Consider the following 288358-nt stretch of genomic DNA (forward strand, 5'->3'; position numbering starts at 1 on the left):
GTCGCACAACGTTACACGATGACATCATGCACGGTGTGCGCACGAAGTGTGCACGATATGTGGGCGCCACTCGGCGGTGAGATGGTAACGGACACAACTAAGTTTCGTGCTCACTGTAAATTTCCATCAGCAGAAAATATGATTTACTGTAGACTCATTTTAATAACAGACATACATGTAAATACGAATTAGAACTTCACACTGAAAACACATTTCCGGCATTAATAGTAATTTCCTGTAAGATAATAGCATTGACAATGACATATTGGAGGTGCTATTAAAATCTTGCACGTTTTCATAACTACGTGCTCGCCTTTATTTCATCCTCCGACAGATATGATCCAAAAATATAATCACTTTCTGAAACAATTTTGTTTTCTTCAACTAATCAATCACATCACTCGAATTTGATCCAGTTGGCCACACCTTCACCGTCGGACGACACGATTTGAATTTCCCAACCCCGAAACGAAGTAGTACCACAGGCGTCTGCATCTGGTTAGTAATAAGACGAGTAGGCGCTATAGGGATATCAGGGCCAGAGGAAACTCGGGTTAGGACTAATATTTTGTTTATGAATACTAATTACCAGTTTCACATTGTTAAACACGGAGCTGTGTGAAAAATAGTGAGAACGATGATTAATGACGTCACCATGTCCAGTTCAGCCCCTCCCACTGGTGGTCAGTCTTTGGTGGTATGGCTATGCATCATAAATCATAATTTTGTCAGCGTGTACTCTATATTATCACTCTCACCAACGTTCACGAGAAAACAACCCTATCAAATGAAGAGTAGGATTCAAGAACCTTTATCAAAATGATAAGGATAAGGATGAGTGTCTACAGATGAGAAATTTTGTCGGAGTGCTTTAATGAAGTTGAACCCTTTGGACATAGAACATTGATTAAGGTCATTTTTTTTTTTTGCAGATTTGTTGAGATTATGTGGAAATATTTTATAAAGTTGACTTCAAATACGGATCAAGGTCATTTCTTTTTGCAAAATGTAAGGCTTCATTCCAGGAAGTCACTTGTCCAATTCCAATTCAAATATTTTGTAAAGAAACATGAATCCTATGACATTGAATGTGGTTCAAAGGTCATTTTTTTTTCTTCAAATTTTGTGGTGCGTCAGTCAAGAATCTAAGTGTAGACAGAATATTCAGTTGAGAAGAGGTTAAAACAAGAGGCCCATGGGCCTAAACAGTCACCTGAGTTCTGATATATGTTTATTTCAGCCAACTTGACACATTTTGACCCTGCTCATCTGTATTTAGCCCTTGGAGGTCAGTCAAGGCCACCACCAAATTAAACTGCCTAACCTAGGCAACAGACTTCCGGTCCGAGGACTGGTCAACACGAGTAAACGACTCCACCAAGAATTATGTTTTTCTAGAGTTCCTCTGGAGTCCAACTGGTCATGCCGGTGATGTGGTGTAAGTTACGAACTCATTGACAAATGTGGATAAGTTTTGAGCTTTCAATGTTTCGAGAAATATATGACATTTTGTGTGTACATATACGTATGCGTATGCGTCGCTATAAATAGCAACACGCGATTGTCGGTGCTTGTTTACATTTGCCACATGTATGCTATATAGACTCCTACATACATGTATGCCATCAACTATAGCGCATTTGAAACCGGTATTAAAAGATCTCGTTGTGACTTATCATCTTCGTCATTGTCATCGTCATCGTCCCCCTCCTTATCCAGAGACAATAAAAAGAATAGACTGTGTTTGTATTTGTCTGACCATACTCAAAATACTTCTACTCCAATGTCGCAGACCAGCTACAGTCGCGCTTCGTACTCGTCAGCTGTAATGCAGCCGGGCATATTATCTAGCCCACCGGTACTTACTGGTCTTGGCGATCCCCAGCCTCCGCCACATCATCACGCTCATCAGCAATCGCCCCATCTCCCCGCATACGGCACCCCCCATGGTCAGCCAGGTAGTATAACCGACGCGGATATACAACGCATTGCTATAGCGGTAAGGGATAGTCTTATGGTTGATATTGGTGCCATTGTCCACGAAGCGGTAGCCCCTCTCGTGGAACGTGTCTCTGCTCTTGAGTCTGGAAACCATGATCTCCGTCGTCAATTGGACGACTTGGAACAGTACAGTAGGAGATCATTGGTACGTTTTTCAGGATTCCCCGAGGTTCCAGGAGAGGACACTACCGACACGGTTCTTCAGGCAGTGGGGGAGTGTGGCGTCAATTTACGACGTGAGGACGTTGAAAGGTCCCATCGTGTTGGGAAACCAAAACAAGGTCAAGGCCGACAGATTATCATGTGATTAAATTCTACTGAAGCGAAGTTTCAACTCCTCAAGTCTGGTAAAGACTTTAGGAGCAAGCCAGAGTTTGCCTCTATTTCAGTCAACGAGGACCTAACGAAACGCCGAGATACTCTGAGCTTCTACGCTCGCCAACTGGTCAAAATGAAAGGTATCCTCCAGACATGGACTACAAATGGAAAAATTATGTTGAAGGACCTGAAGTCACATGTAACCCAAATACGCGACGAGTGTGACTTGGTTCCATTCGAACATGTTACAGAACATTGACAGTTCGATGTCAACATACATGTACATACTGTAAACACTTTACAGCAGTATCTGTTGACCTCAAGGCTACGTTGATTATTGTACGAGAACTTGTATTAGTAACTTTACATTGTTTTACAACAAGTATCAGTCGTATATTATTTGTGAAAATGCATTTGACCTTTTTTGCACAAAAGTACATAATGTATTTAGTTAGCAAACTTTGTATTCACTTTTGATAGCACGGATGAATTTCATCAGTTATCGATTTCAATCTTCCTAATCTATGTATTGTCAGCTTCAGATACCAGTCGTTTATTTACTTCACCGTGTTACGAACTCTATAGTCGCTATCAACTCACGGTCTTTTTTCCTTCGTGCTTGCTAGCGCTTTCGCTTTTTCGATACGGCACGACGAATTACCCAAATCTACCCAAATCTACCCAAATCCACCCAAATCTACCCAAATCTACCATTATATTCCACACAAATCAATATATATTACATCAATAGCGTATCAAAAAGATTTTTTTGGCATTTTTTAATAATTATTACGTACGGTCTTTGTCGATTGGTTTAAGATTCAAAATTAAGTAGGGGTTACCTCCCTTTTAAGAACTTTACTAAATACTATTGAACTTATAGAACTTGACCTCCTTACTTGGATGGAGATCTATTGAAGCATACATAGATATAAAAAAAACTTGTTTCTAGGTAGGTTGTGTAGAATGAAAAGTAATTTAACCAGCAACATTTCTATTTTCAGATGTTTTTTGTATGAAACAAATGAATGTGTTCAAAATGTTTATATACCAGATATCGTTAGAATACTTAAAAAGTATGAATTATTTGTGTTCTTAAAACTGTTACTAGATGATGGTACATTTCCTTACCAAGAATATTGGAAAAAAATTGTTTATGTGTGCAATCGTATCTATTTCTGATATTGAATTTATTTCATATTTGCATTCATTGTCAGAATATATATTAGTTCACATTTTACTGGGAGGCCCTATGACTTATCCATTGGAAACAGATATACTAGAACAGTTCAATACAATATATCATATAAAGTATATGCTTGACCTGTACGATGATCATCATATTCAAATCTAGTTCTTCAAAATAATCTATAATTTTTCTCATTTTCAAACTTAAACTAATCATCATACCATGAATGTTTACCAAGTATATATATATATGTGTGTGTACATTGATCCTTATCATATTGCCGTGCATTTTCTGTAACATATATGTGTTTTGAACATTGTTTTGTTATGTCATGCTCTTCATATTGGAGGAAATAAAGGCAATAATAATATAAATTACTAAATACTATTGAACCTATAGAACTTTACTTAATACTATTGAACCTCTAGAACTTTACTTAATACTGTTGAACCTATAGATACTTAATACTATTGAACCTATAGAACTTTACTAAATACTATTGAACCGATAGAACTTTACTTAATACTATTGAACCTATACAATGTATTTATATGGATGTAATTGCGATAATATAGATTCATTTTCGGAAATAAATTTATATTTTTTTCTAAAAGAAATTAAATGGAATTTTCAATAATTGGTTAAAGGTGTTGTTGTACAAATATATATCAATAGATTTTGCGTAAATTCGAGGCGTGCTTGGCACTTTTTTTAAAAATGTTGTTGGCCCTAATAAGGGCCGTTTGTGTTGGTCCTGAAAAGGACCGTTTGGGATGGCCCTGAAATGGGCCGTTTGGTACATGTATCTTCAGCAGCTGGCCAGTAATCTTCTTATTCTAGATGCGTACTTCTTTATTCCCGTATTGGTGTTTGGAGTATCTGTGGTGGCGAGATGGACTTTATCTGTGTGGTAATCTTGTGGGTATTTTATGTCTTTGAATGTGACGAAGTTGTTACCATATTTCTTCTGTAGAAGTTGGTTGATTCTTTTTCGCTGCCGGTCAAATGACATCTTTGTGAGGCCTGGACATTTCTTGGCGCTGGGCTCCCTCGTCAGTATTTCTGCAATGTATACATTTCGTATGCCAGACGCGATGAACTGGTCAATTAATTGAGCTATGTTGTTGAAGATCTCTTTGGGGGATGAATCTGCCGCTATTTCATTTCCTCCGATGTGGATGAATGCCGTGTCGACATTGCATTCTAATGCTCTCTGGAGTAATGCGCTGTCCATTCTATCGCTTCGTAGACCTCCTTTCCCGAAGAAGTGTGTACCTCCTGGTGTCTCTATGTCGTTGGTGCAGTATCGTAGTGTATTCGATACACTGATAATTAGTATCCGAGCATTTTTGCGTGTGATGTCTTCGACGAGGTGCGAGCAAAGTGAAAATTAAACGCGAAGCCACAACTCCTCTATATTCGCTGGATATAGGTTAATAGTTCTAGGGCCATTTGCTTATTGAAACTTGCGAACGTTGGCTATATTTATTTCATGCATAACAACTCCATATGCTGTCGATTTCAAATTCGAGTCGTTTATTGCATATGTATTATGTACCCGTTATTTTCGTGTTGGACTATATAAATGATCGTTTTCATTTTTTTTTTATGATTTTTCTATGTTTTTTTTTCTCTCTTTCAATTTTTTAGGCTCCTCTTTTGTTATTTTACTGAAATCTTGTCGCTATTGATAGCAAAATTTGTCAAGTTCATGTTCCCATTATTTTATAATGTATTGGAATATTATGTTGCCCTGAATTACAAAGATTACGGGCTTCATAAATTACATAGACTTATCTTTTGTCAAAATATCGTTTGGGTATCATTTGTACGTATATATATTGAAGCGAATTTAGGGGTGGGGGTTAAATATTAGCAGAGACTTGTATATCACACAAGTCTCTGATATTAGACTCATCCGACCAGTGCTCGAACACAAAACATAGTTTTTTGTTGTTTTATTTCCAATACCTATTGAAAAGTTAAAGTTTAATTGTGATTATACAGGACAGACTTACCGTTAGTAATTTCAAGCCTATCACCGTGACTTTTGCACGTTGGTTTATTTTTGGCAGCAGGTCACATGACACCTGTGCAATGGCGGGTATTTACGTAAGTACAGACCAGTGCTCGAACACCCCTATAAAACTTTTGTTTTCATTTTTTTTGTGGTAAAGTCGGTTATATTGTAATGTACATACATTCTTTCTTAAAAAAATGTTGTTCAGATAATCAAACATCCCGTGGGATAAAAATAGATCGGAACACAGCGGAAGCTGACATTTTGGACCAGTGCGCATATCTTCCGATTCAGATCATAGTAGCATTGACGAGTAAAGATGTCCCATACCTATTATATTTTGCTAGAAATGTCAAAACTTATTCCTCTTGTCTACATATGGTACACAACCATTGGTACTCGTCGACAATCAAGCTAAGGTCAACCTTTGTTGGGACAAGTGACGGTAGACAATCGTAGTGGTACCTGCTCTCGCACCCAACTCAGATTCTGTCTTCGTCCGTCCAGAGATGTATACTGTATATGTCTCTGGTCCGTCATTTTGATATTTTTTTCAAAACTGTGTCAGATCTACATTTGAATCATTACTTTTCTTTTAAATCATGTATTTTGCTATAATTCTTTCAAAATACAGATTTTTCCATGAATGCTAACCTTTCCGGAAACGATGTTTGTTTGATGATACTTGATTGTACACTATATGATGACCATTGTCGTCTGCTCAAATTTGGATTATCGTCCTTGATAGAGAGCTATCGCTACCGGAGGTAAGAAAGTGCTGTTACACCCCATAATACTCATGTGGAAAAAACGGACGGAAAGTACGATTTAGGAAATGAGAAGCAAAAATAAACAGAGTGTTCGAGCACTGGTCCCGTTCGAGCACTGGTCAGTATAGTCTAGTGTAAAGATCGTGACGGTCATGCTAATTATAACAGCTGATATTGTTTACTATTTGTCATAGCTGTTGGATGATTCGTGTAGTAAGAACGTGTTCATTGTACAAACATTATGTAATAGAGATGTATTATGTATAGTGGTGTCAGAGTGTTAAAAGTATCATATGAAAGCTGATAGTTTCAGAAGAATGGCTGGTCAGGGCATCACACTGTGCATTATTCATTTACGGCCGCCATGTTTTGCAGCCTTACGTCATAGGCATTCAGCGTCTCAAGACATTGTATTTTTAAAATAACTTATCATTATTTAAACCTTACCTTGTAAAAACAGTGATGTTCCAAATTGTTTGAATACATCATACATCCAGCACGTAATAATTCCAGGTTTAAATGCATGCTATTCGCTGAATTCCTGTATTTGATATTTGAGTCATTCCCTCTCGTAACTTTTAAGAGTGAACTGGGCTAGGTTGTCGCTTCGGATGCGAATGGAAAAGTAGTTATGTTTGAGATGTGAGTTTATTGTAGTAAGAAAGTGGAGAATGCAAATAAGAAACTTGTATAGTTAACAGATTGTATTTATTGAAAGTTAGTAGAATAGTTTACAATTTACTCCGGAACTATCTGATTGTAGTTCCGCGGAAGATTGTTCCAAGTTGGTGTAAAAAGGCTAATTTCGGCATCCATGTTTGCATCTCTGACCATATTTGGAAGAATTTGCAGCTGGTTGCAAACATGGCCGCCAGAAAGGTATAAAAGGCCGCGAGCAATTCAGAATTTTATCCTTGTCCTATTGACAAACCAGTAGATCACTACGCCTCAAGCTTAACATCTATCCAGTGAACCTATTTATCATCGCATAAGGTAAAGGGAAACAACTCTTACAATAGGGTTATAATGTTTAGGGATAATACGTAGATATTTGATATCTCTACGTATTAGTAGCAAATGGCATTCTACATTTGCTAGTTTGAGAATATAATATTACAGCCTAAATCCTAATTTATATATTAGGATATCTAGGTATTTCATAGCATTAGTTTATAAACGAGTATTGCTATAGTAGAATCACGTGCTACTAATCATGATTAATAAGTAGATCTTCGGCTTCTCTACGTATTGTAGCAAGTGATATTCTGCATTTGCTAATTTACAACTACTTGAATAGTTGTAGTTGAATCGTTAACAGTGATACTTGACAGTACCGTACATCGTTAGTAGCTTAACTGTATTATACAAAGTCGAATTGATTCTAAGTTTGTATTAAGGTATCAGAATGACTCGTGGAGTTCGAATGTAGGTATGGAGAGAGAGATTGGTATCCCTAGCTAAACTTCCATAATTGTATAGTTGATTAAGTCATTATTAAGTTATCATCTGTAAATTATCATCAATTGTTATCCTGTTGGAATTGTTAATTGTTGAATGATATTTGATAACTCATAAATAAATAATTGAGTTGAATTTTATATTGGACTTGAATTATACTTATAGTAGAGGCGTAGTATTTTTATATACAAAAAGAATCCCTGGAGGTGATCTGAGATCACATGGAATTGACATAACCTGTGCCTGAAGTCAGAAGACAGACCCTAAACATCACGCTACTCACAGGGTCTGACGTGACACGACGTAGTGACACAGTTTCGTTACAATATGTATTATACCCTTGTACGCGAACTTGGTTTTTCATCTATAACGACATTTTTATAGTTTGTCCACCGTAGGATCCCATTGAATTTTGTATTGGAAATCTGTATACAATTTGCTGTCCATTTCAATGACAATAATTTATATACAGTATATATAGATATAAATATGTTTGTACTTTATACTTTTTTCTTGTATGGGAACCATGTACTGCTGCTAAATCATACATAGACAATTTTTCTTGTATAATTATGCATGCATAAACTGTCGACTGCAAGTATCCTTTATTTTTATTCTATAGCAGTTGCATAAACTTCCAAAACAAGCTCCTTTACTATCCTTTGTAAATGTTTCATATCCGTCAACCTTTTTGTTTTGTTTATAATACGAACTTGGTATTCTCTTTTGATAGCACCCTATAGATGTCAACTTCATTGTTCTTTTCGGATAATGTATGGTATTTTAGTATTCGCTATCTTTTACACTGACAACTATGCAAACCTCAGTTCACAAACCTTTCTCGCCTGATGATATGTAAGTTGTCGATACAGTTCGACTCTTCAATATCGCTATATTCCCCATCCATTTGACCATTGGATTTCCCCGAACTCGACCACTTTTTCCTTTTTTTCCCTCCCCCCCCCCCCCCCCCCCCTGTTCTTTTCTTTTTCGCCCATTCTTTCTGTCCTATATGCATCCACTTCATTTTTTGTATTTTATTTTTCTTACGATGTTAGAGTTTTGTGTTGAATTAGTGTATTTTGTAGCATTTCTTCTTAATGCAAATATGAGTTGTACAAACACACGTTTCATGGATACTTTTATAATTTTATACTTTTTGCAAACCTGTTTCAAAGTAATCTGGAATAGACACACTCTCGTTCAGCAAGCCTGTGTATATCATCCTAGTATTACTTAAATGCCTGTAAATACCATATCACATAGAATGAGAGTGGGTCTGTTCCATGATATTGCTAACAGAGGTAGAAATGTGCATGTACTATCTAGCTATGACGAGGCCTTGATAATTATGCTGTACTTTTATTACGGTGTGAATATTCTCCCTATTCTTGCATATCTTATATTTCTAGACAAGGGCCCAAAGGTAAAAAAACAACAACCCTAACATACATAGTCACCAGCAAGCCGGATCTTATTATCTATATATTTTCATTGTTTTATTGTCATTAATAGCTACTCTCTGGCTCCTTTTCCAGTGCGGCGATGTTGAATTAAACCCCGGGCCAACTGTAGATATAGACACTTCAACTTCTTCTTCAAAAGCATCGGAAAGTTTTTCGAATCAAAGTAATTTGTCTTTTGCCCATTTGAATGTTCAAAGTCTGAAACAGAAAATAGATATATTACATACAGAGTTAAGGGAATGTAGTATCCTGTCCTTCACGGAGACCTGGCTCAGTGATTCAGATGATAATGCGTCTTTAGACCTTCCTGGCTTTCATAACCCTTTCTGTTTCTTCCGGGATAATCGAATAGGGGGTGGAATTTCTGTGTATGTTTCAGACAAATTAATTGTAAATAGACGAAATGATCTTGAAGTGGGGGACGTAGAAAGTGTGTGGGTTGAAATAGCTTCAAAACAGTCAAGATATTTATTTGGTACTTTTTATAGACCCCCGAATTCAAATGTTCAACTCTGGAATAGAATTGAACTATCGATTGATCAAGCATTTAACACAAATATCCGCGATATAAGAATAATGGGTGACTTCAATGTAAGTGTTTTACAAAATCACTCCCATCAAGGTCACCTATCTAATATAACTATAACTACGTACAACCTTACCCAACCAGTAGACGAATGTACACATTATACAGAAAATAGCTCGTCGTTGTTGGACCTTATTCTTGTAAGTAACAATTCAATATTGAATCGGACATACGTTGGAGAATCCTTCATGGATCAACCAATGAGATATCATTGTCCGGTATATGGCATTTTTAATATTCAAAAAGTTCTATCAAAGTCAATTACACGTAAAATATTGATGTATAAGTATGCCAATTTTGAGCAGTTTAGAACATTGTTAGAAGAGACCGACTGGTCATGTCTTGACACTAATGATATAGATCATTCATGCAATTTGTTAACTGATAAAATTAACGAAATAAGAAGTATCTGTATTCCAAATAAATCTGTTACAGTTAAAAGTAGAGATCTTCCGTGGATGTGTTATGATATTAGAAAGAAAATTACTAAACGTAAAAAAACTGCATAATAAGGCAAAACTAAGTAATAGAGAAATAGATTGGTTAGAATTTAAACGTGTACGTAATAAATGTGTTAACATGATAAGACAAGCGAAAGATAGGTATTTCAATAAACTTACTTCCAAATTAACGGAAAATAATAGAAATAAGTCATGGTGGAAAGTTGTTCATAATTCCATTAAACCAGACCCTAAACCTCAGCAAATTCCTCCTGTAGTGTTTGATGGGAGATATTATGACGATGACACTGACCAAGCTAACGTGTTCAATACTTACTTTTCTAGTCAATCGTCAGTGGACGATTCTGCTTCACTTCTTCCAGAAGATAATTCCAGCATAACACCAAACAACCTTAATGAAATAACTTTAACAATCAATGACGTAAAAGATGTATTGGTTAACCTTGATGTTTCTAAGGCCGTGGGACCCGACTTGATTAGTCCTAGAATTCTTAAAGAGACGGCGTCAGCCTTATGTGTTCCTCTTGCCTTCTTGTTTAACAAATCACTTTCTTTGTCAAAAATACCATCGCAATGGAAGGAAGCGAATGTAATTCCAATTCACAAGAAAGAAAATCGTGCTGATGTTAAAAATTATCGTCCAATATCTTTATTGAGTGTTATTGGGAAGGTCTTTGAACGCTGTGTTTTTAAATATATACATAACTTCTTCTGTGACAACAATCTGATAACTAGTCGTCAATCAGGGTTTACCCCTGGAGATTCAACTATAAACCAACTTGTTAGTATAGCTGATGATGTTGGTAAAGCCTTAGATGTAGGCAAAGAAATTCGAGTTGTCTTCTGCGACGTAAGTAAAGCTTTCGATCGAGTCTGGCATCGAGGTCTCCTTTTCAAACTTTCCAAATTTGGTATTTCTGGGAGCTTAATTAAATGGTTTGAAAATTATCTTAATGGAAGGAAACAGCGGGTGATTTTAAATAATTGTGTATCGGATTGGGCCTCCATCAAGGCTGGGGTACCTCAGGGCTCGATCCTTGGTCCTCTTCTATTTCTTGTGTATATAAATGACATTGTTTATGATATCAATTCTATAATTAAGTTATTTGCCGATGATACGTCGCTGTACATAGTAGTTGAAAATCCCATCACGGCACATGCCACTCTAGAGTCAGATATCAACAAAATTCATATATGGTCCCGTCAGTGGCTTGTAGACTTCAATCCCCAAAAAACTGAAACTATGCTAATAAGTCGAAAAAGAAATCCCATTAACCATTCCTCTATATATATGAACGATACTCCTATAAATAATGTATCTTCTCATAAACACCTGGGTGTGTTCTTCTCAGGAGATGGTCGTTGGATAGATCAAGTAAATTACTTAATTGTCAAAACTTCATCTAAAATCAATATAATGAGATCGTTGAAATTTCAGTTAGACAGAAAAACTTTGCAAACTATTTATTTCTCTTTTATAAGACCACTACTTGAATATGCCGATATTGTATGGGGAAATATTCCTAAAGAATTGGAAAAAAAACTTGAAAACTTTAATATTGAAGCTGCACGTATAGTAACTGGCGCAACAAAGCTAACCAGTACTGATAAATTGTTCAATGAGGTAGGATGGACTAGTTTATTTGATCGTAGACAAAATCGAAAAAATTCTTCAATTTCATAAAATGTTCTATCAATATACTCCTCAATATTTATATGGTCTTATACCTAACACAGTTTCGGAGGGACATAACTATGATACAAGAAACTCGGACCAAACATTTGTCACTCCAATATTGTGCAAAACTGCTTTTTATAAACAATCGTTTTTACCCTCTACAATAGATCAATGGAATAAACTTCCACCTCACGTTCGATCAAACCCATCTGTTTCTGCTCTAAAATCTTACCTCGATCAACAGTTAAGCAGGAACATACCTATCCACTACACATTTGGAACCCGAAAGGGTCAAATTTATCATGCTCGTCTACGAATGGAATGTAGTTCCCTAAACAGTTATTTATATAATAAAAACATTGTTCAATCTCCGCTTTGTCTGTGCGGCCAAGTTGAAAACGCTACCCATTTCCTTTTAGAATGTGCCAGGTACGACGACATAAGAAGGCAGTATTTATATTCCTTATCTTTTAATATAACAACAGATATCTTACTATGTGGGAACCAAACACTTTCACCACAAGAAAATAAGGTCATCGTCTTAGCTGTTCAAGATTATATACTTAAAACAAACAGGTTTTCATAAAATTTTATTTATTCCAAAAGCATGTTTTTGTACTTAAAGTCAAGTTGTCTGTCTCAACAATCTGAACTCTACACCAAGTATTCACCATTTTCCTTTTCTTCTCCTTGCTTAAACTTTTGTTATTCATTGTTAATATATGGTCTTATATGCCAATAATATGTTGTCCATCCTCAATATATTTGCTGTTTATGATAAGGTGATAGATTTACATAAGTGTCTGAGACACTTGTTTCTATTTCCTATTCTGTACATCCAATTTTGTAACTATACATGTTTTGAAATGTCTGAATAAAGAAAGTTTAAACTAAACTGCCTAACCTTTTGAAGTCTTTTGAAGAGATCGGTAGTAGGATTATGTAGGTATACATAGGTGGAGATTTTGTACGGAAAAAATAAGTTTGAAAAAATAGGTAAGAATTTCAATGGCGATAGGATGCTTCACTTGTTTTAATATATAGGTATTTCTGGCTATTTTTCAATATAAGACTAGACATGCCCCCATGGGTGACCCGAACACAAATTGTACACTGTTGAAGATGTTTTTGATATAAAGTTCACACCATCCTAAATTTCAACTAAATCCGTTCATATTTACTCAAGCTATTGTGTACACAAGTCCAATCGATGGTAATGAAGCTGAAAAGTGTCATAATTTTGTACATTTGTAAGTTATGATCAAATCAACCGCATTACTGAGCAACTCATCCAAGATTTTATTGATATATGACCGAGTACCTAATTTCATCAAAATCTTTTCATCTTTACACAAGTTATCATGTTCCCATGATCAAATAGATGTTACAATTGAATTGTTTCCACTTTTAATCAAAACCAGTTCATAATTTCTCAAGTTATCTACGAACTCACAAGAAAAAAGTTGATGTACTTGTAAGGATGCGCAAATAGCGATGGCAATAGGATACCTTTAGCTCAGGAAAGGGTAAAAATGCTGATTTGTTAAGAGCTAAATCCAAGGAAATATAAAACAATACAATGTGGCTATTGGTAATTCAGGAAAAGTCTAATAAAAGATGATTTTAAAAGTGGTCAAGATCATTCATATGAACCATGAACTACACATCCAAGCTTCATGAACTAATATGAGTATAAGCCTTTTGATTAAATAAACATATTAAACCTGGCACTGTAGTGGTCAGTCAGCCCGATTACAAGTGATCAGAAATGTGTACTAAAGGAGACAACTCCTGTCACTGACATCATCCAGAAATTTCCATAGACGTCCAAGACTTTTCGAGACTTTCCAGGACTTTCATTAAAGCTGTAATGCTTTTTAGTGAATATAATGTACCTTGACTTGTCAACTTGTCATATTACATAAAACAAAACAAAAAAGATATAAAAAGATAAAGACAAACCATGATTTTATTTTAACATCAAAGACATAAATTTAAGGACATCAAAAAGCAATGAAGTAAAATTGAAGGATTTTAAAGACATTAAACTGAATTAAATTTAAAGATTTTAATTGTATATGTGGAAACATGATCTGTCAATAGACATCATCTTCCTACACTCAAACAATAAAACATCAAATTCATGATTACAATAGATTAGACAACTGTGGACTGACAATATCAAACAGGTTACCGCTCCAATAAAGTTCACCTTCGATGTCATCAATTTAGCCACGAACAAAGTTCTAACTTAGGTTTGTTCAGAAACTACTTTTTGGAATTGTGTAACTAAATAATTCAACACGTTAACACTGCATGAACATCATGTGTGTCAGAATGCAAAATATAACTTTATATGTCACCAGTCTGAGTGAGACTGGAGTGAGTGAATCACAAGTCTGAGTGAATCTGGAGTTAAGTCACTGTTCTGATTGAGTGAGACTGCATGTAGTCGAATGAGTCACTTATCTGATTGACTGAGATTAGAGTTAATTGAATGAGTCACTGTTCTGATTGACTAAGATTCGAGTTAATTGAATGATCGATCAGTCACTGATCTGATTGACAGAGATTAGAGTTGATTGAATGAGTCAGTGTTCTGATTGACTGAGATTAGAGTTGATTGAATGAGTCACTGATCTGATCAACCGAGATTAGAGTTGATGGAATAAGTCACTGATCTGATTGACAGAGATAAGAGTTGATTGAATGAGTCACTGTTTTGATTGACTGGGACTGCAATGTTGTTGAATGAGTCACTGTTCAGAGTGAGACTGCAGGGAGTTGAATAAGTCATTGTTCAGAGTGAGACTTAAGTTGAATGTCAGAGATAACTTCTTGCACTAGCTGGCGTACCTCTGCACTTTTGTCCTTGGCAAGTTGCTGTAAGGCTGACATCGGTAACTGAAAAATTGACAAACTTTCCAATCAATTGATGATAATCATCACAAGAAATCCCAAAGAAATCTCAGAGGGATCATGGCACCATTGAATGATCTTTATTTGGGTCAATGTAAGATTTAACTTTTTCTATTTTCTCATCTTTCCTCTAAATCATTTGAAAGCAAGTGGAACCTATTCTGCAAAATTATAAAACTGATATGGTGTTCTATCTGTGATTTCATTTCTCTTATATCATTCTAAAAATCAAATGGACAATAGAGACTGCAAATTAAATTTAAACCTACATATCAAGTTTGAGAACAATCTGTACTTCTAATCTCCAGAAATGACAAACATCAACTGAAGGCTGCCTGCAAGCCATTTCTTTTCCATGATCATACTCAAAATTGAACAGGCACAACTATATGGATAAAGGAGAACCGTCAAGAAATTTGAGAAATACCCTTCCAGTTCTTCTCAAGAAATAGCAATAACAAGCATCATTTATGGACAAATATTTACATTTGCCTGGCAATGCCACTAAATAAACTAACCAAAACAAAGTGTTGTCTATGAGAGTGTAACTGACACCCAAAGCATGCCATGATTCCAGTGCGTAAGAATACATGTACAATGTAAACAAAGATGGCTGTCAATGTGAATCGAACTCTGAACTCCTGAGTGACCAAACACAAGACATTTGAAACAACTAAACTAAATGGTATAATATCGACAAAAACACATCAAATAAAGAAAATATGATAATAAATAAAACATTGTGAAAACCAATATCATTATTTTTGTCGTTTTTGTATGCACTAGCTATTGTGTGTGGCAATCTGCACGTGAGAAGAAAGGCTGTTCCAGTTTTGAAACGGTATAATTTCGCGATTGACGATAAGGCGGGAAATTTAAATTATAAGTCGAAACCAACATATTTTTCAAATAAAAACAATTCATCAAACGTAAATATAAGCATAGCGCGCATTATGACATGTTTGTCTGCAAAGCTCTGTCATTTATATCGAACAGAGATGCCATATCAAGACAGTTTAATGCTTAAATAAACAGATCACAGAGTTACAGTGCGATTTGAATGGCCTATCATCTGATGAAGGATGGACTAAAGCTCGGATATAATGAAACCTTCACTTTATGCTCAGGTAGGAGAGATACCTTGGTCAAAGGGAGATAATTTAGACAGTCCATATCTATATCAATCTAATTAAAATTAGACTTGTAAATTCCACTCCTCTACGTATTGTAGATAATTAATAATACGATAATTAGCTGTTAAAACTTGTATACCAATATACTGTTATAGGATTTAAAATGTCTACATACTGGCTAATGTTCTCAGACTATATATGAAATCTCCTACCACTTCGTTAAGCTCAAGGATAGCGCCGACACGTGCTCCATCACACAGGATAGACTGGATCAGACGTAAGGCATTAGTCTTGTTATCACTCTCCTTCTCATCTGTAACATAAACACCAGTCACATAGTTCTTGGGCATTATTACAATGCTAATGACTTAAAATATCAGTGAAGATTAGTCTATTTAGAAACTGGTAGGCACAGCAAACATGAAAAATCTGATATATATGTCAATGTTTGTGAATTATTGAGAAAAAAACATTTTCTTTACCATTGTCACTTATAAAACAGTTACAGCACAACTAAACATGTATATCAAACATGAAAAATAGTGAAATATGTCCCTATTGTACAGCAATTAAACTATATACCATGGTGAATCATTCTTTGATATGGTTATTTACTAAAGGACGAAACAAATAATTATAATACAATGTACATGCATGTATACTGTGGAAATTTAACATTATGTGCCTTTAACTTAAAGCCTCTAGATTTTTGCTTCTAGATATAAAACAATATCAAGTTAAACCTCATAATCTGTGATTTTGTCATGATTTATATGTTACTAAAACATAGAGAGGTTTAAAGACATAATTCCATAAAAGGATTGTATTAATTTCATGTATTTTGAGAAGAGTTATCTCCCTTCAACTACTGGAACAATATTTATGAAAAGTAAGTATGAAAAAAGCTTAGGACAGTCTCACAAGCTAAAGTAACTTATATAATGAATGGAAAATGTACTTCGCAAACTGTTTCAAGTACAACTGAAAAAGAAGAAAAGAAGTAACTTCAATACACCCCCTAATTGGAGATGCTTACTTACTCTGTAAGATCTTTGATACTGAGACAGTAACCCGACCACACCCCCTTTGGAGTTGCATGGTTACCTACTCTGTAAGATCCAGGACAGTAACCCGAGCATACCCCTTTGGTGTTGTATGGTAACCTACTCTTTAAGATCAAGGACAGTTACTTGACCACACCCCCTTTAGAGCTGGTTACCTAATCTGTAAGATCCAGGACAGTTACCCGACCACACCCCCTTTGGAGCTGGTTACCTACTCTGTAAGATCCAGGACAGTAGTTCCAGTACGCCCCCTTTGGAGTTGGTTACCTACTCTGTAAGATCCAGGACAGTAGTTCCAGTACACCCCCTTTGGAGTTGGTTACCTACTCTGTAAGATCCAGGACAGTAACCCGACCACACCCCCTTGGAGTTGGTTACCTACTCTGTAAGATCCAGGACAGTAGTTCCAGTACGCCCCCTTTAGAGTTGATATACTTGATTCCCTTCTGGTTGATGCTAATGTTGTACAATGCCATGAGGATCAAGCTGGAGACAGAAACATTAATAATGATGATGGAGGATATGATATTCAGTTTTCTTCTTTTCTGGTCACTATATATATTTAATTGATCTAGATAAACAACTGGTTTCCCAGATACAAACTTCATTCCTCTGGATAAATGAGAAATACTTTAAATTATTCTATATCAGACACATCTGTCTTTATAAAAGAAAAATGCCTCTGTAATATGTCCCAACGTACTTAAAAATTACACTGTCAAATCACAGTTGCTGCCACAACAGAAGTTTTTTTTTTTTTTTTTTTTAATAACAGGCTGTTTCACCCAAAATTATAAACATTCTTAACACACTTGATAGACAAAATCATTTTCAAAAATACTCAATAATACAATACAATAATTATAATAACAATGAACACTAAGTTCTTTTGGATAGTAAATTATCCTCGAACAACAACCTCCATTTGAGGAATGTAACCACACCAGTAGGCAATAAAAATTTACCTTAATTTTTTTTTTTAAATTGTTGAGGCATTTAAAGATTATTATCTGACAAGAGAATTTTAAGATTGGAATAACATGTTGTTTTAGAGGTATCTAAAATATCAACTGTACTAATAATGGAAAAATCAGCAACAGTTTCCAAAACAGATAGGGTCCAGATTATAGACAGCTACGGTTTTAACTTTGATTTTTTTTTTCTTTTTTTTTTTTTTTAAACATGTCCACCACATAAATATCACTCTAAGTGTTAAATAAATCAGTAAAAACTGCACTATCCAATACTTCGTATGCAGATTTAAAAGTTTTTGACAGGTGAATATTCAAATTCCTGGGTCTAGATAAAAACTTCTAGAAAGTAAGATTTCTGCCTAAGGAGTCAAATTTTCAAATGTTTATTGCACCAACAATGTAAATACATCCATGAGAAGTAAAGATCAGCATTGAAGATGAGGCAATAACATCTTACCCTGCAGCATTAATGTAGCTGAATTATTATTAAATTACTTTTTTAAGCGAGCACTTTTGCCATTGGGAGCCTCGGATAAGACACTGAGGAAAGCGTCAATCACCTGTCGGCCATTCTGGTTTGTGATGAGGAAGTCTCGACCATAAGCAGATGCAGCTATATCTGAAAATGAAATGTCACATGAGGTTGTTATTCTGTAGTAAACCAGGCATCGCAAACGATACAATTTTTACAAATCCCCTCGCGTGTTAACACATGAACTCTGACGCAAAATGGGGGGTGGGGTTATTGCAGGACATTGAAATAACATCAATTGTCATTTGCACTGAACTGCAATAGACGTAGATGGGCATATTATCAGGCATGGGCTCATTGCCAGATAAATATGGTATATATTGTTATCCATTCAACAGTATCTGGTTACGCATCACACTAGCAACTTCATTTCCTGATAGTCATTATAATTATGTGTGTATCTAAATGCATATATAAGCATTTTCCTTTGTTCAGAAGGTTTAATTGGCATAGTACATGATTATTTTCTTGGACCAATATATGAAGTTTGGTCAGGATCCATTCAAAAATGAAGTCGCAACAACACTGACAAAGATTTTCTATAAATAGTAACGGTGACCTTGACCTTAACCTTGGCGCCCTGAAACACGAACTTGTTTGAGGTATTGCCATGCTTGACCCATATATGAAGTTTGGTCAGGATTCGTTCAAAAATGAAGACGCATTACAGCGCTGACAAAGATTTTCTATAAATAGTAACGGTGACCTTGGCCTTGACCTTGGTGCCCTAAAACACGAACTCGTTCGAGGTATTCCCATGCTGGACCCATATATGAAGTTTGGTCAGGATCCGTTCAGAAATGAAGTCGCAAGAGTGCTGACAAAGATTTTCTATAAATAGTAACAGTGACCTTGACCTTGATCTTGGCACCCTGAAACACGAACTCGTTCGAGGTATTCCCATGCTGGACCCATATATGAAGTTTGGTCAGGATCCGTTCAGAAATGAAGTTGCAAGAGTGCTGACAGAGATTTTCTATAAATAGTAACGGTGACCTTGACCTTGACCTTGGCACCCTGAAACACGAACTCGTTCGAGGTATTCCCATGCTGGACCCATATATGAAGTTTGGTCAGAATTCGTTCAAAAATGAAGTCGCAAGAGCGCTGACAAAAAGTGAACATACGTATGTACGTACTTACGTACGAACGGAACGCTATATCCCCTCCCCTGACTTTCGTTGCGAGGGGATAATAACCATTACCATTATTAGATCACTGTAACACCAATCGCTGGTTTCAATGATCAGCATGTACTGTAGGAACTTTATATTATAATTTTAGTTAGTATTAAAGATACTAGGTTCTTATCTTTAAAACTCTAATAAAACACTGACCATTGTTTTCATAATATTGTAATTTTATACATGAAGTAAAACTGTATCACCAATTAACAATTACACACTTTTGAAAATATGAAACTATTTCATACACGCATATATTTTTTTTCTTACTTTAAGTGTGAAATGAAAAGTTTTGTTATCATTTTGACACAATACTTGATTCAACACTATCAGTTATCTATACATGTTAAATTCCAGTAGTAACATTTTACCTACTAAAGATTATTATTTTGAGTGTTAGTGACAAACCTCAATAAACATCAAACTTATTTTGAGTGTTGGTGACATCATTCTACCTCAATAAACATCAAACTTATTTAGAGTGTTGGTAACATCATTCTACATCAATAAACATCAAACTTCTTTAGAGTGTTGGTGACATCATTCTACCTCAATGAATATCAAACTTATTTTGAGTGAACATCGAACTTATTTAGAGTGTTGGTGACATCATTCTACATCAATAAACATCAAACTTATTTAGAGTGTTGGTGACATCATTCTACCTCAATAAACATCAAACTTATTTAGAGTGTTGGTGACATCATTCTACATCAATAAACATCAAACTTATTTAGAGTGTTGGTGACATCATTCTACCTCAATAAACATCAAACTTATTTTGAGTGTTGGTGACATCATTCTACCTCAAATAAACATCAAACTTATTTTGAGTGTTGGTGACATCATTCTACCTCAATAAACATCAAACTTATTTAGAGTGTTGGTGACATCATTCTACCTCAATAGACATCAAACTTATTTTGAGTGTTGGTGACATCATTCTACCTCAATAGACATCAAACTCATTTTGAGTGTTGGTGACATCATTCTACCTCAATAAACATCAAACTCATTTTGAGTGTTGGTGACATTCTACCTCAATAGACATCAAACTTATTTTGAGTGTTGGTGACATTCTACCTCAATAAACATCAAACTCATTTTGAGTGTTGGTGACATCATTCTACCTCAATAAACATCAAACTTATTTTGAGTGTTGGTGACATCATTCTACCTCAATAAACATCAAACTTATTTGGAGTGTTGGTGACATCATTCTACCTCAATAAACATCAAACTTATTTTGAGTGTTAGTGACAAACCTCAATAAACATCAAACTTATTTAGAGTGTTGGTGACATCATTCTACCTCAATAAACATCAAACTTATTTTGAGTGTTGGTGACATACCTCAATAAACATCAAACTTATTTTGAGTGTTGGTGACATACCTCAATAAACATCAAACTTATTTAGAGTGTTGGTGACATACCTCAATAAACATCAAACTTATTTTGAGTGTTGGTGACAAACCTCAATAAACATCAAACTTATTTTAAGTGTTGGTGACATACCTCAATAAACATCAAACTCATTTTGAGTGTTGGTGACATCATTCTACCTCAATAAACATCAAACTTATTTAGAGTGTTGGTGACATCATTCTACCTCAATAAACATCAAACTTATTTAGAGTGTTGGTGACATCATTCTACCTCAATAGACATCAAACTTATTTTGAGTGTTGGTGACAAACCTCAATAGACATCAAACTTATTTTGAGTGTTGGTGACATGCCTCAATAAACATCAAACTTATTTTGAGTGTTGGTGACATCATTCTACCTCAATAGACATCAAACTTATTTTGAGTGTTGGTGACATCATTCTACCTCAATAGACATCAAACTTATTTAGAGTGTTGGTGACAACATTCTACCTCAATAAACATCAAACTTATTTTGAGTGTTGGTGACATCATTCTACCTCAATGAATATCAAACTTATTTTGAGTGAACATCGAACTTATTTAGAGTGTTGGTGACATCATTCTACATCAATAAACATCAAACTTATTTAGAGTGTTGGTGACATCATTCTACCTCAATAAACATCAAACTTATTTAGAGTGTTGGTGACATCATTCTACATCAATAAACATCAAACTTATTTAGAGTGTTGGTGACATCATTCTACCTCAATAAACATCAAACTTATTTTGAGTGTTGGTGACATCATTCTACCTCAAATAAACATCAAACTTATTTTGAGTGTTGGTGACATCATTCTACCTCAATAAACATCAAACTTATTTAGAGTGTTGGTGACATCATTCTACCTCAATAGACATCAAACTTATTTTGAGTGTTGGTGACATCATTCTACCTCAATAGACATCAAACTCATTTTGAGTGTTGGTGACATCATTCTACCTCAATAAACATCAAACTTATTTTGAGTGTTGGTGACATCATTCTACCTCAATAAACATCAAACTTATTTAGAGTGTCGGTGACATCATTCTACCTCAATAAACATCAAACTTATTTTGAGTGTTAGTGACAAACCTCAATAAACATCAAACTTATTTAGAGTGTTGGTGACATCATTCTACCTCAATAAACATCAAACTTATTTTGAGTGTTGGTGACATACCTCAATAAACATCCAACTTATTTTGAGTGTTGGTGACATCATTCTACCTCAATAAACATCAAACTTATTTTGAGTGTTGGTGACATCATTCTACCTCAATACACATCAAACTTATTTTGAGTGTTAGTGACAAACCTCAATAAACATCAAACTTATTTAGAGTGTTGGTGACATCATTCTACCTCAATAAACATCAAACTTATTTTGAGTGTTGGTGACATACCTCAATAAACATCAAACTTATTTTGAGTGTTGGTGACAAACCTCAATAAACATCAAACTTATTTTGAGTGTTGGTGACATCATTCTACCTCAATAAACATCAAACTCATTTTGAGTGTTGGTGACATCATTCTACCTCAATAAACATCAAACTTATTTAGAGTGTTGGTGACATCATTCTACCTCAATAAACATCAAACTTATTTAGAGTGTTGGTGACATCATTCTACCTCAATAGACATCAAACTTATTTTGAGTGTTGGTGACAAACCTCAATAGACATCAAACTTATTTTGAGTGTTGGTGACAAACCTCAATAGACATCAAACTTATTTTGAGTGTTGGTGACATGCCTCAATAAACATCAAACTTATTTTGAGTGTTGGTGACATCATTCTACCTCAATAGACATCAAACTTATTTTGAGTGTTGGTGACATCATTCTACCTCAATAGACATCAAACTTATTTAGAGTGTTGGTGACAACATTCTACCTCAATAAACATCAAACTTATTTTGAGTGTTGGTGACATCATTCTACCTCAATAGACATCAAACTTATTTTGAGTGTTGGTGACATCATTCTACCTCAATAAACATCAAACTTATTTGGAGTGTTGGTGACATCATTCTACCTCAATAGACATCAAACTTATTTTGAGTGTTGGTGACATCATTCTACCTCAATAAACATCAAACTTATTTTGAGTGTTGGTGACATCATTCTACCTCAATACACATCAAACTTATTTTGAGTGTTGGTGACATCATTCTACATCAATAAACATCAAACTTATTTTTAGTGTTGGTGACATCATTCTACCTCAATAAACATCAAACTTATTTGAGTGTTGGTGACATCATTCTACCTCAATAAACATCAAACTTATTTAGAGTGTTGGTGACATCATCATTCTACCTCAATAAACATCAAACTTATTTTGAGTGTTGGTGACATCATTCTACCTCAATAGACATCAAACTTATTTTGAGTGTTGGTGGCATCATTCTACTTCAATAAACATCAAACTTATTTTGAGTGTTGGTGACATATCATTCTACCTCAATAGACATCAAACTTATTTTGAGTGTTGGTGACATCTTTCTACCTCAATAGACATCAAACTTATTTTGAGTGTTGGTGACATCATTCTACCTCAATAAACATCAAACTTATTTTGAGTGTTGGTGACATCATTCTACCTCAATAAACATCAAACTTATTTAGAGTGTTGGTGACATCATTCTACCTCAATAAACATCAAACTTATTTTGAGTGTTAGTGACAAACCTCAATAAACATCAAACTTATTTAGAGTGTTGGTGACATCATTCTACCTCAATAAACATCAAACTTATTTTGAGTGTTGGTGACATCATTCTACCTCAATAAACATCAAACTTATTTAGAGTGTTGGTGACATCATTCTACCTCAATAAACATCAAACTTATTTTGAGTGTTGGTGACATACCTCAATAAACATCAAACTTATTTAGAGTGTTGGTGACATCATTCTACCTCAATAAACATCAAACTTATATTGAGTGTTGGTGACAAACCTCAATAAACATCAAACTTATTTTAAGTGTTGGTGACATACCTCAATAAACATCAAACTCATTTTGAGTGTTGGTGACATCATTCTACCTCAATAAACATCAAACTTATTTAGAGTGTTGGTGACATCATTCTACCTCAATAAACATCAAACTTATTTAGAGTGTTGGTGACATCATTCTACCTCAATAGACATCAAACTTATTTTGAGTGTTGGTGACAAACCTCAATAGACATCAAACTTATTTTGAGTGTTGGTGACATGCCTCAATAAACATCAAACTTATTTTGAGTGTTGGTGACATCATTCTACCTCAATAGACATCAAACTTATTTTGAGTGTTGGTGACATCATTCTACCTCAATAGACATCAAACTTATTTAGAGTGTTGGTGACAACATTCTACCTCAATAAACATCAAACTTATTTTGAGTGTTGGTGACATCATTCTACCTCAATGAATATCAAACTTATTTTGAGTGAACATCGAACTTATTTAGAGTGTTGGTGACATCATTCTACATCAATAAACATCAAACTTATTTAGAGTGTTGGTGACATCATTCTACCTCAATAAACATCAAACTTATTTAGAGTGTTGGTGACATCATTCTACATCAATAAACATCAAACTTATTTAGAGTGTTGGTGACATCATTCTACCTCAATAAACATCAAACTTATTTTGAGTGTTGGTGACATCATTCTACCTCAAATAAACATCAAACTTATTTTGAGTGTTGGTGACATCATTCTACCTCAATAAACATCAAACTTATTTTGAGTGTTGGTGACATCATTCTACCTCAATAGACATCAAACTTATTTTGAGTGTTGGTGACATCATTCTACCTCAATAGACATCAAACTCATTTTGAGTGTTGGTGACATCATTCTACCTCAATAAACATCAAACTTATTTGAGTGTTGGTGACATCATTCTACCTCAATAAACATCAAACTTATTTAGAGTGTCGGTGACATCATTCTACCTCAATAAACATCAAACTTATTTTGAGTGTTAGTAACAAACCTCAATAAACATCAAACTTATTTAGAGTGTTGGTGACATCATTCTACCTCAATAAACATCAAACTTATTTTGAGTGTTGGTGACATACCTCAATAAACATCCAACTTATTTTGAGTGTTGGTGACATCATTCTACCTCAATAAACATCAAACTTATTTTGAGTGTTGGTGACATCATTCTACCTCAATACACATCAAACTTATTTTGAGTGTTAGTGACAAACCTCAATAAACATCAAACTTATTTAGAGTGTTGGTGACATCATTCTACCTCAATAAACATCAAACTTATTTTGAGTGTTGGTGACATACCTCAATAAACATCAAACTTATTTTGAGTGTTAGTGACAAACCTCAATAAACATCAAACTTATTTAGAGTGTTGGTGACATCATTCTACCTCAATAAACATCAAACTTATTTTGAGTGTTGGTGACATACCTCAATAAACATCCAACTTATTTTGAGTGTTGGTGACATCATTCTACCTCAATAAACATCAAACTTATTTTGAGTGTTGGTGACATCATTCTACCTCAATACACATCAAACTTATTTTGAGTGTTAGTGACAAACCTCAATAAACATCAAACTTATTTAGAGTGTTGGTGACATCATTCTACCTCAATAAACATCAAACTTATTTTGAGTGTTGGTGACATACCTCAATAAACATCAAACTTATTTTGAGTGTTGGTGACAAACCTCAATAAACATCAAACTTATTTTGAGTGTTGGTGACATCATTCTACCTCAATAAACATCAAACTCATTTTGAGTGTTGGTGACATCATTCTACCTCAATAAACATCAAACTTATTTAGAGTGTTGGTGACATCATTCTACCTCAATAAACATCAAACTTATTTAGAGTGTTGGTGACATCATTCTACCTCAATAGACATCAAACTTATTTTGAGTGTTGGTGACAAACCTCAATAGACATCAAACTTATTTTGAGTGTTGGTGACAAACCTCAATAGACATCAAACTTATTTTGAGTGTTGGTGACATGCCTCAATAAACATCAAACTTATTTTGAGTGTTGGTGACATCATTCTACCTCAATAGACATCAAACTTATTTTGAGTGTTGGTGACATCATTCTACCTCAATAGACATCAAACTTATTTAGAGTGTTGGTGACAACATTCTACCTCAATAAACATCAAACTTATTTTGAGTGTTGGTGACATCATTCTACCTCAATAGACATCAAACTTATTTTGAGTGTTGGTGACATCATTCTACCTCAATAAACATCAAACTTATTTGGAGTGTTGGTGACATCATTCTACCTCAATAGACATCAAACTTATTTTGAGTGTTGGTGACATCATTCTACCTCAATAAACATCAAACTTATTTTGAGTGTTGGTGACATCATTCTACCTCAATACACATCAAACTTATTTTGAGTGTTGGTGACATCATTCTACATCAATAAACATCAAACTTATTTTTAGTGTTGGTGACATCATTCTACCTCAATAAACATCAAACTTATTTTGAGTGTTGGTGACATCATTCTACCTCAATAAACATCAAACTTATTTAGAGTGTTGGTGACATCATCATTCTACCTCAATAAACATCAAACTTATTTTGAGTGTTGGTGACATCATTCTACCTCAATAGACATCAAACTTATTTTGAGTGTTGGTGGCATCATTCTACTTCAATAAACATCAAACTTATTTTGAGTGTTGGTGACATATCATTCTACCTCAATAGACATCAAACTTATTTTGAGTGTTGGTGACATCTTTCTACCTCAATAGACATCAAACTTATTTTGAGTGTTGGTGACATCATTCTACCTCAATAAACATCAAACTTATTTTGAGTGTTGGTGACATCATTCTACCTCAATAAACATCAAACTTATTTAGAGTGTTGGTGACATCATTCTACCTCAATAAACATCAAACTTATTTTGAGTGTTAGTGACAAACCTCAATAAACATCAAACTTATTTAGAGTGTTGGTGACATCATTCTACCTCAATAAACATCAAACTTATTTTGAGTGTTGGTGACATCATTCTACCTCAATAAACATCAAACTTATTTAGAGTGTTGGTGACATCATTCTACCTCAATAAACATCAAACTTATTTTGAGTGTTGGTGACATACCTCAATAAACATCAAACTTATTTAGAGTGTTGGTGACATCATTCTACCTCAATAAACATCAAACTTATATTGAGTGTTGGTGACAAACCTCAATAAACATCAAACTTATTTTAAGTGTTGGTGACATACCTCAATAACATCAAACTCATTTTGAGTGTTGGTGACATCATTCTACCTCAATAAACATCAAACTTATTTAGAGTGTTGGTGACATCATTCTACCTCAATAAACATCAAACTTATTTAGAGTGTTGGTGACATCATTCTACCTCAATAGACATCAAACTTATTTTGAGTGTTGGTGACATCATTCTACCTCAATAGACATCAAACTTATTTTGAGTGTTGGTGACATGCCTCAATAAACATCAAACTTATTTTGAGTGTTGGTGACATCATTCTACCTCAATAGACATCAAACTTATTTTGAGTGTTGGTGACATCATTCTACCTCAATAGACATCAAACTTATTTAGAGTGTTGGTGACAACATTCTACCTCAATAAACATCAAACTTATTTTGAGTGTTGGTGACATCATTCTACCTCAATGAATATCAAACTTATTTTGAGTGAACATCGAACTTATTTAGAGTGTTGGTGACATCATTCTACATCAATAAACATCAAACTTATTTAGAGTGTTGGTGACATCATTCTACCTCAATAAACATCAAACTTATTTAGAGTGTTGGTGACATCATTCTACATCAATAAACATCAAACTTATTAGAGTGTTGGTGACATCATTCTACCTCAATAAACATCAAACTTATTTTGAGTGTTGGTGACATCATTCTACCTCAAATAAACATCAAACTTATTTTGAGTGTGGTGACATCATTCTACCTCAATAAACATCAAACTTATTTAGAGTGTTGGTGACATCATTCTACCTCAATAGACATCAAACTTATTTTGAGTGTTGGTGACATCATTCTACCTCAATAGACATCAAACTCATTTTGAGTGTTGGTGACATCATTCTACCTCAATAAACATCAAACTTATTTTGAGTGTTGGTGACATCATTCTACCTCAATAAACATCAAACTTATTTAGAGTGTCGGTGACATCATTCTACCTCAATAAACATCAAACTTATTTTGAGTGTTAGTAACAAACCTCAATAAACATCAAACTTATTTAGAGTGTTGGTGACATCATTCTACCTCAATAAACATCAAACTTATTTTGAGTGTTGGTGACATACCTCAATAAACATCCAACTTATTTTGAGTGTTGGTGACATCATTCTACCTCAATAAACATCAAACTTATTTTGAGTGTTGGTGACATCATTCTACCTCAATACACATCAAACTTATTTTGAGTGTTAGTGACAAACCTCAATAAACATCAAACTTATTTAGAGTGTTGGTGACATCATTCTACCTCAATAAACATCAAACTTATTTTGAGTGTTGGTGACATACCTCAATAAACATCAAACTTATTTTGAGTGTTGGTGACAAACCTCAATAGACATCAAACTTATTTTGAGTGTTGGTGACATACCTCAATAAACATCAAACTTATTTTGAGTGTTGGTGACATACCTCAATAAACATCAAACTCATTTTGAGTGTTGGTGACATCATTCTACCTCAATAAACATCAAACTTATTTAGAGTGTTGGTGACATCATTCTACCTCAATAAACATCAAACTTATTTAGAGTGTTGGTGACATCATTCTACCTCAATAGACATCAAACTTATTTTGAGTGTTGGTGACAAACCTCAATAGACATCAAACTTATTTTGAGTGTTGGTGACATGCCTCAATAAACATCAAACTTATTTTGAGTGTTGGTGACATCATTCTACCTCAATAGACATCAAACTTATTTTGAGTGTTGGTGACATCATTCTACTTCAATAAACATCAAACTTATTTTGAGTGTTGGTGACATATCATTCTACCTCAATAGACATCAAACTTATTTTGAGTGTTGGTGACATCTTTCTACCTCAATAGACATCAAACTTATTTTGAGTGTTGGTGACATCATTCTACCTCAATAAACATCAAACTTATTTAGAGTGTTGGTGACATCATTCTACCTCAATAAACATCAAACTTATTTTGAGTGTTGGTGACATTCTACCTCAATAGACATCAAACTTATTTTGAGTGTTGGTGACATTCTACCTCAATAAACATCAAACTTATTTTGAGTGTTGGTGACATCATTCTACCTCAATAAACATCAAACTTATTTTGAGTGTTGGTGACATTCTACCTCAATAAACATCAAATTTATTTTGAGTGTTGGTGACATCATTCTACCTCAATAAACATCAAACTTATTTTGAGTGTTGGTGACATTCTACCTCAATAAACATCAAACTTATTTTGAGTGTTGGTGACATCATTCTACCTCAATAGACATCAAACTTATTTAGAGTGTTGGTGACATCATCATTCTACCTCAATAAACATCAAACTTATTTTGAGTGTTGGTGACATCATTCTACCTCAATAGACATCAAACTTATTTTGAGTGTTGGTGACATCATTCTACTTCAATAAACATCAAACTTATTTTGAGTGTTGGTGACATATCATTCTACCTCAATAGACATCAAACTTATTTTGAGTGTTGGTGACATCTTTCTACCTCAATAGACATCAAACTTATTTTGAGTGTTGGTGACATCATTCTACCTCAATAAACATCAAACTTATTTTGAGTGTTGGTGACATCATTCTACCTCAATAGACATCAAACTTATTTTGAGTGTTGGTGACATCATTCTACCTCAATAAACATCAAACTTATTTTGAGTGTTGGTGACATTCTACCTCAATAAACATCAAATTTATTTTGAGTGTTGGTGACATCATTCTACCTCAATAAACATCAAACTTATTTTGAGTGTTGGTGACATCATTCTACCTCAATAGACATCAAACTTATTTTGAGTGTTGGTGACATCATTCTATCTCTCAAAAAACATGAATAGACCAAATTTTAATCTGGGTGTTCGACTAGCTGCTATTTTACAAACTTGTAATGATTCCACAGAGAGCCAAAATGAACTGTGTTTCTTCTTGGTCCTCCTTTGGCCAATCGGCCTTGTAGGCTGACACATAGCTCTGTAGGGTACTGGTAACCAGACACAGAAACTCATCCACTTTGGTCTGTTTCAAGTAAAAAAGGTATTTTTAATGCAATATATTTACATTTGCTCCGCATTTCCCCATTGACACAATGCTAAGAGGCAGTTGCCACCATACGCCTACAACACCCAGTGCCTCATGCTATAACACCCAGTGGGTCATGTGACATTAAAAAAGGCGGGATTTTTTTGTGTTGGTTTAGTTTTTTTCAAAGTTGACAAAAATAGCAAGACAATGTAAATATAAGTATTGAATACTGTTCATTGCTTAAATAATGTATAAATGATACGAAAATTCGTGCATAACAATATGTTACAGAAACTTATGATAAGACCCCACCCCATTCCACATATTTAAAATGAAATAGATTAATAGGACTTAACCATATCGCTTGCTATCTTAGCCTTTCTCAGAGAATCTTCAAACAGACAATTTAGATATTTGTGTATTTTTTGGAAAGAAATGGATAGACCAAATTAAAAACAAATGTTTGTGAAGCAGATTAATTTTTGTAGGTGCTTGCTCCTGCTTTAAATAAGTGCAAATTTAGTCCACAACATGTAAAAAATAGATTAATTTTCAAATTTGACAGCATAACATTCATGTTTGGTCCAAAAAGAACTTGCATGCAAACTTTCAGCATCATGTCACTGCAGGAAAAACTCCATAAAACTTCTACACCCCTAAACCAAAGTACAAACAATGATTCCGTCAATTTTTACAGAAATATTATTATAACATGAGTGCTATGGGGTGGAACAATATACACCAGTCTAATGTGATATACAATGATGTAGTGTTATATACTATCTTGTATTGAAAGATTTGTATCACATTTCGCTTGGTTATACATATTAGGTGATTGATGATACTATAACCCTCACCTTTCACTACAAAGTCAATTAAACGTTTCATTTTCTAACAGTTTGAGGAAGTGATCAGATCTAGAGGTTGGTCTCAATCTCATTAAACACAGCTTGATAACATGATTATGAAGTCAACCGCGAGAATTTTGAGAAATTGATTGGAAAATGTAAATAATTTATATATGGACATAAATCAAATTCTATGTTTAAATAAAGGGCAATAACTTTTGCAAAAATAGTCTAATCAAAATGCCATTCAGGGAAACACTACATATCATAGATATAATGCATAGTCCAAATAGGTGTCAAAGAGAGGTCGTAAAATGTAGATCTCTGGAGAAATAAAAGTTTAAGCCGCACAGACAACATACAATGTAACTTAATACTCCCATCAAATTTTATGGGCACATAAAAATGTGTTCATTTTATTTTTACAGACAGTTTTTAATGATGGTGCAATGACCTTACTCGCCAAAGTTGCTTTAAACAGACATCTTCCTCAACTTTAATCCATACTAAGATGAAATTGTTAATTAAGGAATGATTATATCAAGAATGAATCATTACATTACATAGATCGAGATCTAATTTCAAAATCTATAATAACAAACTCGAACCTCGCCTGAAGAATTTGTCTAAATGCCTTGTGTGGTGAGGTAGTTAAATTCACTATAAAGTATAGACTTTCATCAGTTACTAGTTGTAAGAAAGTATCACTGAACAATATCCAACCCCCCCCCCCCCCCCATTCAGTTCAACATTATTCTTTTCACCTAAAAAGAGATCGCAATTAAACAAGTGGTCCTAATAAGGAAGCAATGTGTGAAGTTTGATCGGTACATGTATGTACAACTGTCAGTCTATCATATAAACCCTGCTCTACCTACCCCGACCAGGATAGACTGGATACTCTCCTCACACCGCGACACCCTCCACAGTAGGGTACAGCAGGATGCTCCCAGACTGGAGCAATAGTCAGACTGTTGGGCTAGCTGTTCACTCAGGTCCCGAACTTCACATCGCATCTGTATATTGTCCTATAATATATATTGTTTCAGTAAGTTAAACCAAAAATGTCAGTTGTTTTTTACAGTAAGTCTAGCTAGCTCACACCACACCTGTACATTGTCCTGTATACAGTAAACCTCACACCACACCTGTACATTGTCCTGAATACAGTAAACCTCACACCACAACTGTACATTGTCCTGTATACAGTAAACCTCACACCACACCTGTACATTGTCCTGTACACAGTAAACCTCACACCACACCTGTACATTGTCCTGTATACAGTAAACCTCACACCACACCTGTACATTGTCCTGTATACAGTAAACCTCACACCACACCTGTACATTGGCCTGTATACAGTAAACCTCACACCACACCTGTACATTGTCCTGTACACAGTAAACATCACACCACACCTGTACATTGTCCTGTATACAGTAAACCTCACACCACACCTGTACATTGTCCTGTATACAGTAAACCTCACACCACACCTGTACATTGTCCTGTATACAGTAAACCTCACACCACACCTGTACATTGTCTTGTATACAGTAAACCTCACACCACACCTGTACATTGTCCTGTACACAGTAAACCTCACACCACACCTGTACATTGTCCTGTATACAGTAAACCTCACACCACAACTGTACATTGTCCTGTATACAGTAAACCTCACACCACAACTGTACATTGTCCTGTATACAGTAAACCTTACACCACACCTGTACATTGTCCTGTATACAGTAAACATCACCACAACTGTACATTGTCAGGTATACAGTAAACCTCACACCACACCTTTACATTGTCTTGTACACAGTAGACCTCACACCACACCTGTACATTGTCTTGTACACAGTCAACCTCACACCACACCTGTACATTGTCCTGTATACAGTAAACCTCACACCACACCTGTACATTGTCCAGTACACAGTAAATCTCACACCACACCTGTACATTGTCCTGTATAGAGTAAACCTCACACCACACCTGTACATTGTCAGGTATACAGTAAACCTCACACTGCACCTTTACATTGTCAGGTATACAGTAAACCTCACACTGCACCTTTACATTGTCTTGTACACAGTAAACCTCACACCACACCTGTACATTGTCCTGTATACAGTAAACCTCACACCACACCTGTACATTGTCCTGTATACAGTAAACATCACACCACACCTGTACATTGTCCTGTATACAGTAGACCTCACACCACAACTGTACATTGTCCAGTATACAGTAAACCTCACACCACACCTGTACATTGGCCTGTATACAGTAAACCTCACACCACACCTGTACATTGTCCTGTATACAGTCAACCTCACACCACACCTGTACATTGTCCTGTATACAGTAAACCTCACACCATTACTGTACATTGTCCTGTATACAGTAAACCTCACACCACACCTGTACATTGTCCTGTATACAGTAAACCTCACACCACACCTGTACATTGTCCTGTACACAGTAAACCTCACACCATGACTGTATATTGTCCTTCATACAAATACTGGTTCCTCTCATGACCAGTTGTAATTTAGAGTTGTCCTTTAGGACATATTGGACCAGATGATTACTTTACCTCATTTCACTTAAGTGTGATCGTTAGGGAAACCTTATCCTATATTTATCATCTTATACTGTTCATTTCTATGGAGAAAACACAGTTAAAATTTGTTTAATGTATACATGTCCTCCTGTGTGTTTTTGTTTGTTTTGTTCATGTCTGTTTCCATTACCCGCCCACCCCTACATTGAAATTTTAATCAGTTCTATTAAGTACCTAGGTGATCAAAGGATATATGTTTGATAAATTGCTGCTGTAAATTTCATCTGTTAAAAAGGAAAAACTGAAATAGGTACAGAAAGTAAACTAGTTTTATAATTACACTGTACATTGTATACAGACTTTGAATCATCATATTCCAAGACTATTCCAGCATTTTCTGTCTTTAAATTCCAGGACTAAATTTTCCAGCATTTTCTGTCTTTAAATTCCAGGACTTTTCCACAAATTTAGGTGGAACAGTTTTGGTAAAATTTAGATAGACAGTTATGTAACATTGTACAAAGTTTGATAATTATATTGGCTTATTTACATTTTATGAACAATATTGTAGTATTTATTGTAAACAAATTGTCTGTAAAAATGACAAAAGTCTTGGCGCATGATCACAACATTTAATTCTGCAGATTTGTTTTTCCATATATATTAGGTAAATATATAATTATCTTCTATATTTTAATTCAACACCATGCAGAAAAGACATAAATTGAAGGACTTTTCAAGGCATTAAGGCAAAATTCCAATACTTCCAAGGCATGGCACTGAATTCCCCGATTTTTCCAGGCTTAGGGGTAAAATTCAGGGACTTTTCATATATCTATATGAACCATGCCATATAACTACATTTTGTATATATACTGCACTAAATGAAAAAAAAAATCCTTTCAAGCATGTTCAGGCCTAACCTGCTTTTCCTTCTGGCAGTCTGTGATAGCCACCTCACACCGTGCTTTCCAGTGTTCTGTTTCTGTCAAAGCCTCCTCATATTTATGTTGAAGGTGGGAAAGTTCTGGGGAAAACAAAGATTTGAGAAGAACTACACAGGTTAGGTCAATGTAGCAGCAATGAAAAAAACATAATTGTTTGAGCTTTATGGGGTTAGAAAATGTCCTGTTTTGTCATTCTAAATTCAATAAAAAAAAATTTTTTTCAATTTTGGCATTAATTAATTGTTTTTATTACATTTTTCATTTTTTTTAATTATAATTGATAATTAGTTTATCACTACAGAAAACCCTTAACCTTTCAAAACTTTTGGTCTTAATACTGCACTTTTAGATTATGTTTAATGACAACACACTTCTGAAATAATACTTCAAATTTTCCAATTTTAATTGAGCTTTAATTGAATTACCAATTGTGCAAAGCTTAAAATTTTAGAATATTTGTGTGTGTGCTCTTTTTAAATACTTGGCACACCAGTAACCACTAGCAATAATAGCTCTGCAATAACTGTTGAAATGAAATGCCAAGTCAAGACTACATGTACAACAATATAATTATTTTTCCATCATTTGTATGCAGATTGCAGCTTTCTGATTGGTTGAGTTTTTTTATTTCATACCTTTATGGGGAAAAAAAAAAAAAAAAAAAAACATAAATAGCACGAAAAGGGGTTTAAACATTTTTTCTAATCACTAGCCCTGGGCAAGTAGACACCAAAAATCCACTAGCCCAAACTACAAAACTACTACTAGCCCATCAATATGGGGAAAATCGGATAATTACCCCTGGTAAAAATTCAGTAAACAACATATTCAGAAAGGCTCTTTCAGAAAATATGTGAAAAGCTAATGATACTTATTGCGATAACATCAGGTCTTGCATGATCAATTTGCACAAATGACTCCATATTATTCAGATTTATATCTAGAGTTAAGGTTTTGAAATGTACATGCTTTGGACACCCCATGAATAAAATTGAATTGAAATGTTTCTCTAGATCTGCTTAAGCAAGACAGTTTACTGCAGTAGGTATTTTCGTGATGTAGCCACTATTTACTACATTACACAACTGGACACATTAAAGACATTGGCTGTTCACAGGGTAATTATAAACTTAGCAAAATTAAGCAAACTTGGCATCGTCTTTTTTCTAAAGTGCTAGATTTAAAAAAAAAAAGATCTAAAGTGCTAGAAAGGGCTGCGGTGGCCGAGTGGTTAAGGTGTCCTGACACATTATCACTAGCCCTCCACCTCTGGGTCACGAAATTGAGACCCACGTGGGGCAGTTGCCAGGTACTAACCGTAGGCCGGTGGTTTTGCTCCAGGTACTCCAGTTTTCCTCCACATCCAAAACCTGGCATATCTTTAAATGACCCTGGCTGTTAATAGGACATTAAACAAAATAAACCAAACCTAAAGTGCTACTAGATAGTGGTAATATAAAACGTTGGCATTCAGCAACATGTAATGCAATTTCCTCACCTGTTTCCAAATGGTTGATCTTGCTGATTGCAGAGGTCACTCGTTTATTGACAACTTGGGGAAAGGTCTGTCTGAGTTGTGCGATCTCAGTGGCGAGTTGTGCCAAGTCATCTCTCTGCACTGCAACCCTGTCCTGTATCAGGGTAGAAATGTAACCATTAGTACAGGGGAAGGTCTGTGGAATAAGTCATAACAACTGGACCCCTATCTTGAGGTGTTATCCCAATATAATTTTAACCAGATCATCCCAGTCAAAGATCTTTTAAATGGAACATTGAATATCAGACTGGAATCAAAGATCTCCATGGTTTTAATTAGATTGGTATAAGTCAAGTCCCTACTTTTAACAATTCATTATAATTTTGTATAATTTCATTTTTTTAAAGTTTTTTATCATGAATGCAATAATCGAGAGACAAGAACATGCTTTCCACACATAACACATGACAACTTTGAAAGGCAGTGGTGTTCAATAACTTTTGAAAAGGATATCTTATCAAACGTCCTTGGCTAAATGAAGTTGCACATGACATTGTCAACAAATACAGATTCACAAAAATTGGATTTTCATAACAACAACATACTTGGGTACACTTACACATATTCATTATAATTTCAATTATACATGTATACTTACAAAGGTTAATATATCTAAAAAGTTGTTGAATCAAGATCTCCCCAATTTGTTTTTTCTTCTATTTAAATAGTAAATTACATATACATGTGCATGTTGTACATACATAGTCAAAATTGTCAAGGTCACTCAATGGACCTGAGAAATGTGGCCTTTATAGACAGGTGGCCTACAGTATACATAGATTGAATGATCAATCATGCACAATATCTTTGTTACATTGAATTTGGCAACTGAAAAGGGTGGCATTTAGAGTTTTTTGTTATGTACACTAATATATATTTTTGCTTTTACTGCAAAACCTATATTGTCTTAAATGTGAATGTCAACTGTGTCTTGACTTCCTCCCTTTTCCTTCTATAAACTAGTCTATACACATTAATCTGTGAAGTGAGTATTACTATCTCTTGTTGTGAAGTGATTATTACTATCCCCATGTTGTGAAGCTCTGGTTACACATATATCTTATCAATTCAACAAAATAACACTAACATGTTCGAGTGGTGTACATTGGCTCACTGAAGTGGCCACAATTTTTATTCACATTCTTAAAAATTTGGATAAAAACTCTTTTACTAACTGTCAATTCTTGATCAGCTGCTTACGTTAGGTGCAAATTTAAGCCTACAACGTTGTATGGTTATGGTTGTCCCTGACGTTTTAATGCTTTTTAATGAAACTGGTCCAGTGTGATACTGTGTTCAAAATGAAATATTAATTTCAAATCTTAGACAAAAAGTCAATAGGCCTAAATCCAGCAATAATCCTACCTCACCTCTGTTTTGCTCATCTTCTTCGTTTGGATTTCCCGCTAGACCAAACTGTCGTAAAGTAGTTCTGGTATGACTTTACGACATACGTTTTGCACACGGCAACAGTCCAAAGTAGGCTTCATACACGTCCCTGTGTTATTACGAGTTGTCGAGTTTTAAAAGTTCTGAACCAAATTGAATACAACTTTGGAACGAATGTCTTCATCATACCCACGATTGATTGCCCTAAGCTACGCTACACTGATAAATCGAATTGTTAGGCAATCAACCTTGGATATTCCGTGTGTTTGAACATCTTCGTGATTCTAAGTCCGAACCTTCTGGTTGTTATGAGCTTTGCGGATTTCTTGAAATGTGAATTTATGTTAGGCCTATCAGTGAAAGCCTGTCTAGTTAATGCTAAATTAAAATGTTTCATCAACGAAACAGGCCTACATTGTATATGCGCATAACCTCTTTATGATCTTTAAGATAAAATTACAATATACATGTAGATCTATATATTTAAGCAATAAAAATGGTTTTAATGTTGTTATAGTCGATATGGCAGCAAGATGTATGGTGGGCAAATGGCATGGGAACCCGTTAGGGTTTCCATGCTACATTGTTAGGGTTTCCATGCTACATTTGCCCACCATACATCTTGCTGCCATATCGACTATATCAACATTAAAACCACTGTTCAATACTTATATTTACATTGTCTTACCATTTTCGTTAACTTTGAAAAAAACTAAACCAACACAAAAAATCCCGCCTTTTTAAATGTCACATGACCCATTGGGTGTTATAGCCCGAGGCACTGGGTGTTACAGGCGTATGGTGGCAACTGCCTCTTAGCATTGTGTCAATGGGGAAATGCGGAGCAAATGTAAGTATAGGTATAAAACTCCTCTATCTACTCCATTATAAACAACACCGACACAAATACTACATTTTGCCGACTAGCCTGCCGCGTAGAGTACGGTAGCCAGAGTTTATTTTAATTTTGCATTTTGAGCAAATTACAAATGTAACATGACCTCGCACGTATATATATACCCGTCCCTCGCTTCCACTCCTATCCTCATATGTGACGTTTATTGTTGAAATTGAAGATCGAGTCCTGGGCTAAAAACCAGAGGTAAAAAACATATTTTTCTCAATAGTATGTTTCAGAATAAATCGTTCTTTTTGAAATATGTATATAAAAAACTCTGGAAAACCTTGGACTGATCCGGGATGGACAAAAATATTGAAACAAATGTTTTACCCCTAATTACCAAGATGTACAGCACATATAAACAAGAAATCTCTTTAAAAAAGATAAACGGCATAGTTTTAATGCTTGTGGTTATAATGTAAAACTACTGGTGAAATAAATTAATGAACTACATTTTAATTAATAAATACGCAGTTTCAGCACGGATAACACAATTATATCAGTTTGAATCATTTTTGGTGATAATAGGACTGCAAATGTGTCATTTGAATAGATGCATCCACTTATTCAGCTTGCATTCAATTTAAAAGGGACATCACGATAAACGTTGCAATTTTCACTGAATGTACGCGTTTTGTTCCTTTCCAGTTATGTTTCTGTGCTGTCCCAATGTTCACAGTTAATCCCTATGTCCAGCTTGACCACTCGATTTAGTTGGGAATCCCCCTCTTAATTTAGCGCGGAAATTATTTCTAAATTATTACGTGACTGTTTTGAAATCGTGGCAACACAAACAGACGATAGTTTACAAGGCGATATCTATATTCCGTCTGGGTTAGATGGATAACGATATTATACAGTGGTTTAAATGTTAAATAACACGTTCTGTATATATTACGGCACACATATTTATGTGTAAATAAGTGTAAACACTGTTCATATAGTATAGTGACAGTAGCGATGTACTGGTACAGACTGTGTAAATATTACCGAGCTTGTGGAACTATTACAGAGTTTGTGTTAATATTACAGAGTTTGTGTAAATACTAGCCTACCGAGATTGTCATGACCTACTATCAAACAATCAAGCAGAATACGAGTGGCGTCCGTATTACTGCTGTTTTCATGTTTGAACTGTTACAATCTATTGTACTGCTTCCCAAGTTTAATTCTAGGATTTTGTTTGACCCATTTCCCTATTATTCTCTTCATTGCGGAAGCTGTTATCGTTTCCAACCGCAGTCGATTCACAATGGAAGCCATTTTTGTTTCCATGTGTTTTAGTTTGTTGTGCGCATGCGTTTATCGTATATATGTCACAAAATTTGCATATTCAGAGTGATAACCTTTTAATAATTGATAATTGATGTTTTTATGTACATACATCATCACATTCGAATGGTTATTGTTCAGAAGGTTATTATTTTTTTAAAGATATACCTAATAATATGATAGAAAATACAAAATAAATACTGGTTTACCGTGAAGTCCCTTTAACTTTGTTTCGTTTTAAACTGTATATCTGCATTTTGCATTGACCGCTACATTGACCAATCACGTACTTCATCTTGACAGAAACGCCACCTGTCGCGTCATATCCGGGGCCAAAACAAAATTAGACGGCTATGCCGAAAAATGCAAAATAAATATTGGTTTACCGTGAGGTCCCTTTAACTTTGTTTCGTTTTTAACTGTATATCTGCATTTTGCATTGACCGCTACATTGACCAATCACATAATTCATCTTGACCAGAACGCCACCTGTCGCGTCATATCCGGGGCCAAAACAAAGTTAGACGGCTATGCCGAAAAATATTCGGAAATTATACTATTACACAATACAATTTATATATATATATATAACGAATACAAGTGCATTGCAAAACTTGTCAAGTTTTGGTGTTAACCGTACTGTGGGCAGCTAGATAATGATATTTCACCTTACTACCATACTCTATTTCACCTGTATCACGTGATCTATTACACGTACGGAGCGAGTAGCACGAGCCGTTTATACAACATTTTCCCGGCTTATACTAGCGAAACGCGAGAAAATTTAAATATATCGTATTACAATGCATGAGGTGACTGTATCCACGTCGTCAAATGCATTCTGACAAATGGCTAACACGATAGATTCTACAATAAGTAAACGAGGTTCAATTTATAACAGGGGCTTAACATGTATTAACAGAAATATCCAACATATTAGTCAAAAATAGGATAACTCGTTGAGACAGTAGACCGCTTGACACTGTCTATGCTTGTATGTACCAATTCCGAGCTTTAGAATTTCCTGCTATTGCGGATGAGATCCACTGTGTTGTATGCCACCATAATACCACAATGCTTATTATGACTACAGTAGCTAATTGAATATAATTTATATCATTTAAAGCGTTTAGAATGTCTAATTAAGCATTGAACTAAAATACAGCCAAACCTCGTTATATCAAAGTCAGCGGGTTATTAAAAAAACTTCGAGATACCAGAGTGCTCATGTACATGACATGACATATCAAATGAATGCGTATACGACTGACAAGTAATTGTATAAGGATCAACATTTATACCCAAATCTTGTGTTTAGGGTAGTTGATTGTATAAGGATCAACATTTATACCCAAATCTTGTGTTTAGGGTAGTTGATTGTATAAGGATCAACATTTATACCCAAATCTTGTGTCTAGGGTAGTTAATTGTATAAGGATCAACATTTATACCCAAATCTTGTGTTTAGGGTAGTTGATTGTATAAGGATCAACATTTATACCCAAATCTTGTGTCTAGGGTAGTTAATTGTATAAGGATCAACATTTATACCCAAATCTTGTGTTTAGGGTAGTTGATTGTATATGGATCAACATTTATACCCAAATCTTGTGTCTAGTGTAGTTAATTGTATAAGGATCAACATTTATACCCAAATCTTGTATTTAAGGTAGTTGATTGTATAAGGATCAACATTTATACCCAAATCTTGTATTTAGAGTAGTTGATTGTATAAGGATCAACATTTATACCCAAATCTTGTATTTAGGGTAGTTGATGTATAAGGATCAACATTTATACCCAAATCTTGTGTTTAGGGTAGTTGATTGTATAAGGATCAACATTTATACCCAAATCTTGTGTTTAGGGTAGTTGATTGTATAAGGATCAACATTTATACCCAAATCTTGTGTTTAGGGTAGTTGATTGTATAAGGATCAACATTTATACCCAAATCTTGTGTTTAGGGTAGTTGATTGTATAAGGATCAACATTTATACCCAAATCTTGTGTTTAGGGTAGTTGATTGTATAAGGATCAATATTTATACCCAAATCTTGTGTTTAGGGTAGTTGATTGTATAAGGATCAACATTTATACCCAAATCTTGTGTTTAGGGTAGTTGATTGTATAAGGATCAACATTTATACCCAAATCTTGTGTTTAGGGTAGTTGATTGTATAAGGATCAACATTTATACCCAATCTTGTATGTAGGGTAGTTGATTTTCGATAAGGAGGGGGTGGGGGGGGGGGGGGGGGGGGGGGGGGGGGTAAAACTGAGGTTATTATTTAGAATAAATGTTACATCATCGGGTTTGAACATCAATATTATTTTAAGTTTTATTGTATCGGGTATAAATGATCTTTCAAATAAAGTTAATCTTATTCTTTTATACAACTTTGAGTAATTTGATGTAGTTGTATTAACTAAAACTCACATAACACTGACTATAATCGGCGAGACCTAGCAATAGGCGGAGTCATGTAGGCGGTAAAACAACTAACACCGTCAGAACACTGACTATAATCGGCGAGACCTAGCAATAGGCGGAGTCATGTAGTATACAAGTGTACTTAAAATGAACAAATAACATTTTTCATAGAGTGTTAACGTTTTAAAAACTCCGGTTCTTTTGACTTGGAATATTTCTCTTGGCTGTTTTCCGTATTTCGCCCCTTCTCAATAGACGATAATCATCGGCCTTTTGTGCCATGACGAGATATCACGATATTTAAAATCTCTTCGCAGCGAAAACACGATGAGCTTCATCTCGACTCGCGGCACGCAAAGACCACAATTTTCGTTATCTCGCCCCACTTAGCGAAAGGACCTAAATCATCGTCTTTTAGTTCTGAGGGGCGAAATAACGAAGGTTATCGTCTGTTCACGTGGAATGATATACAACAGAGCAAAATATTTCGGGGCGCTAAACCGCAACTTTATTCATTTGATATTTCGCGATAGTTTATTTTGGGTCAAAAATAACAAAAAATACACATTAGCCATTCCAACCACAGTCTGTCAAAGCACATACATCTCGTACAGTCAAGGGAGATCGTAATTACACATACATCTCGTACAGTCAAGGGAGGTCATAATTACACATACATCTCGTATAGTCAAGGGAGATCGTAATTACACATACATCTCGTACAGTCAAGGGAGATCGTAATTACACATACATCACGTTCAGTCAAGGGAGATCGTAATTACATATACATCTCGTACAGTCAAGGGAGGTCGTAATTACACATACATCTCGTACAGACAAGGGAGGTCGTAATTACACATACATCTCGTACAGTCAAGGAAGGTCGTAATTACATATACATCTCGTACAGCCAAGGGAGGTAATAATTACACATAGATCTCGTACAGTCAAGGGAGGTCGTAATTACACATACATCTCGTACAGTCAAGGGAGATCGTAATTACATATACATCTCGTACAGTCAAGGGAGGTCATAATTACACAAACATATCGTACAGTCAAGGGAGGTCGTAATTACACATACATCTCGTACAGTCAAGGGAGGTAATAATTACACATACATCTCGTACAGTCAAGGGAGGTAATAATTACACATGCATCTCGTACAGTCAAGGGAGGTCGTAATTACACATACATCTCGTACAGTCAAGGGAGATCATAAGTACACATACATCTCGTATAGTCAAGGGAGGTCGTAATTACACATACATCTCGTACAGTCAAGGGAGGTCATAATTACACATACATCTCGTACAATCAAGGGAGATCGTAATTACATCTCGTACAGTCAAGGGAGGTCGTAATTACACATACATCTCGTACAGTCAAGGGAGATCATAAGTACACATACATCTCGTATAGTCAAGGGAGGTCGTAATTACACATACATCTCGTACAGTCAAGGAAGGTCGTAATTACACATACATCTCGTACAGTCAAGGGAGATCGTAATTACACATACATCTCGTACAGTCAAGGGAGGTCGTAATTACACATACATCTCGTACAGTCAAGGGAGATCGTAATTACACAAGTATCTCGTACAGTCAAGGGAGGTCGTAATTTCATGTACATCTCGTACAGTCAAGGGAGGTAATAATTACATGTACATCTCGTACAGTCAAGGGAGGTAATAATTACATGTACATCTCGTACAGTCAAGGGAGGTAATAATTACATGTACATCTCGTACAGTCAAGGGAGGTAATAATTGCATGTACATCTCGTACAGTCAAGGGAGGTAATAATTACATATACATCTCGTACAGTCAAGGGAGGTAATAATTACACATAATCTCATACAGTCAAGGGAGGTCGTAATTACACATACATCTCGTACAGTCAAGGGAGATCATAAGTACACATACATCTCGTACAGTCAAGGGAGGTCGTAATTACACATACATCTCGTACAGTCAAGGGAGATCGTAATTACACATACATCTCGTACAGTCAAGGGAGATCGTAATTACATGTACATCTCGTACAGTCAAGGGAGGTAATAATTACATGTACATCTCGTACAGTCAAGGGAGGTAATAATTACATGTACATCTCGTACAGTCAAGGGAGGTAATAATTACATGTACATCTCGTACAGTCAAGGGAGGTAATAATTACATATACATCTCGTACAGTCAAGGGAGGTAATAATTACACATACATCTCGTACAGTCAAGGGAGGTCGTAATTACACATACATCTCGTACAGTCAAGGGAGGTAATAATTACATGTACATCTCGTACAGTCAAGGGAGGTAATAATTACATGTACATCTCGTACAGTCAAGGGAGGTAATTATTACATATACATCTCGTATAGTCAAGGGAGGTAATAATTACACATACATCTCGTACAGTCAAGGGAGGTAATAATTACACACACATCTCGTACAGTCAAGGAAGGTAATAATTACACACATATCTCGTACAGTCAAGGGAGGTAATAATTACATGTACATTTCGTACAGTCAAGGGAGGTAATAATTACACATACATCTCGTACAGTCAAGGGAGGTCGTAATTACACATACATCTCGTACAGTCAAGGGAGATCGTAATTACATGTACATCTCGTACAGTCAAGGGAGGTAATAATTACACATAGATCTCGTACAGTCAAGGGAGGTAATAATTACACATACATCTCGTACAATCAAGGGAGATCGTAATTACATCTCGTACAGTCAAGGGAGATCGTAATTACACATACATCTCGTACAGTCAAGGGAGATCGTAATTACACATACATCTCGTACAGTCAAGGGAGGTCGTAATTACACATACATCTCGTACAGTCAAGGGAGGTAATAATTACATGTACATCTCGTACAGTCAAGGGAGGTCATAATTACACATACATCTCGTACAGTCAAGGGAGGTCATAATTACATATACATCTCGTACAGTCAAGGGAGGTAATAATTACATATACATCTCGTACAGTCAAGGGAGGTAATAATTACATGTACATCTCGTACAGTCAAGGGAGGTAATAATTACACATACATTTCGTACAGTCAAGGGAGGTAATAATTACATATACATCTCGTACAGTCAAGGGAGGTAATAATTACATATACATCTCGTACAGTCAAGGGAGGTCATAATTACACATACATCTCGTACAGTCAAGGGAGATCGTAATTACATGTACATCTCGTACAGTCAAGGGAGGTAATAATTACACATAGATCTCGTACAGTCAAGGGAGGTAATAATTACACATACATCTCGTACAATCAAGGGAGATCGTAATTACATCTCGTACAGTCAAGGGAGATCGTAATTACACATACATCTCGTACAGTCAAGGGAGATCGTAATTACACATACATCTCGTACAGTCAAGGGAGGTCGTAATTACACATACATCTCGTACAGTCAAGGGAGGTAATAATTACATGTACATCTCGTACAGTCAAGGGAGGTCATAATTACACATACATCTCGTACAGTCAAGGGAGGTCATAATTACATATACATCTCGTACAGTCAAGGGAGGTAATAATTACATATACATCTCGTACAGTCAAGGGAGGTAATAATTACATGTACATCTCGTACAGTCAAGGGAGGTAATAATTACACATACATTTCGTACAGTCAAGGGAGGTAATAATTACATATACATCTCGTACAGTCAAGGGAGGTAATAATTACATATACATCTCGTACAGTCAAGGGAGGTAATAATTACATATACATCTCGTACAGTCAAGGGAGGTCATAATTACACATACATCTCGTACAGTCAAGGAAGGTAATAATTACACATACATCTCGTACAGTCAAGGGAGGTAATCATTACACATACATCTCGTTCAGTCAAGGGAGGTCATAATTACACATACATCTCGTACAGTCAAGGGAGATCGTAATTACATATACATCTCGTACAGTCAAGGAAGGTCGTAATTACACATACATCTCGTACAGTCAAGGGAGATCGTAATTACATATACATCTCGTACAGTCAAGGGAGGTAATAATTACACATACATCTCGTACAGTCAAGGGAGATCGTAATTACACATACATCTCGTACAGTCAAGGGAGGTAATAATTACACATACATTTCGTACAGTCAAGGGAGGTAATAATTACATGTACATCTCGTACAGGGAAGGTCGTAATTACATAGGACATTAAGTAAAACAAAACAAAACCAAAATCCATCCGGCCCAACAACAGTGTAATTTTCATATTTATAAAATATGAAATAAAAAACAACCTATTTATATTAGACGTTATACAATTAAGACAGGTTTTGAAAGAAAACAGACGAAAAATGCAAACAAACACTGAAAAAAACCCACAAAAACAATAACTTGTAGAAAGCGTTCATCCTACGCAGACTTGTGTATGCCCTATTAAAATAACATTTGAATCAAGAGATTGTGAAATATGTATATTGCTCATGTAAACAAAGATCTATACTAACTGAGGATTTCGTCCATAAGGCTAGCATTGTTTGTAATATCATCAAATATATGTTCATTGGGTAAAGGCCTGTGTTTCAGAGTCCAACTTTCCCACCAAAATGGGTGTCGAAATACAAGCTGATGTGTTCGTTTTAATCGTTCTTCATATTCACAATATTTATAAGCAGAATCGGGAACTCGATCTATTTTATGCGGTTGGAACTGGATGTTCCGTATATTATTAATCAAATTTGTACCTAGAAGAAAGTCAAGCACAGCGAATTCACAGCCTTCACAGTTCATCGTAAGTAGATCCACATCGAACAGGCCCAGTCCGATTCCGAGGAAGAAGGTTTGGGCGCTCACAAGACTAATATCAATACCTCCCTTGCTTTGTATCAAAACTTGAAGTACCATCCATACTCATTTCTACTGACGTCCTAACAGTATTAACTCCGATACCGAAGTGATAGACGATAACATTCGGAACATGCTCAAATCTCTTCACAAGTTTTCTGTAGAATTCATACACTGGTTCCACTACTATGTAGCGCCTCGGTTGGTATCGTAGTAACAGGTTCTCGACATCGTCCCCGAGGTACCCACCAAGTTCTATAACGGTACTCCTGTTATCAAGATAGGAATGAGACGTCCAGCGAACAGGTTTAAACATTTTAGTTTTCACATATCCATGTTTCCTTTGTATTTCTGACGACCTGTTACACGCTTTAATCCTTTCTAGCTCCCTGTCGGAAAAAGTCCCCTTGTCGTAATCTCTCATTGGCGAAATATTGTATATCAATGACGTCAGTTCGTCATCCGCGCATGCACTTGACAGATGATTCCGGAGGAGTCGTAAGGTCATGACCTTACCGGACATGATGACCTCGAACATCTTTGTTGTGTACACACCCCACACAACTATTAGAAGCAATGTCAGTAGTATCCATTTTATCGTCGTCGTGGAGGAAACCTTCGGTTTACGCTTTCCCATTATTCTGGAAAAAAGAAAAGTATTTTGATGACGATATTATGATTAATGACGTCAGTATATACTATAATTGATGACATCAAGAGACACTTTATTGATGACGTCAGTAAATACCATTATTGATGATGTCAGTTGATATGATGGTACTGTCAGAGGCCATGATATCTCAATCAAAGCGCTAGCCACGTGACCTTAGGATAAAGATCCGAGGTACGTGGTTCGACGCTCCCTATCCGCATGACTGTCGGTTTGTGCTTCCTCCACTGTCGAGTGTAACATAACAATAGATTAGAACTGTCTTCGTCATCATTGTCCGTCCATACAGCATGCTTCCTACATGTCGAGTGTAAAATAACAATAGATTAGAACTGTCCTCGTCATCATTGTCCGCCCATACAGCATGCTTCCTACATGTCGAGTGTAAAATAACAATAGATTAGAACTGTCCTCGTCATCATTGTCCGTCCATACAGCATGCTTCCTACATGTCGAGTGTAAAATAACAATAGATTAGAACTGTCTTCGTCATCATTGTCCGTCCATACAGCATGCTTCCTCCACTGTCGAGTGTAAAATAACAATAGATTAGAACTGTCTTCGTCATCATTGTCCGTCCATACAGCATGCTTCCTCCACTGTCGAGTGTAACATAACAATAGATTAGAACTGTCTTCGTTATCTTTGTCCGTCTCACGGTTGATTGAACTACGTAACAATATACTTATTCGGAAACTCACAGTTGATTGAACTACGCAACTATATACTTATTCGGAAACTCACGGTTGATTGAACTACGCAACAATATACTTATTCGGAAACTCACGGTTGATTGAACTACGCAGCTACATTTTGTACCAATACTTATTCGGAAACTCACGGCTGATTGAACTACGCAACAATATACTTATTCGTTAATTCACGGTTGATTGAACTACGCAACTACATGTATATACTTATTCGGAAACTCACGGTTGATTGAACTACGCAACTATATACCCAGTATTCGGAAACTCACGGTTGATTGCACTACGCAACAATATACTTATTTGGAAACTCACGATTGATTGATTGAACTTTTGTAAAGAGATTGAATAAAGAAAGTTGAAAGTTGAACTACGCAACAATAAACCTATTCGGAAACTCACGGTTGATTGCAATGATAACTACACTTTACAAATATGGCCTAGAAGAATTCTTGAACAGTTTTTTTTAAGTATGGATGCTTCCCTAGTAATCTTGCTTGGAAATACACAGTGAGAAATACTATTCAAAATACTGCGGAACGAGACTGGAAAGAGCGTATAATGCGGCGGACAGATCTGAATCGCTTCCGAAATATACATGTACATGTACGAAACTTCGGCTGTTGAGCTTAGCGTTACCCATCATGGTCCTAGAATTTGGATTTCTAATTAAACTCGGAGCACTACCCATTACCAGTTGTGTGTGCGACTCTTGTAAAGAACACGTTAGTGACATTGTGAAGCACATACTAATAGACTGTCGAGTTTATTTTGATGTAAGAGACGCTCTACAAACATTAATAGTAAATCTACTTCCGGTTGTACAGACTCCATCTATACAAAGGTCGGCTATATCAGAATTGTAATAATGCTGCCTTGGACACGTGGCTCATTGTTCACTATTAAAATGGTTACCGGATTGAGCACATTTCCGTGTTCCCCATATCCCACTCGAGGTGCACAAACATTCTGACCAAGATCCGACCGTCCTAAGTACTCTAGAAATGATGACAAAACCGCCTTTTGACCCTGTCCCCATTCCGTAAGAATGAAATAATGCTACTGCGGACACTTGGTTCATTGTCCACCATTAACCAGAATGATTACATTTTCGTTTCCCAAAGAAGGCGGTCACCAGTTAGCAATCACATGATACAATGTATTGACTCAGCTCCTAACACTAAATGGCGACTATATCCAATATTACTGGATTTATGACTCGTGAGTGATCTTGCACATGCATGAAAATAGTCTATTTGAACTTTAATAACTACAATATTTCCCTACAAATAGTTTTTATCAAAATTGGCTGACATCAAGTACACTGTCATATTGTACATCATTGCAGATATTATTCAACTTATAACAACGATTTCATGAGCAATACATTACACATATGAATTTGTATCTCATAGTTGAGGTACATCATCCAATAAATACTTACGACGGACGATACAATTGAAAACAGTATAATTACTCGACACCAGGCTGTTGAAAGTCTACCGTCATTACTGATTGTAACAATTCCGCTCTGTGAGCGTTTGAGTACCAAATCACCCTCCTCGTACTTGGCTGTAGACAGTAGGCAGTAGACAGTAGACAGTAGGCAGTAGACAGTAGACAGTAGGCCGTATACAGTAGATAGTAGACATAGGCAGTAGACAGTGGGCAGTGGGCAGTAGACAGTGGACAGTAGGCAGTAGACAGAAGACAGTTGGATGTAGGCAGTAGACAGTTGGCAGTAGACTGTAGACAGTAGACAGTAGGCAGTGGGCAGTGGGCAGTAGACAGTGGACAGTAGGCAGTAGACAGAAGACAGTAGGCCGTAGACAGTAGACAGTAGACAGTTGGGTGTAGACAGTAGACAGTGGGCAGTAGACAGTAGGCAGTAGACAGTAGACAGTAGGCAGTAGACAGTAGACAGTGGGCAGTAGGCAGTAGACAGAAGACAGTAGGCCGTAGACAGTAGACAGTTGGGTGTAGACAGTAGACAGTTGGCTGTAGACAGTAGACAGTTGGCTGTAGGCCGTAGACAGTAGGCCGTAGACAGTAGACAGTGGACAGTAGGCAGTAGACAGAAGACAGTAGGCCGTAGACAGTTGGGTGTAGACAGTAGACAGTTGGCTGTAGACAGTAGGCAGTGGGCAGTAGAAAGTAGGCTGTAGACAGTAGACGGTAGACAGTAGATAGTAGACAGTAGGCAGTAGACAGTAGACAGTGGGCAGTAGACAGTAGGCAGTAGACAGTAGACAGTGGGCAGTGGGCAGTAGACAGTGGGCAGTAGACAGTAGGCTTTAGACGGTAGACAGTAGATAGTAGACAGTAGGCAGTAGACAGTAGACAGTTGGCTGTAGACAGTAAACAGTAGGCCGTAGACAGTAGACAGTAGGCAGTGGGCAGTAGACAGTAGGCAGTAGACAGTAGACAGTTGGCTGTAGACAGTAGACAGTAGACTGTAGACAGTAGGCAGTTGGGTGTAGACAGTAGACAGTTGGGTGTAGACAGTAGACAGTAGACTGTAGACAGTAGACAGTAGGCAGTAGACAGTAGACAGTTGGCTGTAGACAGTAGACAGTAGACTGTAGACAGTAGACAGTTGGGTGTAGACAGTAGACAGTAAGCCGTAGACAGTAGACAGTTGGCCGTAGACAGTAGACAGTTGGCCGTAGACAGTAGACAGTAGGCAGTAGATAGTAGACAGTAGCCAGTATACAGTAGACAGTAGACAGTAGACAGTAGGCAGTGGGCAGTGGCAGTAGACAGTAGACAGTAGGCAGTGGGCAGTAGACAGTAGGCAGTAGACAGTAGACAGTAGACAGTAGGCAGTAGACAGTAGACAGTTGGCAGTAGACAGTAGACAGTAGGCAGTAGACAGTAGACAGTAGGCAGTAGACAGTAGACAGTTGGCTGTAGACAGTAGACAGTAGGCTGTAGACAGTAGACAGTAGGCAGTAGACAGTAGACAGTTGGCTGTAGACAGTAGACAGTAGGCCGTAGACAGTAGACTGTAGACAGTAGACAGTTGGCTGTAGACAGTAGACAGTAGGCCGTAGACAGTAGACAGTAGACAGTTGACAGTAGACAGTAGACAGTAGACAGTAGGCAGTGGGCAGTAGACAGTAGGCAGTGGGCAGTAGACAGTAGGCAGTGGACAGTAGACAGTAGACAGTTAGACCAGTTGGGTGTAGGACAGTGCAGTAGGGGACATAGACGTAGACCAGTAGACTGTAGACAGTAGGCAGAGTAGACAGTAGAAGTTGGCTTGTAGGACAGTAGACAGTAGACTGTAGACAGTAGACAGTAGGCAGTAGACAGTAGACAGTTGGCTGTAGACAGTAGACAGTAGACAGTAGACTGTAGACAGTAGACAGTTGGGTGTAGACAGTAGACAGTAGGCCGTAGACAGTAGACAGTTGGCCGTAGACAGTAGACAGTTGGCCGTAGACAGTAGACAGTAGGCAGTAGATAGTAGACAGTAGCCAGTATACAGTAGACAGTAGACAGTAGACAGTAGGCAGTGGGCAGTAGACAGTAGGCAGTGGGCAGCAGACGGTAGGCAGTGGACAGTAGACAGTAGACAGTAGACAGTTGGGTGTAGACAGTTGGCAGTAGACAGTAGACAGTAGGCCGTAGACAGTAGACAGTTGGGTGTAGACAGTAGGCAGTAGACAGTAGACAGTAGGCCGTAGACAGTAGACAGTTGGGTGTAGACAGTAGGCAGTGGACAGTAGACAGTAGACAGTATACAGTAGGCCGTAGACAGTAGACAGTTGGGTGTAGACAGTAGGCAGTAGACAGTAGACAGTAGGCAGTGGGCAGCAGACAGTAGGCAGTGGACAGTAGACAGTAGACAGTAGACAGTTGGGTGTAGACAGTTGGCAGTAGACAGTAGACAGTAGACAGTAGACAGTAGGCAGTGGACAGTAGACAGTTGGGTGTAGACAGTAGACAGTTGGCAGTAGACTGTAGACAGTAGACAGTAGGCCGTAGACAGTAGACAGTTGGGTGTAGACAGTAGGCAGTGGGCAGTGGGCAGTAGACAGTAGACAGTGGGCAGTAGACAGTAGACAGTGGGCAGCAGACAGTAGGCTGTAGACGGTAGACAGTAGGCCGTAGACAGTAGACAGTTGGGTGTAGACAGTAGACAGTAGGCAGTGGGCAGTAGACAGTAGACAGTGGGCAGCAGACAGTAGGCTGTAGACGGTAGACGGTAGATAGTAGACAGTAGGCAGTAGACAGTAGACAGTGGGCAGTAGACAGTGGGCAGTAGACAGTAGACGGTAGACAGTAGATAGTAAACAGTAGGCAGTAGGCAAAAGGCAGTATGTTTAAATATTAAACAATAGGCCGTAGACAGTAGGCAGTAATTAGTAGACATTGTATGCTGTTGGCAATAGACAGCAGACAGTAATGAGTAGACATTGTACAGCAGACAGTAGACAGCAGTATTCAGTATTCAGTATACAGTAGACGGTAGGCAGTAGTCAATAAACAGTAAGCAGTACAGAGTAGTAGGTAGTATGTAGTAGATAGTATGTTTGAACAGTCGGCAGTATACGTAGGCAGTATGTTTGAACAGTAGGCAGTATACGTAGGCAGTATGTTTGAACAGTAGGCAGTATACGTAGGCAGTATGTTTGAACAGTAGGCAGTATGTTTGAACAGTAGACAGTAGGCATTATGCTTGAACAGTAGGCAGTAGGCAGTATGTTTGAACAGTGGGCAGTAGGCAGTATGTTTGAACAGTGGGCAGTAGGCAGTATGTTTGAACAGTGGGCAGTAGGCAGTATGTTTGAACAGTGGGCAGTAAGTTTGAATAGTAGGTAGTAAGTAGTAGGCAGCAGTTGATGTAGTTACAATCCTAGAGAATATAAACGATATATACTCTATAATTAAAGCGTATGAAAATACATTGCATATACACGATATGTATATCAAACTACAAAATGTACATGTATTATTTACAAATCTACGGTTATGAGGTATATATGTTTACAGACATAATATATAACTGGTACGTAAATCGAGCCATAATACACGTGTTTATTATAGATATGGACGTACGGAACCAAAACACCCACCTTTTTATCCAATACTTGGATTAACAGGCAAGAGCTAACAAACATGAAGATTGAGGAAACTCTAACATACTGTGTTGTACAGACTATAACACTAGGAATTCCATTTGGACTACTATAAAGAATATACGTATACACACCTGTCGTTCCGAGCGCATGTCCCCGGTACACAATAAATAATTGCAGAGTATATTTTGTAGCTAGTATTGTGACGCATGCATGACTGGGTCTCCCATAACTCTGATGACGAGATAGTGAGATATCGTAGTATACACCGGTATAGGCTGACGTTACCTTGTCTGTGGTCGATAAGTTGTAACGTATTATTTCATATACTTTTATAAGGCCTTCTTCGTGTATTTTAAGTTGCAAAAATGGCATGTGCACGGCTGTTGAAAAATGATGCTCAAAGATATAACTCGGAAAAGCAAACGAAATACTCAAAATAGTCATGGTACACTATTAACGACCCATAAACACCGATAGGTCTTGAAGGCAAATAAATGACAAAAACAAGTTTTCAAATGAAATGGGTTTAGTGGGGACGACTTGAATTTAAACGAAATTACGAAGGACGGACTTCAGCATAAATATGGTCTGAAATGACATATCCCGAGCCCACAGATTTCAGTCCGAGGTAACACATGTTTGGATCTCCATCAATCATCGTGTAATTCTCTGATGGATGGCGTTTAATTGATACATTGTCGCTAAAGTAGTCCCACATCGAACTACATACGATACTATCGATTTTAAATTTTTTTTTTCAACTCGTTTATCCTCGACCGATTGAAACATTATCTGTCGAGGGTGGAGGTGAGGGGCGACCGATTGAAACATTATCTGTCGAGGATGGAGGTGGGGGACGACCCATTAAACATTATCTGTCGAGGGTGGATGTGAGGGGCGACCGATTAAACATTATCTGTCGAGGGTGGATGTGAGGGGCGACCCATTAAACATTATCTGTCGAGAGTGGAGGTGGGGGACGACCCATTAAACATTATCTGTCGAGGTGGAGGTGGGGGACGACCCATTAAACATTATCTGTCGAGGGTGGATGTGAGGGGCGACCGATCGAAACATTATCTGTCGAGGGTGGAGGTGAGGGGCGACCGATCGAAACATTATCTGTCGAGGGTGGAGGTGAGGGGCGACCGATTAAACATTATCTGTCGAGGGTGGAGGTGAGGGACGACCCATTAAACATTATCTGTCGAGGGTGGAGGTGAGGGGCGACCGATCGAAACATTATCTGTCGAGGGTGGAGGTGAGGGGCGACCGATTAAACATTATCTGTCGAGGGTGGAGGTGAGGGGTGACCGATCGAAACATTATCCTAATGTACAGTATCTCCGTAAACTATTTAGAGGTCATTTTAACGATGACTCATTTACAAGGGCAGATTGATATGTTGTGAGCCTCATATTGAAGGATTTTAATTTTGCCGGTCATATTGTATTCTTTTCCAAAAGAATCCTCTTCAGTATCTATACACTTTTGCCAGCGGTGGTTAAGAGCCTCAGTGCCACTTTTATAGAATTCCTTTTCTTGGCTGTTCAGAAAGTTATCTACTGCATTCATGTATGACGTCATCATCGGACTGAAAGTGTTGTTTTCAGTTTTGGAAATAGATGAAAGTCTGATGGAACGAGATCAGGTGAATAAGGTGGTGCTCAATCAATTTAAAGCCACAATCTTGAATGGCAGCCATGACAATGACAGACTTGTGAACAGGAGCATTGTCCTGATTGAATAACACACCTTTATTGAGCTTTCCGCGGCGCTTAAGTTTAATATTTTCCCGTAACTGCCTCAGAAGTGAAGCATAGAATGTGCCATAATTTATTTGTCCCTTTTGGAGATAATCTATCAGCAGAATACCATATACATCCCAGAAAACCGAGGCCATAACCTTCCCAACTGATGGAACAGTCTTTCCCTTCTTTGGTGGGGGGAGAGCCAGGGATGCTTCCATTGTTTCTGATTGTTGTTTGGCCTGTGGAGTAAAGTGGTGGATCCATGTTTCATCCATAGTGACAAATCTCTGAAGAAAGTTGGCAGGATCTTTCCTCAAAAGATTAGCACGCGATAATGTGCGCCTGGTGTGCTTCTGATCATTTGTCAGAAATGACCCATCGGGCCGAAAGCTTTCTCATTGCAAGAGTCTCAGTCAGAATGGCATTTACTCGTTCGTGTGAAATGCCAACTCAACTGGCCATATATCTTTCTGTGACTCATCTGTCAGTCATAAAAGTATCATGAACTTTATTGACCATTTCTGGGCTTGCAACATTGACAGGCCTTTCAGGACGGGGTCATCATCAAGGTTCTGTCGGCCGCGCTTAATTTCCGCCACCCACCTTTCAATTGTAGCATATGAAGGGACATCTTTCTCTTGTGTTGCTACCATATCATTATGGATATCCTTTAGTGTTAAACCTTTTTTTATGCAAATATTGGGTCACTGCTCTTTCATCGATTTTATCAATTTTGCAAAAGACGCTTGTCTTGTTTTCTTTAGAGTGCTACATTGTACCTCGTCGGTATAAACTAACCAAAAGAGACCAGTCTTTGAATACACGGCCCTATATAGTCAGAGAATAGTGGGACTTAAAAGGAGCATCCTTTAATACCTCCTACAATACGAGGCTCACCACATATCCATCATCCACCGTATAATGAATATTAACAACAGGCTAGTCTAGCAGAAACGTCCCCGACCAAGGGTCCTGAATTCAGACAGTGACAGCGATCAGTTGACATTTTTTGGCGGTAAGCAGATAGCTAGTCCGCAATTAAAGATTTAAAGTAATTAAAGTGTCTAATGTCATTAAAGTTTAAAAGACGTCTTACTTCCGTTGGGTTGTCATATAGTTGTTCTTTTTGTATGACTTTTTGTATATACACATGCTTCCAGTTCTTTTTGTATGACTAAGTCTATAGGATATACACATGCTTCCGGTTCTTTTTGTATGACTATGTCTATAGGATATACACATGCTTCCAGTTCTTTTTGTATGACTATGTCTATAGGATATACACATGCTTCCGGTTCTTTTTGTATGACTATGTCTATAGGATATACACATGCTTCCGGTAGGATCGAATGGCAAGGACAAATATCCAAGGCACTTTTGGTCAAACAGGGAATTTGGCAAGGTGCACATCTATCGCCATGTCTATACAACAATGGCTTCCTGGACTGCCTGTATAGCAGCATAATCGGAGCAAGGATATGGGACACCCTAACTTCACAAAGAAAGTGGCCTCCTCTGATCAGTTCCTTAAGTAGTAAGCACAACTAGGGGCCAATAAGATCCCACAAATTAACCTTAATTTGACAGATCGACACAGAAACAGTGATATCACACAGACCAAGATTGATGATCATAGCGAATTCAACACTCCTACGTCTGATGATCGGGCAATTAACATGATATTATATGATTAATCTGTGTATCTGTAAAGCTACCATTGTATATACGGTAATACAAAAGGTAATCATTTCTACAAATTTGCTAATATTTGCCAAAACTTCAACATTGCATATAGTAACAAGATATCCCAGAGGGAGCTTGGCGCCCACCATTAAATGATCCATATCAGTCAAATGAAAGACTGATCTTCTTTTTCCTTCTTTCACTCTTCCTTCAAAACCTTTAATAACTTTCTAGAACTCTAAATAGCAGGAGCAACCTGCAATTGTCTAATCCAAGATGGCCACACTCTTTGTCTGCCATATAGCTCTTTCAATCAGACTTGCATACACAACTTGAGACCAATTAAGGCGAACCTCTACATTCATTTGAGAAAGACCCACAATGGCCATGTAGTATGAAAGAAATTGTTAATGAAGTTTAAATTGTCAAAATCCAAAATGGCTGCCTGTTGGCCATGTTGTTGCCAGGTTGGTCCTTTACATGGATATTCATAAATAAGGCACAAGGGGAACCTATATATGAAATTTGAGAACTAGGGGTAACAAACTTCAATTGTCAAAATCCAAGATGGTCGCCTGTCAGCCATGTTGTTTTTCCAATTGGTCCCAAAATGTAATATGCACAACTAGGGACAAAGGGAAACCTACATATGAAATTGGAGAAAAATCCCTTCATTACCTTTTGAGATCTAGTGGGAAAGATCCCTTCAGTACTTTCTGAGAAATAGCGATAACACGAATTGTCATCTGATGATAGTGGGCTCAAAAGTCTGCATTTTGGTAAGACAAGGGTAAGTGCAGTAATATTTTGGAATACTTTTTTTGTCAAAGTTGTTTAACAGTTAAGTGTTTTACATTTTTAAGTGTTTTTACATTTTAACAGAAAACAATATTCATCATCATACATGTATGATAGATATTGTTGGACATATATACCTTGTTGTAGGTTTCGGATGGCTGCTTCACTCGAGGAGCAGTAGCGCGTGTCCATCAGGTGTTCCGATCTGTCTATACAAGCACACATTTAAAACCTAATGGTTCAGTGATATTTCCATCCTCACTTACATGACTTATGATTAGCTTCACAAACTATATTTACTGCATACTTCCAACGTCTCACAATTGAAATGTGGGGGTTATAAATATCTTACAACAGATCTCCACTGAAGAGGTGTGATGAACCATTGATTTATCAATGTCTATACATGTACAGAACACATTTACACGAACTTAATAATTACATCAATGATATATGTCACACTGTGTGATGAAGTTATTTTAGTCTTGTTTATTTACATATCTTAATAATATGTACCTCTTAAAAAACCAAAATAGCACCTGTGTGTATATGACTAGCAGGCATGTCTGGGTACTAGATAGTTAAGCAAATATTACTGAAGATTTTCATCATAGAAAAACTGAACATTAAAATCAATGATATTCTTAAAGTTACAGAATTTAAACTGCTTTTGTACTCACCAGTGTCCTAGCATGATATTTATTTCCAGCAAGGGCCCTGCTGTGTGTCTGATAGTTTACTTCCCAATAAGCACCAAATTTTCATGACTAGTAGCGATTTAAATAGAGGTTACACAAGGAGTGGTTGTTGTATATGGTATGTCTTTCACTCGAGTAAGTTATTTCTCAAAAAATTCTGAGAAGCACGAGCTTTAGGGAGTTTTTTTTGTAACTTTGGAAAAATAAATGTTTTTCGTAACTATCGAAAAATAACCAAATTCGCAAAAATAATAAGTGGAAAAATCACAATTTATTACAAATTATAACAAAAAAAAAGAAAAGAAAAATTACTGGTACTCTTTTCAAAGCAAAAAATTGATAAAAATCTATAGTTTTAAAAATATGACAAAAACAACTGCAAACTACTTCTTTTGCGTTATCATTTCTGGAACCTTTTGAAGCGACCTTCAAGTGTCAGCCAATCAAAATACATTGAACCATGTGATTAAAAAATGGTCCTGGTCAAAGGTCATAGTGTCAACCAATCAAAACACATTTATAGTTTAAACAGTTGTAATATTATTTCATGCCTTTAGAGTTGAATAACACCTACCAATTTGTTATATTAGAACCTACTCCTCTAGGCCAGAGTCAACATCTATCCAAAATTTGTTACCCTACCCAGAATAATGATCCATCCAATCCTTTACCTCTAGTAGCAATTTAAATATAAAGTTGACTGATGCCATGCCATTTCATAAGCCCATTTATCCCTCAGTCCAGATGAGCTAAAAATTACAATATTCAACTACAGTATTAATAAATCAAATTTATTGAATTTCAAAACATTTCCAGTGTCCAGAAACCTATGTATGGCAGTGTACGGTACCTGTGCTTACTGTGCAGGGATATTATAACGTGGATCCTTATACCTTAGTGTAAACATTGACAACCTAAGACAGAGTACCTGTTCAATATTTTAATGCCATAAAATAAAGTCATATGCTACATAAGAAAGTGAATATTTATGCATTTACCATATGACATACAAAGTATAGTGTATAGAGGTGACATGGTATAATTACAAGGTATTCACTACCCTGTATTGCAGCATTACACAATTATACAATGTACATAATATTAATATACATGTATTAGTAACTGTATATTGCATGACCCGGATACAGAAAGTACAGGATAGCAATACAATGAGAAAATGATTACAGCGCCATACAACCTCAACAGAGTGGAGAACTTGCTTCTACAATGTAATATTGTTTTGCACCATACAGTGTAAACACTATACAATATAATACCACACATGTACAAACAATAACGTTGTATGACATTGAAACAATGTATAACATTGTATGATCCTGATACCTTCCATTACATGTATACTGGGTTTTTTATGATAACTTGTTTAGCACTGAGTGGCAGTCATTAAGCTTATAAATTATTTTTGTATGTCAAGAAGTTGTACCTTGTACAATATTATATTGGTCATGTATTGTACACTATTACAGGAGACTAGTACAATACTCTAAAACCATCAATTTCCCGGACACTGCTAATCCACACATATTGTTATTTCCACAGATCAGAAATCAATGAAATTTTAAAACATTGAGATGAATATACATGTCAACATTTAATATTGGGCTGGAGGGTAAATTGTCCAACATATTAATACAAACACTGGTAATGACAAACAGACTTGCAGTATAAATTTGAAGTTAATATGATTCTGATATAGAGATAGTCTCTGTTTTCACTTTTTAGATAAAAAAGAAAAACTTCACCTATTACACTGTATTTACTTTTGTTTTCAATTCAATAAATTATATAGCGATCAAATTGTTTTCTCTTTGGAATTTCAGAACTCAAATGATTTTACAGTATTGAATGAGCCAAACTTTGTATAATATATCATATGACCCATAATTCATATAATATCACACGAGTCATACCTTGTATAATATTGTAAGAACCATACTCTGTATAACATTGTATGAGTTATACTTTGTATAATATTGCATGAATAATACTTTGTGTAATATTGTATGAGGCATACTTTATATAATACCATACGAGTCATACTTTATATAATATCGTATGCCGAGTCATACTTTGTATAATATTGTATGAGTCATACTTTGTATAACATTGTATGAGCCATACTTTGTATAACATTGTATGAGCCATACTTTGTATAATATTGTATGAGCCATACTTTGTATAACATTGTATGAGTCATACTTTGTATAACATTGTATGAGTCATACTTTGTATAATATCATGAGTCATACTTTATATAATATCATATGAGCCATACTTTGTATAACATTGTATGAGTCATACTTTGTGTAATATTGTATGAGTCATACTTTGTATAATTTTGTATGAGTCATACTTTGTATAATATTGTATAAGCCATACTTTGTATAATATCATGAGTCATACTTTGTATAATATTGTATGAGTCATGCTTTCTATAATGCCATACATTATCAATATTGTATGAACCATACTTTGTACTGTATGATATGCCACAGACACAGAGACAACAGAGAAGACAAAGCATGATTGTTGCATTTCATTGAATATATATCACCGCTGAGGTAAATTACGAAAACAACAAAGGTGGACCATTTGTAATACACACAACATCTGTTTCATACGTCATTATCAAAAGAGGTTTACAAACGTACATCCCGATTATGGCCTCTGTAAAATGTTTTACAATTAGTTCTCCAATCAAGTAACACTCACTCCAATAACATATGTTACACAATCAATAATGACTAGATAAAAATCATGTATAACAGCTGTTTTCAATATATATAAAATCATGATTTATCGTCGTTGGACAATGACAAGTATCTTTATGATAAATTGCTGAATTACAACAAAGAAATTCCCACAATACTGAAGGCATTGTATCCACAATCTTCTGGTCATGTTTTAAGCTACATACTTCAATTTATATCAAACATTTTCACATTTTTCTTTCTTTTTTTCTTCATCAACCAAATTATGTTCATTAATGAGTCAACCTGACACCAATTCTTTGTCATACAAGAAATTCATCTATTTTATGGATTAATTATTTTAGAGAATTGTGTCAGTTGATATCAATGGATTTCAATGATTCAGATCTGTTAGAGCACTATTTCAACTTTATAGTAGTGATTTTTTACAGCATGTTTCTACTCCATCGAGTAAGTATATAATTTACATTTGTGGGTCAACTCCAACACTCTCATACATTCACATAGTCACAGTAATACCTAAAGCTGTTTTTGAAAAACTTCTTTTTAAATTCAAGGAACATAACATGCTTGTAGGTGTTCACATCTGGTATACTAGGTACAACTTTCACCTAATTATACCTCACATGTCTGCATAATAACTCAAAATAACTTACTTGCCCTATTGAAAACTGAGAGCCTACAAATACATGCACTTAAAGGAATTTGACAATTAAGACAACATCATATCACAGAATGAACGAAAAAATAAAACAAAACAAAGATCTCTTTGGGTACAATAATCCACGTTTCTACAGAGAAAGGACAACAACAGGCTTCCTCGTGGTCAATGTTATACAGGATATATAAGATAATGGATTACATCATAAATAGACATAAGGGGCTTCTAAAACAACACAAATAAATACTAGGGTCATTCTACCTTTGTAAGGCCACTTTACACCTACATCAACCACAAGCCTAGATCATTTCACGATGACTAGGATACAACTGTAATGAAAGGGAAAATGGAGTTTTGATAAGGAATCATTTTCAGTATGAGAAATGCATCTTTCCAATAATACTAAAAGCAATACTCATAATCCTTGGGAACAATCTCTCAGCTGTTACATAGGCTATAGAGTCTCGTCCATGTCACTAGAGATTGGAGAATTCTACTCATGAACAAGGCTTTAATTCACGATCAATTGACTAGAACAGGGATGTTCTACTGAGTAAGGGGATGGTATCACTGGCCTAGAACAGGGATGTTCTACTGAGAAAGGGGATGGTATCACTGGCCTAGAACAGGGATGTTCTATTGAGAAAGGGGATGGTACAACAGGCCTAGAACAGGGATGTTCTACTGAGTAAGGGGATGGTACCACAGGCCTGGAACAGGGATGTTCTACTGAGAAAGGGGATGGTACCACAGGCCTGGAACAGGGATGTTCTACTGAGAAAGGGGATGGTACCACAGGCCTGGAACAGGGATGTTCTACTGAGAAAGGGGATGGTATCACAGGCCTAGAACAGGGATGTTCTACTGAGAAAGGGGATGGTATCACAGGCCTAGAACAGGGATGTTCTACTGAGTAAGGGGATGGTATCACAGGCCTAGAACAGGGATGTTCTACTGAGAAAGGGGATGGTATCACAGGCCTAGAACAGGGGTGTTCTACTGAGTAAGGGGATGGTACCACAGGCCTAGAACAGGGATGTTCTACTGAGTAAGGGGATGGTACCACAGGTCTAGAACACGGATGTTCTACTGAGAAAGGGGATGGTACCACAGGCCTAGAACAGGGATGTTCTACTGAGAAAGGGGATGGTACCACTGGCCTAGAACAGGGATGTTCTACTGAGAAAGGGGATGGTACCACTGGCCTAGAACAGGGATGTTCTACTGAGTAAGGGGATGGTATTACAAGCCTAGAACAGGGACGTTCTTCTGAGTAAGGGGATGGTACCACAGGCCTAGAACAGGGACGTTCTACTGAGAAAGGGGATGGTATCACAGGCCTAGAACAGGGATATTCTACTGAGAAAGGGGATGGTACCACAGGCCTAGAACAGGGACGTTCTACTTAGAAAGGGGATGGTATCACAGGCCTAGAACAGGGATGTTCTACTGAGTAAGGGGATGGTATCACAGACCAGGAACAGGGATGTTCTACTGAGAAAGGGGATGGTGCCACAGGCCTGGAACAGGGATGTTCTACTGAGAAAGGGGATGGTATCACAGGCCTAGAACAGGGATATTCTACTGAGAAAGGGGATGGTACCACAGGCCTAGAACAGGGACGTTCTACTTAGAAAGGGGATGGTGCCACAGGCCTAGAACAGGGACGTTCTACTTAGTAAGGGGATGGTACCACAGGCCTAGAACAGGGATGTTCTACTGAGAAAGGGGATGGTACCACAGGCCTAGAACAGGGATGTTCTACTTAGAAAGATGATAGTGAAGTGGTACCATCTGTAACCAGCAGGTCACATCATTAGAGGTTCAGTGATTTGACTGGGACTGTTACATGTCTGGGTTCTGTATCAGAGTACTTTATGCTGTACATTATGAGAAGGTAATTATTTATACTACATAATTATGGTGATACACTTTAATTTTTCCTAATTATGTCACCCCATTGTAATGATGTAATGGCTTTGTTAAAGACTAGTTACTGAAGGAATGCTTTATAAAACCAACAGCCAAAAAAGCTATGCAGTCTATAACACTGTATACAAATGTAACAACAAGTTTTAATCTGTCTGTCATGTAAGTTAAACACCCACTTCTGATGTAAGTCTTCTGAGGGGACTTCATAATGCATTCAAATATCTGATTTTAGAGTTTTAGTAATGATATGGGAGGCAACTCTCACACTTGATCCTCAGAAAAATACTACCGGGTATTACGAATATACTGAACCTATGAATTAAATAAATTCAACTGAGAAAAAAAATTGAGATCTGATTCTGCAAAACTGAAACATATACAACACAATGAAATAAAAACATAATTAATGAGTAATATATGGTCTAATGAGTAAATATATCAGTCATGAAGATAACTTGGAATGCTCGTTTGACAATAAGCCCATGCCTGGTAAAATCTATCTATAGCAGCTCAAAACACTTACATCTAGATGAAAGTTTTCATAACCTGTGAGCTTATTACAGGATATACATATACGTATATAGAAATGTAAAATTGTTCCTTAAAGCGTCATAAGAGCAACAAAAAAAATTGTTTTTTTTTTCATTGAACAAACAGAATACCAGAGGGAAGTCAAACCTGTATGCCTAAAAACTTTTGTAAGTTTCCAATAAAACAATTTGAATTATTACTAAAACTTTTCTTTAAAAAAATTGTTCAATTTTGAATAATGAAATGAATTTACAAATTTTCATTTTTTTTTAAATCAAACACCACACAATCCTGTTTTCTGGTTTTCTATTGGCTTATCTTTTATAGAAGTCTTTTTTTTCTTTTTCAAAAGATATCTATTATATACTGGTAACCAAATATCAACTTCTGAACATTTTTATTACTGTTCAATTTTGTAACATTATTTATTTTATGATAATTGTGGAACAGGTTATATGAACTTATATCCTTCACTCTTGTTGGCCTGGATGGAAGTGTGAACCAGAATGCCCTGTCCAGTTAAGTGAGGTATAGGCACCAGCTACTACAAGGAGAACCAACCTCAAAATGACCCTGGCTGTACACGAGGTCATAGACCCAGCAAAAAAACCTTTTAGGTGAGTTTCCCAATTGTGTGTGAAATGAAATGAATTCAAGATTATAGTTTATGTTTGTGAATATTCAGAAAAGAAAAACAATTCTTTCCTTCAACATCAGGATCTTGAAATTGTGGTTATTTCTTAAGGTCATGCCATGATATCATATGAATTTTGACATCAAAATGCGCAATAAGATGAGGTATATTTTTGTTAGACAGCCTTAATCAAAGTGTTATATTAAGACTAACTATCACACATCCGAAACTGCTCGGATCTTTCTGTTATGATGTTTAAGTTAGTTTACTACATAACATATTTTAACTTTGGCAGAAATTTTAAGTGGTTAATTGATTAATATTTTTAGTGAACAAATAATCCTGTCATGACAAAAACAGCTGTTCCTCCATCAATGGTAAAAACCGTACAGTTTGTGTAAAATTAGCACTAAGATAAACTATTCTGATGTAATCGGTGAATAACAAGAACCACAATGCTGTAACACATCAAATTGTTTAACGAGAGATATGACATACAATAAATAACATGAAATGTCAGCGTGTACTTTTTTTCATGGTTGAGTGTTTTCAAATTATTTTTAGGGTACAAACTTTGGTAGATAGTCTATGCAACAATAATACGTACAACACTATTTGTTGTACATAATTTTTTGCATTTATATTCGGGGTTACAGAGCAACAATGAAAACAACGAAAGTTTATACACAACAAATGGTCCATGTTATATGGTACCTTTCTCGTCTTGTTATGGACAGGTGAGGTGACCTATTTACTTGCCACATAAAGATGCTGTTTTTGAATAGTTATGGTATAAATGTTAGTGAGTAAAGACTTCAGATCTATGTAGGTTTTTACGTAGATACTCGTCCATATAGTTTTTTTTATATATAATTAGGATAAAGCTAGCATTCACAGGTGGGCACCATTTGTATACCAGAACAAGGTTTCTAACATGTTCTCGAATACCATTTCAGTTACCGGGATAGAAGTTCAATATTGTCATCAAACACTGTCCTAATAACTGAGAAAACAATTCCTCCAATCTTCCTAACATCATTGTATTTATTTGTGATGACAATACACGAGTCTAAAATGACAGATTAATGAAGACATTTCCTACAGTTGTGACAAGTCTTCCGCACTGCAGATGCATGTATGTATTGCAATGACAACGCACGCTGTAGACATGTACTGTAGTGACAACACACGCTGTAGACCTGTACTGTAGTAACAACACACGCTGTAGACCTGTACTGTAGTGACAACACAAGCTGTAAACATGTACTGTAGTGACAACACACGCTGTAGACATGTACTGTAGTGACAATGCACGCTGTAGACCTGTACTGTAGTGACAACGCACGCTGTAGACCTGTACTGTAGTGACAACGCACGCTGTAGACATGTACTGTAGTGACAACGCACGCTGTAGACCTGTACTGTAGTGACAACGCACGCTGTAGACCTGTACTGTAGTGACAACGCACGCTGTAGACCTGTACTGTAGTGACAACGCACGCTGTAGACATGTACTGTAGTGACAACGCACGCTGTAGACATGTACTGTAGTGACAACGCACGCTGTAGACCTGTACTGTAGTGACAACGCACGCTGTAGACCTGTACTGTAGTGACAACACACGCTGTAGACATGTACTGTAGTGACAACACATGCTGTAGACATGTAATGTAGTAACAACACACGCTGCAGATGAAGGGTACAATATGAATATATGACACAATGATTATCAACAAGGATATTGGACATAGTTACACAGGCTTGTATCCAAAATTACAGTAGCATAAATCTGCTCAATGTAGCACACATTTCGATTAGACTTACAGAGCTCTCTCTCTCTCTTCAAACACCCTGTCCCAAAGAATACACATAGTGAAGAGTTCATATATATATAAAGTCATTGCACAGTGTATGTTATGCACTGTAGAGCCCTAATCAACTACAAATGGCCCCTTACCCTTAAAACCTTCCATTTCCAAAACTTTCTTCCCTTTCTCAGCTTTGCTTTCAGCGTCCGCTTCTGGTTTCAAATGGCTTCAGTTTATAATCAGTTCAGTCAGTTTTTATTTCTCAGTTTCAATCAATAAGAATTTCTAATATTAATCATCTGAGCATACCAGACAGCCGTTTCCAAAAACGTAGATGTTGAAAAATTGAAAGATGGGAGCCCACTTAAACAGCTAACAATCACATGTGACTATACCGATTGTTTGTCAGCAGTGGGAGGAAGCCAGGATAATATAAATTTACACCTGTACACCATTTACAGTACCAGGTAAGAGCCAAATGAATTTGATCAGGACGATTACAGCACAATTTTATCACAAAACGAAGTATCCACGCAATCCCCGCAGGCAACAATCACAATTCAGCTGTAGTTGGACACATTGTCGTGGATACGAAAAACACACCTACAAAACTTGTCACTATAAATAATGTGGTGTTTCCTGACCAGTCAATAGCCTGAATATGGAGGTGGGCATCGTCCGCATGTGGATCTGAAACACGAATACCATACAGTTACTGTAGGAACATATATCAATACAGTTTTATGTATAATTACACTATGGTTACTGTAGGAACATATATCAATACAGTTTTATGTATAATTACACTATGGTTACTGTGGTAACATATATCAATACAGTTTTATGTATAATTACACTATGGTTACTGTAGGAACATATCATATCAATACAGTTTTATGTATAATTACACTATGGTTACTGTAGTAACATATATCAATACAGTTTTATGTATAACAATTACACTATGGTTACTGTAGGAACATATATCAATACAGTTTTATGTTTTACAATTACACTATGGTTACTGTAGGAACATATCATATCAATACAGTTTTATGTATAATTACACTATGGTTACTGTAGGAACATATCATATCAATACAGTTTTATGTATAATTACACTATGGTTACTGTAGTAACATATATCAATACAGTTTTATGTATAACAATTACACTATGGTTACTGTAGGAACATATATCAATACAGTTTTATGTTTTACAATTACACTATGGTTACTGTAGGAACATATCATATCAATACAGTTTTATGTATAATTACACTATGGTTACTGTAGGAACATATATCAATACAGTTTTATGTATAATTACACTATGGTTACTGTGGTAACATATATCAATACAGTTTTATGTATAATTACACTATGGTTACTGTAGGAACATATCATATCAATACAGTTTTATGTATAACAATTACACTATGGTTACTGTAGTAACATATATCAATACAGTTTTATGTATAATTACACTATGGTTACTGTAGGAACATATCATATCAATACAGTTTTATGTATAATTACACTATGGTTACTGTAGGAACACATCATATCAATACAGTTTTATGTATAACTATTACACTATGGTTACTGTAGGAACATATATCAATACAGTTTTATGTATAATTACACTATGGTTACTGTAGGAACATATATCAATACAGTTTTATGTATTACAATTACACTATCGTTACTGTAGGAACATATCATATCAATACAGTTTTATGTATAACTATTACACTATGGTTACTGTAGGAACATATATCAATACAGTTTTATGTATAATTACACTATGGTTACTGTAGGAACACATCATATCAATACAGTTTTATGTATAACTATTACACTATGGTTACTGTAGGAACGTATCATATCAATACAGTTTTATGTATAATTACACTATGGTTACTGTAGGAACATATCATATCAATACAGTTTTATGTATAACAATTACACTATGGTTACTGTAGGAACACATCATATCAATACAGTTTTATGTATAATTACACTATGGTTACTGTAGGAACACATATCAATACAGTTTTATGTATAACAATTACACTATGGTTACTGTAGGAACATATATCAATACAGTTTTATGTTTTACAATTACACTATGGTTACTGTAGGAACATATCATATCAATACAGTTTTATGTATAATTACACTGGTTACTGTAGGAACACATATCAATACAGTTTTATGTATAATTACACTATGGTACTGTAGGAACACATATCAATACAGTTTTATGTATAATTACACTATGGTTACTGTAGGAACACATATCAATACAGTTTTATGTATAATTACACTATGGTTACTGTAGGAACATATCATATCAATACAGTTTTATGTATAATTACACTATGGTTACTGTAGGAACATATATCAATACAGTTTTATGTATAATTACACTATGGTTACTGTAGGAACATATCATATCAATACAGTTTTATGTATAATTACACTATGGTTACTGTAGGAACACATCATATCAATACAGTTTTATGTATAACTATTACACTATGGTTACTGTAGGAACATATATCAATACAGTTTTATGTATAATTACACTATGGTTACTGTAGGAACATATATCAATACAGTTTTATGTATTACAATTACACTATGGTTACTGTAGGAACATATCATATCAATACAGTTTTATGTATAACTATTACACTATGGTTACTGTAGGAACATATATCAATACAGTTTTATGTATAATCACACTATGGTTACTGTAGGAACACATCATATCAATACAGTTTTATGTATAACTATTACACTATGGTTACTGTAGGAACGTATCATATCAATACAGTTTTATGTATAATTACACTATGGTTACTGTAGGAACATATCATATCAATACAGTTTTATGTATAACAATTACACTATGGTTACTGTAGGAACACATCATATCAATACAGTTTTATGTATAATTACACTATGGTTACTGTAGGAACACATATCAATACAGTTTTATGTATAACAATTACACTATGGTTACTGTAGGAACATATATCAATACAGTTTTATGTTTTACAATTACACTATGGTTACTGTAGGAACATATCATATCAATACAGTTTTATGTATAATTACACTATGGTTACTGTAGGAACACATATCAATACAGTTTTATGTATAATTACACTATGGTTACTGTAGGAACACATATCAATACAGTTTTATGTATAATTACACTATGGTTACTGTAGGAACACATATCAATACAGTTTTATGTATAATTACACTATGGTTACTGTAGGAACATATATCAATACAGTTTTATGTATAATTACACTATGGTTACTGTAGGAACACATATCAATACAGTTTTATGTATAATTACACTATGGTTACTGTAGGAACATATATCAATAAAGTTTTATGTATAATAATTACACTATGGTTACTGTAGGAACATATATCAATACAGTTTTATGTATAATTACACTATGGTTACTGTAGGAACATATCATATCAATACAGTTTTATGTATAATTACACTATGGTTACTGTAGGAACATATATCAATACAGTTTTATGTATAATTACACTATGGTTACTGTAGGAACACATATCAATACAGTTTTATGTATAATTACACTATGGTTACTGTAGGAACATATATCAATACAGTTTTATGTATAATTACACTATGGTTACTGTAGGAACACATCATATCAATACAGTTTTATGTTTTACAATTACACTATGGTTACTGTAGGAACATATATCAATACAGTTTTATGTATAATTACACTATGGTTACTGTAGGAACACATATCAATACAGTTTTATGTATAATTACACTATGGTTACTGTAGAAACATATATCAATACAGTTTTATGTATAATAATTCACTATGGTTACTGTAGCAACATATCATATCAATACAGTTTTATGTATAACTATTACACTATGGTTACTGTAGGAACATATATCAATACAGTTTTATGTATAACAATTACACTATGGTTACTGTAGGAACACATATCAATATAGTTTTATGTATAATTACACTATGGTTACTGTAGGAACATATTATATCAATACAGTTTTATGTATAACAATTACACTATGGTTACTGTAGGAACACATCATATCAATACAGTTTTATGTATAATTACACTATGGTTACTGTAGGAACATATCATATCAATACAGTTTTATGTATAATTACACTATGGTTACTGTAGGAACATATATCAATACAGTTTTATGTATAATTACACTATGGTTACTGTAGGAACATATCATATCAATACAGTTTTATGTATAATTACACTATGGTTACTGTAGGAACACATCATATCAATACAGTTTTATGTATAACTATTACACTATGGTTACTGTAGGAACACATATCAATACAGTTTTATGTATAACAATTACACTATGGTTACTGTAGGAACATATATCAATACAGTTTTATGTTTTACAATTACACTATGGTTACTGTAGGAACATATCATATCAATACAGTTTTATGTATAATTACACTATGGTTACTGTAGGAACACATATCAATACAGTTTTATGTATAATTACACTATGGTTACTGTAGGAACACATATCAATACAGTTTTATGTATAATTACACTATGGTTACTGTAGGAACACATATCAATACAGTTTTATGTATAATTACACTATGGTTACTGTAGGAACATATATCAATACAGTTTTATGTATAATTACACTATGGTTACTGTAGGAACACATATCAATACAGTTTTATGTATAATTACACTATGGTTACTGTAGGAACATATATCAATACAGTTTTATGTATAATAATTACACTATGGTTACTGTAGGAACATATATCAATACAGTTTTATGTATAATTACACTATGGTTACTGTAGGAACATATCATATCAATACAGTTTATGTATAATTACACTATGGTTACTGTAGGAACATATATCAATACAGTTTTATGTATAATTACACTATGGTTACTGTAGGAACATATATCAATACAGTTTTATGTATAATTACACTATGGTTACTGTAGGAACATATATCAATACAGTTTTATGTATAATTACACTATGGTTACTGTAGGAACATATCATATCAATACAGTTTTATGTTTACAATTACACTATGGTTACTGTAGGAACATATATCAATACAGTTTTATGTATAATTACACTATGGTTACTGTAGGAACACATATCAATACAGTTTTATGTATAATTACACTATGGTTACTGTAGAAACATATATCAATACAGTTTTATGTATAACTATTACACTATGGTTACTGTAAGAACATATCATATCAATACAGTTTTATGTATAATTACACTATGGTTACTGTAGGAACATATCATATCAATACAGTTTTATGTATAACTATTACACTATGGTTACTGTAGGAACATATATCAATACAGTTTTATGTATAATTACACTATGGTTACTGTAGGAACATATATCAATACAGTTTTATGTATAATAATTACACTATGGTTACTGTAGGAACACATATCAATACAGTTTTATGTATAATAATTACACTATGGTTACTGTAGGAACATATATCAATACAGTTTTATGTATAATAATTACACTATGGTTACTGTAGGAACATATATCAATACAGTTTTATGTATAATTACACTATGGTTACTGTAGGAACATATCATATCAATACAGTTTTATGTATAATTACACTATGGTTACTGTAGGAACATATATCAATACAGTTTTATGTATAATTACACTATGGTTACTGTAGGAACACATATCAATACAGTTTTATGTATAATTACACTATGGTTACTGTAGGAACATATATCAATACAGTTTTATGTATAATTACACTATGGTTACTGTAGGAACACATCATATCAATACAGTTTTATGTTTTACAATTACACTATGGTTACTGTAGGAACATATATCAATACAGTTTTATGTATAATTACACTATGGTTACTGTAGGAACACATATCAATACAGTTTTATGTATAATTACACTATGGTTACTGTAGAAACATATATCAATACAGTTTTATGTATAACTATTACACTATGGTTACTGTAAGAACATATCATATCAATACAGTTTTATGTATAATTACACTATGGTTACTGTAGGGACATATATCAATACAGTTTTATGTATAATTACACTATGGTTACTGTAGGAACATATATCAATACAGTTTTATGTATAATAATTACACTATGGTTACTGTAGGAACACATATCAATACAGTTTTATGTATAATAATTACACTATGGTTACTGTAGGAACATATATCAATACAGTTTTATGTATAATTACACTATGGTTACTGTAGGAACATATCGTATCAATACAGTTTTATGTATAACTATTACACTATGTTTACTGTAGGAACATATATCAATACAGTTTTATGTATAATTACACTATGGTTACTGTAGGAACATATCATATCAATACAGTTTTATGTATAACTATTACACTATGGTTACTGTAGGAACATATATCAATACAGTTTTATGTATAATTACACTATGGTTACTGTAGGAACATATATCAATACAGTTTTATGTATAATTACACTATGGTTACTGTAGGAACACATATCAATACAGTTTGATGTTTTACAATAACACACTACTTTCTAGAATTTAAATATTTTAGCTGCTTTTTGCTATATTTATTGCATCTATTGACAAAATTAAATTCAAGTTGTCTCCCTTTTCTCAATAAATCAACTGACTTGATATTGTTTTATAAACATGATAAAAACATTTACATTCAATATATATACCCTGTATACACGACCAAAGAAATAGATGTCTAGTATTTACTCTTCACCATCAGTTATTTATACATAATACATGTGATACCAGTATGCTATCCCCAACTGAATGTTGATCAACTCCTCCTTTCAATTTTAACAGAGTTTGTGATAATACTACTCACATACCTTTACACTAGCTGTTCTTAACACCTCTGACTTTGATATCATTATAGGAAACATGGTCAGTTTTATCAATATCAAGCTCCATTTTTTTGTACGATAAAACATCAAATTATTTAGTTACCTCTCCTACAGAGTTAGCCAAAAGGGAGACAATTTTTTCGTGTGGTACTGCTACAACACTTTGATTGTTGATTTCTATGATTCTGTGTCCAACTCTCACACCACCTCGTTCAGCTATTCCGCCTCGAAGTAAGCTACAAATCTGTAAAAACAGTAAAACAACATGACTTTAATACGACCACTGCTGTGGAGTACATAACAATAGCAAAACCATGGGAGGGGGGATAGTTTTTCCTCTAATGTTTCAATTGGGGACCCTAGGAAAATCATCCAGTTCTCGGAGCAAGTTCAACATCATAAAGTAACAAAGTTCAATATACAACAGTGGTTAACTCAACAAAACACAAGATAGTTGCAGCTCTTCAAAACACTAACTAGCAGTGGTAACTCTACAAAACACTGGTTACCAGTAGTATCTGTACAAAACACTGGTTAGCAGTGGTAACTCTACAAAACACTGGCTAGCCGTGGTAACTCTACAAAACACTGGTTAGCAGTGGTAACTCTACAAAACACTAGTTAGCAGTGTTAACTCTACAAAACACTAGCTAGCAGTGGTAACTCTACAAAAAACTAGCTAGCAGTGGTAACTACAAAACACTGGCTATCAGTGGTAACTACAAAACACTGGATATCAGTGGTAACTACAAAACACTGGATATCAGTGGTAACTACAAAACACTAGCTAGCAGTGGTAACTCTACAAAACACTGGCTAGCAGTGGTAACTTTACAAAACAATGGCTATCAGTGGTAACTCTACAAAACACTAGCTATCAGTGGTAACTCTACAAAACACTGGTTATCAGTGGTAACTCTACAAAACACTGGCTATCAGTGGTAACTCTACAAAACACTGGCTATCAGTGGTATCTCTACAAAACACTAGCTAGCAGTGGTAACTTTACAAAACACGAGTTATCAGTGGTAACTCTACAAAACACTGGCTATCAGTGGTATCTCTACAAAACACTAGCTAGCAGTGGTAACTCTACAAAAAACTAGCTAGCAGTGGTAACTACAAAACACTGGCTAGCAGTGGTAACTACAAAACACTAGCTAGCAGTGGTAACTACAAAACACTAGCTAGCAGTGGTAACTATAAAACACTGGCTAGCAGTGGTAACTACAAAACATTAGCTAGCAGTGGTAACTACAAAACACTAGCTAGCAGTGGTAACTACAAAACACTAGCTAGCAGTGGTAACTTTACAAAACACTGGCTAGAAGTCTTAACTTTACAAAACACTAGAGCAGTCTTTATTCTACAAAACGCTGGCTATCAGTGGTAACTCTACAAAACACTGGCTATCAGTGGTATCTCTACAAAACACTAGCTATCGGTGGTAACTCTACAAAACACTAGCTAGCAGTGGTAACTCTACAAAACACTAGTTATCAGTGGTAACTCTACAAAACATTAGCTAGCAGTGGTAACTCTACAAAACACTGGCTATCAGTGGTAACTCTACAAAACACTAGCTATCAGTGGTATCTCTACAAAACACTGGCTAGCAATGTTAACTATACAAAACACTAGTTATCAGTGATATCTCTACAAAACACTAGTTATCAGTGGTAACTCTACAAAACACTGGCTATCAGTGGTAACTACAAAACACTGGCTATCAGTGGTAACTCTACAAAACACTAGCTATCAGTGGTAACTCTACAAAACACTGGCTATCAGTGGTATCTCTACAAAACACTGGCTATCAGTGGTATCTCTACAAAACACTAGCTATCAGTGGTATCTCTACAAAACACTGGCTATCAGTGGTATCTCTACAAAACACTGGCTATCAGTGGTAACTCTACAAAACACTGGCTATCAGTGGTAACTCTACAAAACACTGGCTATCAGTGGTAACTCTACAAAACACTGGCTATCAGTGGTATCTCTACAAAACACTAGCTATCAGTGGTAACTCTACAAAACACTGGCTTTCAGTGGTAACTCTACAAAACACTGGCTATCAGTGGTAACTCTACAAAACACTGGCTAGCAGTGGTAACTCTACAAAACACTGGCTATCAGTGGTAACTCTACAAAACACTGGCTATCAGTGGTATCTCTACAAAACACTGGCTATCAGTGGTATCTCTACAAAACACTGGCTATCAGGGTTAACTCTACAAAACACTAGCTAGAAGTCTTATCTTTACAAAACACTAGAGCAGTCTTTATTCTATAAAACACTGGCTATCAGTGGTATCTCTACAAAACACTAGCTATCAGTGGTAACTCTACAAAACACTGGCTTTCAGTGGTAACTCTACAAAACACTAGAGCAGTCTTTATTCTATAAAACACTACCATTGTAGCCATTGTTTCTACACCTCCAGACAGATGCCACTCCCGGTATATTTTCTATGCCTTCATACATGCAAGTCTTTACATACTCTGGACAAATCATTACTGTAAGTCAACCTTGTACGGCTGCCTGAAGCCATATTGGTACGAAATTGACGGTAAAAAAAGGAGGGCATACATTGTTGTGTACATGACATTTGACATTCACATACCAACTATGGTAGGAAATATGAGTTTTATAATTACGTTACTTCCTCATTTAAGAGAACCATTGAAGTCATCCTTATCAAATGAAGCTGCTTTTAACAGGCCATTTTTGTCTAGATATATTGCTTCGTTCAACAGATATTCACGAATGCTGTTTACAAGCATGTTGTTCAGATGTGGATGCAATATATAGCTGTCAAGGTTTTGAAATATTCAAATATACATTGGTCATCTAGATGGTAAGAACATGAATCAAGAAGCTTTTTTTTGTTTATGGTACAAATATTTCATGTGTGTATACAATAACGGCTGATCAATAATTGTATACACACATCCTTTTAAATATCTATGCACATCTGAAAGAACACCTTCAGTATGTACAGTATCAGTAATTCAGTTACCTAAAAACAATACATATTTTCTCTCCTGTCTGCCCTGTCTAATTTTTTTGATTTTCTGTTGATGTTGCCTGGATACCCTTCATTTATACCCTTGAACTCTGGTCATTCAAATCAAATTACATTGATATTGGCGATGAAATGTTCACACAGGGGCAATGTATGATGGATGAAACCCTGTAGCAATAGCTAACATGAGCCTTTGGATAATTTGAGCTGAAGATCTAATCATGAACAATAGGCTCACAATACCCTTCAGCACATGACACAGAATGGCTGATTCTAGTGTACTCGCTGTAGGAGTGGAAAATGTTACCATAACATTTATGTATAATTCCTCATATTCCAATCACCATGGTAGATATCAATCAAATAGGCCATAATTCATCAGAAGCTGCTTTTTATCTTAAAAATGTGCCATGTCATTTGTTTGAACAGAAGTTGAGAGTGTAATCCATGTAAGCAAGCTACAAGCTATTACTATTACCAGTAATCCTGAACTGAAGAGGCTGGAACATATAAGATTTCGCTTTAAGATTTAAACCTATTTTGCAACATTGAAGAAGACATGTATCCTCTTACATAGATCAAGGCCTCTCCAAAGTAATCAAATGATTCATTTAAACAAGTATTATAGCCCTAGCTGCCAGTATCTTACATTAGGGCTGCCAGTATCTTACATGAAAGATCTTTGATTAATGAAACTTTAGAAGACACTGTTAGGAGTTTTCAATCAAATAACCTTAATATAGTACCCCAGGGTCAAAATCATTCATTTGATCAATCCAAACATCCATTCTCCACACCTTCAGGTTTTTTAAGGAGGAAGAGCGACAAAATGAGAAAAATAAATGTTGACGAAGAAATGAGGACAAGAATTACATGTAATTATATATCTTGCCTGTCCCACGTTTTCAGTATAAAATCCAGACTTCCAGCATCACTAATTTTCAGAGTCACTGGACCATAAATTTTGTAAATGAAGGCTGTGTTGAGATGTCCACTATGTGATCTAACTATATACTAAGGTAGGTTATATTAGACACATACTTTTTGAGCGACAAATCTAAAATACAAAACTTTAAAGTGAAATGTTGACGATGATACTGTTGATGGGAAAGAAACACTTGCATAGTCTTGCCTCTGTGACTTTGCTTCGCAGACGAGACAATGAAGTGCGAAAAAAGTGTGACAAAGTGAAAGATGAATTCTGGAAAGGAGAAACAAATACAAAGTAGAAAGACTTGGAAGGAGGGAGTGTCTAAAGGAATAAAGATAAAGATAACAAAGAAGAATGAAAAGCAAAACACAGCAATTAAATCAAGGAAGGAAGGAAAAACCAATGAGTTATTGGAAACAAGGCCGTGTCTTACACCAAGATGAGATAATTTCCTGTAAGGTTTTTAACACTCAGGAAGGTCATTTCTACTGTCACAGGAGTCGTGAAATAGCACTAACTGAATTAGAAGTGTAACATGGATATAAATCTCTCAGTTCTTTTTCATCTAACATTCTAATTTGCTACTTAAGGGACTGAAATATTGGAAAGGTTTCAATCAGAGGTGTACAATGTACAATTATTCCTAACCACTTTACATTCTTCCTGTAGAAAATCATTTCTGTGCCATGAACAAAAGTATAACATGTCCCACCAACAGAAATAAAATACAATTACTTATCCAAATGATTGAAACAATTATATAAAAGAAACTCTTTTTTGAATCTCATGGCAAAATACTCATTTCAAATCAGTAATATATATATGTACTTCATGCCAAAGTTTGCTAGCACTCTAGGTGCTTCATTCCTGGAAGGATTTGGATCAAACTGCACACAATGATAATGGACAAGAATATCTCTGTTTCAGCGTTTTTGGGTCAAGGTTAAGGTCACTGTTACTATTTTTAGCAGGGACCGGTAGGGGACATGTATTGCTTTAGTAATACCCAGCATGCTTAATAAATCACAGTCATTGTGGCCGGCTGAAATCTAAGTAATATTCCTTCTGAATGTCCACTTCTGGCCTCTAGCATCACTGACAAGTCGAGGGATGACACAGTTACATAATGCAGTCATAGTTCTGAGCAATCTCAAACACTAAAGTCATCTAAGGTTACAGGACTTTACGTCCATGATTTTCAGACAGTAAAAAGGCAACAGATTCAAATTGAAGTTGACACTTCTCTTAAAAACAAATACACACACAAATATATTAAGGAATGAATGAATACCAGAACGTGATAAGCTCCTTCTATTACTGTGATACTCTGTTGGAGACAAGCCAACAGTTACTGGATATGAACAAATCATCTTGTTGGCCTTGAGGAAAAAACACAAAAGTGATTATTCACACGAAAAGTTGAGAGAAAAAAAGTCAAGGCCATCATTTGAACAGTGAATGTGGTTACTGGAAAATAACTTTGTTCTCATAGTATGAAGATTGAGGCATCACACTGTCAAGAACAGAGACAGAAATTACATTAAAAGGCAATTTTAGCAATCAAAGGTTGAAATTACTGAATAAATAATGGAAGGGAAGAGGTAACTATAAGGTGTTAGGATAGATACTCTGAGCAAAAGTATCAGACATCTAGTAACTAGAGGAATGATACCATTACTTCTCATACCTCCAAACGGCCATCACAGTTCTACACAACACTGAGGTACCTACCACTCCATTCTGTACACTGAATCCCAGCTGATATTTAACGTCTGGTCGCTTTATTAATACCTCTACCACTGGTGGACAGGGCACCACGGTCAGCTTGACCACCGTCTGGTTTTTGGCACTCTGCAAATATCAAATGATATATAGAAATATTTACTGCCTGAAATGAAATATTTACAGCCTGCATGGAAAATGATGCCAGTTTCAGGTCCCAAGGTTTACTATTTGAACAAACATGTATTTGTAAACAAAAGCATAAATGAATGCATTACATTGGCTTGTAAACTGTGCTGGATGAGTTAAGATTACACCGACTTTTAAACTGTACTGGATGAGTTAAGATTACACCAACTTTTAAACTGTACTGGATGAATTAAAATTACACTGACTTTTCAACTGTACTGGATGAGTTAAGTTACCTTGATGTAGTTCTGACAGGCGGAGAGGGGCAGTCCCACCAGACTGATCCCATTGATGGATATAATCTGGTCCCCTATGTTGAGCTGCCCACACCGTGCTGCAGGTCCCGTGGGAGCCATGTTGGCGAGTACCACTGTGGGGACCATGGAACCCCACCCAGACTCTACGATCACGATCCCTAATACTTCACTCTTTAGTTTTGGCACGATGACCTGTAAACATATAGATACAGTTATAAATATCACTCGTAACAATGGATATCACTGGTAACCATGGATATTACTGGTAACCATGGAAGAGTTGTAAATATCACTGGTAACCATGGATAGAGTTGTTAATATCACTGGTAACCATGGAAAGAGTTGTAAATATCACTGGTAACCAAGGATAGAGCTGTAAATATCACTGGTAACCATGGAAAGAGTTGTTAATATCACTGCAGGTAACCATGGAAAGAGTTGTTAATATCACTGGTAACCAAGGACAGAGTTGTATATATCACTGGTAACCAAGGATAGAGTTGTAAATATCACTGGTAACCATGGATAGAGTTGTTAATATTACTGGTAACCATGGATAGAGTTGTAAATATCACTGGTAAAGATGGATAGAGTTGTAAATATCACTGGTAACCAAGGATAGAGTTGTAAATATCACTGGTAACCAAGGATAGAGCTGTAAATATCACTGGTAACCATGGAAGAGTTGTATATATCACTGGTAACCACGAGAAGGTTAACAACACAATAAAGGGGCAAACAAATATTATATATCATTTATGTAAGGATTTTCCAAACTTAACCAATGATACGTGTACACTACATAGCCGAAATCGACATTGATCGATTATATTTCGAAGACAATTCGTTCATGTTTTAAACCTTTGTGTACACATGCTGCCCTGGTCATTTGTCTGATGAAGATGACAGTGTACGAACCGTAATAGTCATCGAAAACGTCACATTTAAACATTCATTGGTTGTGGTTTAAAAATCCTCACATAAACCATACTTTCCAACCTGAAGACAATTTTTTTTAAATATTATTTATGGTTACTTCTTACTACAGTCGAACCTGGTTATATTGAAATCCTCAGGGAATGGAAAAATTCTTAAAGTTAAACAGTTTTCAATATAAACGGGATCCAGCCTGTTGCTGACATATTTCAGTACCACGCTACGTCAAACAACACACCATTGTCCAATATAGTTAATCGACATATTATTTAGTCAATATTTAGAATTGGTTCCAAAATGATAATATTTTCACAATTTATTAGAAATAATGTTAAATTTGATGGAAGAAGTCTTCGACTGTTGCTTGTTTTTGTTTATTTTAAGTTCGCGGACACACGGAAAAACAGTTTCCGGTACATACAGGCTACTTTTCAAGAAAAAAACAGATGCATTTCCACGAATCGTTTGAAGGTCGTCGTCAATATCACTGTTCTGGTTACATGTTATCATTGTCTGTCAAATCCCTAAGAATGGCCTCGTCATTTGTAATTGTCTGGCGTGTAGTTAAATGAAAGTCAATTTCAATGTATATATGTAACAGAAGCCAAAATAAGTCCCTCAAGGTATTCTCGTAAATAAATACTGATTCATGCTCATAACTGACGCATTTAATTATCAAGAGTCACAATTTATTTGTATTGTGTAAATCAGAATTTCATTTTTACCTGTTTATATTGATTGAACGCATGTACCGTAATGGCCGGTAATTGTATATAATCGAAGCCATTTATGGCGAAACAATGGTTTAGCATTGCCGGGGGCAAAAATTTCCTTTCCAATAAGGCGATATTTCAAATAAGGCGATATTTCAAAATAACCAATGAAACAATACAAAGCCAAAGAAGGCATTTGGAGGGGGATTTTATTTCACTTCTAATTAAATGATATTTCAATATATCCGATTTCAAACCCTGACAGAATATGTTTGAAGAATGCTATGTTGTTGAACATGAATTCTATAGAAATTAAACCTGAAATGATGTTTGTCCCATCATACATAAATGATATTAACAACACTGACTGTAGCTCTCCACAGACACAATACAGGATTGTTGATAAGACATATTGATAAATCACTTCAGATATGTGAAGAGACAGGACACCACCTCCAAGCGGAGGTGTAGCTGAAGCCATCTATGTTTGGACAATACCGACAATCACCATGGTCAATTCCTGTCTCTAGAGAAAACTGCCCATATATCAATATGTTCATGTAAACTCGCAAGAAAAATACTTCTTCCTGTAGAGATGTTGTCCAAGCAATAAATAACAAGTTTAATGGATAATTAATCCGAGAGTCACTATAAATACAAATTTCTGAGAATATGAGTTTAAAGGTTACAAGGTACCCTGAATACCTTTTTTACAATGAAAGGTCATACGCTAACTGAGTTTTGGAGAATTCAATCACACACATCATCAGCATCTGACAACATCAACAAGCAGAAGTTTTATCTTATATAAATCTAAACAAACGTGTCTGTTCTAGGGACCGACACCTCCGAAACAGACATGTTTCCAAATATAAGGACACAATAACTCACCAAACTACAAGGTCTTTATTTAGGAAGCCTACGTGAAACTGATCGAGCATCATGTAAGGAAGAGTTGGCCAATGGAGGACAATCATCTAGTCATCATCATTAACCCTCAATATTTTTTTGTTTCCTGATACTTTTATGTACAAAACACTTCCCCTCCTGGCCCTGGCTAAAAATAGTAACAGTGGCTTTGCATGACCTTGACCCAAAAACCCTGAAACTCAAACTTGATTTGTAGCTACTCATACTGAAGTTACATTCAACCTTAAAGCAGGGATGAGAAAAGTGTGGGACAACTGAGTACAGACAGATGGACAGGGGTGGGGGTGGGGGGGGTGGGGGTGGGGGTGGGGGGGGGGGGGGGGGGGGGGGGGGGGGGGGGGTGGAACCTCCGGTAGGGGGGAAACCTATAGTGTCCCAGTTACACCGGTAGGGAGGAAACCTATAGTCCAAGTTACACCGGTAGGGAGGAAACCTATAGTCCCAGTTACACCGGTAGGGAGGAAACCTTATAGTCCAAGTTACACTGGTAGGGGGAAAACCTATAGTCCCAGTTACACCGGTAGGGAGGAAACTTATAGTCCAAGTTACACCGGTAGGGGGGAAACCTATAGTCCCAGTTACACCGGTAGGGGGGAAACTTATAGTCCCAGTTACACCGGTAGGGGGGAAACCTATAGTCCCAGTTACACCGGTAGGGGGGAAACCTATAGTCCCAGTTACACCGGTAGGGAGGAAACTTATAGTCCAAGTTACACTGGTAGGGGGAAAACCTATAGTCCCAGTTACACCGGTAGGGAGGAAACCTATATAGTCCCAGTTAAACCGGTAGGGGGGGGAAACCTATAGTCCCAGTTACACTGGTAGGGGGGGAAATCTATAGTCCCAGTTACACCGGTAGGGGAGAAACCGATAGTCCCAGTTACACTGGTAGGGGGGAAACCTATAGTCCTAGTTACACTGGTAGGGGAGAAACCTATAGTCCCAGTTACACCGGTAGGGGGGAAACCTATAGTCCCAGTTACACCGGTAGGGGGGAAACCTATAGTCCCAGTTACACCGGTAGGGGGAAACCTATAGTCCCAGTTACACCGGTAGGGGAGAAACCTATAGTCCCAGTTACACCGGTATGGGGAAAACCTATAGTCCCAGTTACACCGGTATGGGGAAATCCTATAGTCCCAGTTACACCGGTAGGGGGGAAACCTATAGTCCCAGTTACACTGGTAGGGGGGAAACCTATAGTCCCAGTTACACCGGTAGGGACGAAACCTATATAGTCCCAGTCCCAGTTACACCGGTAGGGGACTAACAAGTGTATTGAGACAATTTATATTTCAAAATGAAGAAGTGAAGTCAGACGAGTTAAAGTGACCTTGACTTTCACCCACAGCGGTTGATGCAAGAGGTGACATTGTGAACAAATGTATGAAGTTTAAAGACAATCTGATTGAGAGGAAAGTTAGAAGAGTAAGGTCATCATATTGGGTTACATTCTTCATAGAGGTGTATAGTGACTTCATCTGATTTGATTTCACAAAGATGTTATTGAATTAGATAATTGGAAACTGGGCAATAGGCTAATGCCTATATAAGCCCTCTCTCTTAGGTGTAATGATTCACTGATGTGGCCGCGGTGGCCGAGTGGTTAAGGTGTACTGACACTTTAACACTAGCCCTCCACCACTGGGCTGCGAGTTCGAAACCTACGTGGGGCAGTTGCCAGGTACTGACCATAGGCCGGTGGTTTTTCTCTGGGTACTCCGGCTTTCCTTCACCTCCAAAACCTGGCACGTCCTTAAATGACCCTGGCTGTTAAGAGGACGTTAAACAAAACCAAATTCACTGATGTACCAATTTCGATCATCATAGTGGGTAGTATTGACCTATCTTCAATGGTCAGAGATTCTAATGTGATAACTTTTAATTGGAATGAATTATCATGTACTGATTATTCTTTTACTTATCCAAAAACAATTAATCATGGCTGGTGTGACCATGTTCCAATGCTTGTCTAACAGGAAGCCTGGTTTGTTAAACAGGAGGCCTAGAGGGCCTGCATCTTTCGCCTGGATATTTTCGACCAGGTGAGTTAAAAGATGTAATTAGTAATACTTATGTGGTGAATATTAACTTGGCAAGAGCAAACTGTCCCTAGAGTTGTGTCCATTGAGTTGGTCATATTTTGAGACCAAACTCCAGATATATTGTTTGATATCTTGTTGTGTCTCTTTATACAAGAACCTAACAGAAATGCTTCACACACAAAACTTTGATATGGTGTGGGAAAAATAATTGAGCTTAATTCCTTTGGTCTATGTGCTCTCAACACTAGTCATGTTTATTTTTCACAAATGAAAAGAAGGCTTACTTCAACAATTTTAGAGGTTTATATTAATAATAAATGTATCAGATAATTTTAACAGTAAGATAATTTTAACAAACACACCTATAACATGATTATAAATTGCCTGACATGAATATATTTAGGAGTATGGCCCAGTTCTCAGCTAAATATTTTGAAATATATAACTATACCTTTGTTATAGTTCATTTCCCCGCACTTTCCAAATCGAAATGATCTTTTTTGTGATTTCAGAATTAATTTTACAAAATTAATATTTCAGGTAAGATGTAAATAAAAATTCTGTATCTCCAGACCCACATGTTATAGTAATTTATTATAGAGGTCTTAATTTTGGCAATTTTGGGCTGTATTTTATTCAGTAGTGGATGATTTATCATTGAAGATAACCCACTGTCTTTATCACTTTGTATTTACCATTCAACTCTCTTGATACGGTATCAGGACAGATAATTATATTTACGTTTTCAGTCTGACCTCTCTTTGTAAATGATATATAAATAAACAAAATAATGCATGAAAATAATAAAAAATAATAAACATGCAAGTTTTTTTTATCATTTTTCATCATCAATAGAATCATGTAATCTATTATCTTTGTTTTATTGAACAAAATGATGATAAGTTACAAAGTATATATTTTTTCAAATTGTCAACTGGGACAAGTTTTGCACATGGATAAATTCACTTTACACTGTCGAACTGCCATTTGTATATGACTGCTTTAATTTCAGAATTGAAATTGTAGCATGATTTAGCAAAGAAGCATGGCGTGAACTTATTCATCTACTGCACAGAGATATGTTGACAGTTGGTAGTTGCTACAATAGCTCGATTTCCAGACATGCCAGTACGATTGATCAGAGATATAAAGGCCTAAACGTTGCTAACAGGGACGGAACACAGAACCATGTCACATGTCGCGTGAGTTGTTTAGGGAAAGGGCTTAATATAAGTTTGATAACTTGTGCCCAATTCCCATGTATATATTAAGATACAATAAAATATGTTTAAATCAAAAGTTGTTTGTTTACCTTGTCAGAGCAATAGGTAGTGAGTATTCCTGTAATACAGTCTTATTATACGACCGAAGAGAAGATTTATTTTTTACATTTGGATATTAACCAATAATGTGTAACATCTTGAAATTTGTATCATTCAAACATTGAATGGCTCTGTTGCACATTTACAAAGTATGTTCATGCACATCGAATGATGTCACGATTTGGTGTCAATTATGCTCTCATAGTCAGTAAATCTATCAAGTTTATATTGTGACTTTGTCAAATGTAAATATATATCCTTTTTATTTGCATTTTTTAAAAATTCCCCTTTTTTATCCATTAAACATTCATTCAGTATAGTTTGGAGCAGGTTACCTTTCTTAACGTGAATCTGTATGTCAGGGATGTGAGTTTGGTGTTATAAGCCCGTCCGTGGGAAGGCAGTGAGATACGTACTTCAATCATTGTATTGATCTCCCTAAAACATGTCTTCTACCTACTCATTCTAGTAACTCTCATGGAGAATTTAAGGACCATGCAAAGGCCATGAAATATAAGGGAAAATTATGGAAATCACTAAATTCAAGGACAATTTTAATAACTTCAAGTGAACTAAAAATGAAAGATCACATATACAATATTATCTTATTTGCATCAGCTAATTTTTCCATGGTCAAAAGGACAAACTATGGTACATTAATTGTAATTAATTACTCTGTAACAACCAAAAGTACGGTTTATACATGTTTACATTTGATCCAATAATGATGGCTATGTTTGATTAGACAACACTTTTAGTTTTACCTTTTTTGATAGGCCTTATTTTAAATTGCAGGCTCTATATTTCTGACCTGTACTCCCCATGGGGCAGCTACGATGTTTCTGGATTGACTGTCTAACTTAATATGTCTATCAAGTGACATTCTGACTGTTTCAATTCACATTCAATACTATACTGTCTATAAAAACAATACTGCCCTTTCCCTTGTCTTGGTCTAATGGTACACGAGGGACTACTTTCTCCTCTGAAGGTTGGGAGGAGTGAGAGGCTTGACATTTAGACCTATTTCTGGTTGTCAAGTTCCATACAATATAACTTTAACATAATCAAAATTTAATCCACTTTACTGAAAAAATGAGCTGGGAATATTCTTTTACGAAATCCTTCGTTAACAAATCTATAGAGATATGGAAGAACACGGATGTGAATATTTTTTTAGTAGAATATAGCATGTTTTTGCCCCTATTTTGTTCACCATCCAAATACAGATTTATTTACACATAGCACATTGCCTATGGCTGCTGAAGCAACGTGTTTACATGCCAAATATCTCCATCTGCTTTTTGAAAAGAGAGAAATCAAATCAGTCAAGCTCACCTCTGCTTGTAGCATAACTGATTCTCTAACAAGATGAGTCAGCTGGCTTTTTTTCCCCTGTACATACGACACGGACTCTATCAATTTACTGACTAGGGCTGGCAAGGTTCTCTGTCAACATTACTGATTTGCCAAAATGAAATTGAAATTGTGTAATTTGATAAAGTTGCGTGGAGAAGTGAATGTTGACACACAGTGGAGGGAAATGTCAGCCGTATATGAATCTAATATATCACAGACACCCTTGTCTCAGACATGTAGTACGTATCAGTAGAGTAGGTATCCGTGCATGATAAAACTACCGACAAATTTGACAAAATTATAATATTGGATTCTAAAGAGCATCTTCATTTTCGATAAAGTTTAATTTTGGTAGACAATAAAACAGGACAAATTGGACCAAGCAACTACTTTGTAAAGTTACCAATAGCTCTACAAATACCAGAATAATTGGAGTAGGCTGAGGGTTGGGGCTACAGATTTGCCAGAGTTGTCGTGTATTATTGTGTCTAGAGGTGAAAAATATATCCAAGAAAACAATAAACTGTTCAATTTGTGTATAAAGCTGACTGAAACCTCCTGTTAAGAGTATTGGATTGTCTGTTTATGTGTCTCTTACTAGGATTTGTTACGGTTCTGCTGACAGAAATCACCTTAGAATGTGTAGACAAAGGTTTCATATGAATGTATCTATTGTGTATTCAAGTTGGTTTATTGAGCTTCCTTAATTGTTCACAGTTCAGTAATTGTTTTAATTAGTTTTCTGGTGCCAATAAATTACAGGAAAATCTTTACAGGACCTAGAAATGTTCACAAAACTAACTTTTTTCAAACAACCACACACAATGACTCGCATAAAGTTAAAAAGCACAATCCGGTGGATGGGAATATCTCATGTTGGCTTCAACCCTAGAACTCTTTCCAAATAATTGTGGGAAATTATATATATATAATTATTAGCTTAAAAACAAAATTCTACCAGGCCATGGTTTTATCAACCGCTCTTACTTAAGGATATCCAACACCTGATAGCATTTCTGAATTCAAGGAATATTCCTTAACAATTTTTTCCCTTGAAATGAAATCATGCTTAATTCCCTTGGAAATCTCGAGTAAGAGAGTTTCCTTCAGTTAAGAAAGTCTATGAATCCAGTGTATTTTGATATTAACAAACCTCTTTATGTTTTTCCTTGTTTGAGAACAGGTTGAGCTCCTCCCCATAGATTTCCTGCTGGTTGAGAACATCTTGGTAGTCGATCTCTTTCATTAGTCCCGTGTCTTCAATGCCATTAGCCTTCAGGAATTCCATATACGCCACCTGGAAGGCCTGGCCTATGGACTGGGCAATCAACTGGGCCTGAAATGTACAACAAAGTATGGACTGGGCTATTAACTGGGCCTGAAATGTACAACAAAGTATGGACTGGGCTATTAACTGGGCCTGAAATGTACAACAAAGTAAGAATATAATAAGGTAAATCACAAATCAAGGTAACAGCAATGCTAGCATGGACTCCCTCAGAATCAACACAACCTCCTCCTTTTACCTAAAATATTAGTTAATTATGTTAACATACCATGGAGTGGGACAACACACATCAAACGCTACATAGTGTTGTATATTATTGTGCATTAAGTTGAGATTTGCATCAACCTATGAGTATAGGTGGTATGCTTTAATCCTCACCTTTACTTTCACTACAAAGTCAATGTTCAAAAGTTTGAAAGAATAAAAGTCATCAGGAGTTACTAAAGTAGTCTCCAACTCATTAAACAAAACTGGTTATCATGATTATGAAGTCATTTGAAAAATGTGGGGAGATCTCACTGCAAAAAATCTTTGAATCAAAATGTCTTTCAGGGAAACTCAAATATATATCATGGTTATAAAGCCAACCGAGTCAAAAACCTGGTAGAAAAATGTTGGAGGTCTCTGGACAAAAAATAAAATACTAAATAACAAAGGGCAAGAACTTTTGCAAAAGATAGTTGAATCAAAATGCTGTTCAGGGAACCTTAACTATGATGGTTATAAAGCCTACCAATTATGTTTCAAAGAAATTGGTTGAAAAATGTAGATATCCAGACAAAAAAAATCTAATGCCAAAATAAACAAAAGGCAATAGCTCTAATCAAAATGCTGCTCAGGAAAGACAACTGCATATCATGATTATAATGCATATCAAGTTTCAAAGAAATCGGTCAATAAATGTAGGAGGAAATCTCCAGACAAACAAAAGTTTACGCCGGCCGATGCTAAACCATATGTCAAATTTTACAGGTGTATGAAAAGCGACAACATTAGAAACTAGAACTGTCGCCAGGATGGCTGACTAATACCCCCACAATCTGCACAAGTCAATGGTGAAATGGAACTGTTAATTAGAGGCTAACTAAGATAACCCAGTCATATAGTGACCAGTTGCCATAACAACCATAATTTTGAGAAATAGAAAGTGGCATGCACATCTACACATGGTCCTCTATATTTGTGTGAAGTTTCATTGAAATCCACCCTTCGAATTAGGAGGAGTTGTCCGGCCAAACTTAAAGTTATGGTTCTTATCAGAAAACCTGTTTATAGTGACCAGTTTCCATAGCAACCATAATTTTGAAAAAAAGAAAGTGGCATGCACATCTACACATGGTCCTCTATATTTGTGTGAAGTTTCATTGAAATTGGCCATTTAGTTTAGGAGGAGTTGTCCGGACAAACTTAAAGTTATGGTTCTTATCAGAAAACATTTTTATAGTGACCAGTTGCCATAGCAACCATACTCTTGAGAAAAATAAAGTGGCATGCACATCTACACATGGTCCTCTATATTTGTGTGAAGTTTCATTGAAATTGGCCATTTAGTTTAGGAGGAGTTGTCCGGACAAACTTAAAGTTATGGTTCTTATCGGAAAACATTTTTATAGTGACCAGTTGCCATAGCAACCATACTCTTGAGAAAAATAAAGTGGCATGCACATCTACACATGATCATTAATATTTGTGTGAAGTTTCATAAGAATTGGCCCATCGGTTTAGGAGGAGTTGTCTGGACAATATGCGTCTACAGACAGACAGACGGACGGACGGACAACCTGATTCCAGTATACCCCCCCTAACTTTGTTGCGGGGGTATAATAAAAAAGAAAGTCACTGAAAATAACTGAATGCATAGCAGAACAAAGAATTTTGCACAAAAGGGCATAACTTCTCTAAAAGGGGCCAAAATCCAATTTGAAATTCCATTATAGCCACAAGGAGTGACTGGTGTACATGTAATAATTTAGCCCAGTGGAGCCTTCAGGCCAAATATGAACATTACGGTTCTAATATTTCTAGCTCTACAAAATTTGCATCAAATAAGAAGTCAAATGTCAAAGATCCCAGCTGCCAGTGGATAAATACGCAATTGATAATGACCCTAACAATGTTTATTGTAAATTTCAAGTTCTAAAGAATTTGGGAAGCATCATCCCAATGAATATACTCAAGCATAACATTTACTATCAACTCTCAGCTGTACTGTATAGGTTTGAATTTTAGAAGATCTGGCTATAAAAAGTCTAGTGGGATCTGTTATCACTGCATTTCAATCTGCACAACTTTTCCAGGACTACATTGCTGTTAAATTTCCTTCCAAATTGTTTTTGACAGTCAGAGATTTTAAGCCACAGAAAATTTACTGTGGATGACACACAGAGAAAATACATAAAGTTTTAAGAAGAAAAATATTTCATTTCAGCTCTTGTGAGTGACATATAATTAAATAGCACACTTGATTGAAACAAGGCACATTTGCTGTGTGAAACATCACAGTCATGGGTGAAATAATGAAGATGTTGTTTTACCTGAATTGACCTCAGTGACCTTGCCCCAATTGATTGGCAGTGTGGAAAAATACTTAAAGGCTGCCTAGGGTTTGTGCATGTAAGGAAAGTTTAGCCAAAAAGAAGCTGCTATTTGTTCTGATGTTTATACTGATAGATGATGTTTTTCTTTTAAACCAACATTAAGCACAACTCAGACCTGTGACCTTAAAAGTAGGTCAAAGTCATTCATTTGAATATCATGACTCTGCATGGGCCTCTTGGTTATTGAGAAGAAGTCGTTTTAACAATTTAATATCATTTGACCCCTGTAACCTTGAAAGTAGGTCAAGGTCATTCATTTGAATAAACTTTGTTACCCTTCATCCCAGAATGATACTGCCCCTAAATTGCCTTGGTCATCTTGGTTATTGCAAAGAAATCCTTTAAAAGATTATTGTACATTTGACCCCTGTGACCTTGAAAATAGATCAAGGTTATTCATTTGAACACAATTTGTAGCCCTTAATCCCAGCATGCTTTTGCCTTAATATCATGGCCCTGGGCCTCTTGGTTATTGAGAAGAAGCTGATGTAAATTGTTCTCAAGTGACCTAAAAAATCAAGTTAACCTTTTTAGTTTGAAAGTTTGTATTATTTAATTTTCAACATTGATATCATTTAGCTAGGTATTACAGAGCATTAAGAACCACTTTCATAAATATCCACATACTTAAGGAAATTCCTTAACTTACAATTTTCTGTAGAAAAAGCATAACAAATTTTGAGGAAAGTGTAAATTTTTTATATCAATAATGCTTTCCTGTGGAAAATTTAAAGCAACAGATTTTTTAAGTTAAGGAAAGAGAAACCAGAGCCAGACTCAACAGAGGATTGAATACTTAGGTAACATTGAAATATTTCCTATAATTATGGCTTTGGTCAGGACACACTCTTAACTGGTCTCCAACTTGCCACCATGATTAGGTGGACTTAGTCACCACTTCCAACTTACAGCACATATTTGCGTGGCTATCAGATCTCGGCCAAATTAATACGGACACCCTCCCTGATGAATTGTACTGTAGTCTGTGCTTATTGAATCTGAGGACAAATGGACATCCCAGTGAGACTGCCTTGTGGCAAATCCTTTATTCCACTTCCTTTTGTACTCAGTAGGACGTCAATACGACACCTTACCAATCCATACAGGTATCTCCCTAGTGTTAATTAATATATCTATTAAATGTAAGGATTTATATCACAATGTCCTGGAGTATTTCTGGATGGAAATCCAAAATAAAAACAGATATTAAAGTTCTGCAATAAAGTTTGTACCAGATTTCAACATAATCTCCGCTCATAATGATTTCATTGCTTGCATGGATCAATTATTGATATACGAACAAAGACAACCACAAACTTTTATTTCTGATCAATTATTGATATACGAACAAAGACAACCAGAAACTTTTATTTCTATGTTGGTGTGTTCTACGTAACCAACAATAATACACTTTTCAATAATCCTATTTACATTTAGATATCTCCCTTCTGAATGCTGGATTAGTTTTTATGTTATAAAACTTGGACTTGATAATTAAATCCCATCTTGGTTTCTAGATAAGGGTATCATATGCAATGCATCAGTTGTATTAACGAACCAGAATCCCACTGAATAATCGACTTATAATCTCCTTAAATACAGCCATTTCCACTATCAACAGATGCAGGACTGTCAGATTCTATAGGTCCCAACTTGAAAATATTGAACATAATTTCTGTAAAATTGAAGCTCTACAGATTCCACATAGTGGTGAACTAAGTCTGTGATGTGTTTGAAGCTCTACAGATTTCACACAGTGGTGAACTAAGTCTGTTTAAGTGTTTGAAGCTCTACAGATTTCACAAAGTGGTGAACTAAGTCTGTTTAATGTTTGAAGCTCGATCTACAGATTTCACATAGTGGTGAACGAAGACTATTTTAAGTGTTTGAAGTTTTACAGATTTCACATAGTGGTGAACTAAGTCTGTTTTAAGTGTTTGAAGCTCTACAGATTTCACACAGTGGTGAACTAAGTCAGTTAAGTGTTTGAAGCTCTACAGATTTCACATAGTGGTGAACTAAGTCTGTTTAATGTTTGAAGCTCTACAGATTTCACACAGTGGTGAACTAAGTCAGTTAAGTGTTTGAAGTTTTACAGATTTCACACAGTGGTGAACTAAGTCTGTTTTAAGTGTTTGAAGCTCTACAGATTTCACACAGTGGTGAACTAAGTCTGTTTAGTGTTTGAAGCTCTACAGATTTCACATAGTGGTGAACGAAGACTATTTTAAGTGTTTGAAGCTCGATCTACAGATTTCACATAGTAGTGAACTAAGTCTGTTTAGTGTTTGAAGCTCTACAGATTTCACATAGTAGTGAACGAAGTCTATTTTAAGTGTTTGAAGCTCTACAGATTTCACACAGTGGTGAACTAAGTCTGTTTTAAGTGTTTCAAGCTCTACAGATTTCACAAAGTGGTGAACTAAGTCAGTTAAGTGTTTGAAGCTCTACAGATTTCACATAGTAGTGAACGAAGTCTATTTTAAGTGTTTGAAGCTCTACAGATTTCACACAGTAGTGAACTAAGTCTGTTTAGTGTTTGAAGTTTTACAGATTTCACACAGTAGTGAACTAAGTCTGTTTAATGTTTGAAGCTCGATCTACAGATTTCACATAGTAGTGAACTAAGTCTATTTTAAGTGTTTGAAGCTCTACAGATTTCACACAGTAGTGAACTAAGTCTGTTTAGTGTTTGAAGTTTTACAGATTTCACACAGTAGTGAACTAAGTCTGTTTAATGTTTGAAGCTCGATCTACAGATTTCACATAGTAGTGAACTAAGTCAGTTAAGTGTTTGAAGCTCTACAGATTTCACATAGTAGTGAACTAAGTCTGTTTAGTGTTTGAAGCTCTACAGATTTCACACAGTGGTGAACTAAGTCAGTTAAGTGTTTGAAGTTTTACAGATTTCACATAGTGGTGAACTAAGTCTGTTTAGTGTTTGAAGCTCTACAGATTTCACACAGTGGTGAACTAAGTCAGTTAAGTGTTTGAAGCTCTACAGATTTCACATAGTAGTGAATTAAGTTTGTTTAGTGTTTGAAGTTTTACAGATTTCACACAGTAGTGAACTAAGTCTGTTTAGTGTTTGAAGCTCTACAGATTTCACATAGTGGTGAACTAAGTCTGTTTAGTGTTTGAAGTTTTACAGATTTCACATAGTGGTGAACGAAGACTATTTTAAGTGTTTGAAGCTCTACAGATTTCACATAGTAGTGAATTAAGTTTGTGAAGAGTTTGAATCTCTTCAGATTTCACATAGTGGTGAACTAAGTCTGTTTATGTAGTGTTTGATCAAGCTTGCAGAATTCACACCATCTCTGAATGTCCTGTTTGAAGCTATGCCTGACTGCCCAAACCTGCAGACCCTGTGGAGATAAATGGCTTAGAGCCGTAGAAAAAATCTAAGAGTTTCACCATAAAATTTCTATAACAAGATTAGCCTTTATAATTAACAAGATTATTCCCTCATTACGATCAATATCAACTGAGTTTAGGAAATGTTACAGTAGAATGATTCAGCAATTTTATCATCCACTGATTACCACAAACTTTTCAAAATAATGCTATTGATTTGCTAATCATCAAAAGCAACTGAATACTTCTGGTTTTGAAACACCATTTCCTGTCACAGCCATGGTGAAAGGCGATGCTGTAGACGAAGAATGGTCGTGGTCTCCAGGCTTTGTAGAGACCGGAGATGCTGACATACTTGTGTGATGTGTCTCATTTACATAAAGCTAGAGCATTCCTGTTCTGTAAAATGCAGTATAAAGTTGTCTTTTATGAAGATATTAGAAAACCTGATATTTTGTGAGGAGGTTTAACAGAAAATTTAGCTTAATATTAAATTGCAAAGATGGAATTATGTTGATTAGTTGAGTAACAGTTTTTAAATACATTTGTTAATTTCAATCAATTTAATTTATTTACAGAATATGGAATTATCATGTATTTTTGAACTGTTTTCAAATTAGCAATTTAGTGTTTTCAGTTAATGAGTGGCAAAGGTACGTAGCATGCTTGCCTATCACCTAGGTGGCTGAGTTCTGTCTCTCTGTTCGGACGAGGAAAGGTATGGTCACCTGCCTGACCAAGACAAACAAGCATACTATAGACATTGCTAAAGCAACACATGTCCCCAAACCGGCCACAATAAAAATGATAAGTGACCTTGACCTTGACCTAAAAGCCCTGTAACTCTATCCTGTCAGGGATGTTATAGTCCTTTACCATTACATGAGGTTTGATCAAATTCCTTCAAGGAATGAAGCTGCTTAAGAGCGATGATAAACTCAGGTGTTATGTATGTAAGTACAAGACAGATGGAGAGGAAAACATCACTTAGAGACAAATGAAATGATGGGCATATCACAGCCATTTTGTTTTTCTAATCCATCCCAAAATTGTACAAATTGAATTTGAAATTGAGTCTACCCTCAGATGTTGGGCAAATACTGGGTCACCCGACAGCAGACTTCATCCTATGAAAATTAAACCGTCTTCAGCAGGAATCAATAACTAATCAGCTGCCGTCAAAAAATTCAAAGTAAAAAAAGGTGTTCTTTGTTTTATTTTGCTGAGATGACCATGGAAACACTGGGCGACCAGTCGATGGGTTTATTCATGAATGCCTGGCATTACTTTATTGTGCATTTCACCTGTATTTTGTCCAATATATCAGGATATATCTTCAGGAGGAGGAGGAGGAGGAGGGGGAGGAGGAGGAGGAGGGGGAGCTGTACCATAAAAATACATATCTTTCCAAAGACCTACATAAATCTAATCAGTCAATTGGATTTGTTTGTTCTTCACAATGTACATTCACAACTCAAAATCAAATACATGAAACAACCTTAAGGTCAGGATGATATAACACCAATGTCATCCATATTTGGGGAAATTATATAATCTGATTGTTGCTACTGATACAGAATATGACATTGGTCGGGTCGCTGGATAACACAAGGACAATACTTAGTGAAATAAGAAAGCAACCCCTGATTTACAGAGGAATTACGGCATGCCATCAACCTGATGTTAAAATCTCACTGGTTCACAGAATCAGATCCATGGACTTATACAGAACATTGGTATATAAGAGATTGATGTTGTTTCCTTTCTCAAGAAAACCTATGATTTTTGAGCTTTGTTTAAATTTGATCAGTAGAAAAAATTTAAGGATTGAGTAAATTGTAAAACCTGTTTGAATAACACATTTTTGTCTTGCAAATCCTTCAAATTTGATGTTCAGATCTTGTCTTGCAAATCCTTCAAATTTGATGTTCAGGTTTTGTCTTCCAAATCCTTCAAATTTGATGTTCAGATTTAATCAATGGAGTCCATTTAGATGGAGGGAATATGCTGAATATTTTCATAGAAATTATTTGCAATAAAACAGAAACCGGTTTGATTTAGGGCATATCAATTATATAACCAGCAAGATTGAACATGCTGATTTAAAATCAAGCTAAATTGCATTCAAAACTTTGATTAATGGAAAAAGATTTGGGGCAGTAAACGACTGCTGAAAAATTTCAGATAAAATTTTGCATTGACTTAAAGTAACTATTCTGGCAGAATGGCACATTTTATATTTGCCGAGTGAAAATGATATCAATCATTAAACATGAAAAAAAAGTCCCAACACACTGATCTCTGTAATATTTCCAGTAATGACATTAAATCTTGATATTTTAAGGCAGGCCAGATACATCTGTAGGAGAATGTGACATGTCTAATCACCATGCAGAGTAACTTCCCTCTCATATTGTCTCGTAAAATCTCTCATACATATATATAATATCATTTTCAAAATATTGACACTTTGCGTAAAACAGTAAACCATTATTGGTGAGGAAAACCCCCCAGTAAAATCCTGAAATACGTGCAGTGTCCCTAAAATACTTTTAGTAACCACAATGTACATCACCAACAGATTAATAATTGCTTCTCACAAGAATGTATAAAATAGCACTGTGGTATAAAAATGTATCTAATTAACAGTATCAAATGAAAAATAAAAACTGTCTGTTTGTTCCAACAATGATCACTCATAAAGTTACAATGATCACTCACAAAGTTACAATGATCACTCAGAAAGTTACAATGATCACTCACAAAGTTACAATGATCACTCAGAAAGTTACAATGATCAATCACAAAGTTACAATGATCACTCAGAAAGTTACAATGATCACTCACAAAGTTACAATGATCACTCACAAAGTTACAATGATCACTCACAAAGTTACAAAGTTACAATGATCACTCACAAAGTTACAATGATCACTCAGAAAGTTACAGACTATAAATAAAAGAGGTGGATCACCATAGAATGTCTGTGAGATGCAATGATCCATAGAATTTCTGTGGGATGCAATGATCCATAGAATTTCTGTTGGATGCAATGAACCATAGAATTTCTGTTGGATGCAATGAACCATAGAATTTCTGTTGGAATGCAATGAACCATAGAATTTCTGTTGGATGCAATGAACCATAAAATTTCTGTTGGAATGCAATGATCCATAGAATTTCTGTGGGATGCAATTAATTATGTACATATCCATTCTAAATTAAGAAATAAACTCATCTGACAAGCTCAATTTTTTGGAGGGTGACAATAGCATCAGGTATGTAACATTTTGTGTAATATCAAAATAACTTACAACAGCCGATCCTTGTTTTCTATTAATCACTGTTGGAGATAATAGCATCTTTGATAATGGATTTCTAAAGGAGGCAAATTACTCTGATATAGTATATAGGAAAAAGAAATAATTCCTACATAGTCGCAATTACTTCCTGTGTTCATACGAGAAAATATACAGTATCATATATATATATTTGAAAATCAATGGTATGATGACTCAAACTGACACATTGGTGACAGAAATTGGCAGTGATGTAATATTGTGTAGAACACTGAAAACATCTTTGTCACCACAGCAAGTTCAGGTCACAATGGGTGTGTTTGGGTGCGATCGTTAAGTTGACCCTACAGTAGTGCAAGAACACTTCTTTGTAAATCTCGCCCAAACGAAGTCAAATTTCTTGTAATTTGGGTGCAATTTTCACCCCATGAAAATGTTCCAGTGTCAAAAACATCTTGCACAAGGACAACTAATGAATTTTTATACCAGTATAGAAGTTATGTCACAATGTGCATATTGAATGACTCACTAGTAACAACAATTTTATATTAATATGACATGATAACTTGATCAATGCCAAACAACTGACAAGTAAAAAATCACCATTCAAGCTGAACTTATAACCTTTAAGCTGTCTTTAATGGACATTAATATGGGTTGTCAGGTGGTGGTTGGGTTTGGTTCTCTGATTGGAAGTAAACCAGGCATTAATTGATTCATATGACTGTACACATGAGGTTTCTCCAGGTAGTCTAGTTTCCTCCTACAATAAAATTTACCACTGTGTCCTTCCATCCAGTCCAACATGAACCATTAGTAAAAGTTGATGTATTTTAATGTGCCATAGTTGGTGAAACAATCCCAATACTAACGTGAAATGCAGATGATGAATTTGTGTAGGAGTTCTACACACTGAATGTTTGAATTAATTCAGTATTATCACTAACTTTTAAGTATCAGAAGTTCAATCAAAGTGATTACCCATGCTCCAATTTAGTCGGAGGAATCCATATCCTTTAACAAGTCAGTGCAGGAATACGGTGTGAACAAATATTTTCTTTGATATACAAAATGTAGATCAAGGTTGGGTTTTTTCGGCACAATGACACAGCCTCACCTAGGTCGACCACTGACACACCGTCTCACCTAGGTCGACCACAGTACACCGTCTCACCTAGATCGACCACAGTACACTGTCTCACCTAGGTCGACCACTGACACACCGTCTCACCTAGGTCGACCACTGACACACCGTCTCACCTAGGTCGACCACTGACACACCGTCTCACCTAGGTCGACCACTGACACACCGTCTCACCTAGGTCGACCACTGACACACCGTCTCACCTAGGTCGACCACTGATACATTGTCTCACCTAGGTCGACCACTGACACACCGTCTCACCTAGGTCGACCACTGACACACCGTCTCACCTAGGTCGACCACTAACACACCGTCTCACCTAGGTCGACCACTGACACACCGTCTCACCTAGGTCGACCACAGTACACTGTCTCACCTAGGTCGACCACGACCACTGACACACCGTCTCACCTAGGTCGACCACTGACATACCGTCTCACCTAGGTCGACCACCGACACACCGTCTCACCTAGGTCGACCACTGACACACCGTCTCACCTAGGTCGACCACCGACACGCCGTCTCACCTAGGTCGACCACCGACACGCCGTCTCACCTAGGTTGACCACTGACACGCCGTCTCACCTAGGTCGACCACTGACACGCCGTCTCACCTAGGTCGACCACTGACACGCCGTCTCACCTAGGTCGACCACTGACACGCCGTCTCACCTAGGTCGACCACTGACACGCCGTCTCACCTAGGTCGACCACTGACACGCCGTCTCACCTAGGTCGACCACTGACACGCCGTCTCACCTAGGTCGACCACTGACACACCGTCTCACCTAGGTCGACCACTGACACACCGTCTCACCTAGGTCGACCACAGTACACTGTCTCACCTAGGTCGACCACGACCACTGACACACCGTCTCACCTAGGTCGACCACCGACACGCCGTCTCACCTAGGTCGACCACCGACACGCCGTCTCACCTAGGTCGACCACTGACACGCCGTCTCACCTAGGTCGACCACTGACACGCCGTCTCACCTAGGTCGACCACTGACACGCCGTCTCACCTAGGTCGACCACTGACACGCCGTCTCACCTAGGTCGACCACTGACACGCCGTCTCACCTAGGTCGACCACTGACACGCCGTCTCACCTAGGTCGACCACTGACACGCCGTCTCACCTAGGTCGACCACTGACACGCCGTCTCACCTAGGTCGACCACTGACACGCCGTCTCACCTAGGTCGACCACTGACACGCCGTCTCACCTAGGTCGACCACTGACACACCGTCTCACCTAGGTCGACCACTGACACACCGTCTCACCTAGATCAAACCCCTACCCCAAGTATTAACTATTTATTTCCAGTGACTATATATATACAGTGTAAGAGATAAAGCCTAGACAGTCTTTCATGTTAACAATTCAAAGGTTTGGTTATGGTTTGTATTGTTGAACATCATATTAACAGCTAAGGTCATTTAAGGATGGTCTCCCTTGTGGGATGCATGGTATAGTGAGTGAATGTGATTTGGGAGGCTGCGGTAATTGTTCAGGTTGATGCCATCTTTATAGTGCTAACTACTTCACTAAAGCATACTGATGAAGAAACTCAGTGCCAAATGAGATATAAGAAGAGAAAAGCAGAGTAAAAGGAAGAGAAAAGATGAAATCCAAAATTAAGTCGTCTTTTGGCCCATCGTACAATTGCTGGGGGCAGCAGGTACAATCATTATGCCCTACCTGCAGGGTAAGGTCAAAGGTTAAAATGTAGGTGAGAGTGATCTACTTATAAGATTGCCTAAGTAAGAAAATGTGTAAATTCTGACCTACTTTATGTCAAAATGTGGGTGACAGCAACATAGTTTTGGTACATGACACTGCCTCAAGTATGAAGTTCCAGAGACAGTGGTACTTATAGAGCCCCGACAAGATAAGTGACACAACTTCCATTTATAGAGCCTCGACAAGATAAGTGACACAACTTCCGGATCCCCGTTCCGGTGGGAGACTAAATGAATAAATTTTGATAAGTGAAGGGTTTTCCGTTATTTTTTATGAATATGAATTATGTGATATTGAATATGTTCCAATTACTGATAAAAGCACTAATGCAAGATCTTCTATGTTATAAAAAGTGTCTTACAACATATGGTAAAATATAAAACAACAAAACAAGCCCAGTTAGTTACCCTGCTTATCCTGTCATGTTAATGTGTCTAAGATTGTATTCTTTACACTTATTTTTTGAGTCAATAAGATTTGTGAATGTACAAGATGTATAGGATCTCATCACGACCTGTTAACTCCTCCAGAGACTGTCGGTATTTATACCACTGGAACAATTGAACAGTAACAAGTCGTAGACTCAATAATATATACATATACCCTGATGATCCTTCCTGCAAACAAACCTCACAGAATGGATGAGATCCATAAACTAGCTATAATGTGTATCAATACAGCGAAGTTGTTATAATCTCAAACTAGCAATCATTTTACTGTCGAACTTCAATATGGAAACTCCAGTCAGGGCCTCAGATCAATAGTTATATGGTATTAAAACATCCACTGGCATATCCTCGTCAATTATAAACAGTAAGCTGAACAAGAGGGGATTATCACAACGACCATTTATCCCAGGGTATGTAGAGATATTTAACTCTCTGCATATTGACAGGAATGATGCAAGACATATAGATATATGTCTAGGAATGTAGGTATATGTGTGAGTACATGTGTTAATGTTGTATTATTATTTGTACATATATATTATTGATAACAAAATGCATAAAAAGATTATAAATTTTTCATTTAGTTATTTTTATTGTGTAACAGAAGAGGGGAAAAGCATGATTCAAACCCAGGACCTCTGAACTCTATAACCAATTCAGCTACCTGTATTGCAAAGTATTGCCATATTCCTCCCTCCTTCAACAAAGTATTGCAACATCCCTCCCTCATTCAACAAAGTATTGCCACATTCCTCCCTCCTTCAACAAAGTATTGCTACATTCCTCCCTCCTTCAACAAAGTATTGCTACATTCCTCCCCCCTTCAACAAAGTATTGCTACGTTCCTCTCCCTTCATCAACATATTGCTACATTCCTCCCTCCTTCAACAAAGTATTGCTACATTCCTCCCTCCTTCAATGAAGTATTGCCACATTCCTCCCTCCTTCAACAAAGTATTGCTACATTCCTCCCTCGTTCAATGAAGTATTGCTTCATTCCTCCCTAGCTGAGAGCTCCTTCAACAAAGTATTGCTACATTCCTCCCTCCTTCAACAAAGTATTGCTACATTCCTCCCTAGCTCCTTCAACAAAGTATTGCTACATTCCTCCCTCCTTCAACAAAGTATTGCTACATTCCTCCCTAGCTACTTCAACAAAGTATTGCTACATTCCTCCCTAGCTCCTTCAACAAAGTATTGCTACATTCCTCCCTAGCTCCGTCAACAAAGTATTGCTACATTCCTCCCTCCTTCAACAGCATGTTGCTACATTCCTTCCTAGCTCCTTCAACAAAGTATTGCTACATTCCTCCCTAGCTCCGTCAACAAAGTATTGCCACATTCCTCCCTTCTTCAACAACGTATTGCTACATTCCTCCCTCCTTCAACAACGAAGCATAGTTATATGCTTTGTAGTCTCTTATTTCCAATTCCTCTGATGGGTTTGGTGTGGCTCCGGATGTGACACTTGTGGAATCACTAAGCGCGTACACCCAGCATATGAGATTGAACCAGAAATCACCCAGGATAAGACGAAGGAAGAGGCAAGAAAACCAGGAAACAAAAGACCGTTCGAAAGTCTCACGAAGTCTCAACTAGAACGAGCCAAGTTCAGAATAAGACCAGGAAAACAGTTAATAGGAGGAGGCCCGCCGGAGAAGTCACGCCCAGTCTTGGACCAGGCAATGGACCTTTTAAAGGCGGACCTCGCGCTTAGTGATTCCACAAGTGTCACATACGGAGCCACACCAAACCCATCAGAGGAATTGGAAATAAGAGACTACAAAGCATATAACTATGTGTCGGAATCCACGTCGACACTATGGATGAACACTGAACAGTTTTAATTACTCTAAACAATAACCGTGAAGGAAATTACGATAAAATATAGTGCTTATAGATTTTGAATGGACTGGCTAATATATAGATGTATTTAAACTTAGGTAAATTGAGATGTACTTTGTATAGTGTTATATGAATTATCACCCGCACAATGCGAATAGAGTCATAAGATCATTACGTCATAATCACATACTATATTTAGAATTTTATGGGAGCCGCATTTTAAGTACAATAGGGTTCCAAAAATGTTGTAAAAATTGTCCTGATGAAGCCGACATAAGGCGAAACCGGTCGACGATATAATAAAAGTTTGGAAAGTTACCACTTCTACTGCTGTTGTGATCGATACACTTATCGTATTTCTCCTATTGCTCGATCGCCCTGCATACCATTGGGTATCCAGCGGAGAAGTGGAGGACCCTCTACCCACCCGACCAAACGCACAGTGTTGGCTCTATTACCTGCATCCTATTATTAAAACAATGTTTTATGAGGAAATATTGTAGATTCTATGCAATGAACTTTCCAGTATCCTCCTAACATCCCTTTAAGAACCCAATAAGCACCCTCGGTTGATAGTGATCAACATGCAGTTACAAAGTTGTTTTCATCTCTTACTTCTATGCTAGCTCTTAGTTATCTCTCATTCAACACCCATAGTTATCTCCCTTCCTGAGAAGCCCAGCACTCAAAGTTTTCTCCCTTTCTGAAAAGCCAAGCACCCCGGAATATCACCCTTCATAACAAGTGCCTCACAGCATCTAGTTATTCCCCATCATTAAACTTATCCCTGGATCTATTTATTTGACCCATCCTTGAGAGAACAAATTATTTTATTTAGTCCTGCCTATTTTTTTTCAAATCATTTAAAGAATCTTAAAATAACTTAAATGGCTTTTTTGAGAACCTCATAGGTAATGTTTATCTGATATTAAAAAAGTGGCTGCTGGGATTTACATCTGTATCCGTTTTTTCTGTTATGTAAGGATGGGCTGCTTATATCAGTCTTGCTGTAATTCACTAAAAACAATTATTTCACCAACCAGATACTCCACTACAGGACTAAATAAATTCAGCTTCATAATCCTTTAAGCTGTGCAGCACAGCCAAAAACTTGAAAAAAAACAAGATTTAGAAGCAAATTACATTTAAACCTGCAGCGAGGTTAGCTATCAAACTTTTCATTAGAGGTCCTTAAAATGCTCGCTCGTTTTTCACCTCCGAGACATTTAGCATCTGTGTCGTGTACAATCACCATGACAACAAAACTCTCAAACGGAAACCCTGTCCTAATTAGCCTATGCTAAGATCACCAGTTTCCGTATGCATGCAGGTCTGAAATAAAATTTCTGGAAAGACCAAAAACAGTGAATATAACCATAAACTTTAATATATTATCTAAGTTTTAATGACAATTTTATTTCAAATTGAACTATCCTTTCATATTCTGCTTCAAATATCCTGCCATGGTGTCGATCATGTGTGAGTATACATAACCTATGAATTGAGTGATTAACAGTCTGCCATCCTCCTTAGTGATAATATAAATATGCACAGATTTCCGGGCAATAAATCATAACATTACTGACTGCAATAATCAATTGAGAATTATGGAGATATTGACAGAATTGTCCGCCATGTTTAGACAATACGACCTAATGAGGTGGTGATAACACGGTCGTAAACTTCCACCTAATTAATATAACATAGCTGGTTGTGTTTAATGTCAAAGTTCAATATGCCGTCAACAAATCCAGCAGTAATCTAAACCAATGCTAAAAGGAGAAATTTAGAGAGATTGAAGATTAAGTCTTTTTCTATGATAAATCTGTTATTTATAGGATGCCAGTATTTTACAGTAATCTTTGATTCAAGAAACTTTTGCTTTAGTGAAAAAATGGTCACCAATGAGGAAAGGTAGATATTTAACGCCTGGGGAAATGTATGCTAATTACACGGAGTCCTTTTGACCATGAAAATTTTCCCCATGCATATTATTTTGATATCAATTTGTGTAATCTTAAACTATAAACGAATGTGGATCGATTGCAAAAATGACCCCAACGCGTATAGCTTACATATCAAAATCGTAATTATCGTAATCGAAATTAGCCCCCCCCCCCCCCCCCCCCCCCCCCCCCCCGTGAAAATAACCACATTTACATTATCATGCTGCAGTCGGCTTTGTATTCTACATCTACTGAGGAGACTGACAAGTACTTTGCCAATGTAATAGAATCCACAGTCCCTTGACAATATTGACCAAGCAATGAGGAGCAAAACATTCTACACATTTTGTAAGCTCATCTCCTATCCCCTCCGAAAAGCCATGAATTATATATAGGAATGCACGGATCTCCCACGGATAATTAAGTGTAGCAGAAGTTTTAATATCTATATTAAATCTGGGAGGGATTAATACCAGGATATCATACAAATGTCCCATCAGTGTTGAGAGCCAGCTGTAAAATGTCACACTGTCAATATAAACGTGATGAAATTATATATTCACTGCATCCTGCCCAGAATCTAATTCTGTGATGGTGTGACGGTGTGTAATTTTAGATGATAGCTGGTCCTTGTACCTATACAGGACAAAAAATGTGATATTTCATGGTAAGAAGTTTGTTTGTTTGTTTGTTTTTGTTTAACGTCCTATTAACAGCCAGGGTCATTTAAGGACGTGCCAGGTTTTTGGGGTTGGAGGAAAGCCGGAGTACCCGGAGAAAAACCACCGGCCTACGGTCAGTACCTGGCAACTGCCCCACGTAGGTTTCGAACTCGCAACCCAGAGGTGGAGGGCTAGTGATAAAGTGTCGGGACACCTTAACCACTCGGCCACCGCGGCCCCTCCTGGTAAGAAGTAGAGAAATACAAAGAAGATATTGGTCCAGTAAGGCCTGCTCAACTGACAGGCTTTTGGGCCTTTCTTATGCTTAAATTATGGCCTTAGTTTGTCGACAAAATTGTTCTGATCTTGTACAGTTTACCTGCTTGTGATACTCCAAGTTTGAACCTTATCTAAGAGTAACAGAGGTCTAATGGGTCTGTAAACCTTATCTAATCGTAACAGAGGTCTAATGGGTCTGTAAACCTTATCTAAGTGTAACAGAGGTCTAATGGGTCTGTAAACCTTATCTAAGAGTAACAGAGGTCTAATGGGTCTGTAAACCTTATCTAAGAGTAACAGAGGTCTAATGGGTCTGTAAACCTTATCTAAGAGTAACAGAGGTCTAATGGGTCTGTAAACCTTATCTAAGTGTAACAGAGGTCTAATGGGTCTGTAAACCTTACCTAAGAGTAACAGAGGTCTAATGGGTCTGTAAACCTTATCTAAGAGTGAGGTCTAATGGGTCTGTAAACCTTATCTAAGAGTAACAGAGGTCTAATGGGTCTGTAAACCTTATCTAAGTGTAACAGAGGTCTAATGGGTCTGTAAACCTTATCTAAGAGTAACAGAGGTCTAATGGGTCTGTAAACCTTATCTAAGTGTAACAGAGATCTAATGGGTCTGTAAACCTTATCTAAGTGTAACAGAGGTCTAATAGTCTGTAAACCTTATCTAAGTGTAACAGAGGTCTAATGGGTCTGTAAACCTTATCTAAGTGTAACAGAGGTCTAATGGGTCTGTAAACCTTATCTAAGGGTGACAGAGGTCTAATGGGTCTGTAAACCTTATCTAAGTGTAACAGAGGTCTAATGGGTCTGTAAACCTGATCTAAGAGTAACAGAGGTCTAATGGGACTGTAAACCTTATCTAAGTGTAACAGAGGTCTAATGGGTCTGTAAACCTTATCTAAGTGTAACAGAGGTCTAATGGGTCTGTAAACCTTATCTAAGTGTAACAGAGGTCTAATGGGTCTGTAAACCTTATCTAAGAGTAACAGAGGTCTAATGGGTCTGTAAACCTTATCTAAGAGTAACAGAGGTCTAATGGGACTGTAAACCTTATCTAAGGGTGACAGAGGTCTAATGGGTCTGTAAACCTTATCTAAGTGTAACAGAGGTCTAATGGGTCTGTAAACCTGATCTAAGAGTAACAGAGGTCTAATGGGACTGTAAACCTTATCTAAGTGTAACAGAGGTCTAATGGGTCTGTAAACCTTATCTAAGAGTAACAGAGGTCTAATGGGTCTGTAAACCTTATCTAAGAGTAACAGAGGTCTAATAGTCTGTAAACCTTATCTAAGAGTAACAGAGGTCTAATGGGTCTGTAAACCTTATCTAAGTGTAACAGAGGTCTAATGGGTCTGTAAACCTTATCTAAGTGTAACAGAGGTCTAATGGGTCTGTAAACCTTATCTAAGTGTAACAGAGGTCTAATGGGTCTGTAAACCTTATCTAAGTGTAACAGAGGTCTAATGGGTCTGTAAACCTTATCTAAGAGTAACAGAGGTCTAATGGGTCTGTAAACCTTATCTAAGTGTAACAGAGGTCTAATGGGTCTGTAAACCTTATCTAAGTGTAACAAGGTCTAATGGGTCTGTAAACCTTATCTAAGAGTAACAGAGGTCTAATGGGTCTGTAAACCTTATCTAAGAGTAACAGAGGTCTAATAGTCTGTAAACCTTATCTAAGAGTAACAGAGGTCTAATGGGTCTGTAAACCTTATCTAAGGGTAACAGAGGTCTAATGGGTCTGTAAACCTTATCTAAGGGTAACAGAGGTCTAGTCTGTAAACCTTATCTAAGTGTAACAGAGGTCTAATGGGTCTGTAAACCTTATCTAAGGGTAACAGAGGTCTACTGGGTCTGTAAACCTTATCTAAGAGTAACAGAGGTCTAATGGGTCTGTAAACCTTATCTAAGTGTAACAGAGGTCTAATGGGTCTGTAAACCTTATCTAAGTGTAACAGAGGTCTAGTCTGTAAACCTTATCTAAGTGTAACAGATGTCTAATGGGTCTGTAAACCTTATCTAAGTGTAACAGAGGTCTAGTCTGTAAAACTTATCTAAGAGTAACAGAGGTCTAATGGGTCTGTAAACCTTATCTAAGTGTAACAGAGTTCTAATGGGTCTGTAAACCTTATCTAAGTGTAACAGAGGTCTAATGGGTCTGTAAACCTAATCTAAGTGTATCAGAGGTCTAATTGGTCTGTAAACCTTATCTAAGTGTAACAGAGGTCTAATGAGTCTGTAAACCTTATCTAAGTGTAACAGAGGTCTAATGGGTCTGTAAACCTTATCTAAGTGTAACAGAGGTCTAGTCTGTAAACCTTATCTAAGAGTAACAGAGGTCTAGTCTGTAAAACTTATCTAAGAGTAACAGAGGTCTAATGGGTCTGTATCACTCACCTGCTACAACTTGAAAATTGATATACCGGTATGTCATCAATCATGTTTAACACATGTAACCTTGAAAGAAGGTGAAGGTCATTCATTTGAACAAACCTGTTAGTCCTTCATCTCTACATGCTACATGCCCAATATCATGGCCATATACCTTTTTGTTTATTGAAAAATTGTTTAAAGGGAAAAAATGACACTGAAGCACAGACGAAGAACGGATTGGCCACCGCACCACAGCATAAGCTCACTTCACTTGCCCTTTGGGCAGGTGAGCTAAAATTGTTTTCACAGTTTGAAATATTAGAATCCAACTGTAAAAGAACCCTATCTGAAATTAATTAGACCAAAGCAGGACACCTGATGGATATGTTACCTTTAAGTGAAGCCAAACTCTTGAAAAGACAAGTGAATTAGAGTTCTGTTAATAGAACTTCTAACACTTCTGTTTAGTAATATGAAAGAAGACTTTCCCATTTGAGATTAAACTGGTGAGAATAATTGCACACGTGCTACTTCAACACACTGCGTAAATGTTATAATAACCACACCAGCATGTTGATATTTAGACCCATCTAATTTGAAATACTGCGTTCGAACTGAAGCTTTACACTATGGAATATTAAATACATTTTGAATTTAAGAGTACAAATGTAATTACTTCAATTTTGTTTTGTGAAATTCTATTAAAACCAAAATTTTAAAAGCTCAACACTACTTTTTTTTCTTTCATAGCCAACATGATGTATCTGAGTGAGGTTGGGGAGTGAGATGCAAATCAGTTTGAAATACATAACAACAGAGAAATAAAATTCCTATTTTCTTAAAGTGTTTCTCGGAGTGGGCAGATAAGTCATTTCATTTTGTTATGGAACTGTTTATCCATCTAAGATGACAGAATTAATCTGTGTCGTAGTCACTGAAGATTTTAGAATAATCATCAAGAGAATCAAGCTTCAGCATCTGTGTCCCTAAACCTTCACAATTTCTGAATATTGTACTTAAACCAATATCACAGAATAATAGCATCAACTCTGATTCTGCTAATTAAAGAAGGAAGTAATTTTCCGGTCGAGAACATCCATATCCCTTTGAGTTTTCCTCCCTTTGACTGAGGTGTCCCCGTGGGGGCTTAAACTACATCGGAGAAAGGCGGTTTATTGATCCTCGGACTTACAGTATCATTTAGTTGTTCAAATTATATGGTACATTAATGTAGATGTTCCTCAAAGAAAGCATATTGCAAATGAGTTATTTATAATTAAGTGTCAGAAGGACTGTCTAAATTAACCCATGTCTGTAACAAAATTCATTGTTATGGTAGTTTCAATGTCATACAGGAAACATTAATTTTGTTAATTACATTTTCTTCTCCTATATTGGCCAACATTTAGCAAATTCCGATGCTGCACTTCTTAATGGCATAAGCTCTATATATAATCATCTGGACTTGGCTTCCAACATTTTTTCAATGATCTTTTTAATATTTTTTTTTCTGTGCTGCTTGATTATGTGGCAGAAAACTTTAACAGCTATCAGCTGGGTGATGTTGCTGAAGACTGAAGAGTAAGACAACTTCCATTATGTCACACAGTTTTAACTTACCAGTCACTACACAGTAATCCCAGTATGCACTTGTACATAATTTCTGTTAGGATTTCAACTTTCTGTAAAATTGACATTGTATACATGTAACACCTTATTACCTTAGCCAAGATTCTTCTTTGCATTTCATTTTATTAACATTAAACTAAAGATTTCTTTTCTTCACAAAAACATAATGTCTCCCTTAATTCATTAATTACTAGATATGGATTGACCTTTGTACAAATAATTGAAATTTGACATTTAGGTCAAGGAGGTAATGATCCAATGACAGAACACTGTATTTCATCAGTAGGGCGATAAAGGTATACAACAACTTTCATTTAAGATATCTTAAATTGTTTAAATTATCGCCAGATAAGCAAATAATAGAAGAATTTGAACTTTGACCTTGAGAAGAAGATCAAAGTGACCTTACAGTAGTGCACTGCACATCAGCTTTAGGTAATGCAAGTATACTGCAATTTTCATCCAAGATATCTTCAACAGTTAAGGCCCAGATGAAATTCGCACATATTTGACCTTTGACTTTAAGGTCAATTTTGGATTGTTTGTTTTTGTTTAACGTCCTATTAACAGCCAGGGTCATTTAAGGACGTGCCAGGTTTTGGAGGTGGAGGAAAGCCGGAGTACCCGGAGAAAAACCACCGGCCTACGGTCAGTACCTGGCATTGACTGCCCCACGTAGGTTTCGAACTCGCAACCCAGTGGGGGAGGGCTAGTGATAAAGTATCGGGACACCTTAACCACTCGGCCACCGCGGCCCCACTTTAAGGTCAAGGTTGCAATGATCTAATGACAGATCACTTTGTTAGTAGGTGATTAAGGTATATATATGCAATAACCTTCAAAAGGATATTGCTGAAAATTTATGGCCTTGACAAACATTACTGGTAAAACTAATTAAATTTGCACTTATTTGACCTCTGACCTTGAGGTTAAGTTCACTGTGACCAAACAGCAGCACATTGGCATTAGATGATGCTAGTCTGGAGAAGACACCATTTGATGGGGAGACATTTAACAGTAATTCCTATAACAGAACCATTACATTCTTGAATAGATCATAATGCTGATTATAATGGTAGCTTGTACTTGAAATAAATGAATTTCTTATCTTCGATTTTCCAACTTTGAATTTGAAAAGATTGCATGAATTGAATTAGATTTAAATCAGTTTTTTAATGGATCACGGAAATAAAGTAATTCAAATTGAATTTGTTTTCTTTGCTGAAAATATAAAGTTCTAGATTTGTGAAACAGATGCACTCATCAAAGAGCTACAGTATTGAAACAGATATTTTCTGCATCCTTGAAACATATGACACAACAAATTTAGGTCTTGCAGTCTGATGTATGATATTCTTTCCTGATGTGAAAAATTGATCAGTGGCTAGTCTGGTACTTATGACGAGACCGTAGGTATAATGATAGGATCCTGTAAGATTCCAGGCTATAGTCAACACATGTACAGCCTATTATATTAGGTTTTGACAGGGTATATATACCGAATGTGTAGAGAATTTATGTATTTTAAGAGTAAAATTGTGGTATCAACAGCAAATAACACAATAAATGTGTCCACTTTTTGTATAAAGGCTCATTTATTTCACATTTCCAACTGGAATAGCTTTAAATGATGCCTCTCTTAAAAACCTGTTAAAAAATTCTGAAGTACAAATGTACTTAACAAAATATTGAGCCTTCATATACTTCATTTAAAAGAATAAAAGTATAAGGATATTTTTTTTACCCATATAAACCTTCATTAACCAAGCATTGAAAGTCAATAAAAACAATATTAAAACCATCTTTTATAGTTGATACAAAATACAAATTTGTTTGAAATAATTCTGAATATGACATATTTTAATAGTAATGACTTACCTCATTTTGAGTCTCACAAATCACATCCAGTGGTTCATATTTAGCACTGAATTTATAGTCTGAAATTTTAAAATTTCCTCCGATGGCAAACATTTTGTTTGGGAATGTTGTCTCGTACATATCTCCAAATATTCCTTAGTTTAGGAGACAGTGGTTACAGATGTACACTGTCAACTTCAGACGATTCAAAACAATGTTGGTCCTGTCACTCGACAGCTGCTTTCTCTTAATGCCAGAACAGCGCACTCTCTCAGACAAAACACTTCATGAAAAATAAAAATAAACCAAAATGTTTGGTTTTTCCAATATCTGTGCCATCAAATCCTGGTATAACGAATGTCAATGACATGATTCTTCAAACTCATTAGTAGAATTCACGGGGAGTTCCAGCTGGGAGGACTTCCAAATGCATGGTCAATATCCATGGTCGGTATGAGTGCTAAAACTCTAATTGACAGTTTTACCACTACTTGATAACATGGCAGAGACAAAATAATAAACTTCCTCAGTTCTTCCTTATTTCTTATCCACTTTATATTGCATATTTATCAATAAAGCTTAAATAATTCAGCAACTAAATTCAAATATGCCAAAACATTCCTTTTTGAAGACCAATATTAGGTGTAAAAGAGCCTTTATCGATGGCCAAATTGGTACACACCAATCAATAACCAACCAATCGTCCAGACACCTATTTAGGGTACTCAAAGAAACATTAATGTCACAAATCGTTTGCCATAAAATCTAATGAATTACACACCACAAATCATTAGAAGATGTCAAGTAAATTGATGAAAGCAGAACTATAAAATAGTTTCTTGTGATCATCTGTAGATTTGTTTATCAATGTCATACTCACACAGTCATTGTGTGTGTGTCAGTATTTCAGCTGTGTGTGTCTGTATTTCAGCTGTGTGTGTCAGTATTTCAGCTGTGTGTGTCTGTATTTCAGTTTTATAATATCATAGCCACAATAAAATTTACATCCCAAATGAAAAAGATTTAAAGCCGTATTTCACTCATGGTATTCCAGGTATGATTAGGATAACACCAAAGATCAAAAGAGCTCCGTAATACAGTTGTGTTAATTAAGTTTCTGTTAATATCTTTTTGATGCGTTGATAGTGCCCATCATTCACAGTCTGAAATGTCTGTAATATTACCATGTAATATTGAGAGTACTTCTGAACAGAAATGCCAACACCAGGGATTTTTTCCACTATATGTTCTATAAGAGCTACCACAATAAGGCCCCGAGTCAGCTCAAGCATTCCTATGCAGATCAAGAGACATCAGACATGGACGTCGTTCTCTCTCCAACCACACGCTGTACAGCTCAGTGCTCTATCATTTAACCAGCTTCGATATCAATATATGCAGATATTGGGGGAGAAAAATCCTACCTGGCACAGACAAACAGTGTGTATATGGTATCAAAGCATGTGGCGCTGGACACACAACTCACCAAGGTAAATCTATAAATGCAGAACTTGCTTTGGCCTGACTGAACGGAGCAGACGCCAAGTATTCATGTATGGAAGTATGGAACAAGAAATTCTACTTTGTATGGCCAGTCAATAAAGACTTCACAACTAAATATATTTGTCAGGGTTATGCTAAGACTACAAATGTCAAAGATACATGGTCAGTTATGTAAAGGTCAAATATGAAAATCCAAATATGTATGTATAACAGTCAATTCTTTACAAAAGTTAAAACTGTTTACAATGCCCATAAAAAGAAGACATATCATTCAAATTTGTCTATAGCAACACATATCAAACTGACTTTTCACACAGCATAGTGGGTACAGTAAGTTGAAATTCAGAATTTTTTTTAAAGTAGGTCAATGGTCACAGTCAAGGTCAGCAGGTCTGCAAATGTAGAATCAATAGAAAGGTCTTGTGACAAAAGACCACACATGTCAAATATGAAAGCCCTATCTCCCAACGTTGATATACTATGGCTAAGGTTCAATTAAAAAAAAAAAAGGGTCATATATGGTCAAGGTTGGCAGGTCGATAAAATGTAGTAGTAATGGAAAGGTCTTGTGACAAGGAACACACATGTTAAACATGGCAGCTCTAGCTATCTCATATGGTTAAAATACTGTGGCCACAATGTTTAGGCTTTTCTTTTAAAAGTAGGTCAATGGGCAAGGTCAAGGTCAGCAGGTCTTCCAATGAAGTAGCAATGAAAAGGTCAGGTGACAAGGCACACACATCAAATACCTAAGCGGTATCCTCAATATATAAAGTACTGACACAACACTGTTTAATAAAACCTTTAATCTAGCTGTCTACAGACACCTATGATACATGTATATTACAACAGCTCCCCCAGACTTTGTCCCTCAGAGCTAAAAATAAACTAATTTTCCAAAAATGTCTAAAGGTAATTCATTAATTTTAGTCAATGTATGAGGTTATTCTTTCTATTTAAGTTGAAATTAAAGATGACTAGTGAACCTTTCAATAAGCATCCACCACTTGAACAATATCCGAATTCCAAACTGTCTGCTTATGAGAAACAAACACATAAATAATATCCAAGCTATATGTTTTAGTCAAACAGACCTGTTATTGTATTTTCTTATTTACTTGAAGGATGTTTTTCTATCACATCAAAAGAGAAACAAGATAGGCATTGCATGATCATTAGTATGTATATATATATTGTTCTCTCCATCAACCATCCGACCAACAACCAGTCGTAAAGCATGGCTCTTCTCTCAGAGAAGGCCCATCAGATATTGGGTTTAGTCATCAAGCCACTTAAAATGTCCTGGTCATTGAATTATACTAGTATTTACACCTACATCATTAATGGCCTACATTGCAGTAACTAAAAGGAAGCTATTTCTGAGCTATACCAATTCCCTTGGTGGTTTACTGACGATCTATGGATTAATTATGTATAATTACACTGTAGGTCAGTTCTAGAATTTGTTTATACTTTCATTCTTATAGCTCTCTCCTCTCCCAATCTCACCACACCACTACACCATCAGAACGTAGTGGCACACAACATCCCTAGACAATAATCAAGATACCTCCTAGTCATAACTCTTTGACCAAAGTTCTTGGGCCAGCTATTGTCTGCATAACCATGCCAATGAAGAAGTGCTCCTTTCCTTTCTTAATACTTTTTTTTTATTTTGATACATGATAGCATAAACAGCATAACTGATCATATATTTGTAATAAACAGCATTGACTGATTGTATATTTGTAATAAACAGCATTACTGGTCGTATATTTGTAATAAACAGCATTACTGATCGTATATTTGTAATAAACAGCATTACTGATCGTATATTTGTAATAAACAGCATTACTGATCGTATATTTGTAATAAACAGCATTACTGATCGTATATTTGTAATAAACAGCATTACTGATCAGTATATTTGTAATAAACAGCATTACTGATCGTATATTTGTAATAAACAGCATTACTGATCATATATTTGTAATAAACAGCATTACTGATCGTATATTTGTAATAAACAGCATTACTGATCATATATTTGTAATAAACAGCACAACTGATTGTTTATTTGTAATGATCAGTCTTTATGCAGATATGTAGTATTTTATTAACATTTTTTTTAGTTTTCAGAGGTTTGATTTTTCAAAATTTCCCACACTAAAGAATTTGGTGAGCTGTCATCAGCTCAGTACACATTAGGCTATATCAATGATCCATTTGATATACAGATTTGGTTTCTGTATAAATCAGGCCTCCACCCTGCTATAAAGCCATCATATAATGGTGTATAACACTTGGTGCAATCAACTCCATTGTCAGCTTGGAGTTGCCATCTAAAATTTCCAAGCTGAACAGCATAGCTTTACAATTCTGTTATGTTTACAGTACAAAACCTTGGTGTTGAATATTTCTAGAGACAGTTAAAGTAATGCCTACAATTTACATGCCATATCTCCCAGCTAACATGAAACAAAATATCTGAATATTGAATTTGTCTCATTGTGTGGGCCCCATTTCCCATACATTTCCAACTACTGTTTATTCATTGCCATTTTTTGTTTATAAATGAAGTCACTTTTTTCATGAGATTTCACAAGAAATGGCTAAATTTACTGATGATGTAGTCCAATTCACCTCAGTTGAATCATTTGTGGGAGTCATTTTTGTCTCTAGAATGTCAAGAAATATCAAGATCTAATAAGCAAGTTGAATGGAAATTTAGATATTGTGCGATGTTAAACTTAACAAGTGAGTAAGTGCAAAGTTCACTAGTAGCAGCTGCCATTGCAAAATGCTTACATTTAAGTTTAATGATCTTTTCAGGATATAAAATCTTAATACCAAATTTATGAATTTTATACCTGAACAAATGCATGTGGAGTTGAAACCAATCCCCCTCAATATAATCCCAACAAAATGAATTTTGATGCCAACAGTTTATTAAATCCAAAAGATGTTAAAATGAAATTTAAAATATGATCAATTTCAAAACAAAAGATCTTTGCACCCAGCTCTGAAAGTTCTTGATTGGATGTTGAAGTCCTAAGATTGATATTAATTCTATTCTTTTCTCATTTCCTCATATATACTTCCTGACATACATTTTTACTATTACATAATGTAAAAAAATAATAAAAAATAATCGTACTTTAGTTCGCCAGTCCCATCAGTGAACATGTACAACTAGCGACATATTAGAAGTGTATCCATTGATTAATTTCTCAGAAACGGTGACTACGAACTTTGTCAATTTAAAACAGCCATCTGTTGACATTTTGTGTTCCGTTTGGTATCAAAATTTAACATGCACAACATTAACTAGGGAACAAGGGGAACCTACATATAGAATTGAAAGATCCTTAAAGAACTTCTCACGAAATATTAGTAATAAACAGTCTTAATTCAAAAATGCTGCTTGTTGGCCATGTTGTTTTCTGATTATGCAGTTTCAAAATCTAACAATGGATGATAGAAAGCCTACATATGAAATTTCAGAAAGAGCCATGAAGAAATTTCTGAAGAATAGTGGTAAGAATTGTTTATGGATGGGTAGAAGGGACATAATGGATGATAAAATATTCTCAACACTCGATTAGCATGGTAAAATTGACTCCTATCAACATTAGGGATACTTAATAGGAGGGGTGTAGACTTTTGAAGCCTTTCAAAAACTTACCAAATACACTTCACAGTTTAGAAAGTGGGATGCCAAGAAAGATGCAGATACAGGGAGAAAGGTGTACGTAAGTTCTCAGTTATGTAAACAGATATCAGAGAGATAAAATGATTCTTTGGTTATATCATTTGGAAAGAAAACTCAATAAGGATTTAATTGCTATCAGATGTTCCAAACCTTATTCAGAGCTAGACTTAACACAAGTAATATATTAAACATTAGAAAGAATTGACCTGATATGGAATGTTGCAATATGTATTATAATCAATGACTGTATGTATGAACACATGTAGTTGCAATATGTATTATAATCAATGACTGTATGTATGAACACATGTAGTCATACATTTTACAACAAAGTCTAGCTGATACGTGGTAGTGGGGAAACGGTATTCAATGACGATGTTTAGACGACTACACTCCCAGACTACACTCCCGTGACAGAAATGACCATATTGAATTACGAGTCAGTGATCAGATTTATTGAAGCAGATGATGGATCCTACCACAGATATCTTTAACCGTCTTGACTTTGTAAATTTCTGGGTCAACAGAATTCCTCAGAAAGGGTCCCCAATGGAAAAGCATTTTATGGCCATTTTTACAGCTAATTTGAATGCTGCCCATGAGAGCAACTTTCTGTGCATACTAAGAAAAAATTCAACCTGATCAGTGAACCAACTAGTCTCATATAACTCCTCATGTAACCTTGTAATATATTGCTGAGCTACATGTAGCAGTGTTGGTGAAAAGCAATATAGAAAGCCATAATATAAAACAAACAATAGGTTGTATATATACATTGTTAACATCTTTGTGTAATGTAAAAAGAGGCCCAATAAGCCTGTATTTGTACCTGCTACTAAAGTAACTTCATATAAACATCAATTATCAAATTCATGAAAACGAAACCTTATAATTATGAATAAAAACTTTTTGGGAGTTTTTATCATTGCAACTGTAAAGCTGATATAGATCATTCATGACATAGAAGCTAATTAAGCTGAAAATCTAATTATTCCAATAGGGAGGTGACAAACACATGGTCAAGTATATACATCATGGCTCTATAGGTCTCTTGGCTACTTGAAGTTGTTAAAAGATTTTACCAAATTTGATCGCATATTAAAAATTCCCTTAACCTTCAAATAAACTTTATTTTTACAGGAAGTAAACAAAAATCGACCGTAGGCCGGCGCACAAACTGCTTCTGTTTACAAGGCGTTCAAGCTACTCAATCTCAATAAAGCTGCTGCTTTAAGAAACCATAGGGGCCCATGGTGGCCAGGTGGTTAAAATGTCCTGACACTTTATCACTAGCTCTCCACCTCTGGGTTGTGAGTTTGAAACCCACGTGGGGCAGCTGCCTGGTACTGACTGTAGGTCGGTGGTTTTTCTCTGGGTACTCCGGCTTTCCTCCACCTCCAAACTCAGGCACGTCCTTAAATGACCCTGGCTGTTAATAGGACGTTAAACAAAATAAACCAAACCAAACCAAATTAAGAAACCAAAACAATTTTACAGACTTTCCTGCTAAGTTGTGTTTTGAGTCATGGTAACGTGATGATAACCCCTGACCTTCTCTGGTTTACACCCTCAGGCCTCACCACTGACAATTACCTATTTGCTGTTGGTTAGCCTGCAATATTGCCCGATATTATGCAATAAATCAACTTGGCCCATTTTAGCTATAATAATAAGGTGAAATCTTGATTAGATCTTAAGGCAATTTACCGATCGCCATGAAGAAAATTGTTAAAAGATGGAAATCTAATAGTTTTATTTTCCTGATCAAAGCCACTACGCGAACTGTGGTGATAGATGAATAAGTAATGAGTTACTTTAGGGTGATCAAAATCGGGGTATAGCGAAGGGTTATATCGGCAAATAATGGTGATGGAGAGATGCTTTTTTTAAAAAAAATCTTTGCGGACTAAAATTTTAGCTCATATCCGAATAAAGGCAGATTAGTGCCATTGTTTATTGGCACACATCAAACATAATGTACTTGTCATAGAAAACAATGCACAGAAACTGCAATTAGCACATCCTAAATAAGCTGAATATTTTCAGCGCTAAAATATGTATATTATATATTAGCTTTATAGGAAATATAAATTCTACGCCCCCAGTTCTGCCAATCCTACCCATCCCAATTGCAGATCAATGATGCCACACTTTTTTTCTTTTCTGTAACCCATCCTTTATAGTCATTTGAGACTAGTGTGAGCTAACTATAGGGTGAGAAATTTGAAATGAGCTTCATCGATCTTGTAGGAACTGAAAACATACGATCAAAATATTTCACAAATATCATAGAATACAGGCTTTTTCATGTCATTCTTTTATTACTTTGTGCTTTCAATACAATCTAGTTTTTGGTTTATTTTTGTTTAACATCCTATGAACAGCCAGTGTCATTGAAGGACATTCTATGCAGTACCCAGAAACTGCCCCATGTGGGATTCGAACTCGCAACCCAAAGGTGGAGGGCTATTGTAATAAAGTGTTTCTCTTATCACAATATATCATAATCTATTGTCATTTCATTATTATAATATCACTCAATACACCAGATAACATTTCCACTGAAAATCTTAGTCTCAACTATTCAGAGTGATAGAACTATTTTTTTGAATGCCAAAACTTTTAATTTGTTTTAATGCAGAAACTTCATTTTTGATACAAATGTTATCTAAAAGTTAATTACTATCAAGCACCAAACATTCTTCTGTTGTGAGGTGTAAACATTTGTCTTAAATGAAACTGTAGAAAACTAGAGAACCAGGTGATAAGGTATATCTTCTATGACTGGGACATTAGTTATCTTAATGTGTTAATGAAAACAGATACATGAATTAACAAGAGGCCCAACGGGCCTTAATGGTCATCTGACTACCTTGAGTACATCATACTACTATAGCAAGTAATAAAAGGGGCATTAGTTATCCTGATGTGTTAATGAAAACATACACATTAATTAAAAATAAGCTGAAATTTGCCCAATGACAATTCTTTAGTAAACAAGACATGACCTTGAATCTTTAAATAATTATTTACTGACCAGTATACAGGACAATAATGAAAATGATGAAGAACTCATAAAACAAAGGACAATACAGATTTGTCACCCTGCTTGAAACTAATGATTATAAACCGTTACTAATCACTCAGACTACTACCCATTTGTAACACACTGCTCTTTCTGATAGCCTGTTCCACTGTGGGATGTATCTGGTATTGACAATATGTTTACTTTGCGTAGCCAGACAGCCCAGTCTGTAGGACCCATCAGCATCTGTGATGAAGGAGACCTTATGGATTGCTTTGTGTCAACTTGAAGACAATAATTGATTTAAGATTAACATTTTGCTCTTTCTGTGGAAAAGCTGCAATGATATGAAGACCTCAATATAAATTAAGGATTTGACATGTAACATTGAAGCTATAGATACACACTGACAAAATTTCATAAATCATCCAGCCGCTGACAGCAACTACAAAACTATCCACGCAAAATTGTGTAACTGTTGCTTATTCACCAGTTCCATGATATATTTGGAGAACTGAATCAATCTTAAATTGCAGCTTTATAATGAAATCAGGAATGCATTGTCATATCAGGATGTAAAATAGAATGTTCCTCTGTACTGTAGCAATACAAGATATTAAATTTGTTTTAAAAACATGTTTATTATCACAGGATCATTAGAGCCATTTTATCTAATAAATCAATCCTTAAAGAATTACCATCATGCAATGCTGTTTCTATCTTTCAAATGTCACCCAGAGGATATTGTTTGAGATATCTTTCAAAGCACATCTTCCTAAATTACAATAAAATCAGCGGTAACTATTGAACCTTGGCAATGCTTAATTACATAAATCTTAATCAGACTTGCTGAAGCATTCAAATCAAAATCATTTCCTACCTAGTGACAGAGGACAAAAGATAAACTCTCTATGTGACCCAGAACAAAGATATCACAAAATCTGCCACAACTGATCAGGTCGATAGCCGAAAATCCTGGAGTTGGAACATCCTATGGAAAACAATAAGCTTGTTTATTGAATTTAACAAGTTTTGCATCTGCTTCACTACTGTTATATCCAGACTTGTGAATCCTATTTGACTTCTTCAAATAGGAATAAGTTCTGCAGTATTTCTAAAACATTATCATTGATTAGTATCAGCATTCTCAAGCAAAAAGGCATAATTTAACATTACACAAAATAAACTAAAGATGTCCGACTTTATTCATGACTTTATTGGTTGAGTTAGAATATAGCTGTGCATTTGGCCCATTTTCTGCCACTCTTGAAATGAGTTAAACTCCTTTGGGGTTACTATAAATAGCTTTCTGAGAGGGATTTCACAGAACACATTTCTATGTTTCTTCTCCAGCACAGAATTAACTTGATGTCAGGACAAATAGAATCACATCCATACAGCAAGAACAGAGTCAAAAGTTCACATGTTATAGACCACCAGGGAATGGTATCCATGTTTCCTTCTGAGATCAAAACATAGAAAACATTTATCAATTACGCTCCTTTTGGAAATGCTTCCTAAATTTACAATTAGTAATGTAAACTTGTTCTGGTGATTTGATATTTCCACACTGTGTTTCTAGTTCACAGTGTTACTGTCTTTGTTTGAAACACAAAATGATCCTAACCACAGTGTGTAAGGCATTCCTTGTCAGACTTAATTGATCAGTATGTAAAAAAAAATACTGTTTCAAACAGTCAGAAAAAGAGAAACAATGAGAATGAATGGTTTTTTTCATGACAGATTTATTTAAAGAATCTAAGATGTTGAACTATATATTCAGATTCTGATTGCAGTCATATTGTTCGTCAGTAATGTAATGGGCCGAGATTCTGGGGAAGAACCCCTGTAGTGAAACTTTCCCACCAATTCCATTAGGACAGTGTGATTATGTGAGCAGATGTCTTGGCATGTCACATCGTACAGAGAACGGACAGCCACCACCACTCAAACAATCCATACACAACGCAACATTGATCTACATTCACACCAGTGACAAGACACCCTCTTCATCATTCAAATTGAAATATTGGCAGCTCCCCCTGGTGTGAAGGGTGATAATGTCTCGGGTCCCAATTAACTGACTGTCACAGTGGGACTTGTGTCTGTTCCTATCTACAAAGTACCACGTACCATACATTTCCCTGCCAATTCATTGGCAAAACACAACCCATCCTTGGTAACGTATGTACAGATTGATCCAAAACTACCATAGTAAATCCTTACCAATTCTAACAATTCCAGTCCATATTCTAAACTTGTCAAAATGTATTCGTTATTTCAAAAATATATAAAAACATCTTCCAAAATCAAATGAAAAAAAGAAAAGAAAATGACAATGGATATTATAGGTATGCAGCACTCTATTTAAAGAGCATCTGCTCATGAAGAACTTGGATAGTGTTGCAAACATATTTGACCCTTGTGACCTTGAAAATCGGTCAATGCCATTTAAGAAAATTGGTAGCCCTTTGTATGTAGATTATCAGCCCAATACCATATATGACCCTGCACCTCTTGGTTATTGAGCTTAAAGGAGAAGTTGATGCCAGAGAAACAGATATAGTGCACGCATCATAGCTCACTCGCACTTTAAGATCAGCTACAAACTGAGACAAGATTCTCTAGATCGATCTGGACAAATAAACAAAGGCCTATAATTTTTTTTTGAGCTAGTCAAATGAAATGCTGCCAACAAAAACACAACCACATATCATGATTATAAAGTCTATCAAGTTTCACAGAGATTGGTTAACACAGAGACAGGTCTCTTGATAATCAGGTTATCCCTGAATGGAGGGACAGATTGAGAGACAAACAATATGCCAACCATTAAACTGAATTGTATATTAAATTTGGTAATTTTTTAACATTTCATTTTACCATAAACATAGCATAATAACCAGGAAATTGTTTAACAAATCTTGTACCAGAAAACTTACTAATCTTAAACATTACAAGAGCTACCAGATAAATCTTGTTTCCCACCATTGAATGATCATTATTAGATCTCATGTCAGACTGATCTTTTCTCTACATTTCTCATCTTCCTTTTTCCTCTGTAATTGATCTTTTCTCTACATTTCTCATCTTCCTTTTTCCTCTGTAATTGATATCAGGGGGAAACTACATATGAAATTCAAGAAAGATATACCATGGAACTTCTGAGAAATAATCAAACTGTTCAAATTCAAAATGGCCACCTGTCGGCCATCTAATAATGTTCTCCAATCAGTCTCAGAATTTAAGATGTACAACGTAACTAGGAATTAAGGGGAACCTACATCTAAAATTTGAGAAAATAACACACAAGTACATCTCAAGAAGTAATGAGAACATAAATTCTTAACGGACGAACAGATGGGATTGGACGACAGATGACAGACTGTGAACGAAGGGAAAAAGTTTGATGGATTTTAGATGGAAAAATGCAGTCATGTATTTAACTAAATCACTGCATCTTACAAAAACATTTCACCTATCTAGATTGATAAACTGTAAGCTGGCAAACCAAAGAAAATGTATGAAGGAGTTAGAGAGATAATGGGAAATTGTTTTCTGACTTCCCACTGGAGTAACAGTAGATTAGCTGAGCCATTAGTAACCATCCATTAGCCTGTCAGAATCCAGACATCACTCAACACAGCTGCTGTCCCCGCAGATTTACTTGTACTGTATACATGTACTCAATAGAAAATACTGGTAAAACTAGTCACAACGGAGGACAGTGTGGCTTGGATGTGGACGAAGCTGTGACAAGGATGTAGAACCTAGCTGTGACTGTGTGACAAGGATGTAGAACCAAGCTGTGACGGTGTGATATGGACATTGAATCTAGCTGTGATGGTGTGACAAGGATGTAGAACCAAGCTGTGATGGTGTGACATGGCCATTGAATCTAGCTGTGATGTTGTGACAAGGACGTGGAACCTAGCAGTGATGTTGTGACAAGGACGTGGAACCAAGCTGTGACAATGTAACAAGGACATGGAACCTAGCTGTCATAGTGTGACAAGGACTAGAGTCTAGCTGTGACGGTGTGACAAGAATGTGGAACCAAGCTGTGATGTTGTGACAAGGACATGGAACCTAGCTGTGACAATGTGACGAGGATGTGGAACCTAGCTGTGATGTTGTGATAAGGACATGGAACCTATAGCTGTGACCGTATGACAAGGACGTGGAACTTAGCTGCTGCAGTGTGGTGAGGACACAGGATCTAGCTGTCACGGTGTGACTAGGACATGGGACCTAGCTGTCACCATGTAACGAGGATGTGGGAAATAGCTGTCACAGTGTGTCGAGGATCTGGGACCTAGCTGTCACAGTGTGACGAGGATGTGGGAAATAGCTGTCAGAGTGTGTCGAGGATCTGGGACCTAGCTGTCATAGTGTGACAAGGATGTGTGACCTAACTGTCTCTATGTGATGAGGATGTAATGAGGATGTGGGACCTAGCTGTCACAGTGTGTCGAGAATGAAGGACCTAGCTGTCACAGTGTGTCGAGAATGAAGGACCCAGCTATCACAGTATGACGGTGATGTGTGAATTAAGTGTGATATACTTTGTGATGAGGGTCGATGCAATGAAATTTATTTACTAAAATGAAATCAATGAATGTTGAGCACATGCTTTATAAGTGCAGTCATACTGAAAGTTCATTACCTGAACATTCCAGTGAGTCACATTACATTGAAAATATGTTAATAATGGTCAACAATACTATGACTTTGACCATGTAGTGAAGATTACTATAGTGGTAGGTGAAGTTTTGTATAATAGTTTTACAATGGCAGCATGTCACCTTAACCTTGATTTGGTGGTTTGTTAAGTCAAACAAGTGTGAACATATCGACACGTTAATAAATTACTTAGAGTAGAAGCAGGGTATAAGACAAAAGATGGTAGACACTGCTCCATGGTATCAGGTCACTAGTCCTTAGGACTAGATCAGCTTATATCTTCCTTTCCCCACAGAAGAGTTTTAAAGAATTTTTTCTTCATCCCTTATTTGGCCCTGAAGCTGCAGGGGCCCAAAACCCAATATTTATACGAAATTGGTTTCTTTTGATTGAAGGTGACCGCACCAAATTTTATAAAAATTCATTCAGGACTAGTGCCGATTCAACAGAAAACCTGGTCTGAAGAATGATGTTTTTCTTAGTATATCTGCAGGATTGACATGACTGGATGGTATGTAGGAGTCTCCAGTACCTTCGGGAGTATCAAGTACTACATGTGTTATATCCAGTACACCCATTTCTGTCGACTCTGATTGCCTACTTATCACATCGCCAAGTGTTCATGAGTCCTTGGGGACCAAACTACCGCCATCGTTCTTAAATCACAGCTCTAAATCTGTCACCAGGACACCATTGTCATGTCGTAATAACAGCAAACATGGCACATTCACAAGCCAATGTGCTGATAAAGAAACCAAAATTTCTCCAAGTGACACTTTACTTTGGTGCTATCTGCAATATAGTCAGCTTACTAAATCCCTGACTGCATTTTCTCTAGGAGAAGAAATCACACTATCTCCACAACTAAAACAATATATAAGAAATTAATCTTCTTCTGGAGAGAATCTTCGTTATATTGTCACATTTGGTTACAATAAACATAAACTTACCTCGTCAGACTCGAAGACATGACAGAGTATTTTTGCCTGTTTCTTTTGGTGTAATATCTCCTCTCCTGGACTTGACAAGAGCCTGCGTCGGGCCATTATGACGAGGATGTCGCCTATGTCAGCTATGTAGGATATCGTCCTCAGAGAATGGTCCATCATTATCTCCTGGATTAATTACAGTCAGTAAAAATAAGAAATTATGTATCAGGACAGTTTAATTTTTATTTCCTTACATGTTAAATGATTTGTTATTAAACAAGATTTTATTTCATTTTGAAGAATTTGAACTCCCAAGAACTATAAATATCTTGTGTTTCACAAATTTGTTTGAGGAATTTCAAGAATAATAATGTTCAGAGTTATATCATATCAGTTAATGAAAATTTCACATCATTTAATTTCAAGAACTGTTCACCAATATATCACATGAATTCTTTTTAACAAATTCAATCATTATCAACTGACATTTACTGACAATGATAGGTCTATACACAATATTAAACAGTAATTAATTAAATGAACTACATGTACATGTATTTGAAGATATGACTCAAGCGATCAAATTTGTCTTTCACTCCTTCTGTAGAATATGTTTGCTGTGACTGTAGTCTGCTTGTCCCATTCCAATAGAGTCAGGGTTTATAACATACATATATATATATGCCTGTCAGCCCCTGAAACCTCCAGGGGTCAGCCCCAACTCATAATGATGCAACCAAACAAATATGAGCAATATCATCATTTATATCAATATAGCCAAATTGACCCCTTTTGGCACTGCCTCTTAGGCCCCTGAGTCAACCCCACCATTTGTACAATTCTGGATGTTAACCCCTTAGATGCTTCCACTTCAATTTTGTTTAATTCCAATCAGTGGTTATGAAGAAGACGTCGATTGTTGACGGATGGACAGACCTTGGTCCTTTGTACCAGGTGAGCTTATAATGATATATTGAATTATGGGTCTTCTGCACCTCCCCATTCAGATTTTGGCATTTCTATTAATCTTTTTTCAAGTTTTGCATTTGGTTACCTCCTATCATCAACACTTATGGTCCTTAGCATCACTGACGAGTCCTAAATCACAGCATTAAGGTGCAGATGAATTCATTTGGGCTCTACAGTATCCAACTCTAATTTTTTTTTGTTTTTTTTTGCTATTAGCATGTTGTGAGCGTTTTGTACAAGCCAGGGATGCTGAGTATGATACCTAGCCGAGGCAATGAAAAAAATGGTGTTCTGTTACAAGGATATTATATGAAGGACCACAAAGACAGGCTGATGCCCTGGTAATAGTCGATAGATTACCTGGAGGTCAGTGTTGAGGACCATGATCTTCTCCGTTGATACAAACAGGTCAACAGCAGTACTTGGCTGATTCTCACCCTCCGGTGCCTGAGGAGGAAAACACTGTTGATGAGTAAGCTGTACATTAAATCAGCACAGTAATCCTAAAATTAGAGAGAAATATCAGGGCTTCATACCAACGTATCAAAATCCGTCATGTGTTCGAATCACATTCATATCAAACACATTGAATTTTTCATTATTAATTCAAGAAAATACTTCATTTTTGACATTAAACACCTCTATCTAGCTGTTGCTGATTAAATTCTTTTTTTTTTTTTAAAGTTTGTAGATCTGTAAAATGTCAAACAATTTAAACAAAATTTGATTCCATAAATTTTGACACTAGTATTTTTTTCGCAACATACATCATGATTATTCATTTTGTAATTACTTTGAACACAACATGAAATCAAATATTAACCTGTGGGGAATAAAATTTTGAATTCAATACAAATAATATTTAGCCTCATGACATATCATAAACATAATTCTCACTTTATTTTTTCAATATAAACAAAATTAAAAAAAAAAAAGATCTATACATACAATGCAATCTAATTCTAAATTGATTTGACGTTTCAAAAAAACCTAGAAAATCTTGATTTTTTGTAATATCCATCAACATAGTATACTACACACCACAAATCGTCTCACTTGCAACAGAAAATTTTTGGTTTTGACATATCATCTTGTAACCAATGTAACCATAGTTATTGTGTACATTATACGTCAATATGGCATTCATTTTCTTATAGATTCCATTACATAAATTAATGTAACTGCATGTATATACATGCAATTCTTACTTGCTAAAACATGAAATTAAGCCAAAAGATTTAAGTAAACAAATTGTTCCATGAATAATGACTAATACTTCCATATAGATATTCATCTTAATCTAAGACCTTAACTTCCCTTATATTCAATTCTTTAGGTCATTATTATAAAATGTTTTGAAGATACAACATATTCAAAGTCAACTAAAATAAAGCACAGTACCATTTTGTGAGAGATACATACACCTGATACAAATTCACACAATCTCATCAATTAATAATAAAACTGTTGTTATTGTTCGTTGCGTAAATATACTACACGTTCAAACTTATACAATGTGTTTCTGAATCACTGCTTTTCTATCAAATATACACACACCCCAAAAATCATAGAGTGCCTTATTTCTTCTCATATGATACTTTCAACATAGAACCAATTACAAAACACTGAATCAAAGCATATAAAATCTATACCATTCTTTAATTATTTTTTTCTATTAATCAAAATACAAATACAAATCATTAACAAATTTAAGGATACATGCTACCTTATAGTTTGCTTCCATTAGAGAGTTCCATTTTTTAAGCTAATTAAGCAATAAAAGATTATGTTCATTATTTGGATTAGGACACATTTGAAAGGTTCCAAATTGCAACATATTGATAATAATCCAATTGTGTCAAACATTGTAAATGTGAATTTTGGTAAGGGAGATAATTCTCACACAAAAACTGACTATAGTACATAAGGAAGCGTATTTTCCCAAACAGTTAACAGTGTTTATGTATATTGGCATTTAAGTATGTGACTTATACAACAATGAGAAGCAGTAAAGACAATTTTAACACATTATCTATAATCTATATTTATCAAAGCTGAGAAAAACAGGTTTTACAATGAAGAGTCAAAAGGCACATGAGGCTTGTATCGCTCACATGGATATTTCAGTAATTATATGACAAAGCACTGTTATGCGTTTCCCATTTTGGGATCTACTTCTCAGTGCCATGTATTTCTGACAACTTTTTCCTTTAAGCATTCTGGTTCCAAAGAAAGTTACTGACATAAGTCAGCACGGGTCTTGTCATTTGGCTAATATATTCCTCACAATTAACAAGTAGCCATCTGCCCATTCCACTGAGGATCCATTTGACATTCGACATTTGGAATTCAGAAAACAATTGAAAGTATGAAGCATGATATACATATATTTATGCAGTATGATGTTACTCATGTTTTATTCCACCTCAATGTACCAGTATAATATTCATTTGTAAAGTGTCATTTGTTTTATCTAATCCCATTATTTGTCCTTGACAGCAGAATCCCATTGGCCTTGAACTCTGACCCAGTGCCTTTGGTCAGTTGACATCTTTCTTAATCCCAAAATTACAACCAATTTTCCTCACTGTCATGACACAATGTTCTCCAGTGATCATAAGAAAATTTTACCTTCACCTTAACCTTTGAACCCAGTAAGTAACCTTGCCCTTTAACCTGTAGTTTACTCATTTATTAATTCCAAGCATTTTTTTCTTAGTAATGTCATCATGAAATGTTTATTAGTGGAAAGATAAAAAATTTGTCTTTACCTTTGTTTCAGTGACCTTGATCTTTGGTCAGTTGACTCTTTAATTCCAACCAACTTTGCTTCATAAAAATAAGATTTGACCCTGACCATCACCTTTGACCTTATCCTCTGGTCAGTTGACTTGTCATTTAATTCCAGCCCAAGTTTTACACAAAATTGATTCCTCGATCACTACCAAAGGATGATTCAGGCCAATATAGACCAAATCCTTTCATTCCAATAGCAGGAGAAGGATTTTTTTTTTTTTTTTAATTTGCTGTATTTTTCTTATTGGGTCCCCATCCCACAGGCCTATGAAGGTCCAAACTCACTACTTATAAAAAATTGGTTCCCATTTAGGAGGCTTCAGACCAAATTTGATGAAAATTGATCGACTCGTTTCTGAATATTAGTGATTTTTAGGAAAATTCATGGGCAGACGACCAAAGACAGACGCTATGCCATGGTATAAGCTCACTAAACCTTTCAGCAGGTGAGCTAAAAATTATATGATCAAGATAATGTATATCGGAGTTTGAAAAACCCTCAATCGCAAAATAATCAGTGTATAAGCAAAAGATTTATTCCAATTAAACAATTAACAAAAAAAAAATAAAAAAAATATCCACAACAATATCAAATATATAAATATCTGGTGTGAGAACAAACAAATTGTAAAAATAATAATAAAGGTATTTGCATAGATGATAGTACACCTAGAAAAACTAAGAACCAAAATTATTGTCATATGGGAAATAGGTTCTCCTGGGGAGTCACAAAATAAATTTCTATTAAACTCTTTCTCATTCAAACATTCAAATATTAGTTTGTTGTCATGAAAATCCAAATAAAATCCTATAAAATATGACCAACTATACAGCAACATTTGCCAGTGATTAAAACAACAAGGTACGTCAGGCTTGTCTTTTAAAATGCGTTCAATATATGATGTGGTTTTGAAAATCAGCTGAATTAGTCTCCAAGACTGATGAGGATTCACAAGTAATGATAGTAAATTACAGTACTGGAATATGTACACTGCGAGGGAACAATCATCCTTGTTCATATTGATAAAAGAGAAAATCTTTTAAAAGCTTAGTATAACTTTGCAGAGCTCACAACAGAAATCAATGTCACCAACATCCTGGTGTTCATTAACTTATATCATCTTACAAGAGGAAGTACAAGATAATTTAATAATTTAGAATGTTCTCATAACAAGACAGTTATATACTTTGGAATCGAATTGATCAATAAAATATTTAGCCCAGTTATCAATCATTATACAAACAAAGTTGTTCATGTGTGAATCCCGGCCACTCTCTACTTCTTTCCACAGACAAACATACTCTTATTATTCAACTCTATTATGGCATCAGAGGGTATCTTTTCAAAAACGACTATTTAGGTAAACCCTCCCTCCCTCAACACACACACTTTTTATTTTAAAAGAAACTAGATAAATCCAGTTGTATCCTGCCTCAATCTGGGACCCATGTATGTTAACTATATGAGTTCCTTATGGCGGGCCCCACAAATGCCTACCAGCATTACATTACTCATCCAATTAGTATTTGAATAGAAAGCAAATATAAGCATAATATGTGAAAGGATTATTTATTCATTAATCTTATCAATTTTGATAAATAAAATCATGAAAAGTATATTCAAATTTTCTTTAAAAGATGGGACTAATATTCAAGTTTAAAAACAATTAGGAACTTTGACAAGCTATCAAAGAATGCTAAAGCTGTTTTAATTCAAACAAAAAATATGTTGATAAACATCTTTCAATATAGCAAACAAATTTTATAAGAAAAACATACAGGCATTAATTCTAAATACAATGAAGTGAAGGAAAGTGTTTTGTACATAAAACTGAGAAACTACGGAATGGAAGCATTTGACAAACAGCCAACTATGGATAACAACAAGCTGGATGAAAAGGGCACCTGTTTAGTGGGGTTATCTCCTCCTTGATCACTGTCTGTCTGACTTTCCGCCTTAGCAGCGGCCTAAAATAGAACTTACTAGTTACATATCTGCTGTCTGTACCCACTAATCATACTTGTGGGGTGCATTCATGATTCTTTCCATCAAAATATCTTCATCGTCTATAGCAGATGAAAATTAATCTACTCACAATTTTTCGGTGATGGAATGAGCAGGAATTAAAACAAAATTTTGGAATTCAGAATGACTTGTGGGGTGCCCTCCTACAAGTGGGAAACAAAAGATAATAACACCCAACAAGTCCATCTTGGCCATTTGTCTTCATTAGCAACAGTCTAAAGTAAAAACTTCCTGGTTACTTCCTGGTAAATGGTATTCACTGTCTTTATGTTCCAACTTCACAGATGTACAGATTCCCTATAAATTGGACACTTCTGTAAACAGGATATATTGTGTCCTGGTGACAACCAGTTTAGAGAGATTATACTGCAAGAGTTATTTCCCTTGATCTTAGGTCACCTGTCTATAGTTATAACATGACCTGGATATAGCCAGCAATATTTCAAAGTTCCATGAATCTCGTTCTAAGTGGATCTTACCGTATCTTATGATGGCAATTAATTTTGGAGAAGAAATCGACCTTTGACCCCTAACTTATATACAAGGTACTCAGTAACTGAGATACAGTCAAATCATGTACTGCATCCATCATGTTAGACTGGACACCAGACCCTAAGTTTTTTTGTTAAGAATTGCCAAGCTAAATTCTAATACCAGATTATCTGCCCCTAGTTTGAAACTTAGAATCAGACATATCCTAGGGGTCAAAATCAGAAAGCTCAATCTTATTTATAATTTCAATATTCCAGAGACAGGAGGCCAGTCTACCATCATGTAGACCTACATAAAAATACATCAGATATCAAAAGATATTATCATTGTCAAAGGATTGACTGGTAGGGTATAGCAACATTATCATGTCCTTCTGAGGTCAACTGTAAAGGCTCTGTCACACCTTTCTGAACAGGCCTTGCATGCTGCTCGCAGAGAGCAATTTTTTGCTTGAAGAAAGGAGGTTGGTCGTGGACCTGTGGCCAATCATCGCCCGCTCGTGTCAGATATTGGGATCCTGAGGACATTTGTTGGCTTGACATTGTGTTGGTAATGCCAATCAGTGCATGTCCTGTCATTTCTGCAGGAGTTGGGTATACCAGGAACGTGAGGGGACGGTAAAGGCTATTTACTGCCTTCCTCTTGGTAATCTGAGGGTCGGCTGTGGCCAGGTTGCTGCCATTCTACAAGGATCTCTACCATATCAATAGTGCCTTCAGAGGAATTCTTTCAGTTGTCAGTCTGGTTTTGAAGAGAGAGGGCCTTTATAGAGGATGGCTAATTAACAGGGCACACATTTAGTATCAACTGGGCATTATACAGTCAGGTACATGTGAAGCTGCCTTCCATCAGAAGACTGAAAGAACAGAGAAGAAGGAGGTGATGGACCCGAGTCCAAAACTCACCCAAGCCCTGTATTTATTTATATGCTTTCAGGCAACTTGCAGGTATATCACACAGCTTGTATGCAGATAGTCTGCAGTACCATATGTGGCCCAGAGCTAACACGGACTGTCTGGAAGCTCTCAATGATGTTTACGGGTAAGCCATAAACCTTGCACATCAGGCAGTCACGTGCTGGTACACGTGTCCAACAGGTAAAGTCCACGCAAAACTAACTCACCCAAATCTCGGCACACCTGCAGAAATTATCCTGAGTGCTGTAAAATCCCTACATGCACCAAGCCTGTGTAAACTGCCTGGAATGATGTGACAGGGCCTTTAAAGGGTTTGTTTGGTTTGTTTTTTGTTTAACGTCCTATTAACATCCAGGGTCATTTAAGGACGTGCAAGGTTTTGGAGGTGGAGGAAAGCCGGAGTACCCGGAGAAAAACCACCGGCCTACGGTCACTTGGCCACCGTCAATCAATCTTTAACCCCACAAACAGGAAAAGAAAAGGTGGAGAATTATAAGTGCTGATTGCCATTCCTGTTATCTGGTTACCAGAGTCATGTAATTCATTGTGAATATATTGAATGCCATTAGATCTTGGCCAAATTCACAATTCATGTATCAAACCAAATTCAATCCAACGTGGACCCAAAAATTCAAATGAATGGTGCACATTTGCTTGAAAATCTTAACATACAGGTAATTTTCAAATATTAAGGTAGATTTTTTTTCAGATTGAGGATATGCTACAAAATAATTGCTATGAAAAACCATTTTAATAAAGCTTTCTACTTTCAAGCTTCATTTTAAAAGAAATTATAATTCTGATAGATTACAATACTCATAATCAAGGACCCAGATTATAAAAGACAGATGATGACGTTGAACATTCCACAAATATGCTAATTACTCACAATGTAAATATACAAATATATTACAACAAACTGAAATTTACAACATGAATCTACTAGATTGGAAACAAGCAACAGAATTTGATATTATAAAATAATCAAACTAAAATAACATAATGTTGCAAATAAGAAAAACGTGTGATTTTAAAGTTTCAAGACTATTTACAAACAGTTGATTAGCATAACCCTGTACACAATTAAAACTGTGTAAGATTATACCTGTACAATGTGACCCACTCACAGGTAAATATATATGTCTGTCAGGTAAATCTATAAATACCTGAAATTTTTCACCAAAATGTAGTGCACCAAGTGTCTGCAAAAATAAGTCATAACTTGTCAGCTTAAATCATACAGCATCCTACAGTACTGTAGATTATCCTCATCAAGAACAAGGCTGATGATCAAATATCAACAGTAGCTTTAAAAAAAAAAGTTCATAATATACCATGGCATTTACATAGAATCATTTGAAAAACTTCTTTCGACCATTTTTTTGCTTAATTATTGTTTCTTTTATTGCACATATGTAATGAGTCAAATAAGATTGAAATCATGTGACAGGATGGATAGTGGATAAGTTAAGGATGTATCTTATATACAACCCTCATAAACTGATGAGTTGATTGTTAGAAACCTTGACAAAACACTCTCTAATTATATCCTTACTTTCTAGTTCCAAGGTCAAAACAGTTCTGTGTCTTTATTTAGTTCTTGTGACATTTACAACTATCATGAATTTGAAGTGAAACTGATATCATATTTAATATCTTTTGCGTCAACAGAAAATAAATATGGTATCAGTCAGATTTCATTCTCACCCTTTTTCAACAAGAATCCTTCAAATGCCAAAACTATTACGAAGAGTAATTAAATGTCATTGCACAAATACTGAAATCTTCTATTCATCATTGATTTTTGAATTTAACTAAATTTTTCAACAATTTCTCAAAATATTTAATGACATGTCGTTTAATGAAGAAAGCACTGCTAGTTTTTTCATCTTCTTCCATCTTCCAGGATTTTACGGAGAGCAATGAGGTATAAATTTTCAATTATTTTTATGGCAGTGTTTCCCCAGCCTTGATTTATGACAGTATTCTCATCAAAGAGGTTAGGGAAAATGTCATTTTGTTTCCCGAGTTTCCTCCAGGGGGAGCCATCAACAGTCTGCTGTGACAGATAATTTTACCAGTAATTCCCTTATTACCATCTTGAAATCAAGTTTGTATTTTAAACAAGACAGATATAATTTTTAATTTTTTGATGTTACTGAAATTTAGGTCTTATTTAGTCATATTACGTCACATTAATATGAAAATGAAAAACTGTAATTACTGGGTACTTTATGAATTACACACAAATTACCCCTCTATTACATACAAATTACACCTCTAAACTATGAAGTCATGGTGATGAAAATACTTTTCACTTCAGGTACCATAGTCTTGATTATCAAGAAATTGTATAAAAAAGAGTTGTCAGAAAACAACATAGCTTGCAGAGAGTAAACCAGGCTTGAAATTAAGAATAAGTTTTTAAAAAGCCGGTCCAAGGTCACGGTCAGCAGGTCCACAAATGTAGGTCCACTACAAAGGTCTTGTGGCAAGAAACTCGCATGTCAAATACGAAAGTCCTATCTAATACAGTTACCAATACTGAGCCATATTAGGTTTAAGTTTTAAAAGTAGGTCGAAGGTCATGGTCAAGGTCAGCAGGTTCGCAAATACAGTACCAGAAAAGCTTTGACACATGGAATAGAAATGTGAAATACCTTAGCTGCAGTCTCATTAGCATTGACACAAGACTGTTATATAAAACTTAAATCTTAGCTATCTATATAGATACGGATGCTGATACCAGGGGTTTAACAATTGGCTCTCCTGGACTTTTCATGACGAGTCAGAAATGGTAAGAATAAACTCTTTGGCTTTTAAGTTTATACCAGGTAACTTTTCAATTTTTGATCTTCGACCTTGCTCTTGATGAATTTGAAAAAAAACACTGTATGACTTAAATTGGAATATGAAGCAGAACAAAGTGTTAATGACCTAATAGAATCATGCTCATTACGAATTCATACAAATAAATCATGTTTACACGTAAATGTTTTAGTTCTGATAAAACTTATAATAACTTGTAATATCAACATGCAGCTGTGTCCGCAACAAAGCTCAAACCTGTCCATACAGATGATAAAACTGTGTCAATCAAACTTTTATTACAGGTACATAACAGAAAAGGATAATGTTAATTAAACAGAACAGACACTAATTGTTTAAAAAGTTGTACATGAAGATAAATTCTTCAAAAATGATGACCTTGCAAACTCAAAAGGATAGCAAATATCACAAATGTTTGATATTTACTACTAGGGTAAATCTTTAATCAGTTCAATACAATTCTTCAACAAACCTTACCATAAAGCAAAATCTTCACCATATTGTCATGACAATTTCGATATGAAAGGTTTTTGACATTTCACATTTATATTTTGTATATCATACACAATTTGATTAAAAATAGACTTAAAATTTCCACTCCTCTACGATATACTCCACAAAATTGAAATTAAAAAGTTCTACTATCCAAACATTCATCTTTTGTATGAATGGCCAAGAAACACATATACCCCCGGTATCTCTCAACTCCTCAACAGAAATAGAGCTACAGATGTAACCCTAACAGAAAAAGATATCTTAGCCCATATTAAGTATCATAGCAACTACCGGTAACTAAGCATCGAAAAGAGCAGGCTAATCTTGATTGATAAAACAAGGGCATTAAGACTTCCGATAGAACTTGATGGTTCATGGTCAGTTTTAAGTGAGGTTTCACTCAAAGTATAAAATCTCTACATTGGACAGGTTTTGTTCACTGCAGGACACATTGGGATGAGACGGACAACATTGAGGACAATACACAGACTTACCGACGCCTGTCAACAGGTCAGCGTGGTAAACAAAGCAGAGATATTAAAATGTACAAAACTACACGCTATTATCATCTTGGTAATGTAATGCTTACGTTCGTGCAATATATCAAAACATATTAGTGAATTAATGCATGGATATTAATCACAGCTGTGTGCAGAAACAAGAGATCTCAGAGGCATCTTTGTACCCGCTTTTGTATGTTTTTTATTGGGTCACTTTCCTTACTTTCTCCCTCTTTCCTCTGTACTTCACAAGACTTAAGGATGGATGAACCACAGACATTTGACACGGATTAATTGATGGGAAGCTAAAAAAAATCACCTCCAAACAAAACCAATTCAATCCGAGGCCATAATGCCAATCCATCATAATTTAGTGAAAACAGATCACCTAATGATGTACATCATTAAATCATAAGCTTCAAAGCTCTTAAAAATACTCTACCACTACATTCTAACATTACAGAACAAGACACTGGGTTGTGACTCTATACAACTGAGTACATCATCATCACAACACTGCTGTTCACTGCAATTCTAGTTTCATCCCCAACTTTGGAATTCTTTGTCCCAGGAAGTTAGTGTCCAATCCCTAACTTTGGAATCCTTTGTCCCAGGAAGTTAGTGTCCCATCCCCTACTTTGGAATCCTTTGTCCCAGGAAGTTAGTGTCCCATCCCCTACTTTGGAATCCTTTGTCCCAGGAAGTTAGTGTCCGATCACTAACTTTGGAATCCTTTGTCCCAGGAAGTTAGTGTCCCATCCCCTACATTGAAATCCTTTGTCCCAGGAAGTTAGTGTCCCATCCCCTACATTGAAATCCTTTGTCCCAGGAAGTTAGTGTCTCATCCCTAATTTTGGAATCCTTTGTCCCAGGAAGTTAGTGTCCGATCCCTAACTTTGGAATCCTTTGTCCCAGGAAGTTAGTGTCCCATCCCCTACATTGAAATCCTTTGTCCCAGGAAGTTAGTGTCTCATCCCTAATTTTGGAATCCTTTGTCCCAGGAAGTTAGTGTCCCATCCCCTACTTTGGAATCCTTTGTCCCAGGAAGTTAGTGTCCCATCCCTAATTTTGGAATCCTTTGTCTCAGGAAGTTAGTGTCCCATCCCCTACATTGAAATCCTTTGTCCCAGGAAGTTAGTGTCCCATCCCCAACTTTGGAATCCTTTGTCCCATGTAGTTAGTGTCCCATCCCCAACTTTGGAATCCTTTGTCCCATGTAGTTAGTGTCCAATCCCCTACTTTGCAATCCTTTGTCCCAGGACGTTAGTGTCCAATCCCCTACTTTGCAATCCTTTGTCCCAGGAAGTTAGTGTCCCATCCCCTACTTTGGAATCCTTTGTCTCAGGAACTTATTGTCCCATCCCCAACTTTGGAATCCTTTGTCCCAGGAAGTTAGTGTCCCATCCCCAAATTTGGAATCCTTTGTCCCAGGACGTTAGTGTCCCATCCCCTACTTTGGAATTCTTTGTCCCAGGAAGTTAGTGTCCCATCCCCAACTTTTGAATCCTTTGTCCCAGGAAGTTAGTGTCCCATCCCCAACTTTGGAATCCTTTGTCCCAGGAAGTTAGTGTCCCATCCCCAACTTTGGAATCCTTTGTCCCAGGAACTTATTGTCCAATCCCCAACTTTGGAATCCTTTGTCCCAGGAAGTTAGTGTCCCATCCCTAATTTTGGAATCCTTTGTCCCAGGAAGTTAGTGTCCAATCCCCTACTTTGGAATCCTTTCTCTCAGGAAGTTAGTGTCCCATCCCCTACTTTGGAATCCTTTCTCTCAGGAAGTTAGTGTCCCATCCCCTACTTTGGAATCCTTTGTCCCAGGACGTTAGTGTACCATCCCCAACTTTGGAATCCTTTGTCCCAGGAAGTTAGTGTCCCATCCCTAACTTTGGAATCCTTTGTCCCAGGACGTTAGTGTCCCATCCCTAATTTTGGAATCCTTTGTCCCAGGAAGTTAGTGTACCATCCCCTACATTGAAATCCTTTGTCCCAGGAAGTGAGTGTCCCATCTATGAATATCTTGACTATATGTCTTTTCGTTATTGAATTTGAATGTCAAAAAGTTGACATCGGATGGACAAAACATGATGCATGCATGACACACCACTAGCTGCTCAACTAAAATCTGTATTGATATTGACATGTTTTGATAAATTAATGGTTATTAAAATTCTGACTGTGTCATCATGATTGCCTGAGGATAATTTCAACATACTTATACATGAATATTAAACAAAAATATATAACTAGATATGAAAATTCAATAAACACCCATTAAAAGCACAAAATGATACATCTGCTACACATAATATACTAGAAATATGATCAAGAGGGATTTTGACATTCACCAATAATGTATGATCTTTGTGAGTTGGCTACATGTTTGAGCTTTTCTATATTTTTCTTCTTCTTTCCACTTCATGTTGAAATATGAATACTTTCATTTCTTCTTCAAATCAATCAAAAATTAAACATGTACGACAAGAAACAAAGACATTCATTGATTGCCAAGTGAGAATTATATTACAAAGATTAACAGGAAATCCAAGATGGTCACTTAAATAGCAATTGTTTTCGATCTGCTCAAAACTGAGATCAATCTATGAAACACTGTCCTATCAACACAAAGTCATTTTGATCAATTCCAAATCTTTATAGACATCATATGATAAATCTGGCTCTGGTTTCATTAATACTCCTTAACGTCGGAAAATTTATTAACTTAAAACTTTCCATAGGAAAGTATTACAGAAATTTATCAATTAATCAAATTTTCTCATGATTTCTATGGAAAGTTCAGTAATTTCCTTAATGTTAAGGAATATTGATGAAAGTGGCCCCTGGAATTTCAGAAAGATCCCTCCAGTAGACCATAAGGAAATGGTGATTTTAACAGCCAATTGATTATGGTTATGGTGGGGAAGCTTAAAAGTCAGTGAAATGAAGAAATATATATAAGACCGTGACTTATTGTCTACATGCCAACACATTTTCAGTAAACTTATTTCCATGGCAACAGTCAAGCAACTAAACCATTTTATATGTAGCTACTCAGAATGAGGCTGTATTCATGACCAATGTAGCTACTCAGAATGAGGCTATATTCATGACCTGTGTATACGTAGCTACTCAGAATGAGGCTATATTCATGACCTGTGTATACGTAGCTACTCAGAATGAGGCTATATTCATGACCTGTGTAGCTACTCAGAATGAGGCTATATTCATGACCTGTGTATACGTAGCTACTCAGAATGAGGCTATATTCATGACCTGTGTAGCTACTCAGAATGAGGCTGTATCCATGACCTGTGTAGCTACTCAGAATGAGGCTATATACAATTCATGAACTAACATTTGACTGCATCATTCCATTTTAAGCACTTGGCCACATGTCATGGAAAATAGTCTTGTACTTACATCAGCAAGATTTTTAAATTCAAATGACAATACATTTCTTTATATTAAAAAAGTCCTCAAGACAAACATAAAAGATTTACCTTCCTAAACTGGTAACAAAATTGATAAAATACATAAAATTTGAATGTACACAAACAATATTTTCTGAGTCCAAATTAACATATTTCTGTGCTACATTGACTTGAAAAAAGAAATTGCAGATTCAGGCAAAGACAAGTATTTCCCATTCCAAACCAGCAGACCACTTTAAAATGATATTCAACATAATTCTGACCTTGATTCGGCCAACGGCTTCCTGAGCTTGCATCATGCGAAGAGCCTTGGATGGTTGACCTTCGGAGATCAGCTGGGTAGACCCCAAGTATTTGGCACGGAAAAGTACTCCTTCTATCAAGACTTCAGGGTTGTCGGGATTACGCAGCGAAACTGGAAAGAATACAGACAAGTTATAGAAATAGTCAACCAGATGCTTAAATTGTCAGATATTTTTACAAGTAAGTGAATCTATTAAATTTATATACATCATTTTTGACTTTTAATATTCTATTGAAACAAACAGAATGAGTACAGGTTTTTACAAACACAAGCTCCTATCCACAACACCAGACAAATCCAATGTCTATATCTATGAATGACAGAAAACACAACATTAGAGTCCCAATCAGCCTACAGGACTCACTTGGTATCATGGAAACATATTTAACATTTACTTACAAAGCATGTCAAAAAGGTGAAACATTTTCAATTCTTCTGAACTTTTAAAGAATGTTAAGTATTTTGGTTTCAAAACTTTACCTACAAGAACTTCACAGTATGAAGAAAGGTATAGAACAAAAATCAACTGACACAATTTGAATGATTAGATAAATTTTACCAATATTGTCTTGAATATGGGTCAAGGTCATCTTTTGTTTTCTAGGGTGCTACTTGCAAAATTTCATGATTCTTTGATTTTTGGTTTAACAAAATGATTCGTTTGAGTGTTATGACAAAGCTGAGCTCTGTGACCTTGAATGTTTTCTTTTAGATTTTTTCCTTTGGCCTGATTCCAGAAAAATTACCTACCAAACATCATGATTCTAAGTCTAAGCCTTAGGAAAAAACGAAAATACCAGTAAGCTGTTTCAGCAAAGCTCATGACCCTGTGACCTTAAATAAAATAAGGGTCAATAACCTTTCTTTTCACAAACGTTGAAGGACATAACTAACCAAACATCAGGATTGTAGCCCTTTCTGGATTTTTTTTTCTGAAGTGTTTTTCCAAAGCTGACCTCTGTGACCTTGAATGAGCCAATGTCATTGCTTTATATGTTAGACTACATTTCAGGAAGCTAGACATCCAATATCATGAGTTTATGGTCACTCCAATAAGTCATTTGAATTAATAACTTATGACAACCATGCCACCACAGCATTAGTTACCTGACTGTCTGTGGGCCTGGTAAGCTAATTCTACTGATATAAAAGACAGTTTCAAGATTTACCACCATTTGTTGTTATGAATCAAAAGTAAAACAATTTCCGAGACAAAATAACCATCCAATTTCACTATACAGGCTTTATTCAAATATGGAGACAAACAAACATAACTAAATACTAAACTTTATATATGAAAACTACAATATTCATAAGCTGAAATGACAAGTTTCTTTCAATAAAACCTCCCGCAATGATTTTGCTTTCGCCCCTACTACTATATGGTGCCAGAATTACCAGAACAACATCTGTGAATGACACTTGCCTCCGTCAATCACACTCTCACTGTCTCATTCTCTGTAATGCTTTGTACAAAATTGTGAGATTTCTTTAGTTCTCAGTAAAGCCTTAGGCTAGCAATTTCATTGAGTTCATAAAAAGATTTGTTTTTCTATTTGTACCAAGTCATAACTGAAATGAAAGTCTGACCAGAAATCCACTAAGGACATACAGCTTACAGCTAAATACATCCCACTGATGTTTTCTCCTTTCTTTTGATGATGTTGAAAGTTGTTAATATCCAGACTTAATGGTATCATATATATAGATGGGTCTTTTTAATCTGAAATTCTAGCCATTTTTTAATTTCCATCAAAATCAAAAGTAGGGATGAAAGGCTGCTGATTCATAATTTTATTTCATAATATAGAATGTTATGAAAAGATTTCTAAGAAAAAACCATAAAAAAAAAAAAAAAAAAAATGGAATCAAGAATTTCTAGAATGATATAAACTTTATTCATTTTACAACAAGTGTGAAACAAGTTATACCAACTTATATTACTGTTGTTGGCCCCGATGGAAGTGTGAGAGGGGTATTACTGTGGGAGGACACCAGAGGACCCAGAGAAAACCCAGGTGGTGGAGTAGGTGACACCATACCATTCCATGTCCTATTGGGGAATCAAACCCTGGTTGTCTGGGTGAAAAGTGTGTTACCATTGTACCACCTGACCACCAAAATGTAACCAGCATTACAGAGCTCAATTCAACAAAATATTTAGAATTGTTACCAACAGCAAATCAGCAACAACATTTGCATAGAAACTGACAGCCAATCAGAATTTCAGTTTGGGTAGAAACTAATGGCCAATCAGAATTTCTGATGGCCGATTAGAACTTCAGATCGGGTAGAAACTGATGGCTAATTAGAACTTTTGATTGGATAGAAACAGATGGCCAATCAGAACTTCAGATTGGGTATATACTGATGGCCGATTAGAACTTTTGATTGGATAGAAACAAATGGCCAATCAGAACTTCAGATTGGGTATATACTAATGGCCGATTAGAACTTTTGATTGGATAGAAACAAATGGCCAATCAGAACTTCAGATTTGGTATAAACTGATGGCCAATCAGAAATATTGATTACATAGAAACAGATCATTGATGGCCAATCAGAACTTCAGATTGGGTAGAAACTGAAGACCAATCACAACTTTAAATTAAATAGAAACTGATGGCCAAAAAACACTGATGATAAGTCCAACCAATCATTGGTAAAAGCCAGTTGTTGGATGGTAAGTATTCACATATACACATGATTCTCAGTAGTGTGAGTAGCACAACGGTACAGAAGTAACTTAAAGAAACATTACAAGGATGTCAAAGTATAATCACACCTAGCCCTTCTGGTTGTAAACAAATTCATTTGGTAAGTTGATTTCAGATCAAATCATTTACATTAAAACATTATTTTTTCACATCTCTCATATAAAAAGTAAAATAATGACAGTTTTATGAAACTTTATATGAGGCAATATCCTTTAAATATTCCTAATGGAAAATTTGTCCTTATGCTATCTATTCAAAACACTAAGCAAGCTAGTGTTTAGGAGTTTCTATGTTCTTATTTAGAAGTTTATATCCGCAGGGCAATATGGCACTCAATTCTTACTTCCTGTCACAAGTTCCCGATATAGACATATATGTGGATCAATAAAATTTTACAGTATCTCAGACAAGCAGGTATATGTTAGCTTGCTATCATGTCTGTCTCTGTGAAGGACAATTGCATAAACTCTTCCCAGACAGTTTTTCCTCCTAATTGAGAAACATGACCAGCATCCAAAGTCGACGCTAATTTGGGTCGTAGTGCCTGGTACTTGATGACAATTTTACATGTTTTGTTTAATTGTGTTAGACATCAAGAAATTTACAGTATATTTGATTACAAGAGACCTAATGGACTTGTGTTTTTCTCCAAATGCTAATCCTTACTATAATTTATGAAGTGGAGATTTTATTGAAAGATTTCATCTGTATAAACTTAGAAGTTCTTTATTTATCTCAGCATGCCTATATATCCTTATATCTGACCTTCTGAAAAAGATGCTTCAGGTCACATTTGCTCAGAATCAATTTAGTGGTTCTTAAGAAGAAGTCACTTAAAGAACAACAATTCCACCGAAGTAGATATGTCACCTGTGTAGAAAGTTGGGTAATTACAAGAGTTATTGCATGGAAACAGATTTTCTATTTATAGGAATCGCATAACCCTGACCTTTGACCTTTGGACCCATCAAAAACCTAATCAATGAAAGCACTTGTAATAAGGTATGACCTTTGACCTTTAGACCAGTCAAAAACCAATTCAATGAAAGCACTTGTGGTAAGGAATAACTGCACGAAAATTGAGTTATAAGAAAACAAATTTTCTATTTAGAATAACAGTGAGCTTGACATTTGGCCTTTGGACCTGAAAAGCAATACCAATCAAGCACTACATGAAGTTTGAGTCAAGGGAACTCGAGTTATCACAAGGAAACCTCTGTGCGGATGCCATTGCCGCTGTTATAGTGATACTTATATATCACCTAGGCCTGCTTTTTGCAGGCGACACAAAAAGCTGACAATACCCCTATATGCCAGGTAAGCCAAGCATCATTTGTCATTTCCTTTAGTTGAATAAATTTTGAAAGTAAAATTTAAAGGTGTTTATCTATAAACTAGACCTTGACCCTGGGTGAGAGTGTTACATTGGTATTTCCACAGCTCGAACCAAAATAATATAACATATTGAGTTTCAAAACATCAGTAATATCTAAGCCATCAATACATTACTTGAGGAATGGAACAGCCAACAAAGTAAGGTGGACTATAAAATGTGAAATATCCCACCAACAATAAAAAGACCTCAACCCTAAATAATATGTATTTACTTATCTGGCCTACCACAAGTTCCTACAACAGTAGTCAAAATTATACCAAAGTTATATAAAGGTTATAACACTCTGTATAAATGTAGATAAATCAGCAAATTGTTTCAAATTTTCTCTTCTTTACAAAATAATCACAGTTTACTTAATATTCGTAGAAAACAGAAGACGTATGTATACATGCACTTGCTATATACCGGTATAACCTAAAGAGTGTCATAAAAATTTTTTTAAACATTTTATAGAAATTGTCATGGTTACAAAATGGAATGCATGTACTACATATCACAATTCACAAAGCATCCTCATATTCCTATATGCTTGAACTATCACTAATCATGATTTAATGAAGACTTTGTATGTTTATAGGTAAGAATAGAAGAATGGGTTATATTGATGACCTATTGTCATCCTTAGGTGTTGGGAAAAAAATAAGTATTAATTTCTGGGAAAAAAATGGGCCATGGAACATACTACCCATAGGCCTGGAATCATCAACAGTATAACCACAATCAGGGAAATGGTCAGTCTCCTGTAACCAGTATAAAATTCTACAAAAGCTATATTTAAGAACCATGATCTGAGAGTTAATGACTTAAGTGGTGTAATTTTCACCATGACTTCAAATAATTGGCATTGTGACGAGTTATGCCCTAACATTTTTATCAATTTTTTTTGTATATTCTTTTGTGATGATCATTTTTTATACTATTTATACTTTATTTGTGTCCTAATTTAGGAATGAAATCCCATCAGTGTAGCTCATCCATTAAAAAGCAGAAATAGAGTTGGGGTTAAAGGTCAATTCAGAAATAAATCCCTGTTAGTGTAGCTCATCCAATCAAAAGAAGATATTGAGTAGGGGTTAAGGTCAATTCAGAAATGAATTCCCCATCAGTATAGCTCATCCAATCAAATGAAGATATAGGGTAGTGGGCTAAAGATAATTTACATACCATGTGTGGCAATGCAAACAACTCAGTTTGTTAATTTTCTAATATCTTCTAAAATCTCATTACTAATATTTATATCAAACCGCTCAAAAAGCTGACAGACCTTTGAAGAACAGAATGATTATAAAGACATGTTACAACTAAAGATTTGTGAACTAATCTTAACTGTAAAATGGTAATTAATTTGTAGGATCATGATTTTAACATAAGCAAGTACCACACTTGAAAGTGGTTTCACATTTAAATTGAACGGACAAGCTGGAAATTGGAAATTGACTTAATATCGGAAGAGCATTATAACAAGAGATCCCAGAGGGATCTTGGCGCCCACCATTGAATGTTCTTCATAGGTTCCATGTCAGATTGATCTTTTCTCTACTTTTCTCTTCTTCTAAGTCTTACTAATCTGTGTAAATTCAGAAGAAACCTCTAGTACTTTTCAAACAAGGGAAACCTATATATAAAATTTAAGATTTAGGCACCAAGGGGAACCTATATATGGAATTTGAGAAAGATTCCTTCAGTACTTTCTGAGAAATAGCGATAACAAACTTCAATTGTCAAAATCCAAGATGGCTGCCTGTCGGCCATGTTGTTTTCCGATTGGTCTCAAAATGCAATATGCATAACTAGGCACGAAGGGGAACCTACATATGAAATTTCAGGAAGATCCCTTCAGTGCTTTCTGAGAATTAGCGATAACAAACTTCAATTGTCAAAATCCAAGATGACTGCCTGTCGGCCATGTTGTTTTCTGATTGGTCTCAAAATGCAATATGCATAACTAGGCACCAAGGGAAACCTACATATGAAATTTGAGAATGATCCCTTCAGTACTTTTTCAGAAATAGCGATAACAAACTTCAATTGTCAAAATCCAAGATGGTTGCCTGTCGGCCATGTTGTTTTCTGATTGGTCTCAAAATGCAATATGCATAACTAGGCACCAAGGGGAACCTACATATGAAATTTGAGAAAGATCCCTTCAGTACTTTCTCAGAAATAGCGATAACAAACTTCAATTGTCAAAATCCAAGATGGCTGCCTGTCGCTAGGTTGTTTTCCGATCGGTCCCAAAATGCAATATGCATAACAAGGCACCAAGGGGAACCTACATATGAAATTTGAGAAAGATCCCTTCAGTACTTTCTCAGAAATAGCGATAACAAACTTCAATGGTCAAAATCCAAGATGGCTGCCTGTCGGCCATGTTGTTTTCTGATCAATCCCAAAATGCAATATGCATAACTAGGCACCAAGGGAAACCAACATATGAAATTTGAGAAAGATCCCTTCAGTACTTTCTCAGAAATAGCGATAACAAACTTCAATGGTCAAAATCCAAGATGGCCGCCTGTCGGCCATGTTGTTTTCCGATCGATCCCAAAATGCAATATGCATAACTAGGCACCAAGGGAAACCAACATATGAAATTTGAGAAAGATCCCTTCAGTACTTTCTCAGAAATAGCGATAACAAACTTCAATGGTCAAAATCCAAGATGGCTGCCTGTCGGCCATGTTGTTTTCCGATCGGTCCCAAAATGCAATATGCATAACTAGGCACCAAGGGAAACCCACATATGAAATTTGAGAAAGATCCCTTCAGTACTTTCTCAGAAATAGCGATAACAAACTTCAATGGTCAAAATCCAAGATGGCTGCCTGTCGGCCATGTTGTTTTCCGATCGGTCCCAAAATGCAATATGCATAACTAGGCACCAAGGGAAACCCACATATGAAATTTGAGAAAGATCCCTTCAGTACTTTCTCAGAAATAGCGATAACAAACTTCAATGGTCAAAATCCAAGATGGCTGCCTGTCGGCCATGTTGTTTTCCGATCGGTCCCAAAATGCAATATGCATAACTAGGCACCAAGGGGAACCTACATATGAAATTTGAGAAAGATCCCTTCAGTACTTTCTCAGAAATAGCGATAACAAACTTCAATGGTCAAAATCCAAGATGGCTGCCTGTCGGCCATGTTGTTTTCCGATCGGTCCCAAAATGCAATATGCATAACTAGGCACCAAGGGAAACCCACATATGAAATTTGAGAAAGATCCCTTCAGTACTTTCTCAGAAATAGCGATAACAAACTTCAATGGTCAAAATCCAAGATGGCTGCCTGTCGGCCATGTTGTTTTCCGATCGGTCCCAAAATGCAATATGCATAACTAGGCACCAAGGGAAACCCACATATGAAATTTGAGAAAGATCCCTTCAGTACTTTCTCAGAAATAGCGATAACAAACTTCAATGGTCAAAATCCAAGATGGCTGCCTGTCGGCCATGTTGTTTTCCGATCGGTCCCAAAATGCAATATGCATAACTAGGCACCAAGGGGAACCTACATATGAAATTTGAGAAAGATCCCTTCAGTACTTTCTCAGAAATAGCGATAACAAACTTCAATGGTCAAAATCCAAGATGGCTGCCTGTCGGCCATGTTGTTTTCCGATCGGTCCCAAAATGCAATATGCATAACTAGGCACCAAGGGGAACCTACATATGAAATTTGAGAAAGATCCCTTCAGTACTTTCTCAGAAATAGCGATAACAAGAATTGTTTACGGACGGACGGACGGACGGAGGGAGGGACGGACGGACGGACGGACGACGGACCACGGACGCAGGGCGATTTGAATAGCCCACCATCTGATGATGGTGGGCTAAAAATGTAACTGGGAGTGTCAAAAAAATATTTCAACTATGATGTTCCTTTTACTATAAATCTTTGAACAATATGAATTTCTAACAAAACTTAAAACTGAAACAACACAACTTCATAAAACTGAGAAACAAGATTTGTGTAAAATCAGTTTCCATTATTAAACAAAAATAAACAAAAAATAGAAATAATTCATTTAATCAAAAGGACAATTATCAAGTAACAGTGACCTCAACCATGGCAACCACATCCCCCACAACACAGCATAAATTAAAACTTCACAATAACAACTTACCATCATTACACAATTTAGTTAAGTTAGTAGGTAGATTCCAAAAGGATGCATGAAAAACAGTAGGAAAGTAGTTTGTTAGAAAGCACGGTTATAACATAGCATATATGTATATTCATTGCGAGAGATTCTAGAATTAATATTTTGTACTTTGTCTCACTAAAAATATATAAATTAACCATAAAAGAGCATAAACATTCAAAATACTATATATATGAACTATACTTTTGCACATTCAGCTTATTTCTTATTTTCTTATTCCATTGTTTTTATGTTGAATTTCTAATTCTACCGAGCTCAAATTACAGAAGGGCAGTAACTCTTAAGCTTCTAACAAATATTATAAAGAAAGCAGAGTTACTGCCCTTTACCCAATGTGCATTATTGTCTCTGAAACCTGCATTTGCTGTGCACATGGACTAGAAGTCCCACACAAAAGGTCTTGATATGATTTTTCAACAAAATTGACAAAATAAGATAAGAACAACATAAATATGTGCTCAAAGCCAATATAGAAAACTTATTATTGGTAAGCAAATAAATGAAACAGCTCTACGAGTCGAACTTGTGATATATAATAGAGTCAGTATGCCCCGTCATACTTCAGTTTTTTGACAATTACATTTTAACTGACAAACACTTCATTGTCAAATTATATACAAAGTTGACAATAATTCATTCTTCAAGACTTTTTAAGGTAAAAAGACCAATTATCATGAAGCAAACAATGAATTTCTTAAAGACATATGTGTTTTTTCTATCTATTTATATAGCTGAAATACAACAAAACTGCTTTACTAGATGCATGTATTATATAAATAAAAGAGATGTGGTTCGAAAATACTGGTTGTACATGTGTTACATGAATAGTTTGTAATTGTCAAAATTCTGACTTACGGATGACAATAGACAGACAGTAGATCATAGTTAGTGTACTTAAATAATAATAGTCAATTTGCCAGATTATAAATGAAGAATACTGCTACAAATCGAGTGTTAATAACATCTGTCAGGGGAGGCAATAGTATACTGTGGAATATATACAATATTGGATAACAAATTAGCAATGAAATGTGGTCACACAAATCCAGGTCAAATAATAAAATCCAGATATCAAACAAAAATGATCAGACATAATTTACTTCTTATAATCTATATTGTACTTCTTATTCAACAAAAGATTACTTAATTTTGGAGCACAGATTCTGAAAATTATTGATATTTTATACATATATTCCTTGAAAAAAAGAAATGCATTTAGATTGTTTTTTAAATTGTGCAAGATTGTCCAAACAGCTTGCTGAAATACTAAAGAAAACACCAAGCAAAATTAATTTGATGCAGAGTCAGTGCACAGCATGTTAATTGTATGTTATTGTAGAGCAATTCATCAGTCATAATTTCAAGAAAACATATCTATCTGATTTCAGCAAATTAAAACAGACTTTGATGAAAATATCAAATACTGAAGGAATTTTCTACAGAAAATAATTTACTGATTTAACTATTCCATAAAAAATTTCCCTGAAAGATACAGTTTCATTTAGACGTGTATATCTCTACCAGTCAGAAATATTTGTACAAAAAATATCTAAAAAAAAAAACCATACAATGAACTAACTGTGGCCTTTTAATCTTACTAATACCTGATTTAATAGAAATTCTGAAACAAAGTCTTCATACATCATAGTTCATATTCCTGGCCAGTCAGGGGCTTACAAATAATCATCTTTAATTAATCTTAAATAACATACTTTGGCCCGAATATAAATCTGTTGACCATGTTACTGTCAAAGACTAAACACAGGGGAATTTTGAATGAGTTGATTCCTCAAAAAAAAGAAAAAAAAAAATCTGTCACTTTGATATTACAGACATTCCCAGAAGACTTGAAATTCAAAAGTTTTCTGAATTAAATGCAACTCTTTTCCACTTATCTTGTATAAAACATTTTTGAATATATAAAGTCTCAATAATGATGTCTTCATTTGTTCAAGATGACATCATAATAGTTTCAACCAAGATATCATTTTGACAGTCTCAAGCTACAATACGAAAGTTCAAATGTACATACTGAAAATGTTGCACTCACATATAAATGTAAACTGTAATTAATTTAGTGATACCTGAAATATAACCCATTGTCAGGGTAACTGTTCTGAGGAAAATACAGGACACCGACCATAATGTCTACAAATCTGTATTGAGAGAAGGATGACCCAGGGGTGCGAGGAACAGATATATAGGAGCCATGCTAAAAACTGTGCAAAGACTAAAACCAGGTGAGCATTAAAACCGTCACCGCATATTTAAAATTCTAGCCAAGAAAAAATATCAAATGGCATTATTTCTATTGAGGAACAATTTATACTTTTGACAAAACAAAAAACAAATCAATTGTTAAATTTTATTATGTGGAGGTTGCTTGTTTTCTTCCTGATGACACCTCTAACCAGAAAATAAAATGTTCCATTAATTCAATTTCATAGAAGTAAACCCGAAATCTACAAAAATAGTCCATCTAAACTAAAACCAGAAAAGTCAACAAAAAATGAGACATTGTCATACAATACAACTTTAAAGTTTAGCCCCAATCCATCAAGCCTTTTTCCCAAAACTTCTCGCACAACTTGAAGCCTTATGCCCAAAACTTATCATCAAATGCAGCCTTTAGCCAAAAATATTAAGGGTTTTTCTACTCACCTATGCAGGTGTAATGCAAAATAGCACAACACATGGAACGACTGTAGAACCAGCTTGTGCCACATCCAGTAATAAAAACTTGTAAAAAACTAATAAAATTTGATATCTTACATGAGTCCTTCTCACCTTCTTTGGCACGAGAGCGCCGCTTCTCAGCCTGAAAATATAGGAAACATACAAACATGACTACATATATATCACTGTGAACACTGTCTAATTTCAAATCTATACAAATAAAATATATTTGCCTAAGCTGAACCACTTATGCATGGTCTTATTATTACCTGATGTGTTGAAAATCAAATTGATAAAATGTTATTGCAATATAGCAAAAATCTTGATACATGTGACTTCCATGTTGGATTCTACCAGAACAATAGTGACAGGTGATGTAACAATCTAACATTTGATAACTGAAGTCGGTAATTAAAATAAACCAATGGCCATGTAAATGATGGCTAGTGTAAACACATTTTATTGCCACAAAATGGAAATATAGTGAATGACATTTCATTTTTTATTGAAATGATAGATCTTTGTCCAGTAAAGTCTTTTTGCAGCATTAAAATGAAATCTTGAACAAAAATCTTAATGAAATACTGAAAACATGAAGCTGGTGTTTAATAGTGGACTGGACATTTCACCACTGATCAATTTTATTATGCTGTAACACAAGAGAATCATCATTGTCACAACTCTGTTGGATCTATTTTTTTTTAAAACGAGAAACTGGAAAATACTAGCACTGGCAGGAATATAGACTATGGACGGACAACAGACCCAACAGTCTACCATTTTACCGCCTATCACTCCACAACTTCCACCACCTAAAATGACATCATAATATGACACCTCCATCCATATATCCTAACAACAACTTTTCAAATTTCCCATAGTTAAAAATTCTCTAATCCAATGATACTAATTATGTATGTGACCCATTGAACCAGTTAAGACTTGCTTTGCCAGGCTGATGTTATATTTCCTTAACTCTGTGGGCATTTATATGAATTAAGCCTATATAAACCAAAGTGGAAAGTGTGAAATACATATATGGATTGTGAATTTCAAATCCCAGTATAATGCTCTAAAATATTAAAATACAGGCTGTGATCTCTCTATAAGCTCTCTATGAGATTTGGTTTGGTTTGGTTTAATTTGTTTAACGTCCTATTAACAGCTAAGGTCATTCAAGGACGGCCTCCTGTGCGTGCGACATGCATGAGTGTAGTGAGTGCGTATGTGTGTTTTGGGAGGCTGCGGTATGTTCGTGTTAAGTCTCCTTGTGATAGGCCGGATCTTTTGCCAATTTATAGTGCTACCTAACTGAAGCATACTGCCGAAGACACCCAGCAGGACACCCCACCCGGTCACATTATACTGACAACGGGCGAACCAGTCGTCCCACTCCTAATATGCTGAGCGCTAAGCAGGAGTAGCAACTACCATTTTTAATGACTCTGGTATGTCTCAGCCAGGGGACAGAACCCAAAGCCTTCCTCACAGGGGCAAACCCTCAACTGAAGACCAAAAGTGAGGCATTGTCAAGGGAGACATTAGGAAAAAGAAAGTTGCATAAGCTCTCTACAAGCTCACCTGAGCACTCCGGTTAACAGGTGGTTGGCTTAATTCAGGAATATCTACATACTGGTCCTTCTGGTACTGTTTCTGTAGTAGTATGTCTGTCTCTTCATCCGTGTCAAAGTCTGGAAAGATAACAAAACATAGTCTTCACTGATATCCCATAACAAAGAAAGCTCAATTCTATCGTAAAAAGAACTGAAATGTATAGAACTGTATAGCAAATAATGTTATCTAAGCATTTTAAATGGCATTCAAATGAAAATAAATGACATTATCACAAAACATGTTTTCAACATCTATAGAAAATTATTAATGAAAAATTAATCATTCACAACTACAAATTAGGGCAAGCTTAATGTTTGTATCTTTAAATACTACACAGTACTTCAATAGGGCCAAAATCTCAACGACGTGCAATCTATACGGCAGGACAAATGGTAACATTCACACATAGAGAAGACAGGCAAAACGTTTATAGGACCCGGTAGGGACAAACACACATAATGCAAGATTGGTCTAATGTGTCATGTTAAGTCAGGTGTTTTTATGTGTTTTGGTGAAGGTCACATATGTCATCAGATATTATTTGAAAACATTACAATAAGGAAAATAAGAACAGGGAACAGAGAACCAGGCAAGAAAAGATAGCCACATGCAAGAAAGACCATGTTATAACATATACATTTGTATTATGCATTTACTAAAAAAAAAAACAAGGAGTCGGATAACTTTTATCTTTATCAAATGTACACTCCCAAATCCCAATTCTACACAAAAGTTACCTTATTGCTATAGGGATACAGGAGGATGTGCACTACACCTCCCTTACTCCCCCCACACCCAGATACAGTTGATACCTGTGATTGGGGCGGAGTAGGCTGGTGGGAGAGAACACTATTTGAGCATCATATGTTCCTCCTACATTGTATAGAAGATCAAGAGTGTTGTAAAATGATATATGATAGTTTTCAGCCCCGTTGGTTGGGATTTGGTTGTATGATGTGCCTTAATATCACAGTGCCTTCTTGATAGCGATATGGTGAAATTTTTTAATAGAAATTATTGAAAAAGAAGAATTTTGATAGGAGGAACTTTTTGGTATGGATGCATGACATCAGCTATGTAGCTGTATGCTACAGCAGTGCTACCTTGTCAATCAAAGTGTGCAACACATCTAATCAACAGAGTGCTATAACTGTGACAATGTCAGTGGTCAGTGAGGAAGGTCAAAGACTCACACAATTATAGACCTCACTGCTGTATATGTGTAGATAGTGGTATGTTGGGGGGTGGTGGTGGTGGTGGTGGTAGCGGTGTTGGGAGGAGGGGGGGAGGGGGGTGATTTCAAACAGACATGTTGGGGGTGGGTGTGTGTGTGTGTGTGAGTGTGGTGGTGGTGTTGGGAGGAGGGGGGGGGGGGGTGATTTCAAACAGACATGTTGGGGGTGGGGGTTGGTGTGTGTGAGTGTGGTGGTGGTGGTGGTGGTGGTGGTGGTGGTGGTATTGGGAGGTGATGGGGGGGGGGGGGGGGGGTGATTTCAAACAGACATGTTGGGGGTGGGGGTGTGTGTGTGTGTGAGTGTGGTGGTGGTGTTGGGAGGAGGGGGGGGGTGATTTCAAACAGACATGTTGGGGGTGGGGGTTGGTGTGTGTGAGTGTGGTGGTGGTGTTGGGAGGAGGGGGCGGGATTTCAAACAGACATGTTGGGGTGGGGGTTGGTGTGTATGAGTGTGGTGGTGGTGGTGGTGATTTCAAACAGACATGTTGGGGTAGGGGTTGGTGTGTATGTGTGGTGGTGGGGGGGGGGGGGGGGGGGGGGTGATTTCAAACAGACATGGTGCTGACTAGCCACCTCCAAATGTCATTAGAAAAAGAAAGCTGAAGATATAAAGGAAGGGGGAGGGGAAAGTGTGATGAGATGGACATGTTTGTTTGTTTGTTTGTTACTGGACAATTATGAAAACAAATGGGTTCAGGGGAGGTGTAAGGGGAAGAAAACAGAGAAATGAGTTGTTTGTTAATGATGAGATATACATTTATATATTTACTAGTATGTGAGGGAGTGTGATATTTTGGGGGTGTGCAAGGTCTGACTGAGACAGTGTAGAAGGAATAGTGAGAGTACAAACACATATACAATACTGTGTACCTCCAGCTGTCTTGGTTTTCAGGTACGATGCCTTAGAAGGTGCCTCTGTTTCACTGCCTATATCCTCCGAGTCCGACCCCAGCGACCCTGTACTCACACGATAAGCTTTTTTGTATGAATGGGAATCTGAACTACTACGCGAGTTTCTACCATTTCCGTGAACAATGTGGTCATGGTCTGACCCATTTTGTGATGGAAGTTTATGTGTGGGACGTTGATCAAACGAATCGTCCTTAGGTAATGAGGCATATTTTTTACCCAGGATCCGGCGTGTGTACTTAACGTCGCTATCTTCCTCGTCATCCGAATCATACCCTATAAGACAAGAAGCATGCGACGTGTTTTCATCATGCCAAATCTCAACTTCACATACATGAAAAAATGATGATGCACAAAAACTAAATGTTCATACGAAAACAATTCATACACAGAATGGAAAGGAGGTAGAGCCTTGTCAGGTGAAGACATCAAATAAACACTTGATTTTGAAAGATAACTTCATAAAAGATCAATTTTGGAAGACAAGTTCTTCTTCCTGAAAATAACTCAAATCCCTTTCTGATTTAAGTTTCTGAAACAATACTTCCAAATGGATGAAAGCATTTTAATTTGAAGCTTCCAAATGCAGGCTTCTGTTCAATTCAGGCACAGATTTACTTCAGAAGTACATTACGCATTACTCACGCAGAATCCAAATTATCTATTACTGTTTTCAATAATTTATATACAAATCCAAATGAAAAGTAAAAAGCTGATGAAACACAGTATTTTTGGTGTATATAGCCGATTTTGACCCCCCACCCCATTCTGTGTAGAGCAGGACAGGTGTACCATACTCACTGACAAACTGCCTTGGTACATAAACTAGTGACTAGAACAAAATGTTTTAACTCAAAATGAGCTGCAAATTTGAAATGAAATCTAAAGAACAACATGTATAAAAGATAAACAAATCAAACGAACATGCTGTATTTAAAAAAAAAAATCATTGTTTCATTTTAGTCACACATCAACATATACCATATGCCAGTTTTCAGAAAACAAGTTTACCACCTTTCAAGTCCTGGGCATAACTTCATATCCATACCTGATACCGTAGGTTTGGGTTGATAAGTCAAACTGCTTTGCTTGGTATTAAAAATATAACTTATATGATGTAAAGTGAAAACAGTGGTAAAGGTGAGTTATTCTTATAATAACCATCATATTGTAAAGCTTGAACACTAGATGTCCATTTTAAACAAGAACAATTTCTTGGTCTAACCTAATGGTCAAAAGGACAAACCAAAATGCCCCATTTATTAAAACATGGCCGCATCGGCCAGAAATATTCACATATGGTCAGTTTTATCTCGATTTCAGATGGGTCCGGAGAATATCTGTAAGGTATGTGAACTCAGTATTGGATATAACTATGAGCACCACTAATAACACATCCATGTATTTGCCCATGATGAATAGTTACCCAATTTGTGCCGTTAATGTAAACAGGTAAGTGTCTACCTATAACCTGATCTTCCGTATTTATCATAAAGGCTCCTCACCTAGTGTAACCAATTCACTTTTGAAGCTTGAGGAGGACTTATTTGTGAAACACATTATGTTAACTATTTCAAAACTGATGATTCTGCAGAAATGAAGAAGGGAGCTTATTTGTGGATAAATACAGTATTTATCTTTTTTTTTAATTTGAGACAGATTCATAAAGACTAACTGGGAAATACAATAAGTTTATTTGTTATGTTTCCAGAACATCCGAAACATTTCTAAATAAAAAGCATGAAATGTTGAATTCTAAAACTATGTACATATATATGTTAAAACAAGAGGCCTTAACAGTAACCTGGGTTTTGATATATTTAGGCAGATTTGATTTGCATGACCTTGAATTTGAGGTCAATATCCAGCATGCTAAAGCCCCAATATCAGATATGTGGGCCACTTATTTTGTTTAGAGAGAAGTTGCTTAAAGATTTTAGCATATTTGACCCCTCTGACCTTGAATGAAGGTCAGGGTTATTCATTTGAACAAACTTCATATAGCCCTTCATCCCAGAATGCTACAACCCAAATATCAGGTCTCTAGGTCTCTTGCTTAGAGAGAAGAAGTTGTTTAAAGAGTTCAGCATATTTAACCCTGTGACCTTGAATAAAGGTCAAGGTCATTAAAAATCTTGATAGCCCTTTACCCTAGAATGCTATAGGCCCAATATCAGGTCTCTGGATCCCATGCTTAATAAGAAGATTTTGCTTAAAGATTTTAGCATATTTGACCCCTGTGACCTTGATCAAAGGTCAAGGTCATTCATTTGAACAAACTTGATAGCACTTTACCCCAGCATGCTACAGGCCAAATATTGGGTATCTGCATCTCTTGCTTAATGAGAAGGCACTTAAAGATTCTAGCATATTTGACTCCTGTGATCTTAAATGATGGTCAAGGTCATTCATTTGAACAATTTTGATAGCACTTTACTCCAGTTTTCTACAGACCCAATATCAGGTCTCTAGGCATCTTGGTTATTGAGAAGTCAAAAATGTAAATTGTTTACAAACAGACGGCAGACAAAAGGTAATTAGAATAGGTCACTTCAGACTTTGTCTCAGGTGACCTTAAACATGTTTACATGTAAAAATACTAGTTTATAATATAATAACTAAATCTGTCAAGCCATCAAAACCTTTTCTCAGCAAACATATTGTAATATCCAGGTTCCAGTAATCTGAATGCTAAAAATGTTCTTACAGGTTTTCGTAATTGTAGTTTGTTCCAAGCTTGAAGGTCAACCCAAGGTCAAGAACATCTTCTAACATGTACTTAAATCTACCAAATGCAGAGAAAAGCAGCCAGGAGACCAAAACAGAATAAGATTTTCTCCTTGAATACAAAATGCTATTCGCATGCATAAAGACTAATCACATAACAATCAGATACTGCCAACATTTTGTGTAATTAATCAAGAGACATAAATGCAAATCTTATTAAGGTTTTAGTTCTGCAAACTATGCTATGCTCTGCAGCTAAAATTAAACCCTCTACACAATCCGATCACTCCATCATCTCTCCTCCCATGCAAAATCTAATGTCTTCCAATTTATCATAAGTACAATATCTGAAACATGACTTTCATGCTTTCTAACATGCAAAAATTAAGGAGCGAAAAAAATTGTCTTTTTTTGTTTAAATCATCTGCACCTAACCTGATTAAGTCTTATTACATTTAAGCAGGAAATATGATCAAAACGTGAACAAAGACTAAATATACAGTGAAAATGATATATACCGGTACCAGGAGTAATAACACCTTATACACTGTAACTTTACACTAAGTTTTTATTATATAATATAATCACACTTACACTCTATCTTTATACTGAGTTTTATTATATAATATAATCACTCTATACACTGTACCTTTACAATGAGTTTTATTTAACAATTAAATGTTTGGTAGATTGTATTTATTGGCAAGATCAATGCAATCTGGGTGACAGATAAATAGAATGTTAGGGCGTCATGAATATTTATCTGTCACCCAGATTGCATTCATATTGACAATAAATACAATCTAACAAGCGTTTAATTGTTATATTTACATTAAGATACGTTAAACTTCACTTTCTCTTTGCTAAATCTGGGGTTTAAGTTCAGCTATCCCCCTGTTTGCTCAATTGAAAGAACGGCACATGTGAAATTGATTTCATTGTAGTGCTTGGTTTGCATTCAAATTCATGTGTAATTAATTATTAATACAAAGCCTCAACTTGACTATGATCAACAAAGAACCAAAATGACGTCATATTTACACGATTGTTCTAAGTCGAAATCCTTGCTAGGTTTGATTCACCCGCAATGCATTGACAAACATTTTTTTGACGCTGTCGGAAGTGACGTCATGTGATCTGGGCTGCATTTATAGGGTGATCAATACCATCTGGTTTAACACAGGAGTAATGGGAGACTGTCCCACAGAATGTAAATATTATGTAATATAATCACTCTATACACTGTACCTTTACAATGAGTTTTACTATGTAATATAATCACTCTATACACTGTACCTTTACAATGAGTTTTACTATGTAATATAATCACTCTATACACTGTACCTTTACAATGAGTTTTACTATGTAATATAATCACTCTATACACTGTACCTTTACAATGAGTTTTACTATGTAATATAATCACTCTATACACTGTACCTTTACAATGAGTTTTACTATGTAATATAATCACTCTATACACTGTACCTTTACAATGAGTTTTACTATGTAATATAATCACTCTATACACTGTACCTTTACAATGAGGTTTACTATGTAATATATAGATATATAACGAACACACACCAGAAATGTAAATACATGTATTGTAAAGTAAATCTTTAAACTTCCAAAACAATGAGATTAAACAGTATAGTCCTATGTCAAATAACGAAATTCTGTAGATGCTTAACAGTTACAATCAGTTATCAACAGATTTTTTTTTTTTTTTTTTAAATATATCATAATTTTTCTTTGTGTGTGTTTATATGGTTTTTTTTTTAATTGTCATTGTGGATTATTTTCATTTATTTTTCAACTGTGTCTATGATACATTGAGCATCAGTACACATATATTAGCCAAGAAAAAAATCCAACATCCACATTTTTTTGGTGGGATATTGTCCCTTCCATATTTCTACTGTACAGTTCTAGTCTAACTTACCCCTAGGAGGTTGGTACGATTTCCCATCGTTTCTAGAATATTGGTTCTCCAGTAATCGGTCTTTTTCGTTTTCCATTTGGTAAACTGGAAATAAATTTACATCCAATCTCAAAACAAGCGCCAGGAAACAAAATATAAATAATAATGATAATAAAAGATGATACATACAAGCTTTCAAACACAAAAACACGCAGAGTACTAGTATTAACATGGTATCTGACCCTTTCAACTCTCATTGTTTAGGGACATTCAAACATGGTTTATAGGGTTGAGCACAATCCTTTAAGACACAATAAAATAGTAATTATGATGGTGAATATTGATAAAATTTCATTACCATGTATAACAATATTTCTAACCTGGTAGGAATCTTAACTTTATGTTGGTTCATAAATCATCTGGTGAAATATTACGTTTGCTGAATTACCATACCCGGGTATTTATTTATTATAATTATCTGATTATTGCTTACTAACTGTGAAAAGAACTGGCAACAATATCCAATATTTTTTTTATTATCTATAAACATGTTAGAGTACATTTGCTAAACTTTTCATCTAAAACTTCATTCTTTCTCGAATTCCTGTTCAAACAAATAAATTTTCAATCTCAGCTCAAAGCTTATATCTAAATTTACTACCTCTGCATGTTTTACCTATTTTAGGTCCAAATTCATACATTCATTGCTTCTCATTCCATTCCAGGATTGTTCCACTTTCTAATATATAATACAAATTATTCAGAGCTCTTGTGTCAGTAGAAGAAGGATTATAGAGTAGAGAAAAAAAGGAAATTTAGTTCTAATTGACAGTTTGATTCATTACACCATTTACACGTTCTCTGATGATGCTTACTCTTCCAGAATACCTGGTCTTATATTTATTCTTCTTGAACTTTTTCATAAATCTCCATATAAATCTATGATTGTTCATACTATGACTTCGTTTAATTGACTTTGGAGTTTTAATTATGACTTGGATATCATGTCAGCCATCTGTTTTTGTAAACATTATCACCTTTGAACAGGTTCAACATTTCTTTTGATTTTGGTCCAACTGTCAGAATTTTAACAGTACTTTGAAAAGCTGCTAACAATATTGATACATACATTAAATAAAAGCAAGGTTATATAACAAACACAATATCAGGATTATATACCAGAATTATAGGAGGAACATATATATATACATATACATAAAAATAAAAACAAAATACAAGTGCAATCAATGATTGCGAAAGCTCACCGGCGGCAGCAATCACACTATGCATTCATTTTTTATGTATGTATAAGCATGTCATTTTGAAATTGTATGTCACATATTATCACTCCTAGACCTCTAATGGATGTATAAACCAAATAAGAAGGGTGTGGACTTACAAGCTTTCCAAAACTAACCCCCAAAATCTTTAAAGTGAGTTTTTGTGTCAAAAAAAGTAAGTCCACTATATAGTAAAATGCCAAAATGCCAATTTTTTTCTGCATGATTTGCCACAGCATCCCTCCTGGATTTCTAATGAATGTATAAACCAAATTAGAAGGGTGATAGGTGTATACTTTTGGACTTACCCCCAAAACTTTAAAGTGAGTTTTGGTGCAAAAAAAGTTAAGTCCACAAAATGGTAAAATGTGAAAAAATCACAATTTGTTTCTGAATGATTTTGCCATAACATCACTCCTAGTCCTCTGATGAATGTATAAACCAAATAAGAAGGGCATGAGGTGTATACTTTTGGACTTACAAGCTTTCCAAAAACTGACCCAAAAAACTTTAAAGTGGGTTTTGGTGCCAAAAAAGTTAAGTCCACAAAATGGTAAAATGCGGAAAAATCACATTTTTTTTCTGCATAATTTTGCCATAACATCACTCCTAGACTTCTAATGAATGTATAAACCAAATAAGAAGGGCATGAGGTGTATACTTTTGGACTTACAAGCTTTCCAAAAACTTACTCCAAAAACTTTAAAGTTTTGGGGTGGGACGCCGACACCGACGCCGGGGTGACAGCATTAGCTCTCGGTTACTCGTAACCGGTGAGCTAACAAGTCATTTATATAATATCCAATTCCATTACAACCAGTGTCGCCCAACTAAACATGAAAATGAAAATGAAATAATACTTCAATAAGCAGATTAAAATGAGAAACAAGGAAATTGCATGAGTGCATTAATCCTGATGGTTCAAGTACATAGATGCTGCAGTCCACATTAAAAAAGAGAGTTGTCAAGGAACAACATAGCTCGCCCAGTGGGTTGAAATTCGAAAGAAGTTTTTTTAAATTAAGTTAAAGGTCACCGTCAAGGTCAGCAGGTCCCCAAATGAAGTACCAATAGAAATGTCACAAGGAACAAATATGTCAAAAACCTAAGTTATATTTTCATAAGTATTAACAAAACGCTATTATATAATGTCTTTAAAGCCACATACTCCCAAACAACCTAAAATTCTAGTTGCACGCATGTATCAATGGCAATCCAAGATGCTCATTCACGCTCTCCTAACATTAAAATGACCACTGGCCTGTTCGCTTGACCGGGGCAGTCCTCGAGACATCAGTGTATAATAATAACTCGCCGCATTTATATTTATCGCCACAGTTATTATTTTTGGGAATTCCCCTTATATTTTCATAAATATACATTTTCCTTCAGTTTCGGATTCACGATTATCTGTTGGGTATGTATCAAGTCCGAAAACTGTAAAAAGCTTCAAATGTAAACATTGATATATGTTTCTTCGGGAGTATATATGTGGCTTTTACCTAGCTCTTTATCCCTCATCCACCAAATAATCACATCATTTGATGCTTCCATAGATCTACACCTCCCATTAATAATGTCTATTCAAATTTCTCACATTTTTGTATGGAAACACCCTTAAATGATACTTGTTATTTATAAGTCCAATATTTCAAATATTTATGACTTTTCCCAGCTCCCTTTCAATAAAACACATGTTTAGCATGGGTAGACCAGTTGAGAGTGAAAACCCCTGTCAAAATAAACCTGCTACATCGTCTCATCACTTTGATGAGAGCCAAGAATATATATGGACAATATCTTGTGGGAAAAAGAAGCAACAAATCTTGATCCCAATCAAGCGTACAACTTATATCGTAGAAGAATTTACCGTTATCTTGTTCCTTTCGACTGTAATCTGTGCCGGGACTCAATCCAACACCTTCATGCCTTTGACTTTGTGACTTTCCTTCTATGTTAGCACCCTCTCTGAAATAGCCCATCAATAGTCTGATCAAGATAACAAAATCAAAACAAATAATCATTTTCAACTCAAGTTACAAAAATACTTGTAAAATCTGACAGTTAAGTTCAAATTGCCTACAAAATAAATATATTACCCAAACAAATTATCCATTACAGACATATTTTACATTTTGTAACTTTAACCCAAAAATGTGCCCTCACTTAAAATGTTCATATGAATAAAACATGTTTAGCCCTATTCTGTCTTTCCATAATGCAAAGTTATCTGCCCTTGTGAGCCGGTATTGATTGTTACGTCATAAGCTGAGTGAGAAAATTGTAAAAGAGCAGATCATTACAAAGGGACAGAATAGGATCAGAAAGGGGTGAATTAAATCTTAAAAGTGTTTTGTGTAAACCCATGGGACTAGATCTTGTAAAACTAACAGTGATGTGTTCATGTGTCTGTGTTGTATTGCTTTGTTAGATTTAAATATTTCAATATCTATCTCATAAGCATAATGTAATCAAAATGTTAACCATGTTAAATGACTACTTAAATTATCATTGATATCTACATATTTAAATACTTTAATAGTTTCAGTGACTGAACTTACCTATTCCTCATCATATCTTATTAGTAAAGAATCCCTTAAGAGAAAATGAAACAACTACCAGATCAAAAGAGTACAGACTAAGAAGACAGTACCTCATGACCCAAATTGGCTCCTCCTCTTCCTGTGCATTTTCTTTGAAGGGTGATTTAAGGGCAATGCCTTTGCTGTTTTGTATAGCTGACTTGATATCATGGATGGCTAGATCAAGGGCCTCCCTCTTTGCCTTTAAATCCTCCATTATGGCCTCTGCATCCAGCTGCTTGTGCTTGGAGTCCTCTTTCGGAGTTGTTAACATTTCCTGTTCGATGTCAGACTTTTGTTTTTTCCTCAGCATGGCTGTCGGAGACTTGGGTACCTGATTGGAGGGTGGAACATAATCCTCGTTGTCACTTGCCTGACTGCTAGACAGCCCATCTTCAACCAATGGCATACCTAGATTGGATTTGTCTCCATCCGATGTCACACTCTCCACCTCGACACTATCACATTCTGTCGTCTCAGGTGACAGAGAAAATGCTTGTTTGTCTTCCCCGTGAATACTCTCTACAGTATTCAATGGAATCTCTGTAAGAGTATCCTCATTTACTTTCTGTGGAACATTCGGAGCTGAGAAATCCAATTTGTGAAGAACTAAAGACTTTTCTGGAGATCCTTCACGAGATATATCAATTACAGAATTATTACTAAATCCATTCACCTCTAAACTGTTTCTTTTTATTCCTTCATCAGTACTTGAGTAAGCCAGTCGCATTCCTACATATGAATCTCCATCTTGTATTCGGGCATATTTAACATAATCGTATTCGTTTTCTACATCTGGTCCCACCTGTCCCGACGAGCCATTGGACATTTCCTCTATAGCTGATCTTATGCTACTCGCTGGGTTTACAACTACATTCATTAAGTCTACGTTTTTCATCTTATTATCACTAGTATGTACTGGACAGGTGTTGGAATGTGGATACAGGGCATTTCCTATGGGTTGTAGGTTTGCTTTTTTTACAGGTCGTTCTAGTTCCCGGTCTGAGTTGGACCCCTCTCTGTCACTGCCACTCCCCCCAGATCCATCCCCGACACGGCATGCTAACCCTGGGGACTGCTTACGTATTTTTGGTTTAGCGCCTTGTGAGGAATAAGTCTGGGGATCTAAATCCTTATCATAACTTTTTATCTCACCGACCACAGGAATATTATTTCTTATTTCTAGGCTGTTGCGTTTTTTCACTCTTTCCCTTGGCAGAATTTCTTCTACTTCAACTTTGTGCATACTCACAACATCCTTTGATTCCAAATCAATTTCTTCCATCATATCTCGACTGTCAATAATTGGCATCGTATTCATGACAATTTCATTTCTTTCACCAACTTTAAAATTATTACCCAACTTAAGGTCTCCAGTCCTTTCTGAAGTCCCCATATTAAACTTTTCTCTGTATTTCACATTGATTTCTGTAGGAAGATCTGAAAGATTTTGACCTCGGCTTACATTTTCACTGGAGTAATTGTCACTATAATCGGGAGGGAAGGAATCATTGCTGTCCTCACTTTCATGCCGAGACAATATTTGTCCAGAACCCTCCCCGTCCTCCAAAAGATTCTGGTAGGACAAAGAACTGATCTCACTGGGATGCCGAGAGCTCTCTTCCTCAAACTGGACCTCCATGCTTAAGTTGTCAACAGAGTTACTACCAGGAGACAGAGATCGAAAAGGCTCGCCTCCCCCACATGCTCCGTCCATATCAGGATCATAGCTATCCTGGGGATTCTTTGGTACACACATTCTCACTTCCTCCTCCTGGTCAGACATGGTGTTCTATTTGTCCACAAACTTCAGTCCTGAAATCAGAATCATTTTTATTTTTAGTTTTGAAAGTGAATTACATGTATATTCATGTATCATTATTTCTGCCTTTCATAAAATCAAAACTCCCCCTACATGTACACCTATCGAGGTACAGATATACGTACTTAACAATATATATATAACTGATTACATATTTACAGAGTTGACTGTAGGATCTGAAATTCACAGCAGTTCTCAGCTACCTGGTGACATTTTGGCTGGTGTCTGTACTCATTAGTGTATCGGTGCATTTGGGTTCGTTATAAAAAATTAAATGATACTACATTTTCATCTACGAACAAAATGGCAGCATCAATAATGGAGGGAAACCATTACATTAACAAGAGGCCCATGGGCCTTAACGGTCACTTGAGTTTTGATATATTTTAGAATATTTGGCCCCTGTCACCTTGAATGAAGGTCAATTTGTTGGTTGGTTTGGTTTATTTTGTTTAACGTCCTATCAACAGCTAAGTCATTTAAGGACGGCCTCCCGTGCGTGCGACATGCATGCGTGTGGTAAGTGTACATGTGTGTTTTGGGAGGCTGCGGTATGTTCGTGTTAAGTCTCCTTGTGATAGGCCGGAACTTTTGGTGATTTATAGTGCTACCTCACTGAAGCATACTGCCGAAGACACCCAGCAGGACACCCCACCCGGTCACATTATACTGACAACGGGCGAACCAGTCGTCCCACTTTTTGTATGCCGAGCGCTAAGCAGGAGCAGCAACTACCATTTTTAAAGACTCTGGTATGTCTTGGCCAGGGGACAGAACCCAAAGCCTTCCTCGAAGCGGGAACACTCAACTAAAGGCCAAAAGTGAGGCATTGTCAAGGAAGGGAGACGTTAGGAAGAAGAAAGTTGTTAAGAAAGAAGAGAAAAGATAAGATCCCAAATTTAGTCGCCTCTTACGATCACGCATTGGGGCAGCAAGTACAATTCTTACGCCCTACCTGCAGGGCAGGAATGAAGTTCAAGGTCATCCATTTGAACATACTTGGTAGTTCTTTATCCCAGCATGCTTCAGACCAAATATTGGGTCTCTGGGCCTTTTGGTTATCAAGAAGTTGTTTGAAGATTCTAGCATGTTTGACCCCTGTGATTTTTATAGAAAGTCAAGGTCATCCATTTGAACAAACTTGGTAGCCCTTCATCCCAGCATGCTGTACTACAGACCGAATATCAGGTTTCTAGGCATGTTGGTAATTGAGCAGAAGTTGAAAATGTAAATTGTTTACGACGCACGACGGACGCCGCCAGACAAAAGGCAATCACAATAGGTCAACTTAGTCTTAGGTGACCTAAAAATCAAACAGTTACACCCTTGTCATGTCTTTAAAAGTAGTGTATGGAAACATTTTGGCTTTAGGGAAGATTCTGATGATAAAAAGAAAACAATCTACAGGCAACCATTCTACAGGATAAGACAGCTAAGATTACTGTGGATTAACAGGATAGCAAATTGAAACAAGAGGCCCATTGGCCTTAACGATCACCTGAAATTTGAAATATTTCAGTTAATTTAATTGGCCCTTTTTGGCCCCGCTCATCAGCCCCTAAGGGTCAGTCAGGGCCAACATATGCATATTATCAAACTTTCATCCCATGCTGAAAATGTTAACCAAGTTAGAATGAATTCCAAAAGATATCAAACAAATCATAGTCAAAAATGTGATTTCCCTATACTGATAAACTATAGTCAAATTCACCCCCTCCCCAGGGGCAAATGTACGACCCAAGGGTCATGAAATTCCTAATTTTAGTAAAGCACCTTCAGAAGACCCTTCCATCTATAAAGAGTATTTGATTCTACCTTATTTTGGTCTTGAGAAGAAGATTTTTGAAATTTCAGTCAATATGACCCTTTTAAGCCCCGCCCATCAGCCCCTGGGGTTAGTCAGGGCCAACATGTGCATACCATCGAACTGCCATCCCAAGCTGATAATGTCAACCAAATTAGAATGAATTCCAATAGAAATCAATTAAATCAAAGTCAAAAATGTGATTTCCCTATATAAACTATAGTAAAGTTTACCCCCTCCCCAGGGGGGAAATTGAGACCCCAGGGTCATGAAATTCAAAATTTTAGTAAAGCACCTTAAGACCCTTCCATATATAAAGAGTATTTGATTCCACCTTATTTCGGTCTTGAGAAGAAGATTTTTGAAATTTAAGTCAATTTGGCCCTTTTTAGCCCCCACCCCCATCAGCCCCTGGGGGTCAGTCAGGGCCAACATGTGCATGTCATCAAACTGTCATCCCATGCTGATAATGTTTATCAAATTAGAATGAATTCCAATAGAAATAAAACAAATAAAAGTCAAAAATGTGATTTCCCTATATAAACTATAGTAAAGTTTACCCCCTCCCCAGGGGCAAACGTGAGACCCCTGGGTCATGAAATTTACAATTCTGGTAAAACACCTTAAGACCCTTCCATCTATGAAGAGTGTTTGATTCCACCATATCTGAGAGTAGAGAAGATTTTTGAAGTTTTAGTCAATTTGACCCTTTTTAGCCCCGCCCCTCAGGCCCCTAGGGGGTGGGGACCATATAATTTACAATTTTGGTTGACCTTTAGCCATAGAAGCTTCCTGCTAAATTTCATTGAATTTGGTTTAGGGGTTTTGGAGGAGAAGTCGAAAATGTAAATTGTTTACGGACACATGACGGACGACGGACAATGCATGACGGACGACGCACGATGACGGACAAAAGGCGATTAGAATAGGTCACTTGAGACTTGTCTCAGGTGACCTAAAAAGATTACTGTGTTTTAGCTGGACAACTAAAAATTAATCTACTTTAAATTTAGATAGTCCCATATCAAAGTTCTTTTCCATCTTTTCAAGCTACTTATATTACTTTCTTGAGTTATCGCTGTTCAAAATTTTACACTTGCCCCATTTGTAAGTCACAATACAACCAACCACTTGATTCGGAACACAATGTACCGAAAAGAGAAAATTTCATGTAATTTATTTTTCTTCTTTCAGAGTTCTTATCAACCAATCTAAACATAGTTTCTATTTTTTTTATTGGACTAAACAAATATTTGTATACGAATTAAAATAGGTGGTAATTAGTGCTACCAACACCTACATTTCATATACCTATCTGGGTATTTTTGCGAGGGACAATTTTTGCGAAAATCGTCACACATGAACACTAAAAAAAAGTTCAAATAACTTATACAGGCAGTCACCACAATGTGAGTACTGCATTATAATTAGAATTCTTATGTATCTGACAGTGTTCCAGCTTATTATTGATTTGAAAAGAGCAGTGCACTGGCCAAAAAAGGTCACCTTTAATTTGTTTGTGCACAATATCCCTTTGTAGGGGCATGTCTGTGCGAAGCATACATTCTGTGGGCTGCATCTCTTTTTAAAACTATTTGCTTAAATCTATTGTTCTTAATTAGTATCTTCCATCATTTGTTATTTTGATTTTTTGTTTTGAGATTTTAAATATAAAGTTTTTGACTAGCAGTTTCAAAAAGATATCACACAATAACAAAAAACAGCTGAAAATAATTCTGATGACCTATCACTGTCCAATTACAATATTGTCCATCTTTACAGGGACAATTATTAGTGACGGACTACATGTGGCTTTCGAAGTAAGCATTGCTGCTGGGGAATGAAGAAAATTACACTCCACTTGTTATTCAGAAACTTTTTAAACACATAAAATAAAGGCACAGTTACTAGGGTGTTGCATGGATAAAGGGACAGGGTACTATAGCTACTGGACATTACTTTAAACAAGGTACTGGACATTACCTACTTTAAACAAGGTACTGGACATTACCTACTTTAAACAAGGTACTGGACATTACGTACTTTAAACAGGGTACTGGACATTACTTTAAACAAGGTACTGGACATTACGTACTTTAAACAGAGTACTGGACATTACGTACTTTAAACAGGGTACTGGACATTACATACTTTAAACAAGGTACTGGACATTACATACTTTAAACAAGGTACTGGACATTACATACTTTAAACAAGGTACTGGACATTACGTACCTTTAAACAGGGTACTGGACATTACATACTTTAAACAAGGTACTGGACATTACATACTTTAAACAAGGTACTGGACATTACTTTAAACAGGGTACTGGACATTACATACTTTAAACAGGGTACAGGACATTACGTACTTTAAACAGGGTACTGGACATTACATACTTTAAACAGGGTACTGGACATTACGTACTTTAAACAGAGTACTGGACATTACGTACCTTTAAACAGGGTACTGGACATTACATACTTTAAACAGGGTACTGGACATTACGTACTTTAAACAGAGTACTGGACATTACGTACTTTAAACAGGGTACTGGACATTACATACTTTAAACAGGGTACTGGACATTACGTACTTTAAACAGGGTACTGGACATTACATGCTTTAAACAAGGTACTGGACATTACACTTTGTATGTTCTTTAAACAGGGTACTGGACATTACGTACTTTAAACAAATATAAGAAGGAAGTTGTACCACTGTTCAAAGTATACCGGAGAACATCCATACAGTCGGAAAGATGTAAATACCACATCGACCTAGAACCAAGATTCTTATCAACCTGCAGGAAAGTACCCATCGTCTGGTGGCGATACATAGACGACATATTCTTCATATGGCCCCACACCCGAGAGGAACTGACCTCCTTCCTAGAGGCCCTAAACTCACACCACCCAACTATAAAAGACAATGAACACTGTGAAATTCAAATTTTCAATAATCTGTCAGTAATTTTTTTCACAACAGACGGTTAATCATAATCAACAATGCAGTTACTTGCCCTTGAATACAATGTTATTATAACTATTACGTCATAATTAACAATTGAATGTTATCCTCCTGAAGAGTACTTCAGGGGGGATTTCACCTGTAAAAAATTGTCCTGATGAAGACCCTGCGATAGGGTCGAAACTAGTAGACAATAAAGATCCAACTTATCGGTAACGCTTGAGTATGTTGCAGTTATTACTTCCTTCTTATATTTAATTATTTACTCTAACTGCCCGGCATACCTATAGGGTACCCATACTCAACGCGAAGTACCACACTGAGAAAACCCACTGATTTCCAGCTGACGTTGGCTCCTTTCTCCTCCTTTGTACTTTAAACAAGGTACTGGACATAGTTAGGGTACGTACTGGACATTACTTTCAAAAGGTACTGGACATTACGTACTTTAAACAGGGTACGTACTGGACATTACTTTCAAAAGGTACTGGACATTACGTACTTTAAACAGGGTACTGGACATTACATACTTTAAACAAGGTACTGGACATTACATACTTTAAACAAGGTACTGGACATTACATACTTTAAACAGGGTACTGGACATTACGTACTTTAAACAGGGTACTGGACATTACGTACTTTAAACAGGGTACTGGACATTACGTACTTTAAACAGGGTACTGGACATTACGTACTTTAAACAGAGTACTGGACATTACGTACTTTAAACAGAGTACTGGACATTACGTACTTTAAACAGGGTACTGGACATTACGTACTTTAAACAAGGTACTGGACATTACGTACTTTAAACAGAGTATACGTACTGGACATTACGTACTTTAAACAGGGTACTGGACATTACGTACTTTAAACAGGGTACTGGACATTACATACTTTAAACAGGGTACTGGACATTACATACTTTAAACAGGGTACTGGACATTACGTACTTTAAACAGGGTACTGGACATTACATACTTTAAACAGGGTACTGGACATTACGTACTTTAAACAGAGTACTGGACATTACGTACTTTAAACAGGGTACTGGACATTACGTACTTTAAACAGGGTACTGGACATTACGTACTTTAAACAGGGTACTGGACATTCTGGACATTACGTACTTTAAACAGGGTACTGGACATTACGTACTTTAAACAGGGTACTGGACATTACATACTTTAAACAGGGTACTGGACATTACATACTTTAAACAGAGTATACGTACTGGACATTACGTACTTTAAACAGGGTACTGGACATTACTTTCAAAAGGTACTGGACATTACGTACTTTAAACAGGGTACTGGACATTACGTACTTTAAACAGGGTACTGGACATTACGTACTTTAAACAGGGTACTGGACATTACGTACTTTAAACAGGGTACTGGACATTACGTACTTTAAACAGAGTACTGGACATTACGTACTTTAAACAGAGTACTGGACATTACGTACTTTAAACAGGGTACTGGACATTATGTACTTTAAACAGGGTACTGGACATTACATACTTTAAACAGGGTACTGGACATTACGTACTTTAAACAGAGTACTGGACATTACGTACTTTAAACAGGGTACTGGACATTACGTACTTTAAACAGGGTACTGGACATTACGTACTTTAAACAGGGTACTGGACATTACTTACTTTAAACAGAGTATACGTACTGGACATCACGTACTTTAAACAGAGTACTGGACATCACGTACTTTAAACAGGGTATACGTACTGGACATCACGTACTTTAAACAGAGTACTGGACATTACGTACTTTAAACAGGGTACTGGACATTACGTACTTTAAACAGGGTACTGGACATTACATACTTTAAACAGGGTACTGGACATTACATACTTTAAACAGAGTATACGTACTGGACATTACGTACTTTAAACAGGGTACTGGACATTACTTTCAAAAGGTACTGGACATTACGTACTTTAAACAGGGTACTGGACATTACGTACTTTAAACAGGGTACTGGACATTACGTACTTTAAACAGGGTACTGGACATTACGTACTTTAAACAGGGTACTGGACATTACATACTTTAAACAGGGTACTGGACATTACGTACTTTAAACAGGGTACTGGACATTACGTACTAGTACTTTAAACAGGGTACTGGACATTACATACTTTAAACAGGGTACTGGACATTACGTACTTTAAACAGGGTACTGGACATTACGTACTAGTACTTTAAACAGGGTACTGGACATTACATACTTTAAACAGGGTACTGGACATTACATACTTTAAACAGGGTACTGGACATTACGTACTTTAAACAGGGTACTGGACATTACGTACTAGTACTTTAAACAGGGTACTGGACATTACATACTTTAAACAGGGTACTGGACATTACGTACTTTAAACAGAGTACTGGACATTACGTACTTTAAACAGGGTACTGGACATTACGTACTTTAAACAGGGTACTGGACATTACGTACTTTAAACAGGGTACTGGACATTACTTACTTTAAACAGAGTATACGTACTGGACATCACGTACTTTAAACAGAGTACTGGACATCACGTACTTTAAACAGGGTATACGTACTGGACATCACGTACTTTAAACAGAGTACTGGACATTACGTACTTTAAACAGGGTACTGGACATTACGTACTTTAAACAGGGTACTGGACATTACTTACTTTAAACAGAGTATACGTACTGGACATCACGTACTTTAAACAGAGTACTGGACATCACGTACTTTAAACAGAGTACTGGACATCACATACTTTAAACAGAGTACTGGACATTACGTACTTTAAACAGAGTATACGTACTGGACATCACGTACTTTAAACAGAGTACTGGACATTACGTACTTTAAACAGGGTATACGTACTGGACATCACGTACTTTAAACAGAGTACTGGACATTACGTACTTTAAACAGGGTACTGGACATCACGTACTTTAAACAGAGTACTGGACATTACGTACTTTAAACAGAGTATACGTACTGGACATCACGTACTTTAAACAGAGTACTGGACATTACGTACTTTAAACAGGGTATACGTACTGGACATCACGTACTTTAAACAGAGTACTGGACATTACGTACTTTAAACAGAGTATACGTACTGGACATCACGTACTTTAAACAGAGTACTGGACATTACGTACTTTAAACAGAGTACTGGACATTACGTACTTTAAACAGAGTACTGGACATCACGTACTTTAAACAGAGTACTGGACATTACGTACTTTAAACAGAGTACTGGACATTACTTCAAACAAGGCCTAGCTGAAACACTGATTCATGATTCACAAGCTTTAAAATTCTCACTCAAATCAATTAATTATGATGTCTGATTAATTTTCGGCCTAGTGATTGTACATTTTCCCAATCAATATCTCCAATCAGCTCTTAACAGTCTTAACATTTTCCATGTTGTCTGTAACATATGTTGAATTTAAAATTCACAGAGGAATGATAATGACCATGCTGTATATGAGGTGCTTTTGTGTAAGGATCTGCTTTCTTGAAAAAACTTATGGTTATATGTTCAGTGTCTCATCCCTTCAAAACTTTTTGTTTTTTCAATAACAATGTCTTCCGCTGGGTTTTACGGCAGAGTTTGGACGATAAATGCAGCACCACGGCACAAGGTCATCACTTGCTGTTCGGGCAGGTATGTGAGCCAAATCAACTAAATTAAGGCCAGCGTGCAGGTAGGCCTAAATATGAGCTTACTTCACAAGTGACCTCTTCAAATGCACTGGCAATTCATGATTGCTACGACTAGGCTAATAAAAATGAGCACTGTGTTATGATAGGTCTGTCTGTGCAGAGATCTAGAGTGATGATAATTATTACCGATAGTGAATAAAGTGAATATATCTACAGGTATATATGTACCAAACCAAGGAAATACTTTGTTGCTTTAGTGATTCAAGATGGATGTGACTTAATTTGGCTGTCTTGATCGTTGCATGTTTTCAGCCTGAGGACGGCTACAAATTTGCAAGATTGAGATATTCTTATTGACATATTGTGAATTCTTCCCATGAAGCAAATAGGGTATTGATTTCTTTCAGAAAATACTTCTCACAGACAAACTATACTGGCAAATATTACAATTTGGATAGTTACGAAATTCACCAAAATTAGGTAAACAGGTGCAAAAAATGATCAAAATATTTTACATGTTAGGTGTTATGTCATGCAAGATTTATTTTGCCTGCACCAAAATCTTAGTGACACCAAATGGTGTCAGAAAATTACATGTTTTATCATATAGATGTGCATTCTAACCATATAAATACACAAGACATCTATCAGGGGTTGAAACTAACCTAATCGCCTTGACAGATCGCAGGGTTGCCAGGTTTTGAAATGAGGCAGCCCGGGCTGCCAATTTTAAAGCCCCTCCTGGGGGATTTGTGGGCATGTCCCTACAGCCCCTAACCCTAACTCTGAGGAAAAAAATGAATTTTAGATGCAGTTTCCTGCTGTCTAGTTCATTCTTAGCATAAAAGATATTAGATATTACACCAACAGGTTTTATACAAAAAAGTTTTGAAAATAAAATTATTGAAGTAGATAAAGAAAACTTTAGCTGGACATTATACATTTGGCTAAAAATGTTGGCAGCCCACAGGGCTGCTGGTCTGGACATTCTGGCAGCCCGACCAGATTTCAGGCAGCCCAGGGCTGCCGGGCTAGTACTGTTAGGGTCGATCCCTGTAATATCTATCAGAATGTCCAAGTGTGGCATCAGGACCAGATCTAGAGGAGACATCGGCTACATCTGCTACTTACAGTCTTAGGACTAGCTGAACTTAACAAATTATTTACTTTTATATAATTATCTATATATAAAGCTCTGTGTTTAGATGACTATATATATATATAAGACTTTCAAGGGCTGATAATTATAATGAGCCCCATTGCCAAAACCAGAGACATATATAGAGAGATAAGTAACATCGCTATTTTCCTGTACAAGTGGTGGCTCCCTAAATTTATTCGTGACCACTCAAGCATATCCCTTATCAAGAGCGCCTTTAATTGTCCCCTATCAAACACACGCGAGCACAGGTAAATCGGGCTTTGCGCATGTGTGTATCGATGTACTGGAACTTATTTGACATGTTCTGGTTTATCCGCCATTAAGTCAGACCAAAACGTCGTCAATTTTAAATACACACAAATTAAAAAGCACATCGTTTTATTTAGGCCACTACAAAAGTTACTACATTATCCAAAAACTATCATACTTATGGGATATAGTCTTATTGATCATGCACACTGTTGTCATTAATCCGTATTTTCGAAAATCCATTGGGTCCTATTCGACATGTCCTAGTTTTGTAATTAAGCCGTCATTACGTCAGACCAAAACATCGTCAATTTAAAACGCACACAAAAATCACATCGTTTTATTTAGGCCACTACAAAAGTTACTACATTATCCAAAAACTATCATACTTAATTAGGGGATATGGTCTTGTTTATCATGCACATTGTTGTCATTTATCCGTATTTTCGAAAACCCCATAGGGACTTTTCGAAAATTGGAAATTCCCGCTGATCTTCCCTGTGGTGTGCTTGACTTTCATACTTAAAATACAAACACTTTGACAGCAAATTGTGATATATTTCATATTGATGACACTTCTGCACTTTGATATTAATAAAATTAAAGCATGTCATTGGATCTTGGTGATGATTTCAAATAGAAATTATCGATAATTATGTGTCTGGTTTTCAAGTTTTCTCCAATATGGCGTCAGGAGAAGACTGAACTGATCGAGTGACCGCAAAGGATTGTGGGAAGGTCAGGGGCCACCACGTAGACATAAGGCCAAATAGAGAGTAGCCAATCTCTCTATATATGTCTCTGGCCAAAACAGAGTTCTTCATATCTAAACCAAATTCCCAAAATTTGCAATTATAATTTCACTCCTGAAAAAATCTTTCACAATTAATTCATCAACTTTCTTCCTAAATGAGATAAAAAGGTTCCATCCCGAACCAGTGAGAAAAAGTCCTGTATATATTCATCCCATTATGAAATGGCCTCTAGCTATTAAGTGGTGAGATAGCAGATGGTACGGTCAATTATAAAATTTTGGAAAATGTTGAAAAACAAATGTAAACAATTAAACATCACATTATATTAGGGGGTTGGAAAGACTACGGGTGGGAACGCCTTAGCACAGACTTGTTTCAGGATGGAACGACTAGGATAGGGGGCAAAAATGTAATAAGAGGCCAGAATGACTTGGTTCTTATGGCATTGGAAATGCTAACCTCTCAGCGTTGGAGGCCTGGTCTAGATCTGTGAGAGCCACTATTGTAAAAATAATGTAAACAATACTCCTAAACAGTTATGCAATGTTATTTCACTTCAGATACTTGCTCTAGAGAGAGTGCTATGGAAAGACAAAACTGTCCCAATATGGTGTGCTGAGTAATGAAGCTAAGTTTGCTGAAACCGACCTACTGTCAAAACACTGAAGCTGAACTCACTATCAGAATTTATACATTCTTGATTTCATTATATTTGTCTGTTAAGGTGAGAAATCGTATCCCCATTAAAGCAAGTAATACCATAAAACATGACATGGTTTAGAGAACGCCATGCAATGCAATAACTTGCTAGGAGTAGGAAGAAAATCGATAACTTGATAAACGATTTGTCAGACGTTGCTGATGATAATGACATAACAGGCTACCTGTTAGGATTTTTTGACCATACTTATCAATCATTTGTAGACACTTACCAAAGTCAGAAACGCCGGTTAGCTTATTTATTCCATATCCACGTCAATGGGCCACAATATGATAATATATTTTGCACTGCAGCATTTTTCGATATATGATAATAGACGAGCGGACATGTAAATTCTGGTGCTGCCATCTGCCGTTGATTTCACGACGGAAGCAATTCCGGAGAAAATAAATATCAAAATATTTTTAAAACGGTATTAATTTAATAGCCCCTGCTTACAATGATAACATTAATCTTTTTCACGTCAGAAAATAATTTTCTTTATATTTGACATATGTTTACAACCGGGTTTCTCTGACTTTATCCTTTTCAAAGCACAACGTGGCGTTTCGCAATGACCCACGTGACTGTTCCTATCCTCTTCCGTCGAGTCGTTCAAAGAGGACAGCAGCGTATTTGCTAGGTTGTCCAAGCAAGACTCGATCAAAATGGTAAGAGACCATCAAATCATTATTTTGTGAAAAATATTTGATATAGATCTCGATCTAACTTTTGAAGTAGTTTAAGATCCAAAGATTCCGTATTTATATTGAATAAATAGCTTTTTTTTCAACCATTGGTTGATCGTTGTTGTATGACGTAAATACAGACCGGGGGTCTCTTCAGTCGTGTTAAGAGTGGTGTTTTAGTGGTTTAGAGCTGGTTCTTGATGTCCAGTTACCTATTTAAAACTCTGTTTATTTCATGTTCCGTTAATTTTGTTTCATCTTGTATTTTCCGGTGACATCGAAGTTATAAAATTGTATCATTCGGTACACTCATGATCGTGGCACGTTTCCATATTGCACAACAAGTTTGCCATATTTCGATGTTTTTACATATAGAAGTTTCAGATACTTTAAATCGTTCATGACTAACTCAAACTGTACAGATTGATTTCTTTATGAAACACTCGACCTTTATCATTAGGCCTATTACTTTCATTCATTATTTTGACCACGAGCACAAACAAACGGCACCATGATTATTATGTGAATAAAAACTGAGGAAATGTGTTCAACTCAAAATAAACTTGTCAACTGGCCAGATTAACTGAACAGTTGGATTGTACGACTAAATAGCATCATAGTTGCTATTTATTTCGCTACAGTTGACATTATTATAATAAGCTGTCTGTCTTATATAGAGATGTATCGATGGTTATTTCATACCATACACCAATGTGCTTGTTACAAACCTATCAAGTACTTGTTGACTTGCCTTCAGGTGTACTCTCAACAAATTACGCATGACAGCTGCAGGCACCTTGTAACCTCAAACTTCCCATAGGTGATTAACACTGCACAGAATGTCAAATTTCAAAGTTTGGATGTTAATGATTTTACCCATTTCACTCAATTGAAATGTTAATTAGTGTCATGTTATTACTCCCTTCTTATAAATCCATAGAAGTGTGTGTGTCAAAGACGCAGGATAATTATTTAACATCTCATAAATCCGTTGCACACTGTTGTCATCAAGAGATGTCAATAATTTCCCTTCCTCCCAGATTTCAAGGCAGAAAGTGTGCAGTGTCAGAGGTTAATCTAGCCCATTTTTACTACCGAAATAAGGTAGTATTCCCCACTGATGTTGTTTTCTCCGATGAATAAAAACAAATTCCCCATCAAGAAAAAATGTCATAAAACAGGGGAAAATTCTCCAAAACAGGGGATCTCCCCCAAATTTTGATGAAATATGTAAGAATTATAGCAAATAATAGCTGTCAAATGTTAAAATTTCAAGAATAATTCAAGACTCTATGGCCCCTTCATTTCCCCTAAATTTTATAATAGGTAGTATTCCCCAAATCCTAGATTAGCCCCCGAGTGTCGTATAGGGACCAATTGCTAAAAGGTCGGTTGGCATTATAAATGATTAGCCAGAGACCTTAAGCTAGCTGAATTTAAACTATGGTTGCAATTTTTTGGGGTCATCCCCAAAGCATGATGGGTTTATCTTTTCAATATATTCCTTGCAGCCCCGTTGCATCCAAATTATAATCGATATAAGCATGGTGCTATTTATTTTCCAGGTGAACTTTACAGTAGACCAGATCCGTGAGATCATGGACAAAAAATTCAACATTCGTAACATGTCCGTGATTGCTCACGTTGACCATGGCAAGTCTACATTGACGGACTCCCTGGTCAGTAAAGCCGGTATTATTGCTGGTGCAAAGGCCGGAGAAGCACGATTCACAGACACAAGAAAGGATGAACAGGATCGTTGCATCACCATCAAGTCAACGTAGGTCTAGAATTAAAATATTAAAAGTAACAACATCATTAATTCAGATATTTTTTTAATTTGTTTTTGGTATATTGATGAAATTTTTCAAGCAGCTGTGACTATATATAGCAAATTTGATACTCTTTACTATAAAATAGCAGTTGATTTAAATTCATTTTAATTTGACACGTCAATGAAGTTCCATTGAAATAGTACATTAAAAAAACAATTATTAAAAATGTCTTAGATATAACATTAATGTTCATTGTAGTGCCATCTCCATGTACTATGAGTTGGCCATGGATGATATGAAGTACATCAAACAGAAAACGTACCCTGAAGATGACCAAATGAGAAATGCTTTCCTTATCAACTTGATTGATTCACCCGGTCACGTTGATTTCTCATCTGAAGTAACAGCAGCTCTGCGTGTAACCGATGGTGCACTGGTGGTCGTAGACTGTGTTTCTGGTTAGTTAATTGCCAATCTGTTTGAATTCATTAAAGTATTTCATTGTCATTGATAATAACAAATTTAATAGCAGATCTTGCCTTCAAGTTTTAGATTCATGAAATGTTTGTTGACCTCCACAAGAATTTCCAATTTACATTTATCGTTCTGCTAGGTATTCTGAAATTGTACAATATTTATTCTTGGAAACAAATGTAAAATCTCTAGATGCATTTACAGGGACAATTCCTGGTGAATAAAGTTATGGGAGAATATTGAGATTTAGGAGCAAGCGAATGTGATTTTCTGGTAAATTGAGTGCATTCTGAGAATTTCAATGATGAAAATCCCTAAATCTTACCCCCGAGTGATCCTGCATATAGTTAACACTAGATCTGATACAATTGCAACAAGGAGTCTTAAATATAAAACATAAAAAAAAAGATAAACATTGTTTCTGCTCAAAATACGACTTGTTTACAGGAATTTACCAGTTAATCTGCTTGTTTTTGTAGGAGTTTGCGTACAGACAGAGACAGTACTGAGACAAGCCATTGCTGAAAGGATTAGGCCAATTCTGTTCATGAACAAGATGGACCTTGCTCTTCTTACCCTTCAGATTGGTCAAGAAGACCTCTACCAGACCTTTCAAAGAATCATTGAGAGCGTCAACGTCATCGTCAATATGGTCTCCTCTGAAGAAAGCCCTCTTGGCGCCATTGATGTAAGAATTGGGATACTTTGAATTCAGTAGATGCTGTATTGTGGGTCTAATGCTTTCATTTGTTAGTGATATCTGCCTTGAATAAAAATTCAATGCTGGATGAAAATGATTGTTAAACTCTGGGTCTAGTGCAGCAGTTTCTCAAAAACAATTTATTATAAGTGATAAAGTTCAAAGCCTTTTTTTAAAAGTTGTATGATCATGCAACAACTTTCAATATAAAACAAAAAGGACCAAACAAATTCTTGGCAGGATATTCATATATTTACCTTAGGAGACCATTTTATCGATTATTTTTCTGAAACAAGACTTATCGCCAAAACAATTTCACAGGAACTGAATTTGATAACATCTTTGACACACGATCAAACTTTCACATGTGTATTGCATGCAAGGAAATATGAAGAGCTATAAAAATTCATTCAAGCTGCATGGTAAATCTTGTAAAAGAAAATGGCAATAGGCAGGCTGCAAAACAGTTAGAAAAGTTACCGACAGAATTGTAGCGATGAACCTAGAAGGTAAACGTGTTAGCGAAGTTCGGTGACATGGAGGAAGCCTTGGACTACAATACCAGGCTATCAATCTTTTCTGTATACCGTTCATCCTGTTTTATAGAAAATAGGGAATATATGTTATATTGAGTTTGGTATGGAAGCATATGTAATGTGCCAATAAACTTAATTTGTTTGGTTTTCCTTTATTATGTTAGGTTCTATTAAAATTATGGGCTTATCTTAACCCTTTGCCACATGCAGATTATAACACTTCAGCACTCTGTGCCAATAGTGCAAAGATACATTGTTGCAATGCAACATTATTGCGCTGACTGAAATATACATATACACCATCTCGATGGCAGTTTTTGAGAAATTAAGCTTTGTTTTGATTAATTTTTCTAAACCTAATTTTGAAAGTGAAATAGTTGTTTTAGACATTTTTAGTAAGTTTCAATTATGTTCAGAATTTCTTAAATTTTAATTCTGTGCTATTTTCTTTATAAAACCAACAACACATAACCACGAAATCAGCTGTATACAAACAGAACAGAAAAATTTCAAAATATTTTGACAATGTAATTTATAATTCATTGAATTCCTGTACATGAAATGATTCAACATTAACTCCCAAATGAAACAAACTGAATTTTCAAAGTTTTCACAAGAATACTTTCAACAGTTCAGGCTTAAGCCTAGAATATTTTATATCCGATGTCGCGACGAAGGAATGTGTATCCGACCATTTTGGGTCAAATCTACCTTCGTTTTTCAAATGCCGGCGAGCGTAGTTATTAGTGTGTCGAGCTATGGTGGAAACTGATTCTCATTGAAGAAAAGGTAGAAATAATCAATGGGACTTGCAGTATCAACATCTAAAGTTTCTGGAAGTACTGGCCCCGTTTCCCTAACAAAATCATTTACTGTGATCGGCGAAAACTCTCGGTCAACATTACCTAATGGCGGCGGTACAACTAGTCGGCCGTTCGACCTCATTTTCGGACTCGTTATCTGTTGACAGTTCATTTAGAACATCGTTAAGATCAATATCTGACTCAATGTATTCAGGTCCAAAGCCATCGAACTCTAAATTATCATCATCGTCGTCAAAAATGTCGCGCAAAATCGTAGCCACAGCCGCCATCACGCCTCGTTGTTGTCACACTTTTCTACACTCATGACTCACACTTTCTAGGTTAATTTATTCAAAAACTTTCGTATGAATGACGTGTACAAATCTGATTGGTCGATGCATTGATATCTTCTTAAAATAGTATCGGGGATTTCCAGATAGGTGTCGCTCTCAATCACGGGATTTTCCATGTCTACGTTTACCGAACCGGCATGGCGTCGAGAGGCGCTTACATTGAGATAACGTAGAGGCGTCGAGAAGCGCTTACATGGAGATAATGCAGAGGCGTCGAGAAGCACTTACATGTGGCAAGGGGTAAAGGCGTCCAGAGGCGCTTACATGTGGCAAAGGGTTAAGTAATGGTTATGAAAATGGTACAAGCAAATGGATGGTGATGATACAATATTCACTCAACTTGACAGATCTTCATGAATTTTGATTTTAGGTCGATCCCCAAGAAGGAACTGTTGGATTTGGGTCTGGCCTTCACGGATGGGCCTTTACTCTGAAAGATTTTGCTGTACGTTATGAAACCAAGTTTAAGATGAACCAAAAAAAGCTGATGAATAAACTGTGGGGCAACAACTTCTTTGATGAAGCAAATAAGAAATGGATCAAAGAATCTGATGGAAAAGCTGTTCGAGGTTTTGTCAAGTACATCTTGGATCCAATTTTCCTGGCAAGTTATATTACTTTGATGATTATACTTCTGCAAGAAAGCACCTTAATCTTATTATGTCGTCCAGAAAATTTAGTAAAAATTTGCAATGCAGACAGATATTGGATATTGGGGGGGGGGGGGGGGGAGGTTAAACTTGTTGTTTGGAACTTACTTTAATGATGTTTTGGCTCCATTTCTATCTAAGCATCCTTACCCTTACTGGTTGTAAAACTAGTTAAGGAACATTCAATTGAAAGTGAAAAAATGAATAAATTGAAATTGAATTCATTGGTATTGAGAAGGTTGTTAATTAAGTGATTTTGTTTTCAAGGTGTTTAATACATGTATGAAGTGTGATCATGCTAAAGCCCTGGCACTGGCTGAAAAGATGGGAGTCAAGCTGACTACTGATGAAAAAGATCTTCGTGAGAAGCAGCTCCTCAAGGTACAGTAGTTCTCGTGTATAAACAGTGTTAAAAATCAAAGGAAAGGTAATTTTGCAACAATGTTCTTGGATGGTTCAAACATGAAGACATCTTTCCAAGTATGCATAGTTTTAGTGATCATGAATACCGTATTTGACCTAAGGGCGCCCCTACACATGTAAAATGTTTTGCTACTTATGTGTTCAATTTTCTTCACCCAATTAAGTCGCTGGAACAAGTTTTCACCACATTTTGTCTATTCAGTGATACAGATGTCGGTACAAATTGCGCCTGAAACTAATGCTAAAGACACATACAAATTACTATCATACTACCATATTTATTTGAAGATCAGGTAAAAGACTTAATTCATGTTGTTAACTAAAAGTTTTTAAGAACAGAAAGCTATTAAGACAGTGTAATTCAATTATTAGGTCAAAGAAAACGATGTCCGATATGATCTTGGAAATCACCCGTGTCTATAAATAGAACACAAAAGAGTTCCATTTGAACATAAATGGTGGAATACACATTCTCTGTTATAAAGAACAGCTAGCTTGGTTTACAAGTTTACAGGAATATTCAAGTGATGTTTAAGCTTAATTCATGATAATGAATAGATAACTTCATCTGGAAGATTTTTATGACTGAATATTTTACCGCTTCCACAGCCTTGGGTATTCTGCTTTAAGGTATAGTCTGTTTCATAAAACTTCAGAATAACGAATCTAAATAAGGGCGCCCCCACTGTCAATTACCCGCACCCTTATTAGGTCATATACAGTAATTGAAGTTCAAAAAAAATAATTGTTTCTAAACATTTAACTAGTGTAATTTTGTGGTGTTTTCCTTTAGCTTGTCATGAGAAAGTGGATGCCTGCTGGTGATGCCCTTCTCCAGATGATAGTCATTCATCTGCCATCTCCAGTAACTGCCCAGCGTTACAGGACCGATACTCTATATGAAGGACCTTCTGATGATGAAGTTGCCGTCTGTAAGAGAAAATTCCATTTTGTTTCATATTACTTGATGTAAATTGCGTCTCTATTTCCACTTAATTCTGTTGTATTATTGACGGTTTTTATGGGAGGCGTGCCTCACATTATAGCATCAGCTATAGGATTTCATTGCGGAACCAATCGTTTGGTACCTCAAGCGGCTATCTCCGTAATCATGGGAGACAACTCGTACATACCGACACAATACACAACCAATTTATCTCGATAGTAGATCTATATTTTGAATGTTGTAATTGTTTATTATAATTCTCATAAAATCCCCCAAAAGAAATATATTTCATTTTACATCGACTTTGAATGCCACCAGAGCCTATTAATTATAACAAAAATATTATATCTACACATAGAAGGCACACAAGTACTCGGTCAGTTAGTAGGCCAGCTAGTACGCAGGTGACAGACGGTCGAATATTTTACGCGTATCTGATTGTAAGTAAAAACCAACGACCTGCATGAATGAGAAAATAAATAGATAAAGATGGATTTATATTGAAGAGATAATATTTCAACCGCCACATAATGTGTTTATATTTTTATAGGGACGTTTACGCCTGCCATGTTACAATCACCTACGAGATGTGACGTCAAAACCTCTCGCTTTCATTATATTACCATTCAGTTGTTTTTTGGGGGTGTTTTTTTTTGCAGTTTCTTTTGGTTCATATATGATGTAGTTAAACTATATATGCATTTATTAAAAATTTCAAGACTTCAAATAAAGTGCTATTACACGAAAAATGTATTTATTTGAGACGTCTGGTGGTAGCCTGTTATCAAAAATTCATCGCACAGTTTCAAGTGCGAGAAGGGTTGGCAACCGGTATACTCGGTACAAGAACCGTACCGACATCTTTTTACAAAATACCGGTATTTGCAAGAATAAAAGCATTAAAATCTGACGTAAAAAAACTCGACAAAACAGTTATTAGTCCCCTTTCCGAAAAAAACATTTTTCAAAATGGCCGCCGGCTTCTCATTCGTTGAGGCTTGTCCGGACAACTCCTCCTAAAGTACTACTCCGATTTTAACAAAATATGATCCTTTGACAGGCGGCTCATAATACAAAAACCAATATAAATCATCATAATTATAATTGTATAGTTCTATTTTTTCGTTGAAAGAACATTGTTTGTGTTTGGTATTTCCATTGTTCATTTAATTCATACTCAAAAGTTGTAATTATGACTAGGTGCTGTCATGTATTCAACATATCAACAATTATATGTGTTCTTGTTATTTCTGTTTCTAATTGAATTACATGTATACTTAAGTGCACAGATTAAATACATTGTAAATGTCTAATAAAAATTTAACCTGTCATTTAAACAATATTAATAGAACCATGTGAATAACAATACTATTCTATTACACAACCGTATAATTGACAGTTGTTTGTAGATCAGTATAATAATTAGTCTTTGATAATGCAATTCAATAGTACTAGTCTCTGTGAACTGGACAAGTGGAAGTTTGAAACATGTTTAACTATTTAAGTGGAAGCTTGTTTAAACAATAAGTAGAAATGTTAAACAACCTAACTAAAAGTGTTGACTTTAAACACTTAAGTGGATATGTTTAAATACTTTAGTAGAAGTTTGTTTGAAACGTCAATATGGTTAAAACCAGTGTGTACATCAAGACAGTTAAACCATTACACTGTGTGTCCATCAGGATTGAAAACCATTTCATCTAATTGGCTTTAAACTCTTGAGAAGAAACGTTTAACTACTCAAAACCTCACTCTTGAATGTATCTATCAACAATCATGTTGATATCAGTTTAATTTCTCTTCTTGCTTTATTTCAAATATCACCTTTTCATCTGATTAACGCCTCCCTCCGTACTTTCAGTACTTTGATTATTATTTTGATATTAGATTTTATGATGGCCAACATAATAGGCAGATAATTTTTATATGCCTATTAAAATTTGATAACAGTGGTGCATGTTCATTTTGGCTGAAAGAAAAAATTAAGATCCAAGAAATTCTTAAATTCAAGTTTCAAAAATCCTTACAAAAAATATTTTAAAAAATAATGCATGTTTGAACTATTGATTCAGAAATATTCAGTATTTTGCAATTTATCTGTGGGAGGCATTTTTTCCAGAGAATCAACCACCCATTTAGACAATAGTTTATGACAATTTACAATATCCAAATAAATGAGATATACATGCTCCATCAAATTCAAATGTAAGTGCCGGGGATAATTGTTTCCAGTACTTCAATGATTATATACCAGCTTTATACCTTTCTTTCAATCGATCAAATTTGGTAAGTTAAATAACCAGTCATTGCCTTTGTGCATTCTACAGCAATGAAAAACTGTGACCCCAAAGGACCTCTCATGATGTATGTATCCAAGATGGTACCAACATCAGACAAGGGACGTTTCTACGCTTTTGGACGTGTTTTCTCTGGATGCGTTGCCACTGGACAGAAAGCAAGAATCATGGGTCCCAACTTCGTACAGGGAAAGAAGGACGACTTAAACGTCAAGACCGTGCAGAGGTAAAAAAAAACAAGTATACCTTTCATTATTGTGCTTTCTTTTCGTGAAAGTTACTTTCTGTGTTATCACGCTATCAAGAGAAAACAATGAAAATTATATAAACATTGAATTAGAAAATAATACTATGATCCATTTCTTGGGAGTTGGGAGTCCAAAGTAGAATATTCTGTATGCAAAAGAAAAGCATAGTGTTGGTGTAAGGTGAGGCGGGTGCTGACCAAAGTGTATGCCAAAACATTGGAATGCCGGACTTGGCCAGTAAAACTTTCATTGGACAGATAATTTGTTTAATTAATCAGATTGATATGTCCAGTATCCGATTTGTGATTTGGTTTTGATTTTTACCCAATGGGCTAATATACCTAATTGCTAATATAAAATTATCACATCAAAATTTCTTAGGAGTTTATATTTTTTATATTCAATTCAACTATACTCTTACTTCTGTAATATGATGGCTAATTATGTACAAATGGGTAACCTCGATATTTTGATTTTTGCTCAAATATTTGACATTAATCTTTCAGGACAATCTTGATGATGGGTCGCTACATTGAGCCAATTGAGGATGTACCTTGTGGAAACATCTGTGGTCTTGTTGGGGTTGACCAGTTCTTGGTAAAAACAGGAACCCTCACTACCTTTGAGGGAGCTCACAACATGAAACAGATGAAATTCAGTGTTAGTCCTGTAGTCCGAGTAGCTGTCGAGTGCACAAATCCGTCAGAATTGCCAAAATTGGTAGAAGGGCTGAAACGTCTCGCCAAATCTGATCCTATGGTACAGGTATGTCATCATCAGTTGAAGATACATGTTTCTTTTCTGCTTAGTTTTCCAGTAGCCTGGCTGGGTCTGCATCTTCGTAGAAAACATATATATTTTGATTAACTTAGGGAGTTATTCCTAATTTTGTCTTCAAGTTTGGTGGAATAGCACTTATTATTAAGTCCAGAGAGACTGGCAGTATTGAGGAGTAAAATATGTCAACAAGAATGATTGGAATGAAATTGGCTATCAAAATTGATTAGAGGTAATTTCTAGGTAATGCTGGTGAAATTGATAGAATTTGTAGGTCTAATTGTCCTTAAAAGCTACTGAAACTTTTATGAGGTGATGAACATTCATACCATAATTTTTTTTTATTAAAACATTAATTTGATATTCAATATTTTCATCTTGTATTTCCTTTTGATTTGTAAGTTGAAGTGATGCCTTTGTCCATTTCCTTATGTGCCATATTGATAGCTATATGTATATGTTACGAGTATAAATTCAGTTGTGTGAGATTTCTGTATATTTTCTTCAGTGTACAACAGAAGAATCTGGAGAACACATCATTGCTGGAGCTGGCGAGCTTCATCTTGAAATCTGCTTGAAGGATCTGGAGGAGGACCATGCTGGTATTCCCATCAAAAAGAGTGACCCTGTTGTATCATACAGAGAAACTGTAGGAGAGGATTCTTCAATCACGTGTCTTTCTAAGTCTCCTAACAAACACAACAGATTGTATATGAAAGCCAGGCCACTTCCAGACGATTGTCCTGAAGCCATTGACAATGTAAGATTAAAAATATGTCCTTAGTCCACATTTTTTAGTGGAATGTGACCATTCAACAAGCAATTCTTTTCGGGGACCTGCATGGAAATGTTGTTTCCCTCGAGTACTCTTGTGTTTGTCTATCATCATCGCTTATGCTTGCAGACACTTGGTGTTGCATATGCGTTGCACATATATGCAATTTCATTTTAAAAAATTCTCAAAATCAATGTCGTTTTCCAAAAATAGAAATTTGAAGATGCCTGTCAGAAATTGATAATATATTGTAATAAGGTTTATTAGATTTTTATGGTCTTTGTTCAAGATTTAAGGGTCAAAGGTCACGCCTTTATGATGTCTTCATACAGCATTATATTCCAGAATTAAGCATTTGGAGGAGGTACCACTTCCCAGTGGCCCTTCTATCCTTATAAATATTAGAACAGAGTCAAATATTGTAAAGCTGATTCAGTGCAGCAAGGTTTTTAGATTTTTAGCACTATTTAAATCTCCGTGGTCCGTCAGTCCATCCGTCTGTAAACAATTCTTGTTATCGCTATTTCTCAGAAAGTACTGAAAGGATCTTTCTCAAATTTTTATTATGTAGGTTCCCCTTGATGCCTAGTTAAGCATATTTTTTGAGACCAATCGAAAAACGACATAGTTTCCCCTTGTTTAAAAAGCACTGGAAGGATGTTTCTCAATTTACACAGATTAGTAAGAGGAAGGGAAAAATGGAGAGAAGATCAATCTGACATGGAATCTATAAAGATCATTCAATGATGGCGCCAAGATCCCTCCGGATCTCTTGTCTTTTTATCCCACCAATAATTGTCTTCAATGTATTTCAACTGTCACATGTTATTCTGCAGGGTGAAATTACACCAAGACAGGACTTCAAAGAGAGAGGAAAATTCTTGTCCGAGAAATTCGGATTTGACCCCACTGAAGCAAGAAAAATCTGGTGTTTTGGACCTGAAGGCACCGGCCCAAATCTGTTGACAGACGTGACAAAGGGAGTGCAGTACCTCAATGAAATCAAGGACAGCGTTGTTGCTGGCTTCCAATGGGCAACAAAAGAAGTGAGTACTCATTCAAAGGATAAGTGCCTTATATGTGTTTTCAAAAATGGACCAAAAAATCAAGATTTTAAAATTGTCAATTAGTGTTGGAACAATTATCGATTATAATCAATAATCGATCAATTAATCCTGCTGAACTGATGATCTATTATAAATTTCAATAATCGATTATTTGAAAACAAAAACAAAACACCATTTTCAACTGACCAGTGATTCTGTATTCTTGCCCTTTTCAAAAAATTAGAGCTTCAGTATGTTCAAGGTTAATTGTGGAAAATGATCGAAGATTTAAGTGATAGGCAACCGGGATTGAAATTGGTACGCCCGTCAATTATGTAAGTGTAATATATGTAGTTTGTATTCAGTGTTTTATTTTTGTGCTGTTGTAGCAGCATTTTGATGAAACGATTAATTTTGAATTCCTTTTTATGCATTTGGAAAGAAAAATCTCATTTCTGCATTTTTGGTTGGGCGTTTATTGTTAGACTTTGTGGTACTTTGTACTCCTTTATATATAATTGATCAGTCATGAACAAATAAGACCTTTTTCCGTTAATGAATGGGAGGAAATATTGCTCAATATAATATGCTTTTTTCTTTTTTTTAAATTCACTTTAGGGTGTCCTATGTGAAGAAAATGTACGAGGTGTGAGGTACGATATTCATGATGTAACCCTCCATGCTGATGCCATCCATCGTGGTGGTGGACAAATCATTGGAACAGCCAGGCGTGTCCTTGTATGCCTGTACTTTGACAGCCAAGCCAAGCATTATGGAACCCATCTACCTTGTAGAAATTGAGGTTAGTTTTTCCTTCTGCAGAGCAATAGTGGAGAAAAGGCTGCTCGATGGAACTTGCTTCAAATATGACTGAATCCTAACTTGTTCAGAAAATTCTGTTGTCTGGTGGAATTAATGCCAAAAACAATATTTGTAAATGTGATTTATTTATTATTTTCTTTTGAAATTTACTCGTTACCAGGGTTGAGTGCACACCATTCACTCGTCCCCAGCCAAATTTAGCTTTTTTCGCACACTGATGGGTTTGATGATACTCCCATTAAGACCACAGGTCAATGAATTATGGCACTACAGCTACTCAAGTGCTATTCTAAAGTGCATTTCACTAGGTTTTGTAATCTGGGTAGCATTACTCTTGACCTGGTCACATATGACATCAAACGGTCATGTTCAGTCGCTAACATCAATAAAGCATGAATACATTAAAACTATAATGAACTGTATATAGCAGTTAAACAAGACTAAATATTGCTTATCCTCCCACAAGTAAGTGGACAGCAACATCAAAAAGAAGTTCCCTTCATTCATCCATACATCAGTCGCAAACTTAGTTAAGAAGTGTTACAGAATTTGTTGGGCAGTTTCTGATAGCAAGAGGATGCTTATATTTTGTATGAAAAACTTACAAAATTAAACATCAATGAAATGGAAAATTAAAATGATTTCAAAGGTTTTGGTGAAATTGTTTTTCATAAAGTTTAAAACATTATTTAATAGTAAGAGGATAGTTATATTTTATTAACGTCAGGGTGCCTTTGGCACCTGCCGTTATAGGCGTGGTGGGAAAATGTTACCGACACCTCTGTTCCGGCTAACTATTCCTCTTTTCTGTCATACAAATGATATACATCCGCAGCCTAATATAGTTCCTATTTTGATAGCAATTATTGACACAATTTAAGTGATGTAAACCGTGTTTACTGCAATTATTTAAAATGAAATATGAATGTTTGGTGTTCTAGACTATTTTAGAGTATAAATATTAACATTTTCCTCGTCAGTATATGCAATTTTGTTGGCATAGGATTACGTAGTTCTGTCTCGATACTGCCTTGAAAACGAAAGTAGAAAAATCAGTTTGATCTTCGTGGAAATTTACATGCATTCACTGAGAAACTATCTACATCTGTTCATCCTGAGTTCATATGCAGGAACATTTCATATAAGCATAAAACCAACCCTATTTACGTAGTCAAATGCACCCGAGCATTCCACGAGATAACTTCAGCTGTCACGTGACTCAACACTAGTCGGCCAAAATGGCGGTTATGTCTAATGTAACTAAACCAACGACCGTTCGCAGTTTCATATTCATTTGTATGTCGCTAGAATATGCAAGAAATATGATCAGGAATTGATGGCAAGTTGTAACAAACTACATTGCCGTTTTTCTCGAGGATTTTATTAAATAAGGTTATTATTTGTTGTTTGAAAAGAATCTAATGATTATGATCCGTGACTGATGTACTGGCGTCGGTGTCAAAACTAGATGTTATGTCTCGTCGGACAACGCGACCGCAATTTTCGATCAGAGTTAAACTATGTTACTAGGGGTAATAAAATAGATGTTTGATAGGCCTAATTAACATCTAATAGTATAAATAAAATTTAAAAAACTTTGACTGTGTACATCTTGGATTTTATCTTTAGTTGTAGTTACTTGAACGTTAATAGACCAATTTGTCGTTCAGTTGATTTTTTTTTCAAAGTTTACAAGCCGCTTTACTGATTCAGGAGTATCTCAATAATCTTCCAAAGCATTAAAGAAATAGGGAAAGAACTATATTCAGCTATTGTAAAGTTGTCAGCTGATATATATGTTATACATGTTTTCTTGAATATATATAGAATAGTAATACCAGGGCCAGATTAAGCCATTTCATCTGATACAAATGTAACTGTCTGACTATAAAATCCAATTTTAAATTTCTTATAATATGACCTCAGACCCTGACGTTTCTCAGGGCCTTTGGGCCTTTGATATGAAATTTCTTCAGGAACTATACCTGATGTCAATGCTGTGCAATCCAGTTGGGGAAAACAACCATTGAAATTTAATCTAACTTGGAAGTCTTTGTTAGTTACTGACAAGTTTGTTGGTTTTAATAGGTACCAGAAAATGCTGTTGGTGGTGTATTTTCTACATTGAACAAGAGGCGTGGAGAGATTGAAATACATTTACCTGCACCAGTAGGACGCGCAACTGATACCATCAAGGCTTATCTGCCTGTGAACGAGTCTTTTGGTAAGAATTTTCAGTATTATCAATAATGGGTTTGGATTGATGTTGGTTGAGATTAACAAATATGTTGAGAAAATGTTTCGTTATGGTTGCATTCCTGTTGTACTTTGTAAGAACAATTTGTGGATCTAAATAATTGTATTTTATTATTTGCAGGATTCACAGCACATTTGCGTTCAAATACAGGAGGACAGGCTTTCCCACAATGCGTGTTTGATCATTGGAAAATTCTGCCAGGAGATGTACATGATCCTAACTCCAATCCTGGAAAGGTTGTTGTAGCAACGAGAAAACGCAAGGGGCTCCCTGAGGGTATTCCAGGGTTGGACAAATACCTCGACAAGTTGTAAAGTGACCCTTCAATGTTTGACTTTAATAGTGCTTAAACGTGCAACAGTTAACCTTCAGTTTCATCATGTGGTCTTTCAATATCCCTTTCTCAGATTTAGTTATGCTAATAGCAAGAAAGTTGTAATGATTTTGTTGTTACTTCTATGTTCAAAAACACCAGTGCTCAAAAACACCAGTGCTGAGGGGAAATAATTCCTAACGATTTGGACATGCACTGCTCACCATTTTGGTTAATTTATTAAAACAAATTTACAAGGACAAGTATTGCAAAGTGTAAACCATTTTGAGATCATGGCTCCTTATAACAGCTCATTTGTTTGAGTTGTCCAAAGAAATAAATGTGGAGAAATGGAAACTTGTTCCTCGTTTTTTAGGCAAAAACCTCTTCAGAGGTCTACAGCCTTATGTCATCACCTTTCTGTTCAATTGTTCTTAACCAGATTCTTCTATTTCTGCCTCTTACTTGTTAGCATATGCGTCAAATGCAATTTTGACCCTATGTAAATTTACTCCTACCTCATCTAGCGTCGGAATTTATTTATGTATATAACGACAACAAATAAATTAATATAAGATAACAACCTAACCAATTATAGGCAGATTATGCATTTCTGCTAGGGAAGGAATGAAATCTACATCAAAAACAAGTGCCTGTGTTTGGAGTTTCATTCTTCGAGGCGGTCAAAATGGCGGATGTGTGAAATGTAACTGTATTATATATATAAGCTAATAATATAACTAAAGCTAACTACGCTTCCACAATGGAGAAATGTTAACTAGGTTTAATCCAGAGAAGCGTTGTTTACAATAGTGAAGTTTGCATACAACATTCATAATCCATAGTTTCTCAAAATACGCCCATTAAGTTTCATTTTTCGAGGCGGTCAAAATGGCGGATGTGTGAAAATATACATAATTGTATTAATATATAGGCTAGTAATATAACTATAGTACGCTACCACAATGGAGAGATGTTACTAGTTTTAATCCAGATACCCATTGTTTACAATATTGAAGTAGAGATACAATTATAATCCATAGTTTCTCAAAATACGCTTTACAGAAACGATCCTTTATGTATGCGTGTCAGTCGGAGCACCCCGCCTTCGTCTCTACATAGGTTTCGTAGGAAATTACGAGGGGCTCCGATAGTAGAAAAATGTGCCACTTGATCTATCGGAGAAAGCAGTGTGCATAAACACATGACAGCCATGCTTGAAGTTTTTTGATCGATAAGCCTAGCTAACATATTTCTTTTATGATGCAGATCTAGTGTTTAACCTTTGTCGTGATACGATAAATAAGTTTATTTTCAAAAGGCTTGAGCATTGAGTAATGTAGCTGCGATAACGTAGTTCTGGAGAATGGATGGACAATTTCTGCCAGATCAGACTAGCCTAGTCGTCATCAGAGCTCTTGCCGGAGCAGGCAAATTCGTTCTCGGTTATATCCAAGAAGCGAGTACCATAATCCCTGACCATGGATACAGTAGACTTAAGTGTTGTTATTTTTGGGACCGATTCGAAATCCAAGATGGCAACCATCTTGAAAAACACATTTTAAACTTCTCAAGTTCCACTGGTGCCATTGACTTGGAATGTTACGGAAGGAGAGCCAACAATGTGTTTTTATTTTTCGGCCTCGTTAAAACGTTGACATGGCAGCCACAGCGGCCATTTTGTAACATGATTGCACAATTTATGGTTTTCCTGAACAACGTCTATTTCAAACTTCTTAAATTCCACCAGTGGAATTCAGCTCTAACTTACCAGAAATGATCCCGAGATAGTCTTGATCAAGTGATGTTATCTTAAGGGTTGATCCAAAAGATGGCCAGCAGTTCCACTATACTCGCTACAGATAATGCATACTACAATAGTATAAGGGTCTTTAATTTAGAGTCGGATGACCGTTAAGGCCCTTGGGCCTCTTGTTTGATAGCACAGCGTTGTCTTACTGAACACAACATGTTTCATTTTATAAAATACAATTGTAGTTAATCAGTTACACGTCGTGTGCATACTAACTAATCGAGTGGTGTGCATATATCAGGCTATCATATATCGAAATTTCCATTTTAAGAATCAAAACATGTTCGATGTTGCAGGAAAATTGAGTCCATCACAATACACCATTATTGAAAGGTTGTGACAAATGTTCATAAATTTTACAAGTGATTATTGTGGACTTAATTACACCTTTCATTACAAGTAAACATAATGAATAACACATTTTAGACTTGTTACACATTTCTGAGGCGCTAGAAAAAAAATTAAATTTACATGAAAATAGTGTCTCACAAGGTAATAAATATGATGTTTCTGATATTACAGATGTACATCTTTTATGGCAACAATGGATTGATCTGATTGAGGAGTGAATATTTCTATTTTATAAAACATTTCAAACATTGTAGATTGTCATGATTCTGTCGGTCTGAACATTTTACCCATAGTGTGTTAAACTTATGAAATACACCACAAATCACAATTAACACAAAGAAAAAAGACTCCATTCAATTAGCATTTAATGTGTATGATTTTGTTGAGTTCTGTACTACGTGTAACATGAAGGTGTGAATTATTAGAGACCCTGTATGTCAATTTTTAGCCCACCATCATCAGATGGGCTATTCAAATCGCCCTGCGTCCATGGTCCGTGGTCCGTCCGTCCCTCCGTCCGTAAACAATTCTTGTTATCGCTATTTCTGAGAAAGTACTGAAGGGATCTTTCTCAAATTTCATATGTAGGTTCCCCTTGGTGCCTAGTTATGCATATTGCGTTTTGAGACCAATCAGAAAACAACATGGCCGACAGGCAGCCATCTTGGATTTTGACAATTGAAGTTTATCGCTATATCTCAGAAAGTACTGAGGGATCTTTCTCAAATTTCATATGTAGGTTTCCCTTGGTGCCTAGTTATGCATATTGCGTTTTGAGACCAATCAGAAAACAACATGGCCGATAGGCAGCCATCTTGGATTTTGACAATTGAAGTTTGTTATCACTATTTCTGAGAAAGTACTGAATGGATCTTTCTGAAATTTCATATGTAGGTTTCCCTTGGTGCCTAGTTATGCAAATTGCGTTTTATATATAGGTTCCCATTGTTTGAAAAGTACTACAGGGCTGTTTCTGAATTTACACAGATTAGTTAGTCTTAAAGGAAGGGAAAAGAAGAGAAAAGATCAATCTGACATGGAACCTATAAAGATCATTCAATGGTGGGCGCCAAGATCACTCTGGGATCTCTTGTTTGGGACTAACAGGATTTTTAGCCCACCATCATCAGATGGTGGGCTGTTCAAATCGCCCTGCGTCCGTGGTCCGTCGTCCCTCCGTCCGTAAACAGTTTTTGTTATCGCTATTTCTCAAAGTACTGAAGGGATCTTTCTCAAATTTCATATGTAGGTTCCCCTTGGTGCCTAGTTATGCATATTGCGTTTTGAGACCAATCGGAAAACAAAATGGCCGACAGGCAGCCATCTTGGATTTTGACAATTGAAGTTTGTTATCGCTATTTCTGAGAAAGTACTGAAGGGATCTTTCTGAAATTTCATATGTAGGTTTCCCTTGGTGCCTAGTTATGCATATTGCGTTTTGAGACCAATCGGATAACAACATGGCCGACAGGCAGCCATCTTGGATTTTGACAATTGAAGTTTGTTATCGCTATTTCTGAGAAAGTACTGAATGGATCTTTCTCAAATTTCATATGTAGGTTTCCCTTGGTGCCTAGTTATGCATATTGCGTTTTGAGACCAATCCGAAAACAACATGGCCGACAGGCAGCCATCTTGGATTTTGACAATTGAAGTTTGTTATCACTATTTCTGAGAAAGTACTGAATGGATCTTTCTGAAATTTCATATGTAGGTTTCCCTTGGTGCCTAGTTATGCAAATTGCGTTTTATATATAGGTTCCCCTTGTTTGAAAAGTACTACAGGGCTGTTTCTGAATTTACACAGATTAGTAAGTCTTAAAGGAAGGGAAAAGTAGAGAAAAGATCAATCTGACATGGAACCTATAAAGATCATTCAATGGTGGGCGCCAAGATCACTCTGGGATCTCTTGTTTGGGACTAACAGGATTTTTAGCCCACCATCATCAGATGGTGGGCTGTTCAAATCGCCCTGCGTCCGTGGTCCGTCGTCCCTCCGTCCGTAAACAGTTTTTGTTATCGCTATTTCTCAGAAAGTACTGAAGGGATCTTTCTCAAATTTCATATGTAGGTTCCCCTTGGTGCCTAGTTATGCATATTGCGTTTTGAGACCAATCGGAAAACAAAATGGCCGACAGGCAGCCATCTTGGATTTTGACAATTGAAGTTTGTTATCGCTATTTCTGAGAAAGTACTGAAGGGATCTTTCTGAAATTTCATATGTAGGTTTCCCTTGGTGCCTAGTTATGCATATTGCGTTTTGAGACCAATCGGATAACAACATGGCCGACAGGCAGCCATCTTGGATTTTGACAATTTAAGTTTGTTATCGCTATTTCTGAGAAAGTACTGAAGGGATCTTTCTCAAATTTCATATGTAGGTTTCCCTTGGTGCCTAGTTATGCATATTGCGTTTTGAGACCAATCCGAAAACAACATGGCCGACAGGCAGCCATCTTGGATTTTGACAATTGAAGTTTGTTATCACTATTTCTGAGAATGTACTAAATGGATCTTTCTCAAATTGCATATGTAAGTTTCCCTTGGTGCCTAGTTATGCATGTTGTGTTTTGAGACCAAGAGGCCCAGGGACTTGATATTGGGCCTGTAGCATGCTGGGGTGAAGGGCTACCAAGTTTGTTCAAAGAAATGACCTTGACCTTCATTCAAGGTCACATGGGGCAAATAGGCTGTAGTCTTCAAACAACTTCTTCTCAATAACCAAGAGGCCCAGGGACTTGATATTAGGCCTGTAGCATGCTGGGGTGAAGGGCTACCAAGTTTGTTCAAATAAATGACCTTGACCTTCATTCAAGGTCACAGAGGTGAAATAGGCTATAATATTCAAACGACTTCTTCTCAATAACCAAGAGGCCCAGGGACTTGATATTAGGCCTGTAGCATTCTGGGATCAAGGGTTACCAAGTTTGTTCAAAGAAATGACCTTGACCTTCATTCAAGGTCACATGGGGCAAATAGGCTGTAGTCTTCAAACAACTTCTTCTCAATAACCAAGAGGCCCAGGGACTTGATATTAGGCCTGTAGCATGCTGGGGTAAAGGGCTACCAAGTTTGTTCAAATTAATGACCTTGACCTTCATTCAAGGTCACAGAGGTGAAATAGGCTATAATCTTTAAACGACTTCTTCTCAATAACCAAGAGGCCCAGGGACTTGATATTAGGCCTGTAGCATTCTGGGATCAAGGGTTACTAAGTTTGTTCAAAGAAATGACCTTGACCTTCATTCAAGGTCACATGGGTGAAATCGGCTTAAATCTGAAAATAATAATTTTGTGATAGCCAAGAGCCTTTGAGACCTGATATTAGGCCAATAGAATGCTGGAATAAAGGACTAGAAAATGTATTAATATGAATAAACCTAGCTTACTATGATATTTGAATAAAGAAGTAATCAGCATAGTATCTGTAGAAATGACCTCAACCAACTTCAAAGTTGCTGTAGAGCCAGGTGAGCGATACAGGCCCATTGGGCCTCTTGTATAAAATACAATTGTAGTTAATCAGTTACACGTCGTGTGCATACTAACTAATCGAGTGGCGTGCATATATCAGGCTATCATATATCGAAATTTCCATTTTAAGAATCAAAACATGTTCGATGTTGCAGGAAAATTGAGTCCATCACAATACACCATTATTGAACGGTTGTGACAAATGTTCATAAATTTTACAAGTGATTATTAGCTCACCTGGACCGAAGGTCCGGTGAGCTTATGCCATGGTGCGGCGTCCGTCGTCCGGTGTCCGTCGTCCGTCCGTCAACATTTGCTTCAAATCGCTACTAGTCAAAAAGTTCTTATTGGATTTTGACCAAATTTGGTCAGAAACATCCTTGGCAGAAGGGGATCAGATTTTGCATAAATGGTGACTCTGACCCCCAAGGGGCCTGAGGGGCGGGGTCCAATAGGGGAAATTGAGGCAATTCCTTTAAATCGCTACTAGTCATAAAGTTATCAATGGATTTGAACCCAATTTGGTCCGAAACATCCTTTGGGGAAGGGGAACAGATTTTGCATAAATGGTGACTCTGACCCCCAAGGGGCCAAAGGGGCGGGGCCTAATGGGGAAATAGAGGTAATTCCTTCAAATCGCTACTAGTCATAAAGTTATGAATGGATTTGAACCCAATTTGGTCAGAAACATCCTTTGGGGAAGGGGAACAGATTTTGCATAAATGGTCACTCTGACCCCCAAGGGTCCAAAGGGGCGGGGCCTAATGGGGAAATAGAGGTAATTCCTTCAAATCGCTACTAGTCATAAAGTTATGAATAGATTTGAACCCAATATGGTCAGAAACATCCTTTGGGGAAGGGGATCAGATTTTGCATAAATGGTGACTCTGACCCCCAAGGGGCCTGAGGGGCGGGGCCCAATGGGGAAATTAAGGCAATTCCTTTAAATCGCTACTAGTCATAAAGTTATCAATGGATTTGAACCCAATATGGTCAGAAACATCCTTTGGGGAAGGGGAACAGATTTTGCATAAATGGTGACACTGACCCCCCAAGGGGCCAAAGGGGCGGGGCCTAATGGGGAAATAGAGGTAATTCCTTCAAATCGCTACTAGTCATAAAGTTATGAATGGATTTGAACCCAATATGGTCAGAAACATCCTTTGGGGAAGGGGAACAGATTTTGCATAAATGGTGACTCTGACCCCCGAGGGGCCAAAGGGATGGGGCCCCATATGGGAAATAGAGGTTATTCCTTTAAATCGCTACTAGTCATAAATTTATGAATGGATTTGAACCCAATTGAGTAAGAAACATTCTTTGGGGAAGGGGAACAGATTTTGCATAAATGGTGACTCTGACCCCAAAGGGGCCAAAGGGGCGGGGCCTAATGGGGAAATAGAGGTAATTCCTTAAAATCGCTACTAGTTATAAAGTTATGAATGGATTTGAACCCAATTTGGTAAGAAACATTCTTGGGGGAAGGGGAACAGATTTTGCATAAATGGTGACTCTGACCCCCGAGGGGCAAAAGGGGCGGGGCCCCATATGGGAAATAGAGGTAATTCCTTTAAATCACTACTAGTCATAAAGTTATAAATGCATGTTGTAAACTCAGAGAGTCAGGACTTCATTATTTCTTTAAAGCAGTTGGGATCCCCACACTATAACCATATATAGCATTGTTTGAGGTTGACAAACAAAACCAATTGAACATGAACATTATTTTGACATTTGGTCAAATCCAACCAGGTGAGCGATACAGGCCCTATGGGTCTCTTGTTGTGGACTTAATTACACCTTTCATTACAAGTAAACATAATGAATAACACATTTTAGACTTGTTACACATTTCTGAGGCGCTAGAAAAAAAATTAAATTTACATGAAAATAGTGTCGCACAAGGTAATAAATATGATGTTTCTGATATTACAGATGTACATCTTTTATCGCAACAATGGATTGATCTGACTGAGGAGTGAATATTTCTATTTTATAAAGTATTTCAAACATTGTAGATTGTCATGATTCTGTTGGTCTGAACATTTTACCCTTTGTCTTAAACTTATCAAATACACCACAAATCACAATTAACACAAAGAAAAAAGACTCCATTCAATTAGCATTAATGTGTATGATTTTGTTGAGTTCTGTACTACGTGTAACATGAAGGTGTGAATTATTAGAGACCCCGTATGTCACAATAATTTTTATTTTTTTCCTGCCAACAAAATATACAACTAAACCTGTGAACCTGAGTTATATTACTTTATCAATGCCCTCCATGTATTGAATTTAATTGGGATATACTTATTTCAATGTAACTTGTAATTATTGTACTAGTTTCAGTACATTTCAGATGTCTATTTCATATATGATTTAAATTTTTTTAAATACAACTTTGATATTACTGAGATTGGTTTTATAAATATGGTAGCTTAACAGCTATATTCATACACAATGAAGAAGTAGTACACACATATCGGAGCTATATATACATACAGATCATGTGAGTATGATGATGCATGGACAGCAGAAACATGTTCATCGGGTATTTTTGACAAGTCTTAATATAGTTCCTATTTTGACAGCAATTATTGACACGATTTAACTGATGGTCCCCGTGTTTACTCAATCCTGCCTTGAAAACGAAAGTAAAAAAATCAGTTTGATCGTCGTGGAAATTTACATGCGTTCACAGAGAAACTATCCACATGTCTTAGACTCATATTTTCATCCTTGAGTTCATATGCTGGAACATTTCATATAAGCCTAAAACCAACCCTCTACGTAGTCAAATGCACCCGAGCATTCCACGAGATAACCTCAGCTGTCACTAATCGGCCAAAATGGCGGTTATGTCTAATGTAACTAAACCAACGACCGTTCAGTTTCATATTCATTTGTATGTCGCTAGAATACGCAAGAAATATCACCAGGAATTGAGGGCAAGTTGTAACAAACTATATCCGATTGCCGTTTTTCGTGAGGATTTTATTAAATAAGGTTATTATTTGTTTATTTGAAAAGAATCTAATTATTATGATCCGTGACTGATGTACTGGCGTCGATGTCAAAACTAGATATATCTCGTCGGACAACGCGACCGCAATTTTCTATCGGAGTTAAAATATGTTACTAGGAGACATAAAATAGATGTTTGCTAGGCCTAATTAACATCTTATAGTATAAATAAAATTTAAAAAACTGTGTACATCTTGGATTTTATCTTTGGTTGTACAACATGTTCTGTTAATAGACCGATTTGTCGTTCGGTTGATTTTTTTCAAAGTTTAGAAGCAGCTTTACTGATTCAGGAGTATATCAATAATCTTACACAAGCTTAAAGAAATAGGGAAAGAACTATACTCAGCTATTGGAAAGTTGTCAGCAGATAAATATGTTATACACGTTTTCTTGAATATATATAGAATAGGAATAACCAGATTAAGACATTTCATCTGATACAAATGTAACTGTCTGACTATAAAATCCAATTTTAAATTTCTTATTATATGACCTCAGACCTTGGCGTTTCTCAGGGCCTTTGGCCCTTTGATTCAATGGATAATCATGATATCTAAATAGAAATGTCCGAGTTTCATGAACACAATGCAATATCACTTCATTTCTTGTCTTAATGATTTGACGAAATGACTGGTACCTGTGGAATGTCTACTGATTGGTCAGAACTCATTCAAATTTGGTATATGTAGGTAAAATTTGACAAAAGGGACACATATTGTTTTCTTTTAGCTGATTCAGCAAAATGGCATCTAATTGTGAGTACAGGCTTCTGACTGACTGAAATATTTTTCAAAATTGATATTTAGATTTATTTCAATAATGAAAGCACTAATTTGCATTTTTAGCTCACCGGTTAGGAGTAACCGAGAGCTAATGCTGTCACCCCCCCGGCGTCGTCCGCGTCGGCGTCCCACCCCAAAACTTTAAAGTTTTTGGGGTAAGTTTTTGGAAAGCTTGTAAGTCCAAAAGTGTACACCTCATGACCTTCTAAATTAGTTTATACATTCATTAGAGGTCTAGGAAGGATGTTATGGAAAAATCATGCCGAAAAAAATTGTGATTTTTTCGCATTTAACCATTTTGTGGACTTAATTTTTTGGCACCAAAACTCACTTTAAAGTTTTGGGGGCAAGTCCAAAAGTATACACCTATCACCCTTCTAATTTGGTTTATACATTCATTAGAGATCCAGGAGTGATGATGTGGCAAAATCTTGCAGGAAAACAATTGTGATTTTTTTTTTTTTTTTTTTGGCATTTTACCATTAAGTGGACTTACTTTTTTTGACACAAAAACCCACTTTAAAGATTTTGGGGGTTAGTTTTGGAAAGCTTGTAAGTCCACACCCTTCTTATTTGGTTTATACATGTACATTCATTAGAGGTCTAGGAGCGATATTATGTGACATACAATTTCAAAATGACATGCTTATACATACATAAAAAATGAATGCATAGTGTGATTGCTGCCGCCGGTGAGCTTTCGAAATCATTGATTGCACTTGTTAGCATTTCAAATCGCTCTGCTTCCGTGGTCCGTCATCGATTGTTATCGCTATTTCTCAGAAAGTACACAAGGAATCTTTCTCAAATATCATATGTAGGTTTTCGTTGGTCTGTAGTTATGCATATTGCATTTTTGAACCAATTGGAAAACAACATGGCCGACAGGCAGCCATCTTGGATTTTGACAGTTGAAGTTTGTTCTCGCTATTTCTCAGAAAGTACTAAAGGGATCTTTCTCAAATTTCATATGTAGATTCCCCGTGGTCTCTAATTATGCATATTTCATTTTTGACCAGTTGGAAAACAACATGACCGACAGGCAGCCATCTTGGATTTTGATAATTGAAAATTGTTCTCTCTTTCGCTCAGAAAGTACCAAAGGGATCTTTCTCAAATTTCATATGTATATTCCCCGTGGTCTCTAATTATGCATATTTCATTTTTGGACCAGTCGGAAAACAACATGGCCGACAGGCAGCCGTCTTGGATTTTGACAATTGAAGTTTGTTATCGCTATTTCTCAGAAAGTACTGAAGGGATCATTCTCAAATTTCATATGTAGCTTCCCCTTGATCCGAAGTTGTGCATATTGCATTTTGGGATTGATAAGAAAACAACATGGCCGACAGGCAGCCATCTTTAATTTTGACAATTGAAGTTTGTTATTGCTATTTCTCAGAAAGTACTGAAGGGATCTTTCTGAATTTTAGATGTAGGTTTCTCTTGGTCTCTTATTATGCATACATAATGTATTTCATTTTAGGACCAGTCGGAAACCAACATGACCGACAGGCAGCCATCTTGGATTTTGACAATTGAAGTTTGTTATTGCTATTTCTCAGAAAGTACTGAAAGGATTTTACTCAAATTTCATATCCCAAATCGTGCAAATTGCATTTTGGGGTTGATCAGAAAACAACATGGCCGACAGGCAGCCATTTTGGATTTTGACCATTGAAGTTTTTTTTATATCTATTCCTCAGCAATTACTGAAGGGATCTTTCTAAAATTTAATATGTAGGTTCCCCTTGGTCGCTAGTTATGCATTTTGCAACCAATCTGAAAACAACATGGCCGATAGGCAGCCATCTTGGATTTTGACAATTGAAGTGTGTTATCGCTATTTTACCAATCTAATTAAAATCGAGATCCTCAATCTCACTCCGTTACATGAACATCTAACATCTCATAAGGGGTCACGTCAGGTTGACCTTTTGGATTAACCAATCGTATGACTACTTCCAGAAGTTTATATGTGCGAACTAGCATGACTTCAGTGCATAGCTTGCATAGTCTGTCATTGTTCTAAAGTCATTTCGTCCCACGAAGCATAGCTATATACATGCTGTGCCGAAAAGGTTTGCTTCAGATGCATGTTTTGACTAAATGGTTTGCTTCGATGACATCAACAAATTGACAATTCGCCCTGAAAGTAAAATTAACATATCACTAAGGTCATCCTGACGTGACCCCTTCTGCGATGTCGTTAGATGTTCATGTAAAGGAGTGAGAATGACCATCTAGATTTTAATTAGATTGCTATTTTACAAAAGGTACTGAAGGGATCTCTCTCAAATTTCATATATTGTAGGTTCCCCTTGGTCCCTTCGTATTGCATTTTTGGACCAATCTGAAAACAACATGCGGTAAAACGCCAACTCAGTAACAGTAACATTTTATACGCACATGCGCAGTACCAACTTCCTGTGCTAATACACATGGAAATGGCGTGGTTGTCGGTAAAACGTAAGTTGGACTATCAAACAGTATTTTATATGTCCAATATAAGGTAATAGTTCTGTTACGTTTTACATATAATCTGTGTTAAATTTAAACGGTTATTTGATATAACATTAATAAATTATTATTCGGTTGAATTCCATTGTATCGTTATTCCTTTTGCAAACATCACATGAACATCAGATCGTTATTGAAGTGACTAAGCGAAAGAAACTTTATCGAGACTGTATATCGGCAAAACTACACCAAACTACGAGTGACAGAACGAAATATTACATATACATTTATATGTATTGACCAGTCTTTACATTGAACTGATGAGCGACAGAGCGGAGTTATAATGATTATATAATGTTGACAAATATTGACTAAACTTTGCACCAAAAATGACAACTCGCTTAATTCGAACACTCGGATAACTCGGAAGTTTTCTCGAGGTCCCGTCGAGTTCGAGTTAACGAAGTTCCACTGTATGTCAAAACAAGATTAATTTTGTCTTTGGGATAGAGATACAAATGTATTTAATTTCAAATAGGTTTCAGAAAAAAAATTGTGTAGAGAATTGTCATTATGGGTCAAATATCATAATATTTTGCAATTTTTAAGCTGTTACCATGGTATTCACAGCTCTAAAAATCACAGAAAATATAAGTTTACTTATCCTTCAGAGCTATATTAAAATGTTGTACAGATTACAAATATAGATACTTTATTAGAGGTAATATGTAGGGTTAACTGGCAATGTTTCAGAATTGGGCATTTTTACTGTACACTGCCACCACAGATTAGTAAAACGAAGGGGAAAATAGAGAGAAGATCAATCTGACATGGAACCTATAAAGATCATTCAATGGTGGGCGCCAAGATCCCTCTGGGATCTCTTGTTATACTTATAAAGCGCATTGAGTGGCATCTGATTGGCCGACACTTTGTTGTATTCAACACCATGGACACTAAAACAACTCTTAGCTAATTGAACAAAATAGTCACAGTAACAAAAAAAGTATATCGCTTTTTATTTGGACAATACAGGCACTATATTGTGATATAACTAGTATCATTTACAACTAGGGGATAGTGCTCGCACCATCGGTAACATCCCCTGTCTCACTTTTTATAGGTATCTTTGTAGCTTGGTAGGCTTTGATATTATAACGTTTTCCCATGCAGCATTTCATTTCAATAGATTTTTAAGATTATTTTGTTTTGTTTATTTCATTGTTTGATTTCACACACATCTATATGCCTTTGCTTTAAAAGGACCATGGAATGTAGTTGTATCAGCAGCATTTGATCGAACAAGTTGTCACGTTTCCATAATGCAGTTTGTATGCTTATTGCAACATGCTAAGATGCATGGGGTTCTCCAATTTGTTAAAATGAATTTAACCTTGGCTTATTTTGAAGATGATACACTGCCAATATGTATGGTAGAAAATGTACATGAAAGGTTCATTTAAACAATTTCTTCTTTCCTGGTTGAAATATATCTGATGTACATTTCAACATTTATTACGAGAATCATGTTTAGTCTGGAGACGAAACTTAAAAACACCTTTCTCTGTTTTTGTTTGGTTTTTTTTTTTGGTTTTTTTAGGGTTCTGAAGAAGCATAAAACACAGTTAAACTTAACAATCTGTTGAAATGCTTCACACTTAAATTACCTTTCATAAAAAGTAGTTGTTTATACTTAAAAGGCTATTAATCTTTAACATTTTTTTCTGCAAGGTCCTTGCACTCCAGTACCTCCAGTACTTTGATTATTCATTTGTGCATCTATACATCATGGCACACACCAATTGTAAATTCTATCTGTATACATCATGACACACACCAAGTGTAAATTCTAGCTGTATACATCATGACACACACACCAATTGTAAATTCTATCTGTATACATCATGACACACACCAAGTGTAAATTATATCTGTATACTTCATGGCATACACCAATTGTAAATTATATCTGTATACATCATGGCACACACCAATTGTAAATTCTATCTGTATACATCATGGCATACACCAATTGTAAATTCCAGCTGTATACATCATGACACACACCAAGTGTAAATTCTAGCTGTATACATCATGGCCCACACCAAGTGTAAATTCCAGCTGTATACATCATGGCACACACCAATTGTAAATTCTATCTGTATACATCATGACACACACCAAGTGTAAATTCTAGCTGTATACATCATGGCCCACACCAAGTGTAAATTCCAGCTGTATACATCATGGCACACACCGATTGTAAATTCCAGCTGTATACATCATGACACACACCAAGTGTAAATTATATCTGTATACATCATGACACACACCAAGTGTAAATTATATCTGTATACTTCATGGCATACACCAATTGTAAATTATATCTGTATACATCATGGCACACACCAATTGTAAATTCTATCTGTATACATCATGGCATACACCAATTGTAAATTCTATCTATACATCATGACACACACCAAGTGTAAATTCTAGCTGTATACATCATGGCCCACACCAAGTGTAAATTCCAGCTGTATACATCATGGCACACACCAATTGTAAATTCTATCTGTATACATCATGACACACACCAAGTGTAAATTCTAGCTGTATACATCATGGCCCACACCAAGTGTAAATTCTAGCTGTATACATCATGACACACACACCAATTGTAAATTCTATCTGTATACATCATGACACACACCAAGTGTAAATTATATCTGTATACTTCATGGCATACACCAATTGTAAATTATATCTGTATACATCATGGCACACACCAATTGTAAATTCTATCTGTATACATCATGGCATACACCAATTGTAAATTCCAGCTGTATACATCATGACACACACCAAGTGTAAATTCTAGCTGTATACATCATGGCCCACACCAAGTGTAAATTCCAGCTGTATACATCATGGCACACACCAATTGTAAATTCTATCTGTATACATCATGACACACACCAAGTGTAAATTCTAGCTGTATACATCATGGCCCACACCAAGTGTAAATTCCAGCTGTATACATCATGGCACACACCGATTGTAAATTCCAGCTGTATACATCATGACACACACCAAGTGTAAATTATATCTGTATACATCATGACACACACCAAGTGTAAATTATATCTGTATACTTCATGGCATACACCAATTGTAAATTCTATCTGTATACATCATGGCACACACCAATTGTAAATTCTATCTGTATACATCATGGCATACACCAATTGTAAATTCTATCTGTATACATCATGACACACACCAAGTGTAAATTCTAGCTGTATACATCATGGCCCACACCAAGTGTAAATTCCAGCTGTATACATCATGGCACACACCAATTGTAAATTCTATCTGTATACATTATGACACACACCAAGTGTAAATTCTAGCTGTATACATCATGGCCCACACCAAGTGTAAATTCCAGCTGTATACATCATGGCACACACCGATTGTAAATTCCAGCTGTATACATCATGACACACACCAAGTGTAAATTATATCTGTATACTTCATGGCATACACCAATTGTAAATTCCAGCTGTATACATCATGACACACACCAAGTGTAAATTATATCTGTATACTTCATGGCATACACCAATTGTAAATTCCAGCTGTATACATCATGACACACACCAAGTGTAAATTATATCTGTATACATCATGGCACACAGCAAGTGTAAATTCTAGCTGTATACATCATGACATACACCGAGTGTAAATTCCAGCTGTATACATCATGGCGCACACCAAGTGTAAATTATATCTGTATACATCATGGCACACACCAAGTGTAAATTCCAGCTGTATACATCATGGCACACAGTACACCGATTGTAAATTCTATCTGTATACATCATGGCCCACACCAATTGTAAATTATATCTGTATACATCATGGCGCACACCAATTGTAAATTCTATCTGTATACATCATAACACACACCAAGTGTAAATTCTAGCTGTATACATCATGGCACACACCAAGTGTAAATTCCAGCTGTATACATCATGACACACACCCATTGTAAATTCTATCTGTATACATCATGGCGCACACCAATTGTAATTCTATCTGTATACATCATAACACACACCAAGTGTAAATTCTAGCTGTATACATCATGGCACACACCAAGTGTAAATTCCAGCTGTATACATCATGACACACACCCATTGTAAATTCTATCTGTATACATCATGGCACACACCAAGTGTAAATTATATCTGTATACATCATGGCACACACCAAGTGTAAATTCTATCTGTATACATCATGGCGCACACCAAGTGTAAATTATATTTGTATACATCATGACACACACCAAGTGTAAATTCTATCTGTATACATCATGGCACACACCAAGTGTAAATTCCAGCTGTATACATCATGGCAAACACCAAGTGTAAATTCTATCTGTATACATCATGGCGCACACCAAGTGTAAATTATATCTGTATACATCATGGCACACACCGATTGTAAATTCTATCTGTATACATCATGGCACACACCTAGTGTAAATTATATCTGTATACATCATGGCGCACACCAAATGTAAATTATATTTGTATACATCATGACACACACCAAGTGTAAATTCTATCTGTATACATCATGGCACACCAAGTGTAAATTCCAGCTGTATACATCATGGCACACACCAAGTGTAAATTCTATCTGTATACATCATGACACACACCAAGTGTAAATTATATCTGTATACATCATGGCACACACCAAGTTTAAATTATATCTGTATACATCATGGCACACACCAAGTGTAAATTCTATCTGTATACATCATGGCACACACCAAGTGTAAATTCTATCTGTATACATCATGACACACACCAAGTGTAAATTCTGGCTGTATACATCATGACACACACCAAGTGTAAATTCCAGCTGTATACATCATGGCATACACCTAGTGTAAATTCTATCTGTATACATCATGGCGCACACCAAGTGTAAATTATATCTGTATACATCATGACACACACCAAGTGTAAATTATATCTGTATACATCATGGCACACACCTAGTGTAAATTCTATCTGTATACATCATGGCGCACACCAAGTGTAAATTATATTTGTATACATCATGACACACACCAAGTGTAAATTCTATCTGTATACATCATGGCACACACCGATTGTAAATTCTATCTGTATACATTATGGCACACACCTAGTGTAAATTCTATCTGTATACATCATGGCGCACACCAAGTGTAAATTATATTTGTATACATCATGACACACACCAAGTGTAAATTCTATCTGTATACATCATGGCACACACCAAGTGTAAATTCCAGCTGTATACATCATGGCACACACCAAGTGTAAATTCTATCTGTATACATCATGACACACACCAAGTGTAAATTCCAGCTGTATACATCATGGCGCACACCAAGTGTAAATTCCGGCGGTATACATCATGACACACACCAATTGTAAATTCTATCTGTATACATCATGACACACACCAAGTGTAAATTATATTTGTATACATCATGACACACACCTAGTGTAAATTCTATCTGTATACATCATGACATACACCAATTGTAAATTCTATCTGTATACATCATGACACACACCAAGTGTAAATTATATCTGTATACATCATGACACACACCAATTGTAAATTCCAGCTGTATACATCATGACACACACCAAGTGTAAATTATATCTGTATACTTCATGGCATACACCAATTGTAAATTCTATCTGTATACATCATGGCACACACCAATTGTAAATTCTATCTGTATACATCATGGCATACACCAATTGTAAATTCTATCTGTATACATCATGACACACACCAAGTGTAAATTCTAGCTGTATACATCATGGCCCACACCAAGTGTAAATTCCAGCTGTATACATCATGGCACACACCAATTGTAAATTCTATCTGTATACATTATGACACACACCAAGTGTAAATTCTAGCTGTATACATCATGGCCCACACCAAGTGTAAATTCCAGCTGTATACATCATGGCACACACCGATTGTAAATTCCAGCTGTATACATCATGACACACACCAAGTGTAAATTATATCTGTATACTTCATGGCATACACCAATTGTAAAATTCCAGCTGTATACATCATGACACACACCAAGTGTAAATTATATCTGTATACTTAAAGGATACCCAAGGGTAAATAGCTATAAATCTGAACAAACCAAATGTAAATTAATTTTGTATACATCAGGGGACCACAAGGGAAACTAGTGTACCCAACAAGTGAAATTCGGGAAAACTGGGAAAAATTTTAATCATACAATGCAAACCAAATGTAAAATTTACCCCCCTTTTAAATCCAAAAGCAGTTTTAAAAATCATCATCTGGCCCCCCCGGAAAAAATTTTTTTCCGCGGGGAAACCAAGAAATTCCATAACCCCAAAAAAATTTTTCCTTTTTTAACTAGGAAAAAAGGAAATTAGGTATAATCATGCACCCCCGAAAACTGTTTCCTGGGGAACCCGTAAATTTTTTATACTAAAAAACCAAGGGTTTTAAAGGGAATAGGCCCAACCAAAGGAAATTAGTGATAATCTGAAAAACCCCCCATTAAATTCTATTGTTCTATAACCCAAATGTAAAATACAACATATGCACACACCAAGTGTAAATTTTCCAGGCTGTATACATCATGGCACACAGTACACCGATTGTAAATTCTATCTGTATACATCATGGCCCACACCAATTGTAAATTATATCTGTATACATCATGGCGCACACCAATTGTAAATTCTATCTGTATACATCATAACACACACCAAGTGTAAATTCTAGCTGTATACATCATGGCACACACCAAGTGTAAATTCCAGCTGTATACATCATGACACACACCCATTGTAAATTCTATCTGTATACATCATGGCGCACACCAATTGTAATTCTATCTGTATACATCATAACACACACCAAGTGTAAATTCTAGCTGTATACATCATGGCACACACCAAGTGTAAATTCCAGCTGTATACATCATGACACACACCCATTGTAAATTCTATCTGTATACATCATGGCACACACCAAGTGTAAATTATATCTGTATACATCATGGCACACACCAAGTGTAAATTCTATCTGTATACATCATGGCGCACACCAAGTGTAAATTATATTTGTATACATCATGACACACACCAAGTGTAAATTCTATCTGTATACATCATGGCACACACCAAGTGTAAATTCCAGCTGTATACATCATGGCAAACACCAAGTGTAAATTCTATCTGTATACATCATGGCGCACACCAAGTGTAAATTATATCTGTATACATCATGGCACACACCAAGTGTAAATTCTATCTGTATACATCATGGCACACACCTAGTGTAAATTCTATCTGTATACATCATGGCGCACACCAAGTGTAAATTATATTTGTATACATCATGACACACACCAAGTGTAAATTCTATCTGTATACATCATGGCACACACCAAGTGTAAATTCTAGCTGTATACATCATGGCACACACCAAGTGTAAATTCTATCTGTATACATCATGGCACACACCAAGTGTAAATTATATCTGTATACATCATGGCACACACCAAGTGTAAATTATATCTGTATACATCATGGCACACACCAAGTGTAAATTCTATCTGTATACATCATGGCACACACCAAGTGTAAATTCTATCTGTATACATCATGACACACACCAAGTGTAAATTCTAGCTGTATACATCATGGCACACACCAAGTGTAAATTCCAGCTGTATACATCATGGCATACACCTAGTGTAAATTCTATCTGTATACATCATGGCGCACACCAAGTGTAAATTATATCTGTATACATCATGACACACACCAAGTGTAAATTATATCTGTATACATCATGGCACACACCTAGTGTAAATTCTATCTGTATACATCATGGCGCACACCAAGTGTAAATTATATTTGTATACATCATGACACACACCAAGTGTAAATTCTATCTGTATACATCATGGCACACACCGATTGTAAATTCTATCTGTATACATCATGGCACACACCTAGTGTAAATTCTATCTGTATACATCATGGCGCACACCAAGTGTAAATTATATTTGTATACATCATGACACACACCAAGTGTAAATTCTATCTGTATACATCATGGCACACAGCAAGTGTAAATTCCAGCTGTATACATCATGGCACACACCAAGTGTAAATTCTATCTGTATACATCATGACACACACCAAGTGTAAATTCCAGCTGTATACATCATGGCGCACACCAAGTGTAAATTCCGGCGGTATACATCATGACACACACCAATTGTAAATTCTATCTTTCATCATGCCCACCCAAAAATAAATATTTGTATACATATGAACACACACCAGTGTAAATTTTTGTATACATCATGGCAACCCAAGGGGAAATTCCACTGTATACTCAGGGGACACCATGTAAATTTATCGTTACTCATACACACCAAAATTAAATCGTATACATCATGGGAACAACCCAAATTTAAATTTTCTGTTAATCTGGACCACCAGTGTAAATTCTTTGATACTCATGGCGCACACCAATTAATTATTCTTTTAAATAAAAATTAAAAATTTGAAACCCCCAACACCAGTGTAATTTTGTATACACATGGCAACCCAAGTGAAATTTACTGTATCATCATGCACCACCGTGTAAATTTTCGTTACATCGGCCCACCAATTTTAATTTATCGATACATCAGACACCCCCAAAAACCGGGAAAAACCGAAAAAGGGAAATTCCATTTTACAAATGGCAACACCCATGTAAATTTATTTTATAATCATGGCGCACAAAGTGTAAATTATATCTGTATACATCATGGCACACACCTAGTGTAAATTATATCTGTATACATCATGGCACACACCAAGTGTAAATTATATCTGTATACATCATGAGCACACCAAGTGTAAATTTATCTGTATACATCATGACACACACCTAGTGTAAATTCTATCTGTATACATCATGGCACACACCAAGTGTAAATTCATATCTGTATACATCATGGCACACACCAAGTGTAAATTCTATCTGTATACATCATGGCCACACCAAGTGTAAATTATATCTGTATACATCATGGCACACACCTAGTGTAAATTCTATCTGTATACATCATGGCACACACCAAGTGTAAATTATATTCTGTATACATCATGGCACACACCAAGTGTAAATTCTATCTGTATACATCATGACACACACCAAGTGTAAATTCTAGCTGTATACATCATGACACACACCAAGTGTAAATTCTAGCTGTATACATCATGACACACACCAAGTGTAAATTCTATCTGTATACATCATGCAGCACACCAGTGTAAATTCTATCTGTATACATCATGACACACACCAAGTTAAATTCTAGCTGTATACATCATGGCACACACCAAGTGTAAATTCTATCTGTATACATCATGGCACACACCTAGTGTAAATTATATCTGTATACATCATGGCGCACACCAAGTGTAAATTATATCTGTATACATCATGACACACACCAAGTGTAAATTCTATCTGTATACATCATGGCACACACCTAGTGTAAATTCTATCTGTATACATCATGGCGCACACCAAGTGTAAATTATATCTGTATACATCATGACACACACCAAGTGTAAATTCTATCTGTATACATCATGGCACACACCAAGTGTAAATTCTATCTGTATACATCATGGCACACACCTAAGTGTAAATTCTATCTGTATACATCATGAGCACACACCAAGTGTAAATTATATCTGTATACATCATGACACACACCAAGTGTAAATTCTATCTGTATACATCATGGCACACACCAAGTGTAAATTCCAGCTGTATACATCATGGACACACACCAAGTGTAAATTCTATCTGTATACATCATGACACACACCAAGTGTAAATTCCAGCTGTATACATCATGGCGCACACCAAGTGTAAATTCTATCTGTATACATCATGACACACACCAAGTGTAAATTCTATCTGTATACATCATGACACACACCAAGTGTAAATTCTATCTGTATACATCATGACACACACCAAGTGTAAATTCTATCTGTATACATCATGACACACACCAAGTGTAAATTATATCTGTATACATCATGGCACACACCAAGTGTAAATTATATCTGTATACATCATGGCACACACCAAGTGTAAATTATATCTGTATACATCATGGCACACACCAAGTGTAAATTCTATCTGTATACATCATGACACACACCAAGTGTAAATTCTATCTGTATACATCATGGCACACACCAAGTGTAAATTATATCTGTATACATCATGGCACACACCGATTGTAAATTCTATCTGTATACATCATGGCACACACCTAGTGTAAATTCTATCTGTATACATCATGGCGCACACCAAGTGTAAATTATATCTGTATACATCATGACACACACCAAGTGTAAATTATATCTGTATACATCATGGCACACACCAAGTGTAAATTCCAGCTGTATACATCATGGCACACACCAAGTGTAAATTCTATCTGTATACATCATGACACACACCAAGTGTAAATTATATCTGTATACATCATGGCACACACCAAGTGTAAATTCTATCTGTATACATCATGGCACACACCTAGTGTAAATTCTATCTGTATACATCATGGCGCACACCAAGTGTAAATTATATTTGTATACATCATGACACACACCAAGTGTAAATTCTATCTGTATACATCATGGCACACACCAAGTGTAAATTCCAGCTGTATACATCATGGCACACACCAAGTGTAAATTCTATCTGTATACATCATGACACACACCAAGTGTAAATTATATCTGTATACATCATGGCACACACCAAGTGTAAATTCTATCTGTATACATCATGACACACACCAAGTGTAAATTCTATCTGTATACATCATGACACACACCAAGTGTAAATTCTATCTGTATACATCATGGCACACACCTAGTGTAAATTCTATCTGTATACATCATGGCGCACACCAAGTGTAAATTCTATCTGTATACATCATGGCATACACCTAGTGTAAATTCTATCTGTATACATCATGGCGCACACCAAGTGTAAATTATATCTGTATACATCATGACACACACCAAGTGTAAATTCTATCTGTATACATCATGGCACACACCAAGTGTAAATTCCAGCTGTATACATCATGGCACACACCAAGTGTAAATTCTATCTGTATACATCATGACACACACCAAGTGTAAATTCTCATCTGTATACATCATGGCGCACACCAAGTGTAAATTCCAGGCTGTATACATCATGGCACACACCAAGTGTAAATTCTATCTGTATACATCATGACACTACACCAAGTGTAAATTCCAGCTGTATACATCATGGACACCCACCAAGTGTAAATTCTATCTGTATACATCATGACACACACCAATTGTAATTCCAGCTGTATACATCATGACACACACCAATTGTAAATTCTATCTGTATACATCATGACACACACCAAGTGTAAATTCTATCTGTATACATCATGACAACACCAATTGTAAATTATATCTGTATACATCATGACACACACCTAATGTAAATTCTATCTGTATACATCATGACACACACCAAGTGTAAATTATATCTGTATACATCATGACACACACCAGTGTAAATTCCAGCTGTATACATCATGACACACACCAAGTGTACATTCCTATCTGTATACATCATGGCACCACACCAAGTGTAAATTCTATCTGTATACATCATGACACACACCAAGTGTAAATTCAGCTGTATACATCATGACACACACCAAGTGTAAATTATATCTGTATACATCATGGCACACACCAAGTGTAAATTATATCTGTATACATCATGACACACACCAAGTGTAAATTCCAGCTGTATACATCATGACACACACCAAGTGTAAATTATATCTGTATACATCATGGCACACACCAAGTGTAAATTATATCTGTATACATCATGGCGCACACCAAGTGTAAATTATATCTGTATACATCATGACACACACCAAGTGTAAATTATATCTGTATACATCATGGCACACACCAAGTGTAAATTCTATCTGTATACATCATGGCACACACCAAGTGTAAATTCTATCTGTATACATCATGGCACACACCAAGTGTAAATTCTATCTGTATACATCATGGCACACACCTAGTGTAAATTCTATCTGTATACATCATGGCACACACCAAGTGTAAATTATATCTGTATACATCATGACACACACCAAGTGTAAATTCTATCTGTATACATCATGACACACACCAAGTGTAAATTCCAGCTGTATACATCATGGCACACACCAAGTGTAAATTCTATCTGTATACATCATGGCACTACACCTAGTGTAAATTCTATCTGTATACATCATGGCACACACCAAGTTGTAAATTCTATCTGTATACATCATGGCACACACCTAAGTGTAAATTCTATCTGTATAACATCATGGCACACACCAAGTGTAAATTCTATCTGTATACATCATGACTGGCGACACACCAAGTGTAAATATCCTTTGTATACATCATGACACACACCAAGTGTAAATTCTATCTGTATACATCATGGCACACACCGATTGTAAATTCTATCTGTATACATCATGACACACACCTAGTGTAAATTATATCTGTATACATCATGGCCCACACCAAGTGTAAATTCTATCTGTATACATCATGACACACACCAATTGTAAATTCTATCTGTATACATCATGGCACACACCAAGTGTAAATTATATCTGTATACATCATGGCACACACCTAGTGTAAATTCTATCTGTATACATCATGGCGCACACCAAGTGTAAATTATATCTGTATACATCATGACACACACCAAGTGTAAATTCTATCTGTATACATCATGGCACACACCAAGTGTAAATTCCAGCTGTATACATCATGGCGCACACCAAGTGTAAATTCCGGCGGTATACATCATGACACACCAATTGTAAATTCTATCTGTATACATCATGACACACACCAAGTGTAAATTATATCTGTATACATCATGACACACACCAATTGTTAATTCTATCTGTATACATCATGACACACACCAAGTGTAAATTATATCTGTATACATCATGACACACACCAATTGTAAATTCCAGCTGTATACATCATGACACACACCAATTGTAAATTCTATCTGTATACATCATGGCACACACCTAGTGTAAATTCTATCTGTATACATCATGACACACACCAAGTGTAAATTATATCTGTATACATCATGACACACACCAAGTGTAAATTCCAGCTGTATACATCATGACACACACCAAGTGTAAATTCCAGCCGTATACATCATGAAACACACCAAGTGTAAATTCCGGCTGTATACATCATGACACACACCAAGTGTAAATTATATCTGTATACATCATGGCACACACCTAGTGTAAATTCTATCTGTATACATCATGACACACACCAAGTGTAAATTATATCTGTATACATCATGACACACACCAAGTGTAAATTCCAGCTGGATACATCATGACACACACCAAGTGTAAATTCCAGCTGTATACATCATGACACACACCAAGTGTAAATTCCGGCTGTATACATCATGAAACACACCTAGTGTAAATTATATCTGTATACATCATGGCACACACCAAGTGTAAATTATATCTGTATACATCATGACACACACCAATTGTAAATTCTATCTGTATACATCATGACACACACCAAGTGTAAATTATATCTGTATACATCATGAAACACACCAAGTGTAAATTCCAGCTGTATACATCATGACACACACCAAGTGTAAATTATATCTGTATACATCATGGCACACACCTAGTGTAAATTCTATCTGTATACATCATGGCACACACCAATTGTAAATTCTATCTGTATACATCATGGCCCACACCAAGTGTAAATTCTAGTTGTATACATCATGGCCCACACCGATTGTAAATTCCAGCTGTATACATCATGGCACACACCAATTGTAAATTCTATCTGTATACATCATGACACACACCAAGTGTAAATTCTATCTGTATACATCATGACACACACCAAGTGTAAATTCTATCTGTATACATCATGGCACACACCAATTATAAATTCTATCTGTATACATCATGGCCCACACCAATTGTAAATTGTAGCTGTATACATCATAACACACACCAAGTGTAAATTCTATTGTATACATGGCATACACCAATTGTAAATTCCGGCTGTATACATCATGACACACACCAATTGTAAATTTTATCTGTATACATCATGGCACACACCGATTGTAAATTCCAGCTGTATACATCATGGCCCACACCAATTGTAAATTCTATCTGTATACATCATGGCACACACAAATTGTAAATTATATATGTATACATCATGGCATACACCAAGTGTAAATTCCTGCTGTATACATGTATAATAAAGCTAATACATAATATTTCCGTTTTTCAAGACCAGCAAGGCAGAAAATGAACCGATACCCATTGTATGGACGAGTTAGCAGTACCTACCAGTGACTGCTCTCTTAACACTTAAACCAATGGATTATATAGAGTTTATCAACTAGATTGAACACTGTTCAATTTTATTTAAGCGTTGAACTGTTACAAATGGTAGTATACAGTCGATATGAATACAATTTGGGTGACAGATAAATAGAATGTCGCCCGTTAGGGCGACATGAAATATTTAATTTATCTGTCACCTAAATTGTATTCATATCGACTGTATACTACCATTTGGTAACAGTTCAATGCTTATATTTACATTCATAAAGATTTTTTTTATTTCCTGTATGTTATGACACGTTTAAATTTGCCGCTTACACTACCACTACCGGAACAGTCGAAATTTCCAGAAGGAATAATATAGTCCCTCGTGTCGTTTTTAATAGCAAACACATGCAATGGTTTTACACAAATTTGGCTTTATTTTCTATTTCATATACGTTTTTAGATATCGACAAATTATTCAAAATTGCAGAATTTATCATTGTTTAAAATCCAAAGCCGTTTTTCGGCGCAATGCTATACGGTTAACATTTAGAAGTGATGCGGATTTGAACGGGTATTGCACAGGACTCTCCAGGCCGAAAGTAGCTGGCGGCCATTGTTTTGACCAGCAACACCTGGGGCTGTATTCCTACTCTGACCGAATCACTGTAAATTGTAGAATAGTCTCATGAATACAATTTGGTCTACTAACGACATATAGTCAAATGCAACACAGAATGTAAATATATACACCGGATGTAAATATATATATATCGCCCGTTATGCTTAAATACACTGTAAGGTAAGTAATTATACAAGGTACCTGCTATAGAGTGCGAGAAACTTTCCTTGATGGAATTGACCTATTGTTAAGGTAACATGGGTGAAATAGTTAAAAACTGCTTTGAAATCTTCTGTTCAAAACACAGGGTACTAAACTTTGGCCAGTAGGTATACATGTACCTGCTATGGAATGCTATGAAGTTGCCTAACAACAATTACCTTGACCTATTTGCAAGGTCAAATGAGTAAAATAGTTTTGAAATTTCCAAGATCTTTTCAATTTACAGAAGATCCTTGGTATTTGGAAGTAGGTACCAAAGACGGAGTGCTTATGTTTTTTTCATATTCTCAGGGTCATTGGGTTCAAATATTTTAAAAACATGGGTTTCTTATTCATGTAGGCTTCGTCTAATTAATCAAAAACACGAATTGAGGTAATAAGCTCACAGGGACAAAGTTCAGTGGAGCTATTGCTATGTCCTTAGCTTGACATCCATGGACAGCTAGGTAACCGCCACCCAGGTGGGATCCACACGGGACCCGGCAAAAAAAGCGGGCGGCCAGGCCTCCCGCCAACCAGGTGGGGGTCCACACGGGACCCGGCTACCCAGTCGGTCCGGGCAGCGGGCTGCCCGGCCTCCCGCCACCCAGGGGGGGGGGGGGGGGGGTCCACGTGACCCGGCTGCTCAGTCACACATGACAACTTAACATGCTATTTTTTGTATGTTTATTTGTTTCAAAGTTAAAACAGCTACATTATATTCAATGTAAAACTCCTCCAATTCACTATTAACAAGAGGCCCATGGGCCTTAACGGTCACCTGAGATTTGAAATATTTCAGTTAATTTAATTGACCATTTTTGGCCCCGCCCATCAGCCCCTAGGGGTCAGTCAGGGCCAACATGTGCATATTTTCAAACTTTCATCCTATGCTGAAAATGTTAACCAAGTTAGAATGAATTCCAATAGAAATCAAACAAATCAGTCAAAAATGTGATTTCCCTATATAAACTATAGTAAAATTTACCCCCTCCCCAGGTGTAAATGTGTGACCCCAGGGTCATGAAATTCACAATTTTAGTAAAGCTCCTTAAGATCCATCCATCTATAAACAGTATTTGATTCTATCTTATTTCAGTCCGAAAAGAAGATTTGTGAAATTTCAGTCAATTTGACCCTTTTTAGCCCCGCCCATCAGCCCCTAGGGGTCAGTCAGGGCCAACATGTGCATACCCTCAAACTGCCATCCCAAGCTGATAATGTTAACCAAATTAGAATGAATTCCAATAGAAATCAAACATATTGTAGTCAAAAATGTGATTTCCCTATATAAACTATAGTAAAGTATACCCCCTCCCCAGGGGCAAACTTGAGACCCCAGGGTCATGAAATTCAAAATTTTAGTAAAGCACTTTAAGATGCTTCCAACTATAAAGAGTATTTGATTCCACCTTATTTCCGTCTTGAGAAGAAGATTTTTTAAATTTCAGTCAATTTGGCCCTTTTTAACCCCGCCCATTAGCCCCTAGGGGTCAGTCAGGGCCAACAGGTGTATACCATCAAACTGTCTTCACAAGGTGATGATGTTAACTAAGTTAGAATGAATTCCAATAGAATTTAAACAAATTATAGTAAAAAATGTGATTTCCCTATATAAACTATAGTAAAGTTTACCCCCTCCCAAGGGGCAAACTTGAGACCCCAGGGTCATGAAATTCAAAATTTTAGTAAAGCACCTTAAGACCCTTATAACTATAAAGAGTATTTGATTCCATCTTATTATGGTCTTGAGAAGAAGATTTTTGAAATTTCAGTCAATTTGGCCCTTTTTAGCCCCGCCCATCAGCCCCTGGGGGGTCAGTCAGGGCCAACATGTGCATACCCTCAAACTGCCATCCCAAGCTGATAATGTTAACCAAATTAGAATGAATTCCAATAGAAATCAAACATATTGTAGTCAAAAATGTGATTTCCCAATATAAACTATAGTAAAGTATACCCCCTCCCCAGGGGCAAACGTGAGACCCCTGGGTCATGAAATTTACAATTTTGGTAAAGCACCTTAAGACCCTTCCATCTATGAAGAGTGTTTGATTCCACGATATCTGAGAGTAGAGAAGAAGATTTTTGAAGTTTTAGTCAATTCAACCCTTTTTAGCCCCGCACCTCAGGCCCCTGGGGGGTGGGGACCATATAATTTACAATTTTAGTTGACCTTTAGCCATAGAAGCTTCCTGCTAAATTTCATGGAATTTGGTTTAGGGGTTTTTGAGAAGAAGTCGAAAATGTAAATTGTTTACGGACGCACGACGCACGACGGACGACGCACGACGACGGACAAAAGGGGATTAGAATAGGTCACTTGAGACTTTGTCTCAGGTGACCTAAAAATCTCATCAATAATATTGTAATGGTCATTTTAAAATTACACTAGTTCTCTTCGAACAATTACATTGTATGATAGTACCATGACGTCAAAGGAATGAAAACCACAAACTTATACGCTATCGATTGTCTGTTGGTACAAGGACAGGATTTTGTATAGATCCACATCGTCTGTCTGGTTCCGCTCTTATCCTCAAATTGAAAGGTGGTGATGTGTAAATGGTAGGCTACTGTTGTGTGGATACGAAGGGATGATACCCTTGTTGTTTCAGTACTTTTAGTGCACAAAACAGCTGATCTTGTGGCGGGAATTTCTCCCATTCTACCCACTGCCACCCTACAAAGGAAAACAACCATACATTATTTGAGCCAGAGAGAGTTCATACATTATGTGAACCGGAGAGAGTACATACATGATCTGAACCAGTGAGAGTGCATACATTATCTGAACCAGAGAGCGTGCATACATTATCTGAACCAGAGAGAGTTCATACATTATCTGAACCAGAGTGTACATACATTATCTGAACCAGAGAGCGTGTATACATTATCTGAACCAGAGAGCGTGCATACATTATCTGAACCAGAGAGAGTTCATACTTTATCTGAACCAGATAGTACATACATTATCTGAACCAGAGAGAGTTCATACATTATCTGAACCAGATAGAGTTCATACATTATCTGAACCAGAGAGTACATACATTATCTGAACCAGAGAGAGTTCAAACATTATCTGAACCAGAGAGAGTTCATACATTATCTGAACCAGAGCGTACATACATTATCTGAACCAGAGAGAGTTCATGCATTATCTGAATCAGAGAGAGTTAATACACTATCTGAACCAGAGAGAGTTCATACATGATCTGAACCAGTGAGAGTGCATACATTATCTGAACCAGAGAAAGTTCATACATTATCTGAACCAGAGAGTGCAGACATTATCTGAACCAGAGAGAGTTCATACATTATCTGAACCAGAGAGAGTACATACATTATCTGAACCAGAGAGAGTGCATACATTATCTGAACCAGAGAGAGTTCATACATTATCTGAACCAGAGAGAGTTAATACACTATCTGAACCAGACAGTTCATACATTATCTGAACAAGACAGAGTTCATACATTATCTGAACCAGAGAGAGTTCATACATTATCTGAACCAGAGTGTACATACATTATCTGAACCAGAGAGCGTGCATACATTATCTGAACCAGAGAGAGTGCATACATTATCTGAACCAGAGAGAGTTCATACTTTATCTGAACCAGATAGTACATACATTATCTGAACCAGAGAGAGTTCATACATTATCTGAACCAGATAGAGTTCATACATTATCTGAACCAGAGAGTACATACATTATCTGAACCAGAGTGTACATACATTATCTGAACCAGAGAGAGTTCATACATTATCTGAACCAGAGCGTACATACATTATCTGAACCAGAGAGAGTTCATACATTATCTGAACCAGAGAGTACATACATTATCTGAACCAGAGAGAGTTCATACATTATCTGAATCAGAGAGAGTTAATACACTATCTGAACCAGAGAGAGTTCATACATGATCTGAACCAGAGAGAGTGCATACATTATCTGAACCAGAGAAAGTTCATACATTATCTGAACCAGAGAGTGCATACATTATCTGAACCAGAGAGAGTTCATACATTATCTGAACCAGAGAGTACATACATTATCTGAACCAGAGAGAGTGCATACATTATCTGAACCAGAGAGAGTTTATACATTATCTGAACCAAGAGAGTTCATACATTATCTGAACCAGAGAGAGTTCATACATTATCTGAACCAGAGAGAGTTCATACATTATCTGAACCAGAGAGAGTTCATACATTATCTGAACCAGAGAGTACATACATTATCTGAACCAGAGAGTACATACATTATCTGAACCAGAGTGTACATACATTATCTGAACCAGAGAGAGTTCATACATTATCTGAACCAGATAGTACATACATTATCTGAACCAGAGAGAGTTCATACATTATCTGAATCAGAGAGAGTTCATACATTATCTGAACCAGAGAGTACATACATTATCTGAACCAGAGAGAGTGCATACATTATCTGAACCAGAGAGTACATACATTATCTGAACCAGAGAGAGTGCATACATTATCTGAACCAGAGAGATCATACATTATCTGAACCAGATAGTACATACATTATCTGAACCAGAGAGAGTGCATACTTTCTTGTCACGTCATTGAGTGTTTGGTTTCGAGCAGCTTTGAATTGACTATCTGCAGTGAAAAGCCCTGAATCCCAACTCATGACTTTAAAAGTCCTTGATTATGCGATTCAGTGTTAAATGTATGTAATTATGGAAAACCGTCCATTTTATATTTAACATTAACACTCCCCTAAGCTGTATTTCTTTTGAAGATTACACAGGAGTGACAGGGTTACAGAGAGCGGAACGCCTTGAGTATTGAGGATACATACATTGACAACTGCGCCTAAATTCAAAAATACATACAGTAGCGTAGTAGTTAAATGTTTCAAGGAAAGATCAATAAGAATTTTAGTTTATCCAATGAACAATTATGTCTGAGTTAATATTTTGTATATTATATATCACTATGCGTTTTCTCCTCTTTCGATTTAGTCTGTTAAAATAAACCATAATTACAGTCTCCAAAATCCTGACTTGTGTTGTAATTAACTAAGGCAAAAGTTACAAACCTTCACATAGATGTGGCTCGAGATTCTGTGGTTCTGTGTTGTCTATCTCTCCCAGCACGAACAATGTGATATAGTGATAATCCTCTGACGGATTAATGGCGTTCACGGCTACACAGAATTCCATGTTCTTGAGGACCAATCCGGCCTCCTCCAATGCCTCACGTGACCCACACTCGCACCAATCCTCTCTGGAACAAAAGTACACCTGGTCTTGTCAAATACTAATCTGACCAAATAACATATCTCATTCTATTTCGTTTTCTGCACTTCATTACGTATATGGTACAGAAGAAGAATGGGAGATGTGTTTTAATTCAATTGGTCGGTGACATGATTTTGTAATTGATTTTGAGATTGTGCGCCACTTTCATAAAGATTCAGGGTTCCTTATCTACGGAAATTACTAATTAACTCCTAGTCAAAGGTAAGCCGTGTGGATGACCACCGTGCCAGCCATTCTGGTTTATCAGAGTTACTTCCCCTCGTTTCACTCTGTCAGCTGACTAGACAGCCGATACATGCCCATATAATACATTGTTCCTGACTACGCTTACTTTTCTCGTGTCACTCTACAGAAAAGACACCAAACTCAGTTGGAAGTAACACTTTTCCTAGAATACTATACATTAGTTTTACACAGAAATAAAGATGCTATCAACAAAAACACAGGAAATAGAATGTACTGTAATAACATTTATTTTTTTTGGCGTACTCAAATTTAAGCATATAACTCAATTAAATTCATAATTGCAATGGTGAATTTGCACATCAAAAGAACTACCAAAAAAAAAAAAAAAAACAAACAAACAAAAAACAAAAAAAGCAATACAATACAAATAAACTGCAATTAGCACAATCATAATATAGCGGAATGCTTTTGAACAGCACAGGATAGGACCAGCATAGAGTTAGCCTGTTGTCCAATCCATTTAGATACATTGTATATATATCTTGTGTAGCTTTATGTATTTGTATGCACCATCATTGTTTTATTGAATTAAGATTACCACTAAAATGTGTATATTTACAGTAGCGAGCAGGTTGTGTATTAGGTATATCACTTACATCTTTAAATGTTTTCCTGTGCAACTTGTATATCTTAAAAAATCAATAAAAAAAATCAATATTTACCCATATTCTAGGTGTCCACCTGGTGTTGCAAACAGCCCGCTCCCCGTGGACCCCTTCCTGATCCCCAACAACACACAGCCGGGTTGAGAGGGAGTTGTCACCAAAACTCCAACACCAACTCCGGGACGTTTGTGATGGTTCGGTATCCATGTGGACGGTTGGCTGGGAGTTTGTGGAGCGGGTTTATTGACTCTATTGAAAGGGTTGAAGCCTTGGTTTATGAAGAGTCGTAGCGGAAGGAACAACTGATCTTCTGGAGGAAGGCTGTCCCAGTCAAACCAATGCCAACCTGATGTACAATAAAACATATTAACAGGATCATGCTATAAGAGGTGTTTAACACGCCCTTGAGGTCTATAAATATACTTCACCGGTCTATAAATATACTACACTGGTCTATAAATATACTACACAGGATCTGATGTCTATAAATATACTACACTGGTCTATAAATATACCACACTGGTCTATAAATATAATATACTGGTCTATAAATATACTACACTGGTCTATAAATATACTGCACTGGTCTATAAATATACCGCACTGGTCTATAAATATACCACACTGGTCTATAAATATACCACACTGGTCTATAAATATACTACACTGGTCTATAAATATACCACACAGGATCTGATGTCTATAAATATAATACACTGGTCTATAAATATACTACACTAGTCTATAAATATACCACACTGGTCTATAAATATACTACACTGGTCTATAAATATACTAAAATGGTCTATAAATATACTACACTGGTCTATAAATATACCACAATGGTCTATAAATATACTACTTATGATCTGAGGTCTATAAATATACTGCACTGGTCTATAAATATACTACACTAAATCTGAGGTCTATAAATATACTACACTGGTCTATAAATATACCACACAGGATTTGATGTCTGTAAATATACTACACTGGTCTATAAATATACTACACAGGATCTGATGATAAATATACACTTGTACCACACTGGTCTATAAATATACCACACTGGTCTATAAATATACTACACTGGTCTATAAATATACAACACTGGTCTATAAATATACCACACTGGTCTATAAATATACCACACTGATCTATACATATACAACACTGGTCTATAAATATACTACACTGGTCTATAAATATACCACACTGGTCTATAAATATACCACATTGGTCTATAAATATACCACACAGGATCTGATGTCTATAAATATAATACACTGGTCTATAAATGTACCACACTGGTCTATAAATATACTACACTGGTCTATAAGTATACCACACTGGTCTATAAGTATACCACACTGGTCTATAAGTATACCACACTGGTCTATAAGTATACCACACTGGTCTATAAATATACCACACTGGTCTATAAATATACTACAATGGTCCATAAATATACTACACTGGTCTATAAATATATCACACAGGATCTGATGTCTATAAATATATTACACTGGTCTATAAACATACCACACTGGTCTATAAATATACCACAATGGTCTATAAATATACCACACTGGTCTATAAATATACCACACAGGATCTGATGTCTATAAATATAATACACTGGTCTATAAATGTACCACACTGGTCTATAAATATACTACACTGGTCTATAAGTATACCACACTGGTCTATAAGTATACCACACTGGTCTATAAGTATACCACACTGGTCTATAAATATACTACACTGGTCTATAAATATACCACACTGGTCTATAAATATACCACACAGGATCTGATGTCTATAAATATAATACACTGGTCTATAAATGTACCACACTGGTCTATAAATATACTGCACTGGTCTATAAGTATACCACACTGGTCTATAAGTATACCACACTGGTCTATAAGTATACCACACTGGTCTATAAGTATACCACACTGGTCTATAAGTATACCACACTGGTCTATAAGTATACCACACTGGTCTATAAATATACCACACTGGTCTATAAATATACTACAGTGGATCTCACTCAATATCCGATACCAAAATATCCCATTTATTATATTTTTTCCACGTACCTAAATCCCGTTTACTATGATATGGTCCAACATCAATCTGCTTAGATATTTTTTTCTACTCTGAATCGGTTGTGTAAGCTGTAAGCCCCGGTACATTTTTGACCGTATTTGATACCTGGGCTGGACATGATATAAGCGTCACTAAATATCCCCAGGAGACCAGGAGGTATCTATTATCACACGAATGTAGCATATTAAATCAAGTAATGATTGTGCTAACCACCTATAAATACGTATATATACCGAGTATCATTTGTCCTCTACCAGCCCCCGCTAGTTATTACACTGTAATGATTTATAACAAAGAGCCCATGACCCTTGACGATCACCAGAGTCTTAAACATGAAACTATGTTTGATGCACTTACAATGAATTTCTAAACAGTTCCTATATAAATAACAGTTAAGTTTTGCCCCTACTCATCATTCTAACCAAAATCTAAAATCTGAATTTCCTACATAAAAGATAGAAAAGTTTAGCACCCTTCCATAGGGAAAACAGGAAACCTAGGGGCCATGAAATTTACAATTTTGATAAAACACCTTAAGACCCTTTCAACCATGAAGATTATTTGATTTTACCAAATCTGGGTCTTGAGATGAATTTCAAATTTCAGTCAATGTGACCCAAAACATGGAATGACCACCTGGGAAAAAAACCTTGGATAAGTTATTAATCTTACGGTTGCTTTTATACGTTTTACGCGTGTTTTCTCATTGTTTTCTCTTCACTTTCATTCTTTGACCCGGTCATTTGGTTGTCAAGGTCAACTGTATTTGCAACTCATGCTGTAGATGTTTTAAATATCAAGTGTGGTGTGACACAGTAATGAAAGAAAAACATTTAAATTTAAATTTTTGGACAATTTTGAATTTTTGCACGAAAACATTTTTCAAAGTGCGATATCGGAGTAATTTTTGATTATTTGATTTTGAGAGGTTCGTAAAAATATGACCCGAATAAACCATTTTGAAGTGTTTTTTTTTAATTTCATCATTTGATCCCTGTGACCTTGAATGAAAGTCAATGTCAACGATAAGCAAAACATTTTTGCCAACCATACATTCTACCCATTGTCAAAATTCAAGCCTTCGTGTGTATAGATAAAGTAGCAGCAAGGTCTACACAAATGTAATTTATGGATCATAATATGGACCGTGGGTTAGGCATGGTGCCAGGCAGAAACAGCCATAGACCTTCACATTTATGTGGCTCTCGATTTTCAGGTTGTTCTGAGTGAGTGGTGTCCACTTCCCCGCGTACAAACAGGTCAATGTAGTGGAGATTATCTATGTCCATCACGGTGTTGACCACACCACAATATTCCATGTCCTTCAGAACCAATCCTGTCTCTTCCAAAAGCTCCCTCGACCCGCACTCACACCATCCCTCACTAGAAATACATTATGAAGTTGAATATAATGTAACATGTTTCTTATAGTCTAGGCAAAACAGGATATATCAATGTACACAGAGCATGCAAAAACAAAAGCAGCATTGAAATCACTGAAAATTTAGTTGAGTCAGCCATGAAAATTCGAAGCATACAAATCATACTCCCTTGCCTTGGATTTCGGACCGACCCGGAAATAGCATTTGGTCAGGACAATCTCAGTACGTTTGCGCTAAATCCCACTGGAGGAACTTGAGAAGAAGAATGTAAAAAACATGGAAGGCGATCAGTGCACGAAAATCAAATTGATGATCATGATCTGTATCATTTCATACTTTCATACTACTGACAAATTCATGTAACGAGGACCGTTAACAAATCCCTCAAACTACCCCATAGTTACCAATGAAGCAAACCAAAGCCGAACTATTGTCCAGTCATAACCACGTGGACTAGAAATGATAAACAAAGATATACACAAAGTTACATTTTGCGTTGTTTTAAGGCTCTAAATATACATAGGTTTTTCTACATCGGACTACAGAGGTTTTTCTATATTATGAGTGTAGAATATATATATGCATAATTATATCCCAACTAGTCAAAACTAGAAGAAACTAGGGCTATATCATAACAGCATTTTCATTAGTTGTATTATGTAGTTTGTGAAGTACATGTATAATATCCGAAGATAGGAAATGTAGTACAAAATAGCTGTCATAGCTTATAATTATACGGTCGCTGGACAATTGCTAGAGTTATATAATACCTACATATAACTAATTACAAAACATATAGAACCTACTATAAATAGTGATACAATTTACAAAATAAAAAAAAAGATTGACTGCTGACATAATACCCAGTATGACTGCAGTATCCCTAAAGGTAATTAAATTAACATGCCCTTTGTTGGTGACAACTTTATATGATAGACAACAATGAACAAAAGGAATTACATATGAAACAGAAAAATGCAATAGCCATGGAATTATCTCAAATGATGAAAACATGGTGCTTTTCTTCACACTAACATGTTCTTACACATGAAATTGTTACTGGACGAAATTAAAAATTGCAGTTTGTAGTCTAAGTTTGTAACTCGGATATCATGGATAAAACGAATTATAAATTAGTAACTAGCGTTAGCATATTTATTTATGATAGCGTCAATAAGTTATTTAAATCGAGCATCCATTTTGTATATTTTTCAAAAATAAATTCAGATGATCCTTTCCATTCGTCTTGAGTTTCAAGGGTTATTTCCCTTGTACTGGTGAAGCGCCCACAACCAAAACCATATTTTCAGCTTTTAAACTTAAATTTCAAGAACAGATGCCTGCATCCGATTTACACCTGCACATATTTAGGAGAGAAAAAAGACAGTGATATAATTCAATCAGATGGTTCAAATAAATTATACTAAACGTCGACGTATTTGTAAACACTAGGAGGATGTCAGTGGAGCATGACCGCAGAACGGAGTGCGGAACAACATATCTTCTTAGGGATTCATCAGAGCCTCGGAGTATGGAAGATTAACCTGTGTAAATATATATTAGACTGTATCAGAAGGCCAACGACGTATATCAAGTTAATTTTGCCAATTAGACTTAACTTTTGGCAAATGCATAATGACGTCAAGAGAAAGCAACATGCTTTGTGTGAACAAGAATCTTTTCCCGTTCCATTTTCAACAGATGCAAAATGACGATGAATTTAACCACTTACCCAAATTCCAAATGACCACCTGGTAACGCATACAGGCCATCGCCCGCTGAATTCTTCCGTTTCCCTAGCAAAACACAATTCGGATGATTTCTGCTTGTAGCTATTACGCCTACACCGACTTTGGGACGATCTCGTTGTTTACGTATGGGCGCCGCCATATTGTCTCCCGCGGTTAGGGATTTGGCATTCATTCCCTGGCTTACAGATTTTCTCTTAAATATAACAAAAATACCATATATTTAGTAGCTTGACGTCATTAATATATCGTTTTGAGATCAGCACCTGATGTTTTCCATAACTAGACAAGCAATAAATAAATATATAAATAAAAATAAATAAATAAATAAATAAATAAACCAAACGCACGTGAATATTAGAGATGATAACTTGTCTATGCTTAGGATAGAACAAACTTAATGAAATAGATGGACAACTTCATAAAGATATGCAGTACGTATATATATGAAAGTTTCTTTAATAATTCCTTTAAAAAATCACTGTCATTTCATTATTCAATACCTGTTTGAAATGAAGAAAATGAATTAAGAGTGAGCTATAATGACAGCAATCAGCCATTTTATTTTGCTACTTCTATAGATCAAACTTCATATACTATCAACATTTGAAGTTCATAACTTGCATCAATAAACATTTAAGTCTCTAGTTTATATATAAACGCTGCTTGCTCTTAACCCAATCCATGAATTAATTAACTTACCAAAAAACATAATATATGTAGTAAAAAGTAATCGGTTTTAAAAGGAAGCTAGAATGGTAATTCAAATTTATCTTTTATAAAAAAAACCTTTCTAATTAACAGAAATCATATGAATACACTGCACAAGTTTGTTACCATAATTTGCAATCTAATACCACGAATAACCACACTTAATTAAGTGTAGCAACAGGTATCTAGGAAGAGAATATAGAAATGCTGTAACATAAAAGCTAGGTAGAGTATTATAAAATAAGCTTCGTTTACAGTACCTATAGGCTATAATACAACTGAGATTATAGATAAGTGATCGCATTTTTAAAGATAAGTTTAATATCACATTTTTATAGATAAATAATCACATCTTTATAGATTGGGTTCATCATTTGAAAAATGACTTATCTTCACTTGGTTTTGGCGATGTATGGTATGCACAGAACGTACCAAATAAAAACATATTTTTGTTATTGTATAAACAACGTTTACAAGATATTTTTTATCCAAGAATGAGAGCTAGTTTAGAAAGCTCTTCTAAGTGCATCATATATAAACACATCGTTGATACGTTTATCATACAGGACTATCTCAGTAAACCATTAACTTTCAAAATAAAACGAATTATATCCAAATACAGATTAAATGCTCATTCGTTGAATATTGAAACTGGTAGATACAGTGGTATCCCTAGACCCCAAAGGCTTTGTACGTTGTGTGATAATCATGAAGTTGAGGATGAAGTCCATTTTATTTTGTTATGTCCAAAGTATTTGGATTTAAGGGTGAAGTATTTAAAACCATATTTTTATCGCCGTCCATCTGTTTTCAAAATGACTGAATTGTTCTGTAGTACCAATGTAAAAACTTTAAGAAATTTTGGAAAATATTTAATTCAGGCAACGGGGCCAAAAGGAAGTCACTGTTACTTAGTTAATAAGTATTTATATATTTGATTAATAGTTAATTAATTAGTAATTGCACAACAATATTTTCTTTATCAGAACCTTCTAGAGAAAATATGTCTAGGAATATAATTTCAAGTATGTGATTGTCTTTTTATGTCTTAAAAATTCGTGTAGTTTAAAATTGCAATTGTAATATTGTAATTGTATGATATACACTTTTTGTGATGGCAAAAAATATTAACACATGCTTTATTGAAATGTGTTATACTTTGTGTTACATTGGCTGTGTTCTCCGCCGTCTTGCACAAATGTAAAATGTTGTCATATGTATGTATATTGTGATCCTATATGCTATTTGCATACGGAATAAAAATAATTGAAATTGAATTGAATAGATTAGTGATCACATTTTTATATATATTGTCTCGTAGGACATGCTTGGCTGGGTATTAATATAGTGATTTTGTTATTGTTCCTCAAGTGCTTGTTTTATTGTGATTGTATTAACTTGTGGAACTTAAATTCTTGACTGATTTCAGATTTTCAGATTTTTTATTGATCACTCAGACACACACGTGTGACAAGAGGTCAAACATAAACAGCCAATTTTAATAATAACAGCCACTACAGGGTTCTTAGATTTGATTGGTCAATTACCTACGTTTATCTAGTATTATTCTTTTGTTATGTATCTGTCTACTGATCACTATGGGCATGCGCAGTGTAAATACCATGTATTGGTTACATACAGTTGATGAATTAAGTGTCGACACTATTATACAACATGCAGATGATACCGTTCTAATGTCAGAAACGCCAGAAGAATTGCAGTATGCATTTAATGGTTTTGAATTATATTGTTCATATGGGAATATCTTGGTCAACACTCAGAAAACAAACAAATTATGATATTTACGAAAAGAAAAAGCAGAGTTCAGTTGACTTTTTCATTTGAAGGAGATACACTTGAAATAGAAGATAGTTTTATATACCTTGAACTTTATTTTACATAAACGAAAGAAACACAAATTCAGCAGACTCAAAAAGCATTATTTGCAATACCTAGGAAAATTAGAAACTTTCTTTTACAAGTTGATATCCAGTTGGAATTATTTGACTCGGTAGTGTTGCCAATTCTAATGTATGGTTCGAATGTTTGGGGTTTTGAAAATAACATGTCAATGGAAAGGATTTATTTATAGTTTTGTAAGAGATTGCTAAATCACAACAGGACTACATATATGTATATAGTGTATGGAAAAACAGGCTGATATCCCAATCAGATTGAAATCAATTGTAAAATGGTAATGTTTTGGTATAATATAGTAAATTTTCACGATAAACTTTCTGATACAATCTACAAAATTATGTATAAGATGTCAGTAAAGTTTAGCGGTTGAAAAATATTAAAGAAATACTTAGTAATTCTGGAAATAATTACTTATGGATCTGTGAAGAAACATGCACTGTTATACATGTACAGAAAAGACATTAAAATTATTGAATATGTTATAAACTCTATTAACTATACAACACATGTCAACATCCTATAGGATAGACATGTGTACAATGATGGAATTTTGAGACATTGTGTATATATATTTACCATTGTATGGCACTGCCACTATATAACCCTACCAATTCAGTTGCGAGTTCACCAGCATATGAACTGCCAACTGAAAATTTCAAAAAAAAAATCGCACGACAAATAAAAAATCGCAGACGATAAATATAAGCATTGAACGGCTTTCAGTTGGCATTCATAGTCAATATGAATGCCAACTGAAAGCCGTTCAATGCTTAAATATACAGCTGTACCATGTAGTATTACTATACCTAACGCTCATTATAATTATTGCCATGCATGAATGTTGCTACATTTCAATACTCGTTTTTTTTTTTTTTTACAATTCTAATAGAAGTGAGTTTTATGCAATTTCGATGTATTTACAACATGTAAAAAGATAATGTTTAGGAATATGTGTATCACTGCATTATATAATTATAAATCTCGTTGGTATTCAGCGCCTCTCGAGACGTAATTGCTTTCATCTAAACACTACCAGGAAACATTACCTGTCACCTATCAGTGCCGGAATTGCAAACAATTATGATTGTCCATTTAATTATCTTATAATTAGCTGGAAAGAACATTCACGGCGTTATTATCATAAGTAACAAGTTTAACCCCGAGGATACACGAAGATTATCCAATCTTTAATAGCATTTAACTTACAAGTTTCTTCAATTTCAAATTAATTTCAGATAGTTTTGGTTCATTACAGAAACAATATTCAGAAAATTAAACGAAATAATTTAATTTCAATTCAATTTTAAAGTGAACTCCATAATCTGGGAGAAAATAAAGAAAGTTCAGATTTCCTTTACGCCAACATGTAACTGTATGATTAAATATTCTAGGCGTCCCTTGATGTTTTTTTTTTTAAAAATTCTGCTCAAATATTATTTATATCATCATGTTTTAGGGCGTTGCTACTTTAAGATTTCTTATTCATGTTTTGTTAATAATGACGTGGGTTAAATTTAAGCATTCCTCCTTTCGATTGTTTTCAAGGCCCAGATATTAAAATGCTATATTACAGTCCATAGAAACAACACCAGTTAGAGTGAATAGAGAGTTTAATTAGTGAATTTAATAGTGGAAGATGTTGAATTGACGGAACAGAACATGATATTGTGGCTAGGTATTCTAACTAGTATTTTCTCACATTACATTCTATGTACGTACAAACAAGTTTATTTAGCGTAGGGACCACACACATAAGCGACGCTGGCGCCTTTAGTTCAGGTATATTACCTGGGTCTCCCCATGAAAATGTATTTTAGTTGAATGGAAACGCGTCTCGGATCTAGACACAATATCGAAGTGTATGTACCTTTGTATTTTTTAATATGCTCATATTGTTTGAATTCATGTATATATCTATAAACAGCGATAATGTACAGTTTATAGATGACATTTTAGGTTTTTAAAACAATCAGTTTGCAGCTCGGCATTTCAATATCCACGTAATTTGTATTCAAGTTGTTTACAACATACTTGATCCATTTTGTCCTTTTATCACATAATATTTACACAAACCTGTTTGTCGTACATATTGCTGTCCCACATTTTACCCTCGTGATCCAGTTACATTAAATCTACACTCACTTCGTCCCTGTTTGTTTATCGGGAGGATGATAAGTAACTGGGACTTACCTACAGTACATATATACATCCATTTTGAAAAGATTTGAACTGATTTCTTTCTTTCTTTCTTTCTTTCTTTCTTTCTTTCTTTCTTTCTTTCTTTCTTTCTGAAGTATATTTGACCTATAACTTAACTGGAAGAGCTGATTAATTTTGTAGCGCACATAAAAGTGATTATTTATCTGATCAAGTAAATCAAATTACGAAAACGATGATTGAATCCATCAGTAAATACATGATTCACAGGGTAACTTATATAAGCCACATATTTTACGAAAGAGAGTTTCACTCCCGGTCGATATTGATGAAGGTGATTGACATACGACATTAAATAAGGATACGGGTTGTTTGATTGACATACAACATTATTGAAGGATACGGGTTGTTTGATTGACATACAACATTATAGGATACGGGTTGTTTGATTGACATACAACATTATAGAAGGATACGGGTTGTTTGATTGACATACAACATTATAGGATACGGGTTGTTTGATTGACATATGACATTATAGAAGGATACGGGAGGTTTGATTGACATACAACATTATTGAAGGATACGGGTTGTTTGATTGACATACAACATTATAGGATACGGGTTGTTTGATTGACATACACCATTATAGAAGGATACGGGAGGTTTGATTGACATACAACATTATAGAAGGATACGGGAGGTTTGATTGACATACAACATTATAGAAGGATACGGGAGGTTTGATTGACATACAACATTATAGAAGGATGCGGGAGGTTTGATTGACATACAACATTATAGGATACGGGTTGTTTGATTGACATACACCATTATAGAAGGATACGGGTTGTTTGATTGACATATGACATTATAGAAGGATACGGGTTGTTTGATTGACATATGACATTATAGAAGGATACGGGTTGTTTGATTGACATACACCATTATAGAAGGATACGGGTTGTTTGATTGACATACAACATTATAGAAGGATACGGGTTGTTTGATTGACATACACCATTATAGAAGGATACGGATTGTTTGATTGACATATGACATTATAGAAGGATACGGGTTGTTTGATTGACATACAACATTATAGAAGGATACGGGTTGTTTGATTGACATACAACATTATAGAAGGATACGGGCTGTATAACAAGCAGGAACATAATCAACAAATCTTCATTCCTCGTGACGCCTGACGTCTCGTGTTAATTCATTTTAATAATGATATGGTTCCGAATACATATACGTACGTGACATTCTGTACATTCATTTCACTCAAACTATGGCCAAACGCGGGACATAATTACAACATAATTTATTTATGTTTCTAAGTACATTATAAGAAGAAGAAAATTGCCAAAATCAACCTTTGGTAAAATGACTTATATGCATTCTTTATAATCCAGAAAATAAGAGAAGTGCATGCTCTTAACCTCCATTACGTGTGTAACATGTACTTTTGTGTTTAATGAATATGGAAAATAAATAGTATAGTAAGACCAACTTAAATACAGTACAAATGAGCCAACATTTTCCAACTAACAACTGAGGTATTGGATTGAAATGATATCAAAATATCAATATGGTTTAAAATCATTTCTAACTAGACGATACTTTTGTTTTTGTTGTCTTCTCAAATGTAAACCAATTAAAATATCAGTAACTAATCCCAAAAGCAAAATGAGCTTATATTTTACTTATGTATGGTGCAGTTTAATTGGCTGTGTTGTTCAAACTTCTCAGAAAAGTGTTAACATCCTCAGGTTTTTTTTACAAACTTCACAGAAAGGTGTTAACATCCTCAGTTTTTTTGTACAAACTTCACAGAAAGGTGTTAACATCCTCAGTTTTTTTTTACAAACTTCTCAGAAAGGTGTTAACATCCTCAGTTTTTTTTACAAAAATTCTCAGAAAGGTGTTAACATCCTCAGTTTTTTGTACAAACTTCTCAGAAAGGTGTTAACATCCTCAGTTTTTTTTGTACAAACTTCTCAGAAAGGTGTTAACATCCTCAGTTTTTTTTGTACAAACTTCTCAGAAAGGTGTTAACATCTTCAGTTTTTTTTGTACAAACTTCTCAGAAAGGTGTTAACATCCTCAGTTTTTTTTGTACAAACTTCTCAGAAAGGTGTTAACATCTTCAGTTTTTTTTGTACAAACTTCTCAGAAAGGTGTTAATATTCTCAGGTTTTTTTTGTACAAACTTCTCGGAAAGGTGTTAACATCCTCAGTTTTTTGTACAAACTTCTCAGAAAGGTGTTAATATCTTCAGTTTTTTGTACAAACTTCATAATAAAGATGTTAACATCCTCATTTTTTTTTGTACAAATTTCTCAGAAAGGTGTTAACATCTTCAGTTTTATTTGTACAAACTTCTCAGAAAGGTGTTAACATCTTCAGTTTTTTTGTACAAATTTCTCAGAAAGGTGTAAATATCTTCAGTTTTTTTGTACAAACTTCTCAGAAAGGTGTTAATATCTTCAGTTTTTTTGTACAAACTTCATAATAAAGGTGTTAACATCCTCATTTTTTTTTTGTACAAATTTCTCAGAAAGGTGTTAACATCTTCAGTTTTATTTGTACAAACTTCTCAGAAAGGTGTTAACATCTTCAGTTTTTTTGTACAAATTTCTCAGAAAGGTGTTAACATCTTCAGTTTTTTTGTACAAATTTCTCAGAAAGGTGTTAATATCTTCAGTTTTATTTGTACAAACTTCATAATAAAGGTGTTAACATCTTCAGTTTTATTTGTACAAATTTCTCAGAAAGGTGTTAATATCTTCAGTTTTTTTGTACAAACTTCTCAGAAAGGTGTTAACATCCTCAGTTTTTTTTGTACAAACTTCTCAGAAAGGTGTTAACATCTTCTGGTTTTTTGTACAAACTTCTCAGAAAGGTGTTAACATCTTGTTTCTTTGTACAAACTTCTCAGAAAGGTGTTAACATCCTCAGTTTTTTTTTTTACAAATTTCTCAGAGACGTTTTAATATCTTCTGTTTCTTTTCTTCAAACCTTTCAGAAAGGTGTTAGCATCCTCAGTTTTTTTTTGTACAAACTTCACAGAAAGGTTTTAACATCCTCATTTTTTTTGTACAAACTTCTCAGAAAGGTGTTAACATCTTCAGTTTTTTTGTAAACTTCTCAGAAAGGTGTTAACATCTTCAGTTTTTTTGTACAAACTTCTCAGAAAGGTGTTAACATCATCAGTTTTTTTGTACAAACTTCTCAGAAAGGTGTTAGCATCCTCAGTTTTTTTTGTACAAACTTCACAGAAAGGTTTTAATATCTTATGTTTCTTCTGTAAAGACTCCTAAAAAAATGTTACTTCTGTTAATATGCTGCCATGAACGCTCAGAGTCAATACAACGACCCGTCTATTGTAGTGAGATACAGCAGCTGTCTCACAGTTATAAAACCCAAGTAGACTTCACAAAGGACAATTATTAATCTTGCACTAATTAACCGCAGGTACAAATATTATTTTGAAACCATCTGTTTTTACATTAAAACAGCATTACCATTACACTAGACAGCATCCTGTTGCCATAGTTGCTTTGACGTGTGTAACCATGATATATAGCAGAAAATAGTTTCAGTACTCAGTAATTGTCAGTTAATACACGCAGGAATTTGAGTATCGAGTACTATTTCGGTCCTTTACGATGCTGTTAGATAATATGTCACGGTTTTTGAACCGGAATTGATATGTTTCTAACAAAGATTATAGCAAAATAATGTTGCTGTTAAGAGCTATCTATGTTTAGACGTCCCCCAAATATCGAAGTCCTATTATCAGTGTCTGTACCCGTGGACGAGTAAGGCAGAACTGGAGATGCCTAGTTAGAAATGTCACCTTGATAAGCAGGACCGAGTACGCAGTGTTTTACTGAAAGTGTCACTCTATCACAAAGACTATTCATGGTTATTATTTATAATTATCGATATAGCTGATGCAGGATGATGTGGCCCACAGCTTGGTATATTAAACATGTTAAAGTATTGATTATTTGTTAAAAATTCAGCGGCCTTGTAACACTTATATATGTAGGTCATGGTTGTTCAAATATGGATAAAATATTTCAATACTGGATCAATATTCAGTGAGATATATGATATGTTATTAAAACCTATGACATGACAACACCATTATCTGAATTTTGATAATTTATTTGAAATATATTGTTACGCTGTATTATAAAGCAGAATAATAACATTAAAAAAACATTTTAAGTACAACATGTGAAGTTTGGTATTATCGCGGCCATCAGGTAAACTCATATTGTAGTGTATGATAAAGAATTGTCAAGCTGTACTGCAAATTTTATAGGTATACATTCATATAGATAGGTATGTGTTATTGTAAGGTACATAAAAACTTGGGCCACTTCCAATAACTTAATAAAACATTAGAATGGTAAGTGTTTCCCGTCAATATGTGAGTGTGTAGTGCCGTATTGTGTTTCTTCTTTTTACAATTTATTGATGTGACGATATAGTTCATATCATTCAAAATAAAATATTTTGTGGATCTTATTGAAGGAGAGAAATGTTGAAGTCCAATATGTGATAGTTAAAGCTGAATCATTCCAGATCTTTCTTTCCATATTCATCTCTTTTTGAGGAGAAAAGGGACTAAAATAAATCTGCTGCAACACTGCAGCAATCAGAATCTCGATCTTTTCTCTCTTTTTTACCTTTGATGACTTTTAATCTAATAATTTTCTGTGTAGTGTTTACTGTTAGAGTTGTGTTAACAAGCAAATGATCGCAACTGGGATCAACAAAAAGTAACACTGAAGTCACTTAAATCTCTTTTTATAGTCTACTCAACATAAACTATCACATGCCAAATGTTAAGTACTGAGTCTTATTAGGTAATGAATGACCCAAAGTGATTTGCGGTAGAAGCAAAAATTATACTTAATCTTTATTTTTGATGTTGGTGAACGTCTCAGTAACACATTTCAGCTGCTGTTTTATCTTACTCAACTCATGTCCTTTCAATAAATAATCATATCATTTATGAATCAATGTTATGTGTTTTTTCAATTAACCGGCTACATATTGACAATTATTCCAAGCTTTGTATTTTTCGCTATTTTCAAGGTGGAACAAAATCGTCAAAAAAGTATCATTGGAATCAAGTAGGTAGAGGAAAGAAGCAAGAAACACAAACGAGAATGATAGAGTGTGGCATTCATACTGACGTAGACGCTGTCCGAATGATGTTCTATCCTTATAAATAGATCCATCGTGTTTACCTGCTAGTAGACAACTGCGATTAACAAATGAGAAAATCTTCACTCAACGCACCTTAGTATTCGGATGTATTAGACTAATTTATGACACGTGCTTTACGTATTAAGTGGGCTGGGCTGTTATTCACTGTATAATCTATTTCATTATTTCTGTGTAATGTCATTTATATTACAAAACATGCCTGTGTGAATATACAAGGAAGTTTAAATATACGATGTACGTAACAAAGACCAATAGAATTTCATAATGCTCTATACAGTAAGCAGATGATTGAAACTGAAGTTAGTCATGATAACGTGACTAACTTAACCCGTCTTTCTCTTCTAGCTCATGATTGGAACCCGATTGAAGTACTGAGACGGTCATATATATATATATATATATGTAACAACAAATAATCACTGTATGATTGTATGTGGTGGCACGCGGAACGCAATCTTCGGACTAAGTGACCGAAATTTGAAGGTCAACGTTGATGACGACATCAGCATGGCAAAACTGATCATGAGTGTACATACTTCACTGCGCGTGATTCGTTGGCAGATTGACCGCTTAAGATGTTATCATATGATTTATCCTCGTTCATCTGACAGATATGGCACGTTTAAACTCGTTAAAATTTCAGACGAAACAAAAATGAAATAAAAATTAAGAAAATAACCACTCCGGGTATCATAATTAGAACAACATTTGAAAAAAACATTTTAGTTCACGTTTAAGGCAATATCACGTGAACAATCATTTCTATAATGTTTGTCAATGAAAGACCATGGACAATAATAACATGCTTAAATATGGGTCTGGAAACGAAAGGGAAATCTAAAACATGTGAAGTTTGCTTGTAAGTGTGAACGTTACTGTTACAACATATCTCTATTGTAAGATAGTATAACTACATACATGCCACGGCATAATATGTTTTATAGAACATTTAATGTTGTCTGAATTAGGGACTTTGAATTATCAATGTTGATGTTCGCGTAAATGTACGTCATTATCAAACCCTTGACGACATAACCAGCAGCACAAAGTCACAAGCAGTTAAGCAGCGTACAAATAGAGTACTGTTTGCCATATCATCATTCTCTTGAAAACCTCTTCAAATTGGTGACTACCCAGGATTGCATGAATTGTTTGTGATCCATATGAGTTCCGTATCGGAAGAACACACCGTGCTCCGTAAACATCAAGTATTTTAGCAGATGGTGTTGCTTCCTGAACAAGTACCACCAGGAGAGATTAAATACCAAGGAATGAAGAGAATGAGAAATTTGGCTGACCGTATATTGTACATGTAAATATTTAGCCAAGTTTAAAATTAACTGCATCAGATCATGGCGAAAAGAAAATTTCATCAAAGTGCATACAAATCCGAATTTATTTTTGTTTTATCGCATTTCATTCGAACCTTTGGAATATTCTATCTATATTCTTTATTTTAAAAAACAAATTATCTTCAGTGTCATGTTTGTCATTTCATTACCTATCGCAAAACAATCCCCCAAAAAAACAAAGAACGCACACATCATAACCTGCAGTTAGATACATTCTCACTGTAATGTGACTCACTAAATCACAACGAAGACGACCATGTGCTGTTGTGGTTGTGTCCTTGGGCAAGACACTTTACCTTAATTGCTCAGGATAGCACACGACGGGCCTCCCCAAGTAAACCGCCAACCAAAAGTCTAATTGACACAATGAAGAGTATAATCGAACAAAATAACAATTCATTTGATACCTTTTCTTTTAAGATTTTTTTAATTATCGTTATCCCATACTAATGAAGTATACAATTGTTTCCATTGAAAGATATAATCGGTTACTCTTTATTATATCATATCATATATAATTTTGTTTCCTTGCGTTTTGTTCTTGTTCGGGAGTGTCTAATGCAATGGGACACTAGAGTACTTTCAAGGTATGTGTAATGTATATAGCGAGATGTAATATAAATGTATTATGTGTACAAATGCGAACACTTACCTGGTTACGTGCAAATCAACTCATACGTGTTCGAAGGTAGTATATTACATACATGCACTTCAGCCTTGTGCGCCTTTTGACATTTTGAGGTATGTAAACAATCTGTCTAGTTTAGTCTTTTTAGGTTTTCAATGTAACCACTATTTTACCATTGCAAGTTACGGTGTTGCCGTTTACCGACCTACTGAGAGTATACGACACATTCAAACTGTTTGTAGCACAGCACAAAACACGGAAGTCTTTACGGAGTCACAGAAAATTTCGTAAAATATGACAAATATAATTTTATGTTGTAACTGACTTCAGTAATTAGTCTGTTCGACACATTTACGTCACGATGTGGCACGTTAAGGTATCTATCAATAATACAACATGTATTAAACTCTTTTAACGCACAGCATATATCAGCATGTGAGGTTCCTGTCATCTACTGGATTTACGCGTATTTTCTTTTCTAAGCTGATGATGCTGTGATGCGATCCATACTAGATCTAGCGCAGTCTCTTCCCATGGCGTAATCGTATCATAAATCAGCTTTCTTATTTACGATGAACACTGAGTATAATCACCATGAATGTCAATGAGCCTCGTCTATCCGATTTTTTGAAGATTAAGTTTTAGTATTAATCGTGTGTCTAAGCTCCCAGCAGATTTCGCCAATGTGTGTCCGGCTTACTGCTGTAATATATATGTAAACGGATTACCTCCGAAACCATATGTACCTACTTTTGAATGATGAAAAAGTATTGGTCACTCTGTTTAAACGGTCATGTTGTGTCTTAAGATGAGCTTTGTCTGGTATGTATTTTGTCTCTCAATATTTGGAAGATGGCAAAGGGAATACGCATAAGCTAAACTCATTGATTTAGCTCAAAACGTGGACTATGAAAGATATATAACCACACGGAGAATCTTTACAAATGACCAGGTGTTCCGGTCATGTAAACGTCTTCTGTTTCATTGACTACATCCATCACGTAAATCTAGGTATAGTGATTGTATAGGAATACCGTTAATGAACCAATACTTTGGGGATTAAGTTTCGCTAATTTCTTATTGCTCCTTGACAATACTTTCATAAGGACATTTTGACCTTGACCGCCATTCTGCCAGTATTTCGGTTTGTCTGGGAGGATATCAAGTACTCTAGGTTGCCAAGTGGTACGATCGTTCCACCTATATACTGAAACCAAGCCTTCTGACTCACTGTATAGGACGTCTTGACATTTTGTCACATCAAAGAGTTCCTGGATCTGTTCTTACTTACGGTTGATATTCCATTCTTGAATATTCTTAGTTGTTACCCTAAAACTCAAATACCATCAATGCCATGTTCTTTGAACAGTGCAAGTAGCTCAATGTAAATGAATGGCTACACATGCTTGCCATTAAGTGGTTATTAAATAGAATCGACATTACTATCATACTTTATCCTGTTACAGAGTGTGTATAAAGGGTTCAGTTAGTAGTACTCACAGGGGATTCGAGTTAATTAACCATAGCGAGAAAATACACACAGTATTAAAGAATGCTTACAAGACTGTTTGCGTGAAATATTGCCAACGAATTAGTTCCAACAGGAGCAACCGCGAAACATTAGCTTCATTTACAGTATTGCTTAGGATTGCTATGCTTTCTAATTGTTTACCTTAGTCTTAACTGTCGAAACACTTATGCGGAGGAAATCTGATGGTCGTATTTAAGAAATAGATAGTTTTTAATTCCTGGTATTAGTTTGGACTTACTATTTTAACTTATGTAATACTTATGATGGATCCGCATTGAATTTAGCGTGATTTGATTACTGTTATACAATTGCTTGACCTGAAGCTAATATTGGCAGCCTTATCAAATAATAATAATAACAATTCCACAAGTGTCGAGTTGTCTGTTGATAATTGTTTGAGTGTTTTGTTTAACCCAGATTAGATGATTTGAATGGCGGTTGTCGTAATAATCACTCTACCTTCTGGAACACCTGGTCCTATCACCATTATTATTTTTCGAGGATTTCCATGCGTATCTATAATTTGTGTTCGTATTATGCCATTTTTTATCGAGTTCCGTTATTATGTCGGTATTCTCTGTTGTTTTTGTTCAATATGGCGGCGTCCTAACTGTCCACATTTCCAATTACGCATGTTGGACTCTAAATGTGTTTTGGGCGATTAAATTATTATTATTATTTTCATATTTTTTGCATAGAATTTTCTTTAATCATTCGAAGCTTTCTTTTAGAATTTATATTGATTGGTGTTTTGAATTGTAGGTTTCATTCTGGAGTCTAGAAAGATTTATCATATTTTTGATACGGTTTTATAGTTATTGTTTTTAAATAAACGGTATCTGTTATAATTATCTTTATTCGAAGTTGCTATTCCTTTGTTTTCGGTTTGTTGTTGTCAAGGTTACCAGAAATCCAAAAATAGTGACCTCCAGGATATCAAGAATCATCAAACATTTTAAATAAAAAATATTATATATTTGTCATATCTTTTATCTACTATTATGAGATTTAACGAACTTCCCTTTCTCTAATAATAGTTTAATACCATTTCGATTTCGTCATACCCTTCTGGATGTATCAATGTTTGGTCCCTAGTACCACTGACGTGTCCTAGAAAGACAAAACAGCTTGATGATGAAAGTTAAGTTTCATTATTTTACATATGTTATTATACACCTGTGTGCTATTTGTGTAAAATCGATAGGTTTTAATTCTCAGGGCTGTCATTGGTTTTATTTTGAAGTTCGATTGACCAGCTTAAGTAGGAACAGATGTGACCGCTATTATCGGCAATTAAGTACAAAACCCCGCGCGACCTATGGACACCTCAGTTTATCACCCACAACGGGCATACGAATGACTGGTCTAAGTGGCCTGACCAGGAAAGGGGTCATACTTGTATTCGGCCATGTTGATTGGACATTGACAGTGTCCAAAATGGCTGCTTCATGCTACGTTCACGTGACACTTATGTATATGTGCTGTAGCGTTGGAAGACTAAATCCTGATAAATTATTTGACTCCAGCAAAATCGATGATGAGCGTTTAATAAGCTGTCCTAAGGTACCGCCTGGAGGTGCTATGTTATATCTTATTGATTTTTATCAGCAATTTCTCTAAAAGCAGACAGTTTGGGAGACGGCATTGATACTCAATATAGTGTCGTATTCTAAAGTGAAAACGAATACGAGACTTTCTACGTCGGTATAGAAAGACAAGAATATTATATATACATACTTCGAAATCGCTAAGAATTAGAAGAAAAAAAACAAAAACTTGTTTCAAGTTTTGCTTTCTTTTTCAGGCAAGGAACAAAAAAAGGTTATCATGGTATCATTCTGACAGTTTTTTTTTTTTAATTTTGGCTTTACTGTATCTAACACTTTTTTTCCCTAATTCCCTTTTGGATTACCATATTGGTGTATTATAGCATTATTGACGAGGTCTAGCAGACATCACTGCATTTCGTTCTCACTAAACTCAAACTTACAACTGCTTTTCATATGAATATGTGCTTGTATACAATTCCATGCCCATGCAGTTTAAATCTATTAAGGTCAGTAATAGTTATTTCGACAAAAGCAGGAGGTTTCATAATCATGTTTGTTGAACGGCTTCATACGTTTGTTTTCATAAAGCCAAATGTTCATTTTCGCTAACCAAGAATAACGATCCAGTACCCTCCTCTTCAAAAGAGAATCAATATTGTATTAAACACCTTTGGCAAGCGAAAATTGATTATGTTTAGATAGATAAAATATGAAAAACATTTTAATATTAAGACTACAAGCCCCGATATTTTTGTTACGAATTGTGCAGATAAATTCTCACATTAGCTTAATTATCTCCCCCTTGTCTAAAACTTAGATTCAGACATATCCAAGAGAACAAAAAGGTATTGGAAACTTTTCTCTTTATCAGATTTTGTAAAATGAATCGTCACGACTATCATGACATTAAGATTTATGACAAGAGGGCAATACGAAATATGATCATAATTTCCGTTAGTATCAGAAAGAGTTGATGTCAGATGAAAATGAAGAAGTCAACGATATGATTATAATGAGAGCAGTGTCGGTGATGTTGTCATGCGAAATAGGAATATAAATTCGAAGAAAATATAAAAACAAAACAAAACAAAAAAACAAACACATAAAAAAACCCACACAAACAAACACAAAAAAAACGCCCACTTGGTGACGTATCTTGGAACATCAACCATATTCAAAAAAAATTAATATGATGTTTGTCATATTTTCATTAAATACTATTATTGGGTATTGGACTTCCCTTTCTAATATTAGTTAAGGTCTATTTCGATTGGTTCCTAGAACAACTGACGTGTCCTAGAAAGACAACACAGCTTTTATGAAGTTTAAGATTCAGTATTTTACACACGTTGTATTTTATACTGCTATAATATATAGGTGTTATATATATATACCTCTGTGTTATTTTTATAAAATCAATAGGTTTTAATTCTCAGAGCTTTCATTTGTTTTATTTTAGAAGTACGATTGACCAGCTTAAGTAGGAACAGATGTGACCTCTATTATCGGCAATCAAGTACAAAACCCCACGCGACCTACGGACACCTCAGTTTATCACCCACAACGGGCATACGAATGACTGGTCTAAGTGGCCTGACCAGGAAAGTGGTCATACTTGTATTCGGCCATGTTGATTGGACGTTAACTGTGTCCAAAATGGCTGCTTCATGGTACGTTCACGTGACACTTATGTATATGTGCTGTGGCGTTGATAGACTAATTCCTGATAAGTAATTTGACTCTAGTTAATCGATGATGAGTATATATTAATCTATTATGAGGTTCCGCCTGGAGGTGATACGTTATATCTCATGACACAGGGAGTTGGTTTCATCAGAATTTTTTCTAAGAGCAGACCGCATTGGCGATGGTATTGACACTTAATGAAGTGTCGTATTCCTAAAATAAAACTTATGAGAACAAGACTTCCTACTTGGGTATAGCAGGACAAGAATATTATGTTTACTTCGAAATAGCTTAGAATGACCCCTGTTCTAGAACGTTAAACCTATGAAGAGAAATCGTTTTGATTTCTACATCTATATTGGAATTCTCTAGGGAACTTACCTGTTGTAGCAAGGGGTTGAGTACAGTATGCATCATATGTGACTACAGCTACAATCTGTTGTCGGCGAAACATAAGTCATAACACATTTTAATGTTATTGTACATTTTTAGCTTTATCATAGTGACATCACTGATTTTCGCGTTATTTCTGCAATAGTCTAGTCAATGCAAAACTGCCATGTGCTGAAATATTATGATGGCTATTGGTTTCATGTGGTAGTATGTTTGTATTCCCGCGAAATTGAAACAAAAAACTTTTGTTGCAAGTATGCTTTCTTTTTCGAGCAAGGAACGCAAAATGTTAACATGGAACATATCCGTTGATAATTATTTTGCATGACCTTCGGGATTTATGCTTGTATCATCGGAATGAAATATTTGAAACCATTTGGTGGTTACCCCTGCTGATGAAATAAATGTGTGTCACATCGAACTAATTAATTAATTTTGGCTCTGCTGAATCTAACTAATGTTTCTAAGTAGTGTATCTAACCCTTAATTTGATTAGGGTTGACTTCGGATGTAGCAATGGCGTAGTCGCCAGTCTTATTTTAATGTGGATGGGTGATTTAGGATATAACAATGGGTGTGATGATTTTGGATATAACAAGGGCGTAGTCGCCAGCCTCGTTTTCATGTGGATGTGGTGATTTAGGATATAACAGGGACGTTGTCACCAGCCTGGAATCAATGTGGATTCTGATCTATTGTTTCCCTCTGGAGCAGTTTGTTCTAATAGCAAAATTACCGCCAATTCATACGTCTGCGCCAAGTATTTTAGGAGATGCGAGAGCATATACACAGGGAAAATGCGCTACCGATGCCCTCTCGAGTAATTTCTTGTATTGTGAGCAATTTAAGCTATTTCACCGAAAATTGATTGTAAAATGTAATGTTATTAAAACATGCCAAAATTGTTCTATTTGTTTGGTTTCTAATTTATAATGTTTATGTAATGTTATTGGCTAACTGTTTAGTATTAATGTACAACAAGTATTCACCATACCCGCTAATTGAGAAATTTGAAACTTTGAAAGAGTTTCAGTTGATAATTTTTATTCTATTATAATAACAGAAACTTATGTGAATGATAACGGGGTATTAGGGTATGCTTAGCTACACCACTTCTATAGGGAATATATGACAGTGATATGCTGAAGGGAAACAGACTTTATACTGGTGTGGTGGGAAGGGGTTAAGGTCGATCTACAAATATGCAACTACAGATTCTACAGAGTTTGATGATAAACTGTTTTTGTTTGTTTTCTGTGATGGTTTTAGCATACATGAACTGAACCTATTCTTAATCCTTAAAAATGGATACATTCGACTATAATAAAACACTGCAAATCAGTCCAGACAAACAAACCACTCCCAAAACAAATACAGGATAAAATAATGAAATAGGTGAGGTCTAGAAAATCCTGACCTAGTTATTGACCCTGATGATAAACACACTAGAAAATCCTGACATAGTTAATGACCCTGATGATAAACACACTAGAAAATCCTGACATAGTTATTGACCCTGATGATAAACACACTGGAAAATCCTGACATAGTTAATGACCCTGATGATAAACACACTAGAAAATCCTGACATAGTTAATGACCCTGATGATAAACACACTAGAAAATCCTGACATAGTTAATGACCCTGATGATAAACACACTGGAAAATCCTGACATAGTTATTGACCCTGATGATAAACACACTAGAAAATCCTGACATAGTTAATGACCCTGATGATAAACACACTGGAAAATCCTGACATAGTTAATGACCCGGATGATACACATATTGGATTACCGGCTGACCAGGTAACATGAAGCAAACATAATTCCTCATTGTCTACTGAGAATATCAACATTAACAATATAACTTTTTTTATAAAAAATAACAAAAAACAGACTTTGCCGCAAGGCCTTTCTGCCCTCTCAGGCTTCTTCAGGCGGACTGAACTTTTGTTTATTTGTACGTTGCTTAGATATGTATGACGTCATCAATTGTGATGACGTTAACAATAGCGTGACGTAATAAACAAGGTCGGAACAGATGGAATACTGGAATACTGTACATTCAATAAACTTATTCTGCATTTAAGTTTGGTTTTAGCATTTTGATAAACATTTTTTCTTTTAACTCTCTTGTAACTACATCGTCACTATTTAACTTGTAGATAGGTAAAACATAAAAATCATTCCCAGAACACTGGTGAATATGTTTGCTTACCTTTAAAAATCTCAAGTCATCATCTTTAATTTGCTGCCTGTGTACATTCATACGCAATCTTAATTCGCACCCAGTTTGGCCAACATAAAATTCACCACATGACTTGCATATTATAGTGTAAATAACGTTTTTAGAATTACATGTAATATTAGATCGTATTTCTATTTTTGAGTCATTTATAAAAGTATAGTTTTTACACACAATAAGAATCTTACATGTACCACATCTGGGTTTCATACACTTTTGTACACCACTGTCGGCATGCGAGGTGTTCATATCAAATTTTGATCTACATAACAAACGTTTCAAATTCTTAGCTTGTCTTTTGCAATTGATAACTTTGTTATTTTCAAAAATATGTTTCATTTTCACACTATTTTTCATGTAGGTTTCATAATGTGTTATAATAGGTAGCATATTACAATTATTAGGATTATACGTAGTTACAAATGGTATGATATTGGTATCCTTATTTTGAATCCTATCGGTGTGAACAGAAATTGGACCCTTTTCCTTAGCTTTCTGAATAGCATTCTGTATTACCTCAGTAGGATAATGTTTGTTCTTGAGGTACACTGTCAAGTCATTCAGTCGCTCATTTAACTTCTCCTTATCTCTAATAACTGTAATTAATTTGGATGCTAGACCATATAGAATATTCAGTTTGGTATGTTTAGCATGGTTGGAAAAAAAATTTCCAAATAACTTTTTTATATATATTTTAAAACCGACAAAACAATGACAGACTATGAACAATCCTATAGATTTGCACGGCGAGCCTTAAACCGTACTAGTAAAATAAGACCATGTGTTCTGGAATAGTAACCGTCGTCTAGTTTGTCGATGACACTCGTCTTTATAAGCCGGGAACGACATCTCAATTGTACATGCAGCATGTATTAAAAGTAAAATCCAATTCATTAGTTAGATTTACAAATAAACACAAAACCGAGAAGATTAGTTCAAGCGTTTATTAACCAAGATCATCCAGTAAATCTAATCACAATGGCAAATCATTCTTATTGGTAAGAAGTCATTTTTACCAGCTCAACATAGCAAACGTGACATACAAATGTAGCTGCAATTGCATAGACCTTTTTGCTCTTGCTACAATCGTTCTCATAACATTGTCTTAGTTATGAATATTTTAGACTTAACGGTCGTTATTGTTTTCTAATGAGCGTTTAGTGAGACAATAGGAATCAAAGTTATTATAATCCTGAACCGTCATATAGGGAAACGTGATGTATAATAAAATGTAAATTCAAGTACAATGCATTACAATACAACGTATCAGTTACGCATGCGCAGATAACCCGTCGTCAAGGAAACTAACCCCTCACAGGAAAACACGTTCGTAACAACATGTACAGATCTCTTAAAGACAGATAAATCAAGGAAGTGACAACTTAACTGAAATTTTCGATTAGAAAGGATCGAAAAACTCCCGGATATTTCACAATACTAGCACGTGCGCTAGGATTTGTTTCAACAGGTCGGCTGGCAGTATAATTCTCAGCTGACTTCATATTTAAAGTTTAAATACCTGGACCACAGTACGTGTTATCAGTGGCCAATAGAGTTAATGGAAGAAAGCTGTATTGTATATGTTCTATTATTGCTTGTGTATGGATTTTTTTCTTCACTTGAATCATTGCCAACCGACTTGAGACAAATCTGGCTCTGTATATTACAGTGAATTTCTTGCTGATGTCAATAATTTATGAGGTCTGTATCCATTAATGAATCATTTTCCTTGAGTCATTAGATTATCTACGTTTAAACTAGCTGGATTTTCTTCTGGTCTCAACACCATAGTTTAAATATCTGGCATTTTGACCGGATAAATCTCGGCCTACGTCTTGGTCTTGCGTGCCTGATTTTTTCTACAGGAAATACCATTACTGGTAAACAAAGCATATATTGTACGAAAGCTTTACAAAGGTTACAAGTAGTCATCACTGACAAATTATGTCATACAATTTCAATTAAACATCACCTATACAGCATATTACCTCCCCTTCTCGTCGGTGCCCTGGTTTAGGGGCAAGGCACGTCATTGTAAAAGGAGAGTATCGATGCCGTTCCTGGGCGTGTTTTATAAAGCACAGCCACACGACCGACATCACGTATGCCTTTACATATTAAACATTGCATGTTATGGTAAAATATTCTGTGATCCATTAACAAACGATATCAACACGTCACGACCGCTATTTCACGTCAGTGCCCGACATTGGGACGTCATTGTGAAAGAGTTGTGTGTGGTCCGTGACGGTCTCGATACCACGTGACCGCCGTGTCTTAAACGTACCGTCACATCGGCGTCACTTGATGACGCGTCATTACTAGGTGACGTCATTTGACACAGAGTTGGCTCCCTGTGCCAGACCAGGCGGCGGTACACGTGTAATGTAAATATTGATATACATAGATATAAATATTAGCACTTAAAGAATTAAACTTCTCTTTTCTTTGTTAGTAACAATCTTACTTGCCCTGACAGATACGGCATATCCACAGGGACCTGGCACAGATTCCTAACGTACAGTTGGTTCCTATTATGATAATATGATGCATACATATGAACTGTGGGTAGGAAATGTGTGCCAAGTCCTTGTTGGCATCTCACATTTACAGATTTCAGACATTTTTCATTAACCGATCGCCAATAAGCGAAATATGATATGTTCATTTTCTATATTTACATACACATTGCCTCGTATGAAATTACCAAAATCACACTGCGTCGCTGTTAGATCGCAATGAAATTGCTTCTTGTAACCGTGACGTCATGTACAGCGTGACGTCATTTATTTGTTTTAACAATCTGTATCAGTCACGGTGTGTTTTATTAACTTTGTGTGTTTGAGATGACATTGAAATTCATCGAAGGTTTCTTAAAGGCAATCATTTCATATAAGATGACAATGGAACTTTGTAAAAATAAAGGCGTTCAAAAGTTAATATACACAATGTAGTCCGAATATCCTGTAACTGTATATCTAATACCGTAATTGATCCTGGTGGATCTTTACTATATTGTTGGACTGAGGCAAGCTAATGGCGGCTTAATGCGGATTAAGCTATATATATCTAAGGCACATCTGAACGGATGAAAACAGGTTTATATCCAATGCATTACCAAGTGATAGTTTTCTTATCCGACGCTGTATATCGAAATGTTGGAAACGAGGGGGGAAATTTCGACAATTTCCTTAATTCCAATTTTTATAAGTTCCCTCTAAATTTGCAGCAGAGGAACGGCTTCTTTTTGTATAACCGTAATTGTGAGGAAAAACGTTTGTGACACACACTTGCTTCCAAAGGAGCCTATCTTGGATATTCGGACTATTAGATAACACGTTAACCGGATATATACGTACATTAACATGGTTAAATCTAAAAATAGGGTCGAAATGGAAACAAACGGTGAAGAACGAAACGAAACCAGTTTCGTTCCGCTCAATTTCTTCCGCTTCTATTTTGACTCTACTTCAAGCACAATAACCCCAACGGTTCACACCCTATACGATATCCTCAATAATGACAATGGTACATGTTAATAATATATAATACACGGCAGATGTTTAGATCTATACCACCTGACACACGCTCTAACATACATTTTCTGATAGGGTATCACATGTTCTATAATTTATAAACATTTTCATAAACGACGGATGTATTGTTCGTTTGTTGTCATTCCTGTTTAACATGTTCATATTTTCGCCATAATTTTGAAAACTTTTCATAAATGCAGGCAGCATAATGTATTAGAAAGTTGTTTTTGACATACACTTCAATTACACGTTGGTATATAACGCTTTAAAAATGTTTTCTAGTACAATGACAATTCAAAATATATAACTTCATAAATAATATTGAACTCACAAGCCTCGACCTGAAATAGACTTGCTCAAGACTGTGATTTTTAAAAGTGAAGACAATCTGTTCATGAACTTTGTTCACTGTTGCTCACACACACACACACACACACACACATTTACAGGTCATGTATTGCTTTTTTACAATTTTGATTAATAAATAAATTTTAAACCTGAGCATGATGGAAAAATTTCTATCAAACATTCAAATGGCCTTAACAACACACATAGCAAAATCTACATAAAATAAAACGATATTCTCTAAATGTCACAAAATTTGTTTAACACAAAACAGTATTTTCTGAAAAATGTAAATAAACACAGCAAAAACCACTATGGACGTAAGATATATAAAACGAGCAGTACATTAGCTTAAAATCCAATTAATATTATTATAACCATTAATTTACAAAACAAAAAAGAATGAAATATATATCATTGGCCTGTAAACAGTACGGCATTTTAAAATTGTTTTAGAATTAATGTAGTATTTTCTAAGAAAAAATCTTTTTGAAAAATACGTAATTAAAAAATGGTAAAAGGTACAAGTGAAATTTATGAGATGTTAGATATGCCTTGATGGTAAAGTCGGTCAAGGTAAGTAAAAGTTAGAACTAAGATGAAGGGAGAGGTTATTAATCTATTCTGCATCATATTACTAGTTATAATACAAGACACCTTTTTAGATGTGGTCGGATTTTCTCCGAAGTTGTTATCAGCTTCAATTTTCCTTCCGTCTTTATCTCTCCCAGGGTTCCTTGCGCAAGCGTGCTGTTATGAAGGGTCGCAATGCACTCTGGGAGAGATCGCCTTTCGTCTGGCAGTATTGAGGACTACTTTGATATGCACATTAGTTCTACAAACAAGTGAAGGATTCCTCGCTCCTCCCGTATAGAAATGAGAAAGATTTCTGCCTATAGTGTCATCAAATAGTATTGCTCTAATCCGAGACTTCCTTCAAAACTTATTAATCGATAAGAAATTTTACGGAATAACATACATCTAATTAATATGCTATCAGCTCTCAGACAAGATGTCAAGAAATGAATTATTCGATGAGGTATAACCTATTCACTTGGTTTCGATTGGAGGATAGATATATGAGTACAGACTATAGTTCAAAGGTAATTTTACTTAGATTTTTTAACAGAGTTATCGTTCTAAAAATTACTTCTCACTTTTAAAGAACAACAACTAAAGTCTATACGAGAAGATAGAATCTTGAGAAAGGTTTCGTATTGTATAAGGTACCATAGCATAACTAGGAAATTTTGGAAAGAAACTATAGAGAAATGTAAGAAATGCGTAACGTTTTGTATAGCTCTGGGCGAGATTTCAAAATGATCAGGATCATTTTAGAATTAGAAACGACTGCACATCTCGCAAGTATACCGCTAAACCAGGCATCGCAACATCTCTTTTTACAGACGTTATCAAGTTAAAACTCTTTTCTTAACAATTTTGGAAATAAATGAAACTATTTTAACCTTTTCATTTTTCCTAGTAAAATCAACAAACTAACATATATATGGTCACGAACATGAAACAAAAATAATTTAAATATCAATATAGTAAAACTTATAAATATAAACATGCATGGAATGACTAGTTGACTTGGAGGCCCTAGCTGTCAGACACAGAGGCTGTGGGGTCGGGATTCGTACCCGAATTTGTGTCATAAGTCCCTGTGGGTAGGGTTATACAGTCCAGAACCTCCGAAGTCCTTAATACTGAATTAAACTTTACATCACATCTGGATTTTACACGTGAAAAAATATTTTGTTTGCATACACATATATTTTTAAGATGAGAACTACATGGGTAGAACTACGAATCGTCATCACCGAGTGCCTGACCGAACGAAAAACTGAAAATCATCACAGTTCGCCATTGATTACAAAACACGATACACATGTACACTAAACAACGAGTCACCGTGTCGCCTACTGTATCCGGTCGAAATACGCCTGGGGTCTTTATACAACAATATTTAAACATATAATTAACATATTTCGCGGTGTAGAACTGTAAAATTAACCAACATAATCATGTGTCAGGAGTCTCGATAAATAACTTACTACAGAGCCTCACTGCCAGTTTGGCATTGCCCAAATTCAATTAACACCAAGATATTACTTTTACTTAGCCAGGCAACAAACAGTTCTATCTATTGACAGTATTGTGGGATACGGGGGTTTGGTGAACTGATCATATGTCATATAGCTGAGTTTTTCGGGCTTGTTTGAATTCTGAAACAATAGGTACAAAGTAAGGTTGTGAATGAGAGTTACCTCCCATACACATGGTCTGGCATTGCTCTATCCCTTGTAGTTGTGTATCAACACATGTACACATTGCTGACGTCATACTGGGTAGTAACATGCCCTTTGTTATCCATTTCTGACAGTTTCCCGTTAATACTTGACATTTTTTTTTCGATAACAAGCTTATCAATAGCGAGATTCACGGCAGTAACATCATTACGTATCTGGGTCATAGGCGGGCAGGTGTGCGAGTGTGTGTACTCACTTCTTAGTGTGTGGAGTACAGTATTGTACAGACTTAACCGGATGGGATTTTCCTATAATAAAAGTAAGTTTCGAAAACTCATTTTCAGAAAAAATGATGTTGAAATATTCCAAAATTTCACCCAAAATAATTCTTGAAACCCTACAAGTGCTTTTAGCGCTTTATAATAGTTCCTCCATGAAAATTTCCTTTATAGGCGAAGTCCGTGTAATTATAACAATAACGGTTTCTGCGAAGAGATGTTAAACACAGCAATGTTGTGACAAAGTGAACCAAACCGAAACACCGTATCAGATAAATTTTGGTTTTGACATTGATTACCGACCGATTTACATATATAGGGAAAGATTTGGTGCCATGTCTTCGTGCACCTTGTCGCGATCAATACATCCACACACTCGCATGCACGTAAAACCATGTGCGATACAGCTATGCATCATAATTACTGTGTAACTCAACGAAAATGGGCATTAGGGTTTAATTTGATATTCAGAAAGTCGTATGACTCAGCTACACTGATGGTCAGAATTTTCTACAATGATCCAGATAAGCTTTTTACTATACACGATCGATTGCATAGAAAACAAAATGTTAGCAATACCGGAAGCTTACATAATGTTAATCTTTTTCTAGAGTAATGTATTAGATAGTCTCGGTGACACCCCTATACATTACGGTAACAACACTATGTTCAGCAGTGCTGAACTGATACACAATGTCGAACCGACAATAGGCGACAGGTGCTCGGAAGAATGTGTCATAACGTTATATCCTTACTACACATTTAACAAATCAATCGGCTAAGAAGATAAATAACTGAATAAGAACTAATGAAAACATTTAAAAGTAATTCTCAATACTGCGAAAAGTATATATATACCTTTGGTAAAAAATGTTCTACATTATTTTCTTGGTCTCCTTGTGCTTATGTTCATACTCCAAGAGCGTTTTTGGCTTGACCCCTCCTGCTTGCATGGCTGGACAAAACGTGGCAAACAGTTTATCCCAATGATTGAAGAATGGCTGGAAATTGGTCATAGGCTTAAGGTGGTGCATGTCGTGTTTTGGGGCACCGCCGATAACCCCGAAAGGAAACCAGTTGTGGAGACAAAATGGAAAATCAAAGCCGATGTGGGCCTCAACACTTACAATGATACTCACAATCATGTAAGACCAAATCGTGAGAGGATGACAGTTGAAGAACCAAGTGTTGGTGGTTGTGAGAAATCCTACGGTTATCAGCTCCCAAGGGTGCAGATATTGGGTCACCCAGCAAAATGGGCTGTGGTACCGGTGGTGCACTGCATGGATATGCTTGTAGAGGAACCGGAAACGGTGGTGACTCCAGTGCCAGACGAAGTATTGAAAGTCGAAAACCAACAAACTGGCTATTTGATGCCATACGAATTCAAACATACTGGGAGCCAGTTCGGGTAGTTCTGTATCCGGTGTCCATATCCACTGGGATACGGCGGCAGGGAGGATGTACACAATGTGGTTCCAAAATGTCAAACCCAAAGTATCGAAAATTTGCGAAAGTGTTACATCTTTGTTCGTCTGTAATTTAAAACTTTGCATCCATGTCCATTTTTTCCCGATTAAGTCAATAATCATAAATGGTGTGCAGAAACTGAAGTAGAAGACAACAGAGAGAAAAACCGGGAAGAGGGGAGAGCGAAGGAATTCCTCCCTGCCTAGCCGTAAATCCCAGATTGCCTGCAGTATACGACCGCTGCTCCTGCCGCTTGTATTCCACAGCAGAAGTCCGTCTGCTAGACTTTCATTAATAAACATCCATGTTCTGCCGATGTTAAGCAGATTGCTATCCATTTTGTCTAGCTTCTGTCCTTTGTATAACTACACGGACATCACAAGGAACCACTTCCCCAGTCCTTTCCCTCTCTCCCGGTTGAAACGTTTTAAAGCTTGGATAAACACTGCATTGCCATTTTATACACCGGCTTCCCGCCGTCCGACCTTGCCCTACGTCATTGTTAGTCACAGGGGCCCGCCACGGGTTGGCGGAGCGATACTATTTATAATCCATTGATAAAATTGTTCGACTTATGACCAAAACTTGACCCCATTACCGTATTAACAACAACGGTAAGTATGTACACTGTGTATATAGGATATCACATACACCTCTAACTATTGACACAGATACATATCGGGGAAAATGTTTGGTTACCCAGCAAATATGTATGTATAGGCCTATCTACCATTGCTTAATGATCACGAATGCGACATAATTAAATTAGTGTTAACAATAACTTGAAATACCTTTGACTGACTCTGGAAGTATGGTTACATTGCAGCTGCTATTTTAGACGTGTGTATGTGACATACCATGAGAGGTATTGGTGCTGTATACTACATATATTTAAAAGTGGGACAAATAATTTTGTGTCTTTAGAACTTTAAAACTTGTTTTAATATTTGGCATATACACTGTATACCGGGTATAAGTAGCGTGTCAAATGTGGGTCGAATTGAATATTTAACACAATGTAAACTTTGTTATAAAGTGATTTTATATTATAAAAATGAATAAAATAAAATAAACATTGGGCTTAACAAAACATTTCCACCTCTTTTTCTTTCTTAACATGCGCTAAGACAACGCCATTTTTTTCCCCTGTCCCATCAATACATGAGATACAATTCCTGTGACTCTGTACACTGGAAATTTTACTGACGCGGTCAGTTTAGGATGATCCACAGACTATGTACACTGGACATTTACATGTAACTGACGCGGTCAGTTTATGATTAAACAGAGACTCTATACACTGGACACTTTACTGACGCGGTCAGTTTAGGATGAACCACAGACTATGTACACTGGATACTTTACTGACGCGGTCAGTTTATGATGAACCAGAGATTTATAACGGTGTTGTTTAGATCTCTGTCTGACCTGTATGTTTTATCAATGTTTAATGACAGGTTTATGTCAACCTTAGGTAATCATCGCCTAAGTGGTCACTTGTTGTTATGGTAGGAGAGGCCACAAAAAGGTGAGCCACATCTTATCGAAAAAACACAGCAGACACAACGATAAACATAATGATAGACACAACGATCAATAATGATAGACACAACGACAAACATAATGATAGACACAACGATAAACATTATGATAGACACAACGATAAATATAATGATAGACACAACGATATACATAATGATAGACACAACGATACATATAATGATAGACACAACGATAAACATAATGATAGACACAACGATAAATAATGATAGACACAACGACAAACATAATGATAGACACAACGATAAACATAATGATAGACACAATGATAAATATAATGATAGACACAACGATAAACATAATGACAGACACAACGATACACATAATGATAGACACAACGATAAACATAATGATAGACACAACGATAAACATAATGATAGACACAACGATAAATATAATGATAGACACAACGATAAACATAATGATAGACACAACGATAAACATAATGATAGACACAACGATAAATATAATGATAGACACAACGATAAACATAATGATAGACACAACGATATACATAATGATAGACACAACGATAAATATAATGATGGACACAACGATAAACATAATGATAGACACAACGATAAATATCATGATAGACACAACGATAAACATAATGATAGGCACAACGATAAATATAATGATAGACACAACGATAAATATAATGATAGACACAACGATAAACATAATGATATACACAACGATAAACATAATGATGGACACAACGATAAACATAATGATAGACACAACGATAAATATCATGATAGACACAACGATAAACATAATGATAGACACAACGATAAATATAATGATGGACACAACGATAAATATAATGATAGACACAACGATAAACATAATGATGGACACAACGATAAACATAATGATAGACACAACGATAAATATCATGATAGACACAACGATAAACATAATGATAGACACAACGATAAATATAATGATGGACACAACGATAAATATAATGATATACACAACGATAAACATAATGATGGACACAACGATAAACATAATGATAGACACAACGATAAATATAATGATAGACACAACGATAAACATAATGATAGACACAACGATAAACATAATGATGGACACAACGATAAATATCATGATAGACACAACGATAAACATAATGATGGACACAACGATAAATATCATGATAGACACAACGATAAATATAATGATAGACACAACGATAAACATAATGATAGACACAACGATAAACATAATGATAGACACAACGATAAACATAATGATAGACACAACGATAAACATAATGATAGACACAACGATAGACACAACGATAAATATAATGATATAGATATAGGTGCCAAATAATAAATTTGGAATTAACTGAAGTTGATATACATGTAGGTATAGGTATAAAATAATATACATGAAATTGACTGATGATTATATAGGTATAAAATAATATACATGACATTGACTGATGATTATATAGGCATAAAATAATATACATGGCATTGACTGATGATTATATAGGTACAAAATAATTTACATGACGTTGACTGATGATTTTATAGGTACAAAATAATATACTTGACATTGACTGGTGTTGATATATAGGCGTAAAATAAATTATTAATCACAAAATATGGGATTTTAATATGTAAAAAAATTACGAAGGATGTAAGCTGGGATAGTCATAATCAACACAAAACGTAGGAGACAAACGTCCGGACAGTTATATGAGTCCCGCTCCAAAACATCCGGAATGTCTTCACCACAATACACAGAGTACAATGGTCGTAGTAACTGATAATCATATTCAGGTTAAGTGAAATAGATTGATGACCCGATACACACGACAATGATTTATCTACATCCACACCTCAATGTGAATTTAATACAGCATTATGTGATTGTTTTATACAAACACGCTAAACATATATAGGACATAAAGTTTATAGAGATATTATAGATCACACACTATTACCGTCAAAGGCTATATATTTCAACACTTTGTCCTGGCTATATGTACTAAGTTCTTTTTAAAATACCATTTAATCACCCTAGGGAAGTAGTAAACCATTAATTTCGGATCTTTTTAATATATCTCTCGCTCATCTCATAAAATCTTTATTTTAACGGAATAGCCAGATCAATATTCTGTCTTATGTTTTGTTGTGAGGTTTGTTTCTCGTCCTTGTCAGAGTTTGTTTACTATTGACAGGGATCTGTGTTCTTACCTCAGTATAATATCAGTGTCTTGTCTCTAGGTTACACACACAATGCCACCTGGATAGTTCTGACACACATCTTGCGATGTCTTTGTTACATTTTTTAAGTGCTATAATTGGTGTGAAGGCCTTGACGTATTCTTTACTGAACTATGGTAATTGACCAATTAAAGCTTTACAAATCATCTTATCTATTGTAATACGTTGAGTAGACCCATGTATTGTATGTTGTGTTTGACGTTTGTTGTTATCTTATTAAATATAACATAAGTAGCTAGCCAATATACTATATACTCACTCTTTAGTTATATATTGTTTAATATATAATTATTACTTATCGTCAGAGCAATGCTTGTGATAGACGTATTTTGTTTAACTTCTATGTTCACCAGTCAGAGATTGTCAATGCCCTTACTATATGGATAAAATGAATTTAATAACTGAAAAAAAAAACATTTTATTTGCATTACGGTTTCCATCTCGCGAATAATCATATTGAAGACTACTCAAATCAGAAATGGAACTACACCAGTACATATCGGACGCCATGAATTGGGAGAGATAAGTTGTGGTGATATCCGTAAAGTCCTTTGATTTGAGATATTAGTGTATGATAACAAAGACTATGGGACCATATCGATCAGGAGAAGGTAGACAAACAACACATCACGAAGATAAAAATATATTGTGTAATGTTTAAATACTTGTATGTTTAAAATAACATTGTATTTATACAAAGTTGATAAAACTTTATGGTGTATTATTTATTTTCACATTAGAACGTGAGGTTAAACTGTGTTTACGATGTTTACATGTACATTGTACATTACAAAACAGGTTATATTATATTGTGCTGTGCTGTTTTATGTTATGACTTCATCAAAGTTGAAATTATAACGTAGATAAAAACCTATTGTTCAGTGTTTATAAACACATTGTGTATTGTATGTATGGAAACAGTTCATATATGTTTAGATAATATCGGTCTAACTGTATTGTATACTATAAATATACATACTGTATTGTTATAATTGGTTAAAACTACAAGGTATATTGTATAATAGGTATATATACATTCTGTATTATAAAGCATATTAAACTGTCTTGCACAATATTAAATCATTTATCACAAGGTAACATATAAACTGTCATGGGCAGCTTATTGGTCAATTATATATTCAGTAATTTATTTTTTGGTTATGACAAAATTATTTTGCTTTCTGTATAATATGCAACAGATTTTCAAGACATTTTTTATTTCGATTTTGACATTTCTTTCGACGTATTTCTTTTTCAGGTCGTCTCTTAGGTACAACACTTTGAGTCTATAGTATCAATGACAAGTCCTTGAAGGACGAAACAACTGTATGATGTCCCTAGCATCACTGAAATGTCCTTGAAGGACGAAACAACTGTATGATGTCCCTAGCATCACTGACATGTCCTTGAAGGACGAAACAACTGTATGATGTCCCTAGTATCAATGACAGGTCCTTGAAGGACGAAACAACTGTATGATGTCCCTAGCATCACTGACATGTCCTTGAAGGACGAAACAACTGTATGATGTCCCTAGCATCAATGACAGGTCCTTGAAGGACGAAACAACTGTATGATGTCCCTAGCATCACTGACATGTCCTTGAAGGACGAAACAACTGTATGATGTCCCTAATATCACTGACGAGTCCTGGAAAGACGAAACAACTGTATGATGTCCCTAGCATCAATGACAAGTCCTGCATGGACGAAACAACTGTATGGTATCCCTAGCATCAATGACAAGTGCTGCATGGACTAAATAACTGTATGATGTCCCTAACATCAATGACAAGTCCTGCAAGGACGAAACAACTGTATGATGTCCTTAGCATCAATGACAAGTCCTGGAAGGGCGAAACAACTGTATGATGTCCCTAGCATCACTGATAAGTCCTGTAAGGACGAAACAACTGTATGATGTCCCTAGCATCAATGACAAGTCCTTGAAGGACGAAACAACTGTATGATGTCCCTAGCATCAATGACAAGTCATGCAAGAACGAAACAACTGTATGATGTCCCTAGCATCAATGACAAGTCCTTGAAGGACGAAACAATTGTATGATATCCCTAGCATCAACGACAAGTCCTTGAAGGACGAAACAACTGTATGATATCCCTAGCATCAATGACAAGTCCTGGAAGGGCGAAACAACTGTATGATGTCCCTAGCATCACTGATAAGTCCTGTAAGGACGAAACAACTGTATGTTGCCCATAGCATCACTGATAAGTCCTGGAAGGACGAAACAACTGTATGATGTCCATAGCATCAATGGAAGTCCTGGAAGGGCGAAACAACTGTATGATGTCCCTAGCATCAATGACAAGTACTGGAAGAACGAAACAACTGTATGATGTCCCTCGCATCACTGACAAATCCTGGAAGGACGAAACAACTATATGATGTCCCTAGCATCACTGACAAGTCCTGGAAGGACGAAACAACTGTATGATGTCCCTAGCATCACTGATAAGTTCTGGAAGGACGAAACAACTGTATGATGTCCCTAGCATCACTGACAAGTCCTGGAAGGGCGAAACAACTGTATGATGTCCCTAGCATCACTGACAAGTTCTGGAAGGAGGAAACAACTGTATGATGTCCCTAGCATCAATGACAAGTCATGCAAGAACGAAACAACTGTATGATGTCCCTAGCATCAATGACAAGTCCTGGAAGGGCGAAACAACTGTATGATGTCCCTAGCATCAATGACAAGTCCTTGAAGGACGAAACAACTGTATGATATCCCTAGCATCAACGACAAGTCCTTGAAGGACGAAACAACTGTATAATATCCCTAGCATCACTGACAAGTCCTGGAAGGACGAAACAACTGTATGATGTCCCTAGCATCACTGACGAGTCCTGGAAGGACGAAACAACTGTATGATGTCCCTAGCATCAATGACAAGTCCTGGAAGAACGAAACAACTGTATGATATCCCTAGCATCAATGACAAGTCCTGGAAGGACGAAACAACTGTATGATGTCCCTAGCATCACTGACGAGTCCTGGAAGGACGAAACAACTGTATGATGTCCCTAGCATCACTGACGAGTCCTGGAAGGACGAAACAACTGTATGAAGCTCAAATAATGTTGGCTCTTCTTTAATTATCTAACTTTCAATTTGTATTGAAAAGTGCTAATAGCCCGTGTGCCCTGTGTGCAATCGTTTGTCTACTTATAACTTACAGTAGCTAGTTGGTTTATTTTGACCAGGAAGCTTAAGATTACGGCTAGAGATTAACCTTTTTATTTGGTTTGTAGTCCTTCACCGTAACGGAGAAAACCTTAATTATCCCCTCTCAAGGTTCAGTGATGGATTATAAAAAGTGGGTCAGGAATGTATTAACCTTTTGCTTTTACAATACAAATTATCATTGCCTGAAGTGTGAATAGTAATTATAACTGAAAATATATGATATGAACTGAGACGTGTCCGATGTTTGGTAGTATGCCTGGTGATTACGTTATCAACAGCTGCCTTGTTATTATTTTTAGAATAGACGAATATTTGCCCGATATTTGAATGGTCGGCTTCGTCAAGGTAACAGGTACCCACCCCTTCCGGAACACCTGGTTTGATTTCTCGTGATACTTTTTCAAAGGCTCTCCGTGCAAATCTAATTTTTTTGCCCCTGATTTATCGATTTTGAGTTAGAATTACGGATATGTGAATAGGTCGATATTCCTTGCTGTTTTCCTTCTATATCGTTAACCGCACTGCTGTCAAACCACAGTGTAGATCATTATCAAACCAAGCTTCTAGCACTGTGTCGATCATTGTCAAATGAGCCTTTTAGCACTGTGTCAATCATATGAGCTAGTGTAAAATAGAGCAATCTCATAAACAAAGAATGATGTCATCACATAGTCTTCGTCAACCTAGATCTCTGGAAATCCTCGCTATAAGAGAATGATGTCATCACATAGTCTTCGTCAACCTAGATCTCTGGAATCCCGCGCTATAAGAGAATGATGTCATCACATAGTCTTCGTCAACCTAGATCTCTGGAAACCCTCGCTATAAGAGAATGATGTCATCACATAGTCTTCGTCAACCTAGATCTCTGGAAACCCTCGCTATAAGAGAATGATGTCATCACATAGTCTTCGTCAACCTAGATCTCTGGAATCCCGCGCTATAAGAGAATGATGTCATCACATAGTCTTCGTCAACCTAGATCTCTGGAATCCCTCGCTATATCAAAAACTCTAACACGTATTTGACTAATACGTAATTATATCTGCCTTGGTTAAGGATCTGGTTAAATAAGCCATGACTCGTTCGCGCTATAAAGGGATATCTCCGTATATATGTCATACTCTATATTATTTCATGCATCAAGTCAAACAAAATAGTTTGTTTTGGTCGTGCTTGTAACAAGGATAGTTGTTTCATGTGATACTTCCTGACAGATCAGAAAACGGGAAACACAGCTGTTACTTCGGTTGGTCGGTCAATAACTCGACAAGTATGCAACATGCAATTTAATATAAGTCTATGAGGTTTCGCCCCTATACGACAATGGCAATATACATTAGTTTGTATGTTTGTAACTGACACAAAACTGTTGCATTTTAACAATAGCTGGTAGTGTTGGTAGGGGGAATGGTGAAAAGTCGATCACCGTTCATAACGTAATCTATCGATGTACGATATCCGTGTACTACCCGATGTATGTAATCAGTTTGATAGGTACACATGTCATTTGGTGACTGACACACATGCAACATAGCAGAATAAAAGCTAAGTAATATAATGCCCAATACCACACCGTTTTTTTGTGACACAGCTGCGAGAAATGATACGTTACGGGTATTACACGTGACACAGAACTCTTGGTAAAGAGTCTAGAGCGGTTGCTGTAGTGTTACCCCTTATTCCAATGTCACAGATTTTCGTTTTTATCTCGGTTAGTGTTGTTTTCATTTCAGTCCTACGATTTTGTGTCTCTTAGATTACTTAGGTTTAGTCTGTCATCACCGGTACTATCAGAACGATCTGCTAGTCAGAACGGTGTACAGGTCAGAACGGTGTACAGGTCAGAACGGTATACAGGTCAGAACGGTCTACAGGTCAGAACGATCTACAGGTCAGAACGATCTACAGGTCAGAACGGTATACGGGTCAGAAAGTTATACAGGTCAGAACGGTCTACAGGTCAAAACGGTGTACTGGTCAGAACGGTAAACGGGTCAGAACGGTATACAGGTCAGAAACGGTATACTGGTCAGAACGGTGTACAGGTCAGAAACGGTATACTGGTCAGAACGGTATACAGGTCAGAAACGGTATATTGGTCAGAACGGTGTACAGGTCAGAACGGTGTACAGGTCAGAACGGTGTACAGGTCAGAACGGTCTACATGTCAGAACGGTGTACAGGTCAGAACGGTATACTGGTCAGAACGGTATACAGGTCAGAAACGGTATACATGTCAGAACGGTGTACAGGTCAGAACGGTATACATGTCAGAACGGTATACTGGTCAGAACGGTATACAGGTCAGAACGGTGTACAGGTCAGAACGGTATACAGGTCAGAACGGTATACAGGTCAGAAACGGTATACTGGTCAGAACGGTGTACAGGTCAGAAACGGTATACTGGTCAGAACGGTGTACAGGTCAGAAACGGTATACTGGTCAGAACGGTATACAGGTCAGAAACGGTATACTGGTCAGAACGGTGTACAGGTCAGAACGGTCTACAGGTCAGAACGGTCTACATGTCAGAACGGTATACTGGTCAGAAACGGTATACAGGTCAGAACGGTGTACAGGTCAGAACGGTATACTGGTCAGAACGGTGTACAGGTCAGAACGGTGTACAGGTCAGAACGGTCTACAGGTCAGAACGGTCTACATGTCAGAACGGTATACAGGTCAGAAACGGTATACAGGTCAGAACGGTCTACAGGTCAGAACGGTAAACAGGTCAAAACGGTATACTGGTCAGAACGGTATACAGGTCAGAACGGTATACAGGTCAGAACGGTAAACAGGTCAAAACGGTATACTGGTCAGAAACGGTCTACATGTCAGAACGGTGTACAGGTCAGAACGGTATACTGGTCAGAACGGTATACAGGTCAGAAACGGTATACAGGTCAGAAACGGTATACTGGTCAGAACGGTGTACAGGTCAGAACGGTCTACAGGTCAGAACGGTCTACAGGTCAAAACGGTATACAGGTCAGAACGGTCTACAGGTCAGAACGGTGTACAGGTCAGAACGGTCTACTGTTCAGAACGGTATACAGGTCAAAACGGTCTACTGTTCAGAACGGTATACAGGTCAGAACGGTCTACTGTTCAGAACGGTCTACAGGTCAGAACGGTCTACTGGTCAGAACGGTCAACAGGTCAGAACGGTCTACAGGTCAGAACGGTCTACAGGTCAGAACGGTCAACAGGTCAGAACGGTCTACAGGTCAGAACGGTCTACAGGTAAAAACGGTATACCGGTCAGAACGGTGTACAGGTCAGAACGGTGTACAGGTAAAAACGATGTACAGGTCAGAACGGTGTACAGGTCAGAACGGTGTACAGGTCAGACCGGTGTTCAGGTCAGACCGGTGTACAGGTCCGAACGGTATACAGGTCAGAACGGTCTACTGTTCAGAACGGTCTACAGGTCAGAACGGTCTACAGGTCAGAACGGTCTACATGTCAGAACGGTATACTGGTCAGAAACGGTATACAGGTCAGAACGGTGTACAGGTCAGAACGGTATACTGGTCAGAACGGTGTACAGGTCAGAACGGTGTACAGGTCAGAACGGTCTACAGGTCAGAACGGTCTACATGTCAGAACGGTATACAGGTCAGAAACGGTATACAGGTCAGAACGGTCTACAGGTCAGAACGGTAAACAGGTCAAAACGGTATACTGGTCAGAACGGTATACAGGTCAGAACGGTATACAGGTCAGAACGGTAAACAGGTCAAAACGGTATACTGGTCAGAAACGGTCTACATGTCAGAACGGTGTACAGGTCAGAACGGTATACTGGTCAGAACGGTATACAGGTCAGAAACGGTATACAGGTCAGAAACGGTATACTGGTCAGAACGGTGTACAGGTCAGAACGGTCTACAGGTCAGAACGGTCTACAGGTCAAAACGGTATACAGGTCAGAACGGTCTACAGGTCAGAACGGTGTACAGGTCAGAACGGTCTACTGTTCAGAACGGTATACAGGTCAAAACGGTCTACTGTTCAGAACGGTATACAGGTCAGAACGGTCTACTGTTCAGAACGGTCTACAGGTCAGAACGGTCTACTGGTCAGAACGGTCAACAGGTCAGAACGGTCTACAGGTCAGAACGGTCTACAGGTCAGAACGGTCAACAGGTCAGAACGGTCTACAGGTCAGAACGGTCTACAGGTAAAAACGGTGTACAGGTCAGAACGGTGTACAGGTCAGAAGGGTACACAGGTCAGAACGGTGTACAGGTCAGAACGGTGTACAGGTCAGACCGGTGTTCAGGTCAGACCGGTGTACAGGTCCGAACGGTATACAGGTCAGAACGGTCTACTGTTCAGAACGGTCTACAGGTCAGAACGGTCTACTGGTCAGAACGGTCAACAGGTCAGAACGGTCTACAGGTCAGAACGGTCTACAGGTAAAAACGGTGTACAGGTCAGAACGGTGTACAGGTCAGAAGGGTACACAGGTCAGAACGGTGTACAGGTCAGAACGGTGTACAGGTCAGAACGGTGTACAGGTCAGAACGGTATACTGGTCAGAACGGTGTACAGGTCCGAACGGTGTACAGGTCAGAACGATCTACAGGTCAGAACAGTCTACAGGTCAGAACGGTATACAGGTAAGAACGGTGTACAGGTCAGAACGGTATACAGGTAAGAACGGTGTACAGGTCAGAACGGTGTACAGGTCAGAACGGTATACAGGTCAGAACGGTCTACATATCAGAACGGTATACAGGTCAGAAGGTGGTCAGAACGGTTTACAGGTCAGAACGATCTACAGGTCAGAACAGTCTACAGGTCAGAAACGGTATACTGGTCAGAACGGTATACAGGTCAGAAACGGTATACTGGTCAGAACGGTGTACAGGTCAGAACGGTCTACAGGTCAGAACGGTCTACATGTCAGAACGGTATACTGGTCAGAAACGGTATACAGGTCAGAACGGTGTACAGGTCAGAACGGTATACTGGTCAGAACGGTGTACAGGTCAGAACGGTGTACAGGTCAGAACGGTCTACAGGTCAGAACGGTCTACATGTCAGAACGGTATACAGGTCAGAAACGGTATACAGGTCAGAACGGTCTACAGGTCAGAACGGTAAACAGGTCAAAACGGTATACTGGTCAGAACGGTATACAGGTCAGAACGGTATACAGGTCAGAACGGTAAACAGGTCAAAACGGTATACTGGTCAGAAACGGTCTACATGTCAGAACGGTGTACAGGTCAGAACGGTATACTGGTCAGAACGGTATACAGGTCAGAAACGGTATACAGGTCAGAAACGGTATACTGGTCAGAACGGTGTACAGATCAGAACGGTCTACAGGTCAGAACGGTCTACAGGTCAAAACGGTATACAGGTCAGAACGGTCTACAGGTCAGAACGGTGTACAGGTCAGAACGGTCTACTGTTCAGAACGGTATACAGGTCAAAACGGTCTACTGTTCAGAACGGTCTACAGGTCAGAACGGTCTACTGGTCAGAACGGTCAACAGGTCAGAACGGTCTACAGGTCAGAACGGTCTACAGGTCAGAACGGTCAACAGGTCAGAACGGTCTACAGGTCAGAACGGTCTACAGGTAAAAACGGTATACCGGTCAGAACGGTGTACAGGTCAGAACGGTGTACAGGTAAAAACGATGTACAGGTCAGAACGGTGTACAGGTCAGAACGGTGTACAGGTCAGACCGGTGTTCAGGTCAGAACGGTCTACAGGTCAAAACGGTATACAGGTCAGAACGGTCTACAGGTCAGAACGGTGTACAGGTCAGAACGGTCTACTGTTCAGAACGGTATACAGGTCAAAACGGTCTACTGTTCAGAACGGTATACAGGTCAGAACGGTCTACTGTTCAGAACGGTCTACAGGTCAGAACGGTCTACTGGTCAGAACGGTCAACAGGTCAGAACGGTCTACAGGTCAGAACGGTCTACAGGTCAGAACGGTCAACAGGTCAGAACGGTCTACAGGTCAGAACGGTCTACAGGTAAAAACGGTATACCGGTCAGAACGGTGTACAGGTCAGAACGGTGTACAGGTAAAAACGATGTACAGGTCAGAACGGTGTACAGGTCAGAACGGTGTACAGGTCAGACCGGTGTTCAGGTCAGACCGGTGTACAGGTCCGAACGGTATACAGGTCAGAACGGTCTACTGTTCAGAACGGTCTACAGGTCAGAACGGTCTACAGGTCAGAACGGTCTACATGTCAGAACGGTATACTGGTCAGAAACGGTATACAGGTCAGAACGGTGTACAGGTCAGAACGGTATACTGGTCAGAACGGTGTACAGGTCAGAACGGTGTACAGGTCAGAACGGTCTACAGGTCAGAACGGTCTACATGTCAGAACGGTATACAGGTCAGAAACGGTATACAGGTCAGAACGGTCTACAGGTCAGAACGGTAAACAGGTCAAAACGGTATTCTGGTCAGAACGGTATACAGGTCAGAACGGTATACAGGTCAGAACGGTAAACAGGTCAAAACGGTATACTGGTCAGAAACGGTCTACATGTCAGAACGGTGTACAGGTCAGAACGGTATACTGGTCAGAACGGTATACAGGTCAGAAACGGTATACAGGTCAGAAACGGTATACTGGTCAGAACGGTGTACAGGTCAGAACGGTCTACAGGTCAGAACGGTCTACAGGTCAAAACGGTATACAGGTCAGAACGGTCTACAGGTCAGAACGGTGTACAGGTCAGAACGGTCTACTGTTCAGAACGGTATACAGGTCAAAACGGTCTACTGTTCAGAACGGTATACAGGTCAGAACGGTCTACTGTTCAGAACGGTCTACAGGTCAGAACGGTCTACTGGTCAGAACGGTCTACAGGTCAGAACGGTCTACAGGTCAGAACGGTCAACAGGTCAGAACGGTCTACAGGTCAGAACGGTCTACAGGTAAAAACGGTGTACAGGTCAGAACGGTGTACAGGTCAGAAGGGTACACAGGTCAGAACGGTGTACAGGTCAGAACGGTGTACAGGTCAGACCGGTGTTTAGGTCAGACCGGTGTACAGGTCCGAACGGTATACAGGTCAGAACGGTCTACTGTTCAGAACGGTCTACAGGTCAGAACGGTCTACTGGTCAGAACGGTCAACAGGTCAGAACGGTCTACAGGTCAGAACGGTCTACAGGTAAAAACGGTGTACAGGTCAGAACGGTGTACAGGTCAGAAGGGTACACAGGTCAGAACGGTGTACAGGTCAGAACGGTGTACAGGTCAGAACGGTGTACAGGTCAGAACGGTATACTGGTCAGAACGGTGTACAGGTCCGAACGGTGTACAGGTCAGAACGATCTACAGGTCAGAACAGTCTACAGGTCAGAACGGTATACAGGTACGAACGGTGTACAGGTCAGAACGGTATACAGGTAAGAACGGTGTACAGGTCAGAACGGTGTACAGGTCAGAACGGTATACAGGTCAGAACGGTCTACATATCAGAACGGTATACAGGTCAGAAGGTGGTCAGAACGGTTTACAGTTCAGAAGGTGGTCAGAACGGTGTACAGGTCAGAACGGTGTACAGGTCAGAACGGTCTACAGGTCAGAACGGTCTACAGGACAGAACGGTCTACAGGACAGAACGGTCTACAGGTCAGAACGGTCTACAGGTCAGAACGGTGTACAGGTCAGAACGGTGTACAGGACAGAACGGTGTACAGGTCAGAACGGTCTACAGGTCAGAACGGTCTACAGGACAGAACGGTCTACAGGTCAGAACGGTCTACAGGACAGAACGGTCTACAGGTCAGAACGGTCTACGGTCTACAGGACAGAATGGTCTACTGGTTAGAACGGTCTACAGGACAGAATGGTCTACAGGACAGAACGGTCTACTGGTCAGAACTGTGTACAGGTCAGAACGGTCTACAGGTAAAAACGGTGTAGAGGTCAGAACGGTGTACAGATCAGAACGGTGTACAGGTCAGAACGGTGTACAGGTCAGAACGGTGTACAGATCAGAACGGTGTACAGGTCAGAACGGTCTACTGGTCAGAACGGTGTACAGGTCAGAACGGTCTACAGGATAGAACGGTCTACTGGTCAGAACGGTCTACTGGTCAGAACGGTCTACTGGTCAGAACGGTGTACAGGTCAGAACGGTCTACAGGTCAGAACGGTATACAGGTCAAAACGGTCTACTGGTCAGAACGGTGTACAGGACAGAACGATCTACTGGTCAGAACGGTGTAGAGGTCAGAACGCTCTACAGGTCAGAAAGTTATACAGGTCAGAACGGTGTACAGGTCAGAAGGTGTACAGGTCAGAACGGTGTACAGGTCAGAACGGTCTACTGGTCAGAACGGTCTACAGGACAGAACGGTCCACTGGTCAGAACGGTGTACAGGTCAGAACGGTCTACAGGTCAGAACGGTCTACAGGTCAGAACGGTCTACAGGTAAAAACGGTTTACAGGTCAGAACGGTGTACAGGTCAGAAGGGTACACAGGTCAGAACGGTGTACAGGTCAGAACGGTGTTCAGGTCAGAACGGTGTACAGGTCAGACCGGTGTTCAGGTCAGACCGGTGTACAGGTCAGAACGGTGTACAGGTCAGAACGGTGTACAGGTCAGAATGGTATACTGGTCAGAACGGTGTACAGGTCCGACCGGTGTACAGGTCAGAACGATCTACAGGTCAGAACAGTCTACAGGTCAGAACGGTATACAGGTAAGAACGGTGTACAGGTCAGAATGGTGTACAGGTCAGAACGGTATACAGGTCAGAACGGTCTACATGTCAGAACGGTCTACAGGTCAGAAGGTGGTCAGAACGGTCTACAGGTCAGAAGGTGGTCAGAACGGTGTACAGGTCAGAACGGTGTACAGGTCAGAAACGGTATACTGGTCAGAACGGTATACAGGTCAGAAACGGTATATTGGTCAGAACGGTGTACAGGTCAGAACGGTCTACAGGTCAGAACGGTGTACAGGTCAGAACGGTCTACATGTCAGAACGGTGTACAGGTCAGAACGGTATACTGGTCAGAACGGTATACAGGTCAGAAACGGTATACATGTCAGAACGGTGTACAGGTCAGAACGGTATACATGTCAGAACGGTATACTGGTCAGAACGGTATACAGGTCAGAACGGTGTACAGGTCAGAACGGTATACAGGTCAGAAACGGTATACTGGTCAGAACGGTGTACAGGTCAGAAACGGTATACTGGTCAGAACAGTGTACAGGTCAGAACGGTCTACAGGTCAGAACGGTCTACATGTCAGAACGGTATACTGGTCAGAAACGGTATACAGGTCAGAACGTTGTACAGGTCAGAACGGTATACTGGTCAGAACGGTGTACAGGTCAGAACGGTGTACAGGTCAGAACGGTCTACAGGTCAGAACGGTATACAGGTCAGAAACGGTATACAGGTCAGAAACGGTATACAGGTCAGAACGGTAAACAGGTCAAAACGGTATACTGATCAGAAACGGTCTACATGTCAGAACGGTGTACAGGTCAGAACGGTATACTGGTCAGAACGGTATACAGGTCAGAAACGGTATACAGGTCAGAAACGGTATACTGGTCAGAACGGTGTACAGGTCAGAACGGTGTACAGGTCAGAACGGTCTACAGGTCAAAACGGTGTACAGGTCAGAACGGTGTACAGGTCAGAACGGTGTACAGGTCAGAACGGTCTACTGTTCAGAACGGTATACAGGTCAAAACGGTCTACTGTTCAGAACGGTATACAGGTCAGAACGGTCTACTGTTCAGAACGGTCTACAGGTCAGAACGGTCTACTGGTCAGAACGGTCAACAGGTCAGAACGGTCTACAGGTCAGAACGGTCTACAGGTAAAAACGGTGTACAGGTCAGAACGGTGTAAAGGTCAGAAGGGTACACAGGTCAGAACGGTGTACAGGTCAGAACGGTGTACAGGTCAGAACGGTGTACAGGTCAGACCGGTGTTCAGGTCAGACCGGTGTTCAGGTCAGACCGGTGTACAGGTCAGAACGGTGTACAGGTCAGAACGGTGTACAGGTCAGAACGGTATACTGGTCAGAACGGTGTACAGGTCCGAACGGTGTACAGGTCAGAACGATCTACAGGTCAGAACAGTCTACAGGTCAGAACGGTATACAGGTAAGAACGGTGTACAGGTCAGAACGGTGTACAGGTCAGAACGGTATACAGGTCAGAACGGTCTACAGGTCAGAACGGTCTACAGGTCAGAAGGTGGTCAGAACGGTCTACAGATCAGAACGGTGTACAGGTCAGAACGGTGTACAGGTCAGAACGGTGTACAGGTCAGAACGGTCTACAGGACAGAACGGTCTACAGGACAGAACGGTCTACAGGTCAGAACGGTCTACAGGTCAGAACGGTGTACAGGTCAGAACGGTGTACAGGACAGAACGGTGTACAGGTCAGAACGGTCTACAGGTCAGAACGGTCTACAGGACAGAACGGTCTACAGGTCAGAACGGTCTACAGGACAGAACGGTCTACAGGTCAGAACGGTCTACGGTCTACAGGACAGAATGGTCTACTGGTTAGAACGGTCTACAGGACAGAATGGTCTACAGGACAGAACGGTCTACTGGTCAGAACGGTGTACAGGTCAGAACGGTCTACAGGTAAAAACGGTGTACAGGTCAGAACGGTGTACAGATCAGAACGGTGTACAGGTCAGAACGGTGTACAGGTCAGAACGGTCTACTGGTCAGAACGGTGTACAGGTCAGAACGGTCTACAGGATAGAACGGTCTACTGGTCAGAACGGTCTACTGGTCAGAACGGTCTACTGGTCAGAACGGTCTACTGGTCAGAACGGTGTACAGGTCAAAACGATCTACTGTTCAGAACGGTGTACAGGTCAGAACGGTCTACTGGTCAGAACCGTCTACAGGACAAAACGGTCTACTGGTCAGAACGGTGTACAGGTCAGAACGGTGTACAGGTAAAAACGATGTACAGGTCAGAACGGTGTACAGGTAAAAACGGTGTACAGGTCAGAACGGTTTACAGGTCAGAACGGTGTACAGGTCAGAACGGTCTACAGGTAAAAACGGTAAACAGTCAAAACGGTCTTCAGGTCAGAACGGTCTACAGGACAGAACGGTATACAGATCAAAACGGTCTACTGTTCAGAACGGTGTACAGGTCAGAACGGTGTACAGGACAGAACGGTGTACAGGTCAGAACGGTGTACAGGTCAGAACGGTCTACAGGTCAGAACGGTATAGAGGTCAGAACGGTGTACAGGTCAGAACGGTCTACAGGACAGAACGGTATACAGGTCAGAACGGTCTACAGGTCAGAACGGTATACTGGTCAGAACGGTATACTGGTCAGAACGGTATACAGGTCAGAACGGTGTACATGTCAGAACGGTCTACAGGTCAAAACGGTCTACTGGTCAGAACGGTGTACAGGTCAGAACGGTGTACAGGTCAGAACGGTCTACTGGTCAAAACGGTCTACTGGTCAGAACGGTCTACAGGTCAGAACGGTCTACTGTTCAGAACGGTGTACAGGTCAGAACGGTCTACAGGTCAGAACGGTATACAGGTCAAAACGGTCTTCTGGTCAGAACGGTGTACAGGACAGAACGGTGTACAGGACAGAACGGTGTACAGGTCAGAACGGTCTACAGGTCAAAACGGTCTACTGGTCAGAACGGTGTACAGGTCAAAACGGTGTACAGGTCAGAACGGTCTACTGGTCAAAACGGTCTACTGGTCAGAACGGTCTACAGGTCAGAACGGTCTACTGTTCAGAACGGTGTACAGGTCAGAACGGTCTATAGGTCTGAACGGTATACAGGTCAAAACGGTCTACTGGTCAGAACGGTGTACAGGACAGAACGATCTACTGGTCAGAACGGTGTACAGGTCAGAACGCTCTACAGGTCAGAAAGTTATACAGGTCAGAACGGTGTACAGGTCAGAAGGTGTACAGGTCAGAACGGTGTACAGGTCAGAACGGTGTACAGGTCAGAACGATATACAGGTCAGAACGGTCTACTGGTCAGAACGGTCTACAGGACAGAACTGTCCACTGGTCAGAACGGTGTACAGGTCAGAACGGTCTACAGGTCAGAAAGTTATACAGGTCAGAACGGTGTACAGGTCAGAACGGTCTACAGGTCAGAACGGTCTACAGGTAAAAACGGTGTACAGGTCAGAACGGTGTACAGGTCAGAAGGGTACACAGGTCAGAACGGTGTACAGGTCAGAACGTTGTACAGGTCAGAACGGTGTACAGGTCAGAACGGTGTACAGGTCAGACCGGTGTTCAGGTCAGACCGGTGTACAGGTCAGAACGGTATACTGGTCAGAACGGTGTACAGGTCCGAACGGTGTACAGGTGAGAACGGTATACAGGTCCGAACGGTGTACAGGTCAGAACGGTGTACAGGTAAGAACGGTGTACAGGTCAGAACGGTGTACAGGTCAGAACGGTATACAGGTCAGAACGGTGTACAGGTCAGAACGGTGTACAGGTCAGAACGGTATACAGGTCAGAACGGTATACAGGTAAGAACGGTGTACAGGTCAGAACGGTGTACAGGTCAGAACGGTATACAGGTAAGAACGGTGTACAGGTCAGAACGGTGTACAGGTCAGAACGGTATACAGGTCAGAACGGTCTACATGTCAGAACGGTCTACAGGTCAGAAGGTGGTCAGAACGGTCTACAGGTCAGAAGGTGGTCAGAACGGTGTACAGGTCAGAACGGTGTACAGGTCAGAACGGTGTACATGTCAGAACGGTCTACAGGTCAGAACGGTCTATTGGTCAGAACGGTCTACATGACAGAACGGTCTATGGGTACGAGTCTGTCCTTTCTGATACTATTTTGTCATGTTTATATCTAACTGGATAGAAGTTAATGTGATTTGTTTAATCATCAATGTCCCCAACGTACATGTAGGAGGTTCCCCATTCCTGATTATACAGGATACAGGATATATGTTTGGCCCGTTTTGTATAATTAATGTACTATATTGTAAAAGGAGTAGTTATAAACTAAACGTATCATTAGTGTCAGTTAAATATGTTATTTTGATATCGTAACCCTTCTTGTATTTGTATAGGCACGTATTGTTTTTCTTTTTTATAGTTTACATCTCCAAGAAAAATGGCGTTTATGTCAGAATTATCACCGTGAACATTTTACGACGCAAAAAAAAAAATTAAATGGAAGTTACAATGCTGAATTATGCTGGAACCTTGCAGTCCACGTGGCTCAGAAAAAGAAAGAAAATGTTGTTGTCGTAAGTTACAATGATAAATGACATTGTAACAGTGTTTGTGTGGTCTGTGAGATCCGTTCGTTGGTTAACCTTCCACACTGTTCGTGGGTAGACTTTAGGGCTGTCTGTAACGACATTCCTGATGATTATCTCATTGATGACTGACTACCTGTTCTATATATACCTATCAATGTCTATTGTTCCTCCCTTATCTACCTATAATTGGTAATTAATGTACCCTGCTAAACAGACCACAATCATCACGCAATCGGCAGATATACATATATTGACCTCGATTAAAATGTTATTATCGTTGATAAAAAAAATATAGTTGAACCATTTATTTCAGTAAATCAGCTAATCTGATAGACAAATGTTAAAATAATGATAACTATATCATTTATTATTTCAAGAATCTCCAGATGATATAAACTATATAGTTTCCTCTGTAATATATTTTCACACATTATTTAGGTTGTTTTTATATATTAGTGAACATGTTCCATCCACATTGATCAAAACGCCATTAGATGACGGTCAAGATATTTTCTATGTAGTTGGGGTAGAACCTTGTCGCGATCCCAGTGATATAGAATGGTTTGACTATATAATATATAAAAATACGCGAACGTCTCATTTGTACTACCTCTTGGTATTGCTGGGTGTTACATTCTGCTTGCGGATTTTAGTTATCGAGGTTGTCGTTAAAACTACGGTCGAGCCCGTTAATCCGGATACTTCTGATCCAAGCCGAAATTAACCGGATATTGGAACGACCGGGTTAACGGAACACATTTTTGACAGGATTATTTTCTGTACATACGTTAATATATACATATCTTATTTGATGTTGTATACAAATGAAATACAAACATTTGTACTTATGGATGTCCGCAGTTTTGAGACAAACACTTAAAAAGCTATGAACCAACACATGGTGAAGTCACAGCCGACTACACTCTGGCTTTGGATTTATTCAAGAACTTCAGCATTACCTCCCCTTTATACTACAATGGACATCTGGTCCCGACGACCGGGAACTATACAAGCACTAAGGGGTTATCTCCCTTACATCGTGACAGTAAAACACGAACTTATCGGCCCACAAGGCCAGGTTAGGTCGGTCAATGGCGTCCGAATGATCAATGTCATTCTACGATCAATATTTATGGCAATGACTTAGACAGCCAACTTAAAGTGGTCCTACAAAATGTAGCTCTATTAAAGATAAATCCTGTTTGATTGCTTTATGTATAGAGTTTCGGACAAAAGCTGTCGACAAGATTAACATTAACATGACCATTTATTCCAATAATTCACTAGGTAAATCATTTTGATAAAAACAGAAGATACCGACATACAACTACAGGTTTACACAATGGACATTAAACTGTACAAGGAGAATACAACCAGGTATCCTGGGAGAGTAAGCGTTTTCTGCTTCATCGCCGACACCCGGCATACATATCTAGGTCACGGCGACACCCGGCATACATATCTAGGTCACGACGACATCTGCCATACATGTCTAGGTCACGACCACACCCGCCATACATATCTAGGTCACGGCGACACCCGGCATACATATCTAGGTCACAGCGACACCTGCCATACATGTCTAGGTCACGACGACACCCGGCATACATATCTAGGTCACGGCGACACCCGGCATACATATCAAGGTCACGGCGACACCCGGCATACATGTCTAGGTCACGACGACACCCGGCATTCATGTCTTCGTCACGGCGACACCCGGCATACATATCTAGGTCACGGCGACACCCCGCATACATGTCTAGGTCACGACGACACCCACCATACATGTCTAGGTCACGACGACACTCACCATACATATCTAGGTCACGGCGACAACCGGCATACATATCAAGGTCACGGCGACACCCGACATACATGTCTAGGTCACGGCGGCACCCGACATACATATCTAGGTCAAGGTACAAAAGACACGTACGTGTATAACATTATATGATTGTGTAATAGATATGATAGATGCCGACATTATTAAATATATATATATTTCCAGTACATGATCAATTAAGACCCTCCACACCGCAATAAAATAATCAACATAAATAATAAATGAACATATAAATATATTTCTCATACATTTTTTTTTTTATTCTTCTATGAAAATCCAAACAGATCTGATCACAAGTATGGTAGAGAAGACGCATTAACCACTTTGTATTGTTTTTTTTAACAAAGAAAGGAAAACAGATGTTTATGTTATGAACTGGTGCTGCTATTCTAAACTCCACCTTTACAAACATCCTGAAGAGCTAGACCTAGACGGGTTAATGACAGATTAATGAAACCGTTTATAAATTTCTAGGATACATCATATTTAGAGCAGTGCCCCTGGATTCTGAGATGTGACAATACCACACCACATTGGTTCTTCAATACTAGTACAGACAAAGAACCATGGAATATAAGGTGGGTTGTGTCCGAGTGACCAAGATAAACTGTTATTGTTAATTACACTACCTTATTGACGGGTTTTACATCTCACCATCCATACATTGAATTTCTCGATCGCCTCCTACGTATTAACATTGTCTAATTGTTTTTGAAAGGTGTTAATATCTTGTCTGTCTTTTGTACTATCCTCAGCTTCATCAGGGTCTATTATGTAAAGCAGGTAGAGGTCAAACAGTAAAAACTTCATTTTATATTTTGTTCGATGCAAGTAAAAGTTTCACTGTTGGTCCAAAAAACAGATCGGGAATAAAATGGTAAAGATAAGCCTTGTGATATCCATGATGTAACTCTTGTCTTGTGATATCCATGATGTAACTATAGCCTTGAGATATCCATGATGTAACTCTAGCCTTGTGATATCCGTGATGTAACTCTAGCCTTGTGATATCCATGATGTAACTCTTGTCTTGTGATATCCATGATGTAACTATAGCCTTGAGATATCCATGATGTAACTATAGCCTTGAGATATCCATGATGTAACTATAGCCTTGAGATATCCATTATGTAACTCTAGCCTTGTGATATCCATTATGTAACTATAGCCTCGAAATATCCATGATGTAACTATAGCCTTGTGATATCCATGATGTAACTATAGCCTTGTGATATCCATGATGTAACTATAGCCTTGTGATATCCATGATGTAAAGCCTTGAGATATCCATGATGTAACTATAGTCTTGTGATATCCATGATGTAAAGCCTTGAGATATCCATGATGTAACTATAGCCTTGAGATATCCATGATGTAACTATAGCCTCGAGATATCCATGATGTAACTCTAGCCTCGAGATATCCATGATGTAACTATAGCCTTGAGATATCCATGATGTAACTCTAGCCTCGAGATATCCATGATGTAACTTTAGCCTCGAGATATCCATGATGTAACTATAGCCTTGTGATATCCATGATATAACTATAGCCTTGTGATATCCATGATGTAACTATAGCCTTGTGATATCCATGATGTAATTCTAGCCTTGAGATATCAATGATGTAACTATAGCCTTGAGATATCCATGATGTAACTCTAGCCTCGAGATATCCATGATGTAACTATAGCCTTGTGATATCCATGATGTAACGATAGCCTAGAGACATCCATGATGTAACTATAGCCTTGAGATATCCATGATGTATCTGTAGCCTTGAGATATCCATGATGTAACTATAGGCTTGAGATATCCATGATGTAACTATAGCCTTGTGATATCCATGATGTAACTATAGCCTTGAGATATCCATGATGTAACTATAGCCTCGAGATATCCATGATGTAACTATAGCCTTGTGATATCCATGATGTAACTCTAGCCTCGAGATATCCATGATGTAACTATAGCCTCGAGATATCCATGATGTAACTATAGCCTTGAGATATCCATGATGTAACTATAGCCTTGAGATATCCATGATGTAACTATAGCCTTGAGATATCCATGATGTAACTATAGCCTTGAGATATCCATGATGTAACTATAGCCTTGTGATACCCATGATGTAACTATAGCCTCGAGATATCCATGATGTAACTCTAGCCTTGAGATATCCATGATGTAACTCTAGCCTTGAGATATCCATGATGTAACTATAGCCTTGAGATATCCATGATGTAACTCTAGCCTTGAGATATCCATGATGTAACTATAGCCTTGAGATATCCATGATGTAACTATAACCTAGAGATATCCATGATGTAACTATAGCCTTGAGATATCCGCGATGTAACTATAGCCTCTGTGACCAGCCCTTGCAGCCATATTTGTACCTGTACCTTCAATCAATTGATTTCCTCCTAGGTACGTCTTGTTTTTGAGATGGTAGTGATATAAACCAGAGTACTCTCCCCTATACCAGTCCTTGTTGTAGGTTTTATCATACACATAATGAGGAATATTCTCTACTGATCAAACTCATTTAAAGGTTAGAGGTATCAAACAATATATATTAATTGATTTTAATTCAAATTAACTTGACATGATAACTGTGTGAAGTAATTGTTATATCTAGTTGATTGATTGTTATAATGAGGCCATCATTCATTTGAAACATGCGAAGTGATGGTGTAAATCCTTTTTATACAATGAATAGAGATAAGAGACAATTTAATCAGTGTACTGTGTTGTAGTTTGTTTTACTTGTTGACAATTATTTTATTTCAACTAGGAATATAACCTGCACATCACATTGGAAAGTTTACGTATTGTGGTGACGTCTATATTTAAGAAGTCGGCATTGTGTCAAGAGACAAAAATTTGACCACAGGCATTACAATGTGAGCAGCGCTTGGAGGTTTTGGAAGTCTGAAAAAGGACGTTATATCTTGTACATGTATATTACTGTTTGAAACATTAACCAGATCGCTGCCATAGGTTTTAGAATTTAAAAAATAAAAGCTGTGTTATTGTTTACTTTTTAATCGTTTTAAACACTTCTGTCATTACAGTGTGTGTATATATATAGTATATATGTTTGAGCTGTATATATATAGTATATATGTTTGAGCTATATATAAATAGTATATATGTTTGAGCTATATATAAATAGTATATATGTTTGAGCTATATATAAATAGTATATATGTTTGAGCTGTATATATATAGTATATATGTTTGAGCTACTCAGTATATATAAATTCCCGTTAGTATTACAAGCTAAACAGTATCAGGTTGGTTATTATCAGTCTACGGAAATATAGAGGATCGCCAGATATATAAGTACGGAAGCCAGTTAGGGTCACAGCGAAAAAAATATTATGTCGTAATAACGACTTAGCTATGTCGTAATAACGACTTAGTATCTCATAATAACGACTTAGCTATGTCGTAATAACGACTTAGCTATGTCGTAATAACGACTACATAGCTAAGTCGTTTTTACGACATAATATATTTTTTCGCTGTGACCCTAACTCGCTTCCGTATATAAGAATGATTCGGCTCGCCCCTAAAATCTAACTGACTCTCTATATTTTCTTATAGTGATATGTTGAATAAATAAAATATGTTCCCTGTGTGAATATGTAATCTGTCTGGAACAAACAAGAGTCAACTTACACAAATGGTTAAATATACACGCTACCCTGTGTATTGAGGTACACGCTACCCTGTGTATTGAGGTACAAGTTACCCTGTGTATTGAGGTACACGCTACCCTATGTATTGAGGTACACGTTATCCTATGTATTGAGGTACAAGTTACCCTGTGTATTGAGGTACACGCTACCCTATGTATTGAGGTACACGCTACCCTGTGTATTGAGGTACACGCTACCCTAGGTATTGAGGTACACGCTACCCTGTGTATTGAGGTACACACTACCCTGTGTATTGAGGTACACGCTACCCTATGTATTGAGGTACACGCTACCCTATGTATTGAGGTACACGCTACCCTGTGTATTGAGGTACACGTTACCCTGTGTATTGAGGTACACACTACCCTATGTATTGAGGTACACACTACCCTATGTATTGAGGTACACACTACCCTGTGTATTGAGGTACACGTTACCCTGTGTATTGAGGTACACACTACCCTATGTATTGAGGTACACACTACCCTATGTATTGAGGTACACACTACCCTATGTATTGAGGTACACACTACACAGTGTATTGAGGTACACGCTACCCTGTGTATTGAGGTACACGCTACCCTATGTATTGAGGTACACGCTAACCTATGTATTGAGGTACACGCTACCCTATGTATTGAGGTACACGTTACCCTATGTATTGAGGTACACACTACACTGTGTATTGAGGTACACGCTACCCTATGTATTGAGGTACACACTACCTTGTGTATTGAGGTACACACTACCCTGTGTATTGAGGTACACGCTACCCTATGTATTGAGGTACACGCTACCCTATGTATTGAGGTACACACTACCTTGTGTATTGAGGTACACACTACCCTGTGTATTGAGGTACACACTACCCTATGTATTGAGGTACACGTTACCCTGTGTATTGAGGTACACGCTACCCTATGTATTGAGGTACACGTTACCCTATGTATTGAGGTACACACTACCCTATGTATTGAGGTACACGCTACCCTATGTATTGAGGTACACGATGCTCTATGTATTGAGGTACACACTACCCTGTGTATTTAAGTACACGCTACCCTATGTATTGAGGTACACGCTACCCTATGTATTGAGGTACACGTTACCCTATGTATTGAGGTACACGCTACCCTATGTATTGAGGTACACACTACCCTATGTATTGAGGTACACGCTACCCTGTGTATTGAGGTACACGCTACCCTGTGTATTGAGGTACACGCTACCCTGTGTATTGAGGTACACGCTACCCTATGTATTGAGGTACACGCTACCCTGTGTATTGAGGTACACGCTACCCTGTGTATTGAGGTACACGCTACCCTATGTATTGAGATACACGCTACCCTGTGTTTTGAGGTACACGCTACCCTATGTATTGAGGTACACGCTACCCTATGTATTGAGGTACACGTTACCCTATGTATTGAGGTACACGCTACCCTGTGTATCGAGGTAGACGTTACCCTATGTAGTGAGGTACACGCTACCCTATGTATTGAGGTACACGTTACCCTATGTATTGAGGTACACACTACCCTGTGTATTGAGGTACACGTTACCCTGTGTATTGAGGTACACGTTACCCTATGTATTGAGGTACACGCTACCCTATGTATTGAGGTGCACGTTACCCTATGTATTGAGGTACACGCTACCCTATGCATTGAGGTACACGTTAGCCTATGCATTGAGGTAAACGCTACCCTATGTATTGAGGTACACACTACACTGTATTGAGGTACACGTTACCCTATGTATTGAGGTACACGCTACCCTATGTATTGAGGTACACGCTACCCTATGTATTGAGGTACACGCTACTCTATGTATTGAGGTACACGCTACCCGATGTATTGAGGTACACGCTACCCTATGTATTGAGGTACAAACTACCCTTTGTATTGAGGTACACACTATCCTGTGTATTGAGGTACACACTACCCTATGTATTGAGGTACACGCTACCCTATGTATTGAGGTACACGCTACCCTATGTATTGAGGTACACGCTACCCTGTGTATTGAGGTACACGCTACCCTATGTATTGAGGTACACGCTACCCTGTGTATTGAGGTACACGCTACCCTGTGTATTGAGGTACACGCTACCCTATGTATTGAGGTACACACTACCCTATGTATTGAGGTACACACTACCCTATGTATTGAGGTACACGCTACCCTGTGTATTGAGGTACACACTACCCTGTGTATTGAGGTACACGCTACCCTATGTATTGAGGTACACGCTACCCTGTGTATTGAGGTACACACTACCCTTTGTATTGAGGTACACACTACCCTATGTATTGAGGTACACGCTACCCTGTGTATTGAGGTACACACTACCCTTTGTATTGAGGTACACACTACCCTGTGTATTGAGGTACACACTACCCTATGTATCGAGGTACACACTACACTGTATTGAGGTACACGTTACCCTATGTATTGAGGTACACGCTACCCTGTGTATTGAGGTACACACTACACAGTGTATTGAGGTACACGCTACCCTGTGTATTGAGGTACACGCTACCCTGTGTATTGAGGTGCACGCTACCCTATGTATTGAGGTACACGCTACCCTGTGTATTGATGTACACACTACCCTGTGTATTGAGGTACACGCTACCCTATGTATTGAGGTACACGTTATCCTGTGTATTGAAGTACACGCTACCCTATGTATTGAGGTACACTGTACCCTGTGTATTGAGGTACACGCTACCCTGTGTATTGAGGTACACACAACCATATGTATTGAGGTACACACTACCCTATGTATTGAGGTACACACTACCCTATGTATTGAGGTACACACAACCCTATGTATTGAGGTACACACTATCCTGTGTATTGAGGTACACACTACTCTGTGTATTGAGGTACACGGTACCCTGTGTATTGAGGTACACGTTACCCTATGTATTGAGGTACATGCTACCCTATGTATTGAGGTACACGCTACCCTATGTATTGAGGTACACGCTACCCTATGTATTGAGGTACAAACTACCCTTTGTATTGAGGTACACACTATCCTGTGTATTGAGGTACACGCTACCCTATGTATTGAGGTACACGCTACCCTATGTATTGAGGTACACGCTACCCTATGTATTGAGGTACACGCTACCCTGTGTATTGAGGTACACGCTACCCTATGTATTGAGGTACACGCTACCCTATGTATTGAGGTACACGCTACCCTGTGTATTGAGGTACACGCTACCCTGTGTATTGAGGTACACGCTACCCTATATATTGAGGTACACGCTACCCTGTGTATTGAGGTACACACTACCCTTTGTATTGAGGTACACACTACCCTATGTATTGAGGTACACACTACCCTATGTATTGAGGTACACGCTACCCTGTGTATTTAAGTACACGCTACCCTATGTATTGAGGTACACGCTACCCTATGTATTGAGGTACACGCTACCCTATGTATTGAGGTACACGCTACTCTATGTATTGAGGTACACGCTACCCTATGTATTGAGGTACACGCTACCCTGTGTATTGAGGTACACGCTACCCTATGTATTGAGGTACACGCTACCCTGTGTATTGAGGTACACGCTACCCTATGTATTGAGGTACACGCTACCCTGTGTATTGAGGTACACGCTACCCTGTGTATTGAGGTACACGCTACCCTATGTATTGAGGTACACGCTACCCTGTGTATTGAGGTACACGCTACCCTATGTATTGAGGTACACGCTACCCTATGTATTGAGGTACACGTTACCCTATGTATTGAGGTACACGCTACCCTGTGTATCGAGG

At 36.5% G+C, this 288358-nt stretch overlaps 5 protein-coding genes and 1 long non-coding RNA gene across 11 annotated transcripts; 1 reads left to right on the top strand and 5 right to left on the bottom strand.

The window, feature by feature from the left end:
- Positions 1-13900: 13900 nt before the first annotated feature.
- LOC117333831 (heat shock factor 2-binding protein-like) lies at positions 13901-37890 on the bottom strand. Its single transcript, XM_033893245.1, has 9 exons — positions 37731-37890; positions 36322-36454; positions 34800-34903; positions 32180-32329; positions 30315-30447; positions 18533-18656; positions 17446-17549; positions 16212-16312; positions 13901-14851 (listed from the first exon to the last, which is right to left on the bottom strand). The coding sequence occupies exons 1-9, from the start codon at positions 37743-37745 to the stop codon at positions 14741-14743; spliced, it is 975 nt and encodes a 324-aa protein (XP_033749136.1). The 5' UTR covers positions 37746-37890; the 3' UTR covers positions 13901-14740.
- Positions 37891-42841: 4951 nt separating this feature from the next.
- LOC117335010 lies at positions 42842-53887 on the bottom strand. Its single transcript, XR_004534268.1, has 2 exons — positions 53793-53887; positions 42842-47838 (listed from the first exon to the last, which is right to left on the bottom strand). It is a non-coding gene; the product is annotated as an uncharacterized LOC117335010 (long non-coding RNA).
- Positions 53888-59516: 5629 nt separating this feature from the next.
- LOC117334043 lies at positions 59517-177125 on the bottom strand. 6 transcript variants are annotated; one of them, XM_033893467.1, is made up of 17 exons: positions 176994-177125; positions 163686-165429; positions 162903-163000; positions 159774-159857; positions 155063-155377; positions 152926-153035; positions 151456-151486; positions 140348-140469; positions 136651-136656; positions 133999-134034; positions 126962-127048; positions 125654-125818; positions 88456-88638; positions 79977-80189; positions 79561-79680; positions 73973-74113; positions 59517-67580 (listed from the first exon to the last, which is right to left on the bottom strand). In XM_033893467.1, exons 2-17 carry the CDS (start codon positions 165398-165400, stop codon positions 67509-67511), a joined length of 3498 nt encoding a protein of 1165 aa, XP_033749358.1. In that variant the 5' UTR covers positions 165401-165429; positions 176994-177125; the 3' UTR covers positions 59517-67508. The 6 variants fall into 6 exon arrangements, with proteins under 6 accessions (XP_033749358.1, XP_033749355.1, XP_033749354.1 ...); XM_033893464.1 differs by having other exon boundaries at positions 140348-140499; XM_033893463.1 differs by having other exon boundaries at positions 140348-140499; positions 151441-151486.
- A 199-nt stretch (positions 177126-177324) lies between these two features.
- LOC117335159 (translation elongation factor 2-like) lies at positions 177325-193002 on the top strand. Its single transcript, XM_033895117.1, is given in 15 exon segments — positions 177325-177432; positions 179016-179230; positions 179484-179683; positions 180179-180387; positions 182462-182695; positions 183009-183122; positions 183958-184096; positions 186438-186633; positions 187162-187420; positions 187941-188192; positions 189044-189253; positions 189872-189985; positions 189987-190055; positions 192164-192299; positions 192453-193002. Coding segments are annotated over 15 exon segments (2544 nt in total). The 5' UTR covers positions 177325-177429; the 3' UTR covers positions 192647-193002.
- A 29336-nt stretch (positions 193003-222338) lies between these two features.
- Positions 222339-231536, bottom strand: LOC117335099. The gene is made up of 5 exons (XM_033895020.1): positions 231361-231536; positions 229433-229629; positions 226189-226477; positions 225058-225245; positions 222339-222669 (listed from the first exon to the last, which is right to left on the bottom strand). The coding sequence occupies exons 1-5, from the start codon at positions 231516-231518 to the stop codon at positions 222560-222562; spliced, it is 942 nt and encodes a 313-aa protein (XP_033750911.1). The 5' UTR covers positions 231519-231536; the 3' UTR covers positions 222339-222559.
- A 20198-nt stretch (positions 231537-251734) lies between these two features.
- LOC117334195 (cholesterol 25-hydroxylase-like protein 1, member 2) lies at positions 251735-259744 on the bottom strand. The gene has a single exon (XM_033893681.1). It carries the CDS (start codon positions 259022-259024, stop codon positions 258092-258094), a length of 933 nt encoding a protein of 310 aa, XP_033749572.1. The 5' UTR covers positions 259025-259744; the 3' UTR covers positions 251735-258091.
- Positions 259745-288358: the final 28614 nt, after the last annotated feature.

The sequence above is a fragment of the Pecten maximus genome, chromosome 9 (genome assembly GCF_902652985.1).
Source record: "Pecten maximus chromosome 9, xPecMax1.1, whole genome shotgun sequence".
Lineage (NCBI taxonomy): Eukaryota > Metazoa > Mollusca > Bivalvia > Pectinida > Pectinidae > Pecten > Pecten maximus.

Coding starts and splice junctions, on each gene's coding strand:
- LOC117333831 (XM_033893245.1), bottom strand. Junction 34,904..36,321: donor GATCAACCATTTGGAAACAG/GTGAGGAAATTG, acceptor TGTTTTCCCCAG/AACTTTCCCACCTTCAACAT. Junction 32,330..34,799: donor ACTGCCAGAAGGAAAAGCAG/GTTAGGCCTGAA, acceptor TATATATTATAG/GACAATATACAGATGCGATG.
- LOC117334043 (XM_033893463.1), bottom strand. CDS start 165,400: ATGTCTGACCAGGAGGAGGAAGTGAGAATGTGTGTACCAAAGAATCCC. Junction 88,639..125,653: donor ATGTCTTCGAGTCTGACGAG/GTAAGTTTATGT, acceptor TGTACATTTCAG/GCCCAGTTGATTGCCCAGTC. Junction 80,190..88,455: donor ACAAGGAAAAACATAAAGAG/GTTTGTTAATAT, acceptor ATATGTTTACAG/GTCATCGTGCCAAAACTAAA.
- LOC117335099 (XM_033895020.1), bottom strand. CDS start 231,518: ATGGCGGCGCCCATACGTAAACAACGAGATCGTCCCAAAGTCGGTGTA. Junction 226,478..229,432: donor AGAGCCACATAAATGTGAAG/GTCTATGGCTGT, acceptor ATTGTACATCAG/GTTGGCATTGGTTTGACTGG. Junction 225,246..226,188: donor GGTGGACACCTAGAATATGG/GTAAATATTGAT, acceptor CTTTTGTTCCAG/AGAGGATTGGTGCGAGTGTG.
- LOC117334195 (XM_033893681.1), bottom strand. CDS start 259,024: ATGGATAGCAATCTGCTTAACATCGGCAGAACATGGATGTTTATTAAT.